At 37.7% G+C, this 288358-nt stretch overlaps 5 protein-coding genes across 13 annotated transcripts in view; 3 read left to right on the top strand and 2 right to left on the bottom strand.

Moving 5' to 3' along the window:
- Positions 1 to 4506: 4506 nt before the first annotated feature.
- On the top strand, positions 4507 to 69211 carry LOC116432295 (uncharacterized). Its single transcript, XM_031988930.2, has 5 exons — positions 4507 to 4825; positions 58453 to 58514; positions 58850 to 58923; positions 59772 to 61541; positions 64744 to 69211. The coding sequence occupies exons 2-5, from the start codon at positions 58469 to 58471 to the stop codon at positions 66988 to 66990; spliced, it is 4137 nt and encodes a 1378-aa protein (XP_031844790.2). The 5' UTR covers positions 4507 to 4825; positions 58453 to 58468; the 3' UTR covers positions 66991 to 69211.
- A 16601-nt stretch (positions 69212 to 85812) lies between these two features.
- Positions 85813 to 103076, bottom strand: LOC116432009 (uncharacterized). Its single transcript, XM_076365487.1, has 5 exons — positions 102935 to 103076; positions 100699 to 100853; positions 96363 to 96737; positions 86376 to 89431; positions 85813 to 86288 (listed from the first exon to the last, which is right to left on the bottom strand). The coding sequence occupies exons 2-4, from the start codon at positions 100742 to 100744 to the stop codon at positions 89301 to 89303; spliced, it is 552 nt and encodes a 183-aa protein (XP_076221602.1). The 5' UTR covers positions 100745 to 100853; positions 102935 to 103076; the 3' UTR covers positions 85813 to 86288; positions 86376 to 89300.
- On the top strand, positions 101541 to 120007 carry LOC116432237 (uncharacterized). The gene is made up of 7 exons (XM_031988815.2): positions 101541 to 101758; positions 102926 to 103140; positions 105345 to 109246; positions 109854 to 109918; positions 110725 to 111442; positions 112582 to 112699; positions 113390 to 120007. The coding sequence occupies exons 1-7, from the start codon at positions 101679 to 101681 to the stop codon at positions 113584 to 113586; spliced, it is 5295 nt and encodes a 1764-aa protein (XP_031844675.2). The 5' UTR covers positions 101541 to 101678; the 3' UTR covers positions 113587 to 120007.
- A 77202-nt stretch (positions 120008 to 197209) lies between these two features.
- The window catches only part of LOC116432920 (uncharacterized), a 100110-nt gene continuing 8961 nt past the window's right edge, over positions 197210 to 288358 (bottom strand). The window contains exons 1-6 of one of the 9 annotated variants that reach the window (XM_076365486.1): positions 285589 to 285608; positions 284126 to 284448; positions 267838 to 268032; positions 267739 to 267792; positions 254233 to 255240; positions 249958 to 254170 (exon numbers count right to left, since the gene is read on the bottom strand). In XM_076365486.1, coding sequence (XP_076221601.1) covers positions 267749 to 267792; positions 267838 to 268032; positions 284126 to 284267 — 381 coding nt within the window. In that variant the 5' untranslated portion in view covers positions 284268 to 284448; positions 285589 to 285608 and the 3' untranslated portion in view covers positions 249958 to 254170; positions 254233 to 255240; positions 267739 to 267748. Of the gene's footprint in view, positions 197399 to 249957; positions 254171 to 254232; positions 256544 to 264859; positions 266739 to 267738; positions 267793 to 267837; positions 268033 to 284125; positions 284449 to 285588; positions 285609 to 288358 lie in introns of those variants that run through there. The other 8 variants (XM_076365482.1, XM_076365484.1, XM_076365485.1 and 5 more) reach the window with 8 other exon arrangements.
- Positions 256723 to 288358, top strand: part of LOC116432910 (uncharacterized) — a 40502-nt gene continuing 8866 nt past the window's right edge. Inside the window, exon 1 of the mRNA XM_031990410.2 lies at positions 256723 to 257011. The gene's annotated coding sequence lies outside the window, so the exon portion shown is untranslated. The remainder of the gene's footprint in view (positions 257012 to 288358) is intronic.

Consider the following 288358-nt stretch of genomic DNA (forward strand, 5'->3'; position numbering starts at 1 on the left):
GCTCTATAATCTCTATAATCTCTGTAGACACCTCGTTAACGACATTAACGATCGTGATGTGCTAAGAATGGTACCGGACGTTTCGGAGCGTTTTATGATAACTCGTTTGCAACTTCGATAAAAGTGGCAGATTTGAATGTTGAAATAACAATTTGGTTTTGTGTATTCATTACTTTTATGTTCACTTTTATATCTCTGTTCCCGCGATTTTGTTTGTTCTGTCATACGCGATCTGTGCGAACAACGATATCGAATGTTTCGAAGTGTTTTAGGATATTCATTACAATAATCGTCGGAACTTTCATTCCTTCCTCCTGACGCGTGAGCTGATCGTTTGAACGTAACTCGAGAAGTTATAAAGTTTGATCGTTACGCGGGAACCTCGACGAAATTCTGGTCCCGAAAAAACTGCCATTTTCACGTGCATTAATCGCGAACTCGACGAAAATGACTTCTCGACACCGAATAACCGATTTATATTCATTTCATGGATGAAACTTGGTTCCGCGTCGTTAAGTTCGTTGACTTAAAGAGGTACCCGCCGTTCCCGAAATCGATATGCAACACATGATGCATCTGGAGCACTTCCGATTTAAATTTAAACGATATTACCGGCCTTGATCGATGACCAAACATTGTATTGCCTCTTGTTTTTTCGTTCGTCCAGTGTTTATGACTCTGAAGATAGGGGCAATTGTGAATTCAATACGAGTCACAATGCACAAAATAAATGTTTGATAATAAAATACATAATTCTTTTCTGATTATCTAAAAAAATTTTTCTAAATCATTTTATTATGTAACATTTTTTTAACCAGGACGAGAAACAATAGGTATATCTTTGGATTTGGTGATACCGATCATTTGATCGACTATAATGGTACACTTGGAGTTAAGAACATCTGGGAATAGTTACGAATTTTAGACGTAGCTGTAGCGGTAATTGTTGCTCTGGTAGCTAAATCTGCATCTCTAGGTCTGGTAGATATAGCTACAGCTCTAAGCCTAGTAGCTATAGCTGTAGCTCTAAGACTGGTAGCTAAAGCTGTAGTTCCAGGTGTGGTAGCTAAAGCTGTAGCTGCAGGTGTGGTAGCTAAAGCTGTAGCTCTAAGTCTGGTAGCTAAAGCTATAGCTCTAGGTTTGGTAGCTAAAGCTGCATTTCTAGGTATGGTAGCTATAGCTGTAGCTCTAAGTCTGGTAGCTATAGCTGTAGCCCAAATCTGGTAGCTAAAGCTGTAGCCCAAATCTGGTAGCTACAGCTGTAGCTCTAGATTTGGTAACTATAGCTCTTATCTTTAAATTAATTCCTTAGTCTCATCTACATATCACCAAACAATGTAGAATATTTCTAACGACGAACTATCGCGTTCAAAAAGTAAAAAATCCGTCACATCAGCTATCAATTGATGCGCGGGAAGGTCACTGATCAGAAGAAAAAGGGAGGAGGTCTGTGGGAGGATCGGCATACCGGAGATAGGGAAAAAAGGGGGCACAGGTTATGACATAATTGCTTAAGAAAGTTCGGAATGCGAATATACAGTGCGGCGGCCGCGGTAGAAGTAGTTCACGCGTGTTTCGCAAAACTTGTCCGTAAGCTAGGCCGGCTGCTGCGTTTATATCCTGCGACCGTTTATATGCCACGACCGTTTCCTTCCTTTTTTCTTCGCAATCTTTCGCTTCCTCCAAACGGGACTGCATTGTAATTATCCTCCATGTCCAGGACATTCGCGACTTTTTTCGTTCGTTCGCTTCCGTTCCTACTTTTCGTTCGTTTTTCTTTTGCCAACTTCCGTGTTCATCCTTTTTCTCCTCTCCTCGTTGCTGACCATCCTATCGGTACTCGGCTTTCGGAATAAATGCATTGTGCAGCTGCACTCTAACACGATCTTAGTAATTTGTATCTGGTAACTGGAAATGTTTGTACGGTTTCTGGAAATAAAAATTCGACACGCGTAAATATTTTTTTAGGAAACGTTTCATTCATTAATTGCTTTATAATACGTCACTCGTAATTTTCAGTAGAATTTAAGAAATGCAAATACTAATTGATTGTTCTAAATGAAAATTAAATATTGTTCTCTAATATCAATTATAGTGGTTTGTAGTAAACGTAGATAGAATGAACCTGGCATTTTTTTGTGATCAATGATATAATTCTATACATTTCCTTTTTAAGTTTGCGATATTTTTGATTACTAGTAATATTCATACTAGAAAATTTTCTTTTGCCTATTCTATATGTATAATTTGATTATTTAATTATTCGAAAATGTCTTCGTTCTATTGAAGTTGATGCCGCGCCTTTTTGAGTGCGATAGTGTATCTGTTTTGAGGTGTCGTAAAACTTTATCGTCCGCGTCTAGAAGTTCAGAATATTAAGTAGAAGCTGGAACTTTACGAGATTCTATAAGAGCTCCCGTTTTAGTGTTTGGGGGACTTTTCTAAGCTATAAACATATAAGAATCCGCGTGATAATAACGAATTATGACTTCATGTGTACGTGAAATTTTAAGTAGAGGGTTAAGTGGCCGACGGATGAATTTGAGCTAACGGTACTAGGTGGTTGAACGTTTCGTTGCATAGCTCGACGTCGGCTGGCCTTCGCGTTTTTCCAGTAAGCGCGGCATTTTTCTTAACGTTTCGACTTTTACGGCCACTAGGTAGAACGTGTCGCGGAACGTTCCACCTAACTGAATGATTCCCATGTCTGATGTGCGTCTCATTCGGTTCAGACTCTTCGGTTCAGAAACTCGCGAGAATAGAGAAAAGGAATGGAAATAGGCATATCTTTTCAATTCAAATGGTATCTTTTTAAGTGCGGATATTTGGGGCAGATTTAAGTTTTTAAGGAGTAATTGGTGGACGAAGAAATTAGGGGAAAGCTAGGTATTATAACATATATCATTTTATTGAAATTTTTATTATTATTGAACAATATTTCCATGTTTCTTGAAAACTTGGAGATTTGGAAATTTGGAGATTTGGAGATTTGGAGATTTGGAGATTTGAAGATTTGAAGATTTTAATAATTGTAGATTTTGAAATTTCAAGATTTGAAGATTTGGATGTTTGGAAATTTGGGGATTTGAAGATTTGAAGATTTGAAGATTCGTAGATCTGAAGATTTCAAGATTTGGTGATTTCAAACTTTTAAAATTTGGAGATTCCAAGATTTCAAAATTCGCTAATCTAAAAATTCGTTAATTTCAAAATTCGTTAATTTAAACATTCAAAGATTCTAAAATTCAAAAATTTTTAGAAATGAATTTCACTCTTTCTCTTAAGCTTGTTTTCTTTTTAATAATATCTGCTCCGAGACGTGCTGCATGCTTCTCGCCGCGCATTGCCGTGATGCATACAAGTCAGCGAATCTGTATGTCGGTCAGAGTTAATGTCGATCCACACTGTCGTCGTTCAATACCGGTGACAACTCAGTTCCGATGAATTCTCGACCGTCGAAACAGTCTTGGTGAAACCTGCGTCCGTGATTTCAATGTGACCTTGCTTTAACAGTCTCCCTTAAGTGCCTGGCAGACCCTAACAGCTCATTCTCCCCGTCTAAAGGTCCCAGTGCAGCTCAATGCAGCCGAGTCGTGAATCTAGACGACCGGAGGCATTCACCCAAAAGAGATTTATGGTACTTTATTGTACCAAATAAATCCATCGGTTAGTGTCTGCGGTTAAACGAATGATCTACGGAGTTTTATGCATCAAATCCTACAAAATCCACCAGAAATAGTAATACAGAAACATTAACAAAATATCAATTCTATTAAACCTTCTATCACTTATTATATACTCATCATTTATCATTAATCATTGTCTCATACCATTTACTCTACCAACTTCGAATATCACCTCAATCCATCAAACGCCTCATTAATCGAGCAATCAACTTACCCACTAAGTCAACATACAGTTCCAAAAAAAAACAACTTTCAAGCTAAAATCTAATTCTGTTAAAAGTCCCGAGTAAATAATACCTCGCAACCATATCTACAATCAAATCCCTACTCCAAGCATTCATAAAACCAACAAATCTCAAGTAACATCTCCCACTGTAAAATTTCAATTCTCCTGAAAACCTGAAAAATCCTCTTCCCAACAAACTCCAAACACTCCATCCTCGTATATCTATTTCCCGCGAGCCCCTAAAAATACCTGATCCCAGCAAACACTCGCCATCGATCACTGTCAAAACTGCCGCCTCCGACGGCACCGAGTGGCCGGGTCGCGGGCATCACGCGTCCACGCAATGTGTTATAACTTTCCACGGCAGGTGGAAAGCCCGATCCAATTCAGCCGTCTCTGTTTTCGTAGCAAGTAATAGTGAAGTCGATTCACGGAATAAGAAGGGTCAGCCGAAGCCTACTTTCTTCTTCTGAATTGTCTCTCGAGAATGGGACCTGCGCCGGGCCGCGCCGCGGTGGGGAGCGAGAAACGCGCCGGGAGAAGCTGGGCCCCCTCTCGGCGCTCGGCGAGTGCGCGCCAGTCGTTACTACTATAGCGAAGCGACTATCTCGGCCGAGCCGATGGGCCCAGCATAGTTACTCTTGACCGCGAGTTGACTCGGTGAACTTTGCTTCTATTTAATCCGCCGTTTAATCGCGTTCATCCGCAACCCCGAGCAGCCCAGAGCCGACAGATCCGTCGCGTTCCGTCCAACCCGCGAGGATTTCATCGATAAATTCCTTCCGACAGAGGTTCATCGATCCCTGCCGCCATCCAGGTGGTTCGTCCTAGCCCGGCCGATGTTCAACCACTTCCTGTGACCGGCTGGCTGGCTGCACCGGGCTGCGAAGTGGACTTTCGAGACGTTCGAACGGTGAGTACACTCTCCAACCCCCTAGCGGCGAGGCCGATTTTATTACGAAGTTTCGAGATCCATCTACCCGTCGACGCGGGCTCATTCACGGCGGGTAGTGATTATTTCGCGTAAGCTAAACCGTTTTCGATCAGGCGCCGAGCTGTGTTTGATCGAGGGATTACCCCGGCACGAGAGAGTTTCGGTTGCAGCGGCGCGGCCGACTCAACCCCCTTGCGGCTTGCGGGAGACACTTTAAAGTATCGCTCGGCCACTTTGAATATCAATTTTCTTCGAGTTAATTGGGAATTTTTGTTGGTAGTTTGATTTAACCCGTGAATTCTGGGATTTCGAGGAATGAAAGGATTGCGATGAAATTGAAGAATGAAGGGTTTGTAGTTTAATGGGGAGCAGATTGGGTTCTAGAAGGTAGAAAGTTAGGGAGGCGAAGAAATTGGAAGGGACACCTAACGCGAAGTGAGATGGAACGATAGGAAATCAAATTTATAGTGTTGTGAACTTTATTTTCTATTGACGCAGCTTACTTCAGTCAGTGTTTCTGCCAGTTTCATTGCTTTCCTGAGTTTTTTGCTTTTTCGGAAGGGTAGTCTTTTCTTCGTTGGTACTCGTCTAACGCAGGTCAAATGCAGTTATAATATATTCTGACGAGAAGTTAGAGCGAAACGAAGAATTACTTGTTCATCTGGGAAAATGAATAATTCGTCTTTGAAAGAATTAGTAGCAGTTTGATTTTAAGGTGATGATCATAATCGTCGAACACAATTAACTGGTTAACGGCTTGGGTTGGTGTGTCGTGTTAGGTTTGTGAAGATTTCGAACATCAATTACTCGTTTCTCTAAGAGACTTAATAATTCATCCTTGAAAGAATTAGTAGCATTTTGATGTTAAGGTGACGTATATACTCGTCCAACACAGATGAAATGCATCTGTAATATATTATAACGAGAAGCTAGAACAGAATGAAGGAGAATTACATGTTTATCTAAGAAAATAATTCATCATTGAAAGAATTAGTAGCATTTTAATTTTATGACGTATATACTCGTCAAACACAAGCGAAATGCATCTGTAATGTATTCTAACGAGAAGCTAGGGCAGAACGAAGAGGAATTACGTGTTTATCTGGGAAAATGAATAATTCATTGTTGAAAGAATTATTGGCATTTTGATATTAAAATAACGTATATACTTGTTAAACACAGTTAGCTTGTTAACGATCTAGATTGCAGTGTCGTGTTAGGCTTGTGAAGATTTCGAACAGAATTTGAGGAACGTGAATGTTACTCGATTCTTTTAGGTTTAGGTTCAATATTATTTCTTTGTTATCAGTTATCGTGGCTTACTACTGGTAGTATGTTTATCTAGGAAATTATTAATCACAGTAATGTGAAAACACACGTGCAAATACTTCTTTTCTTAAATATTACGAATGTGATGTTGATAGTTAGCTAATGTTCCTTGAAGATATTGATGTGCTTAGTATATTTTCTATTTGATGTATGAAAAACAACGACAATAATTAAAAATAAAGATCCAAGTCTTAAAGGATCAATTATCCAGCTTGTTATCTTCAATTAGTGGTGCTCAGTGGTACGATCGAGCGTTCTGACAATTTCTTAATTAGCCACTGCATCGATGACCTCCAATCATAAAAATCATCATACCAGCTTCATTCTTTTCAATTCTTTTATATATTCTTATAGGATCCTTTATTTGCATCCATTATAACATTCATTTTTTTTGTCATTACATCTCGTGTTCTTCTGTCACCAATTCCACCTTCTAAGCTTACACTGCCTATGAATGATGAAAGAGGTTCACACGGATAGTGTCTTAATTACACTATCCGATTTATCTTCGTCGAGTCAGAGACTACATTATTCTTGTCCATGTATTATTATTGTCTCCAACATCGTACAATCGTTCATTCTGCCCAGTTCAAGATTTCACCATAATTAGAATTACTATTATCTACGATAATATTTCATTATTTTCGTTCAACTTCAACTAATATTATGAAACAATTCCCTCTCTAATCACTTCTCGCTCCATCCCTACTGCGCACAATCGCAAGTGGCAATTAAAAAAGAAATTAAAGCGATATCTGGAAAGAGCTTAATCTGAAAATAGCACTTCATTGTTACGCTGTCTACGTTAATTAGCTGCCGAGTCGTTGATCTTCAAGGAGATGCGGTATCAAGATTCCGTCACCCAGGATTCCAAAAAGACGGCGACCTTTTTACAAACTTCACATTCACTTTTGCCGCGGCCCGATGCGGATCTTGAAAATGGTGAAATCACAGATTCACAGACGAAGCGTCGGACTAATGAGATTCCGGCACTCGCGGCGTCCGTCTCCGCTGAATTAATTAAACCGGGACGACTTAATTCCCGCCGGTAAATATATATCGCACGGTTCTAATAAATAACGTAAGTCACTAGCGATCCCCGATCGAAACGTAATCCGCCTCGGAACGTGAGAAAGTTCTTAAAAATATTGGTCACCTCATTTATGTGGACATTCGCCGAATTACTTTCAGCGCCAGGCGTCCCGCGAAATTTTCCTCGGTCTTACATTCCCGACATGCTGGATTCCCCATTATTTTTCTCGATTTTCCGTGTCCACTCGAAACACGAGGCGATAAATATAACCTTCGCCGTTGTATGGAAACGTCGTTTGTCACGGTCAATTGTGATTTAACGTCGGGTCGTGTTCATTCCGAGCGAGACGTCGGTTCCAGCAATCGCGCGGTGCGAGCTGGCTATTGGAAATTAATAGAAATTTCAGTGATTTTCTTCGAAATTTGTATTATTCAGAATGATTATCTATATTCACATAATTCTAGATAATAGAATCTATATTCAAATAATAGAAGATTATATAACAGAAGATAGACAATAGAAAATACATAAAAGCAAACCTCCCAAATAATACAAATTTCCAAGAAAACAACTGAAATTTCCATTAATTTCTATTAATTAATATATGTTAACGATACAATTATACTTCGTTAATTATATTCTGAAATTCATCATTGAGATCAGTTCCAAAACGTTTTCATTAGTTACAAGCTAATCAATCGTAACATTTAATTAATTACATTCTATCAAAATATTCATTAAATCTTCTGTCTCACGAACAATTAACCAATCATTCCTCAAACTACATAGTTCTTCCAGTTTTCGACACACCTGGTTTACCATTAATGGCTACTCTATGACGTCACGAGTGCCAGGTTCCCAGCAACTGGCGGTAGGTTAGGAACGTGTTTTTTCTTACCGATCATGCATGCGCAATTTCTTCGCATAAACCCGATTACGCGCGGTGATGCACTTGTCGGGCGATGCCGGTGGCTGAATGGCGTCCATCAATTTACCACGGCCCCATGAATATTGAAACACTTTCCGCGCGGTCAGCGTCCACGGAAAACCGGAGAAACGTACGCGTATCCAATGCCACTGGCCCGAGATGTAACACACTTCGAATAGTTTTCTCCGATACGATCCGGACAAATTCTTTGGCTCGTGGAACTCGATCAACCGACTGTTCCTCCATTCGTCCCACATTGTACTGTTCGTAATCGATTGCCCTTGCACGAAAGTTTCGACGTTTCCTCCGAAAAATTTCTCCCTTTGCCCATCGCGTTTCTCTTAACCCTTTACGGGCGAGTGTTTTTTCAACTTTTAGAAAATCCTCCGATGAAAAAAATGAAAATGCCTCGAAATTTTCACCCTTTGCACTCGGAAGTTTTTCACTAGAAATATTTGAACACTTTCTGATGAGATAAAGACGATATTTTGTGGAACTAACTCGAAGAGAAATCATACGTTAAGGAACTAGGCTATTTTATTTTAATATTTCTTAAATTGATGCGTCATGTGAGGTATAAAATTAAATATCAAATTTTACAGTTTTACAGAGTGAAATCAGGTGGTGAGTAAAAATCACCTATCGAGTGCGAAGGGTTAAATATATACTAGGAAAGAAGAGAAACGTGTGTCAGTTTCACGTTATTTGAGTACCGAAATGATTGATTTGCTGCTTTCGATTTCAAATATGAATGCTCGAAGTAGCCATTACGGCGGCGTTCGAACGTGATGGATTAAATCTTTTTGCTTCGAGATCGGTCTTGCTTTTTTCTCCTTTAATGCTAGGAGTAACGAACGTTTAATCGAGGAACGTGTAGTTCTTGTGAAAATGGTAACAACAGATTTTCTCGGTTTTGTATCTTCAATGTAGTATTCAGGTGAAAGTTATTTTGAAAATCGTTTCGGATGTTTCATGGTTTCGAGATAACAATAACTGCATAATATTGAAATTCGTCATTTTTATAGTAGTATAAGTATCATTTGTTTTCGGGGAACGAAATTTCTATATTTCTGTTGCGATTTGTAAGAATTGAAGATTTCATGTACAAATATTGCAACACTAAAGCTCGAACAAGCACAATCGTTTTGATTGTAGACGTAAGGGTTAAATAAGTAAAAACCGGTAATGATCTTTGATAAAATATGAATATATAACCAGACAAATTTATTAACACGTTGAATGTCATGGATGTCACCGGTGACTCCCGACCAGATCGAATTATAATTCAGTCAATTAAACGATGATTTTCAAAAATTTTTATATCATAAATAATGCTACCTAATAAGGTGACATTCAGCTACACGAACGTGCAACAATAATAACTCAAATCAATCGAATGATTTAATATTTCACTTTGTCGTGAAATTTGTTATCTTAAACGTTATTTTCGTGAATTTTGAAATTGTGCGGCATCCAATGTGTTAATATTCGCTAATAATGAAGTCGTGTATTATTTTCACGGGTTTCACGGACTCGTGTCGTTAATGTGTTTGGTTCGAGGTGTTCTTTATCTGCACGGTGAAATGTTCATACGTGAAACCGTTGACCGTCGTCGAAAATGGCGAACCGGGAACCGTAATGGAGGAAAATTATCCCAGAAACAGTGGAACACGTTAACCGGACATTACGGATTGCGAAGTGGGCGAGATGAAGGAGGAGGGGGCCATAAATGTCATTCGAATAGCCATTAAAACTGCGATATTCCTGTGGGGTAACTCGAAAGTGCAATAACTGGATTCGCGGAAGATGTGCGTTATATATAGAGATACTTTGAGACAAGTAGCCTGTATAGATGATGCTGCAGCTTAGGAAACAATTGACATAAGTAAGACGAAGTGGGGCAATACGTTCCACTTCGGACGAGAGTTCGCGGTGCTTGACGGATCGCGGGTGAAATCACGTCGGCATGCCCGGCGCAAAATTAAAAGTAGTATTTTGAGGTTAGGATAAGTATGGCGCTGTCGACGCGTCGTTTGTGATTGACTGGCGTTTCTCTTAGATTTGTCTTTTTTATTCAATGTTGTTTCATTCTTAAATTGTGCACTTCGATATTGTATTAACACTTAAGCTAAAAGCAAACCTAAGTGTTATTTAATTTTGAAGAATCTGAATTAATTCTGTATTACCAATGGTTACCATTTGGAGTAGATGTAGACAGAATAATCAGAATTTGTTCTTTTTCTAATAAATTATTAATACGGTACTTGTTTAAAGGAAGAAATAGATCATAGGGCAAGGAGTTCAAATGCATGTGAACTTCTTAACACTAAAACAGTGAATTGAATTTTTGGAATTTTTCTATGGAAACTCCAAGAGTGTATCGAGGCTTCAATTTATCAACGACTCATCATAATGACTGTAATAATTCATCAACAAGTAATAAAATTATAAGAGTCATCGGAATGGCACCTCCAATAATTCTAAAATCTATTAAAATTCCAAAACACATCCAACATCTATTAACTTCTATTCTAATACTAAATAACTCCAATTGATTCACGAGACTACTATTCGCTACTTACATATTACAATATAATATTACTTTCAAAATCTATCCACTGCAAAACACACACAAAACTACATTATAAATTCTGAGAATTGTAACAACATAAAGTTGCATTGCACATTCCACGAGCGATTCGCAGACGAGAATAGAGTACAAGTGAAAATTGACTTGTTTCCAGCGGGAGACATTTAAATCGTGTCATAAATATTCTCGCCGGGCCAACGATCGGAGTAATCGTTATGCGTACGGGATATCGGCGCCATCGCGAGCGCGAAATGTGTAACACTCTCGTGGCAACCTAGATGACCATACACAAGGAGTAGAACGGAGTTTCCGGCCGCTTCTCGTGTTATTTACGATATAAACCGCAATACGTATTATCGAGCCGTTCGTCCCACGCCTCGGGCCATGAATTTCCTCGCCGAACATCCCGTCCACCATCTTTACCATTTTTCCTTCTGCAAGTACGTACCCGTCGACCCCCGCGGAACGAATGGCCACGATTTACACCGTGTCTCCTTGTAAATACTAGGAGCACGCGGAATCTCCGGATCAGGTCGTATCGATTATTCTTTTCGTGACCAAGATGAGTTTCGAGATTATCTCAACGTATCGCGTGCGGCTCATTTTGACCATTCCAACTTGTATCAATCGCGTTTGACTTATTATTATTCAATACATTTTCCAGAACTTTCGCTGCTAATACAGATATTTTTGATCATACTTTCACTTTGAACGTGAAATTTCAGGTTTATGGATTTTGCATCATGTTTCGCGTTGAATTTTGCATACTGGTATTTCTTCCTTCGTATTATTCTCTTATGGAGAATCTTAGCTAGTAAAAGAAAACATTCCATGCTCTTTCTATGTCTAGATTTAGTATAGACTATACAAATTGCGAACAAGAACAATGTTTCATTTAAACTTAACACTCAATGACATTTATGTTTGTTAAATCATATCAGAAATCTTCATGTCTGACATGATATTGTAAAGCAAGGAGTTAACACTTTGACTGCCACGGCTGTCACCGATGACCGGAGCTTTCAAATTACAAGAAAATAATTACGACTTGAAGGATAATTGATTTCGAATACAAATTTTCCGTAACGTAAATAACTATATAATAGGATAATATAAGAATGTTCATATCAAAGAATTAATAATTCGTGCTTTGTATCTTTGCCATAGAAAGAATAAGAGACACATAAAAAGCTGATGCTTTTCGTGGCAGTCAACGTGTTAATATTACATTTCTTTCGTTTTGCGTATTTTGCTCTATGAAATCGTACGGCATTCAACGCGTTAAAATGTGAGCATCGATCAGATGTTTGACTGTAAAAATGTCGGAAATCGATTTGTTCTGCGAGCGGATCATATAAAGCACAACCGTCCGTTTCGTCGCCTGTGTTCTCTACTTTCAATTATTCTGTCGGCGCGGTCGTGGCTTGCGTCTTCCGGAAATGAATTCACGGTTTTAGTTTGGAACGGTCGGTCTCTTGGTTGGATTGGCGTGTCGGGATCGTGGAAACAGCGATTAATCAGCGCCAAGTTGTTTAATATACTTCGATTACGCGCTTGGAGTGTTGTTGATTACTTTCGGCGCTGATTTGTTTCTGCAGCCATTGTTTCATTTAAGTTGCTGCACGTTTTAACTTTAAATGATGACATTTTAGAACTCGGACATCTCTGCCAGAGCCTTTACAAACATATGGGATAGCTTATATTCAAAAGAATTCATAGTATTTTTATTTTGCTCTTAATATAAGACATCCAATTACTAGTTTAACCTTTTGCAGTTGAAAGTTTGTCAGTAGATACATTCAACATTTTCCGTTGAGATATAAACGAGATTTGAAACTAAGTAATGAGGAAACACGTAAGTTAATAAGAAAGCTTTCTTTCAATATTTCACATATTGATGCATTACGCAAAATTGAATATTATATATAAAATTTATAATTTTGTTATATCGAACTAACACTAAACCTACCGAGCAGTTAGATTGACTTTTTGAAATCTCTCTATAGCAATTCCAAGAGTGCATCCATCGAGATTAATTGATTTATAATTCTGTTCGCGTATTGCTACATCAATTTTAATAATTTCTATTATGTTCTTAGTAATCGCAAAACGACGAAATCAGAAATCGGTCATTTTAACCCATTTAATAGTTTTAATGTTAAGTGGTGAGTGAGAGTCACTTCTCGAGTGCAAAGGCTTAATTACCGGTGCAAGATATTTCTCTTTAGCTCTTAGGTTTCTCGTATTTCTATTTGAACTTAAGAGTATCCGAGCAACTTGTAATTCGAAATGATGAACTGAAGGTACTGGATCGCGAAATTACTGAACACCTTAAGAGGAAACAGCGACAACGCGAAAGAAGCTTTGCAAATAAATAAAGCAGAGCACGAAGCAGTAAGTATCCGCGAACATTCTACAACAGATTTGAATATAAAAGACGAGTTCGAATTGGCGTGCATAAATAAACAACGCCGGTCTTTAAGAAAGGATTTACCGAACGAAAGCTTCGGGATTCCGCCGTCCATAAAAATTGCAACACCGTGGAAGCATGAATTAATGAAGCTTGCTTGTCGGGTACAAAGTTTATATTAAATATTCATTAAATACCAGCTTTAAAATGCCCCCCCCCCCTCTCTCTGCAAACGTTGTTGCAGTTTTTCATTCCACACGTGCATTGTAAAAAATTATTCGCTCCAGTTTGATTTTTCCCCGACGATGCACTTTTTATGCATAGCAATGCACGAGGTGGATCATGTAAATGGAAGTACGTAAATATCCCCGGTTTTTTTCATGGCCGTATGAGGAAACAGCTTACTGTGCTTCAAACATTTTTTTTTTATTTAGTTCATCCCGCCCTCGTAGTTTATCCTGAATAATTATGAACTGTCCAGTATATTCCGAGTAATCCTTCCATTTGCTGAATCCCACTCTCGTGGTAATTAGATATTTTATTTCCCCTTTAATATTCTGAAACATTTCTCAGCCACAATGGACGTAAAATGAGTATCGAGGATACTCAAGAACGGTCTTTTAAATATTCAGAACAGGCTGCTGGAAGCATTAACTTAATTTCTCAGGCGACTGTGCCCTACTGTTCCGATTAATTTTGTTACCGCACACATTACATAGAGCCAATGTTCTCCTGTTACAAGTTTCATGAACAATTCGAAACTTGTTGAACACTGGAGCTATTCAGCCATCGAAGTGATCAGTTGTATTTTTCGTCTCAACGGGAAGCTTTATTATTTCATATAAGTTCTTCAATATTAATTTGAATCTGCTGTTGTGTCCTCTTCTTCTAGGACAGTTGATCTAGTGATCATATAATTAGATATGCGATTTGATTTGTGATGGATCATATGATATGATAAGTGATCCATTTTCCAAATCCACTTCGCATTAATATTGAAAAATTTCTACGAGATAGTTAAATTTTCTCTTAAAACTAAAAATAGACTACATTCCAGTTCTTCTAATAATTGCAAAAAATATTCAGAAATTATATTTCGCTACCATTTCATACCCATTCATTTTCCAAGTCCACGTCGCATTATTTAAAAATTTCTACGAAACAGTAAAACTTCCTTAATACTAAGAATAACGGATTACTCGTATAATATTGAATTATTAGCTAAAGGATTAAATTTACATCTCCCACAAGCAGATCGACGGTGCCGCAAGGTTTCCGAATTCATGTGAACGCACTCGAGACCGCGCGCGCCCGCGCGACGGCCAGCGTTATTATTCACGCATCGATGGCGGCCATTCAATCGGAATACACGAGCCACCGGAATCGATAGCTCGCATCCGACGTATCGGCCCTACGGCCGGTTTCCGACTGTTTACGTTACTATTTTTCATAAATCGAAAACACGACGGGGCGGCCTTTCAATCGGCGGGGATGATGAATTCCCGCGGCCCGTGAATTTGATAGGAAAATTGAGATAATAAGTCACCGTTTCGGTCCGGGGCACGAACAATGGAGACCGACGGGATTATATTGTCGCGGTGGAGTCGGAATAAATCATTCCCGTTCGCTCGGTTGTAGATAAAAAATCGACGGGGGATATTAAATACGTAGATCTGTTCTTTTGTTCAACTCCCTATTTTTCGAAGTACCACGTCCGCGCAACCGTGAGGTGCCATTTGTGTAATGGGTTTGCTGCGGCCATTTTTCTGGGGAGCTGCGTTCACAATTAAAATGGAATTTTAAGTTCGCGGCAGACTCTTTACGTAGATTAAAGGATGCGCAATGTGGAGATCAATTTAGAATAGTGGAAATCAGTTTTGGTCATCGGAAGTTTCTGAGTTCAAAAGTTTTTTAAGAACAGTGACGAATTTAGTTTTATTGGATTCGTATGTGAGTTTTCTGTACAACAAAGTGTATCGAATATATTTTTAGAAGATTCGTATGTAAGTTTGATGTGTATATCTAGGGAAACAAGAATTAATATTTGGAAAATTGATAATATGAGTTGTTTTTGGCAACGCGACTGATGTTGTATAATTTTCAGTCTTCGTATATCAGTATAGCTGTATAGCAGTATTTTCTAAGGAGTTTAATACAATAATGTTTAAGCGCGAGAAAGTGCTTTCAGTCCTACAGCTAAACCCGCCATCAGTTACTGGATAAGCAAGACGAAGGGTCCGCGAGTTCGGACTTGGAAACAGGAAGTAAGAATAGAGATAATGCTATCGAGAAAAATTTGTTGGCAAAGAGCGTTAAGTACCTAGATCAACGCAGATTATTCTGAGTTCATCCTCACTTATTTCTCTTAGTTCCTCTATCACTTCTATGACACAAAATATATTTTATTTCAAAAATATAATATTCCCCATAAGATTATCCAAGAACTGCTAAGATTAAACGTATGACTTCACCAAAATTGCTCGTCTAAAATAATCGAGAAGCCAACTCTCTACTACGACCAATTAAAAAATAGAACATCAATGTTCCACATAAACAATTTCATAATCTATAAACCTGTACTGAGTTTCAAACGGCAAAGTGACATTGGTCACCTCGTGGATGCACCAGGATGTAAGCCTACCCGAAGCTAAAAGGGTTCTCGTTAATATTTTCCATCGTTCCGTGATAGAGTTCGATTCGGATCCCCGAAGCGTTCGAGGCGATGATTTCAATTGCTTAATTAGACCAGCTCGGCACCGGTCGAGTGGGCATTCATCGAAAACCCGCGGCTCGTCCCGCGGCACAATCGAGTTTCACCTAGAACGCTCGTCAGCAAGTAGGTCGACGCACGTTCGAATTTTCGCCTCTCTCGCGCTCGCACGCGCGCGCCTCCGATAAGCGGAATCGATGTCTGTTTCTGTCAGAATTCAACAGGAAGTTATCGCCCGGTACCACAGGAACGGTGAATTCTCGCAAAACATCGTTGGCGAAATAGGGAAGCTCGGCGTTCCTTTGGCAAAGCTCGCCGCCTTCCTTTTTGTCAATCGCGAACGACGCCTTGACGCGCGCTGCGGTCGTCTGTGGACGAACTTCCCAAATTCGACTATTCGCATAACGAAACTTGAAGGTTACCAATGTGTTGATTAGTAGTCTCTGCTATACAAAACAATTTTCATTTGAAATATAACAATTTTGTGCGAATAAACTCCGTTTCTGTGTTTGTGTAACGTTGGAATCGAAACGCGAAATATACATTATTATTGAAGAAAATTAATAATATCACCGTAATATAAACAACAACATAACCACCATATAGTTAGATCTGTACCTTACAATTTTTGTTTGAAGCATTCTTTTGTATCACTCATACTTTTTAAATTATTGAGCTTTGCTCAGAAAACGACTGGTTGGTCGCATTGTGCGGCGTATACAAATTCCAAGATGGCGACCTATGAGGAGCCAACTGCAGCGTTGTCGATGCTTCTTTGGCATCTTCACAGTGATATTTATATTTTCTTATTGATTTTTTGAATGATATTATAACTGATACGGTCCTGTTTGACTCTTTTGTGGTTCTAATAGTTAACGAAATGGTCTGTAAAGATACAAAACTGTGAATATTTCAAATTTCTAGCATGTTATTGCTGTGTGGAGTTCAAATAAGAATCAAATAGCATAAATATTTAAGATCTAAACAGTTCATAAATGTTGTGGATTTTTAATCCTTTTTTGTTTCAAAAATTAACCCTTTACAGACGAATGTCGACACTTTGCCGAGATCACATCTCCATGTTTGGAATACTAAGTTGCAAACAAACGATTTAACTACTCAAATAGCATGAGATCAATACTCAGTTTCCTTATTCTCTGTTACTTAAGCATTCGATATATAATTTGACAGAATCTGCAGGTTTCGTGTATTTCAAAGAATCTTTGTCCATAAAGGATTAAGAGGAACGAAACTTTTTTCAATATGAAATGTATGTTTCTTTCTTATTTATAGGTCAATTTTCGTTTGTCTTACGTATCGAACTAATATAATTCGGACGAATTCCCATTTTATTACTTGTTTCAACACAGGAATATCATCCTTCCTCCCGCTGCGTTTTGAAGGACGCTTGCGGACGTTGCAAAACAAGAAGAAGTACTCCAACAAAACCCATTATCTAGATTGCTGATTTTACAGCGGAGCAAGGCAAAAAAAATTAACAAAGCCTTCCTCTTATTCGAGAAATAATCCGGGTATCAATATAATTAACAAACTCCCAGCCCCTTCCCGGTACCTTCATATTAATTCGCAGAATTTACATTTACGAAACGTCTGTTCATTAATTTTTCATGTATTCCGCGAATCTCACAATCTCTTTACTGATAACAATCATTCCCACCACAAACCTCAAAAATCATCAAACCCACTGAATCAACAAAACTAAATACACCGAAATCAACAAAATAAAACTCAAGCAAAGAATCATTAACAATCATTTACAAGAAGAATCAATATCAACTCTTCGACACAATCCTTCCTCGATAATTCCCTCGGCAATCTCAAAAATCATCAAACCCAATGATTAAAACAACCACGTGCTAACACCGGCAGAAAGGGGAAAGAGATAGAAATAAAAAGACACAAGGAAATACAGAGAAAATAAGCAGAGGTGTAATAACGTGCCTCAATCCAAGACCTCAAAGGAACGAAGTTCCCCCGTTTCCCGTATTAAAAAAAGAAAGAAACGGGGGAAAACGAGCCCGACTTCGTTTAATGATCCCCGGAGATTCCTCCTCCTCCTAAGGGGAATCCGTTGAAGCCGCGGGAAGAGAGGCTCCTCGCCATTCATTCTACTTAGGCGCGTAACCGAAGTACGTTTGTTTCGTGCCTCTCGTAATAATTAAAAAGTTGCGAGCGTCCGTGTCGTAAATAAAGCTTTTTCCGAAAGGCTTTGAAACCGAGTCGTTCAGACTACTCGTGGTAAGAGGGACGAGCGAGAGGGCGGGGGAGGGAAAGATCCATGGATTTCCCGCGTGTTTCGTCGCGTGCTCGTTAACGGCCGTTACGTGCTCGCGTACGGCCGCGTGTTTTTTCTGTCCCCTCTCCATTTTACTCGTCGGTTCTCGTGAAAACAGAGGCCCGAGCCGGCACGCCGTGCTTAGAAACTGCAACCGCGAAAGCCAAGGTGGGGCCGGCCGAGAAATTGCGTCTGCTCCTTAAATTGGGGAAAGTTTTTTCTTTGTTTTTTCCTTGTTGCTTGTTTCTTGTTTCTTGTTTCTTGTTTCTTGTTTCTCTTTCCTTTCCTTTTTCGGGCTGGACGTTACGGTCCCACTGCGTTTACGCGGACGAGTAATTGGAGCGATCGATCATTTGGACGAATTTGTACTTCCGGTGGTAGATGGTAGCCTGTAGGGAACTTACGGTTCGCAAAGGTGCTGAGACTGTTGTCTGCGGTTCGATGTTTGAGCTGTTTGTTTACGGGCGTTAGGAGTTTTTGATAGTTGTTTTCGGGATTTTCGAATTTTGAGATTTTGAGATTTTGATATTTTGATGTTTTGTAATTTGGTTTTATGGTACGTTGATATTTTGGGATTTTGGGATTTTGATATTTTACTATTTCGATATTTCGATATTCCGATATTTTTATATTTCGTTCTCCCCTTTCATATTTCAATGCTTCTATATTTTATTACTTCAGTCAAATACCTTGTACATTTTATAACTCAAATGAACAGAAATTACAACAGTGACTGCCACTGTTCCAATTACTTCACATGGAAATAACGATGAATGCTCGAAAATACTTTTCCATAACTTCCTAAATTGGTTAAAATATCTGTCACGCCGGAACTGAGATATTTTTTTATTATCACAAATAAATTCACCGAGAACTGAAATATTTCAGTTGTTACGATGGAAATATCAATTTCGAAAATAATTGGTCACCTCACATTTGCTCGACGTCTCTCGTTAAAAGTATTACAAGCATTTTTACCGACGTTTCACTGGTGGAGCAGATTTCGAAGTTGAAATATAACAAGAGCGTCATTAAACCCGTATTAAAATCGAATCTTTCAAATTCCAATGAAATTTAATAAGCCGAAACTGAAGGATACACTGGCATAACGGGAATTCCGCGAGCTCGAATCCTAACAGAAAAACCTCTGAAACGTGTAACGATTCGAGAAGATTTCTATCGGAAATAATTAGTTGTTTCCGCGCGGTTTGTACGAAGTTTCCAGTAACGCGTTGTCAAGCCAGCCCCATTATCATTGTAAATTAACTCTTAATTGAGCATTACGTTCGCCACAACCAAACTTTACATCCATTTGTTCGCAATACCCGGTGTACACGGAAAATGGGGCTGCGAGTACTGAACCGAGAACACGCTAAAAACGGATGGAAAACCTACTGTGGAAATCTAACACATAAAACGAATAAGCAAGCATAAAATGTTATTTCCAATATTCCAAACCAAAAACAGAAATTTCTAAATAAAACCAAAAATACGTTTACACGTTAACTGTCACGGTGGTTACCGATAACTGATACTTCGGAATTGCTCGAGAACAATCACAATATGTAAGATAATTAACGCCTAATAAAAATGTGGAATAGTATAAATAATCAGATAATAGTGTTAACTAAAAATTGTAATATCAATTGATCAATAATTGTTTCTATTTACATTTGTTACAAAAGGATAAGCAACATAAAACTCTCAAGATTCTCATGGCACTTTACATGTTAAAATCTTGAAAGTAAAAATCAGGAAACCTCTCCAAACGAAGAAGAAAATCAATTTACAACACAATTGCACACAAACAATTCAATAATATAATTCACACGAATCAATAACACGAAACTTCCAGTGACAAAACGTACAAACCCACAATCCACATCGATTGACAATACAATAACTCATTCCTATTCTCGAGACGTCCGAAAATTCCATCATTCATCCTTAATTCCCGCGTTATATTCCTTAACTCTTACGTTCCCTATTACCCTGTCACTAATTAAAATGTTTCCACTAGTTCAATCTTCAACGGTATTCATTCTGGAACTGTTTTACAGAAGTTGAAAGGCATGGGAAGGGAAATTAATTAATTTTCCGGTTATTAAGTTCGGTATAATGCGGCCGGAAACTCGCGCGAGCTGCAGGGCGGAACCTTTGTCGCGTTCCTATGAAAGTTCGAGGCTGGTCGCGTCTGCTGGCTGCACGGCTCGCTGGTAAAGGCAGTCGAAAAATGGCACACGCGGGGACGAGCCGCGCCGAAGAGAGCCACGGCGTCTTACGGGCAACCTAAAATCGTCATAACTTTCCCTTCGTTAGCGGCCGCGCATAGCTTTTCATTCAAAACGCGGCTTAAAGCCGATAGACCAGGCCGGCTGGCACATTAAGGTATGCATATTAAGATCCACGCACCGGCGTCGTGCTTACGTAGCCGTCGCGAGAGAATTATGTCGACCTAGATACCAACGTTAGTGAAAATAGGCACGCTTCTCGAAACAATTGGAGTATCTCGTGCACGACGAGCCAAATAACTCGAACGATATCGACATTTCGTGACGCGTTTACGAACGTTTCGGGTGATTCGCGAACGCCACTCGAGATATGAGCATTTTCACGCATAGAGTTCATGTTTATGCTGTATACTGAATTTTGAAAGTAATAATCTGTTGTTGATGCCGTGGTAGATATGCTGTAGCGTCTAGCTAATTAATTCTGAGACGGTTTTGCGTGGATTCAGTTGTTTATCGTAGAAAGTAACTGGTTGTTTCAATGATGTTGTATGTTTGTAGTTTCCAATGAAATGAACTTATATCATTTGTGTTTGTCCGTTGCAAATAAGTAGATTATTTATATTGTTATAATCTTCATAAAGATTACGTATTAATAAGAATATATCTAGTTATATTGTGAAGACGTTAGAGGTGGATCTGATCTTGCTTTAGTCTCCATTTGGAAATTTCATTTATCTGATACGCGTAATGAATATCAGTGGAAACTGAATCTAATGTGCTTTTACAATTTTTAAGTGTTAATTAAATGAAATTTAGACATTCTTAGGAATAATTGAAATGTATTTTGAATTCAGTTTCTTTGAATATGTAAACGTTACTCGATGGAGGTTCTTTTTAATACTGAAACCTTAAAGAATTATTTATAAAATACATTTTTTGTTATTTAAGTTTTCATTGATTTAATACGGTGCTTCCACGTATTACACAGATATCCGAAACGAAAGTATAGTTATAAAAGATGCTCGGTTTAATCACATTTTCTTCAGGACCGAAATTTCCACGATTATTACGATATCTCGCGCATAATGATCTTGTCGGAGAAATGCAGTCGCCAGTTCGCGTGCTATTTGTGTATTTATTCCTATAAACCAACAGCGTATTACTGTCGTAAAGTTCATTATAATTCTTCATCTATTCTCCGTTCCGTTGCGTGTGATATTAAAATCAACGACTGGAACGCGGCGTTGGTGTCCAGAGGAGTGAAACAATTACCGATTTAATGAAAACGAGATACAGTTTGATCACGTTGCAGATAGGGAGACGTTTGATACGCCAATTGTTTGAATCTCATTGAAAGAAAGATGAATCTACAAGGGAAATTAAACCGAAAGCATTAAAATAAGATTTTCTCGTGCGGGGCTTCGTTTCCGAGATAATCTAGCTCGAATATTCGCCTGACACGCGTGCTTAATGAGCCTATCGCGTCCATCTTTGACTTGCCGTTTCTACTTTCAGCAAACACCAATGCGTGCGCGCCGAACTTTCGAAGTCAATTATCTCAGAAACGAAACTTCTCGCAAAAAGCTTCATTCCATATTCCGAATTTAATCTCCCACGTAAATGTTATATCTAAACGATTCCAAGATGCAGAAATTTATCAATCTAACATTCAAAAAACAATAACACATTTAAAAACCTTACTATTAGGAAGACCGAAAAGAAATCGTACCAAGGTTTCTCTGTCACAGATTTCATTAACAACGCAAAACCTGTTGAGCACTGGAGCTATCCAGCAATTGAATCGATCAGTTCTATTTTTAATCTCAACAAAAAGTTTTATTATTTCATATAAGTGTTAAAATATTGATCTAAAGCATTCCTATCTTTTAGGACAGTTGATCTAGTGACCCATTTTCCAAATCGACTTCAAATTAATATTACATTCATATGAATAGTAAAACTGCGTGTTAAAAGTGTCAGGAAAGTATATACAATCGATATATATCGAGGTATTTAACAGATTATATTTTATTTATTGTTCGGGTAACGATTCTGTTATATTCATATTGTAGCCTGCTTGTTTGCGGTGTTTCGCGGTTAGTGCCGCTTTTGCGTTTTGTATTTAATGAAAGTGTTATTATTTATTAAAAACCCAACAAAAACTAACAATTGTTCAATATTAATCCAAAGTACAATTCCATTTTTCTTCTGAAACAATCCCCATGCAGCGATTCTTTTATTAAATCCATTTGAAAAAAGTCCACAGACTAGACTCGAATATGAAAAATAATAAACTTCATCGCTAATATATGAAATGTTTCAATTTCACAAAAGACACATTCGAGGAAACCAATTTGTATAACGGTGAATGGAGAAACGGACGGAAAGATTTCCGTTAAACCGATTCCGCAGCGTTCCCCATCGTCGTACGCAAGACGCATAAAAAGGAATACTTTAATCCCACAAAGGACACATTCGAAGAAACTTATTTTTACAATGGCAGACATAATAATGGGGAGAGAGGTTTCCATTAAACTGATTTCGAAAAGGTTTTCCCTGGCGTTGGCTCGCTGGTCTGTTCTTCGCTGAAATGTCTTGCGGATATTCCCCGTGTGCACGGGCCCGCGAGTACTATCGAAAACTTTGCTGTGCACGGGTTATGGGGAGTTTTCAATTAAACGACCTATGTCGAGCTGGGAATACCTGCCCGCATAAAACACGCGTAGAGATGGTCGCGGAGATAGAGATTTAGCGCGGTTTAGCCTTCAGCGTGGCGTCTTCGGAGATCTTTGAGCCGATTCCCCGACAAAATGGCGGACGGAAACCTTGGATAGAACTCTTTCAACTTCGCACAGTATTCTCGCGATTAGTACCCGAAAATCGGGACTGCAACCGTGCATTCGTGGTGCACTGTTGATTCCAAGTTGAGATAAGATCCGTTTCAAGCTCCTTTGTTTGTCCACAGTAGAAAAGGATAGCAATGACGGAACAAGAGATCGAAACTTCGGAACGATCAAAAGAAACGAATAGGGGGATATAAATGCAGCGTTAAGCTTTGTTATTTTTCACTTTTATTGGGTGAAAGTTTGATCGATTCAATTGTGAGATTCTTCTGATTATAGCAGGGCCGAACATATATTTTGGAACATATTTAGTTATTTAATAGATTACAATGACCTATTTTCTTCTAGTAAACTGAGACTTACAGTATGTCGTGTTTGGTCTTGTTTTAATCGGAAGAATCTCGGGAATGAATTAATAGAAGTTTCGTTTACAATGAAATTTTTATAAAAGTTTTATCATTGCATTAATATTGCGCCAATAGTGTCAGTGCCTGAAATTCCGAATTTCTGAAGAAATGCGGTTTTCCTGAAATAATGACATATTATTCAGTTTTCAATTGCATTGTGTTCGTCGTGGACGAATTTTGGAAGAGAAGCATTGAAAGTTTACGAGGAAGATGGTAGACTAATTGGAGATAATAGACGAGGACGAATTTTAGACTGAGAAACGTTTTGTTTGTTGCAATTTCGAAAAAGGAAGGAAGTATAAGGGAATCGTGTTGTTTATGAGATTATTTACTATTAGAAGAAGTATGTATAAAGATATATATGCGATCATGGTGAAGAGACGTTTTCGAAAATTCGTAGAAGTGATTTGTTATGAATTTGATACGAATATTAATTGCAATGGTCTTTCTTCTTTTTGTAAAAGTTGAATGAAAGTGGATCGGAATACACAGGCAAGTTTCTAACAGAGCGAAAATGTTAATTCTCGTGTTTCATCTTTTATATTTATACTCTTCTTATGGAACTGTGTCAAACGGAAAAGCAGATTAGACTTAATTAAAAGAAATTAAAAAGAATTGCGTGAGATTTGTTTGCAAATTAATACAAAGTAAAAGAAGGTTTTTAGTAATGATTGAACTTGATTCAAGAGTGCGAATATTCTTAAGTTAACTCGATCTTGACGATTTTTCAGCGAAACGCCGAAATTCGTCGTTCCCGGGTAAAGAAATTTTTCAAAAGGGTTTTCGGAAAAAAGAGCAAGAATGTGGAATGTGGTTTTAATTGAAAAGGTTTAAAACGCACGTGAATTACAGTGTAGACTCGGGGAACATGTTAATTAAAAACAGCAAAGAGTCCTCCTAATTATACTGATAAAATAATTGGGAAATGTTGGTTATTAATTAACGAACTAACGTGTACGTATTTTTATATACGTGCGTTTGGTAAAGTCGTGTAATATGCTAGCCAATCTGATTAATGAAATATTCCAATTAAGCGAAACTTCATGATGTTTCGACTTCGTACAATCGTTTGTAAAGTTCATTTTCATTTCTAATACACGTTTCAATGTAATAATGTACTATTTATCGAATGAAACGAAAATTAATTTTTAAAGGTGTTATTTACGTACTAGAAAATATGTAAGTGTTTGAAGCATTATCTTTAATGGAATTTATTTTATTTTGTATTATTAATAGACTTTTCACGAGCATGGAAATATAACTTCATACAGTTTAAATTTACCGTAATATAACTTACTGTAACTGGAAATGTATTCTGAAGATTTATTGCCACACCAGGATAAACGTTTTGTTGCACTTTATCAAACACTTGAACGGACCCAAATTTCAAGTAAATAGAGTACGCTATAAATACACGAAACCCACAGTGAAGTTATCAGTATTCGTACAATACAGAGCAACCACTGAATAATAAGCAATCATTGATTATTCATGAAAGAGTAAATGGACAAATTGTTTACTGGCAGGTAATTGTGTTTCGGTTGGCACTAAAATAAACTGGACATTAAAGATATTAATTTTCTGCAGTTTAGTCTGCCCAGAACTTCAAAAACTTCGATTGTACAATGAATTTAATCTGAGATGCACACTTAGTTCCTAGTATATTTTAGTATTTTTGGTACTAATAATATTTTTGGTATTCTTGGTATTTCTATTATTTTTCTAATACTCTGATATTCTAGTATTCTAGAATTCTAGCATTCTAGCATTCTAGCATTCTAGCATTCCAGTATTTCAATATTCTCGCACCCTAGCATCCTAGGATTCTAGTATTCTAGTATTTTAGTATTCTAGCACCCTAGCATCCTAGGATTATAGTATTCTAGTATTCTAACATCCTATAACCCTAGCATTCTATTATTCTAGCATCCTAGAATCCTAGCATTATAGTATTCTAGTAATCTAGCATCCTAGAATTCTAGTATTCTAGCATTCTAGTATTCCAGCATCCTAGTATTCTGGTGTTATAGTATTTTAGTATTATAGTATTCTAGTATTCTGGTACCCTAGCATCCTAGGATTATAGTGTTCTAGTATTCTAGTATTCTAGCATCCTACCGTCCTAGCATCGTAGCATCCCACCATCCTAGCATTTTTATTTTATCATTGCATTATATAAATTTCATGTAAAGACACATTACCTTGCTGCATAACCGAATCATTAATTAACTGTTACAAAATTCTCTCACAAATCTGCTCGAGAGTTTTCACGGGCTGAGCTCGTGGTCCACGGTATGTTCCGTATCGTTCGTATTCAAGAAAGTGTAAATAGGATTTCACGGTTCGTCATCCGCGCGTTGAAACTGCTCCTTAATATTCCCGTACGGTGCTGACGGCGCGCAGTTCACGTTTTCACCTGTACGTGTCGTGATATCCGTGCGATCCCACCCCGCAATTAATCGCGTTCGATCGCGCTCATTAGATTTCTATATACAGGCGCGCACGAATGAAATCTCTTTCGCCCAAGAAAGTGCGAGCGAAACCTCGATCGCGTGCGCCCGTATGTGTTAACCCTTTGCACTCGACAGCCGACTTTCAGTCGTCATTTCATGCGACGCAGCGAAACTATAAATTGTAACATTCAATGTTTAACTCTTTGCCAGCAATCGGGACTAGCTACAGCCTGTCGAAAATCTCAGTGCTGTAAGACCTCACCACAATTTTTCATTTTTATTGCAGAATAAAAGATTTAGCTAAAGTGTCTTTTGCATATGAAATTAGGGACCATATGAATTTTTCTAGATTTTTATAGAACTCAACGAAAAATCATGCTTGACCGCGAATCGTTTATATTCTCTGTTGGTAAAAAATCATCATCCTTAATTTATACAAGATATTTCTTCCTATTAGTTAAAGAAATATTATTGATGTTTCATCAGAAAATAGTAAGTACTTCTATCTAAAATATAATTAATTTATATACATTAATAACCCTTTTAGAATGCTCAGTAATTCTTCCAGTTTGACTACGTTTTTCATTCGACTAAAACAGAACGTCGCTTGAATTTATTTATAATAGTGAAAATAATAGAGAAATTAGTTGAAAATATAATATCTACTGTTTCATGTAAAAAAATGAGATTCGTATGACGCTCGGAAAAATTATATCCGCCATTGGTACGCGCCAAAATGGCCGCGTCGCCTCTCTATCCCCATACGCGCGTATTCCCCCGATCGTTCGTGATCTTTGCATACGTATTTATTGTTATCGCCGTGTTTACGATATAGAGCGATAAAGTACCGTAACGAGTGTCTCCTCGGGGTCGCCATCTTGCTCGAGTCGTTTCGCGGTCAATCGACTGTGGAATACGTTTTCATTGAACTTTAACCACGCCGCAGTGCTCGCACGGTTCAACGCGGACTAGAATTCTCGAAATCAATCTTTTCATTCATTAACATCATCTGTTTACTGAAGATCGATTCAAAACCATGATTTATCGATCGTTTTCTCTTTATCTCTGAAGAAATGTGATACTCCACGTTTCGTAAGTATCTCAAAGTATCACTTTCCCCAAAATTCCTATCGTGTTTACCGCTATTTCCATCGAAGGTGTCAAAGACACCTTTTGAATTTTTAATTTAAAATTATTTTCCAAGATTTAGTCGTATAATCTGTATCGAGTTTCCGACTCTTCTAATGACGTTTATAAAATTGACTATAGGAAACGTCGAAAATTCAAGTGAGGAAAAATGACTGAACTGAGAAAGTAATTTTAAGCTAAAATTTCAAAAGCTTTTGACGCCTTTGGTAGAAATAGTGTCAAATTGTTCGAAACTCCAATTTGAAGTTCCAATTATTCAAATGAACAGATCTTTCTCAGAGAAATCATTAAAGAAATATTTAGCAATACGTAAACTGAATTTTAAATCAATTAAACTCTCGATAGATGCACTCTTGACGTTCCTATAGATAAATTTCAAAAAGTCAATTTAACTGCTCGCTAATTTTAGTCTTAATTTTCCGACGTAATTTTATATTTTACGCAGGATACGTAAAAAGTCATAATATTACAAATCTGAAGATCCATATCGAAATAAAACTTCGTTCTTTCAAAATATCATGTCCGTAGCGATCTCGTTTCGTTTCCACAGACATCGATTTCAAAAATTCGTTAAACGATGAACCGAATGTCATGCTGTTCTGCCGTGTAATCGAAAACTAAATGAAGAAACATATTTAAGAAATCTTCGCATGAAACCGGATGCTAAATAAAACACCGGATCTGATCAATCGTTCATCGGAGTGAGTCAGTTATTAGATTTCTCAGCGCCCCGACGTGCCAGGAATAAGTATTATAGAAAGCGAAGCCACGGACGCCCGCCGACCCAAATCTGTTTAATGAGAACGCTTAAAGAATTGAATATGTGTATCCGTGCACCGGTGCGAACGAGGTGTGGAGAAAATACGTGCGTATTAGGTAATTGCAATCACGGTAACCCGCGAAGCGCCGGACAAGTGTACCGCTCGATGAAAACGAAAACGGTGTTAGGGTATGCTTGCAGCTACGCGCGCGTGGGAACGTTAAAGGATTACACGGGCAACGCGTGTTCTGTTATGTAAAAAGGTGAAGACAAAAAGAGCGATAAGGGGATCCCACGTAATCGACACGGTCCCACGCAATCGGTTGATAATCCATTGTTCTCGCGGCGCGCGCCGCGAATGGATGAAAGTCACTCGCGCCGGTTCAACAGACGACCGTCCACGTCCGTGATCGTCAATTATTGAAAGCATGTGTGGTTAATTATGATCGGATTCTTATGGATTTTTGCGGATTCTTGTGGATTCTTATGGATTTATGGGGAATTCACGGAACGCATACGATGTAAAATGTATTGTGGTTTTTATGGTTGTTGGGAAGGATTACTTTCTGTTGGTTGTTTGAGGAGTTAGTCTGTTAGTTTGGAGATTGTTTGAGAAGTTAGTTTGTTGGTTTGGAGATTGTTTGAGAAGTTAGTCTGTGGGTTTGGAGATTGTTTGAGAGTTAGTCTGTTGGTTTGGAGATTGTTTGAGAAGTTGGTCTGTTGCTTTGAAGATTGTTCGAGAATTGAATCTGTTGAGAAATTACTTTGTTGCTTTGAAAATTGTCTGGTAATTGTTTTGAAAAATGTGAATTCATATAAAGATACGGCGTCTAGTTGTATCAATACAAAATAGGTATATAGGAGCAATTATAGTAATAAATTGTTTAGAAATTTTTTCTTTAGGATACTGATAGTTTTATTAAAATTCATGTGGTATTTTAGTGATGTAGAGTGCAAACATGTTCAAGAAACACAGGTCCAACCAAATTCCATCGTTTTTATAAGAAAAACTCTTAGAAGCTTAAGTGGATTTTTATTAATTATTAAGGAAGCCATAATGTAAGACTATATAATGTTCCATTGAACTTTATATGCTCAAAGTATTTAGGAAACTTCCGCGCGAAGACGTGCAACCCTTAACAGTAATGAGTACACCGGGGATTTTATGAATACCTAATGTTCACTCCGAAGGCGTCAGGGTATATTTTATTAAAGTTTAATGCATTCGTTTCGTTTTTATTTCTAGTTTTAATGAGATCTTCCATGGGAGTGAATCGTTTCTTTTTTTCACCGTGTTTATGCGTCTTTAAACTTCTGTGCGGCGCTCGGGTCGTCGACACGTTAATTGATCGTTAATTAACTGGATCAGCGCCGAGAGCTATTATTAATTAACGGAAAAATTGGTTTATTAAGCGATTGTGACGCACTTAAACTGTTCTTATTAAGCTGATTCGCCTAATGAAAAGTATCATTGAAAACGAACCTTTAGTTTTCAGTGGACATTATCGTGTTTAATTAAGAAATCATTATTTTAACAATATCAACTTCAATTTATTTTACATTATTCCAATAAATTGAAGTCGATATTGTTAAACTAATAATTTCTTGATAAATATAATTACTTAATAAATTCTTAATAAATTTCAGTGCATATTATTGAACTAATTGTAGAAATATTCCAATAAATTCCTTAATTAGTTCAATAATACCAACTTAAATTTATTCGAATCATGCACAAAGTATTGCAGATGTGGGTATTTCAATCGAAGTGTTATAGGATAAAATATTCATTGGATTAATACTACTAAACACTAATTAATTAACGATTAAAAAATAGTGCGACGTTAGAGACAGTTTTGAAGTTAAAGCTATGGACTCTAGCCTGCAACGTGTCGCCACGAAGCGCACGGTAACACGTGTAAAAATTCAGTCACGTACTGTCTACTGCAGAAAGTTAAATCATACGTTCTCTGACTCGAAATTAATTGCAGCTGCTCGTTTCCGATCGTTTCTATTATCTTGTTACGCTCGCTGAATGCAACGAACTTCGCTTGACTCGCTCATTTTCCCTTCCGCGTTGTTCCTTTCGCCTCGCGGACAATTGCCAAAATATTTCATCTGATTTCACGGACGACGGCGGTTAGTCGATTTCAACGTCACGCCCACTTTTACTTTAATGAATATTTTTAATGAGAAATTGTATCGTCGAGTACGAAAGGTTCAGGCAAAAATGGGTAATAAAGTAATAATATTATGCCACGATAAAATATCGCCGATATTTCATCAGAAAGTAACGAATATTTGAAATGAAAAATATCGATTGGGCGAATTATTTTCTGATGAAATATCGATAATATTCGCGAATAATGTAAAGAGGAATCTTGTGTGAATTAAGGGATAAAACTAATTTAATTATACTTCATATGTTAATATCTTATGCAAAATTTAATATTCAATTTTAAATTTTATAATTTTCGTGTGCTGAATTAAATGGCTATTAAAAGTCGCATCTCGAATGTTAATCGTTGATCAACGGTGTATGAACATCTAATAAAATACAAAAGAAATGAAAAAGAAATGAAAAAGAAATGAACAAAAGAAATTATGTAAATTACATAAATTGTTCATTTGTTCGAAACATCGACTACAATTTTATAAAACGTTGAATACGTTGAATTCACTGTTGTTCACGATCAACGCAGATCATGTTACGGTATTGTTTCCTCCCCATCGACTCCTCTGTATCTAGATTATCAGTTTACATGAAATTATTCTAGAAAACAAACAGAGCTATCATTTTACCTTTATCGACACTCATTAAACCTGACGTTTATATTTCGCTTTACGTTTCAAACGTAGAGATCGGTTCTCCGGTTTCTCTCTAAAAAAAAAGCGAAACACTATCTATCCAACTTAAATAACCCATTAAGATTCAAACGTCAGATTATTATATCAAATAAATTCACTTTCCTTGGTCTGCTGTGAAATTGGAGTTTTCATAAAATCCATGCGAACTCTTATCGGCACACCGTTAAATAATAAAAATACTGATCCCCTAATAAACATAATTCAACGAAGAATTAGTAACAAATCGAACTATTTCTAATCTCAAATCCCATTGACGAAGAACTTTAACACGTTGACTGCCACGAGGGTCACCGATGAGTATCCAAATTAAGAAAATAATTATAACTTACAAGAGAAAATATAATATAAGAATTATATAAAAGTAATATAAGAAGTAATATAAAAAGTAATATAAGAATTGCGATACCAAATAATTAATGATTCTTCCTTAATTTTTGCTACAGGAAGAACAAACGATACATAAAACGCTGATATTTTTCGTGGCAGTCAACGTGTTAACATTCTTCTCGATCGACTAAAAAATATATTCCTTCTATTCATCAACGTGCCCTTTGCATTATAACTTACCAATAAATATTAAAAACTAAAAGACATTTGGAAACCTCTAAATAAAATATAAAATGGACTAACGAAGTTCAATTCAACGAAATAAAATTTTCCTTCAAACTTCATTTAACTTTACAGTCGAACAATGAATGCTTCCAAGTAACGATCAACTTGTAAACAATTCCGTGGATAATTGTATCCGATTCCCAGCTCCCCATAAATATTTCTGTTATTCGATCGTAACAATGCTCGGCCGCGTCGCGTACACGCTCCACGGGGCATTAATTTCATCGTCTCCCATTTCACTGAACGTTGAGCATGACTAATAGCTATTAATTATCTCTATCATAACGACGGGTGCTTATCACGACCTCCTCCGTCTCTGCCACCCTCTCCTTCCGGAATGGCCGCAGAATCTCGGAGCCTCTCGGACGAGTGTGTCCTCGTAAAATGACTTTACAGTGATGTCCACTTAAATTTTACAAAAATCAAAAGCTGATAGTGAAATTCTGGTGAGCAGAATCGGTGCAATGGATGGCACTATTCCTAAACGATATCTTTTGACGTGTCCGTCGAATTGAAGGGTCAAATGCGGTGAGAGGTCGCGAAGCATAGTTAACCCGTTGTATTCGAGAGGTGCCCCTCACTCACCGCTTGATTTCATGCAGTCAAACCGTAAAGTTTAACGAAAAATTGATGAAAAATTAAAATTTCTCACGCGAGCCTCTTTCTTACGCGGTAGTTTTTACGCGTGATCTCAATTTACGCGATCTGAATTTAGTAACAGCGAATAAACTACACTTTTGTTTTCTAAAATGTCATTCTTATTATTTCTTTTGTTAAGATATGTGAAACAAATATGTAAAACTTATATCAGCTTTTCTCTTTAATATTTTGTGTTCTCTTGTACCGACAGGCTCTATTTACGCGATTATCGTTTAAAACGAACCCACGTGGACTAAATTTTCGCGTAAATCGAGGGTCAGGTGTATATTTTTTCCATTTTGTGTAGTTTGCTCTGTGAAATCGTGCGGTATTCAACGTGTTAATTTCAATTTTACTTTCTCGAATGTAGTGGTAGTGAGTTGTTAAGATTGTTGTGATTAAAATAAGTCGAAACACGATGTAAATCGGAAAAGTTTGATCGATTTTAAGGAAATGAAGCTTTAGATGTATACATGATCTATTTTGAACGTTTACTGTTACTTATATTTTTGTGTTTATATATTCATTTATTGTTACTTAGGGGATTGTGTTTTATTTACTGTTGGTAGATTTTTGTTTTTAATCAAGTAAATCATTTTATTTCGTTGAGAACTCGTGAAATCTGATTTTTGGCCGCGGAAACATCGATATCTTCCCATTGTGCGCCGCTTCCATCAAACCATCCGGCAACGTGATCTCTTAATTACTGCGGGCGAGGAATGTGACATGTTAAATCACCGCGCGCGCTGATGAAGTACTACTCGGCTGACGATGCTTGCGCGAATCAACGGTTTTTCGAAATTGATTTGCGATGATGGAGGTTGATGAAGGATTTACGATCGTTTTGAATATTATCGTTATTGGATGACGATGCTTACGCAAATTCATGGGTTCTAGAAATTGATTGGTGAAAATGGAGGTTGATGAAGAATTTACTGTTATTTTGAACTTATCGATGTCGAAAACGCTAGTTGCATCACTAGTTTTAATATTGTAAATAATTATTCAATATTTTAATATTGTAAACACATCAATTTACTAAGAAATTAGAACGTGGGATTTCCCAATAACACGATAACAGTGACTTCGTGAGGTTCCAATCATTTTCATTGAACGACTAAAGCATTATCTACTAATATATTTGTAATTTCAAAGAAATATAAATATAGTATATTTATATAATTATAATGTAATATAATTACAATATAGAGAATGCCAGTAGATAATAATAATTTCCCTAACGTCAATCGTGAATGAGATTCCAGTAATACTCTGTTCAATATTCGAGCGACGCAATCAATCATTAACACGAACTCAATTAAATGATCAATATTTCGTTATATAATCATGCACATAACGTATATTCACTAATGGCACGAACATTTCTACACATGAACGTATACAATCACGTTCAAACAATCATTCACCATACTAGATTACAAAAGATTTCAATGAAACAAGAATCTCATCAATCATTACCTACTAATAAACGAGAGAATGATATATTTGCAACATGAGAAACCATCCGAAACGAAACAGGAAATGGCCTTTTCTCCCGAAAAAGCTGGAAAACATAGGGAACAATTTATTCAACAGCAGAACAAGCGGGGTCAGTGTTTTTAACAGTTATTTTCATTTCACCAGTGTCGAAACTAAATCGCACGCGAGGAAAGAATTTTTCGAGCGCTATTTGACGGATCCACGGACTGTTTTTTCCAGAGGCTGGAAACGAAAGAGGAAAACAGCCGCGAGCGTAAAGTGATTATTTTTCCATGGACAAAAGAAAAATATTAGATAGATAGCTATTAAGTTCTTGTATAAAGAGAACAGTATTAATTTTGTTTACCAAATACTAGCATGAAAAACGACCTTACCTATGGTATGACTTAGTAATAACATAAAGACACATTTCATTCAAGAATATTCGTGTCGCAATTCTAAAAATTCAAGGCGAAGGAATTATGACCTATAATTTTAGGTCCTTCAGTCATTAACACGTTAAATGCCGTGTCGGTCACCGACGACCGATGCTTCTGAGTTGCTCGAAGAAAATTACAATATGCAAGATGACTGCTGTCAACTAAAAATGTTTAATAACATAAATAAGTTAACAACATTGTAATGTAAGAATTCTGATGCCAAATAATTAATAATCGTTCCTATTTACCGTCGCTACGAAGGAACAAATCATGTATAAAACGTTCAAGATTCTCGTGGCGCTTAACGTGTTAACCCTCTGTAGGCCCTTGTAACTTGGAAGTCACATACCAATATACTGGAATCTTGTCGATCTATTTCATTCTGCATAGCAAAATGGCGAATAAAATTAAGCCCTTAATTAAATGAAACTTCGTTACACTTAGGAGTGAAAGTTCGTGATTGTAATTTCAAAATTATGAGTATATTCGTTTTGATGCAATTATTACAACTATTGAATATATTGTTAATCTGTATATACAGGTTGGTATTTATTAATTTTATATTTATTTAAAATTAACATAAGTTCAGTAACAAATTTACATAGCTTCTTATAATCACGAAAAAATGGCCTGTAGAGGTATAAATGTTCATACAGTCATATTCGATAATTAAGTAATCATTTTTAGATAGTCACTGTGATCTCATTGCTTGAAATAAGCTTGGAAATATTAATAATTCAATAATCAACTAGTAAAACTGAATGTTTCTTAAAGTTTGAAGAAAGCCTTCATTTCTTGAAACTTTCTGTCTTTCAGTCTTTTTAGTCTTTCCTCTCTGGAACGTTTATTCGTAATAATAGAAACGTTACGGTGAAAAGTATAACGGCAGCAGAACAATTTTTGGTAATGCCAATATTTCTGTTACAACCCAAGATTCCGCGGTCCGTTCGAAAGCTGGTCCCCGCGATCCAGAAGCGTGCCGCGCTAAAAAGCCGGCGCACGATAAGATTTTCAGCGGCCGGTTCCACGCCAGAATCGCGTTCACGATCTCGCGAAAGGGTTCTGCTCTGTTTCGCACGGCCTTTCGCTTTCCAGTTGCGTGCTGCAGCCGTAGATAGGTCTACGCATTAATTGTCAATTACTCGACTCAAAATTCCCCGGGCCGGATCGTTGCACAACGGGACAGGCTCGCGTTACTTCCCAAGTGAAACACCGAAATCTGGACGTGTTGCGCGGGTTCAACACGTAATATTCTCGCGAACACGTAATATGTTACTCGGAGTCATTACAGAAACGGGTTAACGGTAACTGGATCGTTGATTTCGACAAGTTTACGGTTTTTCTGCGTGAAAATCTAGAATCCGGCGTGAGATAGAGATTTTTCATTTCTTAATGTTAATTTCAATGTATTTGAGTTTGTGGATTTCTTTAGTTACTTTGATTTCTTTCTGTTCATTTCTCTAGATTTATAAAATCCGTTGATTAGACGGATATCGAATTTGAAGAACGTTGTTTGGTGTTTCTTGATTGAGAATTGACAAACTGATGTTAGATGGGAACTTTTGGTTTCATAGTGTTGATTTAAATTCCTTTGAGTTTGAGGACTTCTTTAATTGCTTTGATTTATTTCTGTTAACATTTATAGATTTATAAAATCCGTTGATTTGACGGATATTTATTTTCGAAAACGTTGTTCGGTGTTTTTTGATTGAGAACTGAGAAACTGATGTAAGATGGAAACTTTTAGTTTCTTTGTATTAATCTTAATTTCTTTAACTTCATTAACTTCTTGAATTTCTATTAATTTTTCTCGATTTACAGAACCCGTTGATTCGACGAATATCCAATTTCAAACACGTTATTTGATATTTCCTGCTTGAAAATTGAGAATCTAATGCGAGCTCAAATTTTAGATTTCCCTTTATTAATACTAGACTAATGGAACCCATCGAATTGACGGATATTAGGTTTCATAAACACTATCTGCCAACAGCTTATGCCGATTTCGATCGATACAACTCTACAAATACGTTCCCTAATTCGCCGTTCGTAAAGCTGCAATTTCCATGATCCACATGAGTGAACATCTACTTTCCTACAAATTCAACGATGAACTGCACCGCGAATATCCGTCGATCTGGCGTTAACAGTTTTAATTAGTCAAATAGACTGAAAAGGAATAAAATTCTATTTAGATTTCTATTTCACTGTTCCCGTCGTATCTTACATTTTATCTTCTTTTATTGAATTTTATTTTCTATACAGATGAAACGATAATTAAGACTATTCGAGATAACGATTGCACGAAATCATTATTCGTTGGTGTACACCATATTGCAGCAGGATACGTCAACCGAAAACGAGGTTACTCTACATGTAATAAAGAGTGGAAAAATATAGGATAAGATTATTTTCTGTGATGCTTCGTTTCCGAGATAATTCAGTTCGAAAGTTTGAGCCGCATATTTGATTACAGGAAGTAGATACGGCCGGCCATGAGCAGACACGTTAGCAAATTTTCTCGGAATGAAAAAATCTCGTTCTACATCTCCGACTTACTTTTGCTCGTGAAATAACCTGTTCGCTTGCGTCACTGGTTCTGACCATATACAGGCTGTGTCGAATGCATGGGCACGGACTGAGCAGGTTGAAGAAACTCATTGAAATAGGCAGGAAAGTGTTCGCGAATATGTACTCACAGATAACCATTATTGCGAAAAAGATGTCTTATATTATTCTATTAGTTACTTTCACTCGTCTCTGCCAGAAAATCCAACAAATTGCTAAAAGAATGTATAGACAACAAATTTTTAAAGGAAAAACTTTTATTATAGGAAAATTTTTTATTGGTTATATTATAAATGATTGTAGTGATACATTAGAATTGTATGAAAAGGTAAAGTTGTCTGAGGAAAGGAAGAGTTATAATTACGATTAATTAAAACGCGTCTGTGCCACAAAGTTCAACAGATTTTTAAAATAATGTATAGGAAACAAATGTTTAAAGACAAAAATTGTATTGTAGAAAACTTTATTATTGTTTATATTATAAATGATTGAAGTGATTCATTAGAGTTGTATGAAAAGATAAAATTGTCTAAAGAAAGGAAGATCTATAATTACGATTAGTTGCAGTTATAATTAATTAAATTTAACACTAGGTTTACGGGACGCGTCAATTTGACATGCATTGAATTATATAAACATTATTAGGCACACATTTAAGTCGATTTTGATTAATCCAATTACACGAACATTTATTCCAATTCTCTATTATCAAACCTCTAATTCCCAAGACGAACAAACATTAACTTATCTAGAAACAATAGCATAAATTCTACAATAAATGCCCGCAAACCTTAATCAAAATCAGTTGCTAATTATTTATAATGAATCACTAAATTTTCTTGTGAAGGACATCCACGGTGATCGAGTATTGCCTCTTTCCATCGATTAAATTATTCACCAACTCCTGATTCATGTCCCATTACCGTGAAGCACCGTCCTCGCTGGGTACTTGTCAACATAACGATAAGTAGATGCATCCAGCAGTGGGCAGACACACGATGTGAATGATACTTAAATTCGCTCGTGCCAGACAGATTTTCAAATCCAATCCCAGCGAAGCTGAAGCTCCAAAAATTCTACTTGAATATTTGAGCGTGCCTCTGCGCGCTGACTCGCTTCTTCAACTGACAGAATAATTAGAAAACATATTGCACGACAAAAAATTTCTTGGTTAATGAAATTTCCAATAGCACACGCAACCCTTGCGAACACCGTTTCATTCCATCCCGCTTGTAACGTTCTGCCTCGGTGTACAAAAGTACACTCGAACCGAAAGAAATACAAAATTCAAGAGGAAACTTTGCGCACGCTTCACCGCGCGCCGTGTAATTTTTATAGATCCCTCACGGGAAGAGCAAGCAAGCAAAAGTAACGGATTTAATGAAACAAAAACACTGCGCGGAGAAGTCCTGGAAAATCGAAGATAAATGGAAACGAAGAATGGCATTTCATTCGTGGACGTTCATTCGTCTTTATTATTATTGCAATTATATATTAAATTAATTCTTCTTTATTTTACAATAAAGTTATAGGGCAATGATTTCATACAAATTCAACTGGTTAATCACAAAAATATACATTTTTTCAATTCAGATATAAATACTTGAAATTAGAACAACTTTATGCTTGCAAACGGGATTTATTTATGTTTAAGTTTTACTTCAGTTTCTCTTCCATTAGTTTATATTTGAGAAGCTAATTGAAGGAATTAACAAAGTAAAGAATCATTTGATTTTTAAATACTAAAATGTATTTAAAAAGATTAATTGTCTGCAAAGTAGTTATTAAGAAAGATTGGTTATCTGAAGGATCGTTTATCTATAGACATTGATGATGTGAAACATGGGAGCGGCGCGTATCGATAATGATTGGGACTGGACTAAATCGACGAAGTCTCTAAGGCACCTTCTAGCGTTACCCTAGATCCCTAATGGAAATTCCTTCCACATGGCTTGCGTCTCACGCGGTTTCGCTGGGAAAGCTTCTCCTTCGGCCAGCGTATTTCCTCGTTACGCGCTCGCGTTGCGGATAGACGCGCGAGCCCAGCGAACTAATGGCGCGCGTATCGCCATTACGCAATCCAACCTGAAAACCGCGTTACAGTAAACTCCCGTGTAATGCGGTTAATACGTCACGCGCCGTACGAATTCGTGATGTAGGAAGTCGCGGTCCGCGAGATTTTTCTCAAAGGTAACGTGTTTCAAATGATTATTGCCGTGCCAACTCTTCTTTTCTGTTAATATAAGAAATGACTGTTGAAACTGAACTGAAGAAACTGTGAAGAAACTATTGAAATTAAAATAAGCAATAAAGTAATTAGGGAACAGCGAAGAAAACGATGTGAGATTGTTGTGAAGTAACAGAGAAACAAAATTCTTTTGTCTCGGAATTTTCGAGTAGTAGAGAAACAAAGCTTTTCTCTCTCGGAATTTTCAAGTAACAAAGAAACAGAGCTCTTCTATCTCAAAATTTTCAAGTAACAAAGAAACAAAAGTCCTTCTATCTCCCAAAGAAAGGATAAGTAGACTTTACACCTTAATCCTCGCAAAATCGCAAGCGTCACCGCAGCGAGATCGTGTCGCTCGTGTGCATAGGCCTTAAAGCTGAAATTAACCATATTCTTATATATCGCATTGCACGAGGAATCGCGTTATATGGAATCAGTGGTGGCAAAACCTTCAGCTCGTTATAGGAATTGTGGGAACTCGCGTTATACGGTAGTCCGCTGCGTTTCTCAAGTCCTCGCGCGAGCTAACCACGGCTCTCCCGTAACAATGGCGGGGATCGTTCGATGCGACGCTCGAGATAGCCGGTTTTCCATGCAGGACACGCGAGACACGTGTAATTCTCGGTCTTTACTACTGCCGGTTGGTTCCCAACGCGACAGAACCGGCGAGTAACTCAGCGTATCCGCGTGAGAACAAGAATCGAGGGTTGATTTTACGCATGTCTCGATTGAACCGATTATTGGAAGTAACTATCGGTGAATATGGCTTTGTCGCGTTCAATACCGAGCGATTTCAAAGAGCAGAAAAACAAAAATATAATATAAAAACTAAAAATAAAAATTATATCATTTGATTGAATTGCGTTATTATTACTGCACGTTGATTTAGCTGAATGTCACTACATTAAGTAGAGTTATTTATAATATAGAAGTGTTGTCAAATAATCATCGTGATGTTTATTCTGTGTCTACGTTTCCTCTGAAAGTTAATGCTGCAATTGAGATGAAAGGTAAATAAATAACATAGAGTTAAAGGGAATAATAATAAATATAACAGTAGAAGGAATTTATGAAATTTATGAAATTTAAAATATTGAAAGTTCTGTAGAAGTTCTCTGTTCCTGAACTTTGGAAGACACGAAACATTTATTTAAAAGTGAGTTGAGAAGATTGCTGTCATACGTCTGTCTACTGGAGAATTATATTCCGGGAAATCCCGAGAGTGAAATTTTCTGATTGACGTAGAACTTGTTACGTAGCCCGTAGTAAAATTATGAGACCAAATACGGTATGAAATATTAATCAATTATTCATTCGGATAATATAAGTACCCGAAAGTCGAATCTGTTCTAAAATTCGAACTAAACATTAACTCGAATGCAGAAATTCAAAGTGAAATCCATTCTAAAACTCAAATTAAGTGAAATGAAAGAATTCGAAGTGCAATCCTAAAATCCAAATCAACTCGAATTCAAATACTCAAAGTGACATTTATTCTAAAATTCGAGTTAACTTAAATACGAAGTAACAAAAATTCAAAGTAACATCCATACTAAAATTCGAATCAACTAAAATGCACAAATCTAAAGTAAAATCCATTCTAAAATCCAGATTACCTCGAATTCAAGAATTGAAAGTTAAATTCATTCTAAAACCTGAATTACCTCGATCAAAAAAGAATGATGTAAAAGCCGAATATGTCGTAAATTTAATACTAATTAAAAGATAACGACCTGAAAGTCAAGTCCGCCGCAAAATTCAAGTTAATTTAAATAAGAAAGTGACATGAAACTCAAGTCCGTTCTAAAACCCGAATCGCTTATGAATTCGAATAAACAATGTGTTCACGATGAAATTCGCCGTGAATACCGCGAAGATTTTCTATAGCGCTGAACGAGCACTCAAAGTGTGAAGAGTGATCATCCGAAGGGTCGCGGCCGAGTCTGCGTCCATTAGAGCGTGCTATACCGTATAACATGCCTGTCGAGTGGACATACAGCATGAAACGTTGAATTACGCGTTCAGGAGCGTGTAACAGACGACATTTAGAGCCGGGGTAGGGCGCGGCCCGCTCGTGTTTCAGTTTCGAACGGAGACTTGACAGGGCTCTAGTTTTTCCTTCCGAAATTAGATACTTTCACCGTGGACGCGTGATATAGAAATGATCCCGCCGCGGAATAATATAATCCGGAGCCGGGCTATTACGGAAAAGTGAAAGCACCGTGGGTAAACCGCGCGAGAACGGTTCTATGCAAATTCTTTTTACGGGGCAACGCTTGAATCAAGTGATACCCTACCTTGGAATTTAGTCACAGCCATGATTTAGCTTCCTGAGGATTATGGTGGCTGTAAAAAACTGGCAGAACTGAGATGATTCTATCTGTTCCACTCTCGTGTTCAACTTTCAACCCTTAGAGAACGATATCGTAGCTGAATTTCCATGTTTGTATGCAAATAGTGTGTAGTTTGAATGAAAATTGTGTTATAATAATATTTGAACATCCTGTACGATGATTTTGTTACTTTATTTTTGTAAATATGAGACTGTAGGATTTTATTTTGGCGAAAGTTACGAGTCATGTGAACGTTCATTGTTATTGTATTGCGTACCGGTTAATTTTAACATTAGAACTACCAGGTAGGTTAGAATGACTAATTCCTAATTTCTTCTTTTACAATTACTAAGAAGGTACAGACGCTTCTATGAGAAATCGTTAAAGAAATTTTGTATCTTCATAATCATGTAATTAGTGAAGTTTCGTAAGTAGGTACTTGTATAAAAACGAAATTTCTTATTTTTGAGATGGAACATAATACCCGTGCATCATTTATTAATGTTAGCGTGATATCTTTAGGATTCTTCAATTTGAAGCCAAACAAAGGTAACAATTGTACTTTTCGAAGCTGGGTGTGTTGTAAACACTGAAATCAATAAAATTAGGTGATCGATGTTTTGAATTTAAGGTTCACGTCGACATTATTTAATTCCATCATAGCTTAATATGACGCAATAATTATTTATTCCAGAGTATTTGGAAACCACTGAAATGGTACCTTTAAATGGTACAATTATGATACTACAAACAAGTATAGAAAAAGTTAGTAAAATAAGTAGACGCTGCAATAAAATCAAATATCGAGTTTGACTCGAAATGGTACCTTTAAATGGTACAATTAGGATACTATAAATAAGTATAGAAAAAATTAGTAAAATAAGTAGACGCTGCAATAAAATTAAATGTCAAGTCTAACTAAATATAGGACTGCTAAGGATTAATAGACAATACGTGCCATCTACGTCATTACTAGGAGGATAAAGCTGTTTCCATATTAATTCAAAATTCCTGCTACATGCTCTTTTATAATTGAATCACGTTTTAACTACCGTGCGTGTAGCAAAGAAAATACTTTACAAGTTTTCTTTAATTGAGGTAAGACTTCATTTTCCGAGAGAAATGCATCGCGTGACTTAGACCGTTGTAATTCGTAGAACTCCGATTCGTTGGGAGAGGCGTTTGATAGTTGCACGTGAGTTTTAGATAATCTGAAACAGTTAATGTCAGCGATTGATCTGTTAATTAGTCGGCGGCTGGATAACGGGCGCACAGTGTATCATAATTATAGGTAAATATTGGCCAACTAATGGATATTTTGTAACAAAGGTAAAACAATTTGTGTTCACGTAAATAACAGGAATAGATGATAGAATGTAGTGATATTTAGGAAATTCATTGTATTAGCACTCAACCATTTAACACGAAAACTACCGGGCGGGTCAAAATCACTCATTCTTGATTCCTTCTTTTTCCAATTATTCAAAAGATAACAGATGTTTCTATGAGGAATTATTAAAGAATTTAACTTAGCAATATACAAACTGAATTGTGAATCAATTAAAGTCTCAATAGATACATTCTTAAAGTTTCAATAGAGGAATTTCGAAAAGTCAATTTAGTTGCTCTGTTCTGGGAAATCTGGTAATATATTAACATTCATTCGTTTTAATTTTAAATTCCTTTGTCTACTTTAACTTGATCTAATCTTTCTTTCGATACATAGCAATTTATTGCAATATTTTACATAAATTTATTACTTTTTTTCTTTATTATTAACTATTATACTTCATGTAGTATATTTTCAAAAGAGAAATTGTTTAATCCAATGATCGAAGTAAATTGTCCTTCTCACTTAGCACGTCAATCCAATGCATCTTTCACATGCAGCAACTACCAGCTGCGAAGCACTGATGAAATATATAGAGTCGATAGAACAGTGATAAAAGTTTCTAACTGGACATTAAATTTTCCGATGCAGCGTAGTGATGTTTGGAAGACACTCTACACGGTACGGTGCCTTTGTTTTCCGTTATTTTATGATTTCAGTGTTAACTGACTGTAAACGTGCACTTTTACCTCATTAAAGATTGCCATAGAACGTATTTACTGCTTCAAGGAACACGACATTATGGGCGGTATTTAAAAACATCGATGAACTTTACTGCTGAAGTTTACTTCAATCCAAATAACATCTACCGTTGTTAGAAAGACTCTATTGCAAAACACGGCACCAGTCTCTTAAGGCTTATCTAATAAGAATATTCAAATTTCAGATAAAAGGCGTTTATTTCAATAAATGTTTACTTCAATTTAAACAACACTTGCTGTTGTTAGAAATCTTCTATTGCAAAACATGGTACTATTCTCTTAAAATTGATGTAATAAGAAAGTTCAAATTTCAGATACTAAATTACTCTGATATCATCCTTCAACTTTTTACGAGAACCTCTATATCTTCATCGGCAATTACAATTAAATCATAATTATACCCTCAGTCTCTTTTTACCGCAGCATCTCCATTTTTCCCTCATCAATTTACTTCGAATAACTACACTTGCTAACAGTAATTAAAATATTAAATAAGTCTTAATCTCATTTGATCTCCTTCGACGAAACTTTTACTCTAGATTCCCCATTTCTTTCCCCATCAATTCCCCGCGAGCAACTAGACTAAGTAACCGCAATTAAACTACTAAATCACTCATAGTCTTCCTTGTTCTTTCTCCATTAACCTCTTACCATAATATCCCCGTTTGTCCTCTCATCAATTTACCAAGGGACATTCCCGAACCCTGCCCGCCAATAAAACGCAAGAACTTCCCCGGACATTATAAATTTCCACTTCCGTTCTACGTGTTCCATTAATTGGCCAACGAAGTGGTAATAAACACTTAACGTCAGAGTCGTTTGATTCATTACCCTGTTCAAAGTTTTGACTGGTCGCGATATTCTTTTCTCGTCGGGCCAGTCTACATGGGAAAAATGAAAGAGGATGGAGGAAGATGGGGACGAGGACGATGGTGAAGGTAATGTTGAAGGGAGGGAATTGTTATTGGCTCGCGTAAATTAGTCTGGATTTTCTTTTATTATTTGCTTCCCTTATTATTTTCCTCCCTTAATCTTCTCTTTTCTCATTATTTTCTTCTCCTCATAATTTCTTTTCATGTTGCTTTTATTTATATTCGTTTAAGATTCATATACGTTTACTAATCCCTCCTCTTATTAATTTTCTTATTATTTTCTTCTCTTCATAATTTCTTTGCTCATTGCTTTTATTTATATCAATATCAATTTTATTACTTTCTTTTCTTATTATTCTTATTTACATCATCTTCAATTTTACTGTTTTCTTTTCTCATTATTCTCATTTGCAATATTTTCACTTTGACTATTTTCTTCATTATTCCTGTTCACATTATTTTCAATTTCACTATTTTCTTACCTCATTCCTATTTATATCATTTTCAAGTTCACTATTTTTTTTTCATTATTCCTATTTACACTATTTTCAATTTTACTATTTCTTTACCCCATTTCTATTTGCATTATTTTCAATCTCACTATTTTCTTACCTCATTCCTATTTATATAATTTTCAATTTCATTATTTTCTTACCTCATTCCTATTTACATCATTTTCAATTTCACTGTTTTCTCACCTCATTATTCCTACTTACACTATTTCCACGTTTACCATTCTCCGTCGTTACCCTCATTCCATCATTTCCACGTTCACCATTCCCTCCGATTAATTTCACCCATATCGTCTCCACGTTTGCCATTCCCTCTTCCCACTATCTCCATTTCCACCACTTCCCTTTCCCACTGTTTCCTCGCCCATTATTTTCTCTCGTCTCCTATTTTCCCTCCCTCCTTATCAACCTCTCCCATCTCCCTTTCTAATAAACACGTACACGCGAAAACATTCGAAAGGTTGGTTAATCCGCAAGCACCGGTGCTTAGAAAGTTAGCCAAGATAATATGCACGATGATAATTAAAGGTATCCTGTCCCGGCCCCAGCGCTGGCTAGCCGTTTATTGCGAGCCACCGCCAGCGAATTCACGTGACCGCGTCTTCGTGAGAGATTGAGATACGCCGGCCATCGCCTTCCGTTTATCTGTTTTCCGGTCTGCCTGTTTGCACTGCGCCGTGGTCCCCGTTTCTTCCCGATTATTTCGCGCGTCGATCTCTCACAGATCATACACGAGATTCTTCAGCCGGCAGGCCCGCTGATTACGCTGCCTACCACCATAAATGATCAAGCTAACGTCGTTGAAGATAATTATAATTATTCGAGAACGAGGATGCAGGATTTAATCATTGAGGATGATGTCCGCGACGTGTTCTATACTGTATTTAATATTCTATGGTGTGAAACGATACACAAATTCATTTTTGAAACTTCGTTGTCGCTTCTGCGAAGTGATTAACCCGTTGGTTAGCCTTAATTAGCCTTCTGCTAGAATTATTAGATAGATTTTCGAATGAAATATATGTCGTATTAACCCCTTGTCCTACAACAATGAGTGAGACTCGTGGTGAAGATTTCCAACATGATTCAAAAAATATATATATATAGTACTCAGTTCATTCGAATTCAAAGTAAATATTATTCCTCTGTAATCAAGTGTTATACTTAAAAGGAAATATAGACATAATATATGCTTGGAAGTTTTCTCTTTTTCCAATAAATTATTAATGACAAAGTAGCCGTATCGATCAGAGTTGAGGAAGAAATCATAAGGTTAATGGAAATAAATATGTTTTATTTTTAAAAAACATGGGAATAGTTAATTGAATAAGATACAAATAAATAGAAACGATATAACTCGCAGGTTTTCTCTCTTCTAAAGTCAACACAACTCTCTCCAAAAGCTCTCGCCATCCGCACTTAAAAATCATTCTCTCCCCCACAAGCATTCTTCTCACTGACACTTTCAATAAATTCTCAAACACACCCTGCTCTCACCACTATGCACTCATCATCGTTGCTTACGCATCGCTCGGGAAAACCCGCCAACCCTTGGGCCTGGTCTCCATCAGTCCCTCTCTTTTATGGCCCTCTTCCTGTCTCTCAGAATACTCGCTGTCCCACTGCCTTAACACTATTTCTACCGAAGGTGTCGGAAGATACTTTAGAAATTTTCATTTAAAATTATTTTCTCATTTTAATAATCCTTCCTCGATTAAATTTTCGACATTTCCTATAGTTAATTTTATAATCGTTATTGTAAAAGTCGACAAGTCAATTCTAAGTATACGACTAAACTTGGGAAAAAATTTTAACTGAAAATTTTGGAAGGTGTCTGTTGACAGCTCGGCAGAAATAGTGTTAAAACTACGATGCTACACTTCGTTGTCGCTTCTGCGAAGTGATTAACTCTTTAGTTAACCTTAATTAGCCCTTTGATAGAATTGGTAGATACATTTTCGAATGAAATGCAATATTTTTTGAAAGTAACTTAACACGTTGAGTGTCGCACGATTTTGCCGAGGAAAATATAGAAAATGAAAATAATGTAATATCATCTTGTGTAATTGAATTATATTGTTATTATTGCAGGTTTGAATTGTTGAATATCAGTGCATTAAGTGGTATTACTTATAATATAGAACAATTTTTAAATAATCGTCGTTTGATCGAATGTATTATAGTAATTCGAATTGAGGTCATCGATGACATGGCATCCAACGTGTTAATGAGAAATTATACAGAAATTAAGGAATGAAGCTGCTTTGTTTTCATATTTCACATATTGGTGGATTATAGAAAACTTCATATTAAATAACACGCTTTATAACTTGTATCTGAATTGTCTATGAATGTTCCTAAAAAAAAAGCTTTCGAGTAGAAAGGGTTAAAGTAACTAAGTAATGAGATTGGAGTTCAAAGATGTTAATTAAATTTTATTAGTAAGTTCTTTGTGTTAATAAATTAGAGTTGTGAGGCAACAGATCATGCTGATAAAGAAAGCAGCGTGTAATAAACTGTGTAAGGAAATACATTCTTTTCGGTAAACAGAGTATCTATTGCAGTTTATTAATGTAAATTGTAAAATATTCTTCTAATAGAAATCTAGACTGTAGTTAACTGTAACCTCGAGTTCAGTGTACTTGAAAGAACGCTGTCTATAAATCTGCATTTACAAGAGTAAGTGTGCACATAAATCTATACTGCACGCCATAAAATGATCAAACCGTTTCGTAACAGCAACGAGATCACGTAAGAAGAATCTACCTTCTCAATCAATGAAACAATAATGAAGTTTCCATTCGCTCATTTCCTGTGACTCACGTCGTACAGAATTCTGCAGTGAAAATATTTCAATCTTCAGTTCTAGATCAGATACGAAATATTCTTGTGCAAAATTGGAATGCAACCAGCGAATAAAAAATTCATTATCTTTGGATGTACCAACGTCGTGTCTTCATCTTGATGAAAGAGATCACAAAAGAGTTTATTAAGTATTAAATTGTATGTATTACTGTTAAAATAATATATAGTATTAATGAAACAGATAACAAGAGATTTTATTAAGTATTAAATTTGATATATTATTAATAAAATAATAAATATTACTAATGAACCAGATAACAAATGAAATTATGAACTATTAAACTTTATATATTATTATTAAAATAATATATTATTGATGCAACAAATCACAATAGAATTTATGAAGTATTAAATTTTATATATTATTATTTTATATATAAATTATACATAAATTTCAATATTACTATAATTTACAAAAATATTCCTTGGAAGAAGCAAGCTTTCCAAAAAACGTTACTCGCACAATCTATCATCAATTTTCTCCATGAATTGTATAATATGAATTTTCATTGAAAAGTAACTTTCTTAGTGGAATTACTTGCATCGAAAAAAAGTATAAATTTCTATCAGGAATATGCACAATCTGAATGACTCCGTGTTATTAAGTCACCGCTTGTTTCAAAACATTTCCTCGAGCGGAACAAGTAATAAATGCGTGAACATTGGCGGTTTCGTAATCAGGATCGTTTTTCCCCAATAGTGGCGCAAGACCGTATAATTATCATACAGAGAATTAGCTGAAAACCATCCACTGAGCCAATATCCGGGCACCAATTCCGGTGAGAGGTGTTTGCGATCCTCCGACGTAAGGTCCTTCGCCGCGTTCAGTTATCCAGCCAACGCGTTGCGTCGACTGGCTTGACTATTCACACATTGTTCACTAGTTAATTAACAAGTTTGTCTCCGGAGACATTAACGAACGTTTTCTGCTTCTCGAATTTGTTAAATGATATCGAATAAATGTGTGATAATCCTTTGAATTTTTATTTCTTGTATGCTGTGTAGATACCTTGACATAAATTGTGTACGAAATGTTAGAATTTAGATTGCTAAGTTACAATAAAAATACCACCGTTGTGAACAGGAATTTAACAAAAAGTGTTGCGATACACAATATTGGAATTACGTTTATAAGTTTTTGTTTCGGTATTGCTTAAGTTTATGCATGAGTTGACGCGAGCGTAACCGTGACTAGTCAACAGATTAATTATATATCTAAAATTTTAAGTTTTAATTAAAATTCTTATATATTTAAAACTTTAAGCTTTAAACTTCAAATTTAAAATTTTCTGATTTTTAATTTTTTAATTTTTTAATTTTAAACATTAAACTTTTTAATAAACACAGAGATCAAAGCGTAAATTAATAAGCTAAATAATTTCTCAAAGAATCATACTTATTTCGCTAATATCCATGAATAAAGAAATTGGAAATGGGTAATGACGATTTATCCATTGGTTCTAATATTAACTCTTATTCCTCTCCAGTCCCCCGTGTATTTACGATTTCGTTTGTCGTGCCAGCACTGTTTATCCAGTATCCCATAAACGCTGCACTTTAATTTGTCCCTGGCCGTCTATTAATCACGGCGGAGTCAAGCGGCGATTTCTGTTCCACTTGAATCCTGGGAATTAGCTGAACTGAACAGGCGGCGGGTCATAATTGGCAAGCAACAATGGATTGTTGTGTCGAATATTGTTTCGTCGTTTTCCCCACTTTTTTCCCCCCTTTCATTTTCACCGGAGACTGAAACCGTTCCGACGTTGGAAAAGAGGAAGAAAACAATTAAAACGCCTTTCGGAGGAAGAAGGTATTCCCGGAAATTTAGAATTACTTTCCTTGATATTAAAGAATTATTTGATTATTTAATACTCTGCATCCGCAACTATGACTTTCTTATGAAACTAACTTTTACTGTCACATTTATGCTTCACATTAAATTTCTTTTCATGCACGCAACTAACGAATATAGATAATTCTTCTGCAATTAATACGGCTTTGACAAAACATTATCTGAAATTAAGTTCGTTAAAGAATTTTAATCGAATATTCATCCTGCTAAAAAATATATTTGAAATACAATACGAATAAATAATTTATTTATAATTGTGAATTTAACCCTAATTGGATGACGATGTGAGTTTGAGTCACATTTGAACTTTTTAGTGAAATTTTTTTATTATTTCATATTGTATTTCCAAAAGTTTTTTTTGAGGTTTTAAAATTTAGGCCCTATAAACAAAAACAATAACATAATAATATTCGTTTCTCCGTAGATATTATAAAATTTAAGAAACGATTACATAAGAATAATACCAGATAAAAATTAGGAAATATGGTCCATATATAAGTACATATCTTCTAATTTTTCGCAACGATTACATAAGAATAATACCAGAAAAAAATTAGGAAATATGTTCCATGTATAAGTAGATAATATTATCTTCCAATTTTTCGCAAGATAAATAAGAGCGAAGGGATTATAGCGAAAGTATAAATTACAGGAATATCTAGAGAATCTAGTACAAGTTGATTTTACGAAACGCCAATTAATAATACCGATAACAATTTTTTGCGAGACGATATAACGAAATATCCTTTTTTTCTCCATTAACGAAGTAATACGAAGTCTCGAGAAAATATGGCGGTGCTTTCACTTGGAAACGTGGTATATACATTAAGCTGTTACATCTCCCATTAGCAGGTCTAACAAAAATATAAGAGTAGCTGGATAATGGAAGAAAAACTGTTCTAACTTGTCTAGCTCCGTATATTTGGAGGTACTATGTATATAATGTGGCAAAGTGTTCCAAACGAGTCCCAATATTTGTGGGATATGTTCCCGAACGAGTTCGATTGTAGGATTCTTTCGGAACGGGGAGATTGGTTCACTAATAACACTTCCGCTGTGATATAATATTAAATATATTTGTACTGATCTCTAAACGCTCGCTCGCTGATCACACGCCAAAGTGTCGCACAAAAGTCTTCCGCCTAAATCTCTCACCAAAACGTCTCGCACACAAGTCTCGTCCAAAAATGTCGCCCGCCCACACATTCCCACTCACTTTTAAAGCACACCCCCATTCGCTCTGTCTTTCTTACACTTGCACCCTTCTCACTCGCATCTTTCGCCCATAGCAAAAATTCACGCGGTCACGTACACGCTTTTCTCACGACCCAATCTCATCCTCGCATTCTTTCAGCCACTCAAGATTTTCCACACGCAGAGTCACACTATTTTCCAAACATAGCGATGCCGGTCCGTCGCAATATGTTGCGTATGTTACTAAATATTTAGATTTGCCATGAATTTTCTTGTTGCAATTGTTCTCAATTAATTTGGAAGCTCCGATCATCGGCGACAACCGTTGCAATAAAAATGTCAAAGGTGAATTTTCTACACAAGAATATTTGCAATTAGATCGAGAAGAATGAAAATTACTCGTGAGATGATCGCCACTTTCTATTACAGAATTAATGTTATATTATTATTAATACAGAATTTGTTCTATTACAAAAAATTTCTATTACAGAATTGCTTCTAGAAATTTGATAATGTAATTACTTCCGTGTCAAGGGATTCTGTAATGTCGTTACGACGACGTCGAGGGAAAAGTAGTTTGTAAGAAATCGCCATTTTGCTGGAATTTGTAAGAGGACAGGTTCGTTGTATGGCGAAGCCAGAGTGACACATAGCGACATTGGCATCTAGAAAGATTGCAACATTTGGATTACGGTGGACTTCCTTATCCGGCTTACTCCCCGGACCTCTCTACTCCAGATTACCATCTATTTAGAAGTCTGAAGAACTTTCTCAAAGAAAAGCGACTGGTTAACCAAGAAAGTGTGGAAAATGCATTCAGAGAGTTAATTGAACGAAGCAACCGGCAGCTCCTCAGAGCTAGACTGAAAAATAGTTAAATTTTGAGGCCTGAATACCTGAATTTCAAGCGAGGAAAAGTAAGAAAATAATGACGGTAACGGCATTAAAACGATTGCAACAAAGGAAGACTGCTCGATTAAAGAGTTATAAGTGTGATAGAGTGAACTGGATATCTAGGTAACAGTGCAAAGTGAAATTGTACTATATACTTAATAATCATGACCTTCGTTGAGATAATCATATCTAGATACGAATCTCGTGTTATTTAAGAACGACGGCTAACACGTTATCACGATGAATATTTAATGGTATGTGGAAGTTGGTTTTGTTGGCGAGAAATATTGACAGATAGGAATTACGAGAGTAATTGAGAGAATATTTAATTAGTAGAAGTGATTTGAAATTTGTACGTTTGAAAATGAAAGGAACTTGGAACTTGGAAGTTTGAAAGTGGAATTGATTCGAATGTTGGATATTTTGACAGGGAACGAACTTGAGATTCGAAAGTTTGAGAATGGTGATTACTGTGAAATTTGAAATGTTGGGAATAGGATTGATTTGAAATTTGGGAATTTGATAATACAATTAACATGGAGTTTGAAAGCTAGCGAACAGAATTGATTCGAAATTTAGCAATTTAAAAATACAATAAACACAAAACTCGGAACTTATAAACCAGAATTTCCTCGAAACTTAACAATCCAATAACACAATCAACACGAAACTTGAAAGTTCGAAAATAGAATTGATTCGAAACTTGACAATCCACAAATACAAACAACACGAAACTCGAAACTTATAAACCTATTTTGACTGTTGCAATGATGATTGTAAACTTAACTATAGTAAATGTCCAATTAAGGAAAAATTATTCAACTGAGAAAAGAATTTTAACTTAAAATTAACCCTTTGCACTCCAAAGGTGTCTCTCAGTCACCACTCGATTGATGTATCAAAATTGTAAAATTTCATATTTAACATTAAGTTTTGAGTAATTGTTCCCCTTATTTTGTGAATAGATTCCTCGTCAAGTTAGTTTAAAAAAATGTCATCTGTATCTCATAAAAATAAATTGAACATTTCTAGTGACAAATTTTTGGAGTGCAGAGGTTAAAAGGTGTCTTTCGACACCTTCGTTAAAAATACTGTTAAAAAACACTGCACACATTCAGCAACTTCCCGAAAACTGTCTACAAACCACAAAACATTCAAACAACCCGAGAATTCAAATTTCCCGCGCAATCCGGCGACTCACCCGGGAAACCCTTGAAAAGCGGCGGGCGCCGCGACCTCCCCGAAGAGCGCAGAGTAATGCTTGTAATTAATTCATCTCCGAATCTGCGCTGAAATTTAAATGCACCTGCTCTATTGATTTTCTGATACCGGCCGGCTGATTTCGACCGGGGCAGGGGGCAGCACCTGGAGGAAACCCCATAATCGCGGCACGGGCAGGCGCAGCACACCACCTGGCGCAGGTTCGCCACCAATGTTAAACCGTTTGATTTGCTGCAAGCAGAAAAAAAAAGGAAAACAACAACGGAGGGTGGAAAAAGGAGGGAAGCGACAACGCGCAAATATTGATTAAACGCATGCACACCGGGACGGAACGCGTCCATTGGCGTTTAGTGGTGCGCTTTTTCGAAAAAATCCGCGAGCGAACAGAGGAGACACTGACTAATATTCGTTACTCTGTAATTGTTAGAAAATGTAAGGAACGATTATATAAGAATAATAGGAGGAAAGAGTAGAAAATGTGGTCTATGTGTAAGTGGATAGCAATATGTTGTAATTGTTTGCAAGATAAGTAAGAAGTTTTTGTACAAGTTGATTTTACGTTTCGTGATGTTAACACGATTATTAACACGGAAACTACTAGATAGGTCAACGTGGTTCCTGATGTCTTGCGATTAATAGAAGGACGACAGATGTTTCTCTGAGAAATTATTAAAGAAATTAATTTAGCAATCTGAGAATTAAATTCTAAATGAATTATTTGTAAGAGTTGTTATAAGTTTCAAAAGCTTTATTTGACTCGGTAGTTTTAATGTTAAGGAGAATTTTGAATGTTAACACGTTGAATGCTGGGTCACCGGTGACCAATCAAATCGAATTGATATAGTTATTGGTATAGTTCACTTAATGAAACGAAGATTATTTGAGAATATTTATATATTATAAACAATGCTATCTACTGAGGTGACATGCAACTAGATAAACGTGCACTGATAACAATGCAATTCAAACAAATGAGTTAATATTACATTTTGTCCACTATAGGAACACTAAAAATGCAGCTATTGAGATTCTAATGGACTTTTAATAATTGGGAAAGAAGAATGTAGATTAATTTGACCCATCTAATAGTTCTAGTGTTAAAAACTCTATTAGACCTTTACACTCCACTAGTTTTCTGCCAAAAATACTCAACACACTTTCCAATGAAATATAATCAACATTTCTTGAAACTAACTTAACCATAAATCGTGCATAAATTAACCTATTGCGCACTTTTAGTTCGAAAGTCATACCTAGAAACGCAATTTTTTTGAATTGTTTAATTTTACATGTTCAGGTCATGAAAAAATCATACACAAGATCAACTTACATATTATCTAGACTGTTACGGGATTTTTGGTCAATGTATTACTGAAGAATAAACAAATAAATGCATTATTACAGTCCGTACTAATACTGTTTCTTCTTTTATTAATGAAAGTATGCAGAACAACTATAACAGTAATTTTTCTATACATCGTGAAAAAATGGCCGGCTATAGCTGTCGTTTACAGCCATGGGTTAACACGTTGACTGCCACGGTAGTCACCGATGACCGAAGCTTCCAAATCATTTAAGAACAATTACAGTAAGAAAATTCTCATATGTCAATTGAAAATATTTAGTAATATAAGTAACTAAATAATAATACAATATGAGTAGTGCCATGCCAAATCATTAATAATTATTTCTAACATCATTTGCCTTCGTTACGAAAGAATAACTATTATTACACGAAACGTTCGAAGTTATCGTGGCAGTCAACGTATTAAAGGAAAAGGCTGTTTTATTTGAATATTTCACGTATCGAAGCATCACACAAAAGTTAACATTAAATATTGTGGGAATAGATGTCTTTGAGTGTGAAAATAGATATATCGATGAGTGATGAATGCGTGTGCAATAGATGAATGACGCGACTGTGTGTGTGAGCGCGTTTTGAATGAATGTTGAAAGCATTGGAATATTCTAGACTAAATTGACTTTCTCTATATTGATTTTTATGTTAATAATGTTCGTTTTTTATGAATCTAGAATATTCCAAATATCCGCGAAGTTAATGCATGGCAATGAAAGAATGTTCTAGAAAGTGTGCGAGTGAGACAAGAGCATCTGAGTGTATAAATAGTGTGTGCGTTGTTTGATTTGTTGATTGTTTTATTGTGAGTAGTCATGACATAATTATACTGTTTCAAATGTAGGCATTTAGAAATAAAAAACCATTGTGCGAGCCTACCCTAGCAGCAATAAAGCCCAGGGACCCATTGCTTGTCGTTTTTAGTTAATCCGTGGATTGAGCCCAAGGTAGGCAATAGCTACGAATTTTACATCTGCATGTAATTTAAAGTCGAGGCGATCCTTTGGGCTATTACTGCTATGGTTGTCAGAAATTTCCGAGTCTCCGGCTAACGGATACAACCGACAGACACTGGCGGGGAAGTAGAGTTTTCCCAATTTTTGGGAAAAACCAATTCTAACCACGCGTCCGTCACTCCCCCGCTACTAGCGGAGAGATATATATTGTACGCCGACCAACCGGCATTATTCATTGTACATTTAGAAATTGAAAATATTAGATTGAGAAACCGTAGACTGTGTCACTTCTTTCGCGCTCCCCAAAATACATCCTCCGAATCCCCAACGCCCCGGGAATCGTTTTTCCTTCCTACACAAATAAAATTCTCTTTCTCCTAAAATATTATATTTCATAATTTTTCCCTATGAAATCGTGCGGCAACGTGTTAATAATGCCGATAACTAACTACATAACATTGTTCGCGTGGAACACGATGGAGTCCTGTCTCTCCTTCGCTCCGCGAATTTTACGCTCGGGGAGTTTACGGTTTTCATCGCGGTTTATTTTCTTTCTCCCGTCGACGTTAATGGACAGATCGCAAAGAAAGCGGAGGAGGCAGCCGCGCGTAGTTTATATTTTTGTAAACGGAGTTTGTTTCGGTTGCAATTAACCCGGCAACGCGGGTAACGCGATATTGTACGTAGCTCGTTGTCTGTATTCGAATGTCGCACTTAACGCTTTATTTACCGGTGGATGTTGGGAATCCTTTTCTTGCAGCTGCTAACCCCTTGCCCTTTGATTTATTTCTTAATGATCGATACCACTATTACTTCATCGTTAGTGATTTATTAAGAACACAAGAAATTTTAATGCTTGTTCTATGTCTACGTTTACTCGAAAGGTTAACGATTGATAATGGAAAAGTAATGTCATTTACATTTCAGAAGAATTGACACTAGAACTACCAAGCACTTGAACTGACTATTCTAAATTTCTTTATAGAACTTCGAAATGTGTATTTATTAAGATTTTAGTTGGATTATATTTCAGTGTAAGTATCGCTAAGTCAACTTATTTAACGATTTCTCACAGAAGCACCTGTACTTTTTCAATAATCGTAACAGAAGAAATCAGTAATGGGTGATTTTGACTCACCTGGTAGTTCTAGTGTTAATAACACTTATATTTCTTAAATTCAGTTGAAAATCTTCGTCACGAGTCTGACACGATATTTGATATTTAACATGTTGAACGTCGCGCGACTTCATAGAGCAAACTACACAAAATCAGAAAAATGTGATATTAAATCATTTGATTGAATTGAATTATTAGTATTGTACATTCATCTAGCTGAATGATACCGCAATTGGGTAGCATTATTTGTAATATAGAAATATTTCAAATAATTATCATTTAATTGAGTAACAGTAATTCGATCTGGTTTGAGGACTTCGTGACCCCATGCCATTCAACGTTTATATTAAACTGTGCATAATGCATCAATACGTGAAATATTGAAATAAAATAATTCTCCTCGATTTCCGTGCGATTCGTCAAGTTAGCGTCAGAAAATATCCTTTGCATCTCATTAGAAAATTTTGAGTATTTCTATTAGAATGCTTCTGGAGTACAAAATATTAATTACCGAGACTGTTGAATAGACTTTCCATGGGTATTCATAATATAAATGGTTAAATTGATTATAATGAAATTTTTCAAACTTCTAACAGTTTGTAATAAATGTAATCTAATAATAAATGTCCGATCATCCATCAAATCTTATTTCATTCGCCAATTAATGATCGAAGACTAAAAATAGTAGCTCACTCGTTCCGTCAGCTAGGTTGAACATTTCCAGAACAGCGGATTAAATAGATTTCACGTGTACAGAAATAGATGATCCATTTTTCAGTGTCGCTTAGCGTAAAAGTGGATCGCATCGCGGACCCATTCGTCGATTAATAAAAAGGCAGGTAGTGTACGGATACGGGATCTATTTCCACTATCATCTCCCACCGACATTTCTATATTTGTCCAGCACGAATCAATTATGCGCGCCCATTGTTAAAAATACCTTCAAGCATCCCGCGTGTCAACTTCCACCGTTCGTTTCATGTATTATTCCCGCGAATTCGCCGCGAAAACTGTTTCGAGCCCGCCCGATCGACCGGTTCGAGGACTATTCAACTATGGGAGACGTTTCTCGGTGGTTTCACGGTGACGTTGGAGTTTCTCGCGATTAGTATACCACGCCGATGCTGAAATATCAGCGTAATTCACCGTCCCGGAATCGTAAAAAGAGAGAAATTGTTTCCGTCTTTTCCCGAGTTTCACCGTTGACGTGATTCTGAAATGACAAAATGCCACCGGAAACTATGATAGACGCCGACGCTTTCTCTGGATCCGCGTGATACAGTTTTCTCCTGGGTCGGACGGGCTTCGAATTGCTTCTAATAAATATTTATCCGGGACAGTTGTCTTGCCGAATGGATTTAGTTCGAATGGATTTGGTTCGATATACTCGAGTGAATTCTTCGCAGGTGGATAGTTTATTTCGGGGATTATGGGATTATCACGATTCTTCGTGTTAGGTTAGTTTGTTTATTTATTTGAAAAAGAACTGATTGTTGATTAGTGAAATTGGTTTAATGTGCATTTCTTTGTAATAGGCAGGCTTGGATTCGAGAGTGAGAGAAAAATAATTTTGAAAGTCAGCTTCGATATAGTCGAGTGAATTCTTGGCACGTGGGTAGTTTACGTGGGTGATTATTGGGTTATTATAGTTCGTGTAATGTTAGTTAGTTTATTTATTTGAAAAATAACTAACTGTTGATTGGTGAAATTGATTTAATGTGTATTTCTTTGTAACAGGCAGATTTCGATTCAGGAGTGAGAGGAAAATGAGTTTGAAAGTCAGTGCGTATAGAAAGAATGATGAAGTTCTTGATGTATAATTATTAATGTTTACACAATGATATGGAATGCGATCAAGATAATAATAACAAACCATAACAAACCTTGACAACTAATAGAACCAAAAGATACATTTCTAATTAATTCCTAAATCGAATTATTCAAAATTGATTCAACGTATATTTCTAACAGGCAAACTTAGAGATCATTCATTTTGAGAGAAAAATAATTTCGAAAATCAGTACCTATAGAAAGAATGATGAAATTCTTGTTGCAAAAATGTTATTATTAACTCAATGATTCATGAAACTATCATAATAATAACGAAGCATAATAAGGAATAAAACCAAAAAATATATTTTTAGTGAATTCTTAAACCGAATTATCCATCGAAATATTAACAACTCGTTACGAATAATATCCTTCGTTCTCGTAATCCAAAGCATACTTTGCGTACCGATGTAATACCAACGAAGTGTAACTCACTGACAAAAGCGATGATGTCCATTTCTCGCTGTCCACGTGCGCACAATTCTCGACATGACGGTGCCACAGGTTTTTCTTAACGATCCACCGTATCTTCTGTTGCAGAACACAAGTTGCGTAAATGATCCCATGGTCTGTCACAATGCGGCCGACACTTCCACTCAATTGTAAGTATTACATGTACTCTACAATAAATTGTTAAAAAGTTCTTTGTTCTTCAATGAGAATTCATTTTCGGTCTGAACGGAAAATTCAGCACTTTTACAATTCAATAAAATTAAATAAACGCAGTATACATGATATTACGATGCCCATATTTGAGTCTGCAATAAATTTGTGAAAAGATTTTGGTTTTTTAATGAAAATTCATTTTGGATCCGAACGGAAAGTTCAGCATGGGTCGTATACGACTTTATCACCAATTAAACTTGTTAAAGTACGGCAAGGGGTTAATTAGATGAATTCAATGCTCTCTCACCTGTGTCTGTTGCCAATGCCTCAGGTGTCCTCGCGATGGGGCTTTTTACCTGCATCGGCGCGATCACCGTATCGATCGACCGTTCTGATAATAAACCCGTAAGTACAGCGACAATCTAACAGAATTATTACCGATCGAACTTTCCTCGATATGTACAGCCGATCGCCTGTCTAACGTTACACTGGGAAAAAAAACGTTATCGTTGTTCTCGATAATGCGGGACATTGAAACTTCGCTATCGACGAACGGAAGTTTTCGAAAATATTTTCGAACGATGTATAATAGAACACGCTGGTGAAAGAAATTAAAAGTTTTACGGTAGAAACTGTCTCGCGTCATCGAAAACAACGATCCTCATTACGTCCATGCACTCATTACCTGGAGTTTAACCTAGACCATGGATTTTTCGAGGAATTATTTCGAAGAATTGCAATTCAACGAGTACTTATTTACCTCATTAGCGCTTTTAATAGTCTCCAAGTAAACTAAAGAGCTAATTAAGATCCGTGTAAGTATCATTATCCTCAGTAATCTACATTCATAGCATATTTCTCTGTACAAACCGCGATAAAACAAATATTAGAACACGCTTTCATAAATACCCGTACATCAAATTCACCGGAGCTCGTTACTAAACTAGAAATCCCGTAAAAATCCATGCTCCGAACAAATTACCTTGAGCAATTCATTATCAAAATAAGAATATCTCATGAAACTCTCCATCCTAATCCAAGGTGTCGGAAGAGCATTCAAACCCACGATCTCCACTTGAACTCGAAACAGAGCTCAACTCGTGATCCCGTCACCGTAAAAATCCATGGATCCCAGATCCCATTGAAATCGAATCTCCGCTTTGCCATCCACCCGAGTAAATGGAATCCTTGAATCCAGCGATCTCGCGGACTGTCGTTAAACTGTGTTCAACTGTACAAGTCCAACGTTTCAGCCGCCGACGCGATCGTCGATGATCGCGAACGGGTGGAGGCCTCTGACGAACGCTTACGAGGAGACGATCGGGACGAACGTCTCGCCGTCGAGCAGCCTCGAACGGAACGCGCCGTTGCATCCGGTGTTAGGCAAGTTCCAAGAGCACATGGCTGCCTCGGAGAAGCTGAAGCCGCAGCGAAAGACGAAGCCGAATCACCACGACTACAGCCCGCCCAGCATCCTCGGCAGCTTCACAGTTTTCGGCCACGCGGCAGCGAAAGCGCGCGGAGAGGCCCAAGCGCACAATCATCCCATGAAGCACGCAGCCTCCGAAACTCGGGAGTACACGTTCCTGATCCCTCCGCCGAAGGACGCCTACAGGTTCGACCTGGATCCTCACAGGAAGCCGATTCTAAGAGACAACTCAGCTTACCTGAGGCAGCCTCAGTTCGGCCCCCAGAATGTCCACCAGCAGCCGGACCCCATAAAAGCTGCTACTTACTTCATCAAAGGCTACACTTCCACGACGAACTCTCCTTCCTCGACGCCTACGAAGAATAGACCCTTCCCGGAAATCTACATGCCCCCTTTGCTGCAGCCTCCTAGGTACCAGCAGTCCAAGCCTTTCGAGTCTCTGAAGGTGAACAACAACGCCAAGCTATACTTCCAGCCGCCTGGCACGGCGCCGGCGAACGAGTTCGGCAAGGAGAAGAGGATGCCCGAGCACGAGCACCGAGGGAACTACGACAAATACCCCGGACAGGTGCACAACGAGCAGCTCATCAGTCCAGCGAGCACCGGGAACTTCTTCAGCCAAGTGAACCACCCCTCGCACTCCTACAAAACCTCCTACGAGAGGGACCCCGCGTTCCTAGTTCACGAGAGTCACGAGATCAGCTATATCACGCCACCCAGCGTCTACAACACATACAACTTCAGACCGTCCCTGCCCTACGAGACGCTTCTGCCTCCTGACGTCTATGAATCTTCTACTCCAGCGCCTACCACTCCCAGAGGCCAGGATTCGAACAAGTACCAGCAGAACGGTGATCACCAGGACTACAACAGACCCAGTCACTCGACCAAGCAATCGGAGGAGCAGTCTTCTCACGAGGTGCTGCCCACGTCAGGTGTCGCTAACACGTACTACGTGTCAGAGCACCAGGACCTGACGCCGCCTCCTTCAGCTTGGCCAGCGCCAAAGAGCAAGTACACGTCGGATATCAATGAAGTGCTACCTAGAGTGAACCCTGCTACCAAGTTCCATCAGGAAGGGGGCGGGTCGAATCAGGTCCCGCAGGTGCCGAAGGTGTTGTTCGTGAGTCCTCAAGCGGTGCAGCCTCAGTACCAGAGCTCCGTGCTGCCGATCGACGTCAGGCCGCAGACCACGCAGCCGGAGTACGAAACGCCCGAGAGTATTTCGTTGAAACACTTCAACGAGCAGCAGTACCTGATCCAGCAGCAGCTGCTGCAGAGAGACAGGCAGAGGCTCGCGGAACAGGAGCGGCAGCAGCAGCTCGAGATCGAGCAGCAGCAGCAGGAGGAGCTGAAAAAGAGGCAGGAAGAGCTGAGGCAGCTGCTGCAGCAGCAGAAGGAGGACGAGGAGGCGAGATTGGCCGTCGAGTCCGCGAAGAATCAATCCGACCAGCTCGCCAAGGTTGTCGACGACCAGTTGAATTTCAACGTGCAATTGCCCGAGTACGAGATCCCGAAGGTCACCACCGACGCGGTCGCTGCGATCACCGAGTTTAGCGAGATTGGAGGACTGCCAAGGGTTCAGCAATCACAGGTAACTTTTTATACGCTGGATCGCAGGCGGTTACTGCCGTAGATCCTGAGAAGTTTTATTGAATTTGGGGTTCTATACGCTTTTTGGTGCTTCTGGCTATGGCGTCGATTTAACCGTAGATGACTATACTTAAATCGGTGGTATTCTGTGACGAAACGGTTGACCCGTGGACTGTAGGTTAATAACATATGTTTTCTGTTTGTTGCAAAGAAAGTAGCATAGTTTAATACGTTGAATACCATGTTACCAGTGACTCCCGATCAGATCGAATTACTATAGTTCACTGAATTAAACGATAATTATTTTAAAACGTTTCTATATTATAAATGATGCTACCTAATGCGGTGACATTCAGATAGATAACGCACAATGATAATAATATAATTCAATCGAATAATTTAATATTATATTGTTTCTATTTTGTGTATTTTGCTCTATGAAATCGTGCAGCATTCAACGTGTTAAGATATATGTTATTACTATGGAATTAAAGAGAAGAGCGTTCGAAAGTAACGTTTCGAACATACTTGTGCTGAATTTAAATTCATGGAAGTGGAGAAGATAGATTAAGTTAGATGTAAATCTGAATATTTATCAGATATGATCTGAATATTTAGTTATCTATGATTAATGGAATGTTTAAATTAGTTTGATACGTTTCCATGGGAATATTTAACACGTTGCTCGTGGTCGTTGAAGGATGTTTAAGAATTTACTTGTGACTATATTGAATCTCGTGGAAGTTATGATCTGCAGACAAAATTCAGATATACTATCGTTCAGTTCATAAGTCTGTTTCGGTAGTTTACAGAGTTAAATGTACGTAACAAATAAAACCAGTAACGAGGACTGTAAATTTGCTTTTCGTGTCTAAATTCGCTGAGTGCGCCATGGTGAATGTATGAAACGGTCTGTACATTATATCGAACAATTGTTTGCCGCACGACGTCAATGCTTGCTCGTAAATATACAGCGTCCTCTGGGAAGTGAATGGGAAACACGCGATAAAAAATATCGCACAGAATTTCCACTGAAATCGCGAGTGCATGAATAGTCACACTGTTTCTCTTTCCAAGAGAACGCTGGTAATAAGAATCGGTGCAAAAGATCGTTCACCTGGCAAGATAAAGACAGAATATTCAAAGAAAGGAACTGTAAAACGAGGAATAAAACACTAGAAAGTATTAAGGCATGATATCAACGACAGGAAATATTAATAGCTTCCCATTTAAGTGATACTACTGCCGATCACCGACATCCAGGAAATATTTAGCATTTCATATTGAAATTTGATGTTGAAATATCACGATATTAATTGTTGAATGAACTAATTACACAAATTATGGTTTCTGCTGCGAATAGAATTTTTTATGAAGTAAATTATAGAGATTGTACTTTGATGGAGACTTGCTACTTTCGTTGTTGGCTATTGATATGTTGACTATATTGACTATATTGATTTTTAATAAAAAGAGGAATAAACAAGAAGATAGTTAAAATGATAGGAACTATCAACGTATGAAAGTGACAGTGGAAAATACTAACAACTCTCTAGTTTAACACTAGAACTACCAGATGGGTCAGAATGACCCATTCCGAAATTCTTTTCCAATTATTGGAAAAAATAGATCCTTCACTAAGAAATTTTTGAAGAAATTGTTTTAGTAATACGCAAACCAAGTTTTGAAATCTCGATAGATGCACTCTTGGAGTTTGTATAGGAAACTTTCGGAAAGTCAACTTGACTGCTTGGTAGTTATAGTGTTAATACTTCTGATTCCAATTAAAATACTAATCCTGATTAACCCTGGCATCGGTAGCATATTCGGTACAAATGGGGACTGTAGTTCCTAAAAGCGAATCCTAGGTTTACTTTAGAAACCAGAGTATTGCTTTCAAAACTGCAGTATTGATTTGAAAACTGCAATATCGCTCTGGGAACTACAGTATTATCTTCGGGGTCACAGCATTGCTTTGTGAATCTGCTGTATTGTCTTGAAAACTGCAACTGACGATTACTGGGTTGGGGAATAAGTTAATGTCGTTTATTTGAAATTCGGAATTTTGAACTTGATTTTGCGTGCCAGTCTAGAGCGAAATCTTTCCTCTATACGTTAATAATTTTAGTTTAAATTATTAAAACGGAATGTTAACCCTTTGCACTCGGAAGTTCCTCACTAGAAATGTTTAACATTTTTTGACGAGGCAAAGACGATATTCCTTGAAACTAATTCGAAGGGAAATCACGAGTACATTAAGGAACAAACCTATTTTATTGCAATATTTCACGTATCAAGGCATTATACAAAGTTCAACATTAAAAATCAGATTTTATAGTTTTATCAAAGTCAAATCAAGTGGTGACCGAGAGTTGCCTTCCGAGTGCAAAGGTTTCAGTTGGAAAAAACGAGCATTCTAAAACGAAACAAACATTAATCAGCACTGAAATTCAAGGATACTAGAACATAAAGAAAGTATTTCGCTTTCGGACGAGATATGAGTCGCTCAGAAGCCAAGGAGGTTAAGTCCAGAGAACAAAAATTGAGAAAATCGATGTCTTGGCTTCTGAAATGAATACACAACATACTTAGAAGCTATAAAAGGAGGGGTCGACCTAGAAACAACGAAGAAACGAGTAAATCCTTTAACAGCTAAAAAGAATATTATTTATTGCATTGAAATATACAAAAATCAGAAAATATAAAAAAATCGACTTAACTACATTGACTTCCAAGCGATTCAATTATTACACAGCATATTCAAAGGCTATAAAAAGAAAGGCTTCTTAACCTATAAAAAACAAAGAGTGAACCCTTCAAAAACTACACAAAATATTATTTACACCATTAAAATTTACAAAAATTCGGAAATATCAAAAAATCGACTTAACCACATAGGATTCCGAGCGACTTAATTATTATACAACATATTCAGAAGACATAAGAAGAGATTTCCTAGAAAACGAAGAAACGAGTAAACTCTCTAACAACTAGAAGAAACATTATTCCAATAATATTAACAAACTTCCGGAAATAAAAAATCAACTCAACCGCATCTTAAAACATCCATTCGAAACGACTCACATAACACTACCCAAAGTATCCTTCTCACGACGTTCCAATTTAAAAGTTCACCAACCTCGGAAACTACCCCGACCAGTACAAAAGATATATTAAACACCTGCCGCGTGTTTCTGGCGCAGGTGACGCAGCCCGACTACTCGTTTTCGGAGAGCCCGGTCGGCCAGAGTCACCGCTACCAGGATCAATTGAAGAGTCAGCACGAACAGACGAGTCCGCGCGAGCCGCAGACGGACTCCCGTCCGCAGCAGCGTCCGCACAAGTTGCGCGATCAATATAGACGAAGGAAACCGACGACCACCGTGTCGTACGAGCCGACGCCGACGGAGGCGCCGGTCCAAGTCCCGGAAACCGCGGTGCCCGTCACGCTGCACGTCGAGGAGGTGCCGTTGCAGACGACCGCGCCGCCGGAAATAGCGACCGTGCCAGTGGCGACCACTCAGAAGCCCAGGACCAGGAGACCCGGCTCGCCGCTGCGCCGGCGACGGCCGACGACCACAACCCCGGAGCCAATTACGTCGGCCGACGAGTTTTTCAAGTACGACAGACAGGAGGAGGTCCAGCAGCAGCTGGACGCTTCCCGGCGGCGACGAGTGAAGCCGACGCAGTCGAGCCAGCGCGAGGAGGCCGTGACGGAGAAAAAAGCCAATATCAGAAAACGACCTGGCCACCGCAACCGGGTGAACCCCGGGGAACCTTTCGAGGCGGAGATCGTCACAGAGATCGTGCACACACCGCAAGTGAGCACTTACAAGTCGCAGACGGAATCGGTGCCAGGCTACAACGAGTACAATCAGTACGTGACGAGCGAGCCGGTTAATCAGTTCACTTCCAGCCAGCCCAGCAATCCGTTCTCCACCAGCCAACCGAATCTGTTTATCACCGGGCAGCCGGTTAATCAGCTCGTGACGAGCCAGCCGAACGTTCAGCAGTACGATTACACTTCCCAGAGGTTCGGCTCCGGCGACGAGCAGCGAGAGTCTGTCACCGAGACGGTCCCCTCGGAGTACCTCACTGACGTCACTAGGACTAGAACCGAGGATGCGCCTGGCAACGAGAACTACAATGTCCAGGACGCCAACGTGGCTACTAATATTCCTCTGGAAGGTCTGTTCGTGAAAACGGAAGGCAGCTACTTCGACAAATCAGTGTCCACCAGCTCCGTCGGCAGCTCCAGCAGCGTCCCTCCTACGGTTCCGACCACTACAACTACCCAGCCGACGACCCAGGCGCCAGTGGTGAGCACTTCGACGGCTAGGTCTCACAAGATCAGACCGATGAGGTACGGTAATGCTACGAGGCCTCGGTTCAGCATCAAAGACTACAAGAGCCGCCTGGATTACAAGAGCAGGTTAGCTACCGTCTCCACGACCGAGGCTTCGGTGACTCCAACGAACACCAGGCAACGAGGGTCCAGTTACAAGACTCAAAGCCAGCAGCAGCCTGAAAGCAACAGGGAGACGACAGGCAGGTACAAGTACATGTCCAGGGCGAGCTACAGGACCACCTCGCCGAGTCCAGTGAAGGCTCAGGAGCAGGAGAACGTAGCAGAGGACGCGCCGTCGTCGACGACGGAGAGGAGCAACAGGTTCGTCCCTAAAAGGCGACCGATCAGCGGCAACGTTTACAGGAGCAGGGTGTCGGGCACCACCACCAGCCCCAACAGGTTTGACACCGACAGCCAGGCGAAGCCAAGCACTGCTAGGCCTGAGAACGTCTTCTCGTCGTCGGTTAGGAGGCGACCGGTGATGAAGAGCAGGCTCCCGACACACAGGGACAGCTCGACGGCCACTTACCCCAGCAGAAGGGAGGAGGCGACGGAAATGGCTGCTGAGGAGACTAGCTTCTACTCGGCTGTCACCACTGTCGGCAGCACGCGGGTGGTAGCTAACGAGATTCCGGTGGAGAAGGAGGAAGCAAGTTCCACCAGCGAACCAGCGCGCTTGAGCAGCGCAGAGAAAAATGCGGATGAAAGTGAGACTGGACCTAGTTTCCACGAGGAATATGAAAAGCTGGTGGAACCGGTTCTCAGCAGCACGGCCAAAACTGAGAGCCAGCTGAAGGATACCGTTGTCAGTGAGACCACTACTGAGAAGATCGAAGCTACCACCGAAGTTAAGGAAAAGTCTGATGGCGATGAGTCTGCTACAAAGTTTGAGGTTAAGAATGATGAGGAGGAGCTGTTCGCCAAAGCGTCGCAGAGTGTTGCTGATTTGACCAGCTCCGCGTCCGCTTTGTATGACAAGCCGGGGATGTTTAAGGCTGTCTCGCCTGAGAGCAGAGTCGTCGCCTCGCACTTCAAGATCCCAACCGACGAGCCCACTCTGCCTATCGAGGCGTTCTTCCAGGAGCTGTCGAAGAAAAGTTAAGGATGACAGTTGCGAGTGTTAGGTTGGATTAGGTGGAGTCGATGAGTGCTGGCAGTAATCTAGGGATCATTTATTTGAGTTTGATCGATTGTTTTTTTAGTTTCAATGGAAGAGTGTGGTTCTTGGATTTTGTGGTGTTTTTGTGAGGGGTATTTTAAACGACTGTTTAATTTAATGTTTCAAGTTATTTTGTAATTCTTCGAAGTTTCTGATTGACGTAGCGTTTGCTTCTCGTTGGTTACTGATTACTGCGGAATACGGTTTGAGAGTTTCTTCTAAATGATCCCAGGCTCGGCCGCTTCGCCGTGGATAAATGGGAACTCATCGTTCCATCGTCGAATCCCTGAGTTTCATTTACCGTTCCAGAGGATGAATACAAAGCCCCGTACTTAAGGGTTCTCTGTACTTTAATTTCCAAGAGGGTAGCTATGTAATGCTTAATATTTAATTTATACACGTTGCAGAAGGTCTCGGGAGAGAATGTTTGTACTACGGTTTCATTAGTTTCGGAATCACCGAATCGTCCGTTTAATATATTCGATATGTACATACATACGTTAATTGGAAAGTGGATCAACTAGAGAAGGAAACATACCAAAAATATGGAATCCTCGGAGAGCTGTTGTTTTAAATAGGAAACAACGGTTTCTCGAAGGGAAAAGGCAACAGACAGATATTCTTAGGCGAATCGTTTACGTTCTGTAATGATATTTATTCGTTTTTTTATCTAAATCGTCAATATTCGTCGCGAGTATTCGAATGAAACACAAGAGACTCGTTTAGAACAACAACGAAAGAAAATTCAAATTTATTGTCGTTCTGTCTCTAGACATAATCGACACGAATTATGCCATTAATTTATTTAAACCGCGCTGTTGTCTGCAGAATTGAAATTCCGTGTGAAGCGTCCATTGTCACGGCGAAGGACGCTTCGAGAGATACATGTACTGTCGGTTGCTGAGAACTTGGCACTCGTGACGTCATAGGGACGGAGACAGTCGCTCCGAGAAGTCCAATCGCGAGTCTGGAAACGGCTTTCCTCACTCTTTGTCGCGTGAACCGATCAGTGTGCGTAGGCCCCGCAGCGAATCATACGCCAGAATCGAAAATTCCTGCGAGGAAGGAGTAAGCCTTCGAATTTGACCACTCAGATGAAAGTGTCAGGTTCCCTACAACGGACGGTACATGCGTATTTCGCGAAATGTAAATATTTAGAACGTTTGTATTAATCGATCCGAGTTAATAGGTGCTCGATGCCGAGTATTATTTAATTCCGTAATGGACGCATTGACATGTAAAGGAGGGTGCTCGAATTAACCACGATGGGACCATTGTTCGCAACAATCAAATCCTTCGATTAATTCTTTGTACACCGTTGCGCCGCCATGCTGAACGGCTTTATGCGCCGATAAGGGTTGTAATTACCGCTGCCGGTTAAAAGTAGGAAATCAAGCTTCACAGTTAACGAGGGCAGGGAATATTGTTTCGCGACAATTAAACGAAATTGAATCGGCAGCCGTGCAAAACATTCTGTCCAGCCTCGATGTATCGATTCTCTTGCGACTTCGCGCGATCGCCCGACTCATTATTCGCGTAAACGAGAATTTATTTATCAACGTATCATGCACTGACGACCTAATAAATAAGCTAATTACAAACGTCAACGAACAAATGTAGGAGAGGGAACATGGAAATCTGCATCGTGTTCAAAAGTTCGATAAAATCTTATCATATTTTTACTATGGAAATTCTATTCGATCTAACAAACGTTTGATCTTCAATGAACGTTCTGTTGCTTGGACGATTGACATTACGAGCGACGATTACCTGTTCTCCCATTAATAAATTAATCCTCCCATTGAATGGATCATTTGCATCGCCGTCATATCTGGGATAATCGCGTGTCACGCGTATCAATGGCCCATAAACAGTTAAACAACCAAGGTCGCAGACGATTCATCGCCACCATGATCCCATCAGTTCGTCTATCCAATATGTTAATGCGCCCGTAACACTAAAAGCAATCGATAAACACCGGCGTGCCGGTGATATTTATATACGTATAAACTGTAAATATATATACACGCAATAAATAAATAGAATAAGCGAAACCCGTTACCCTTTGATTTCCGGTAAATCGCCGGCACTACTGCCTGGAGGAACATTCTAGATACCATTGGAAACAGGATCGGAACATGGAAAGTAACGGGGTGAAACGCACAAGCAGACACGATATTAATATTCCAATTTGATTTACAATCCATTTAATATCGTTACGATAAACGGTTACATGCGTGTAGTCACGGGCGAGTAAAATACTAGTTTGAACGGTAAAATGCGATTTTTCTCTCTCCTTTCTCTTCTCGCGAGCAAATCGTTCGAGCCCCTTACTCGCGTTTCCTCTTTTTCAACCCTTTCTGTTTCTCCCGCTGTCAGGAAAATGGAAAATCGAACAACTTCAGATCAGAAGAGGACAAAATAGTACTTTACCCGGCTACGTTGTTTGTTTGTTTTGTTTCCTAGGTTCGAATAAGGTTTCTTCCGTTCCCCTCTCGTCCGCTGATTACATTACATACGTGTTACATGTACGTGTATAGGCCTACGGAAATTACTTTGATTGTACCTAATTTAGAATTATGCACAGGCCATACATTACACACCTAATAATACTCGTAACAATGGTACTTCGTCCCCGTAAATTTTCTCGCGTCTCGCCTCAACCACCATTTTGTCGCTTCGTAGTTCCTTGTCTCGTTAATATCGTGTACGTATCGTGTAAAACCCCATGTAATTGACAATTAGTTTAATGTGTTAACATCCTTTTTCTTCTTCTGTTTCTTTCTTCTTATTATTCTTCTTCTTCTTTCTCGCTTTCTTCATCTGCTTCTTATTTTTCTTCTTCATCTTCTTCTTCGTCTTCGTTTTCAGTCATTCAAGGTACAGTTGTACAATATACGGCATGTATACAGATATATACGTATATAAGCGAGGTATGCGTATATATTTGTGTACACAATAACAATATGTTAAACTATCGGAAGTAGGCACACGCATACCGAAAGTATTTACATTGCCCACTGGAGTCGGCGTGAGCAAGAAGTGGACGTTGCAGCTAAACTCTGTGTATGCACATCGATAAGAATCATTTGCTTGGGCGACTCGAACAGGGATCTGTTGCCTTGCTACTAATCCTCGATTATTTCAATGAAATTTTGTGAAACGATAAATTCTGTTTTGTATAACATATGTGTTCGCGTTTATAGCTGCTGTGGATATTCGGAGATTTATTGCGGAATTACAAAACTGTGGATAAAATTCCATAAAATGATTAATTTAATATTAATTTCAAACAGAATTGATTCTGTGATGTATTGAAATAATTCTAAGCAAATTATCTTTCTTACAGTTGATTGAATATCTACTGTTAGAATAAGAATTATTTTTGTTGTAAAATAAACGTAGACCAAACGTCGATGAATTTCACTGAAATGGCTGAGGACCAGAAGCTTCTTGCACAATAAAATTGAAACTTGAGATATTAATAAATTACCAGTTCAGAAATTTATTAATATTATGAGTTTCTAAGCTATTGTCCAAGAGGTTACAGATTTGAAGCTTTCCTTGTACACTATGGTCGAAGAAAGAATCGACTTATGATGGTGGAACTTATCAGTTATCCTCGACTACTCATATTGAAAAACTCAAACGTCATAATGTCATGTACTATATTTTAAATAGATAATCAGTTCTAATCAAATTTAATACTTTTTTAAATGCTGTGGTAATCAGCAAAGTAACATAGCTAAGTGTCTTCATATAAAAACTGTTTAACAATCTGTTAAATATAAATATGTTTCACGATCATTACAGTAACAAATATCGATGGTCTTTGAGTTAAATGAAATCAGTAAGAGAAATGTAATTGTATTTTATAACAACGTTTTAATGAAGATATGTACCTGTTTAAGGTACTTTCTGGCATGCAAGGGTTAAAGGATGTGTTACTAGGCGGTGAAATAGAGAAGTGTGTGCGGAGTGCTTTATTTCCGGCAGTCTAAGCTCCATTCATTCAATAAGGTGCTCATTCATTATTCGTAGCTATTCAGTTACGTTTCTGCCTACAGCGCCGTGAATTTCTCGTGTTCACGAGAACACATGGAAGCAGAAATTCTTCGGAACATGACGCAGCTTGCTCATACTGAAACCTGTTGCGATACGTCGATCACCAAATGTCATAAAACTGTGTTTTAACTTCTCAATTCTGAAAATTTTATTTATTAACTTATTATTTATGAACCCTTTGCGAAGGAAGATTCTCTAAAGTATACAGAACCTTCTGCAGATTCTGCCAAATTAGATACTGAATGCTTATAATAGAGAATAAGGAAACTATGTATTCATTTCTTGTTGTTTGAATAATAAAATCATTTGTCTGCTATTTAGTATTACGAAAATGAAAGTTAGATCTCGACAAAATGTCGACATTCGTCAAAGGGTGAAAATATAATTTTAAAAGCTTTAAAAATTAAAAATTTAATTTCAAACATTTACTAATTAACTTTACTAAAAAGCTCTACTGATTAACTTATTACTTATCAAAATTTAGTCTTAAAAATTATCTTACTCATTCTTTAAAATCTCTGATTTAGGAGAAACGTTTATACAAAGTATAAACATATAATTTATAACATAGTTTATGACAACTCAATACTGGAAGCACGTATTGCAACTTGTATCGCAAAATTTTCTCGAAAAGACAAGACTGTCTCACTGATCCAATATACTGGCACACTGCATCGTTCTTGATCTATATCGCAAAATTTTCTTGAAATGATAAGACTTTCTCACTGATCCAATATGTTAGTACATTGCATGGTTCTTGATCTGTATCGCAAAATTTTCTTGAAAAGACGCTAAGACTTTTTCAGTAATCCGATATATTGGGAGATTTCATCGTCCTTGATCTATATCGCAAAATTGTCTTAAAAAGACGACAAGACTTTCTCACTAATCCAATATATTGGCACACTGCATCGTTCTGCGTCGTATGAACGCAGCTTAAGACTCGGGACACGCATCGGAACATGATCCTCTGTGTGTACACTACTTAAGGGGTAGAATGGCACACAGCCTTCCATCTTCTCGCGCGAGTAGAGCAATTAGAACAGGCTGTAATTCTCGGTAGACCTGCAGTGGGTAATTCTGGGAACAGGTATGTACATGAGCTGGCTTGTACTGAACGATTTTGTGGGAGGAGGTGTCGGGAGAAGGGAGGGGAAATGCGAGGACAACCCACAGAGAAATCGACACGTGATTAGGGACAGGATTTATGATTAGAAAGGGAAGGAATGTGATTTGATTGTAATGGATGTTTGAGTGAGGAGGGAGATACATGTAACCAGAGGAACAAGAAATTTAATCCTCGGTTTTCTTATCAAATTCAGATCAGGTAACATATTTTCGGTTGGAAAACATCATAAATATCACAATTGGTATTTAACAGGACTACCGAGTATTCAATGCGATTAATATGTAGTCCCTATGAAAATTGTAAGAATAGACTATTTTCAGTTTCTTCGGATATCAATTGTAGTATTCAAGTGAACATATTTATTTTCAAGATCATTTCGATAATTCAATGCCTTTAAGATATCAGTTATTACGAAACAAAAACATCGAAACCAGTTTGATTGGATTAAAACGTTGATTTCCAGGTAACAATAATTTTGTTCGATCTGGATAATTGAAGATTTTCATTGAAAGTGTCGTGCGTTTAGTGCGAAAGCCTCAACCATGGGATTATGGCGGGGTTAAGGAACTTGCTTCAAGGCAATGGAAACTTCACAAGTCCTGGCTTATCCGTTGAACTAAATCTTTCATTATTATTTTCATAGGTATCATTAAAAATTTAAAGACACTCTGTCTTTCCCCTGTTTTAGTAGTTGTTACTGAAAATATCTCATATTATACATATATCTGCTGAACTAAGTATTCCAAATAAATAATAAATTGAAAGTAGTTATGAATCGTGAATCACATTTTTAAAGCACTAACAGCAGCGACAAATAATGAATATTTATCCATACAATAATACCTCCTTTTTTATTAAAAAGGATATAATTTCTAGTATCTAATTTAGCACCACGTTAAAAATTATTTATCACCTACAGCAATCGCCGATTTTCACTTGTGCGAAGTTGAAAACAGGAGACAAGCTCCTCCCATTTAATCAAGTAGTAGAAATAATCTCCTCCCATTTCAGCAAGCAGTGGGGATAAGCCCCTCCCATTTGAGCTAGTAGTGGGGATAAGTTCCCCCCATTTAATCAAGTAGTGGGGATAAGCTCCACCCACCAAAGTAGTGGAAATTACGCATCGTTTCTTTCTTCGACTCAACAACAAGCGGGAAGAATCGAATCAACAGAAACAGTGCATTGTCGCGCACGAACGCATGCAATAAATAATTCTATCTTACTGTGCAAGCGTCAAAGAAGTTTCTTGAAACAAACGACAAACTTAATCGACCGAAACGAACGAAATTCAGTTTCAGTTTACCTTATCTTTACTCAATTAATCCGGAACGAATTCACCGATTAATTATCATCCATAATTGAATTATGGAGATCATAATTGAACTGTGAATTATAATTACAAGATTGATCATAATTATAATTCACCTAGTGAATATATTGGTCTACGAACGAATTGGTCCTTGCACGGTACTAGTGGGCGGGGTTCACGCCCACGGAAAAACTCGAAACTCCGATTCACTCGTCTACGGGGCGGCGTATACGCTTATCGACGCGCGACACAAATCGTTATCTCCGTTCGATAAAAAATATACATGTAATCGCGAGCGCAGTACGGACGTGAAAGCTCATTAGTTACACAATAGCGAACGTTAGAATATTAGAATTCTCGAAGCTCACTGGTCAGGCGTTAACCTCCTGTACGCAGCGATCTAGGGGAATGTAAAAAAATTATCATACATATTGTACAGTGTGGGGAACGAAAACCAGGAGTCGCCTGACGTTATCGCTAAATAGAAACGGCGGTGGTGCAGTGGCATAAACGGCTCGTTTTAATCGAGAAACTTCGCAATTACAGTCACACTGCAATCTGTAAGCGATGCCTGAGATTTTATTTCTTTAATATAAATATTACTTGAAAATTTCCTTCATCGGCGCGACTTAACAAAAGACTTCAAACATTTTTGTCTAATTTACATTTAGTAAAATTTTACATTTTACATTAATCATTCCGACAGAATAAGATAATGAAATAAAGAACAAACGCAGGAGAGCTTTTAGATTGAAAATTGATTGAAAACATTTGTAATTACTCTACATTGATTATTTCAATAGAATAAGTGACAATGTGAAATAACAATGTAAAGAATAAACGCAGAGAAGCTTTCAGATCAAAGATTGATTAAACATCATTTAAAATTTTCGAAAGAGAAAACTTCGAATGATTCAAGCTATTTTCATGGTGAACTTTTCTTGGGGCACCTCGGTTACGCCACTGCGTCCCACGGAAGTCCCTCGACTTCGTTACAAATACAAAACGTAGCAGCGCAGTAACAATCGGAGCTTTTGGTATGTAGTTTTGTCGAAAACGTCCTATAAAAGGAAGTTCAGCGGTTACACCGAGTGTGTGTATAAATGCCGACGCGTGTATACATAGAATCCCGCGGCGGTGGTTACTTACATAGTTGTGTGTCTCACCTATAAACATTGTAGACAGCGTTTATACGTACACGTACGTAAAAACTAAAGCCGATAAAAGTTCTCTTTCTCGCGCTACGCTTAACTAGGGTTAGCCGTTCGGCATCGACCGTTCGTTTGAACTTTACGATCTAGGAATTCTACGCACGGAGAGGTCGTTGTTGACGCGGACATACAGTTTGTAGCCGACGTAGTCGTGGTCTACGGTACGTACGGCAGCACCATCCGTCAATCGGGCAGCTAAAGTCGAGTGCGAAGCGAGAGGAAACGTTCGCTTCTAACTCAAACGGAATCATCGGATTAACGTTTCTTTGTTCTGCTTGTACACAGGTTACGCCAGTTCATCGGGGAGACCTTTTAGAAGTAGATAAAAAGAAGAGAGAAGGAATTTCTAAAATATAATGTAAGAAAGATATTATAAGATCGAATCTATATAATTATAATATAATATTATAAGAAATAATCTTATAACGATTATAAGAATGAAAGAAAGAATCGACTTATGATGGTGGAACTTATCAGTTATCCTCGAATACTCATAGTTACGAGTACCAAATAATTCAAGGATGTTTAAAATGCTTGATGCTAGATTTACTGACATTTACAGTAGTTTGTTCTGTTGTTCTTAGAAAAATTGTTGTTCAAATAGATCTTAGAAATTAGAGGTTTAAGAGTAGACAATTAGGATACATATTTGTGTAATTTAATGAAAATCGGCTCATTTACCAAATAATGCTTATAAGTTTCAATATGAGTCAAATTGACTCGTTCCGTAAATCTAATGTTAACACATAGGTAAGTTAGTGAAATATATTGAAAAACTCAAACATCATATTGTTATGTAATGTATTTTAAATAGATAATCAGTTCTAATCAAATTTCATATTTTTCGATAAAGATACATGGCTCAGAGTAATAGTGGTCGAACTCGTATTTCCAAGTTATTAAGTGTTACATCCGACTTACTCGTCTCGAATCAGAAACTAATCAACTTAGGATAACGCTGTAATTACTGACCAGGTGCGCGAGCAATCCGAAATCTTGCTAACTTTTATCTTGGTCATCATAAAACATTTAAAAAAAATCCCGAAACCGTAAAGACCAAACAAATAGTTATAAATCACGACGATGACGAAACGAACCTAGACTTTCGACAATTTTCCACTCTAAAACAGGAAATATACACTCTCGACCAATGGCAACACACAACTTTCTTCCACTCAAGAATGCAATTGACTAATCCTAAAAAACTCAAGTTTACATAGAATAAGACGCTACGAAACCTATCGAAACCTAACTTTGTACAAAAATCCTCAAAATCCGTAGTACTTAATTGATCCAAGAATATTTTACTAAGTTTCCTCGAGGAGCCAGAAATAATTACACCACTATTATCCTGAGCTAATGTGTTCTGTTTGACCTTGTTTCTGAGTCGCGTCTAGTCAGACGGGAGATAGTAGGAAGAGAATTTTTACAGAATAAAAATACAAGTTTCTACGACAGACATTGAAATATGTTAGTAAATAGATAGATGGAGTTTCAGGAATACCAACATAAAACTAGCTATAACCCAAAAAAGGATCGAATTGGGTTTGTATAAACTCTTTTTAGTGTGTAGAACCCACCGCCAAGAGGCCTCCCCGATAAACTGGGACACCCTGTACATTACTGTAGGATATTCGGTTGAGTAATAAGTTAGAGTTGATTTTTCGGAATTTCAGTTCCCTCCGAGGTACAGGATAAATGAAATTGTTGTCCCTTCGGTACAGTAAATGTTGTCGCTTATATTTATTCGGTTAAGACTTAGCTAATATTATTCAACGTTCCTCCGTGGACCTTTCGAGATCTGTGTATGTATGTCTGCAAGCGATGAGATCGATGGATGGTAAATGTTTCCTTTCGCGCGTCGCGATTCTGCTTGTAAATGAAGTGAGATGGGTGACATTCTTGTTACTTCTATGTTTATTTTTATTCACGTTTTAGTCAATTCCTACATTCCCCCAGCGGGAGAGTACATTATTAGTGATCGATTATTTACTTCCTGAGTATCGTTAGTGACAATAGACTCTTAACATCGTTAAACCTGGTCTACGTTTTAGTGTACACATAGATGCGAGAAACAAAATCGTAATATCAATTTCGTGTGTCGTGAAAAATGTTCGCGGCGAGCTTCCTTTCAGAAACGTCCACTCCTGATAGGTTAGCTCCCTGGAGCCATGAATGTTCGTTCCTTTACACCCTGTACATTAGTTTCATCGGCTTCGAGAGGTTTCAAGCTAAGCTACTGCGTATCTCGAATATTTTCGAATAAATCAGAGATCAAACGAAACCAACAGACGTCACGCCCAAGTTTATTTATTATATGAAATGAATGTAACTAAAATTCGAACGGGTGACAGGATTAATAGAAACGGCGAAACGCGGCGCGGCCAATTTCCGCGGGGACGGGGTATCCGGTGCCCCCTGCGCGCTCCAAATGAAATTCAGAACTCAATAAAACATGATACTCCAGTGGCGCAGTACTGAAAAACGAGGGGACAGGTAATCCGTGTATTTCCGAATAAAAAATCGAGATTTGCCACGGTGAATGAACTTTGAAACACCATTAGAGAGCCCGCGTATCGCGTTCCGCCATCTGACAGAATTTATGCATCGCGTCAAATAAAAAACGCGAATAGAGTGCGCCGTGGAACGAGCAATGAATCAACACGTTTTTCTCCATTTTTCAAATGAATCTTCGAGAAAGCCAAAACTAACTTATTACTCAATGCGTTCGTCGATTAAAGTGACACCTCCGGAGATGTTAACAGTTCGGATCCACTGATCAGCATCTTCTGAGGTTGAAACCACTTCTGCAAGAACTGAAACGCTTCTAACAAACGCGTTAAGGAATATTTCGTTCTAATCATGTTATTCAAGGGAATTAATTAGAAAAGAAGTTTCTTATATTCCTTTTCTACCGCAGGGCTGGCACATTCCGTACACATTTTCGTTCACTAGTGACAAAAAGGTTCGACAGACCGAAAGATTAACGCGATGTAGATACTTCTAACACTTTCAAGCGAGTCCATCTAACTCTACGACCCTTTTTTTTTTAGAATTTCCGTGTGTGGCTTCGGCGTTGGTCCACTTTAGTACGTTATTATCACGTTGGTTTTCTCTTCGCGTTTCATCTACATTTTTTTCTTTTTTTTTTAAACAACTTTTTATTTTCTCCGGTTTCCTTAAATCCTCCTGCGTCCTTATCTACGAACCTGAGAATCCCGGTCGCAGGTGAAACACGGTCGAATGATCGATGTCTTAGAATCACGAGCCGCTGCACGCGGTCGGTCCGGAAATCGCAGTCATCGACGTCTAATTTTCGTTGATTTCGCGCGTTAGTCTCGCTCTCCCGGATCGTCGTTGCTGACGCATCTTGTCCGAGTACATTAGCTACGTCTAAGTGCCTCTCCTCTCCCCGTTTTCCTTTTCAACATTTAGTTTCAGTTTTCCTGCCGCGCGAACTCCGACGTGGGCGAATTACTTTCGGAGTCCTGCCCAGGGAATACGGATAGATAGCTAACAGTTTCATCCCTTTGCAATCCTGCGTCCGAATCATCACTCAATTTTCTATCCATAATTAGCTGTTCCTACTTCCATTGTAATCATTCGTAACATTGCAACCATATCACAACGAAACTTTAATCCCCCAATATTCTCCAACCCATAATCGAACTATATCCACCCTTTACACGAATTGTGAGTTTCCAAACATTCAATTTTATATCCATAATTAGCTGTTCCTTCTTCCACTATACTGATTCGTAACATCACAACCATATCATAAAAAACTTTAATCTTTCTTAAATCTTCTCTAATCCATAATCAAACTACCATATCCCTTTACTCAGATGAATGTTTAAATTTCTAAAAACTCTTAAAGAAATTCAATTATACACCCAAGTCTTAAATACTAAATAAAAGGAAAATCACTTGTCATGCGAATGACTGAATCATTCTTCCGCAGCTTTCGATTTTCGAAAGCAAAGCTCGCAGTCGCCATTGCGTCGGCACTCAAGCGCAAAGGGCTAGATTATAAATTCAACAACAACGACGCGAGTTTCATAGCGAAGAGTACGGTTTACACCGTGAATGGTTAGAATATGGAAAATCAATTAGACCCTGAAAGCCTCGGACGGTCCTCGCCCGGGGACCCTCGCATAAAAATGGCCGCCTTAATATCCCGGCTCGCCCAGTCTCGCCGAAACGACGCATCCATGAAACTTCGTCGGGGAAGTTCCTTTGTTCGAGGGAAACTCGAGCCCCTAATGTGTGGTCAGAAAGATTCCTAGCAGGAATTGGAAGTTAGCCGACGTTGTTTCTTCGTCGTGCACGGCCGAACTTCCTCGGCGGCGCGGATAAAAGGAAAGTTAGCCGTTCACCTTTTCCACGTGAAGGTGGCCGTGAGCGGGTGAAATTTTAATTTTCAATCGATAACAGGTTCGAAGAGCGGTTTCCGCGCGGAACACAGCGGTGCCGCGTGTCGATTATTTAGCGGAAATTTTCGAACGATACAGTGTGGACATAACCTCGAAATTCGAGTATTCGCGTAGCGAAGGTTGAAGGTTAAATGTGTTGCTGAGTAACCGTTATACGAAATGATTTTTACTTGGAAAGTAACAACTTTGTACGAATAAATCCCGTTTCTCTGTTTATTGGACTCGGAACCGAATGTCAAAGTATTCATTGACGTTGGGAAAACTTGATAATATCCCTGTAATGTAGACAAGAATATAACCACCATGCGTTTTGTATCACTCATACTTTTCAAGTTGAGTTTTGTCCAGAAAACAGCATTAACATTGCATTACAGACGAAGAATACGCAATTACCTTTGCACTCCGAACATGTTCAATACCTTAACCAGTTGACTGCGTTCAACAACTATACACGTCACCTAAAAACTCGAAATCATACTATCTTTCCAACGATGAATTCTTTATTCTCAAATAAACATGTACTTCTTCTCCATTTTGCTCTAGTTTTTCGTTAGAACATATTCTAGATGCATTCATACTGTGTGTGATGAGTATACACTTCATTCTTTAATTTCCGAACTAAATTCTACAAGTAATGCGGATGTCATTATGAAGAACCAACAGAGTGCAAGGGGTTAAACTTTCTAAAACAGCAAGTAACATCGGCAATATTGTTGCCCGCGTCATGAAAGTCAAATGAAACTACGCCGACCCAAGATGATTGTTCCTCTCGAAGAAAGCCGAGACGGATGATCTCCTTCTGCTACCGGAGCATCCCGCGCGTGCCGTTTTCCCATCGATCGTGAGGCTGCATCCGGTTCAATTTATGAACCGAGCGATTCGGGGTTCCCCGGTAAGCTGTTGGAAAGTTAATTGGGAGAATCGGCGAGAGAATCTTCGGGGAAGTTGGGATTTACGCGGGAAGTTGTGTGAAGCGGGCATAACTCGGACATATCCTTAACAAATGCGATCATTGATTTCTGAATTACGATAAATCATACCTACTCGATAGAAAAATGTGAAATCAATTCTTAATTAACACGTTAAATACCACGGAGGTCACCGGTGACCTCAAATCTCAAATCAAATTATTATAGTTTACTCAATTAACACTAGAGCTACCTTACCAGTAATAGTTGGCATCTTAAAAGCATTGAATATTTGAAATGATTTTGGAAATAAATCATTTCATTGGAATTCTGTATCAAATATCGAAAGAAACTGAAAGTGATCTATTGTTATAATTTTTATAGGGATTACATATTAATCATACTAACCCTTTGGGCTCGACATCAGTGTTATTCACAAGTGTGCTTCTTTTTCAAGATATTTTCCCAATAGATTATATTAATATTTCCAATATTATTAGTAAGAAAGATCATTTACACTGCTCTCTACAAATTATCAGTTTCTTCAAATGCATTTCAAACAAGATATCGTAATAATACAGAGTTGTCCAGGAGAAAATGCAATAGAAATTCAGAGTGCAAAGGATGAAATGCTCGGTAGTTCTACTGTTAATACTGATCACGAAAAAAAGCTGGTACGATATGAAACAGAATAATTGTCAGTCGAGTCGGATTTCTCGGACAAGTGGTACAGTGTCGAAATCGCTTTCTCCGGTGTCGGCCAGACAAAGGGTAACTTGTGCGTGCAGCTAACGATGAACGGGTAGAGCGACAATGAAGGTTTCGACGCGGAATGTCAACCGGGTCTCGTTCGAATGGCCTGCTTAGTCAACATCATCCGCTCGTCGAACTGACGGGGTAGCATCCATCAACTTCCGGCCGAAATTCTGATCGGATTTCACGGCGAAAAGCGTTTCGGTCGTGCGAGCCCACTGCTGGAAGGGAACATCCGGACAAGCACGATGAGTTATGACGAGAACCACGCCCCAGACTCTGGTATTTGCTTTCGAGACCTCGGGCTAACCGATCGTTTCTTTTGGATCCAGACACTGTTCATTCATTGCCGCTGTGCCTTGCGGTTGCGACACAAAGCGCAAGTCAGAAGATTAACCCTGTACGATCGGCACATTTGTTTGGCGATAATACCAACTAGTCGAAGCAAATATATATATATATATATATATATATATTTTCAAAGTTATTTTTCTATAGGTGGTTTATAATAAATATATGGGTATTAAAAATTTGTAGAAATTAATGTGCTTTGTTAAATAGAAATACTGTAAAGAATAATAAATACAATACCTGTCGATCGTAAAAAACACTACTCAGAAAAAACGAGCATGCCATATTGGCGACATCGATTTTGAAAACAAATGTTAACCCTTTGCATTCGAAAGTCTTTTGCTAGAAACATTCAACTTTCTTTGATAAAATATAAACGATGTTTATTGCAACTAATTTAACTAATTTAATCGATAAAGTAAGGGACGAAAGTATTTTACTTGGATATTTGACACAGTGATGCATTGCATAAAGTTCGATATTAAACATCAAACTTTATAATTTTATCGTATCGAATCAAATGGTAACTAAGAGCCATTTTTTGAGTGCAAAGGGTTGATAATTGTGAAATGAAGAAACCAGATATAACTCGTTTTAACCCGTCTAGCAGTTTTAGTGTTAATATCTTCAAAGATATTTGCTTTTTATTTATACCGTGTAAAGTATAATTAACCAGAATTGGACAGAAATGGAAGTAATATTTGAAAAAGTATTCCTACGGTGATGCGCGACATATTTTCAGGAAAAATTAGTTCCACGTTTCCGTCGATGTGTAGCTATAGTTCAGCGTTAAATGAGATTTAACGAGCTTCGAATAAGATTTTTGTCAGGATAGTTCCTCGACCAGCGACAGAGTGCTAGCTCGCAGTGTTTCCGCAGCTCTCAACATCAGCGTGACACTGCTTGGCAGTAAGAGGAAGGAGAGTATTGACTTTGCAGGTGCCAACAGGGTTGTTCGCTACTCTGGTTCAATGCTGTAGATAAAGAAAAAGATCGTCGGAGGACAAAGAACAATGTGTAGGAAGAGTGAATGAACCAACGAAAGACAAAGTGAAGGAATAATAGAAATAAGGTGCAGGTAATTATAAGCCTATAGTGAAAGACGAAGCTACAAGAATAATATAATCTACGACAGAATTGGGAGAATAATGAAGGGAAAGCAGGGAAAGTGTTAATGATCGAATATCACAATTAATAGTGATATAATAGAATAATGACTATAATTAACGGTAAACCAAATCAATTTAATCGACTACGAATTTTCTGGATTTATAGCATTCACTTTCTCCAAATGAAATAGAGATGAAACATTTTCATCAGAACGCAAGACAGTTTTTCATCAAGTTTTTCATTAAGAATATAATCAAAGATAAATCGAATCAACTGAGTTAATCGACTGCGAATTTTCTGGGTTTATAACATTCACTTTCTTCAAATTAAACACAGACAAAACATTTTCACCAGAACGTAAGACAATTTTTCATCAAGTTTCATCTGTATGAACTTTGTTTCTTTTCGATCCTAGTTCCTATAGATTACCGCATTGTACTCGATACTCTCAAAAATACCCGCAGTCTAATTACAACGCAATTAATAGAAGCGAAGGAGATTTGTGATAAGCTTCTACCAGGCCCTACTGCTTCGAAATCCGGATTCCCCTGTGCAAAGGACTATCATATTTCAATATCGTTGCAATTAGATTAATTAGGCCAGCGATGTGCAGCTTCAGTAACAATGTATATGATGCTACTGATGTAATACCCGAATTCTACGTAATCCTTGTCGTAACACGTCACAGTTCTCACGATAAGTAATCATCGTAAGCATTAATTGGAATAGTCGTGACCGTGAAGATGCAGTTAATGAACTGCAAATTTTATGTAGTCACGGTAACCTCGAATTTATGGGACACAATTGAACGGAAATGTTAATGAAACCCAAGAGATGACAGGATTTTACATTTTCTCCGATAATAATTTGAACAGAAAGAATTGAAGAATTACAATTTCTGATTTTCAAATTGCATAAAAATCTGTTTTACGGACGAGAGAAAATTATAGAATTTAATCCGAATGCTTGTTCAGTAGCTGTAACTTTCAATTGTGAGTCAATTTATCTAAATTCCCAATTTTAAACCTCCATTTACATCATAGATTTTTACCAATTGAAATGGAACACTCTGTATACCCAAAATTCCACAGAAAAAACTAATAAGCCTAAATTTTTAAATGTTCCTTTCGCAAATTAGAAATGGAAAGTGAGAAATGTAATTTGCAGTATAATAAATGTAGAGAGAGTTTATTCGATCTGACTCTCACTCTACATAATAAATTTCAGTAAAAAGAAGCTTTGTTTATCTTAATTCTTAAGAATAAAAGAAATAAAGAAAAGGATCATATTATTCACTATTCAAGTAATGATCCAATAAAATGAAATCCTGCTTGCTGAATACGTTGACCGCCACGAGAATATTCAGCGTCCTGTATATTACTTATTCTTCTGACAATGGTATTAAAATAGTATTTTAATAAATAGTATTAAAATTAATTATCAATGATTCGGTAACATTAAAACCACCGAGCAATTACTATGACTTATCCCCAATTTTTTATAAAAACTAAACTAACACGTTTTCTGAGATTCGAAAGGTCTCCTAATTGTGTATCTGATACGAATACACAAATTTCATTAAACATCTCTCTCACAATTTAAATATTTGTCCTGTCTTATAGTTTCAATGTGAAGGTACACTATTATTTAGTTACTTATGTTACTATACATTTTTACTCGATGTCAATATTCTTCTTGTAATTATTTTCAAGTAATTTGAAAGCTCCAGTCGTCGATGATCACCATGGCGATCAACGTGTTAACAATCCTTCTGTTTTCCCTTTTAAATTTAAATTTCTTTTGAAAGCTAGTCAGATCAATGCGTGGATCATCTAATTTATTAAGCAAGCGTTAACGACGAGAACACGGCAACGCCGCCGCAGGTTCGCACAGTTGCACTAATTGTGCGGCTCGCTCTACAAATGTCGGAATGCGGAAGATCTGACAGTAGGCCCCCATTATTACAATGGTGCCTGAAATTAACGCCGCGATTGTTAGCGTAATAACACCGCTCTGTGATAACCTGTCCCGGAATAGGGTGTAACACGGTGCATCGGTTGCGTAAGGTCGAATATCATAACGAAGCCTCATCAGATTCTGACAATAGCGGGGAAAAAACGGTCTCGCCGAAACAAAGGGTACTCTGTTCCTTGTTTGTCGGATGAATATCCGAGTTGAGAGAGTTTGTTCAATGAGGTGTGCTTGAGAATTACCCAAGTAATTAGCTATTTATGTCCTGATTGGTGTTATCTCATCATTGATCTCGTAGTTTTGTTGTGTGTCTTTTAACACTAAACGTATCCTTCCGTTCCTGAATATGTATTTCTCCCTGAAATCAAAGAGAGCCAGGAACAGCTGCTTTCTAGGTATAATTCAAGGTTTTCAGTGAAAGAAATAAGTTCAGCAATAATAATAGGAATTAACACTTAAGCTGTCAGCCATAAGCAAAGATTCGTGTGGTAATTTTCCTTTATCTGTAGAGTGTTTTCTGGCTTTCCAGTAATTTAAAATTTTTGTGGTACCTATGTGCAGTATTCGAGGCGAAAGAGTTGAGGTGCGAATGCACTAGTATCTTCCGAAATTTTTTTCTAATAGTGAGCATAATAAATTCTCTTGGAAATAATAATACAGTTAAATAAAATGAAATAATATAGAATAAAATAAAATAATATGAAATAACATAGAATAAAATAAAATGAAATAATGTAAACTAAAATGAAATAATAAAAAGTGAAATAAAATAAAATGAAATGAAATAATATAAAGTGAAATAAAATAAAATAAAATGAAATAATATAAAATCAAATAAAATAAAATAGAAGTTCAAACACTTTCACGAGACACTATCCGAAAAATCAGTCGCAGATTGTTAACTACCGTATCTGCACCTTGAATTCCATCGTTCCTCGCAGCGAGCGTTCGCGAAATGGATCTACAAGAATTTTACTCTCGAGAGCGGCCAGCAGATAAATTATTTTTATCGGGTGGCCGAGATTTCCCGCGGCCGGTCCGCGCCGCCTGCCCTCGGATTTAATCGACGTAAACGAAAAACGTGGTTACGTCGTGCTGGAGAACGTTAGATGCCGGAAAAAACCTCTCGTTTTCTTCCTCCGGGGTTCGGATTCATCGGGCGCCGTTTGTAACTGCGAGTTTCAATCACGATTGGGATATTTACGCGGACCGGCAGTAAAATCGATATTTTTTTTCACTGAAGCCCGGATTAAAAGCGATCCCGTTCCGCTGCGAGCGAAATGTTTGAAGAGACACGTGGAATAATAGGTCGCGTTCGCTTATGCAACGTCAATATTAACTGTACAGAGTTAATTGGTAAATTAACTGGAAAGTCAGCGAAATTCTATTCATTTCTTCCTGTCTTTGTTCTTGTCAAGTGATTATTACTTGTTAAAGGGGAAAGAATCCTTGTATACCGAACTTGATATATTAAGTAAGAATAGGAAATCATTTTTCGAATATTCTGTGCATTTAGAATGTTTCCACAAATATTTGTATCTTAAGAAAGCATATATCCCGGCTCTATCTTTCCAGACTTCACAGATTCACGATTCTTTTAATAAGAAATTTAGTTTTCCAGTGGTAGTATTTGTTAAAAAGGAAGTGGTTTATTTTTCAACAGAATTCTCGTAATAGTAGTACTGTGACTCTATTTTAATGAGGCTGCTCAGTGAAAGTGTTTTGATAAGGTTGCGCAGCAGGGTTCAACGAGGTCTCGGCGTTACGCGACCCACGTCAAGTTAAGCTCCACTTTGTAGGCAAATTTTGAGCTGACAATCGTCAGCAAACGTCAAAACGGGACACGTGTCTGAATGGTAAAATCCTTCATATGCTCGTTGTGAGTATTCTGCAGATATCCTGGAGCAGAGAAGACGCTGCTCGTTTCGACGAAATAGATCCGATAAGATGTGGCACGTGTTATCTGTTTGAGAAACGTAATATCCCATCAAACACATAGAACTGTTCAAACAAGAAAAAATATCGAATTAATCACAAATATTCTCGTCTTACATTGGAAACGAATAAATAGAACGAAACACGTTTCACCTCGTTTAATGAAACTTCAGTGAAACTTATATTTGTATATTTTCTAAAACACGAGGCTTCTTGCGTGTTACAAAAGATTTTCTATATTATCCAACCCAATTTCTTCAAACAACACAACCTTTATTAAACGAGCGATACCAATAATATATTTTTCCTTTCGAATCTTCGTGTCGTTGCTTCGCACAAGCGTTCAAATGTATAACAGAACGTTATGATCCATTAAAAGAATGTTCACTCGATTTCTTGCAAAAAACCGATTTAATGATCGCACATGTAATACTGCGGACGAAGTGACAAGTATATTCGGGATCGAAACGAATCAAATATTTGAGCAACTCCCGTCGGAATGGAACTCCCGGGGGTCAGTAAGACCATCCGCGAACGCAAGAACAGTATAAATCTTATCGATCGAAGCACCGCGGTGCACTTGTGTGCGCGGCGCGTGGCATGTGACGCAGGTGCATGAATTTGTCACGGCTAATCCGCTGTTACAGACCTAATGGAAAATGCACGGTTCCGCTGGCAACGCCGATCGAAGGTCGAGTTCCAAATGCGAGGTGGCGACGTACGATCGAGTATCATGGAGACATTCCCGTGTAGAAAGTGTTAAATGTTATTTATAAATCTTACAAAATTACAAACGATCCGCTCATTCGTCTTTTTTCGTCATTTTCTTTTTTTTTTATTCTTATTCACCACCTCCTTCTTCCTCGTCTCCCTCCTCTTCTTCCGTGATTTCTTTCATTTTTTTCTTCTCAGCAGTTCTTTCCTGTTGTTCTTTTACAGTCGCGCGTATGAGAACGCGTCATCAACGACGGAGCATACTCTCGCTGTCTGCGTCAGCTGGAAAACCGCGGCTCCCCGGTTCACCGTTCGCCGGGAAACAATTATCGCTATCTAATTCAAAGGAAAATTGCTCGAAACTCGAGGATACAGGACGTGGCAGCGGGTCGCGGAAAGTTTAAAGCGACGACAATCGTACATAATGCGGATCTGGGATGGTGTTAGGCGGCGAGTTCTGGGCCCTTGCTCCCCGTTACAGCGCGCACCCGACCGAGGAACTTCTTCATGGCCATAAGGAATTCATGAATATCTCTATCATTCTTAGGAAGCCGCAATATGGCGCATGGCGACCATCTTGACTCGCGGCGCGACGCTGTCGGTTGCGGCGTTTTAAAGCGAGACAACTGAACAGACTTCCGTTTCGGGATCCTTCCGCAGCTAACGTCGAGCGACGAGCAATTCGGCGACGGGTAAGCGAAATTATTCATTCCGAACTTCAAATGCGAAACTCTCTCAATTTAAAACCATAGGTTTCTTTGTATTATTCATCGTTTGTTGTTTCAAGCAATTGTTCCCAGCAATAATTTGTCATTGTTACTCGATCTCGTAAGTATATCAAACCGAGGAAAATTAAATTAACAGCTCTGTGACAAGAATAAGAAGATGAATAACGTTAACACAATTCCCTGGTAATTCACAATTTGCCAGATACGTACATGTAGCGCGACCAGGACATCAGATGAATTTCTAATGAAAGCTAGAGTAACTGATGCTTTCTATGAACTCTAAAGCACCGAACCCCCTGCCACAGTCCCCAGAACCTGAGACCACGCCCAAGCCCGTCTGAGACATAACGGAAACACGGCATCGATGTGTCCTCGTTAAAGACTTTTGTTCAAAGACTCTTCGGAAAACAAAGGAATGGATCATTTACTGTCGTACAACAATTTCGTACAATATCCAGGGGACGAGCGAGCGCAACGCGACTGCCGGCCGAAGGTCCCATCAATCTCGCCCACTCGCCGTACACCACGTCGTTCGAGTAACAGCGCGTTGTCGCACGGATCGGCGTCCAGCCAAATCGAGACACAGCTTGAACCATGCGCGTGGTGTCTGTACGCTCGCACGCGTTAATCTCGGTAGCCACGCTGGTTCCAACGCGAGGCACCCTTGAACGCGCCCCAACGCGAGAATCCGTCGACCGACCTCGAATTTCCCGCCTAACCGCGTCGAATCCCGAAGCCCCGCTTTCCCCACTTTCACGTTTCGTCGTTGAACAATCAAGGATCTGCGCGAATTAACCCGGTGATCCGACTTTCGCGGCTCGAAAGTCGCGCGGGCGCGAACGTCGGCCGATCGCGGACGCGAAACGGTGAAGGAATCTTCTCCCGCGGGACCGTCGGGGATCATTTCGCGGCGGTCGCGAGCAAATGACAGGCCACGTTCGAGGAACGTGTGATCCACGCGTGCATACGACGCAACGCTCGACTCGAGATCTCCTTTCTAATTCCGATCACGCGCGTCCTTATTCATTGATCGCGCGTTCGACTGAGACGAATGAGAACGCGTTAAACGCTGAAGCGCGTCCGTTGCACGTCGGTCGTGTCCCGCGGCCGCCGGGTCGCCGGGTCGTGTCGCGTCGGCCGGATATGTCGATATTTTCGATGAACGTTTGCTTCCCGCGCTATCGGACCCTATCAATTCGCATGTCTATTCGCTACCCCTTGTCGCTTTCTTCGTTGATCCGTTGTCGGACTCTCGTTCTGCCTCGCTTTATCTTTAATTAGCTAAACCCCTATTCATCCTCGATTCATCTTTAATCAGATAAACTCCCGTTCTTTCTTTCTTTCGTTCGTTCTTTCTTTATCTTTAATTATAAGTAAAGTTTACAAAGGGCGACGCGCTGCCCGTTGTCCTCGTTAAACGAAGGACCGGGCTCGAGTCTTTTCTTCTCCGTTCTCGCGGGATGGTTAGTCAGATCGGCGGCAGCGTGTGGTTGTCGTTGATGTCGAGCAACGGCCGCTGGTGCCCGGCCGCGGCGATGGCGTTGCGCTCCTCCGAGTGGACGACGCCCGGTATACTCCCGGTGGAGGGACCGCGTACTAGTTGTTATCGCCTGGACGAACGGAAGTCCGCACTAGGCTATGCGAGGGTGACCACCCCTTCCGGCTCCGGCGACCAACAGTTGTCCGACAGCCAGCACCCGACCACCACCGTCACCAGGCCGATCAGCAACGCCAGGAAGATGTACGCCTCTGCGTTGCCTAAAGAATCTGCGCCCACCGACCCACCGTTATCCTGTCATGTTAGTTGCAAGATGGCTGAATGCTAGATCGAGACTTTCAGGTGTGTGCCATGTCCCATAGGAAATTTATCCTAGTATTTCGCTATCATTGAGTATCAATGTGTTGTCGACTCCCGATGGAGCCACGTGCAATGATGTCACGTCGAAACCAGAAAACCTCGATTCATTATAACATTCTAAGCCATGAATGTATTACATTTAAGATGGCTGAATGAGAGTTTAGGCTGTGGAAGCATCGAATCTAAGATGACTACATGGTAGATCGAGACTTTTCGGTGTTAGCTTCTATAGGAAATTTATTCTGATATTTAGCTATTATTGAGCATCAGTGTCTCCTCGACCCGTGATGAAGCCAAGTGCAATGACGTTACGTCAAAACCCGAAAGCCTCAAATCCTCGTCACATTCCAGGCCACGAAAGCATCAACTCTAAGATGGCTGAGGTTCTATCGGGTCATCTCATATATACAGCAGAACCTCGATTAACCGAGTCGCTATCTTCTGTGGTCTACGTTACCGGAGTCTTGGCTAAATTAGAACCAGTAAAAATTAACCTTGAACGTCGAGCCTTGAAGCTGCAGCCGCGACTCAAGTTTTAAGAGTACTAGCTTTGGGCTGTAAAAACTGGAGTCTTCGACGCTCGAGTCTTTATACTCAAAGACTTGTTGAGCATGGAAGGCTCTTAAGCTTCATATCGAACTCTTAAAGCTTCAAGGTTGAGCTCTGAAGCTTCGAAGACTTAGACTGTATTTAATTTGTACGATACGTGTTTAAAACGTTTCCTTTGAATCTTCGATTTATTTGAACTATTAGCCGGATTATTCGATTTATTTGAACTATTAGCTAATTAAATCGGATGATCGAGGTTTTACTGTAATGCGGTATTTTTGTTACTATTGTTAACTATTTTGCGTTACGAACAAGTGAAATTTTGAGAAAGGATATTGGAAATCTACTAGAAAGACGGACGAACGATGCAGATAATGGAAAAGAATACATTTTGATTTAAAATAAGTTTCGCTTATCTTAACTTTTCGAAAGGTAAGGAGTACAAAAATCCGCATTATTTATCGAATGACCCTATAGTACTCGTAAGGATGCTGGAAAACTTGCAATTTCTTGGGAAACGTGCACCGCATGCTAGGACACTTCGTGCCGAAGAAAGTGCAGGAGGATGGTACATGCAAGTGGAGCGTAGGTGGTCAAGAGAAAGTTTCATATCGTTGGTAGATCTAGAGGATCAGTGCGTATGAATTATGAAAAAGCGAATCCGTTTCGAGGTGATTATCTTGTAGGGAAACTGTTTACATCGCAAGCGAATCTCCATGAAAATAGGTTGTTAAAGAAAGACTGAAGAATGCTGGAGGTGCATAAAGCTTTAGTTCTTTTATCATGAATTTCATTGTTCGTTTCATTATCTCTAACTTGATATTCCTAAAATTATTTAAAGCTTCAAATTCTATACTCAAAAACGCCATTAAAATATTCCTCTGACCACCACAATCCCCGTCACCTAAAAGAACAAGCAATACAGGAAAACCAGTGAAACGTCAAACTAAAAAATTAGTTCAATAAAATTTAATCTAGCACTTATAAAACCTCCACCTGCACCAAGACAAAGAATATCATTCACGAGACCCGAAAACCCCGCAATTCATTGCGCGTCGCTAAAAAATCGCTATTGCTTCGATCATTCAGTCTTCCCCTCGCACTCCCATTTGTTTCCAAGCAAACAATATTCCACCGATTTGTCTCCATGAAATCATGCCTTCAATACCCCATCGACTCAACGGTGCTCCAACTATCACCGGAAACATGTACCTAATCCATCTCCTCCGTGGAAAAAGGGAACATGAAAAATTGATCTCTGCAGCAGCTACGAGTTGCAGTTTTTACACCGGAGAACGCAAGCTGCTAGTATTCATAATCAAATACGTCGCGGGTCGGTTTGCACGATATCTGAAAGTTAAATCCGAAATCTGAATTGCGCGGCGGGAAGAGCGCGATCGAAAAGACGCGTCCCCGTTCGTTCGTTTCATGAATCTTTCACTTCCATTCCACCCTGTGTCTATTATCTTCGATTTACCCCCGCCAAGCACCGCTGAATCGACGAAAGGAGGATGAAATGTTAGCCTAAGTAGACCTCGCCGCGAATAACCGCGGCCGTTCCAGGAGACAGCGGGTTTATCGAAGAATTGGGCTCGCTCGCTCGCGCGGTATCCCTGTTATCCCGGCGTGTGCGTGCACGACGAAAACTTTCTTGATTTACCGTCCCATTCGGTATCGACGACGCCGCGCGGAACGAGCTCCGCGGGAAATTGAACCATTCGCGGGCACGGCTTACGGAGCCAGCGCTACGGGATGTGACGTGGCTTCTGTAAAATGAGGTTAACATCCCTCGCGCCGGGAAGACGTACTTACTTGCCACGCACGCCCGGATGTTTTGCTTCTAAAATTGCCAATGGCGGCTTATACGGGTCGGTGGTCTCGTTGCGGCGAGACGGACGTTGCACGAGAGTTGGAACTTGGTTTTTATTGGGTAGTTATCATCTTTGTTCATGTTTTTTATATTGAATTGTTAATCGTTACTGCGACTATATGTAGTCGATGGAAAGTTTAAATGAGCATGGTGAGAAACCCCTGTAGACTTTATTCTGTCTTGCGAGCCAACTCTGGTGCAATGAATGGTATGGTGGAGTGGGAGTTGATAGATTATTCGCGAGCTGAGATGTCAGAGGGAAGGAGGAGTTTTTCACGTTTGGGTCGCCTTTGAGGGAGACGCGAGATTGAGTGCGATGGAGTGAGATGTAACGATGGAGATCAAAGTTCATGGCGCCGTCAAGTTTGTTCTTTATCTTCATATCTCACTCCACCGCACTCAATCTCACTTCTATCGTTTCTTACAGCTAATAACGATCATCTGTTGAGTTCACATAATTCCTCGATGTGTGAAATATTAGAATAAAATAGCTTTGTTCCTCAATGTATTTATGATTTCCCTTCGAAATAGTTTCAAAGGATATCGTCCCAGCCTCGTCAAAAAATGTTCAATTCTAGCGAGAAACTTCCGAGTGCAAAGAGTTAAAGCAACAAAATGATTTTAAGTTTAAATTTGAAAAAGCGTTCTCTGACTGATTCAGAAATAGTGTTAACAACACAAATGGGTTAAAAAGTAACTATCAAAAATGGATTACATCTGTCTTGATACAAGATCTCCACTTACTAACCCCACAATTCACAATTAAACGAAGCAATACCACCAGGGGTGCATAACTTCAGACGTGTTCCTCTCGAAAAGTTTTTCCCACGCGTTAATCCCATTTTACCGGGGCACGTCACATATAACATTCTCGCCAGCAGCTGCCTCTGAACCAAGTTCATAAACACTGAAAAAGTTTTCTTGGCGACACATTGGAAAACTGCCTCCTCACCCCATTCGATGATAAGAACCCGAAAATCCGACGCGAAAAGTTGCGTGCCGTGTTCTTCTTCTCGAAACGTTCGAGATTATCGCGAATTAGCAGTCGAGCTCCTCGCCAAGAGAGATTAACGAGGAAATAAATAACAGAGAACGATTAACTAAAACGCGCGTCGCCGCTAACTTGACATGGGAAATTAGTTTTGGAGAGATGTTAACGGGGTTACAGGCAGTACCGAGCGAGTCGAGGGTCGCCAGCTAATTGGACGAGTGTTTTTTAATTAGTTGGAATTAACTTGTAGCTTGTGCACGTGTTTTTCGTCTGCTGCTTGTACACGTGTCTGTAAGGAAATGAACCATGCATGCTTTGATTAAAGATTGAAACGGAGGAATATTGACAATCGAGGAATTTCCTTTTGAAAATGGTGATTGGTACTTTGAGAAATCAGGGATAACGATGATTGGCAGTATCCCAAATCTTATTTATCAATTTTCATAGGCAATCTTCTTAAATTATTGCAAGGTATGTTGATTTTGTATTAACCCTTTGCGCTCGGAAGCTTTTCACTAGAAACATTCGACAATTTTCGATGAGAGATAGACGACACTATTTGAAACGAACTAATGAGAAAACATTGGTATAGTAACACGTTCGCTATTAGTATTACATATTTTCTATAAAGAAAATGAAATTAATCCTATAGATATAGTTAGTTAATATTATAAGCTACGAAGTTACATTTAAGGATTCAACGACTCATTTTAGATTCATTTGTTTCAATAGTTTATTTAGAAGATTGATTTGAATAAAATATTAGGATTGAGAGAATCGCTGAAACAAACACTGACAGCGAACGTGTTAAGGAACAAAGCTGTTTTATAAAAATGTTTTGCATATTGATGCATTGTACAAAACTTAATATTATAAAGAACACTTTGTAATTTTGTTATGTCAAATCAAATGGCGACTAAGAGTCACCACTCGAGTGCAAAGGGTCAAATCTAAGCAGTAATTTGAATTAGATGTAAGAAGATCTTAAGCGAAGTCATGGAAAACATGGGATAAAATAGATTGAAACTTCGACGTTGAAAGGTTTAATTGATGCAATAGGTAAACGGAAAAGCGAAGGTTGAATCGCCAGCGAATTGTTGATTCGATTTAAAGTCTGAAGACGTTCGCGGCGAAAATCATCAGTCTCGCAAACCGCGTTCACCACCGGAATACGGTTTAGGATGGCGCAAATGAATTATAACCGTAATCCGCCAAACTTGCGGAAGAACTTCGGTGGTTTCCACGAGGGAACGATGCGCAAGAAACTCCGCAGATTACAATGTTCACCGTGTTCCTGTACTTCTTACGGATTAGACAGTTTCGCGCGTGGTCTCAATATCTGATACGCGAGCGTTGGCGAAGTAATCGACGCCGGAGATTGCGGGAAATTACCCGGTTAATACAGATTTCTCAATATTTAATTCAATAATAAATTAACACCAGTGCAATCAAAGTTACTTTATCTAACTTGTTTCGTCGAAACTCGAGGAATGCATCTGCTGTCTCAATTGACTTAGAATTCATTTTGCGTATCACTAAGTCGATCTTTAGCATTTCCTCGGAGAAGTATCTGTTACCTTCTCAAAACTCGTAAGAAAAGAAAATCGAAAATGGTCGATTTTGATGCATTTGGTAATTTAAGTGTTAAAGAAATTAACACTGTAGATGCTCTAATAGGAAATTTTATGCAGTACAATAACATGCTTTATTGTATTGGATTATTAGTGTGTTTCTAGGTGCAATTAGACGATATCAATACAACGAAGCTACAGTTTGACTAACTGAGACTGGAATCGTATAGTATAGGCAATAGAAAAGTCATGTAATTAATCAAGGAAGCATATTCACTTTTTAAATATGGAGATAAGGTTCCTAAGAAGTATAATTTAGCGATTACTCCAATTGTAAGGTGTGAATGTAATGAGATTTAGCAGTGATCGTTTATATAATAATTTTGACAACTGTTAATTGTCGTTAATGAAATATTGTACAAATTCCAGTCTCACTCAAGCTGCTCTACTGACATGCTAATAAAAATGGCGATGGCTAGAGAAAGCGGGTCCAATTGATTAATTTCTATTTCATTACTGATTCTAATCTGCTATTCGTCAACTCGGTTACACGTAACCAATCAAAACTATGGACCTCTCTTTCCCCACTAGCCATCAAGTGGTAAACCAGGGGTGTCGAACTGCCTTCCCTCAAACTAGTGACTCTAATCAGCGGCTGCCAACTACCTCTACTCCAGAAACTGTCTAAACCTGTGCACGTGAATAGTTCTACGTATATCACTTTGACTGCTCATCACCAGTGACGCCATTTTTACATCAATTTCCTTGGTGACACGTCGGACGAACCGAATTTGGTTGGACGTACGAGATATAAGGATCTTGACTTTTTAGTATCCGCTTCGTTAACCCCTTGCCCTATAATATCGCGACAGATTCGCGGCTAAGATATCGAACATAACCTAACAAACATAAACGTCATTTAACCTCTCCAGGGATACTGGCACATATGTGCACATTTGATTTTAGTTTAACTTTAACGTCCATCGAACGAAAACTTGTTTTGTTTCGAATGTTTCTCATGACTACCGTCAGTTGCTGGGAACCTGGCACTCGTGATGTCATAGGGGCGGAGTCAGTCGCCCCGAGAACGCCAATTACGAGTCCGGAAACGGCTCTCCCCACTCTTTGTCGCGCGAACCGATCAGTGTGTGCGAGCGCCTCAGCGAACCATATACTATAGCAGGATATTCGTCTGGGGAAGGCGTGTGCCTTCGAATCTGACTATTCGGACCAAAGTGCCAGGTTCCGTGCAACGGACGGTTCCTCCGTCCGTCTTCACATCGTTCGATTCATGTCAATTTGAACAAAATTAACTACAGCCTAATAGAAACTAAGATCATCTTTGTCCGTTCTCAAACAGAATTCAACCTTGAAGAGGTTACTTCCTTTGAATTTAAATTAAACATTGTTTCTATATTATCAATCATAGCGCTTTAAAGTAACCACAGCCATAGAATCAGCGCAAAATGATTTTAATAAACTAGAAGCAATAAAATCTTTTCAACCCAAATTCGACAAATCTAAGTGTTACTCATTAATTTATGTCTATTATCAATCCTCAATCTTCAGAGTAAACGTAGACACAAGTATAAAATTTGTTCCTTTCTCTATTAAATTAAACCGACAAAGTTATTGTAAGCACAGTTAAGAAATAAATCATAAGGCAAGGGGTTGTGCGGCAACTTAATCAAGTCAACCTTGATCCAAAATTTGTATCACGAGTCGAACTCCTGAAGCGTAGCAAGCAGTTAGAGGGTAACCCCCAACGAGGATCTTATCTTATCACATCCTATAAAGATCTCGTGATCCCAGTTCGACACCCCTATGCTAGAAGAAAACAATAGAGTGGTTGAAATTACCTAGAGGTCCCTTCGACTTCCAGAGTCCCTTTATGAGGGTGGGGTCGCCGCGGTGCCAGTTGCGCCACCCTCGGCCCCGACGAGTCGGCCCTGAGGACCAACCTGTACCATTGCCGGCGGTACCGCCGCCGGCAGCACCGCCGCCGGCTCCACCGCCGGTAGTTCCACCGGTGACGCCGAGACCAACCCCACCGCTTCCACCGGCGGTGCCGGTGTCAGAGCCAGAAGCACCGCCGCCAGCAGCGCCGAGGGTGCTGCTCGCGCCACTGCCAGCCGTGCCACCGCCGGGGCCTGGGGTGCTCGGCGAACCAGCCTGCGGCTGTCCATGGGCCCCCACCCCACCACCACCGCCTTGTGGCAACGGCAATCCCGCCACTATTTTTTGTTTGGTTTTTTTTTGTTTTTTTGTTTTTTTTTTTGGTCATTCGATTTGCATTTTGTTCGTATCCACAGCAGCGTGAAAAAGCAATGTACACCGGTCAAGTTATTATTCGGCGGTAGGTCTCGCGGTCTGGCCCGAACACCTTGGTCACTCAAGGTCACTAAACTTCGTTTGGAACTTCTCACCACTGGAGGTTGGTTTATACGTGGTTTTGCTAAGCGTGGCAGAGAACGTTAAGAATCTCTGCTTGGAACGCGCGTCTTGGGGAGTGGAGAGATTCTTTGTGGCGAATGTTATTTTAAAGTTACAGTGTTTTTTTGTCTTTGTAAGGTTTTTGGTGTGCAATGTTGCAGGTATGTTGGGGTGAATTGAGGTGTGGTGAGATTGTGAATGAGGTGAGTGGAATTCATGAAATTATAATTGGTGTTGAAATTAGAATTCATGAAATTATCATTGGCGTTGGCATTATAATTTCTGAAATTAGGAATTAGTGTGTGGTGGCTGGTTCTGAAGTGTGGGGGAATGCGGACGTGTTAACGGTAGAACTGCCGAGCATTTAATTGAAATGTAATTCCTGTGGAAATTTGTAACGATAGATTGTTTTTCGATTCTTCAGATATTCATCATGGTGTTCGAGTGGGATTATTTATTTTCACGATCATTTCGAATATTCAATGATTCTTAGATATCAATAATTGCGAGACAAGAATACTGAAACGAGTCCAATAGTTCTAGTGTTATCTTCTTCGCGCTTTTATGTCAAGCGTGACTCGGCATCAGTTTTATTCATAGGTGTGATTCTTTGCCAACATATTTTTCCAATAGATTATATTATATTATTATCAGTATTTTTACTAAGAAGCATCGTTTACACTGCTTTCTACAAACTGTCTATTTTCCAAATGCATTTCAAATAAAATGTCGTAATAATATAGAGTTATCGAGAAAAAATATTATTTTCAATATTATTAGTTAGAAGAATCGTTTACACTGCTCTCTACAAACTATCTATTTTCCAAATGCATTTCAAAGAAAATATCGTAATAATAGAGAGTTATCGAGAAAAAAAAGCAAGAGAAATTCAAAGTGCAAAGGGTTAAAAAGATTGTACGTCGGTGACATTTGTAGTCGTGTTAAATTAAAATTCATATAATTGTTTTATCAACACGTTGACTGCCACGAGAATTTCAAACGTTTTATGTGCAAAGGGTTAAGGAACTGTTGAGGAATATGGCATTAAGACGTTCGGTCGGGATATGTAGCTTTCGAAGGAGCGTACGCTTAAGTTGGCGTCTGGATGTCGGTGTTTGGTGTATCAAGAAATAGGTCATGTATAGAACTGAAGCATACATCTGTGGGTTGCAAAGGAAAGCTAATGCTCTGACCACTAAGGTCTTCGTTGCTTTCAAATTCAATCCTGTTTTCCGAGTGTATTCTTACATGCAAAGCACATTGTAGCTGGCGCTTGGGTTTTTCTTTTGCCGCCATTCATCTTCTTCTTGCATCGAAATAAAAACAGATATCGGATGTAGATTTGCTAGCTCCCGTGTACCTACGATGCTGAATGAAATACAGAAGTTAAGCTCACGACTTTTGGATGAGGCAAGGAAGAACGGCTCGCATTTGTTCCATTCAATCGCTGAGCAAGATTACCGCGCGAGATTCGACCGCCAGTGTCCTGAGTTTGTAATTATGCTCGAGACTGCGTCCAGGATTAACCCTTTGCGGACGAAGACACTTTAACCCTAATTGTACCACGTGTTTTTATAACGAATCATACCACGATGTGACTGTCAGTCGCTTATGAGAATAAAAGGAATGATTAAAATGTTATTGTTTTTGTTTATAGGGCCCAAATTTTAAAAGTCCTAAAAAACTTTTTGAAATGCAATATAGAATAATCAAAAAATTTAAGTGAAAAGTTCAAATGTGACTCAAAGTCACATCGTGGTCCGATTAGGGTTAAAGTACACAAACCTGGCAACATATCAAGATAAATTATACATCGAATGCTTGAACAATGGAAATAAAGGAAACTGTACACTGATCTCTTGCTATTCGAGTAATCAAATCATTCGTTTGCAATTCAGTATTCCAAATATGAACATTTCATCTCGCCAAGATGTCGACGCTCGTCCGCAAAGAGTTAACACGTTGACTGTCATGAAAAACAGTACAATAAATAAATAAGAATCATTGTGAATTAAGAGTCGTTATTCTTATGTTAGATTATTATCAATTTACTTACGTTACTAAGCATTTGTATTCAACATTGATGATCTTACAATTAGAATTGTTTTCATGCGATTCAGAAGCGTTGGACACCAATGATCACTATGGCAGTCAACGTGTTAAGGAAAGTCCTGGGTTTTCAAGAGGGTAGACTTGCAAGTTAACGAAGTGTAAATTATTAATTAACTGAAGCTAAATGTCTCGACGAAATGGAACTTTCATGGAGTGTTTTGTATTATATTTCTCTGTCATTGCGACCAATGGAACCAGTATATTACACAAGGTTGAAGCTCGTGAACTTAACTGTAATCATTTGATACTGTATGATACTGTAATGATACTCAAATGATAATGATTTGTTTTGCATAGTATTTCTTCCATGCTTAGACCTCGTGGGAGTAGAACAAAGTGTTCTATCAATAAAAGTCGTTTTAATGATTTTGAGTAACCAAAATCTTCTGACCTGAATATAATAAAATTAATGGGTCTCGGTCACATGATATTCTGTGACACGGGGGTGTTAGTAATAGGGGTATAGGTACGTAATAAATTCTATAGAAAATGTGCATACACTTAATCAGTCGTGTAACATTTGAACCGTCAACATGGAATCTCATCATTTTATTAACTTAAGTATATACACTGTTCTAAGTTCGTTTCATGGATATGGGTTTGTGCTTTTTCGTTTCTGCGAATGCAGTTGATTCGTGTCTGGTAAATTTATTCGAGACCGATCTCTTCTATACCGTAGCTTAGAGCTCGTCATGGGTAACATCGTTCCTGTTGCTCCGAGATGAAATCGTCCGAATAAATTTACCGGATCTTAAATCTCTCAGTGCCAGTTCGTTCGCATGCATAATCGCTACGAAATAGAGAAAAACTATTTTGCAGTGTTAAATATATGAAATTAATTTCACCCGGAACATTGCACAAGTCACTGAAATTTTCACAGCACCTTTAATGTATACCTGTTGATGGTCACACAAAAACATTAATTTCATCATACCACACTCGGTATTCGACGCAAAAAAGAAAAACAGCTTTGTAACATCTCATGAACCTTCTACTAGAACTACACCCTATTTAATCCTGTTCCCGTTGACACGTAAAGAAAACTGTTTCTCGAACCTGTAGCGTTCGATTCGATTTTTAACTTGCGAAAATCAAATCGTAAATGTTACTTCCTTTAATATTACATATCTCATGTTACGGTACTTTTTAATAGCCTTCCCGTATTTGAACTTTTTTATATCGCGCTCTCGGCGCGACGTAATTGATCCCAACAGGGGAAAACTTGAAGCGCTTCGGGACTGTCTTGATTTCATTAAACAGTTTCTAAGTGCGTACGGCTTTGAGTAAACGCGTTAGATTCTCGACGACGACAGAGTGTCAAGGGAAAATTGTTTTTCGAATATTCAGTATTATTTGAAAACGTACGATTATCAAGGAATAAATATTTCAATGTTTTCAATTTATCCTCGAAGGCTAGATAATTGGTGCCTCGACAGAATAATCGGTATCGCGGCATATGTCACGATTATTTCTTATTTTATTTTTCTCACGAATATATACACCACCGGTCAGCAGTTTAGAATCACTACGTAAATCTGTACATGTGAATTTCGATGATGAAATATATATGCGTTGGATAGTTATGAATATTTTATTTAATACACGTCAATGATGTACGAGATATCCGTGGATTCCGCGATAGAAACTCACCGCATAAGGAGAGGAGTAAAATACTGGCAAAATAGATCCACCCCATAACGTCATCAACAGGTCTCTTCTGCGGTGGTCATCATTGTCGCACTATCGGCATTTCTGTCTGCTACTGATACTTGATAACTCCGTATTATTCATTGCTGTGGGAATTTCTGTAAAGTGAAAAATGTTCACGTGAATAAATACGTGAAATTCAAAGCGAAATTAATTATTTCAAAAATATTCATGCTGTGCGAATATTCAAATTATAATAATTCAATTTATTGAATAATTATTAGAAGTTGCTGGATCAAAAATAGAAAATATATTCTTTGATATATATATTTCATGTATTACATACGTGTCACTCGCAGAATAATTATTTATGCAATAATTAGACTGCGAATTTGAGGTATTTATAATGTACTAATGTCGAAATTGGAGCACTGTAGGAAGTTCAATAAAATTAAATAATATTTGAAATTTAGTTTAGCATTGTGTATAATTTTTAATCAAATGATTTTTTGTTTGGTAACTGAACTCCGCGGGTATGTTTGTTCGTTTACATGACTATACTTCCTGTTTTGGGAATTTCTGTAAATCTAGTTTTGAATTTATTGACGCCCTATTTTTATGTAAATTATGTGACCTTATTTTAAGATTAATATTACGCAAAGATTACTGGTATCAATGGTTTTATCTCTTATTTACTTGTTCTAAATTATCTATTGAATTATCATTCAAATTATTATATTTTTATGGAATATAATACCTGTGTAAAGACGATTGAGATATACATTGCATCGAGCGATCGATCGCAACGCCACCATGAATCACGCGGCTGAATCTATAAACTGATCTATCAGTGTTGACAAATGTTGACAAGTGTTGACAAGTATTGACAAGTGTTGTCAACTGTAGGAGTGTAGGTAAAGTGGTAAAATGTAGGCGCGAAAATTGTTACAATTGTTACAACTGTTGTAAAATACAAAGGAAAAATGGAGCAAACTTTGTCTACCGTTGAGAAACTGTCAGAAGAGATACAGAATATGCAAAAATGTTTACAATGTCCAATTTGGTAAGTTTCTCATAGATTTATGATCTACAGAGATATAAGTTTACGTAGTGATTTTTATGCGCCGGGTGTGTAAAAATAAATCATTTTTCCTTATGGTTGTCACGTTGTGGTATAGGTTATGTTTAATTGTGTTTACTATAATGCTATGAAAATTTTCTGAATGAATCTATTGTAGTATTAACATGTTAATTCAGCTGGTTGTTTCAATGAACATTTTTTATTTCTTCAGTTTTGCTTGCAAATGATCTGTTTTCATACAAAACTTGTTAACTTTACATATTCATATGGCAACATTGAATTTCGTTGATACCATTATGAAGATATAATATCGCAATCATCCTAAATATAGAATTGATATGTTTGCCAGAATTATTTTATAGATAAATTAGTATATCATTCCAATTAAAACTTAAAGATACATTAAATTATCTTTGTTTTATATATATATTTAAGTGTATTTTTCTACAATATGTCAAATGAACGTAGCAATTAGCATTAAGCATTCCATCTTTAAATTATTATATTTTGAATTATGGACCACTTCCTGGAGAGATGAAATTTTTTTTGTGAAGAAATCTTATTACCAATTATCACATGGTTTTAGCATATAGTCATAACTATAACACATATTTATGTCGACTATCTTCACAGAATTATAAGCTATATATTATCATAAACTATAGGAGATAAGACGTAATGTTAGAATCATTTATTCAACTCATACAATCACTCTTTAACAATTTCAATCATTTATTCATGTGAATAATGCTATATTAAAGGTTCACGTAAACATTGAATGTTGCAATTACCAAATCTCCTATCACGTAGTCACTAAAAATGCCTATTCTCAATTATTCCATCGCATACTCATTAGAAAATTCTATTATCAGTTCTCTAATATTGTGTATTAAATCAATTGAAATATTACCTTCATATTACATTAATTTTGTTTTTTCATATGAAATATTACCTTCATATTATATTCATTTTTTTTTTCATATGAAATATTATCTTCATACTCATTCATACTCATCAGAAATTTCTATAATTAGTTCTCTAATATCCTGTATTAAATCAATTGAAATATTACCTTCAATTGTAATCAATTTCATTTTAAGCATTTCTTATATTCTGTTATGCTAATAAATGCTACATGATTTGTTTCAGTCTACACACCATATCAGACCCGGCGAGGACCCGTTGCGGGCATCGATTTTGCCGGGATTGTATCCAAACTGTATTGCAAAGCAAGAATGCAGCCTGTCCATTATGCAACGCCGTTATCCATCGACGCAGTATATGCAAGGACGAGCATATGGAAATTTATAAAGATAGATTAGAAAAACTAATACAAGCGATACAAAAAGACTCCGGCATCGACAGTGAGTACAACCGATTCATTCAGTACTTTTTTATCCATCTCTACGAAATCTTTATTAACAATCGTTTCTTACTGTCGCATTTTGTTGAATTTTCTCCAACAGCCACTTTCTTCCTCCTTCAACATCGTTATTATCATTGCTCTTTCATTCGATAAAAATATAAGAAAACTAGTACCAATAGACCTACTCCTCTCTCACTATCAGTTTGAATACATACCTTATATAAGAATCGCGGTACTGTTATGTAACATTAGAAGTATCGAGAGAACTGACTCACATCCAGTTTTTCCTTAAACTTTGATGAATATACTTGACAAGGCTTACTGCCACCTTTATCATATACATTTTCAAAATCTCTATTAATTTTTATAACTGTAAACAAATCTGGTAATGTCTCATTGTAACCTGTGTCCTTTAACCCCTTGACCTACGATTTATTTTTCAACTATAATCGACACAACTACTTTTCCCTTAATAATTTATTAAAAAGAGAGACAAATTTTAGGTATATTCTATGCCTATGTTTGTTTTAAATTATAATAATTGATAACAAAAGGATAATCTTTCATTTTTATTCACAATAATTGAGTAATATTTATATTTGTTAAGTTCTGTTTAACACTAGATTTACGGAACGAATCAATTCGACTCATATTGAATTTCAGTATAATTTATATATAACTTATTTAAAAATTATTTCCTAAATGTTTCTGTTGATTTTGATTAAAGCAGGTACGCTAATACGAATTCTAATCGTCTACGTTGAAACCTCTAATTTCCGAAATCTAAACGAACGAATATCAATTTTCCTAGAAACATTAGAACAAAGTGTACAATAAATGTCCGTAAATTTAGTGTTAAAACCTTCACCACGAGTCCCACGCGTTATTATAAGGCAAAGGGTTCAAAGGGCCGAGTTAAAAATCATTCCGGAAGGTCCATATGATTAATACGATATTCGATGTTTTGTTATTTATCGTTTAATCTCGCGATGGGTCCAGATTTCCGATAACAGACCACCGTGGGCGCAGAGAATTTTCTTGAGATGCAATGGCAACGCAATAAGTTCGAGGAGAATTAATGTTCTATCTACGATAAGATACCTGCACGTTGCTCGGAAAGGGCACGAACCAGAAAATACTTCTTTGTGTGCCCGCGCGCGTGTACATGTACGTCCGTGCGCCACGATATCATGTTCACTCAGGTCAGCTATTCGTTTCCACGTGGCGGAACGAGTCTTTCAAACATTCAGACGGCCGCGTTGTTTGGGATCCCGTTGCTTTCTGCCAGCATCCGAAACTTCAATGTTTTACCAGGTCCTAACGTTTACCTGTGTCGCCTTCAACCTCCGAAATTCCTTGCAAGGCCGCCTAACAGATAGTTCCCTTTAAATTTTAATTGGTTCCCGTGTGACACTTTTCTTATCGAGATACAACGCTTACAAGGCCATTGCACGGAAACGTGCAGTTCCGTCGGGACGTGACGTATTTTGCATCAGCAAACAATTCCATATTTCTTTTGCTTTTATATTTGTTTATAAAGAAGTTAGAAACTTTTGTTGTTTTCTATAAAAGAAGAAAAGTTAGAACTAGAAAGGATGTTGTATTCGACTCATTTTCTGCATGTTCTGTATTAAGCAAATTGCAAAACAATTTTTCAAGTTTGAAACGATAGTATCGATATTGGGAGCTGATAGAGGAAAAGAGTAATATCTTCTATTACGTGAAGAAGTAGGTCACGTGACACTTCATAAGGAGAACAGAAATCAAGCGTCTTTGATAGGATTAGTTAATTTGGAGTCAATTAATTTCTTACGGTGTATTAAGTTGTCCTGTAACAGTTCCTTCATCGAACCTTTTTCGAAAGAGTGGTTGTACGTGTTCTATTATCTAATTAATTTCTACTGTACGGTTCCCTTTCTGTAGAGGCTGTTTTATCTACCTTACTGACGTAGTTCGAGCAGCTCCAAAGAAACCGAGTAACTCATTTGCGTGAATTATTCGTCTGTTTCTGATATATTTGAAATAACAGCTTCGTCAGTCTAAAAGCATAAACAATGATAAATATAAATATAAAAAAAACAGATATAATATTCTATACCAGAGAAATAACACGTTTTCCGTGTAACGCGACTAATGGACCCAAGAAAGCTCTAATGGTCCCAGGAATAACACAACCTCCTCAATGTTGCGCGCGTGTTGCAGTCTCGTTGTACGTGCCCAGAAAACGCAGCACCCGTGAAAGTTGTTCGTCGGAGAACACGGACCAACCAAGATCCGACTCAGAAGACTCCAAAATCCAACCGAGTTGCTCGTACGCTGTGCCGAAACCGCTAAAGAGACGGTCCGCTCCACAATCGAGCAGTAAGGCGCAGAAACCGAGGCGATCGCGGAACGGCAAAGTTAAAAAGGACAACACTGCCTGCCACAGCAACATAACGAAGTACTTCTCGAACTGCACGTTGTCCGGGTTCGCGCCGTTGCCGACGAACGAGCAGGATTATTCAGACGACAACTCGACGGAGTTCAAGGTCCAAAGTTGGCTAGAAACTTTGTCGGCTACTAAGCAGTTCGATGTTCCCAACCGAATCGGGTCGACCGCTTGCGATCTTGACGATACGCTCACGTATTCAGTCTCCCAGGACGGAGGGAACAAAGTTGACACAGCTGTGCACGAACCTAACCGTCCTTTGACCAGCAGAGATGATAATTGCCCTCGCTACGTAACTCCGAGGCGACCTTCGAAGGATCAAAAGCCAGGGACCGCTTCACAGAAAACGATCAAGCCTGGGAATCCCCCAGGATCTTCCGAAACATCGAACGCAAGATCAATCGATAGACAGAATCAACCGCAGCAAGCCAATCGAAGGGTTAGCACGTCTACCAACAGGTCGAGCAGCAAGGAAATCCCCCAAGAGCAGGCTCAGAATCAAGAAAAGACGAGCGACGTTCACAAGACCTCTCCATGCGATTTGCTGCCATCGATGAAGAAGAATTGGACGTCGGTGGTCCAGTTCGGCAAGGAGATGCGCTCGAAAGGCGGAAGGCGGAAGAAGAAATCGCTGAACGTCAGTAGAGAGAACAAGAACAAAAAGTCGGCGGACGAGGCCTCGAGACAGGAAGCCACGAAGAAGCGGGAACAACCGAAGAGGCGGGGAAGAAGAAGCGTGGAGGACACACGGGTCGCGGATAACGACTGGAATGAGGGATTGCCGGCGCGCGAAGTTACGGGGGAACAAGGTCCCAGGGACAAGAAGAATGGATCGATGTCGGAGAGCCAGCCTGCGAAGGAGTCGTCCTTTATCATGCTGGATAAGGGCGAGGAGGTGCATATAAGAAATTTGAACAGCCATCAGATGAACGACATAATCGGGGTCACGGCTGGAAGCCGAGCCGAATTAGAGATTGAAAATCCGCCGTATAATCAGGTCGACGAGGAGGAAGAGTTCGCGAAGAAATTAGGCTTGTGCAGAACCCCCAAGCGGGATCAGCGCAGCAGATCCCTTATCGACGCGACTGCGGTTAGAGAAGCTGAAAACCTTGGTAGCCCAATGATGGAAAATGTTTCCCCATCAGGGACGGAAAGAATCAAAGCGAACGAATTATGCTCGACGTCTAATTTTCAATCCTCAACCCCTCTTCCGAGCAGATTGTCCTTGAAGAGACAAGGCGTCCAATCGAGCGATACCCAGAGCGCCGACTCGCGACTAATGAGCGTAAAACGTGATTTGAACCGGGAGATCATTCGGAGTGAAGAGGAGAGTACAGATAAGATTACACGGATATTAACATTAGGAGCAAAGGATAACCCTGAAGAAGGCTGTAAAGATAATCTCGATGGCCCTAGAAGCGCCGCGGCACCGAGCACTTCGAAGAATAAGAAACAAGAGGACAAGAGGAAAGGGAGTCACGGAGGCAAGGTCATGTTCCAGAAGTTGGGCAAGGTTGTCAAGCCTCGCAGAAAGCGTATTATCTTCTTGTATCTCGGGAGCACTAGGGGAATGTTCTCAAAACGTCAAGATTACGTCAAAGGATTGCAATCGCCGTGCAATACAGTAGAGCTGAACGAACCCCAAAAAGCCTACCCTGAGAAGAGTTTCGGCAACAGTACTCGAATCACGGTGAACGACATGGAGGAGGCACGTGTCCAAGAAAATCCAGCTAAAGATTCTGATACGAACACGAAAAGGGCATCAATGCCAGAGGAAGCACCGTTAAACGCAGATCAACCGGAGATATCGGTTAACAAAGCGCCGGGGGTTCAAAGACAAACATTCGACGCTGACAAAACAACAACATCTAAAGCCACCAATAAGGATAACGACGCCGTCTCCAAGAACGTCGTCTCGACGACCGCAGCCAGCCAACTCTGCGACTCGAATGACATTCTGTTCGTCTCGCTCTACGAGAATGAGGAAAGGGACAGCGTCCCGTTGCATCGACCGGTACAGCCGGCTCTCAAGAGCGACGTGAAGATGTTGACGCCGAAAAAGGACACTCAGCTGAAGCCGCTCTCCCCGAAGTCACCCAGGGCGAGCACCGGGCAGGCCACGAGGCTCGCGCAACAGGGCCAAGATATCGGTGCCAAGAAGAGCAACTTGTCCGACGTGAAAGGCGTTCATTCTAGGGCCCTCATAAGGACCTCGCAGCGGAGATCCGAGGGATCGGAGATCGCCGGTTCGCCGTGCAAAAAGAGAAAGAGGTCCGCCAGCCGAGATAATCCGGGACAGATGATGAAGAGGACGACGAAGGAGCGGGATCAAACTGAAAAGGGCTCCCGTGACGGTTCCTTTAAAAGTTCGCACCGCAGGAACTCGGTTAAGGACTTAGCGGCTGATAGTACGGACAATGTTGACAAAAAGTATTACATTCTGCCGCCTGGCCAGAGTACCCGGTACACGGATGTCGTGTCGGTCAGCTCGAACAGCGACACCGACGCTGAACACCACTTGCTGCAGGATCAAAAGAGAAGAGTCTACAAAAGGATCGTACCCAAGGCTGTCAGCTCGGACACGGACAGCTCGGACGTGATTTGTTTAACCGAGCAGAATAGAAACGTTACCCGAATTAATAACGAAGTAGGGCTTTCGCCGACGTCTAAACGTAAACGACCAATCTCCCCGGATTCCGATTCTTACAACGACTTGAACACGATCGTGAATGATTGGTCGAAGGACCTGATGCCTACAGACAGGTTCAATAAAAAGGGAAAACTGGAAGCTTCTTCAAGTGTGTCGAGCGTGTCTGACAAGAAAACCAATGTAAGCGTGAAGACGTTGACTTTGAGCTCTTCTAGGATACCAACCAGATGTGCCGGTTTGCAACGCAGGCGTTTGCTTCAATCGGATACAGAGTCTAACTCTGAGAAATCGAATACAACGACGAAGAAAGGGTCGCTTAATAAAGCCGATTTCAACGATGACTCGCCAGATTTCGGAGCGATCATAGACAAAATTAGAGGCATGCAGACCGCGTCCATTGCCTCCGACGAAATACCAAGACAAAACGACAGGCAGTACTTGATGCAGGATAATTTCGACGAGGTCATTGCTAATGTCGATACGGAAAGTTTGGCTGACGATTTCGGCGCACCTGTGAGAAGCACGTACGTGATAATGGAGAACACGCGGAAGGAACAACATGGCGGTCGTCTTTTGTCAGCGAGCGAGGAGCGTCTTTGTAATAGCTCCGATAAGGAGAACAGGTACAAGGGGTCCAGCAAGGTGTACGACACGGAGAGCGACGATGACAAAACCTTGACGCCAGAGTACATACAAGCGGCCGGTAAAAGTTCGAGGAAAGAAGGCGATAGATCGATCAGTGGACAGAGGAACGACGCCGCGGGCGAGTCGTTCGCGGCGCAGTTAGTGACGCTCGACAGCGACAAAATGGCCGGTGGCACTGTTAGCGGTCCGCCGCTGAAGGACTCGTTCGATCATGATTCTTTGATGAACGTCACGGAGCATCAGTTGCGTATTAAGCAGTTCGAGGAGGACTTGTTTGGGAAACCGGTGGAGGTAAACGTTCCGACAACGAAGAGGATCGGCGAACAATTAACGCCGCCGAGTTCGAGAACTGTGAACAGGAGTTCGAATATGCAGAATATGGTAAGGTGTAAGTTCCACTGTGGCTTGTTTGCAGGGTACTTTTATTGTCATTCTCATGTTTCGAGTAATTTCGGATTCACTAGGAATATTATCTGTTGACGCGGAATATTAATACTTATGTTTATCTGTTTACATTGAGATCGAATTGAAGTTTTTACAAGTTTATTGTGCGCGATGGTAGGGTTAGCTGATAGGTTCGACAGATTTTTCGAGTAGATATTTATAAATCGGAAATAATTGAAACCGACGTGAAGTTTAAAGTCTAACATTTTGCAGAATTAATTTCACAGAATCTACGATGCTTGTGTTCTATTCTTATATTTTATATTTTACGAATTTCGTGCATTTTGCTGGCCGGTGAATTTAATTCGTGGAAAGTGAGCATCAATTTTTGTAGAAATAACGTTTGTAACTAACCGAGCCGTGAATGCGGAGCATTTTGCGCAGATTCGGCTGAAAAATAGTATAATATCCTGTCGCCGCGCCGTTTGGTATCTAAATCGTGTTTCTCATTATTCGCCGTAACTATTCATTCCGCTGCTTACGAGATAAACAAGCCTCTTTGCACAGCCCTCTCAAAGACTCACTTGTGCTCTGAAATATCCAGGACGCCGAACACTCGGACGAAGAAGACGACATTGTCGAGAACACTCCCGACGTAAAGACGAAAAAGTAAGTAATGCAAGTCTTTTGTAGCTGCTCCCCCTCGTTCCATGTCGCTCTCGAGCGCGCGTAATTATCCATTCAATTAACGGGATAATACGATCCATGCGAGAACGTAATCTAGTTCCACGATTGATCTCTCAATTTTATTTTTTTTCTTTACAAATTATGAAACACTCCTGGCAGCCGTATTATTAAATAGCCTTCATTAAATTGTTAATACGATGATACAACTCTTCGGACTCGTTCGATTACAAATGATTTTTTAGTAACTTGTTTCCGTTGTATTTCGATTTCTACAGTATGTATCTGTATTAAAATATTATTAACCCTTTGTAGACGAATGTCGACATTTGGGCGAGATAAAGTTTTCATATTTGGTACACAAAGTAGCAAGCAAATTCCTTTTTTTATTGTTTAAGAAATTTACATATAATTTAGCTTCATTTGAAGCTTTTGTATGTCTCAAAGAATCTTCGTCCGCAAGGAGTTAATATCATTGATATTATAGTTTTCCTGAAAATTTAATATTGCAACTTCCTAGAACGTTTAATATTATAATTTTCCGAAATATTTAATACTGTAACTTTCCAAAATATTCAATATCATAATTTCCCAGAACATTTAATATTATAACCTTCCGGGACATTCAATATTATAACTTCCCAAACAAACATCAAACACATTTTTCCCAAACCCCGCAAGTAGACAGCATCACGATTAAACCCATAGTCGCGAAGCCCTCAATCACTCCCCGATTTTCAATTCCACTCTCCAAGAACCACACACGGCAATACGTCTCTATCAATTTCCAGCTTGCAAGCGATCAACTCGACACTGCAAGAAAACCCGATGACGTCGCCGGTGTCGCATATAAACGGGGACCGCGCTGCGAGGACCCCACCATCAGTGAGTGGAGGAAGCTCGACCGCCAGCAGTACTCTGAGCAAGAAAAACATACGTCCTATCTATCAGAGCACGCCAAGAGTCTGCGAACCGGCGAAGAACGATTGCGCCCCGGTTGTCGGCACGTCAGGAAAGAAACCGAAACCCGCTGGAAATGTAAACATGTCGCTGAACAGAGGAACGAGCACGACAGCCAGGACCAATGGAGCGAGCATCAATCAGCGGGGAGCGAGCAGGCAAAAACTGCGTTTCATTTGCAGCGGTTTGCAGCCTGCACAGATCGAGCAGGTAAAAAAGTTCGCTATCCTGGCGAACGCGGACTACCAGACTCAGTTCGATCCGAGCGTAACGCACGTGATCGTGAAGGAGGACAAGGGGAACAGCGCTAGCAAGACGCTCAAGTATTTGCAGGGTGTTGCGCACGGGAAGTGGGTCGTTGGTTATCAGTGGGTGATCGACTCGCTGAAAGAAGCGAGACCGATTAACGCGGAGAATTACGAGGTGGTCGATTGCGGGACATTCGAAGCTGGACCCCGGAGATCCAGGCTGAGGCAGAAGGGTCTGTTCGAGGGATTCGTCTTTCTTTGCATCGGGCCCTATTCGGGCGTCTCCGTTGAGCAGTTCCAGGTGAGGAACCGGAGGAAATATTATTACACAGTTGAATGTCGAATTAATAAATTAACCCCTTGCGGACGAATATTCTTCAAAGTACACAGAACCTTCAGCAGATTCGGCCAAATTATATACTGGATGCTTAATTAATAGAGAAAGAGGAAACTATGCACTGACCCTTTGTTATTTGAGTTATTAAATCATTCGTTCGCAACTCAGTATCCGAAATATGAAAGTTCGATCTCGGCGAAACGTCGACATTCGTCCGCAAAGGGTTAAATTAAATATTGCTTTTCTGCTGTCAGTTGTTAATGTTTGATATAAAGTAGTGTTGTAGAAGTATTATATAAAATGGTTTCCGAGTTGTGAACGAAGTGATAGGACAAGGGGTTAATATCAATGAAGCTTCGATCAATAATTATTCCCATGGAATCAGCTGCATTTCAAAGAGAGAATCGTACCAGGTATAGCGACGTATCTCGTCTACAGTGTCAGAACAACGCTTCGGATCGCCGGATATCTTGTCTACAGTGTCAGAATAACAGTATCAGGTCGTGAAATGTATCTTGCCTGTGGACTTATAGAGGTTAATTCACATATTTCATCGTCTCTTTAAAGAGATAGAAATTTTCATTGAATATTTCGAATAAACATTCTTATTTTCTGATAATGTAACAGTAATGTAAAGTGTAAATGTAATCTGACATTTTTTGATTCTACATTAACTCCGTATCATATATCAGATTCCAGTAATTATGAATATTAACATTTTAAAGCATATACAGCCTTAAAAAGAATGAATCTCTTTCCTTTTTAGTAAATTATTATTCGATAGATAAGGCAGTTGTCACTAATAATTCTAGTTAACAAGATTTGTCAGGGAAAAGAGTTATTTTCGTGTCTAAAGAATTTTTCCCCGTTTAAGATCAACGAAACAGCACTTTTATCTCGACAGCCGGTCAGTCAGTTTATCGTAGATGCATTGCAGTACGTCCCATGTGTAGCAAACGAAAAGTTGAGTGGTCCATAATGAAACTCTGCCCGGAATTCAAGGGAACGCATTTATTTACGTTTTCCTGCCGTCCAATCTTGCTAGACCATTTACAGTTGAACCCTTGCCAAGTTCCGCGGCTCAAGGCAACGTTCTCTTACAGGAGTTGCTACGTGCTACTGGTGGCACTGTAGTCGACACGGTGGATGCCACAACCACCGCCAAGTCACGGCTGAAGATCATAGTGATCCAGGCAGACAAGTACGATTACGAAATCATTGGTGAGTTCCATAATTTCGTTAATAATTTCGCAGTAAATATTCGACAAGAAATGAACCGTGGTGATTATTTTTGTGACGTTGAAGAATATTCAAACTCTATGCACTGTTAATATTATCGGAATGTTTAACTGTGACCAGAATAGGAATAAGTAACTTGAACTCCATAAATATTATAAAATTACGACAGTAAGAAGAATATTTTACTATAGCTTCTCAATGGAAAAGTGAAAAGTTCTCACTGAAAACACGGTAGTTAATATCATCCGAGTCACGGGCGCCAAAAATATCAAAAGTCTTCATTAACAGTATTAAATTGGCAGAAACATTCTTTTTATTAAAATATGAAATTTTAATTATGAATTATGTTGAAATTATGAAATTCATGAAATAATTAAAATTGTATTATATTATAATCTATTCTTATAATATATTATTTATTATAATAATATTATCATAAATTACAATGTATTATTATTATAATAATATTATCATAAATTATAATGTATTATTATTATAATAATATTATCATAAATTATAATGTATTATTATAATTATAATATATTATTATAATTTATTAATAAAATCGATTATGTTACGAAAGTTCAAGGAGCTTTTAACGATCTCTGCGACCTTCTCTCAAATCGCAAATGTACTTTTCTTCAAAAAATGCTTGAATGTTTGCTTCTGTAGGGTGGCACAAGACGACCCGTGGCGTGCCGGTCGTCCACGACTGGGTGGTAGAATGTATCAGTCAGTACAGGCTGATATCCTTCTATCCATACCTGTTGGAGTTGTCGCGACAGGACGTGCTCGCGCTCGGTTACCCGGAATATCTTGTCGAGGAAGATCCCGAAGACTTGGAATCCTCGTCTGAGGATACTATGTGACGCTGTGTCAATAGAATGATTGCTGTCGCCGCAATCGGTGACAGTTTATGCTCCTCGTTTAACAAAATTTTTTTTTTTTTTAAACAATTATACATCCTTACTGCTTTAAATTATTGGTATTCTCCGAACCCTGAATTTTTTTAATTTAATAATTTAGTAATAAATTATTAAATTCATCTCGGAATTGTTTAAAAGAAAAAAAATTCAGGGTTCGGAGAATACTAATAATTTAAAGCAGTAAGGATGTATAATTGCCTTGTATAGTTTTTTACTCACTTATCCATGATATTTAACTTAAGTTCCATAACAAAGAGTCAATTTGTTTCTGCAGAAAGAGATTTGTTACGTATATATTTTATAGTATCATAATTATTACCGTTGAGTGCCTTAATAGAGTAAGTGTACGTATGTATAGATCGCTCTGTGTTAAAGGTTGATTCTTATAAAACAGCCAAAACGTTTGGATCATTGAAGACAGTTTTGTCTGCAGCACCATTTCAAGTCGTTCGTTTATTTCACAGTTTTTCTGTACGATTGAAAGTATGATGAGCTGAACTGTCATTGAAATTGAAGAGGGTGTGAAGCTTTCTTTTTAAGGGTTGCTTCGTGGCGAATTTCTCGTGAGTAGAAACAGACATTACTGTATCGCAGGAGGAACGTACTCTACGATTTCTAAACAATGTTTTCAGAGAATCAGATCTCCGCATCTTCTTTAATTTTATAAAAATCAGCTTATTATACTTTTAACTCTGTAATCAAATAATGAAATCTTGAGTGACATTCCACAGATCACCTAACACGACTGTTTAATTGAAAGAAGGAAAGGTATGTTATTTATAATAAATATTTGGAAATATAAAAATGTTGAACTAGTGAACTCGGCAGATTATTAAGAACGATCTCTTGTACACAGGGTGTCTAGTAAGTCGTAATGCGACCGATAGCGATCAGTCGAATTACAAAATCAATTTTTTAAGGTATACCAAAATGTTAGCTTTCCTCCATATTTGTATTATTTTGTACTATCGTATTGACTTGTTCATGTTTGTTTATACGTGTAAGCAACTCTAAAAGTTGTTAAGTTTCCAGCCTGTACTTTCCTAAGATTTCTCTTGTGCCAGAGTAATTTATCTATATAACTATAATAATACTTTTCAACCTGATGATAATTGATAATGATAAGTATTAACATCACTGATTTATCAATAACAAATTCAAGTATATTACAGCAAACATCGGTGTCTTCTCCATACAATTTCATTAAAAACTTCATAACACAATTTATCCTTCCACAAAAATTCCCATTCCTCCAACGCTAACTAAGAAATGTCTATTGTTATCGCTTTATCATCAGGATCGAATTCCCAAGCCATCGTAAACTGACGTCGATGCTCAAGCCGGGGTGATCGGATTTCGTTTCTTCTTCTAATTACAAGGAGCACGTGGAATGCGGCCGGATAGGGTGTATGTAGGCCGAGGAGGGTGCTTATAACCGTGCAATATCACCGTCACGGGTAGGATCAGGGTCTGGTGCGTGTTGCGAGGGGCATCGAGGCCGGTCTCACATATTCAACCAAGGCACACGAACAATATTGATCTGCCCGGGACCACCTGTAGCCAACTCGCTCGTTCCCCGTCCGCGCGACGCGCCAGTGGTTATGAATCTCCGTCCAATTGCCATCAAGTGAGGAGAAATAATCACTGTCGGTCCTCCTCTGTACTCCAGGCGCCTTGTGTCGTGTAAGCGTTAAGTACAAATCCACACTGCCAATTACTTTGGCGGAATACCCGTTCGATCAACCCTGCATCCCCCATCTGCAATTAGTTCGTAGCTACACTCGCACACAAACAGATATTTCTTGAAGGTCCAACGTTAACCTCTTGCTCTATGATTTCTTTCGCAACTGTGTCCCATAAAGCTACTTTATCGTTAATAATTCAATAGAATCGGAAAAAAATTCAATACTTATTCAGTGTCTAAGTTTACTTTAAAGGTTAAAGATTGATAATAGACAAGTAATATTTCATTTATACAAAAAATAAATAAATAACATTTAGATCTGTCGAATTTGGTTGATAATTTTCATCACAAGTTTGACACGTTGTTATAAGGCAAGGGGTTAACCTCTTGCCGTACCATTTAGAGCAAAATCCGAGCCATAATTATGGCGACCGATATTTCACTCGTGTTGTTACCTCAGACTCGTGATATTTATGTTTGATCTAAAATGTTTATCAGTCAAACTCGTCAACCCTTTGTGTTCTGGACACTGGTAGCCGATGAATAATTAATTCCGTAGATTAACGCTAAAACTACCGAGCAATTACAGTGGCTAATTTCTAATTTTCTTTAAAAATTGAAACAATAGGGTCGTCTAGTCTCGCATCTCTGCAAATACACAGATTTAATTAAGAATCTTTCGCAAACGTGCCTTCATAATTTGAATGCTCGCAAAGTAAAAACTCTGAATTCGACCCGTCTGGTAGTTTTAGTGTTAAGGAAAAACGGTTAACAGCGATTTTGTTACATTTAAAGGGTGCGTTGGCGTAAAATCCGACGAGACTGATTTCTAGATTAAATTCAGTTTGCCAACCCTTTGCGCTATGTCGTGACTCGACATCAGTTTTATTCAGGTGTGCTTCTTCGTCAAGATATTTTTCAAATAGATTATGTTATGTTATTTTCAATATTAATAAGATGAATCGTTTGCGTTGCTCTCTACAAAGTGTCTATTTTCTCAAATGTGTTTCGGATGAAATATCATAATAATACAGAGTTATCGAAGAAAAAATGCAAAGGGAACTCAGAGTGCAAAGGGTTAAAATACGGCAACGGGTTCATCAAACCGACCGTGGTTCAGAAGTGAAGAGGAGCAAGGGACTCTTCCACTGACGACGCTCGGACCTCAGCGTGCGCCAATAATGACCATGAGGATGAAAGTCGAGCGTTTTGAGTGGAATGTTTCTCTCTTGCTCCTCTTCACTTTTGAACGAACGGTCGGCTTGGCTAACATGGGACCTCCATAGGAAGTACCGGAGATAGTTCGTGGGGGCTTTTAACATTAACGATACCAGCACTTGCCGTAACCAGTTAAATAACTGGCTGGAAAATAAAGATAAACAAGTTAGATGATCAATGTTTTGTAGTGAAAACAGAAACAAAATGAAAGGGAAGAATTGAAGAACCGGTGATAGGTGACGATCGTCATGCGCGGAATATTCTGTTTACGGATGCATAGGGTTAATGATTTGGTATCATAGTACTGATATTATACTGTTATCTAGCTGATATGTTACTAAATACCTTCATTTGACATCAGTTTTTTTATTTTAAATATTTTTCAGCAATTTGGAAGCTCCGGTCATTGGTGACCTCTATGGTAGTCAACGTGTTGATCCTTTGCACTCGAGATACGACTCGGCCATTTGATTGAACGCAGCAAAATGATGAAACGAAAAATTGCAAATAATATTGTTAGTATTTCGTCAGAAAATAATGAATGTTTCTAATGAAAAATATTGTTGTGTGCGAAGGGTTAAACACGGGGAAGGTTTTTGTAAAATAATTTTATTTCATTTTATACCAACGACATAAACGCAGTTTGCTGATACCAATTTGATTGATTAAACTATAGGAAAATGCTAATTGAAATTGGACCCTAGTTCATTGTTAATTAAAAAACCCCACGAACTTTTTCCGGTGATTAATATAAACTATAAATAAATAATTATTTTTTACAATGAAATATGTAATTCTGGATGTTGAATGTGGAAGTGCTCATGTGGTCGAAAAGTTTTCTGGCTTTTTTTGGCTACTGAGTAAACGTTATTAACAAACGAATATCGCGAAATGTAAAGAACTAGTGTAATTGGTATTTTATGGTTTGATAAGGTTTCATTTCACGAAGTGAAATTCTGTGCTGGAATGTTTTAGTAAATTGAAAGAGAACTTTTGGACCAGCTCGATGTGGTATTAATTGGACTATGAATAATTGATTTGTAAATGTTTTCCCATGGGATTCATGCGTAACGCTGATGGAATAATGGATAATTATTTTTGTAAATGTTGTTCCATGGGAACTGTATTTTCTACAAGCATCGGAATATAAATATTTTGTTCGGTGATTATCATCATACCTTATCCTTGCTGAGGAGATAACAAAACAGTGAGAGGTTTCGCAATGTTTATATTAGGTTGTGAACAAAATTTTTTCGTTCATGACTCGGTGAAAACCGAGCCAGATGTATTCGAGGATTTTCTTATCCGGCCATTTGCCTTTTGCTCGTGCCAGTGTACGGTTCAAGCGTACCTTTCCGGGGGAACTGAAAACTTAATTAGCGAAATTTATTTACTCGCGTTAAAATAAGTGTGGAGTGTGCATTACAACCTAATACTAACCATTACATTGTGAATTTCACAGATGAGTGTTAATATATTAAAAATATAAGAGTGAAACATTAGTTAATTAGATTGAAACAGTTGTACGTGTAGTTTACTAATTTGACTTCAACTTTAATTAAGCTAAAAATCAAGAACATGAAGGGAACGACTTAAAAAGTAACTTCTGAAGAATTTTCTGCATTGTTGTTTCAAGCTTCATGCCCTGAATTACTAGTTTTACTTTCCACTGCTTCTTTTCAGTATATTAGGAGGTAAATATACATTGCAGGTATTTTGTTTAAAGGTCCAGAACGGTTGAAAGCGTCTTCAAATTCACTGAATTGAAGAGGTCTCTTAGAAACCACTATAAGTCCCGAGACTGGAAACAATTTTGTTTTATTATTATCTTGTGCTATAGAATTTCAACGTAGCATTTAAGTTAGTTTCCCTGCATGTAGTCATCAATAATAGCAGTCATCCACAATACTGATATTATTCAAAGATGACATTATTATAACGTAACGTTCAACACCATGTAACTTTCTTCCCTCTCTTAAAAAAATTGATATTTAACATTTCACATAATTATGAACATTTTAACATTATTAATTGTGTGGAAAGGCAGGTGTGAACGTGGTGTGAAGATGGACAAGTGTGAACGTAGTGTGAACGTAGTGTGAACGCAGTGTGAAGATGGCAAGTATAAACAGAAGATGACTGATGACCACGATGTGTCCCATCGACACTCGAGAGCGGCAGTTCGAAGAGAAACTGTCGGAAAGGTATATTGCAAGAAAAGCTTGGAATGTAGAAGAATGTTCGAGAAGGTTCGGTTAAGATCAGCTTTTGGTTCAAAAGTCTTAAAAAAATTGAGCGACGTCGGCGACATCAGTCAATTATGGAATGCTGATGTAGCCGCGTCTGTCAAATGAAAATTTTTATAATTATTTTATCAACACGTTGACTGCCACGAGAATTTCCAACGTTTTATATAGCAATACATATTCTTTAATAACAAAGGCAAATGGTATTGAAAGTAATTACTAATGATTTGGTATGACTACTCGTATTATACTATCATCTATCTATTTGTGTCACTAAATATTCTCATTCCATATTAGTTTTCTTATTATAATTGTATTTAACACTAGAACTACCAGAGAGGTCAAAGTGACCCATTCCTGATTGCTTCTTTAATCATTATTAAAAACATAACAGATAATTCTCTGAGAAATTACTACAGAAGTTAATTCAGCAATAGGCAAACTGAATTATAAAATCAATAGAAATCTCAATAGTAGCACTGTTGGAGTTTCCATAGAAAAATTTCCAAAAGTTAGTTGAACTGTTTGGTAGTTCTAGCGTTAAGCAATTTGGAAGCTCCGACCACCGGTGGCCACCGTGTCTGTCAATGTGTTAATTTGATTATTTCTGTTCCCGTCTCAGTTTACAATTCTATAAAATGTTGGAACAGCGTTTAGGAGCGTCCATTCTATGAATTATTTACAGTATCAAGGGTCTCTATTCAGTCTCCCACGGCGACGACAGTCGATGTTTGCGAATCTCTCGCAATTGTGCATAGTATCGGGGGTCTGCATTGTATCCTCCCCCAGCAGTATACGCGAATCGCATCCATTTATATTCCAAGGAGTACAATCTTGATACATCTGTAAGTGTCAACGTGTTCCGCCTTTTAAAGTCCCGACGACGCGGAGCCCCGAAGGAAATTCCGCCCGACAGAACAGGATTACAAGGTATATTCGTCCTAGCCATTTTAATTAAATCGGTTCAGACGACTCCGCCGATTCGTGGATTATTCGAATGGAATTAAGGAGTTTTCTTACTCGACCAACTATTTCCCCATGATAGAATCACGCTTCTATATAGTAGACAACCCAACGGAATTTCAGAGTTGTAAATTAATTGCCATTTGAACAACGAGCTGCAACGAATTTCGGGGACGGAAATATTCCTATAAAAACAATTATATTTATATGTACACACTAATGAAATTCGAACGAAGCTAATTGATGAACTCGGTTTGAAAATATAATGGAATAAAGGGGATGTGTTCGACATATTTCAGCAATGAGAAATTCAATTAATAATTCTATAACATTGAAAATTATTTCTATTTGTATGTTATAAATTGTTTTAAAAATATTTGAAGAGAAACTATTATTATAACTATAATTTACATCGTATTTTTGTTAAAGAGAAAATCATCTACCTTGGAAATATGAGGGATTGTCTTAACACGTTGACTGCCACGGTGCTCTCCGATGACCGGAGCTTTCAAATCACTCGAAAACAATTTTAATTCGTAAGGTAATTGGCGTCGAATGAAAATGTTTATTGAATAATTGATAATTACTCGTTTTTATTTTTGCTACGGAAGAATGATATATAAAACGTTGAAGTTTTTCGTGACAATCAATGTGTTAACCGATATATAGTAAACAATCCCTACGATATTAATCAGTTAACTGTGTTTGACGAGTATACACGTCATCGTAAAGTTTAACACGATACTAATTCTTTCAGCGATGAATTCTTTATTTTTTCACATAAACATGTAATTCTTCTTTATTTCGCTTTGATCTTTTATTAAAATGTACTCTACGTGCATTCGTTCTGTGTTCGACGATTACACGCTCCATTTTTCGATTTTACTAAATTCCACAGTTAACTCTTTCTTCATTATCAATTATATTCATCGCGGAGATTTCCTACAGGTTGAAACCTGTCTGCAAGGATCGTTGTACGTATGTTTGCCCGACCCTTCGGAAATCCCGAGTTTATGATCTGGTCGATTATTAAGACGAACGAGACGAAATTCTATGATTATTGTATGCAATTCAAATTGATTAAAATAAATGTTTACTGTCGCGACGGTAAACATGTCGGCTGTAGAAAATAAAACTCAAAAATATAAAATAAGAATAAACACGAAACTGAACTGTCTGTCCCATCCATGTCATAAACGAAACTTCCAGAATCTTTTATTGAGGAGTTCAGTACATAGTAACACAGTGATACATGTGATGTACAGAATACACCGCGCGGGTAGTTAACACGTTGACTGCCACGAGAATTTCGAGCGTTTCGTTATGGTAATCCTTATTCCTCCGTAGTAAAGGCAAATGGTATTAGAAGTAATTAGTAATGATTTGGTATTACAGTACTCATATTACGCTATTATCTACCAGGTTATGTTACTAAAGATTTCGGTCATCGTTGACCACCGTGGCAGCCAACCTGTTAAAGGTTAAATACAAAGCAAAGGGGTGGTTAGTCAATAATAAAGTGATTAGGTCGTTCGTCGAAGAATAATAACACGCGTGTAGGTGCACACGGGACGCGCAATCCTGGCGCCGAAATTCTGTCCGGCCCTTGTAACAATTGATCCATCAGCGGTTAGTAATCAGCCGCCTACATCGGGCCGTGCGCAATCTATGGATTTAAGTTGATCAACGTGCCGGCCGTGGTCCGGTCAATTGAGCCCGAAGCTGGCCCGCGTATTTAATTCCATCCAGGATTAACGCGATAGGGACGATAATCAGGATTAACGGGACACGAAATATCGGCCGGCTTCGAGGATACTCGGTCAGCAAGTGGACACGTTGAACAGAGGCAACGCGTGCCGCGCGCCGCGGCACGAACAATTGACCAGGCTCGCCTGCGGAGGGAACGCGCTTACGTATGCTGATTAGAACGGCACCAATTAACAATCCGAGTGCAAAACCGTGTAAGCAATTCCTGAACAAATAGCTGGCCGCAGTTTTCCACGCTTTCGTTCAAACGGCTCGTTCAATCTCCGCGGAAGAAAAACACCAAGGATAAGGGTTTTTTAGCAGGGTGCCATTTTTGTGAATTTTTATCTTTAGTCTACTGGAGTCGTTTCTTTTTTGTTTTACTTTGAGTATAGTATTAGACGGAGTATAGTTAACCCTTTGCAGTCGAGAGCTGACTCTCACTCACCACTTGATTTCAAACAGTGAAACTGTAAAATTGGGTAATTAATATTAAATTTCGTATAATGCATCGATTTGTGAAATATTTAACCCTAATCGTACCACGTGGTTTTCTAACGAATCATACCACGATGTGACTCTCAGTCACTTAAGAGAATAAAACGAATGATTAAAATGTTATTGCTTTTGGTTATAGGGACAAAATTTTAAAAGCCCCAAAAAACTTTTGGAAATGCAATATGAAGTAATAAAAAAATTTAAGTAGAAAGATCAAATGTGACTAAAAGTCACATCGTGGTCTGGTTAGGGTTAAACGAAATACACCTGACCCTCAGTTCACGCGAAAATCCGTTCCACGTGGGTTCGCTTTACGCGAAAATCGCGTAAATGAAGAGAAAAGCTGGTGTAAATTATAGAAATACATCTTTATTTCACATAGCTTAACAAAAAAAATAATAATAATGACATTTTAGAAAACAAAAGTATATTTCTTTCGTTGTTACTAAATTTAGATCAGAAATATTATTTTTGCCGATTTGGTGGAGTTCGAAGGAAAAGAAAGGTTGTTTCGTTTAGTAATTCTCATATTTTGTTTGCGTTTCATTGTAGTCGTAATTATCCTATGAATGAATGTTAAATTAAAATTAATGTAACGGAACCTGGTAATTATATTAAGAAATTCCCGAGAGATAAAATGATGTCGAGAATAAAATGTACATTTCCAGAAGAGTGCACAGAGGTTAACGCTTTTCAGTTTTAAAAATTCGTGTTTTAATTTTTTGACTTCTTTGTTCCAAACGTTTTCATTATAAACATATAAAACGAGTGATGCAATGCGAATAACGCCAGTGTATAAAAGGTAATGGGAACGCCAGGAAAATTGTTATACATTTTGCATCATATCAAAGTTAATTGTCCACATAAAATGATCATCGTTACAGACAATTTGTGTCGGTGCCATGATATATGTATTGCTGCACGAGGTTTATTATTAAACTTCACTAATACTCTTAGAACTGATACAAACTATATGAGGTTAGTTTTAACGACCTACACGTCGATATTTCATTTTACTACGCCACTATACCTGTCGCGTACACAGCATTATACCACAAGAAGAATTATTGCAAACTGTATTTCACAGTATCCATGTTTCACATTGCTCTATTAAATAGACAAAAAATTAATATCTTCGAAACGTATTACGCAACGTGAATCTTTCAGCTTTCAAAATGGATAACTCTCAACCAATAATCTTCCACGTTAACATCTTAACACTAAAACTACCGATCAGTTGAATTGTTTTTTTAAAATTCCTCTATAAACTTGAAGAGTATATTTATCAAGACTTCAATTGATTTATAATTCAATTTGCATATCGCTAAATCAATTTCTTTAATAATTTCTCCGAGAAACATCTGTTATCTTTAATAATTGCAAAATGAAGAAATCAGGAATGGATTATTTTGACCAGTCTAGTAGTTTTATTGTTAAATAATGAAAAAATCGATATTTCTCAAAGAGATAGCAGGAACATTAATTTCCTCTTTCCTCCATCTTATAATCTACCCGTTTAATAGAGCACCAACAAAAAAATCCCACTGTTAATTAAAATGTCAAGAATTAATCAGAAAAACTCTACCGTTCCTAACAGTTCGCCTCGATTGGCCGGAATGTTTCCAAACAATTTCCTTCGAAACTCCGGCGTTCCAGTCGTTTCACTTTCCCATAATTCGTCAGGCGATAAAGCCACCGATAATCCGCGAATTGAATGAATATCGAAGAATCGCGATCGGCGATGAAGATAATGGGGTCGAACACTTTCGCGAAGAGCGGCGGAGGGAGACAGATAAAAGGCGAGAATAGAGAGCGAGAGGAATTGCATTAGACGCTAGGGGACTCTAGGAAAACCGATGAATTCACAGTTTAGACTGAAGAGCTTCATATTGAGAATCAATGGGGAAGCGGCTAGTCGAACTGCCAAAACGGTGTTGAAAGTTGCTGATGATCTATAGACGTTAGAATGCATCGGAGAACAAATACTTGAAATCGATGATTTCCAAGAGAAAATAACGATCTTACGAATTTGGAGGATCGATGCTTCCAGACAGCTGTTCGAAGGGCATCCTCGTGATAACTCTCGAGTTGATAAGATATTGTTTCATGCGAGAGAATGATTAACCGTTTGAGTGCTAAAGAAATTTTGGATACATACCAAAAATGCGGAAGTGAGAATAAATAGAGAGGCATCTGAAAATACAGGAAGAATAAACAGAGAAGCGAAAATAAAGAGAAGAAGAGAATAAATTAAAGGGAATTACAGAATATAGAAGCAATAGAGAAGACAAAGTAAATACAGAGATGATAGAGACAGAGGGACTACACAGAGAGGCAACAGAAAATAAAAAAGGAACAAATAGAGAAGAGAAAATAACGAGAAAAAGGGAACGAAACGATGAGAGAATACATAAACAACAGCAAACGAAGACAATAAATAGAGAGGCAACATAGAATGAAGAAAGAATAAGCACAAAGAAAATCGCGAAAAAACAGGGAGATGGAGAAAATAACCGGAAAGAATACAAAATGAAGGGAAACGAAAGAGAAAAGAGAGGTGAATACAATCCGATCCTGATCGCGCACATAAAACTGAATAATAGAATCGGATATACTGCGGCGCGCGCGACCGACTCGCAATTCAGCCGAATAATTTGATACTGAACGCGACGTAAGGAACGGAACGGCGAGCCGCGAGCCAATCGAAGTTTCATGGCCGTCATCCGCGGTTGCCTAACCAACGCGTTATAGATCCCGCTATCGGGGAAATCCGCTTATAAATTACGCCCCCGGCGAGATTACCATCATCGGGAGCGGCCGTTATGTTCACGGTGTCGTCGGGACGGCACGGTTTCCGGGAACACCGATGTCTAGCCCCCTTCAACCCCTCCAGAACCCGTTAACGGATTACAATTACCAGTGCTGAATCGGATAGCGACTTTCGTTCGCTGTCCCGTTTCAACGATCGTGTCCCCTTCTCGTTACCGGCCACTTTAAAACTCTAGAAAGAGTTAGATATAACTGGAGGAATGTTTGAGAGAGCTGGCTAGGGGTAGGGGTCATTAAAAGTTCCGGAGAAATGACAGCGGTGTCTTTGAACAGCTCTGCTACGGGTTCGTTAATATGTCAACTGCCGTGGTGATCGATGGCCGGAGTTTTAAATTATTCGAGAAGGATTGTAATTTGTTAGTGAATTGATGTCGAATATGTTCAATAGCGTAAGAAACTAGAGAAGAGTAGAAGAATTGGAGTACTAAATAATAATGAATTGTTTCTTTTTGTCATTGCTACAAGATAATAAGAAGCGATATGTAAGACCCTCGAGTTTTAAACCATAAATAAAAAGCTGAGCAAAAAGTGCGGCAGTATTTAACCCTAAAAAGTTAATTGAGTCCACGCCATGCATTGACGAATGGTAAATTACTCGAAAATGAGATAAAAAAAGATAAAATCTCACCGAGACTTACATTTCTCAGCCTCAACATCAAGTCATTTCCCAACTGCACATTAATTTCGTTAATTAATCATTCCCCGTACAGTGATACATTCGCAACAATCTACTACCGTCCGTTGCAGCGGACGTGGCACTCTCGTCTAAGTGGTCATAATCGAAAGCGCACACCCGATTGGCGAATGCCCTCACGCCCACCAATTCCGGTCTCTTAATTGGATCTCTCAGAGCCACTGTCTCCGCCCCTATCGTCACAAGTGCCAAGTTCCCAACTAACGATAAGAGTAACACAACGAGACTATCAATTTCCACAAGACATCATAATAATGTCACAACAAAGACAACTCACTCAATTAAACAACGATTACCAGAAAGCATTATATTTCATTTCTACATTATAACCAACTCTACCTGACATTGACGTTCGTCGCGAGCCTGCAATAACGATAACGTTATTCAATTAAACAATTTCACATTATATTCCTTTCATTTCCCGTATCTCGCTGGGGAGAGCTACGCGCGCGGCACTCGAAGTGTCAAATATCCTCTTACTCTACGGATCAAACTGAATTACGCTTGACATAATAAACACAACGCCGAAGCGTTCCATTTTTCAACGAATGCACGGTCCGCGCGAGTGACGCTTAAATATTGAAATTCCAGCCAAGTCCCGCAAATATTTGCCGGCGCGTTAATATTCTTCTGGCCGCGGCCAGATCCCGTCGGATCGGATGCGGAGCCGGCGGTGTTTGACGATAATTTGTTATTCGTTTATTGTACACCGGTACGCCGGTCGAATATATGAGTAGCCGATAAAATTGGCCGATTCCGTTTGGAACGGTAATGGGGTCGTTCCCCTTGGTGGACGATAACTAATGCCTTGGAAATCGCGTCGAAAATAGCGATCGGCCATGGTAATCGGGGTTAACGGGGTTAAAAGTAACGCCGGAGATTAATAACGCCGCCGTAGGAGGGACGGGCGAGGCGGCGGCGGCGACAGCGGCTTGTAAGCTGGCAATTAACGGGCCCGATTAAATAATGAAGTATCGCGGGAACGACGATCATCCCTCTCCGCGCGCCGTGATTAACAAATACTCGAGCGGAAGGAAGAAAAAACGGCAAGCCACGTCGCCCGTGGATCGCCGTTGCAACGGGATCGGCCAATTAAGACGCGGCCGCGATAAACTAAACAGAGTTCTCATTACGGCGCTCGTTTATGCCAAGCATCCGATTTTAATTAAAGGACCGAAATTTCTGCGAAATTAATATACTTTGTTCCGGACGTCCTACTTCTTTCTTGGACGGTTGGGAAATTTAACTATGAGATTTTTTATGAGAAACTTAGGTGAAAGGGAGGAGATTGAATATAAGTTGGGTTAATGTTCGAAAGCGGAATTTTATCGGGAATTCGTAAACGTGGAAGCGTTTGAATGTTTTAATAGAAGAATTAATGTAGACATTGAAATGACTGGTTTCCTTGTTTCATTAACCCCTTGGGCTATGATCCCTTTCTCAACTTTGATCGGTACGATTTTGTCATTTATAATTTATTGGGAAAAGAGGAAAGTTATAGGCATATTCGATGCCTACGTTTGCTTTTAACCCTAATCGAACCACGATGTGACTTTCCGTCACATTTGAACTTTTTACTGAAATTTTTTGATTATTTCATATTGCATTTCTAAAAGCTTTTTGGCCTTCTAAAATTTGGACCCTATATACAAAAACAATAACATTTTAGTCATTCCTTTTATTCTCATAAGTGACTGAGAGTCACATAGTGGTATGATTCGTTATAAAAACACGTGGTACGATTAGAGTTAATTATAATAATTGATTACAGAAGAGAAATATTTACTTGGAATTCGGATGAATCGAGTAATATTTATGTTTATTAAATCATGTTGAAAGTCTTCAGCACAAGTCTGACACGTTGTAGCAAGGGGTTAATTGGAAGCATTTTGCGAAATGTTGTTGGTGAGATTGATCCGGTTTTCATTTTCTTGGAATTAATGTGCTTCGTCCTTTTCCGTTCGTGGTGTATCTTTCGATTCTTTTGAAATTTTTTAATGAATCCGCTAATTTCAGCGCTGCGAGTTGAATAGAATCTGTTTTCTCTTTAAATTGCTTCACTTTGTCGTTCGTTGTGCTTGGTTTGTGTTCTCCAGTTTAACTGCTTTCCTTGCGGAATTGATTGGAGTTCAAAGAAGAAGATTGTTGATAAGTTCATTAACTTCAGTCGTCTCCGTGAATATACTTCTTCGACAAGCGACGACCCCCGGTTCTTTGAATTTTTCATGCTCTGCTACCCGGAAGGCAAGTTTGTTTTCTTTTATTCCCGCAGATTGCTCGAATGGATTCGGTTCAGAGGAAATCTTGCATTGATCGAAACATCTTTCTTCTAGCAGAGTGTATACATTAATACAATTCAACCAACATACTTAATGTATTATTCTGCGTTCAACTAAACGGTATGTCTCTTGATTGAATTTAATTCTTCATGAAATTTCTTGCGAAATTTCTATAATGATCTTCTCAACACTGAACACTCTGGTTTCAAAATGTCTTTAAACGTAAAATTGGTTTCATAACAATGCTATGAACATTCTTTTTCCAAACATTAACTGAAAATTATTTTCCAAGTGTGACTTTCTTAATCGACTTCTCGACTTAATTAATTTCATTAATTTCTAAATTAATTTCATAGTTGTCATAATGATGTCACCTTTCAATACTACCATCAGTATTATCGACGACTCGATTCTACAATCATATAATTACACTGACTAAATTATACAACTATACTAAGTGAACTTATACAATTCTATCGAAATCATACGTTATCCACGGTATTCACTGATACCATAAAGGCTCCAAATTTTCCAATATTAATGCTTACAGTAACTCCCTAAATTATATAATTACATTAAGCGAAGTCACAATTGTATCAAACTCATACGATATCCACGGTATTCACTGATACGATAAAAAATTCAAATTTCCCAATGTTGACGCTGACAGTGTTTCCTGCAACTCGTCGATCCTCCCGCGTGATTGCTCGTCGTTCAAGGAAAGGCTGTCGACGTTTATTTGTTCCGCACGTGCGCACGATTTCCATGAGAACCGTCGCAGCGCTGATCGCCGATGAACCATCGCGCTCGTGCGTGGGGCAGTTAACGGGGATCGATTTTAAGCACCGAGTCGCGAGTATCGTCGCCTGTTTTATTACCTCGTTTCAATTAATTTGGAGCAATGGTCGGGCGCACACATTGTGGAAAAATCGGGAGACGGAATTGGAAATGGAAATTGGGACGGAAACCGCGTACATTCCATTATCCGTGCCTCCCTTTGTTTCTCCTTTTTTCCCTATTTTTACCCCCTCCCTCCTACTCCCCCCTGTATTTGCGTATCGCGACGCGTCGGACCAATGTGTGTCGCCGCATACAACGAGCAATTACCATTTACACATTAATAGTCTGCCTCGGATGAATTATACATCGCTTTTACCAACTCGAATCGGCGCGGATACGTTCCTTGGTGCTCATAATTCTCGATTAATTCGAAAATAATCGGTCGCCGGTGAATATTTCAGCGCACGCGGTTCTTTTATTCGAAATAATCCCGAACCGCGGCGTTGTTTAATAACGTATTTAATATAACGGCTGTTTATCGTGTTTCGTTGAGCGTGGAAGAATGGATCTACGTTTCGTTCGCAGACCGCGTACCATTTTGCGCATATCAATCTCTGCGGTCTGTTTTCGAGGACCGGAGCTGCAGAGGAATTTGCATACGTTATTAGAGGTTCTGTCAGGCTTGAAGCTAAACGAAAATATCGTCGAGTTTCTGTAAATTGCTTGGGATACCAATAATAAGCTTTAGGAACATTTCACTTGGGCACTTTTTAAATGTATTAATTATTGTCGTAGGACTTTGTTAATCATTTTTACGTGATTATCTTTGTTTCAAGTTCTTGTGTAATTATTTTTGTTCCAATTGTTTTATAATAATTATTCTTCAAAGTTTTTATAGAATTATTTTTCTTTCAAATTTGTATGTATTCATTTTCCACGCATCGAAATTTATATATGTCTTTCTACATAGTTACAAGTTACCATATTCCACTAAGTTGGATCTAATTTTGGTTCGCAGATTCGTGAAGCAATTACAAGAGTATTCCTGTCTGTTATTTGTCTTTCCATGTGTACGAACCGGTCGTATTCCCCTTCGAGTCTGACGTAACTTCGCTGGGACTGGTGATCAACAGTTGGCAGTAATAAACAAGTAATCAATTGTGCCATTAATCTTTAGTCATCGCCCATGAAAATGTGATATATACGCTCGCGGTTATATTCACAGTGAAACGTTTTTAATACGTTATACACAATATTTTCGGTAACAGGGAAATACTGGAAATCATAAGGTAAATTATGATCAATTATAATCAGCAATTATAACATAGTACCTATGTTTACATAAAAATAATTATATCTTACTTATGTCGTACTGAAGGTAAGCTTGTTACTTCTGTCTGACGAGTGAGGCACCTATACTACTGAAACTTCTGGAGCTGTACATAAGAACGTCTGCCTGATCAAATGCCAGCCTATAGTACTTATCCAGCTAACATAAATAATCTTATATCTATAATATATTATGGAAATTCCAATAATTTTGATTTTCTTTTTTTAATATTGCAACTCTGTTGTGAAAAGATATTAAAAAGGATATTAATTGGAAACCTAATTAACAGCCTTTCAGATTTGAAAGATTAAGGTTTCATATGTATATTAAAGGTCAGAAGTAACTAACATTACACAGCTAACTGTTTTATTGCAATTTATTTCAAAAAGAACTAAATATTTCTATAAAGTGTATATTAATTCTCCCTAATTCTATTTTCGAACGCAAATTTGTGTTTAATATCTATCATGCATTTATTATCCAATCTACAATTATGTATTGCGCATTTTGATCACTGAACCGCGGCTTACGTTAGTACATGCATACGTTGATAATTATCCTATTCGTAATGGGTTACAATCTTCTCTGCGACGAAATAGCAGCTTAACTGCATGTAACCAGTCATGAAACTGATACACATTGTTTGTAATAGAGCGCGGCATCCATTTGTAACGTTGATATTCAGTGGAATCATAGAAATTCCAGCGTTGATTCCTTCGAATATCGTATAACACATCCAAATGGCAATTATAGTCATTGCTTTAAATATCTTCACGATAGAATTTTAAAAATAAACAATCACCTCCAAACTAATTAACAAAAATCTGAAAACTTACAAACACGTAGAAAAAACGAAACAGAAATGTATAATTCATTAATATTCATTAATCCAAATTACTCTATATTTATGGAAATTATATTACACGATTACAATGAAGTATATATGACGTAGTTAATTCCAATGTACCACATGCGAAACATTATATACACAAAATCTCATTCTCTACTTCACTGTTACCAACAACACATTACCACGCAATAAGAAACACAAGCAATCGCCCAACATAATCGCGTGATAATTCAAAGAAATCCTATTACCACGGTTCACACGTGTCCCGAAATTCAGCGGGAAACGTCACCGAGAATTTTAATTAGCGAGGCAGATTAAAACTAACGCACGGGAAGAAAGCGGCAAAGCGCCAAGCGGCGTTTTCATTACGTGACTGCGAAACGCGCCTAACGAAATTATTTATTTAATAAACAGAATTAGTTTCAACCGAAAAAAGGCAGCGCTGCCTGTTTGCCCGGCCGGCAAGGTAATAAAAAGAAACACACTGCAGGTGAAATGTGAACTCTATTCATCAGAAATGATCTCGTTAAGGTTATTGCGGGGTAACCGCGGATTAAATCCGCGTGAAAATTGTTTCTTTCGGCGAGAAATGGGCTTCTTTCCGGGACGACGCGCGGCGAGCTCGCAATTTGCGCGGGCGGCGTTCAATGCGAACGCGTGGCTGCGACCCGGCCCATTTTAATTCCATTTAATCGACGATAATGGGAGAAATATGGCCCTGTCCTGTTACCGTGATACTTAAAAAACGATAAAGAACGGATATAAAGGGCAACATCGTATATTTTTAGTGGCGCGCGCGAGCCATTTTTAATGAAGATGAAACGCTCGGCTTCCCGCGTCGATGTCGCGTTAAATAACAATTTTTCCATGGTAATTTAAAAGAATATCAGCGGAAAAATGAAATGTCTACATTGTGTTGAGTCTTGAGAGCGTAATGTTTGTACTTATATGTGGAGATATATTGGAAATATACTATGTCAGCAATGTTGTAGAGCCGGCTACGTAAAAGCGTTGACTTGTTTGCGTTATTGCGTCGTGAAGTTGGAAAGTGTTTTCGTTTGTTATAGGAAGGCTGGCAGAGGATATTTGTTCGAATGTTTGGGAGAATTCGGGAATGGAATATTCGGGGTTTTTTAAAGTTTAAATCTTTCGGGATGTTTAATCTTTTAATGTTTCGATATTTTAGGATTTTAATGTTTTAATGTTTTAATGTTTTAATGCTTTAATGTTTTAATATTTCAATATTTCAATATTTCAATGTTTCAATATTTCAATGTTTCAATACTTTGATACTTCAATATTCGAGTATTTCAGTATTTCAGTATTTCAGTATTTCAGTATTTCAGTATTTCAATATTTCAATATTTCAATATTTCAATATTTCAATATTTCAATATTTCAATATTTCAATATTTCAATATTTCAATATTTCAATATTTCAATATTTCAATATTTCAATATTTCAATATTTCAATATTTCAATATTTCAATATTTCAATATTTCAATATTTCAATATTTCAATATTTCAATATTTCAATATTTCAATATTTCAATATTTCAATATTTCAATATTTCAATATTTCAATATTTCAATATTTCAATATTTCAATATTTCAATATTTCAATATTTCAATATTTCAATATTTCAATATTTCAATATTTCAATATTTCAATATTTCAATATTTCAATATTTCAATATTTCAATATTTCAATATTTCAATATTTCAATATTTCAATATTTCAATATTTCAATATTTCAATATTTCAATATTTCAATATTTCAATATTTCAATATTTCAATATTTCAATATTTCAATATTTCAATATTTCAATATTTCAATATTTCAATATTTCAATATTTCAATATTTCAATATTTCAATATTTCAATATTTCAATATTTCAATATTTCAATATTTCAATATTTCAATATTTCAATATTTCAATATTTCAATATTTCAATATTTCAATATTTCAATATTTCAATATTTCAATATTTCAATATTTCAATATTTCAATATTTCAATATTTCAATATTTCAATATTTCAATATTTCAATATTTCAATATTTCAATATTTCAATATTTCAATATTTCAATATTTCAATATTTCAATATTTCAATATTTCAATATTTCAATATTTCAATATTTCAATATTTCAATATTTCAATATTTCAATATTTCAATATTTCAATATTTCAATATTTCAATATTTCAATATTTCAATATTTCAATATTTCAATATTTCAATATTTCAATATTTCAATATTTCAATATTTCAATATTTCAATATTTCAATATTTCAATATTTCAATATTTCAATATTTCAATATTTCAATATTTCAATATTTCAATATTTCAATATTTCAATATTTCAATATTTCAATACTTCAATATTTCAATATTTCAATATTTCAATATTTCAATATTTCAATATTTCAATATTTCAATATTTCAATATTTCAATATTTCAGTATTTCAGTATTTCAGTATTTCAATGTTTCAATAATTCGATACTTCAATATTCCAGTATTTCAGTATATCAGTATTTCAATATTTCAATATTTTAATATTTTAACCTATAAATATTTTAGTACTTTAATATTTCAATATTCTAATTCCAAGACTGACTTCCAAAACTACAACTTATTTCAAAAGCACTACTGTGATAAACAAGCCACGTCTGGTCAATTTAAATCCTGTACCGTTATTTCACTGTTTCATTCAACTAATAACGCAAATAAAATATCTAATGTATTCGAACGTGTTTGTACTACAACCCGATATGCGTGTATTATTTGTATTACTATGATATAAAAAAACTTTTCGAGCAATAACATGGTAACACCGTAAATCAAAGTGTTATATAAATTGATCGGATTTCCTGACTGCACATTTGTCTTCATTAAAACGGAAGAGCATAACAGTTTCTATGAGAAGTATTCGTCGCTTAAATTGATAATACCGGCAGTTTAACAAATTTCTGCTCTTCACAAACGTTTGTTTCACAATGGTAGCAGTTTTCAATAAATTTCGAATTCCGCACACACAGGAAACGAATTCGTTCAACGTTCCGACGTGTCATTCCGTTTAATTGGCAACAGTCACTCGTGCAAACGGAATTCCGAACGTTTTTTGAATTATTCTCAAGAATCCCAAAAACGTCAGGAAGAATCGTTTGATGTTTCAATTTCGATTTTCATTCCATCACGATATAAAACTGCAAAAAAAACATTGAAGACAAGATTATTCGTCCGATTTTAAAATGCTCTATCTTATTCTTCAACGAAAACAATCAAAATTTAATTAATTTTGATACGACTATTTTAGATAATTGAAATTATATAATTTAATGAGAGTATCTATGAGAGAACAATTTGGAAAACTGTAAAACAAATGTTAGATAAATATAAATGATGATTTACGGTTAATAAATGAATATAATAATTAATTGTGATTTATAATTGGCAAGTTTAATAGTGGGGAAGGCAACAATGTTTACACTATTGTACAACCATAAAAGAATCGACTACAAGGAATCGTATTCTCAAGGAGTCCGTTCCTTTAAATCCCAATTCGTTTCATTCTCCTTGATTGACACGGTAATTAAGACCGATGAAGACTAATCGCCTCGAGTCCTCCCACTTTCCTGTAGCTTCTGGTAAACAATCCTCATCCGGATTGTTTGCTGGCTTCCTAGAAGTTCCTCGGAGTTCTCCAGTAAATGGTTCAAACAATGAAAAATCTAACTCGACACGTAAACATATTTACTTCGAACATAGAAGACCTTCACATAAACACAAAGATACGAGTAAACATATTTACCCGTTGATTTGGACAGAGTAGTTAACCGCGAGACGATGAGAACGATAAATTCCAATGACATTATCAATTACATACATTTAATTCTCATACGTTCAATCATCCTTTACTTCGCCAATAGTACATAGAAAATCGAATCACATTGATTAAAAGCACCGTCAAACCCTTTAATTTCAATTTCCTCGGCGAAAGTACTGAAAAATCGCGTTACCGTAATAAGATTACCGAACGAACGCGAGGGAGAACGAACGATTATTACCGAAAAGTAAACAAGAAGGGGGCCGAGAAGCTTAGGAATTGAATGGAATAGCTTAAGTGAGTGGTTACGCGTGAAACGGTGTCACCGAGTCGTCGAGAAGGAATTCTAAATAGGATCTACGCTCGCATTAAAGGCTCCGGTGCCGTTCGTTCGTTGAAATCGTCGGCGCACCGAAAAACGTTCACCCCGAGTCGGTGGCCCGGGCTCTTTGAACAGCCGGCCGGGCAGAAAGGCTTAAACTTTAAGAAGTATACTCGACACGAATACGAAAAATGAGGCGGAAATATGATTTGTAGCGTCCGCGGCCTGCCCCGCTCGCTATACGGGCCGCGCTTTCAGGCGGATTGTGTCCGTCTACAAAATAAAATAATGTTAATGCACGGCCGACGATGAATCCGGCGAGCCTCTTTCAGACGGGTTGCTCTCGCCGACATGCAAATTCGGCGAAGATCTTTTCACTCTGCTTAATTAACAGGCTCACGGATGGTGGCTGTTCTGATATTTGTAATTTACTCAGCTACCGACGTTAGGACCATTATAAATAGTCCACGCTTGTGTGGTTAGAACCTCCTTGAGACGGCGCACGTGAAATGCGTATTAATGATGATGCGTAACAATTTCTCATGCGTGTAATAGTTATGTTAATATTATTTAGTGGAATGTTAACCTATTGCGCTGGAAGTTAAGTCAGAGATTTGGCGATGTCTTGCGCGAAGAATTTTATTTTTACCTATTTTACGCAGATATGTACACTAAGTTTATTTATTACTACTTTTGTATTAATAATGCAACAGTTTTCAGTTCAAGAAGTTAACACTAAAGCCACCGAGCAACTGGAGTGGATTTCGAAGCTTTTATAGAAATTAGAACAATGTATTTTTCGAGATCTGATGGATCTCTCATTGTTGCATCTGTACAAACACAAATTTATTTGACGATTCATGAAAGCCTTGTCAAAATTCAAATACTAGCAAACTAAACATTCTAAAATGGCTCAATCTAGCCCGTCTGGTTGTTTTAGTGTCAATAATATAAGAGTACTTAAATCTCATCTATAGACGTATAGACAAAATGGCGGCGATCAATGAAAATGGCTGCAGAATCAAATGTCTTACAGAAATTCTTACCAAACAGGCAAGAAATAATTTAATTTACAATACGTAGATATTCCGTCTAAGAAATATCAAAATCTTAGCAACATAATTAACTACAAGATCTAAACAGATACTCGACAAGCCACAGACCCCAATGTATTAACACTAGATTTACGGACATTTACTGTACACTTTATTCTATTGTTCCCATAAAGATTGATGCTCATCTGTTTAGATCTAGAAAATCAAATATTTAAAAATGTATTATTAGAAACCACAATCACCTAATTGAATCAATCAAAATCGACCCAAGCATTTATCAAATAATGTTCATAAAATTCAATACGAGTCAAATTGACTCGTTCCATAAATCTAATGTTAAACACTCCGATCAACATTATATCCAAACAAAAATTCCAAACTGAAATAGAGATACCATTCGTTCCCATTAAACCCTTTATCTAACGTATCCACGTCTAACTGGATCGGACGCTTCGCCAGCTGCTTCGCCAGCTCGTCTGCGGAACACGGGCGCATTAAACAAGTTAACAATTAATCCGATACGTCATTAAGCAGCGCCATCGTTCCCATCGTTTCCTTTGCTGTCTCTCATATGTCCCGTTTTCTCTGCGAGATTCCGGCGGCTTTCTTCCCACGGTATCCCCGTGTCCCTGTCATTTCCCTCGCACTTTTTCCCGCCATTTATTCCTGCCCGCTTAACCTCCGCGAGCTTTTTCCCCGGCCGTCGTCCCTTTGTTTCCGTCGTTCCGTTAACTTTTTCTCGTCATACCCGGCCGACGTCCCGCGATTTTTATCCGACCGCCTTCTTCCTTTTCCTCCGACACACCCTCGCTCTTTTTCCTATCGATGCACACACCCCGCCGCCCCGCTTCTGAAAGCGAGCTTTTCTTCCTTTCTTTCCCTTTTGTTTCTTTATCGTCCACCGGTCCCGGCTCCCTCTGGCCGCTGCCAATTAACAATAGCAAGTGCCGCGAGGACTTCCCTGCTAATTTGCACCGGATTTAACTGCAGAGCGCACTTTAAAACGCGAAAAAGACCACTCTGCCACTCTTTCTCTCTCTCTCTTCCTCTCTTTTACCCTTACTCTCTCCGTTTCTCTTCTGCTCGCTCACTTTCCCTCTTTTTCTCACTCGCTTTCTGTATTTTTCTCTTCTTCTTCTGGACTTACTATCTCTTTCTCTATTTATCTGTCTTTATCTTCCTGACTTGCTCTCTCTTTCTCTATTTATGTATCTTTTTCTTCCTAACTCTCTCTCTCTCTCTCTCTCTCTCCCTCTTTCCGTATTTATTTCTCTCTTTCCTTCTTCCACCTGATTCTCTTTCTTTCTCTATTTGTCTCTCTTTTTCTTCCCCATTTTCTCTCTTTCTTTCTCTATTTAGCTCTCTTTTTCTTCCTCAATTTCTCTACTTCTCTCTGTTTTCTTTCCTTATTTCCTCTCTTCCTTTGCTTCTCTCTCTCTATTTCTCCCTCACTTTTTCTCTCCCTTTCTGTATTCTACCCCCTTTTTCTCCCTCTCTGAATTTAACCCTCCTTCTGTTCCTAACTTTCTCTGCTTCTCTCTTCCTCTTCCTCTACATCCTTTTTCCAACCACTCTCTCCCTCACTCTCCCAATTGTTCATTCACTCTACCTCTCTTCCCATCTTCCTCTCAATCTTCTCGCATTCCTCTTCTCCCCCTCCCTGAATCATCCTCCGAATCTCATCGTCTGTTTCACCATTTGTCCACAAACTTCTTCGCAACGAGAACCGTGGCACAAGCTTCGAAGATACGCGCCACTGCTAAGTCTAATCTCGCCGCCACTCCTGCGCCCGTCGTTTATCGCTTTGCTCCGTTCCCTGTGTCTCGGGAAACACCCGTCGCTCCTTGTCCTCGTACGCAAGAGTTGATTTCGCGTTGTCCCGCGCGGCGAAAATAGAAGAACCGTGTTCCCTCGGTCGACAGTAATGGAACTCGGTTTCGTGTTCCGGCGGCGCGCGGGTGGAGGGACTCCAACAGAAGTTTCGCGTATGAAGGAAAGAGGCTGGATAATGTTGGGACGCTTCGTTTGGGATTATAATTCCACTGTGATCCTGCGTCGAGGCGGGTTTCATATTTAATTTCGTTCCTATGCACTTGTTCTATGATATTTATTTATTCAATCATTATGTATTCGATTAGCTTTGTAACAGTATTATATTGTAGGAAGAGGAATGAGGTAAGTGTGGATGAGAGAGAGAGAGAGAGAGAGAGAGAATATGCATGTATATATAAAGAGGATCCGAACGAACGAACGAACGAACGAACGAACGATGAATGGCGAATGGTTAGTGAGAGAGACGCAAGTTAATAAAAGTTATTTAACAAATTGAAGAAAAGAGTTGTAAAGACCTTAATGCAACAATATAATGCAAGATTTCTGTCAAATGCTCATCCTCAAGTTGAACAGAAAAGATAGGTCAATCTTATCAAGACTCGGAACAGGACATACAAAAATCACTCGTGAACAGCTTGTAAAAAATACGGAACCAGTTTTCTGCAGCACTTGTAACCTGAGACTAACCACATATCTGTAGGATGAGTGGTTTGTTATGCGTGCGTGCGGGCAACCAGATCATGTTACGACGAACCGGCGCCGGTATGTTTGGGAAATAGAGTGACTGCGTTTAGAAAATCTTGAGTAGTTGAAAGAATGCGAGGAAGAGTGTTTCGAACGGAACGACTGGATTGTGAGAAAAGCGTGTACGTGACCGCGTGAATTTTGACTATGGATGAAAGGTACGAATGAGAAGAATGCAAGTGGAAGAAAGAAAGAACAAATAGGGGTGTACTTTAGAAGCGAGTGGGAATGCGTGGACGAAAGACTTTTAGTTGTGGACGATTAGCGCGCGAGCGGTGGGGTTCACGTTTGGGGAAGAGAATCAACAGCAAGCGTGGAAATATCAGTCACAATATATTTAATATTATAACCAGCGAAAGTGTTAGTAGAGAATCAATCTCCCTGTTACCCAAAGACTCAACCCTACAAATTTGGGGACTCTTTCGGGATAATAGTATCCTACAAAATTGAAGACGTTCGGGATTTTATTCTACAATAGTCTAGAGTAGTAGGCCAGAGTAGACCAGCATTGAACAGTGTAGTACTGCGTAGAATAGATTAAGATAAATAGTTTAGTTTACTTCTAGTCCAGCTGTATTCTGTTTAAATCAAATTACAATTACACCTGTGCTTGTTTTCGCCAAACTTTCCAATCCCACAACATTGCGTGACAACAATACATACGTTAATATAAGATTTAAAATTAGCAAGGGTTTCATTCGCAGCAATCTCCAGGTGGTAGACCTGATAACTAGCAGCATCGCCGATAGAGTAGTTCCCATCGAGGATGATGCTAGGCTAATCGACTGCGAAATTGTATAAACTTATATTAACACATTGTAAACCGGCTAAAGTTTAGCTACTAAAAACGCGAGCGTTGGTGATTATATTGATACATTTTTAAACCGAAATTTCTAACTTACAACAAAGAATAAGAAATTCAATTTCGTAATTTTATTTTGGATTTATATTATACATATCTAAAATGTTATATTAACATAAAATTAGCAATTAAACGATAGAAAGAAAATCCCGCACTATCGAGGGGCCAGCAGTTTGTGTTAATAACAGGAATTAAGGTTCCTAGAATATCCTCGAGTAAGAATGGCTGAACGAGGCACTGTTTATGTTGTTGAAGCCAAGGATATGATGTGACTAACGTTGGGGACCTTCGTCCATATAAGCAACAGTCAAGTCAGAAGAGTGATCAGTTCGTCGCGAAATCTTGTACTGTGAGGATCGAGAGGACCATTAACCAGCCTGGAACTAGTCTGGACCTTCTTGGACCTCTCTGGGCATCAGTGGCCTGCTCCTTCCTACCTCTACCTTTCGACACTGGTGAACACTGATGATCGCTATGGACCATCACTGACCACTACTGACCGGTTCAGATGAATGCAGATCCATGATGACCACTGCTGATCGGTGCTATCCAGTGGTCCTCAGCTCATCCTAAGCCATGTACCAGTTGCAAACACCGATCGGTGAGTCGCATGCTATTTTTTTCACTCCGATCATCAATCATGTCGTAGGACGAAAGGTCCGTAACGACACCGGTGACCGGTGGTACCATTTTAGTAGTTTTTGATTTTGTGAGTGCAGTGACCTCGGATATGCCTCGCAAGGCATACCCGAGAGTAGTAGCATTTTTTTATTTATTAGATAGGATAAGGTTTTCTTGTACGCCGCGTTCAACGTTAACTGTAAATACTAGCAAGAATGCTTTGAATTTTTATTGCATTACGAGCACGTAACTTTATTTTCTACTTTCGTATATAAGATATAATACAACCTTCGAGATTGAATATTAAGATAATGTGACTGAGAACCTAGTGGTACATTGATTGTATCAATAGGTTCAGTCTAGCTTTCGATTTTTAGAGTTCAATTAAGAGGCAATCGATTAAGATGATTGATTATTCGCGTTAAAGTTCATTCAATCGGTGAACATCGTAGTAAATATCGTACAAGAAAACATTTCGCGACGGGTAGATCTCCGAGTCGAAGCAACCACTTTGTAGTACATTTCTTTGATATTAGAAACAGTTGCTTCGACAAAGGGATCACCTGAGGCTTTTTAAAATTTGTTAAAAATTTAGAATAGATTCATTCTTATTGAAATTTTACTTAGAGTTTCAATTTCCATTAAATTTCAATTGCACTTATTTTTAGTTTGAATATTATAGTATTTATATATTAGTATACATATCATTTCTAAAGTTAGAGAATAAAATTCTTAATTTTGAGTCAATTATAGTCACTATTGAGAACCAAAGAACATTAGTCCGTTAGAAAAACCAGAAACTAACATGATTTTATAGCTAGGATTTTCAGGATATTGTTTCCATGTTCGTTGCTCGATCTCTCTCACGTGCTCAGGTGCTACTTGGGAGAGTTAGAGCAATGGGCATGATGAAATTGTTATTATTTAAACATGTGAGCGATTGGCAATGGTTAACGTATCATGCCCGACGTATTATCCACTTGTGTGTGTGGTTAGGTAGTGGAAATGCGTCGGATTTTATAATATCATAAATACTCTTTGCACGTATATATTCCAGTTACTGTATATCATGTTTGCAATAAATTATTCATGGAATATATACACACTTTTCCTTATTTCCTTACTCAGTAGTGTACGATTATTAACATATTACAATACTTTGATTGTCCATTACGTCACCAAATGACATAAACGGCAGTAGAATTATATCAATTTCAATGAATCGTTCGTGCAAAATAAAATATTTTCTCAAAGATCGTAAGCCATTGCCAGTCGATTTCAGGAATTGATAACCTAGAGTATGAATGTTGTTGTCAACGGGCGTCCCGGGACGTCCTCTCTAGGCGTTCGGTTCTCTCGCACCCGGGTGAATTAGCGAGAATCGCGGAGTGATGTGTGTTTGTGAGAATGTGTCTTTGGCCTTTTTGTAAATATAGCTATAGGTAGGCAGGTAGCATACTCTCTGGAATGAATGTTAGATTTAAGTAGGCAGGGGCCGGTGCTGGCCGTCGTTTCTGCACAATGGTCAGTTACCGGGGGAACTTGAAAAGTTGGTTCAAAGTCGATAGCAAAACGGAGCATGCCGTTTGTCGATCAACCTTGATCTCGACTTTTCAAGTTCCACTTAGATACCGCGGTCGCGATCGGTACTAAGCTCGATTAGGCGAAACGTTCGAAATTGCTCGATTGCACTGCCGAAGGGTTGATGACTGTTTCCGAGTCATTGGCCGTTCGCTATCGAACAAGCTCAGGGTTTCAGAAATGGCGGACTGCCGAAGAAAGGAAAAGGCGTACGCCGAAGAGGCCCCGACAAAATGTCGCTCAAGAGGGCAACTATTAATGGTCCTCCGTCTTAGCATGAAGATGGAGCGCCATTTTATGTTACTACTTTGTCACTGCACTCACTTTAGCTTTAGTAGAAATAATAGTGGTGATAGAAAAGTAGTTGTAGTTGTATTGGGCTGGCTACAGCCGCCCCAACGTCCAGCAATGGGCATTTCGCGATTCTTAATTAGCGTTGCGAGAAAATATTACGGTTTGAATTAAAGTTGCGAATGATATGATCGCGATTTCGATTAGAATTGTTTTCAATGCTTGTCTTTTGAAATTCCTTTGAAGGTAACTTCGCGTATGACAAACACCGATTACGTTTGATTTCAATACTATCAAATATAAAGCTTGATTATGCTCACTAACACATAGTTCTTTTCAGTTTGGAATAGCATTGCGATTAATTGAATAAACGTGTTTGAGAGAGTGTGTGTACTTTGTTAGACACAATTTTCATTTACTAAAGTAGTGTTGTGAAATCGATCGATCGCGTTCTTAGTGACGCGACAATGATTTTTCGCGTTATCTTAGAGTTGCGTTATAATAAATGCTCAAAAATGCTGGAACGATGAGAACCACAAAGCAGTTTGCATTACTGCGAACAGTGGTTCTTCGCAGCTAAAATAGCTGCACATTATTGCCCGCAGTCAACATGGTTTCCCCGTATTCCGAAGTGTAGCGTTACGTGTAATGAAAATGGTGCACGCGGTTATTCATTTTATATTAAACAGATTAGAATTGCGATTGATACTGAACCCCTCGCGTTTTTATCTTATTATATTTGTAAAGTTGCGTTGCGATTAATCATACAGTTTTCACGTTTCTTATTGAGATCTTTGCAAATTTTATTAATTATTGTAGCGAACAGTAACGCACCTCTCGCGTTTATTATTCAAATATTTGTATATTCCGTAAATTAGTGTTGCGAAAAAAATGGTCCACTCTCGCGATTTGTATAGCATTTATAATACACAGAGTGGATAGTCCCATTTTTTAAACATCTGTCCTTATATTCAGCTTCATGTAATTGAACATAATTTACTACCTAATAAAGTGAGTTTCTGTTTCAGAGAAATTTGAGAGGAATACGAGATGAAATTCTATGGGGAAAATGGTATATATTTTAATTTATTTTATCCTCTATGTTTCTGTTACAGGGAACATTATCAAGGTAATTGTAAGTAAAAATTGTACCCTTCGTCTCAGACTACATTTCTCAAATTATATTCGTCTACTAATCGAATAAGACAGTTTATGTTGCAGAAAGGACTGAGAGGATTAGAAGATAGTATTTTGTAAAGATAGAATGTAGAAGCAGCCATTTAACGTGCGACCCTGCTGTTCTTTTTCTTTTTAACTTCATTTACTTTAATTTCAGTATAATTTTATTTTCAGTCTAATTTAATTATACTTTTGATTTAAGTAACTTCAATCGTTTTTGTTGCAGACAGCAAAATGTGTTACTACAAAAACACATTTTCATCTTCTAATTTATATCCACTTATTTCAACTCTAATTCTAATCTATGCTTGATCCAATTTTAATCTAATTTTATTTTATTGACACATTATTAACTTATTGTGAATACAATTTTTGTTTAATGTTACTGGGGATCATTCACAATTCCCTTGTAACCATTTTACAAATGTGTATTCTATTTCAGAATAGACTCAAGAAAGAAGACAGCCGCCGAGTGATTAGTATAATATTAAATATGATAACAATAAGTGCGTTAAGTATAAGATTTAGAATTAGAAACGCAGGTCGATAGAATTGAATTTCCATCCACCTCCCAGGGTCTCATTCGCAGCAACCTCCACGTGGTAGACTTGGAAACTAGCAGCATCGCCGATAGTGTAGTTCCCATCGAGGATGGTGCTAGGCTAATCGGCTGCGAAATTGTATAAACTTATATTAAAATGAAATTTTAATTAATATTAAAAACTTAAGCTTCGCTGATTATATTGATACATTTTTAGACATTGATCAGACCCAAATTTCTAACTTACGAAAAAGAATAAGGAATTCGATTTTGTAATTTTACTTTGGGTTTGTGTTATACATATTTAAAATGTTTCAGATACGTAAGTTTATACTAAATCTGTACATAGAAAGAGCATGGAATGTTTTCTTCTACCAGTGCATTATTAACTAATTAATATAAAAATTGATCTATCTAGTAGTTAATATAAAATTTGATAATATAAAAAGCGATAAATAATTCTAACAAATACACCTGCGAAATTAAATCATAAGGCAAAGGGTGAATTTAACACATTGTGTACCAGCTAATTTTCTGAAAACTGAATTGTGTGGATAGCAATTTTCACTGAGGTCAACTTATATCACTATACATAGAAAAACTCAGATATCATATTGTTATGTAATATATTTTAAATAGATAATCAATTCGAATCAAATTTTGTATTTTTTTCAATGCTGTGGTAATTAGCGAAATTGCATAGCTAAATGTCTTTATATAAAAACGATATTTCTCGTCACCAGTACGCAGTGTGTTAACATTGTGGAATTTCTATTTAATTTTTTTGTTCGGAAAATGATCAATTCGATTTTGTCTCCCGAATTCCTTTACTCGACGCGTCACGCGACGCAGCGGACCAACAGCTGAAACGAGCATGAAGAGATGTACATACAGCAATACCGCGACCATCGGTGAATACGAACAAACGCAAGCGTTCACGATCCATTGGTTGCTGGTACATCAAAGGAAAACATTCACTCGACGCGAAAAGAACAACTTAGTATGTCAGGTATTCCTCGAACAAACCGTTTATACAGAATCGAATGGGATTCCGTAGTTTTATGTTTACGCGTATGGAATTGTTGGAACTGTGAAACCGCGGAAAGTTTCTTTTTGCCAAATTCTTTGCATCGGTATGCTGGGAATGTTTATATTTATCTTTTTACACTCGACTGTCCTCACTACGAGAATTTAAATGCGATATTAACACTAAACCTACCGAGCAGTTAAATTGATTTTTGGAAATTTCTCTGTAGAAACTCCAAGAGTGCTATTGAAACTTCAAGTGGTTTACAATTTAGTTTGCCTATTGCTAAATCAATTTTTCTAATAGTTTCTCAGAGAAACATCTGTTATCTTAATAATTAAAAGGGAGAAATTAGGAATGGATCGTTATGAACCGTTAGGGAGTCTTAGTGTTGTCTACAATTTTTTTAATTTTAATTTTTAATTTTTTTCATTAAATAAATAGTAAAATTTGTATAGATATTTTCCGTGAGACAAACATTTCTCGGTAAAAATTTATGACAATTTTTGAAAGAATTTTAGCAATTACAAATGTCAAAGGGTTAATATTCAGTTAGTTTACTTAGTACAAGCAATTAATGTTACAGATACACAATCTAAAAATCATTTTCAAACGACTTAAGAATTTTGTAACGATACGAGTCGCAGAAAAGAAACACATTTTCCACTGAACCATAAAATTACTTATTTCGAACATCGCCATAAAACGATATGAAAGGAATCGAACGGAATCCGTGTGCGACGAAAAGTGTAGCAGCGTTATTCCTTATGTTAAACGGAAATAAATAAACGTTCCCCGAGTCCCGCAAGTATTTCTGGGTTCGAAGCCAGCCATCCGAAGCTTAATCCTGACATCTTAAAGCCGCGAACTTTGGCTCGTCCTCGGTTAATATTGAAACCAATAATCCAAACGCGGGAATCTCCTGAAATCCTTTGAAGCCGGAGCAACTTTTACAAGAGGGACATCCGAACTCGCCCCGGATTCGCCGGTTAATTTCTAAATCGATATCAAACTACCGAGTCGTTCGGAACTCGGGCGGTTTCTGCGGACGAGGGAATCAGATCCTGTATCAGGGTCGACTCGGTCTTTGAATGAAAATTCAATGAAAACCACGGGAAACTACCACTAGCTGAAGATATTTCCTCGAAAACAATATTGGAACTTTATATCTTTCAATTGTTGTATTGGTTTCATCTTTAAAAGTGGAGAATTTCTATTGAAACACTTAGAAATATTATTTAGTAGTATCTCTTTTGATATTTAAGAAACTTGTTAATCAATTTTTTTATTATTCCTTGTAATATGATCTAAATATTTAATCACTGAGTAGTTACATTGTCTTCTTGAAATTCCTGTATAGAAACTTCAAAAGTATTTTTATCGAGACTTTAGATCACTTATAATTCAGTTTACGTATTGCTAAATCAATTTAATAATTGATCAGAGAAACATCTGTTGTCTCTAATAATTGCAAAATGAAGAAATCAGTAATGAGTCATTTTGACTCGTTTGGTAGTTTGTGTTAATTTCCAATTTAATAAATCATTGCACATGATTTTCCCATGTGCCACACTTTATCATTAAAAAAAGTAGAGGTTAATTCAGTATTTATATTAACATATTAACATTAACATTACAATTCCATATTGCTTTTTAAAATCACAAATTCCATCTGTCTCCAAAAGTTTTTGCTTCACGCTTCGTTCAAATATGTCCAAGATACATTGTTATTAATAATACATTGAAAGTGTGAATTAACGCTCGAGCAGCGACTGCATTGAAACTCTTTGATGCGCCGATATTGCATTAAAAACGTGGAATCCGGGCGCGTATCGTTAGTGAATTCCAAAATTCGCGCTCAACAAGTCCTTTAAAGGAAATCCCCGGGCCGTGTATCCGCGCCAATTAAATTTTGATCGGTCTATTGGTCTACCTAATCCGTTCAAAGCTCCCGGGAGCTTGTACAGTTCTTTCGTAAAGGATGCTCCGGAGTCTCGGCCGTTTTCCTTTAATTTTCGAATTAACATTCAACTATACCGCTCGCCGAGTGCCCTCGTAGAACTTATAGAAACGGCCCTCGAGAAAGGAACATTTAAGATCGGTACTCCTGTCGATTTTCTCCGTGGTCGATATTCCGGTTTAAAGTACTCGGGAAACTTGTCAGAACTCGGGCAATTACAGGCCGGCGTGTACAAAATCTACATTGTTAGTGATTCACCTGTGAATTGTTAATAACGGATTAAATTCTGTCCGTCTTTGTGCTCGGCAGAAATGCCGGGGAACGTTGAAAAGCAGGACAATTGTGCATTCTTTTATCCTCACGGCAGAGCTACAGCTACGGACGTAATTGAAAATATGAAATTCGCGAAATAAAATATTACAATTAGCGAAGGGTATTCATGGCTCTCGATGAATCTAATTGTAGTCTATCTTCTTTCATGATGTATTATGGCGTACGTAGAATGCCAGCTGGAAATCGGGAATTGCAATCGAATATCTTTTGTAAGTAAATAATTATTCGACAGAAGCTTTGTGAAATCTCATATTTATGATATGAGTTTAATACTTTTAATGTTGTTTTCCTTTAAATTTCATTCGTGTACAATTTATTAAATTATCAGCTGCAACCGTGAATAATTCTCTTATTTTTCTTAAAGTATAACATTCACATAGAAGTTCTAGATAAGTTCTATCTTCAGAAGTCTAATAGAATAAATAATATTCTTCTTAGTTATCAAAGCATTTACTCGTTTTTCATCTATTTCAGAAGGCTCTTCATTCTACAGCTCCCGAATATGTGCTATGATAATTTCAAGAATCAAACCATTAATTTCCTCAATTTTTCTAGACTTAACCGCGTTGGATGAACAATTCATATATTTATTGATGGATAAAGAACGCAAATGAGTAATTCTACATGTGTCTTATTCGAACTTCATCGCAACGCCCGGTAGTTCGCCCGATCGAAATTTCTGTTTCCAATTGTCACGCTTCGACCGGTATAACCGCGATCACCGTCGACTCATAAACGTTTATTTGCTCAGGTTGCGCTAACAAACATGCAAATTTGAAATGTAATCGGTGAGAACGGGTGGCGCGTGACGTCGTGCGTGCGTAATTGTTCCTCTTACCCGTTGGTAATACGCCGCTCATCGGGGAATTAATGATGGGGAATCATACTCAGGTCAATAGGAGATAGAATTCAGATTAGGAAAATGTAAACTTGCCGATCGCGATCTCGAAACTGAGAACAGCGAAAGTTTCGAGCATGATCTATTATTTATTCGTTGCTATGTTGAATGGTGACTGATGCGTTTCTGCGAAATTAACCCGACGATTGTCGGCAGTCGTCGGAATGTTGGAATAAACTTTGAATTACAACTCCGCGTCGGTTGAATTTGCATTTCGGAATGGAAAAATTTGAGTGAGATAGTTTATTCCCTGCGCGCTACCGGGATGTGTATAGTCGACCGCAGAATTCTACGTATCCGTGATTAAATCCTGTATGTTATGTTCTGAAAGTACATCGGAGAGCAGTTTCATTAGGATGTTACGTGAATTGAGTGAAATTGAATTCGGGAGATTGAAGGAATTTCATTTAGTCGTGTCTGTAATGTGTATAGTATCTGTAATATGAATAATATGTATAATATTTATGAGATCTATGATATCTATAAATATTTGTAATATTTGTAATATTTGTAATATTTGTAATTTCAAATATTTCTACAATTTCTAATATTTCTAATATTTTTCTCATATTTCTAATATTTCTAATATTATTATGATATCTATGATATCTATAAATATTTGTAATGTTTGTAATATTTCAAATATTTCTAAAATTTCTAATATTTTTCAAATTTCTAACATTTCTAATATTTCTCATATTTCTCATATTTCTCATATTTCTCATATTTCTCATATTTCTCATATTTCTCATATTTCTAATATTTCTAATATTTATAATATTTCTAATATTTATAATATTTCTAATATTTCTAATATGGTTCTCATATATCTAATATTTTTTCATATTTTTCTCATATTTCTAATATTTCTCATATCTGTGATATTTCTAACATTTAAAATACCTATAACACCTATATTCAAAGCATAAGTCTAAAAAATTCTAAAATACCACAATACTAACAAAAGTAAAGGAAAGCAACTAAATAGCTCCGCCTGCAGCCATAAAAACAGAAAATAAAGACTTGTGGGACAAAGGATTGATACAACAGAGGAAGTACATTTATAAAACTGATTAAATAGTTAAGACATAAAGACTGGCAACGCGATAAAAGAAAGAAGTACCCGTAAATTGTTCGTGCTTCCGGCGAACCACACTCCGCATATTTTAAACTCTTCCCCGTCCCATCAAAGCCTCCCCGATGCCATATCGAAACTTATTAAATCTCCAATCCCGGCTTAAGACGCTGGTAATTATTGAACGGACCGTTTCCAAAGCGATTCTCATTACTCACGAGTGTCCCCCATCGATTATTATTAAATCGTCTTTATTCCGCCGCCTGTAACTGGAACTGTCTCCCCGGGGAAATAGAATAAAATAAAACGGAGCGGACATCGAACGGGCTTCTCCGATATTCCATTGCGCCGGAAACGGTTTCCCATCCAACTACGACGCATCCGCCATTTTATTTCGCAAAGAAAGAAAAAAGGAAACATTTTTTATTGACTCCTCGTTAATCATGCCGGTCCTTTGTATGCAAAACGATTGCGTTTCTACCGAGGAAAAATAATGAGGAAGTACCAGGTGCGTGCCTTTATAAGCAGACGATTACTTTCAAAATGGCGGAGTGAATGAAAAATCCATTCGAGTTTGTTGGAGGATACTGCAATTGATATAAGTTTGAAATACGCTTTAAATAAATCTTCAGAAATAATATTTATTATTATATTTATTTTATTATATTTATTTATTCTATTGTATTTATTTTATTATATTTATATTTATTATGATACATATAGTTATGAATCCTCAGTAGCTAATGTTAAACTTGTTTTGTACAGGTTGTTGAGTTATAATTGTAATTTTGCACAGATTTCAAACTTTTCGAATATGCTTTAAATCAGTTTTTGGCGTACACGTGTAGATTTTATTTTACTTTGATAGTAAATGTCAATGGTCACGCGCCTCGGCGCTAGTTTGTTTGTTAGATTCGTGATTATTTTTATTCCTTTTCATTTTTTATCATTTCCGTCTACTTCAAGTAAGAAGTATTAAGTGTGACTGAACAGAAATTTAAATCATCGCTGTCTGTTCTTGAAAAATTCGGCTTTGAAGAGATTATCTTGGAGGAGCAGAACGGAAGTGATGGAGAATGAAGGAAGAGCAGACTTTTCCTGTGAACGACGTACTCGCATGCGATACACGTGTCGTTAACGTAGCCGCCAACCTCGCTGCCTAATTTTCTGCTCGTTTGGAGACTTTAAATAAGCTGCCATTTCCTTTAGCACCGAGAAATTCGAACGATTAGCTCGCTATTTCGAAAATTCTAGCAACATAATGTTGATCGTTCTAACTCGCTTCGAAAAAATTTTCTTTTAATTGAAACTTCACAATAAATTTGAATAAATCATTTAGGATTCAAGAGAAATTTTAATAAAATAAGTAACATTCTAAATGCTTTGATTTTCTTCTTAATTGTTCGAAATATCAAACCATAAATAAATTTGGAAGGGTACTAGATATATCAAATAATCATTCACAATTTTTTAACATAAATATTATTAACAATATGTATTATTAAGGATATTATTAATACAAGGAATAAAAGAATATATCACGAAAATATATTTCATCCCGCCGCATTTCGATATAATATCACCTAAATACACAGAATAATCCATTTACCAATAATCTCGAATTCCTAAAATATTTAACAAGTATTACTAATCATTAATCCTCGACAAAGGTACTCAATCTCCGATATCCACCGTATTACCGGCTTAATTAAACATTGACGTGAATACTACATTAACGATTAGCGATGCTGACATGAATATTGTATGGACAAACGCGTCGTGAACGGTTTGAATAAATTATACGCGCATATGCATACATTTTATTTACTGCTTCTCAACTTTGGTAGCTGAAAAAATGTCAAACGCGTATTTGTACGAACGAACGACGTTTTGAAATGGAACTGACATATGTAAATGTTGTCAAATCTTATTGACATCGTTACGTGGAAAAAAGTAGGGACGCCCTATATACAAAATGCATGATATAACTGTCACAACAGTTTCTAATGGACTAATTATCGAACAAAACAATGTTTACAACAATAGTTAATCTATTTTTAGTGAGCCATAAACTATAATCTAAAAAATTCCGAAACTTTCAATAAGTCCATTTAACTTTGTTATCGACAGAAAGTCAAAATCATTCAATTGTTTTCCAATAAAAAGTCAAGACAAACATAACCTCCCAAACTATGACTTTGAAATGACTGAGTTTAAAAGTGTGGAGTAAGTTGAAAAGTGAATCGCTTCCATCGTTTCCTACGAGATAATTTTCAGTTGCTATCAAAAACAATATTTTTTCAATATATTCTATATACCTATGTTTGTATATTTTGAAAAATGTGTATAGCCTGCTAAAAATACAACTTTTATCGGAAACGTTTCTTCGCTCAACTGTTAGAGGCCAGTGAAAAATGGTGACGACAGTTCTAGCGTACACCCTGTACATTCCGCACAGATTATTAGTCTCGCAGCTGCTTACGGCGCGCCATTTTTTAGCCGCCAGGGGATTGCGGAGCGGCGTTAACACTGGGGACCAAATCGCCGGGCGTACTTCTCTGTCTAGAATGCTCGCGAGCAACGATCCTTCACGCGAAAGAGATCGAAAATCTAGGCATCGAGCGGGGTCCCTCTGACAAATCTTTCTGCCTGAGAGCGGGATGGAATTACACGGGCGTTGCTCAAAGCGGCGGCGTGACTCTCCCAACGGGAGAAAAGGGATTTGTTCGTGTGCAGGAACCATCGTTCTCTGCATTCACTGTCGCGCAGTCCTATTCCCGTCCCACTCTTTAGCCGTCGTTCTCCAGCAATTTGCAAAATCGCGTTGCCCGACTACAATCCTTCTGACATTTCTCGCGGAATAAGTTATCCAAACGACCAACGGATTCAAATTTCCCGCGGTTTTCGCTCTAAACCCCGACAACATGGCGTGCGCAACGAATGTCTGAACGTTTCGATTGAAGCTTCGATTGAGAAATTTCGAACATTCCATACGCAATCTATCTGTGTAATTCAATTCATTTGCCAATAGCCCTATTGGCTTGTAACTTAAACAATAAAAAAGAATTTTAAACAATTCGAGATCATTGAAATTGATTAGAAGGCTCTGTTCTAGGGGTACAACTTTGCGCTGCGACTCCGTCAATGTTTATAAAATTCGATCTTACAGAAAATTTAATGATACAATTTTTAACCAAGAGTTGTTTATCATTTCAGTATAATATTCTATATTCATAGCAAGACGCGATTTTAGTGAGAGGTCTTTTATTCGATGTGTACAATGAATTTATGTTAAATTCATATACACTCGAGGTACAATATCCTGGGCACCTACCAGAAACAATTTGTAACAGCAGAAGTGGGCTCGCGCGAAATTTATAGGCCAGTTTTCTTTTCTATTTTCGTTGGACCAGTCGGCATACGAGAAATTTACGCTCGAGCCGGACACGCGGCACAATAACCGCGCCAATATCAACACATTAGACTCTTCTTTTTCGCCGCAAGAATCGCGGCGATATTCGGGGAGCTTGAGAGCGCAGTAAAATAAATAATAAAGTTTAGCCTAGGTGAACCGGCCAAGCGGCTGCTCGGAAGCCACGAATAAGTTAGGCAATTCTACGTTAAAGTACATAAACCACCGGGCTGCGGCTGCACGCTCACTGTACACGGCAGTTTCAATTTTATTACTCTCTTTTTCGATTTTGTTGCGGTCGCTGTACTCGCGCAAACACCGTACTCCCGCGGAACATTTCACTGTAAATGTTATTAATACTGGTCACGATGATTCGAACGACTTCCGGCGTGTTCGAATGACGGAGCATAGCGACGCCGCGCGTAACAAAACGATTCCATGCGGGACAACTTTATAAAACTTTTGCGATCAAATAGTTGCTTCGAAATTTGTCGACTTAAAATTATGTGTATACTGTGTAGATAGGAGTCTTTATTTGGCAACGAGAAATTATGGAAATTGTGTTTTTCCTTTTGCTACAGGTTAATCGATATTTTTAACCCCTTGACCTACAATGTCAATCTCGTGATGAGAATTTTACTGTATTTGACAAATCTAAGTGTTTTGTATTTTCTAAAATTAAATATTACTTTTTTATTGTTAGTCGACAATTTGAATAAGTGTAGAGATAGAATAATCATCAAAATTGTTTCGCTTCTTAGTAAATTATTAATGATAAAGCAGCTGTATCTATCATGATTAAGAAATAAATTATAGAGTAAGGGGTTAATTGTAAATATCAATTGGATATAACGCTTATAAATAATTCTATGTCTAATTTCTTAATTTATCAATGGTGCGATCATTGGCTCAAGAAAATGGAACCGAAAATTTATATCTACATAAATGACTATATGCTTCCAATCGCGTTTTTTGAACGTTTCAAGTGACTTTCACGAAAGACCATAAGATTTTTAGTTCTCTACGATACGTACCACTATGTTGTAAAAGGAAATTCGATTAAAAGTTCAACTGTTCCTGACATTACGCGTTTAATTATTCCGTTTGGCGGATCTCGCGTTTCAGCGATCGTCACTTATATTCCCCATTGTTCGATCGTCCGTGGAAATTTGGCCGAGCGACGACTGATGTTCAATTTACAATCGCCGCCGCCTCGATTATACAGGGTGTCTCAGAACAAACGATATAACAACTGAGGAGATGGCTTCACATGCAAAAACGAGTTAAAAATATAAAATACACTTTGTCGTACGTAAAGAAAGATCTAAAAATTACATCTTACTGTTGATTACTAATCTTTAGTACCTTCATTTCTTTCCTACCTAAAAGAAAATTTAATTCTCTTTAGTCCATATTTACTACTTAATGAATCATCCAAGTATTGAACCTCCAACCAGCAACAAACAAATATGCAACTCCAATTTTCTCAAAAAAAGCGACATCCAACAATTTATTTCTCATTTTCAACTCTGAGACACCCTCTATTTAAATACAACTGCTACACAAAATGATTTTCATAGTAAAAATAGAAATTTTATGCAAATAAATCCCGTGTCTCTATTTATATAACGTTACAATCAAAACACAAAATATCCATTGTCATCGAAAAAACTTCATAATATCCCCATAATGCAAACAAAAGCATAACCACCATATACTCAGCTCCATACCTTACAACTTCCATCCGAAGCATTTGTTTCTATCATTTATAACTTTTAAGTCACCAAGTTTCGTCTACAAAACGGCCGTTTGGCCGCACCGTGCGGCAATAGGGAAACAACAGATTTTATTGAACGAATGAGCATCAATTTTCGTTTTCCCGGGGCTTTAGCGTCAGTGTCGATGCCCGAAAATGAAACGGGAGAAGCTGTACCAGTTTATCGGGGACTGGGTAACACGCTCCCGTGGCCATATTCCCTTTCCGAATTTTTCAACAGGCCGAGAAGGGAGAGATTACCAGCGACGACATCTGCATAACGAGATAATCTCCCGATGAACCAATTTCGACGTGGCCTCGGAAATTACCGGTGCCCGGACACGCTCGTTCGTTTCGCAGCGAAATTCATAATCCCAATTCCACCAAGTCCCAGGGAAGTTTGAAAGGTACTCGAACGTGCTTGTACGGGTTCTTGCGGAATTCCCCGGGACACAGGATAGCGCCAATACTACTCGCTCGACGCACATCGGTTTTCCGCGCGAAAAAATGTCTAAGGCTTCGGGAATATGTCATTTTTCTGCTGGCAAGCGCGACTATTTCGCTTTGACGTTTGAAAGTGATTTGAGAGTTTATTTGAATGAATTTTTATATCAATATTGTTATTTGATTTTCGTTCGTTCGTTTATTTTTGAATACGTTTTTTTTAAATAATATCAGTGATCTATTTTTATTTCGATGGCTTCGCAGAGTGGTATTAAGAGTTTGAGTGAATTTTTGTTTTTTCGATGATTCGTTTACTTGTTGGTTTTGTTTAAATATTTATTAGAGGAATCTTTTGGTCGCTTAGGAGATTGAGTTCCTTTTTGCTGCGATCTTTTGCTAGTTTAGTGTTTTAAAAATGTAAAGGAGTTATGGTAAATTGTTCATTGGGGTTTTGGAATATTGAATGTGGCTTAACTAACGCGTCTGTTCGTTACCTGCCTATTCTACTGACGGCGATTACGAACGCGTGAGTAAGGGAAAAATGGTTAAGATCGATAGTCGTGAACGTGAAAAATTACGTATGAACATGTTTCACTATTTTAGTGATGATTATACAAAAATCATCTGTAAATTCTGTAAATAATCCACAAATAAAGAATGTTTCATAAATATACCAGAAGAAGAAAATTTTTCGAAGTATGAACGATGTGAAAGATATAATACATTTCACTGCACACGATTAATATTAAAAACAATTGAACAAAAAGCATCTCTAAATTCTATAAATAATCCATAAATAAAGAATATTTCATAAACGTATCAGAAAAAGAAAATTCTTGAAATCTTGAACGACATGAAAGAATATAACATATTTCACTGCACACGATTAATACTAAAAACAATTGAACAAAAGTAATCTGTAAATTCTATAAATAACCCTATTCTATAAAAAAAAGTAAAGAATGATTCATTAATACATCAGAAGATAATAAAATTCTTGAAATCTTGAACGATATGAAACATATAACTCATTTCACTGCACTCGATTAATATTAAAAACAATTGAACATAATTCTCTGTAATTTCTATAAATAATCCGTAAATAAAGAATGTTTCAGAAGTATACCAGTAGTTTGAACGATGTAAAAAGTGTAACACATTTCTCTACACACAGTGAGCATTGAAAACGATTGTGCAAGAGTAATCCGTAAATATAATAAACAATCCATAAATAAAGAATATTTCGCGCAAATACCGGGAGAAAAGGAAATTTTTCGAAGTTTGAACGATGTGAAAGGCGACGTGGAATCTCTCTCGGCCGAGGCGTTCCCCGGTAACCGGTCTCGACGATGAAATTTGATGGTGTTATTGAAGGGCTCGGTGCAACGTGACTTCCCGGTTCTACGTGTGTCTCAGGATTTACGTGAGCCGCATCTCGGATCGACTCGATATCATTTCCGCGATTTCAATTGAACGACTCGGGCAACTGTCTCGGATTCGGTCGCCAGGGATTGTTCCATGTATTGTTAAATCTGCCGAACTATCGTCCGGAGTTCAACAGAATTTCCAATCAACTCATTTCGGTTTCTCCCGATGATCCTTAAATTCCACAAACCACAATACCACCAATTTGAACGAGGAGTATACTGTAACTAAATTTCTCCACGAAGAGCCAATATTTATTGAAGACTTCAAAGAATTCCTTGATATTTTTACTTCACTTCGAACATGATGGTAACTTCAATAAACCATATCATTATGATACTAACTTATTCATCGATCTCTTAAAATATGTTTCATGCAACTTTCTCTGTATTCGACAAAATTCTCTTTAAAAAAAATAACACTATACAGGAATAAAATATAAAAATAAAGAATATACAAAAAACTGATTACAAATTATTAAAAGTAGAATGTTAGTAAAAGTAGTTAATAGACAATCAGATTTCATAAACATTTACTGGCAATATATGAGTCGTTCAGAAGTATATGTTAAATTGATTTCTCGATCTTCTGATTTTTGTAAATTTTAATGGAATAAATATTCTTTTTAGTTATTAAATTATTTACTCGTTTCTTCGTTTTTTCTAGGTCAGAAAGCCCTTATAGCTTCTGAATATGTTGTAGAATCATTTCAAACGCCGAAACATTAATTTCCTGAATTTTTATTTTCCGGACTTAACCGCATTTTAAGCGACTCGTATTAAGAACTGATTTACCCAGAAAAAGTGAATATAATCCCTTCCAAGCGTATAAACCTCGAAGGTATGTAACACGAATGCCACGTCTAAACTTCGAAACCGAAAATGACATACTAAAATCCCTGAGCAGCTGCGCGGAACTCGAATCTTTTCATTTCCGCGATTTTCCTAAGGATCTGATCGCGCGGAAAATAGTCGTAAATCGAGGAAAGGAATCGCTGGCCACACCCAGGGATGTGAGTTCCACCCCTCATGCATCGAATGGATGTGTAATTTCAACCGCGTTCTCCCCGCCGCCGCACAGAGCGGACAAACAGCCGTTTTCTGGACAAAACTCAATAACTTCAGAAGTATGAGTGATTGAAGGAAACGTTTCAGACGAAATTTTTAAGATATAGAGCTGAGCATATGATGGTTGTGTTTTTGTTTACATTATCGGGATATTGTGAAGTTTTTTTAATGACAATAGATATTTCGCGTTACGATTCCAACGTTATATAAATAGAAAAACGGGGTTTATTCGCTCGAAATTAGTATTTTTTGCAGTCAAAATCATTTTGTATAGCAGGAACTACTTAGCAGCACGTTGGTAACCTTCAATTTTCGTTGTATGAATAATCGAATTTTATGGTTTTGTTCACAGACGGTCGCACTGTGCATCACCGCTGTCTACGAAACTTGGCGGAAACTTTTAAAAGTTCAATTGCTCCGCATCGCGACACACTGTACCGAACACACAGCGAAGCAAGATTTACGACCGGGTAAAATTAATTTTCCACTGGCCAGGTGAATCCCATCGGGCTCCCTTTATATGACCTTCTCCATGACTTATGTGCGAGCAATATATTCTTTCTCTCGATACGCTTTGCTACGCTTGATTAATCCTCTCTGACTTTATTAGGCCTCAATTAACTTGCAAGTGTGCATCGTGGTTTCGAGAGAGAACAAAAATGTAGAAGTTACTTGTAAATATTACATGAATCACAGTGATGTAGATAATAAAATGACTTTTGCCGCCATATTTGCGGCGTTGAATCCAGTAAGTAAAAGTACCATGCCGTTTATATGGGGGCGTTGCTCCGTTAAGGGTTAAATGCACATGCAAATGCATCGATTTTACGATTTTCAAACGAAACTAATCGCATTTCACTTTCCCAGGAATCTTTTAACCTCGAAACTCACGCACAATAAGAGTAACAGTGATAAAAATTATAAAATGATTCCTGCCGCCATATACGTGGCATTACAGCCAATAAGCAAAAGTGCCATACCGCTTATACGGCGTCATTGCTCCGTTAAAAGTAAATTCCCATTCGCGGCGCGGTTTTATCGCCATCGCGCCTGTAATACCACCGGATCGCGATTAATCTCGGCCGCAATAGCTGACCGGTCGGCCATCGAAGAAGAAAAAGTCGGTGACCCATCCTATTGTTTGCGCGATTCGTCCGCGTGACCGATTAAAATGGCGCCGCGCGAGAATCAACGGCGGGATCCGCGTTAATTCCGAATGCAAATTGCCCGGACTCAGCCGGCTGTATGGCGTTAAGGTTTGTCGGGCGTCTAACGTCGTTTTTCTTCGTGTAATCTGCAGACGCGGCCTTGTTTGCCATTTAACGGCGAATGGAACGGCGCTTGAACGTAATAGGCTCGGGTACGGTTCAAAATGGCCGCGTAATGGCGGCTTTCATATTTCAATGCGGATATCTCTGGTAATTCTCATTTTCTCAAGTTTTTCTTAGCGTCTTTGATTTATCTTTGACTTTCGATACACGTTAGATAGGTGCTTCCTTAATTGTTTATAAAGTAGGTCTAATGTTATTGCAAAATGTTATCGTTTATGAGCTAACTAGAATGTTGTAGTTTTTTTTAATAGTAAGGAAGGAAAATCCAGCTTTTTCGTCTCACCGGGATTTTCCGGCAGGTTCACTGCGAATGTCGACATAGACACATGCTAGAATAGTTAACTCGTAGCGACACGCAGTATCTCACCTCGCAACACAATAAAGTATCGCATCGGCATCGAATTCAGTCCTTCACAGTTAAGGGAAGATAGTTCTTCGAACCCTTACACGAAATTTAGTGAGCATACCACGTGTAAATTAACACTAGATTTACGGAGATCATTCTATACTTTATTCTATCCTTCCTAGAAGAGTATATGTTTGTTTATATAGATCGCGAAAATTAGAAGAACAGAGAATAATGAGCATTTGCAAAATCGCATGAATCAAAATCGAGTGAAATACTTACAAAATAATGTTTCAATGCTTCAATATTCGTCAAATTGACAAGCCCCGTAAATCTAGCGTTAACACTAAAACTACTATGGTTAGAATATTCGAAATGATTTGAAAAATAAATAGTTTTACTTGAATACTATAATGAATGTTTGAAGAAACCGAAAACAATCTATTGTTACAATCTATATAGAGGATACATGTCAGTAGTAGTTCTGCTAATAAGGACCTCGAACGATCCACACACGAACGTTTATTAGTATCCAAGTAATCCAAGCTTCGTTAAATCGACGAGATACTTCTCGCGAAGGAAGCTGAACAAATGCACCGTTCCCATGTTACATTGACGCGAATCGGTTCACCGGCACCGAAAGGTTCTCATAATCGTTCATGAGAGGAATTTCTTCCCGTGAAGCGAACATGTTGGGGGAAACAACGACGACGAATACTTGTAACAGGAACACGATCGATCCAAAGGAACTCGCATCTACACACGTGCGAGCACACAGGATATTCCTTGAAGGCGTTCGCGGGAGGACGAGGGTCTTACGCGCGACAAGAATGGCGGTATATTAAGGTCGTCGGTCGGCGGCGCGTTCACTTTTGAAACACCATCCGCGAAAATGGAATTGCATTTTCACGCGGCAAACGGCAATTGCCCGCGAATATTTCGTGTCACGAGCAAAGAGGAAAATTGTTCGGCTTCACGGCGATCGAGGACCTTCCCCGACATCCGAAAATCAAATTTATCCGGCGGAGATTTACGGACGTACCGCGCTTCCACGTATTAGTTTCTTTATGGTACCGTGATACATGCGCGGATTCGCGTGTCACTTTTATTTTACACTCGACAGATACCTTCTTGCCCTATTTCTCCTTTCACGCTGTTCGATTCTGTGGAGTCGTATTTTTAGAGTTTGCCGAATTTAGTTTTGTGAAGCTTGAGCATTTGTTCGTGATGAGTTTCCAAGCATCTTTTTCTTTTCACCGTTTCTTCAGACTACGTCTTTAAAACTAAATCTACCGGATGGGTCAAAATGAGACTCAGAACTCTTTATTTTGTAAGTATTTCAATTATAAAGTCGTTTTAGCAAAAGATTTTAAATTAAATTTGTGTATCTGTATATTTGTATATTTGTAAGCTTGAGAATTTCTTCGTACTGGATTTCTAAGCTCTTTTTCACTATTTCTTCAAACTGAATCTTTCACAATCTTTCGTTCATTAAACAAATGTACTTTCCCAGTAATATTTGAGTGATATTCCATTTTTATTTTTACTATTCGTTGAAACAAATTTCCCTTAATACTGCAGAACTAATTAAACTAATATAAACTCCGATAAACGATACTGTTCTTGAAACCTCGAAATTTATGTAACTCCTCTACAATATTCCACCAATATCCTTCAAGCTCCAATATTCCCGTGAAATGTCAAATGTCCAAATTATATATCCGATATTCCATGAATCAACGTTTCTAATAATTATTTCTAATAATTATACACGACCGAAGCTTAAATTCAATGTATCAACGAAAAAGGATTTCTTCCGGTTGTGATTTTAATTACAATCCGCTGGTGTTTTCGAGAGATTTGTACGACTTAAAGGGGCTGTTGTTAAAGCTCGACGAATTAAATCCATTTCGTGGGCGGTGTTTTGTATTTTAATGAGAGCCGTCCAACGGATCCCGCCGAAAACGCGATCCGGTCGAATCCACGGGAACGGCGACGGTTACAACGTTATTTTCCGGTGCATCCGTCGCGGACAATGTTTAAGCGGATATATATACGGTCGCGTTTCGCCTCGGGACCGACCTAATACACGAAATTTATTCCATGTATTTGCCTGAACGTTTCCACGGTATTACTAATCGTAAGAGCCCCGGAAAATTCTATGTGCGCTACTATATGCAATTATTCGAACGTTCGCGTCGGTTTAAAATCAAAACTAGGGTAACGATGTATTAAATTTATTGATATTTCATGCGTTTTAATGTTGCATTATGATTTTATGAAGTGAACGTTAATTGTTTGAGTACTAAAGAAATTTTGTAGATATATATATATATATATTGTGTGAAAAAGAATTAATAAGAATAGTTATCGAATTAGATCACGAATATTGTGTTATTAGAAAAAAAGTAACATTTATTCAAATAAATTTACTTCGATTTAATTCTTGAGAAAGGTAGTAAAATATAGTATAGAATAATAATTGATCATTTTCTATTGGTTTTTAATTGATTAATTAGTTGAATATTGAGAAATTGTAAGATCTTTGGTGTTCGTTTATAGGGTGACGAAAATGTAGATGAAAATAGTGTATATTTTAATTAACGAAATATTTCGTTTGAATTAGAAAGATTAATTATTCTTCTCCTTCGAACAATTCGACATTTCACGTTACACGACCTGACACTTTCGTCCCTAATTGCCGAAACGAAATACTATTTCGCTCGAACTCGTCCCGGAAACCGTTGACCGAGGGTGCTGAATAAATTACTTACCGAATAAATTACCTCTACGTTTCGACATTTTATTTGACGAGGAAGAGATTATAAAGTGTACTCGTGTGCTTCGCAGGATAGAAGCGAAACGAAGTTTTAATATTTACGTATGCCGAAAGTATTCCGTTTTTAAGGGTAGCAGATTTTATTTTATTTCTATTGAGGTATATTATTTTAATGTGTCTAATAATAGATTATAAACTTAATGGAAAACTATGAAATATAAACTTTCGCAAGAAAAATTTTAATATTGTTCTTATCTTGTTTTTAACACTAGTGCAATTTTTCGAAGTGATACCAACCCTCCTCAAAAATCTCAATTTCTAATTTATTCCTGCAAATTATACTATTTTCCCATATCTTAGTACCTTATTTTTGTTATATATAAAAAATGTGTATAATAGGAAACTATAAAATATAAACTTTCACAAGAAAAATCATAATACTCTTACCATTTTGTTCTTACCATTAGCAATGGCCTAAAAAATCTCAATTTCTAATTTATTCCTGAGAATTATACTATTTCCCCACATCCTATTACCTTATTTTCGTCACACACCGAAGCAAAACTAAATATTCCGACACTTCAACAGGAAACAGTTCTGAAATTCACTGCAGCAACTTCTCTCATTCACTCAGATGCTCCCTCTTTCTCGTTTTTCCATGTTCACATTCACTCGTTACCATTCGCATGTATTATACATAGACCCCGTACTATTCTACGAATAAACAAAACAATAACCATAACACTTTAATAAAACAACACGCGGAAATTCCATGTAGAAAGATCCTCTCTCTCTCATACTTTTCATCCGTTTATCGCGATCTATCCTTCTTCCCCTCGAATTTCTCCTTATTTCGCCTGCATTTCTTTTAATACACATCGCTCCCGTAAACATGAACCTCGTGGTACTATCTCGTGAACAAACAAAACAATAACCACGAAGATCCAATAAAAAATCACTATAGAATTTAATTAAAAAATCGCTTTTCCTTATATTCCTGCCGAGGGAGAGCTGGTAGGGAGATACTATCGGTTCCCATAAAAACGATATCGCGTTCTAAACGTTTATTAAAAATTTTACGGAAATATTTCTGGCGTCGTACTCTTGGAGAATCGATGGGAACCGCTCGCCTTACATGAATGGGCCTTTGTGCCTGCATTTATAAATCATCGCTCGATCAACGACGGAGTCGAACGACTCCACGTGATCCACGGAAATATTTAATCAAGCTCTCCCACGTTGCCAGCCTTCGATACTCGCGACCAGGGACCATAACTATTTTAACCAAAATGAAAAGGGGTCATGAGAGGGTTATTAGGAAATTATAAACAGTAATTGTCATTTTGTCGATTGAAGTATTTTTCGTTAGACATGCCGATTATAGTACCTGTCAAGGACTGAAATTTACTGAGCAACCAAAATATTTCTCTTCTAATAAATAGATGGCGATAGAAAGAAATTATTAAGCACTTATGACTGCTGTTCGTAACAGAAATGTTTAATTTATTCATCACGTATCTTTTAGACGAATTCTTTGTTGTTAATTTGTATGGTTAGAATTCTTAGCTTCTACGATAAAGAAGTTTCAGTGAATGATTTTCATAGAAATTTTTTTAATTGTTACTTTGGTCTCCAAGAAATTCTCGATCACTTGAAATTGTTATTTTTAATAGAAATATTAATTTTCTTTTCATACAGCTTCCAGATAAACCTTTTATCGATTACTTTCTACTGTTAACTTCCATGATCAACGTCCTCAGCTTCAATAATGAAAAAGTCTCAAGGTTCTGTCTATAAAAATTGTTGCAAATGTTACTTTTGGTCCCCAAAAAATTCCCGATCACATAAAATTCTTACCCAACAAAAACATCAATTTTCTTTTCATACAGCTTCCATAAAAATCTCTTATCCATTCCATTCCATTATTAACCCTCATGATCTATAACAATAAAGAAGCTCCAGGTACCTATTCTTTCCATAAAACTCGTCGCAAGCGTTAGTTTTGGTCCCTGCTCGTAACACAATCTTGAAACAACCTGCCTCAATCTAGAAACTGCCGTCGTACGTGATCTCCAGATGGGAATATTGAATCGATAAGCTGTATCCGAGCCATTCTCAGCCTGCCGCCTTTTCTCTCTCTCCATCGTGAATGAAAATTTGAAAGGGCAAATGAAAATCTTACGATCTCCCTCGGGGCTCCAATTCGCGGAACATTAGCTACGTATTTAGCGAGCGATGGAACGTCCACGGGAAATTTTCAATTCGAGTGTAATGGACCTGCAAATCTGCGGATCCACGGAACGTCCCGCGAGAATTATTCACCTCTCGAGATCACAATGGGGGTGATACAGTGGTCCCCGAGGGCTGGCTCCCAGTGGGGAGCACAGCGAAACGATGTTCATCGATTTTGATGAAACTTTGGTACAAAATGATTGCTCTGAAAAGAAATCTTGTGGACGCATCGAGGGAGTTTAAAGTTGACGCGAACAGACATTTTACTTGGGAAATAAATTTTTGTTGATTTTCAGTTGAGTGTGTTGCCTCTTTGTATACAATAATTTATGTTACTTGTATTACAATGTAATATGTTTGTAGTGTATCGTGTTACTTCTTTTAACTCGTTTGGTAGTTTTAGTGTTAATCCTTTGCACTCGAGAATAATTTTGTCAACGATATTCATTATTTTCTGAGGAAATTTTAATGATACTTATTTCAGCTGACATGAAGAAATATGTTTTATAAGTTAAGGGACAGAGCCATTTTATTTGAATGTTTCATGTATTGATAATAACATTTAAAATTGAGATTGAAATTAAAATAAAAATTGAAATTCGAATGCAACAGGTTTCTCGAGTATAAAGGGTTAATAATGTACAACGTGGATCCTAGTATCAATTTGTAAATGCGATTAACATTAATTTAATAATTAAACATAATTTTACAGCAGTTTCAGTCGATTCCGATTCGCGCAATCATGCGAATACACATTGTAATACTCTAATTTTAAAGCTACAGCTCTCGCGATCTATATGAACGCGTAGTTTTCTAGAACCAATAGAAGAAACTGCAGAAATCTAGTGGTAACAGTTTATAACGTGATTTCCAGTATTAACTCGTAAATCTGATCAATAGTTTCTAATGTAATTTCCCATATCATTTCGCGAGTGCAATTAAAAACTTGTAATTTAGTATCCAGTATTGATCTCCAGCCGTAATTTCAATTATCCCGAAAGTTCCAGCGAGAAGAATGATTTTTGCACAGAGGCACCGTGTCCACGTTGTAATTTTGCAAACTGTAATTCTACAGATTCATCGTGCTCGATGAGAATTCGAAAACAGGAATTAATTCGACCGGATGAACAAGTTCCGCGTAGTTCTCGGTGTAATTCTATGTAACTGGAAGTTCTCGGGCTACCGCGCAAGCGTTGGAAATAATGAAAATATGCGCGGGGGTGGGCTCGTGATTAATACTTCAAAGACATCGATTAACAGGTTGAAAAGAATAATATTGAATCATCTGATTGGATTGCATTATTATTACTACACGTTTGTCTAGCTGAATCTCACCGCGTTAACACGTTGAACGCCGCACGATTTCATAGAACAAAGTACTCAAAATAGAACAAATATAATATCAAATCATTTCATTGAATTGTATTATTATTACATGTTCATCTACCTAAATGTCAGCGCATTATGTAGTATTATTTATTATATACAAATGTTTTCAAATAATCAGATTTTCATTGAGTGAACTATAGTAATTCGATTTAATTGAGGATCATCTGTGATGGCATTGATGGCAGTGTGATTCTTTGTCAAGATATTTTTCAAATAGATTATATTATTATGTTATGTTAGATAAATATATTGATAAAGGTACGCAACGGTCTAAGGAAGCAGAGGAAAAGGAGGATCAGCGAGATCCAGTGACCGATAAAACTGCGTGCAGTGGATTTCCCTAGTTTTTCGTGTTCGAACTTTCACTCGACACGTAACGCGCGTACGTGCGAGAAACTGCGGGGATGCAAATGACGTTGACGTGCACGATTGTGCAAATCGTTGCGCACGGAAAACGGAATCGTCGACAGCGGGGAGGTATATCCGTGTCGTCGTTTGAGTGACGAGCGTGAAATTCTGCATTCGAATGCGGTTGGAGGAGCTGACGGCAGTATGTCCGACTCCAGTGGCATTTGGATTATAAATACCTTCAGAAGTACAATTTAGATCGTCTTGTAACAATAAACGAGACAAAATATAAGGCGAGATTTAACCGTTTAGGATCGGCACATTTTTCTGGTGACAGTACCAACTAGTCCAAGAAAATATATATATTTTCAAAGATATTTTTCTGTAGGTGGTTTATAATAAGTATATGGATAAATAAACGAGACAAAATATTATGATCTGCACATTTTTCTGATGACAGGACCAACTAGTTGAAGCAAATATATATATTTTCAAAGTTATTTTTCTATGGGCAATTTATAATAAATATATGAATATTAAATATTTGTTGAAGTTAATGTGTTTCGTGGAATATAAATTCTGTAAAGAATAGTAAATAGGATACTTCTCGATCGTAAAGTAACACTGTAGTCGGAAGAAAAGAACATGCCACCATATTGGCGACACGGATTTAGAAAACAAATGTTGAATGTAGCCACTATGTCTAGAAGAAAGTCTTTCGTTGTTGGTTTTTGGGAAATTGCCTTTTCGTGAGGAAAATAGAATGCGATGGTTTTGCAAAGTTTAGGTTCTTAATTATTATCATCTGTATATCTTAATATCTGTGAATTTATTAATACTTGTATATTTTAATTATTATTATGTATTATCTACAGGAAACTAATAATTTTTAGATTTTGAAAGAGGGGTCTATAAATTTTACGAAATGTATCATGGACTTTTCCATAACTTCCTTATCTAGAAGCGAATATTTTCTAAGAGAAAATAAACGGTACTGAAACATCGATTGAATGTATAATGCAAGTAAACTTAAACTGCTCGATAAAACAAACATTCATTCCCGGGATTAATTTAACTGAGTTAATAACTGTTTAATATGTATACGATAATAATAACGTTATTGTTAAATGTAAGTCCATACGTTATTATATTCATATGTTATTTATCTTTCGTGAAAACTAATACGGATAATATGCAATCGATCGCGTAAATACTCGATAATTATCGTTTGTCTGTTATTTTCCTCTAAAATTGAGAAAATCTCTTCGCTTGTATTGACAGGAGGAATTTAATTTCGGTTTAATCACGACTACGCCGAAACACGCGATTCGTTTAATTCCCATAGAAATACCCTGACGCAGTTTCCACCGAATTGTATTTAAAAATTCAAATTTTCCCGCGGAACACCCGTGCACGTGAATATTTATAAATATTTCATGGTCGTTTATGAATAATTTCGTTCTCTTGATTAACCGGCAAGGCTGACGCTTCGAAATTTAAGATGCCAAGCCGAAATCATCGTATATAATCAACGTTTTATTCAAAACGCTGAGGACGAGGTAATTTTTTCTTCGGAATTTTTTATTGCGGAGAGAAAACTGACGCGTCGTGAATCATTATAAGTTAGGTCTCGAAAAAATCAGGTCCATTGTTTCCAGCGGCGGGCATTTTAGCCACGCGCAAACATAGCGGTCGTTACGAAGGGAAGCAGAAGACCCATCGCCGCACAGTGCAGCCAGACGGCCATTTTTTGGGCAGAACTGAATAACTTCAAAAGTATGAATGATATAAGCAAATGCTTCGGACAAAAGTTGTAAGGTATACAGATAAACATATGGTGGTTATATTTTTGATAGATAGTTTCGACAATGGATATTTCGTGTTTCGTTTCCAACGTTATATAAATAGAAGAATGGAATTTTTCGCTCGCAATTGTTATTTTTGAAATAAAATTCGTTTTGTATAGCAGGAACTTAGCAACACAATGGTAACCTTCAATTGTCGTGACGCGCATAGTCGAGTTTTGGGGTTATGTCCACAGGCGGCCGCACTGTGCGCCGTCAGCCGGAAATGGCACTGTCGCCTGTAGTTTCGAGATTTGACGAACAGTGAAAATAAAGCTGCTCATTCGGTCGTATCTATATTGTACGTCGTTACTCTTGCCGCGGGAATGGAAGCCGGAAATTTGTCGAGTCACGGGCTTTCCGTTTTTACAATCTTCCCCGCGCGCCGCGGCGCGGCGGCCGGGGCCATTCGTCAAAGCGAGAACGGCGCCCGCAACGCCTCACGACATGCGGAACGAAAAGAAACGCGATATCGGTCGATGGATTTCGACCCCTTCCCATGCACCCGGCGCGAACTGCGGTGTCGATACCATTTTTCCACGTGCTTAATTCGATCACCTCTCTCAGGTGGCTTCCGACTCCCGAGCGTTCACGTGCACACCGGGTGTCGCGTACATTTTCAGGAGAAATTGAGGAAATAATGAAAATTGATAAGTTTCATGAAATTAGGTTTGATAAATTTGATAGGATTTTTACGGGTCCTTAATTCAATCGCTCGGATCACTTGTAAACGCGTTATATATCAGTGTCGCGTAGGTTCTCATACGAAACTGAGGAAATCATAAAAATTGCTAAATTTAGTGGAATTAGACTTAAGAAGTTTAATATGATAATTACACGTCCTCGATTCAAACGCTCAGATAACTTGTACATGCATTATGTACCGGGTGTAACGTAGTTTCTCATAAGAAATTAACAAGAATTGGTATTCATCAATTTATTTAATTAATCTACTTTCCAATCATTAATTCAATATTTACAATGGTGCACGTAATACAACAACAACTTACACTTCAACACACAATGACCTTAAAGTAACATCGAATTCTATAACCGTACTCAAAGCTCTCTATCCTTAATATATAACATTCCATTCTTCTCGTCTTTCCACTCTCGACGTGACCTACAACACCGCGAATCCAATCTCCGCAATGACCTTGAGATGACCTTGAACTGTATAATCGATACGAAACAATTGTGCCGCGATACTGTATTCTGTCGATAATCAAAATCACCCCAACGAAATCACAGTGTTACAAACACAAGTATCGATCCGAGAACACGTCGAAATTAACAACAGCGACGCCAAATCATTCGGTGCACCGGGTACGTGGAGCTCAACGAGGAACGCGAGAAGGCATTACGTTCGGTTAGTTTCTTCTCCTCGTTTCGGTAATCACAGAAATGGCAACTATTTTCGCCGGAGGTAGACACTCGAGAATCTCAGGACCGCCGGTGCACGCGGCGCTAGCAGTTTAACAATCCGTCGTTGCTGAACGAGCGCAAAGGTGACACGTGACGCTTGGAATCTCCTCGCATGGCTGGTCGCGTAACAACTAAATCCGGCTTCGAGTCCTCGGCTCACAGAAATCTCGGACAGTGACAGTAGTTTTTGTCCGGCGCCACTTTTGTCTCGCAAAGAGTAATCTTCAAAGTAGAGTTTAACCTTTCGCGGTCGCACTGAATGGAGAACCGGCGTTGCTGACGCTTTACCGGCCGTTGTCGCGTGCACGTGATATCGCTGTTATCAGCCGTTATCGCGTCGGCGCGATCTAGGCTCTGCGACAATGGAATGTTATCTGTTCCACTAAAATTTACGGAGATTACGATTTTAACGAGATTCCACCATTTTATTTGACGCCTACAAAATCCTGTCTTACAGTAGAAGTGTTGGATGATCGGTCTACGGCATTTAGTGACGCTTTAGTGATTCAGTCTACGTTGCCTTGGTGACTTAGTATTTCCAGGCATCTTCTAGAGAACCACCTCGGAACCCTGAATAACAACGATTACGGTTCAGCTCTAACGTTTGGTCATTTTCGCCCTTTCCCTTCCATATTTCAGTAAATAGAAGACGTCGTACAAGTACGACGACGAGTAGACGAGTAAAAGTTTTGCTGAGTAGCGAATTTGCCAGAGTTTTGGTACTGAGATTTCAATTCGAATGCTAAGGCTCTTTTTAATTCGGGTATATATAGTCCTGCTCTGATCAGATGGCGTGCTACCCGCGAGCGATCAGGACCGAGTGGCAAGAGGACTCTTCCAGTCACAATGTTCGAGCCATCTCGGTCTTTCACGCGTGGTCGACATTGGCAGTATCACAGTAACAAAGGGCGGAAGTGGGACTAAATGCAATTGTGTGAGATGTAACGATAGAAATCGAAGTGCACAGTGGACTCTCTATTCTTACATCTGACTCCGTCTTTTGTCATCGTCGCATCTTATAAAATAAAACTCCTGTATCCAGTGATCACGTTAGAGCTGTACATTATCCATTGTTTAAGTACAATTTCCTCTGCCCGCAATATATACCAGGCTTGCGGTCAATAACGGTCTGGGTATTTCCGTTCCGAAATGCACGGGAAACCTACCACGCAATCCCAACGTGCTGAAACATGAATTTCTGCAAGGTAACGGTCTACGAAGTTTAAGCAAATACCATATCGGCACTAGATCCGGCGTGAATCTTTAATCCGCTTCCCCGGGGCGCGGCCGCGTCTTAATTGTAATCGCGTATAGGCCCTGCGAGATTTATTCTCCAGTTAACACGTTGTGTACCGGGTAATTTTCAGAAAACTGTAACGATGGCGATTTTCAGTGAGATCAACTTATATTAGTATATACATGAAAAACTCAGATATCGTATTAATATGTAATATATTTTAAATAGATAAATAGAATCAAATTGAATATTCATCTAATGCTGTGGTAATTAGCAAAGTTACATAGCTAAGCGTCTTTATAGAAAAACGAAATTTCTCGTTTTCAGTACGCAATGTATTAACACTTTGTTGACCGCATATTTCACTCGTCGATTGTTGTCGGCGCGTTTACAGTAATTTCCATTAACTCGTTTACCGCGGCGGTGCCTGCCAATGACCGGAACTTCCGAATTGGTTTCAAGTAATTAAACTAAACGATATTTGAAAATATTTCGTGGCATAAGTAACTTAAGAACCATGATATCAAGTTAATAACAATTGATTCTCATACTACTTACCTTCGTTACGAAAGAGTAGGTAACATTATTATAAGTCTTCTTTTGCAATTATTAAAAAGACAACAAATGTTTCTCTAAGAAATCATTCAAGAAATTGATTCAGCACCTCGCAAACGGAAATGTAAACGAATCACAGCCTCGACAGATGTACTCTTCGAGTTTCTACAGAGACATTTCCAAAATTCCATTTAACTGCTAGTGTTAGCGTTGACCGGGAAACCAACAGAGAAAGATTCTTCAAAACTCGCACACGGGTGTTTCCAATAACGTTGACTAAACGACAATCCCAGTATGCATTCTATTTTCGAATCTGACGCGGACCGATTCCTCGGCGAAGTTTGCCTCGGTATCGTTCAACTTCGCGCGACCATAAATACCGGTTCCTTCCACTGAGATACGCATCTGCAATGTGCACAGGCGTGTGTTCCCAGCAAAACTTCAAGTTAACTTTCTAAATACGCGGACACCGGCGGATCCATTTTAAAGGGACCGAGATATCGCGTCGAGAACGAGTTGATGCATCTCGACGGATGCAGAGTGAACGGGAAACGCGATCGAAAGTTGCTTTTCCTGGACGATGATGACGCTCGATAACGCGTTCGTTCATTCGGAGAAAATGTCTACGTCGATTATAGTCCCCGATAAATTTCGAATACTTCTTTTTGCGATGTCCGATGTCGAAGTCCGACGCAAGATGGTTTTCGTATAATGGAAATAAACTGTGTAATAGAAGTTTCGTGTAACCTCCATTCGCCGAACGAGAATTGGAAGATGAATGTGGTAAATGTAGCTTTTCGGTTTAGTCGAGCGAGATTGCTTTTGTTAATGGATGAAACGGTAGGTTAAGGATTTATTGGAATTATTTAAATGGGCAATTGTTCGCGTGAATCATTCTTCGAGTGGCGGGTAGTTTTATATGGTTTGATAAACTGGAATGTCATTGAGCAACTGTTTCTTTTATTTCAACGTGGAAGAGAATGTTGGTTAGATATTATTGTGGAATTTTATTGAAAATGTTACTGTGGTAGACGATATTGCTTATTATTATGGATTTTTATTAAGCTGTCATTGTGAAATTTAATGTTACTTATTACTGTCAAATTTTATTCAAAATGTTACTGTGAAATACGATATTGCTTATTATTGTGGAATTTTATTCAAAATATCATTGTGAAATTCAATATTACTTATTATTATGGAATTCTATTCAAAATATTATTGTGAAATACAATATTCCTCACTATTGTGGAATTTTATGTAAAATATTACTGTGAAATTCAATATTACTTATTATTATGGAATTTTATTCATAATATTATTCTGAAATACAATATTACTTACTATTGTAGAATTTTATTCAAAATATCAATGTGAAATACAATATTACTTATTACTGTCAAATTTTATTAAAACGGTTGTTTCAAAAGAAAACAGTAACTCTTATGAAATTTCATGAAAAATGTCATTGCGAAATAGAATGTCACTCATCAAAGTATTAGAGTATACGTTGTATTATGAATTACTTCGTTAAAACGCTAAAAATTGTTGCCGCTAAAGAGAACCCATTTGACAAACTTCCGTCGGCCGCGACGATTGGAACATCCATTACGCGTTCCCGCTGCTTTTCCAACAACGAACATCCGCCGTGAGCAAAGTTTTTCCGGGCGAATGAAATGGAACCGGCACTTATCATCTTCAATTATGAATACATTAACGAAACATTGTTCCGTTTTATCTCGAGTGGCGCGCCGCGCCCAGAGAATCTACGGCGCACTTTCGGTGCGAGTGGTCGCCATCTTAACTACATTTTACATTCAGAAATTCCAGCGATCAGCGTGGCAGTCGCGATAAGAAGAACCTTTGATCAGTGACATTAACCCTTTGCATTCCGAGTTCCTTCTGCATTTTTCTTTGATAACTCTGTACTATTACGATATTTTATTTGAAAAACATTTTAAAGAATAATTAATTTGTAGAGAGTAGTGTAGACGATTCTTCTTAGTAATAATATTGAAAATAACATAATAATATAATCTATTTGAAAAATATCTTAACAAAGAAGCACCGACATAGGAGCGCAAAGGGTTAACACTAGAAGTACCGAATAGTTAAATTGTCTTTTGGAAATTGTTGTATAGAAACCTTAACAGTACAATTATTGAGAATTCAGTTGGTGTGTAATTTAGTTTGGGTACTGCTAAATCGGTTTCTCTACTACTTTTTCAGAGTAGCATCTGTTATCTATTGAATAACTGGATAAAATAAAATTAAAAATGGGCTATTTTGATCCATCCAGTAGTTCTAGTGTTAAGGGTAAAGTGAATTTAATCTAGAAATCAGTCTCGTCGGTTTTCACGACACCAGCACGGTGTCCCTTTAAACTTAATAAAAATTCTGATCGCAATTAACCGTTTCCCCTTAATCTACAAAATTAATTATTCATCAGCCACCAGTGTTCCGGATATCTACTAATGAGATCGATTCCTACAACTCTTCTGTCCTTTGAATAACTTTTTCAATTATACAATCGCACATCCCAATGATTCCAATTAACTTGCAAATAAGAAGGAATCAACGTTAAACAACAATTGAAACTTGAACGAAAGATGTCCCAAAAATTGAAGCTTCTGTTGTATACCGAGTGAAAAAATCGACGTTATATTGCTAAACAAATATTGTGGATGTATACCAAAAATGCGGAAGCGATTGAATCCGTATAAAAATACATCAATAACAGTAATTATCTAATCAGATCACGAATATTACAAAAACATTCATTTATCCAAATAAATCTCTGATTTATTTCTTCAAAAACGTAATAAGAAAATTTTAATTTACCCTTCACGGACGAATGTCGACATTTCAGCGAGATCAGATTTTCATATTTGGAACAGTACGTCGCAAACGAATGATTTAATTGCTCAAACAGCAAGAGACCAGTACGTAGTTTCCGTATTTTTATTCTTCATACGGTCGATATAGAATTTAGCTTCATCTGCTAAAGGTTTTGTACATTTCAAAGAATCTTCATCCGCAAAGGGTTAATATTAATAAACAGAAACATCGTGCTCCCTCAATTTTAGCACACCACAAAAAAAAGCGCCACAGTTCTCATCACTCAAACAATTAAACACATCAACCTCGCAGAGAAAACCAATTTCCAACTCTCAATAATTCCGCGAAAAATCGTACGCGAATCTCGTACAACGAAACCAAACAAGCACACCGACTACACAAAAGTAGCTAACTACAAACGGAACAATACGGTATCGTTCAACAACGATCAAAAACCTATAGGCAATTTCATATCCAGCGAACTTCACGGCCCAACATGCTCGGACGTGATCCGACGCAAAAAACTCCGACTCCGGTTGCAAATGAAACCGAGCGATACTCAAAACTGCACACGACGCGAGCAACCGATCCCGGAATTCAGTTTGCGTAACGTTCAGCCGCTCGGAACGCGAAACGGAAACTCTTTCTCCCTTATCGCGTCTGGTTGATAGCGAAAAAACGGGTGAAACGCGGCGCGACGCGACGCCACGCTGCGGTGACGTTCGTTTATTTATCCGTCCACTCGTCGAGCATTGTTTCACCGTCATCGGCAGATTCCCGGTCGCGTAATCAGTACGACGAACCCGACGCGCGGACCGGACAATGGCGGCTGCACGCTCGGGACCCTTCGTCTTCATTCTTTTTTCCCTCCTCCCGGCCACGCGCGTACTTTTCTCCTCCAACCCGTCTTCCGTTCCCTTTTTTTCGACGCAGAGGAACGGCAAACAGGGCCGCGATCCGCAGGGACTGGACCTCGTTCGCGCGACGTTCCCATTTAATCATCGAAACTGGAGCTTCTCGAAAGACCATCAGCCCTCTGTCTATTTCCGTCAGCCGACCGACGCGCGGAAAATATCGAGAACTCCTTTTCACCGGGACGTCGAGATTGCTCGGGGAAAATTCTCTTTTTTTCCGTTCTTTCATTGGTGTGTGTGTGTAGGGGTGGGGGGTGTTTGTGTGCGTGTTTGTTTTCCTTTTTTCGTTTTATCAGTCGCGACGCCTCGGGAAACGAGTCTTATCGAGTTCTAGGATTGGAGGATCGCTGAGTTGATTGGAGGGTTTTGTTTGAATTTGTGAATTGTGTTAGTGGTGTTTTGATTTTCGCTTGGAATAGAAGATATAGAATTCTGCTTCCGATAAGCAATAAGTCTACCAAGAGTAAAGTAGAGTGGACTACTTCGGTAGAAGGATATTCTCAATTCTATGTACCTTATTTTAAAAATTTGTACAGTGGCAATGGACGTACTAAGGCGCTTCTATTTCAAATATTTACTCCAACTAACGCTGTTAAATTTCACTTGCAAAATTTAATTCGTTCGCAAACGAGGTAACAAGCAACTTGTTTAAACGGGAGTAAACAGATCATTCCGCGTACTTTTCGAACACGAACTATCTCGGTCCGAACGTGTTCGGTTTATGGATTTTCGAAACGCTTCGCGAGGAACAGTGTTGCTGACTGACGCGTCGGTTATGGAGAATTAAAATGCGTGTTTTACGATCGTGTCTATCGTGCTGCCGCGATTTTACGGTCGTATTAGGCCACCGTTCGAGATTGAATGGGACGAACCTGATTCCGCGCGAATTGATAGAGTTTACGGCGACGATATCGGAGTGTAATAGAATACGGAACGCTCCGCGTGAATCGTGGGAGACGTGGTATGTTGCTTAAACGTGGTATCGTCGTATTATTACGTGATAAAATTGTAGAGCTCGGGGTGCGGTCGTCTTTGGAGATCGACGTATTCGATAGTTTTATAATCGGTAACGCTCGGATCGACGGACATTTTCAAATAACAATTTTCATTGGTGGACTTTGTGAGCAAAGTGTTGGTTAATTAGATCTATTTACTTTAATCTTACTATTAGAAAACTACCGTGCAATTAGAAGAGACAATACGAACGGCAAGGATTCAACTCGAATTATACAATACAACTTGCAAGATTCATTCGAATATTACCAAGAAAATATGTACACCTAACCTATTTGCATCTTATCTTTAAATGTGAAGCTTACTTTATAAATCAGAGATGCTCGACTAAAAGTTGGCGTAAAATCTACCCAAGTACGCTAGATAAAACAACTCTACATCTATATCTAATAAAACCTAATAAAACAATAACTCCTTACATTAACACAATACACCCGTTCACAAGCACGATAACCGGAAACCACCGCGGAACCCCAGAATTCCATTTATTAATTCCCTTTTCCTCAAGCGAGCGATGCTCCTCACGCGTTGGTTAACATTTTAAACTGGCCGTTGCGCGCGAAGCTATAGGATCCCGGAAATCCATGGAATTATAGAAATCATCGAGCTACAAGTGCCTCGTTCGCGGAGGCCATTCTCGTTAGCGCCGAGCAATTCTCGCGACGAGGGGACGTCCCATTCACCGCGGCGACGCGACGGTTTAATTCGTCGTCTAGATCCCGAAATCTTCGCCGCGCGACGCCCGGTCTATTATCAGATTTCCTACGACGCTCGCTTCATTAAAGGCCCCGGGTAAAGACGAGAAGGGGCTCACGTGTCCAATGGCGATAATAGACGCCCCGAAGACGGCGAAAAACAATGCAGCAGCCTTCGTCCCGTCGGCCGACGCCATTGGAGGAAGTTTATTCTCCATTGACCGGCGCCGGCACGCGGAAGCGCCTCAAGTTGTCCGGGCAATATCGACTTCTCGGCCGAAAGCCGAAACGATTTATGGTTTTTCGATGAAACCCTGCGGTACAGTTCTGCCCCGGTGGAAAGCATTTCCATGTATAACCACGTTGCCGATTAAACATCAAGTTTTCGCGTGACACCGAGGAATCCACCGTGTTTTCGTGTCAAATTCCCTTGGTTGAACGTATACTCTTTGGTCGAGAAGTGTTGACGGTTATTCCCCGTGGCGAGGAGGCAAGGGAATTCTTCTAAATACTTCGAAATATGCAAAACCTTCAGCAGATGAAGCTAAATTATATGCTAACTGCTTAACAGTAGGTTTACAGACATTTCTTGTACGGTTTATTCTACTGATCCTAGACAAATTTATGTTCATTCGGATTTTGGAATTTAGATGTTTAACAATAGATAATTGAGGCTCGTGCTGGTGTGATTGCATCAATCGAAGTCGACGAAAGCGTTTAGTAAATAATGTTTATAGAATTCGATATGCGTCAAATTGACGTAAATCTAGTGTTAACACGTTCATTACTAGCGTAATTCATTCTTTCCGTAATGATCTCAGTTGTAGTATTCTATTCGACTCAACGAATCATCTAAACAAAATGTTGAAGAAATGAAACTGAAACGAGTCATCGAGTCCCCAATAGGAATAATTTAATTTAATTCAACATGAATGTGTTGAACAATAACAGAAGTGGAAACTACGTAAAGTGCGGCTCTGACGAGATGGCATACTACCATCGAGCGATCATGACCGACCGGCAAGATGACTCTTCTACAGAGCATTACTGGCATGGTCTTAGCCGACCTGTGACTTAAAAGTGAAAAGGGGAGACGACCACTCGCGACGCTCGACTTTGCCCCTCTTTAGTTTTCAGCCGCAGACCGGCTGGGATCATGTCAGTAATGCACGCAGGAGGAGTTTACTCATTCTAACTCTGTTAATTGCGGTAAGTTCGATATTATGCGACAAACGGTATTATTCGCTTATCCCTATTAGAAGAGTGAAAGTACAGTTCTCTAACGTTAGCAAACTGTAGCTTCCTCGCCCCGTCGATCTTCGTCGCCGGGTGAAAAGTTCCAGGCGAGTTAATCGACAGAGAATTACCCTGATACATTCGACAGGACGAACCGTGACCATTGTTCAAATACCTCACAATGTGTGGAGATACGGTTAATTACGTTGAAATATTTGCCGTGGTAATGTGGGAGATAGCGGCGCAGTTTGAATTCGCGACGCTTTCCCGCTGTTTCAGAGAGAAACGGAGTTTATGCAGTTTATGCAGTTTATGGAGTTTATGGAGTTTACGGAGTTTATGATGTTTCGTCGGAGGTTCTTTGAATTATCATTATGACGTCGTGCGTGGTTCTTTTTGTAAGACCATACAATCGTCAGTTTAACACTAGAAATTCCTACTCCTAAATTCCTTTTTACAATAATTAAAAACGTGGAAAATCGTTCTCTAAGAAGTTTCGAGAGAAATTGTTTTAGTAATACGCAAATTAAATTATGAGCGATCGAAGTCTCGATAGATGCACTCTTGGGGTTTCTATAGAAAACTTTTGAAAAATCAGCTTGACTGATTGGTGTCTCTAGTGTTAACTATGCATTCAATTATGGCTAATAATTCGATCTTTTCAAAGTTTTCGGCACGATGCGTGTTAAGGCAATAGAAAGAAAACAGAGAATGAGGGCAGGATATCGATAGATAAACTGGGATGTTCAAACCTTAAGTAACGTAAAGGCAACAATGTAAGATGATATTTTGAGAAACTATACGACAAAGTATGTAATCGATGTTTATATGTCTATTGTTGAAACAAAGAAGAACTCGAGAACCATAAGAAAAAGAGAATCACGTTCGTCCCCGGTTGGCAGACTTGTAAATCTAATTAACGAAGCGCTGGATAGAAGGTCGAAGGTTATTTGTGCGGCTTGAGTCGAGCAATCAGACGTACGAAATAATTTTGCAGGCCACGTAGGCCATTACCAGAGCCATCAGGGGAAAAGTCTTCTCATGGCTGGGTGTAATTAAGGCCTTGCGACCGTTCAACGAATTAAATCTCCGAAAAGGAATAACTGGGTAGTGAAGGGACTGCTCTCCTCTTTCTTTCGTTTTCTTTATCTTACTCTTTGTTTCTTTCTCTATCTTAATGTCTTGTTCTTTTTCCTATTTCTTTCTTTATCTTATTCTCTCTTCCTTTCTCCTATTTCTTTCCCTATTGCTTTATCTATCTCGCTTTTTTTGCCTATTTTTTCTTTATCTTACTCTCTCTCTCTCTCTCTCTCTTTCCCCTATTTCTTTCTCCATCTTACTCTCTCTTTTCTATTATTCCTTTCTCCATCTTACCTTCCCTTTTCCCTCTTTCTTTCTCTTTCTCCTACTTTTTCTACCTCACTCCTCCTCGTCCATTTCTTTCATCACAGAAATCATCCTCTCTCGCCCGCTTCCCCTATTTCTCCCTCTCCTCCTTTTTCTCTTAACGTCTTTAGAATTTCCAGCTCTCGGCAGGCGTGGATCAGTCCACGTCCTCCACGCCGATCGTTACCAGCCGCTATTAACCTCTCCGTGGCTGCCTCCGAAAGGATACTCTCGCTCGGATAATCCTTTCGCCGTGGGACTCCCGGAATGAGCAATGTAACACACGCGCGCATCGTTACGGTGCGTTCGCACCAGACACGCGACACGCGATGAGCAATATTGCAGCACCATCAAATTATACAGTTTTTCCGTTGCAATCTGTCCTTTGCAAGAATATCTTAGAAACACTAGAGTCGAACGCTGGTCACCCGCGTTTCGTCGATCGGTGGCTTCTTAACACAAGATTTACTGACATTTACTGTACAGTTTGTTTTATTGTTCTTAGGAAAGTTGTTACTCATTTCGATCTTAGAAATTAGAGTTTTAGGAAATTAGACAATTAGGATACATATTCGCGTAACTACGTTGATAAAAATCGACCCAAACATTTACCAAATAATGCTTATAAAATTCAATATCAGTCAAATTGACTCATTCCGTAAATCTAGTGTTAACCCCTTGCTGTATAATCACGAGTGAGACTTGTGATGAAGATTTCTACACTAATTTAACCGTTTGAGTGCGATCGCGATCGCGCTTCATTCGTCTCAGCTCAGAAACTAAATGTCGCTCTTCTATTTTCACATGAAAAAATTCTGACTTGATCGTTCTATTTTTCCATTTCTAAGCAGGCAATAGCAAAAATCAAACTGAATAGAAGGAAGACGAATAAATAAACTTCATTTAATTCTACGAACCGATAGGCTACCACTTTTAGACAATGTACCGGAGAAGATCGCGCTGCTTGCCACTCAAACGGTTAAGAACTGCATAACTGAAAACATCTAACTCACTCCTCGATCAATCCAAAATCCAAAAATCCAATCTTACAATCCCCGCGCACTCGTTACAGCGTTGAAACCGAGGCCGACGCATCGCGGGGGGCCGATAAATTAACCGGCGGAAGGACGCGCGCCGTAAAACGTTCATAAAACGTTCATAAAACGTTCATAAAACGTCGCCACCTGCCACGCCATAGGACGCGCGTCCCCAAAGGACCGTCTCGCCTCGCGCGGCAATCGCAGAAATAACTAATGGGTCCGCGGGTTCGGTGGAACGGCGAGCGATAATGGTGGCAAAGACGCCTGGCGCGAACAACGCCGGCGAAGCAAAAGGAAGAAACGAACGGAACTCCTCTCGCCGTTGTCATTTTCGTCGGTAACGCGCGACGGCGGAGGCGGCGGAGGCGGAGAGAAAAAAAAGAACGGCGAAAGTATCCTTCGCTTAACACAGAGTCAACTCGGTCGGCGCTCCGCAGCTTCTTAACGAGAAAACGCCTCGAGAGAGAGAAACGGCGGCCAGCCTCTATTCATCGAGCCCTTCTACCACCTGCACCGCGCACTGAACGCGAGCTGATATTAAAGGTCGCCGTAGGTCATCCCCTATCGAGGAACCGGGACGATATTCTCGCGACGGGAATCGTCGCAGCCGATTTAAGCTCGGTGTCCAAACGACGTCGTCACAGAGCAGCCGCGAATGCTACAATCGTAAACCTGATCTACCGTGCCTCATCTTGTTCCGGGGATAATAAAGAGGCCCCTGTTTCATTTCGCGAGGATTGCACAAGGATATTCGAGTGGGTGTTGTCGAGCCTTGAAATGAATATTGCTGAGGGTATTTTGTGATTTGGGGGTTGGTGGCTGGGGGTTTTTTGGTGGGTTGGTGATTGGTAGTTTGATTTCGGGTGGTCGAGTCTAGGTCATTTGAATTTTGATCAGTGCTTGGTAATTGGATTTTGAATGGTTTGAAAGTAGCTAATAATGATTTTGAGCATTTGAATATGGGTAACTAAGAGTTTGATCAGTGGAAGCTTGGTAATTGGATTTTGGCGGTTTGACAGTAGGTAATGGTGATTTCGATTATTTGAACATAGGTAATTGGAACTCTGATCAGTGGAAGTTTTGATAATTCGAATCTAGATAATTGGAACTTTAATCATTCGAACATTAATAATTGAAATTTTGATAATTTCAACGTAGATAATTGGAATTTCGATAATTTGAACGTAGATAATGGTAATTCTGATAATTCGAGTCTAGATAATTGAAACATTGATCATTGGAATCTTGGTAATTGGAATTTTGATAACTCGAACCGAGATAATTGGAACTTCGATCATTCGAGCCTTTGTAATTAGAATTTCGATGACTTGCAGCTAAGCAGGTAGCATTTTTGATAATTCGAGCCTTTGTAATTGGAATTTCGATGACTAGGAGCCAGATAACTAGAACTTTGATTAGTCGAACCTTGGTAATTGGGGCTTCGATAATTCGAACCTCGGTAATTGGAATTTCGATGATTTGAACCTACATTGCTGAAACTTTACCACTTCAAACCTCAATAACGAATCTTACGGATCGAAGCCATAAATACTAGAAAAAAGAAAGCTACACATCAATCTCCAGTTATTTAAATGATTCAATTATTCATCTACAACTTTCGAATTTAGGTATCAAACTTCGAAATCTCGATTTTGTCGGTATTCGACTGCAAAGGGTTTGCACACCTAGCAATATCAACAAGACGTTTCGAACTAAACTACGAGATTACCTTGATAAACCGTACGTTTCCGCGTGTCTGACCGCAGACACACTCGTTCTACTGGACACACCGTATATCGTACTACTTTACGATCTCTCCTTACGCTTCTGGTCAACTTCTAACGAATCACTGCAGGCTATTCCCCTCGTATTCTCTTCGCCACTCTTCTCCTGTAGTCTCTCTGATCGTACATTGGTTTAATCCAGTGTTCATCGACTAGTAGTCTATAGACCATTCGACAAACATCCGTCCAAAAGGTGTATAGGGTGTCTCGGGTTTTAATGTTCAAACTTTGTCAGTATATTTTACCCCAGTGAATTAGATGTGTGAGATTATGTGGAAAGCTGTGAATTTATTGGGTATGGGAATTTTTAACAGTTTAAGAAAAAGGAATTTGTAATTATTTATTGTTGTAATTTTAATATCCAAATGTCAGACTTTGTCAGCTTATTCTATGCCACTAAATCAGCGTAAATTAAATCTGTGAGATTGTGGAAAGTTGTGACTGTATTAAGTGTGAATATATCTAATAGTTTAAGAAAATGGAATTTGTAATTATTTATTGTTATAGCTGTATGTATGTGTTTGGTGATTGTACAGAGTATCCCAGGTATTAATGTTCAAACTTTAGATAATAGATAGTTACTGTATACAATTACTAATAGATCAATGTATTTACTACTTAATATCGTCACTTCCAGAGTTAATTTATCAGTAAATATTACTGATGTGTTCGAGCCAATGCTTGCAGTAACAGCAAGCCGATACCATTTTACTAATCCACAATAAAAATGAGAAACACTGCTTTAACCCACCCGCCAGTCTCTTTTCTCAGCCAGAATTCTCCCCGTTCGCCAACCGTAAAATTACTCCAATCCGTCTAAAATGGCACCTATAAGCACCTTAGATACAGCACGATCGATCCGAACGAAATTCCCCAGAATTCCGAAGAATGAATCATGAATGATACAAAGAAATGCTTCATACAAAAGTTGTAAGGTATAAAGCTAAACATGTCGTGGTTATGTTTTTGTTTATGTTATGAGGATATAATGAAGCTTTTTCAATGACAATGGATACTTCGCGTGTCGATTTCAACGTTATATAAATAGAGAAACGAAATTTATTCGCTCGAAATTGTTATTTTTTAAATAAAATCCGTTCTGTATAACAGGGATTTAGCAACACAATGGTAACTTTAAATTTTCATGATTCAAATAGTCGGATTTTCAGATTGTGTCCACAGGCGGCCATTTTATGGACAAAACTCAATAACTTCGAAAGTGTAAATGGTACAAAGCAGTTTTCTAGACAAAAGTCGTAAGCTAAACAGCTTATATTCGTCCACCTTATGGGGATATTATCACGTTTCGTAAAATATCAATACATATTTTGCGTCGCAGAATAAAATAGAAGATGACAATTTTCATTATGCGAATAGTCGAATTACGGCGTTCCGTCCACAATGCAGTCACATTGTGCGACTCCTCGATCACGACTTTTAAGCAGCCGGGCTCCTCGGACTCGTTCCACCGTCGAACAAATTCCATCCCGCCCCGAGCAAACGAAAATCTATGTGGGAACGAGCCTGCTCCTCCCCAATTATACTTTTTAATTTTCCCCTTCCCCAGCCCGCACCGCGTGGCGTCGTTTCCTTTTTAATCAACGTCAACTTCTTTTTAATTCGTTAAATTTGCCCGCAGCCGCGTAACGTTCTGCGGAATTCGCTCGACTGTTGACTCGAAATTTCTGTCCTCCGTCTCGTTCCCGCTTCCTTTCAGGAATCGTTGAATAAATTTCTCTTCCTCCCGCGTTCGCCGCGAATTCCGCGGGAAATACAAATAAAATCCTCCCGCAACTCCTCCATATAATTTCTAAACGAATAAGCTGCTGCCCCGCACCGGATTCCGGTCGTTCACGCTCGACAATGCAGCTCGGAAATGACTGACTGAATTTATCGTCACCGGCTTCGGCAGGAATTTGGAAATTTTTCTTCGTAGAATGATGTTTCGTGGTATCGCAGTCGTAACGAAAACTTGCAGCGGAAATTGCAAGACGCGAGTGTTATTGTATTCGAGTTGAAGTTAATTTGTCTGGTGTCCATCCTTGAGTTTCTGGGTAAATGCAGGAGTTCTCTATTGTTTCTAATAAATTGATATCAATCGAATGGTTGTAACTAGCACGGCTGTGAAATAAATGGAACTAGGAATCGTGTAACCGTTGTTATTTGCCTTTTCGACTCATGAAATGAAAATCGGTGTGGTTATTATTAATATTTTATAGTTAAACTGTTCTGCTCCTATGAACGCAGGAACTCTTGAATGTAAAAGTTTCAGTAGGAATGTAGGAATTCTATTATAATAGTAACAAATAAAAGAAGTATAAAACCTTGAATTCCATCACCTGTAAATTAGTTTCACTCATTTCCCTAAGCATAAACACAAGTTCACACGCATCAACATTGGAAATAAATCGGGAGCAAAGGTTTAAGGCAAGGAATTGAACGATGTCTAATCAAAGCTCCAACGCTAATGATCAAATGGTATAAATTACTTTCATTCCCCTAAAAATGAACACAAGTTCACACCCATCAACACTGAAAATAAATCAAGGGTAAAAGTTTAAGACAAGGGATTGAACGATGTCTGATCGAAAATCCAACGCTAATGATCGAACGGAAAGTTCCTCTACGAGGCATCGATCACAGTTCCTTTCGTTAACGCTGTAACCCTCGTTTCGTCTAAGTGACTGCGAATTGCGGACAGGCCCGAACCTCCTGCAATCTTCGCCGCAGTTAAATGCGCCGTTCCATCAGCCGCAGAACCGAGTGCTTCATTATCGTAGCCCGTTATCCACTGGCCCCGTTGTTCTTGGCTCGTCTCTGAGATTGAAGCCGCCCTTAAGAAAAAGTGACCCACCTTCCCGGCCGAGCAAACCCATGCCAATTTTTCTTCCGTGGATAATTCTTCGGCCAATCGCACGTACGCGAAACATAGTTTCTAAATATTTCAAAAGGGCTCGATACCACGGTAACGTATCATCAAGTAAGCATGAGCGGTCCACGTGAATTCTTCAACCTCGCGTTTAATCTTCGAACGCGCCGCTCACGAGGTCAACTTTGCATCCTTTGTTCTACGCTCGTCAACTTCGTCGCTGTTTCTTGTCGTTGTTTAACACTGGAAGTAGCAGATGAGTCAAAAGTACACAATCCTGATGCCTTCTTTGTGTAATTATTGAAAAGGTGACGGATGTTTCACTGAGGAATTATTTGAGAAATTGATATCGCATTAGGAAAATTGAATTGTGAGTTGATTAAAGTCTCGATAGATGCACTCTAGAAGTTGCTATAAAGGAATTATGAAAAGTCAGTTTAACTGTTAGGGAATTTTAGTATTAATTAACATCTGAACAAAGAATATTCTATAGTCTTGTGAATGATTACTTATGGAAATTTGTATTTTTTGAAAGTTTGAAGGTTGAAAATTTAAATTTGGAAGCGTTTATCTATGTCTATGGAGGTCCTTTAATTTTAATACTGAATTTTATTAAAAATTTTGATAAAATGTTGAGAAACCTTGTAGTCATTTAATAGTGCAATCTCAGTTCATTTTGTGTATATTTATTTCTATAAATTGTCACAAAAATTGTAAACGACGAATATTTCTAGAAGTGATCAACAGATGAAATTTGCAAAAAAGTATTTCTATCTCTATCATTTTCGGCATCGTGTTTCCTATTAAGCCAGGTTTCCACTCGATTGAAAAATATGGTATACGTTAAAAAATATTGGGGACGTTCCAATGGCGTAGTCTTTTCTTGAAGAGCCGTACGTTACATTTATAACGATTTTCGTGAGTTGTTGACGTCACGTTTTGCATCACGTGGGGACGTAGCTTTATGAACTTTCAGACGCGAACGGTAACACTTTCTTAGGTTCACAGCGTCTTCGCCGTATATCTTATGAATGTTCTCCGCGAGCAATCCTGGCACCGCTCCCTCTCCCGAAATTTATGTAATGTCTGCAACAAATTCCGTCAACGTTCAAATTACTTTTTCCTCGAGCAACTTAAATGCATTATCTATCATTCTGCGATTCATCGTCATTGACAAAAATGGATCGTCCAAGAAAAAGATTCGAGAAAGCTAAGAAAAGAATTCACCTAAGAATTTCCATAAAATTTATTCATCGAAAGAGAGATTAACAACTAAAACTACTAGATAAGTCAAAATGAATCATTTCTAATGTTACGTTGTCGTCGCACGGAAGATGTTTGTAAAAAAACACTTTATTGTAACTTCGCGAATTTTCGAGGACTTTCGTAGGAAATTAGGTTCCGCGAGGTTCGCGAAAGTTGCGCGTTTGTGAAGTTGTCTTTCGACAGGAGCAGTTGCACTATTGGAGATTCTACAGAAAAATTTCGAGGCTATTTGACTGCCCGGTAGTTCTAGTGTTAAACGAAGTATCCTTGCTTTGTCCGAGCTAATGAGCTCGCCAATGCGTAAGCTTAAAACCCGTGGAGAAGGATTTCCCCGTAGTCACGAGGATTTATTGTCGAGATTTTAAGATAAGTCGGGAACAATAATATTTGAGAAAATTAAAATGAATTAATAGGAATTCCTGAAAATTTGAACTGATCATGAGTCACTTAAAATGTTAGCAAATTGTAATTGACAACGCCGAATCAATCGAATAATTATCTATTAGCTCTATTATTAACTAAGTTTACGTATATTTATTTCACACTTTATTCTGTCGTCCCTAGAAAACTACACGTTTATCAATATACATCGCGGAAATGAGAGTGTCAAGAACAGAGAATCAAATTTAAATTCACGTGAGCTGTCTAGAATGTTGTAGCTTTCTTTTTAATAGTAAGGAAGGAAAGCCCAGCTTTTGCGTGTCACCGGGATTTTCCGGTAGATTCACTGCGAATGTTTACATAGACACATCCTAGCGCAACACGAATGAAGTATCGCATTGGCATCGAATTCAGTCCTTCACAGTTAAGGGAAAATAGTGCGAACTGTTGCACGAAATTTAGTCAGCACACCACGTGTAAATTAACACTAGGTTTACGGGGATCATTCTATACTTTATTCTATCCTTAGACAAGTATATGTTTGTTTATACAGATCGCGAAAATTAGTGTTTCGAAAACAGGATAATGAGCATTCGTAAAATTGCATCAATCAAAATCGACAAAAGTTCTAACGAAATACGTTTAAAATATTCGATATCCGTGAAATTGACGGGTTCTAAGATTTAAACTGTCTAAAATCATGTCAGACACGTACATCATCTCAAACGTAAGTGCCAGTAATCAAAACTCCCATGAACAAAGAAATTCCATTCCTCTTCCTTCCCTTCCAAAGGAAATTAGCTCAATTACTTAACCATCGATTAAAACGATACGTTCTTGTTGCAAAGAAGAAGGTCACTTCTTCGTACACAACTGCGAAAGCAGTGGAAAGTGTCCTGTTCGCAGACAAGAACACGAATATCAGTGTTCATTTAACAAAACGTACTTAACGGACGCGACTGTCGTTAGAACTTGTTCGGACAGAAGTGAATGGAACGGCGGCCGACGGCTGTGGCGCGTCCGCGACGATTTATATTTATGTAAATATCTCCGTTTCTCGCGGCCGCATTATCCGCCTGGAACAATAGGTCGCGGGCACTGGATTGTGGACGCCGGCCATGTACACAGGCTCGTAATATTATGTCGCGGCGGAGTTATTCGCGACGCATGACGGCAGCCGACGCACCGCGGCGCGTTCCGTCGGACGGTTTACTCGTGAATATTCATGCCGCGAATCGAATACCCGCTGAAAAAAGAGACAGACCGTAAGGATGTACCCGTGAAACCGTTTGATTGCGGGATTTCGCAGTCGGCAACGGGGATGTTTGAATGTTGCTTGTTTATTTGATTTGGTTGCGATGAGGCGTGTACCGTTCATTGCAGGGAACCACCTGGCACTCTCGTCTGAGTGGTCAGATCCGAAGTATTGAATTTTGCAGATGTGATTGTTACTTTTTTTTAATCGTTGTTTTTAAAGGCTCATTAAATTATAAATTGGTTCGGCGTTCTGCGTTTAGGTACTGTTCGTTGCAGGAATTTGGCACTCTCGTCTGATTGGTTAGATCCGAAGTATTAAATTTTGTAGATTTGATTGTTACTTTTTTTTTAATCATTCTTTTTCAAGACTTATTAAACTATAAATTGATATGGCATTCTTCACTTAGGTACGGTTTGTCGCAGGGAACTTGATCCTCTCGTCGGAGTGGTGAGATCCGAAATGTTAAATTTTCTAAATGTCATTTTTACTTTGTTTTCATCGTTCTTTTGAAACCTTATTAAACTAAAAATGGGTTCAACATTCTTCACTTAGGAACGGTTCGTTGCAGAGAAATTGTCACTCTCGCGCCTGATTAGCTGACGCGCTCACGTATACTAATAGGTTCGCGCGACAAAAAGTGGGAAGAACCGTTTACGGACGCTCCATTGGAGTTCTCGAAATGACTGTCTACGCCTCTGTAACGTCACGAGAGCCAGGTTCCCAGCAATTGATGATTTTTATTAATATTCAAAGATTTTTGTTATTGCAGTTAAGTATTATATCTTTTTTACTATTTCTATAGTAATATTCGTTAGTTCTGTCAAGATTCAAGTAACATTTACCTGCGTTGAGTAAATTCTAGTGATTTTCAATTCGATTTCCACTAGTTTGTTACATTCTGCGATGCCATTTCTTCATATTTCAAGTGACGTGATCATTTCAAAGAATCGTTTCCACTAATATTGAAGGATTTTGGTTACTCCAGTTAAATATTACGTCTTGTTGACTATTCTTGAGCTGCGTTCGTTAGTTTTGTGAGAATTTAAGTAACATTTACCTGCGTCGAGTAAATTCTAGTAACTTTCAACTGGATTTCCACTACTTCGTTACATTCTACGGTGCTAGGGATATCTATACAATCTCAAGAAGACTTTAAATCAGCAGTTTGAAGAATTAATGAAGTTATGGAAGTCTGCGCAGGACAGGGCATTGTCTAGGAGAGTCCATTGTCCACAACTTTAATAGACGATTGCTGTTATCGCGGTCCTTTGACTTTGCAATATGGCGCGTGAAATGGCCGTCAATTTTGTTTACAGCCCTATTATTCGTGACAATTACTAAACAAACATTCCACAATCTTAATTTCCACTTTCACCTAATGACGAATTAACCGTTGACTCATTCCCATTCTAATTCGATGCCACTGTTCCCTTAGCTAATCTATCGCTGCCATTAATACTAAAACTACCAAACAATTAAAGTGACTTACTTCCAATTCTTCATAAAAATTAAAACAATACGTTCCTTAAGATTCGATGGATATCCTAGTCTCGTATCTGTGCAAATGTACAAATTTAATTGATCTTTCACAACAACGCCGTCATAATTGAAATACTTGCGAAATAAACATTCGAAATAAACATTCTGAAGTGGATTAATTTCACTCGTCCTGTAGTTTTGGTATTAACAGATTACGTACTAGTAACGGGAAACCTCGTTTTTATATGAAGACACTTAGCTAAGCAACTTTGCTAATTACCACAGCATTTAAAGAAATATTCAATTTCATTAGAACTGATTATCTGTTTAAAATATATTACGTAACAATGTGATCTCTGAGTTTTTGTTTGTATAATGATATTAGTTGATCTCATTGAAAATTCCTATCCTTAATGTGTTAACAAAGAAACCAGAAAGAAAGGGCTAGGCTATATTCTATTAAAAACGTATTAGCCTTGTTCCTACGAAAAAGCATAATAATTCTGTCCTGAAATTCTCGTTATAGTAAAAGCTTCTTTCCCTTTGCCTGTGAACGTTTTCTCGGTAGACTTCGCTCAACGTTCTTGGTCCAATTAAGAAAACAGTGACAACTTACGTCCAACAGAAACGTTTGAAACAGTTGTAGAAAAAATATTATCGTTCCTTTCGTGGAAAGTAACGAGATACCTCGTGTTAATTAAACTTCATTTGTCTTAGATAGATTTTGTTCTTCCATCGATCATAAGGAAAAAGGTTTTCCATCTTTTATGAATCACACCGTACGTGAATGAAATGCATCATCGACAACGTATCGAAAATAACCCTGACATTAACTTTTAATGTTCACGCAACGAATACCATCGATCCATGGCGACGTCGTTAAATTATTACGCGTGAAATGTCAGTCTCGCTGTAATAATGCCATAAACACTATTTCTACCGAAGCTGTCAAAAGATATCTTTTGAAATTTTATCTTATAATTGTTTTCTCGGTTTAATCAATTTTCTTCAATTGAATTTTCGACATTTCCTATGGTTAATTTTATAATCGTCATTCGAAAGGTCGGAGAAACAATTCAGAATATACTACTAAACTTGAAAAATAATTTTAAATTAAAATTTCTAAAGATGATTTTTGACTATGCAAGAACGTTTCAAATATTCCCTGAAGTGTTACGTTTTCGTAGAATTCCATCGAAATCGATAGGTATCAATTGTATGATGCCCCATATAAGTACACATCCCCTTTAACCAGTATTAAAGAGATTTCGAAGTGATCAACTATGAAAACCGTTAACTGTTTTTACACAGAATCACGCAATATATTATTTCGTATCAGCATTCAGAGTCCACAAAAAATCTAAATATTTAATAAAGAAATTGTTTAACTCCCAATAAAGAATTGCTTTACTATTCGCCCTATAAAATCATCAGCTCAGTATCATCTTCACCATTCTCCAAATTAATCCCATCAAAACAGATGCTACGAGGTTATCACGGAAATCATAACTCAAAGAGTTAATCCCGTTACCCCTTCCATCCTCTATTAATATTCCAACAAACGAACGCGGTTCAAACGAACAAAATCAAATCAAGCCATAGTGAAATTACAGAATTCTAACCTTTGGAGAAGCAATGTCGCCATATACACGGCATAGCACTTTCAGTTATTAAATCGAATGATGTGTGTATTGGAAATAATTGTATAATTACGAAAAATCTTTTCATTATTCTCATCAGTATTGACGTTATTATATTCTCATTTATATGGTTAATTTATTTCATATTTACTAATAAGCGTCTCAATTATTTTATCATATCAAAAACAAGTTTCCCTATTTTCTCTTACTTAACAATCTTATACAAAGTCATTAGATTAAATTAAACAAGATCCTCCACTGACTCACAACTATAATGGTTACTACCGTACAGAATTTTATCAAAAAATCAGTGATTACGTATTACGCGTACTATCTCTGTCTTTACAAAATAAGATATTAATAATAATGATAATAACGCTAATAAAATATAAACACATTAAATACAAGTACTTGTATAAGTTCATTAACAGATTTTTTATAAAAATAGTTCATTCCTTTTGCGTATGATTGAAAGTATTTCCATTTGTAATGGAAACTCCCGAAAATATGTTGAATAATAAAGGAATGAATCGAATGTAACTGATATAATTTTAAACGAACAAAATGACCCGCACACGATGTATTAATAATCTATCGTAACATTAATCGTTTGAGTCCCGCCGGTTTTTACTGAAACCCAGTCGAAAAATGCCAAGCACGATCGCACTTCTTTCCTTTCAATTTAAAAACTGAATGGCGCTTTCCTATTTTCACAAAAACAAATTTTACATAGTGCGACCGTTACATATTTCCAGTCTTAGGCAGGTAATAATAAAAATAAAAATGAATAATTAGAAGAAAAGGAAATAAATAAGGTTCATCTGATTCTACGAACCGATAGACTAGCATTTTTTAAGAATGCAACAGAAAAGCGCCATCGCGCCGCTTGGGACTCAAACGGTTAAATGATTTCTTAAATAAATTAATACATTCCGTTTCTCTGTTTATGCTATCGTCTATTTACGCACATACCTGTTCGACCGTATTCGTGACGTGGACACGTGCGCGTCCCGATCAAGATCGCTTTCAGGCTCCGACGCCCACCACTTGGCGTATTACGCGCGGCTCCCGCCGACGTCTAGCCTTTTCTGGATCCTCTCGGAGCCTCGATGATCCTCGTTACCCGTTAAAATCCTTGGACGACTCCTCGACGAACCGCGAGCGACTTCAATCCATTTCGCTTCTGTAAACGTACGGTTTAAAGTCTATTTATATTATTCTGTTAAACTGAATTATTGGTGAATCATTTATTTCTTTATTATTCGAGCAAACTGAATTATTTTTTTATTATTCTGCTGTCAATCGGAATAATTTGTTCATTATTTATTCATTATTCTATCAAATTGAATGCTTCGTGATTTATCCATTTATTATTCTATCAAATTGAATTATTTATCAACTATTTATTTGTTATTCTATGAAATTGAATGATTTATGGTTTATTCATTTATTATTCTATCAAGCTGCATTATTTGTTAATCATTAGTTTATTGTTCTATTAATATGAATGATTTGCCAATTCTTTATTCATTATTCTATCAAATTGAATGCTTCGTGATTTATACATTTATTATTCTATCAAATTGAATTATTTATCAATTATTTATTTGTTATTCTATCAAACTGAATGATTCATGACTTATTCATTTATTATTCTATCAAACTAAATGATTTATGATTTATTCATTTATTATTCTATCAAGCTGCATTATTTGTTAATCATTCATTATTCTATTAATCTGAATCAACTTAATCTGAATCAAACCATGCTGAATCGTTACAGTTCCCTACAAAATGATTTTTAACAGTTGCTTACACAATAAAATCTCCACTAACACGTTAACTAACATGGTAGTCAGCGATGACTGACGCTTCCGAATTCCTTAACAGTAATTATATAATATAAGACGACCGACACTGAATAAGAATGTTTAAACTGTGTTGATAACAATAGAAGAATTTTCACACCAAATAATTCATAATTCTTCCCCTTTCCCTTTATTACGAAAGAGTGTTACATAAACTGCTCAAGATTTTCATGATAGTTAACCTACTAATCGAGTTGCTGTTTCTCGAGATTTAATTCAAGTTTAGAGAACTAGTTAAATTGGAATTTAATTATTCTCATTCTTCGATTACACCTCAGAATATACGAGAATTTCCTTAACTAGACTGTTAGTTGCCTAACTAAATTAGATAATCAATGTTCTAATACTCTCTCCGTTTAAATACAGAATACTAGTCAATACAGTCGAACCTCGGTGAACCCTTTGCACTCGACAATAGTTTTGACGAAATATTGACAATACTATTTGCAACTTACATAAAGGAACATCTTGCATAAATTATGGGGCAGAATTGTTCTATTTCTATGTTTCGTGTGTTAACACGTTCACTGCTACGGTCATCACCAATGACCGGAGCTTTCAAATTACTCGAAAACAATTGTAATTCGTAACGTGACTGGCGTTAAATGAAAATGTTTAATAACTCAAATAACTAGATTATAGCGTGGCCCAATAATCGTGTACCAAATAATTGATAATTATTCCTTTTTATTTTTGCTACAAAAGAATAAGTATTACATAAAACGCTGAAGTTTTTCGTGGCAGTCAACGTGTTAATACTTTATTCAATATTTTATCTTGAATTTTTCATTTTATCATTTTGCTGCGTTTAATCAAATGGCCACTGAGAGTCGCCTCTCGAGTGCAAAGGGTTAACCGAGTCACTGTTTTCCGGAATTTTGCTTCGATTTGAACGCAATGAATGAAATAATAAATAATCGAACGATCATTATTGAGTTATCACTCCTGCAAATTTCATCGGACAGATCGTATACCATTTGCTACCGTGTTGCGGACCGATGACGCATTTACACGTCGTTTATTATGTGAATGTCACTAAGTGATATATGAGTTAAACGTTTCCGTACATTTATGTTTAATGTGTTTATTAACAAATCAAGCTGTGGACTTCGTTGAAATTAAAGGAATCTTTTAGATATTCTATCAAACTTGTTTCTGGATTTTTGTAAATTGAGAAGAATAATGAGGGCTGGATATTATTTATAAAAATAGATTTAAAACCTATGAAACCTTTAATAAAAACAGATATCGAATACCAACACGGCAAACATTCTTTCAAAGTAATCAATCTAATACGATTCCTTTGTTTAATGAAATAGTGTTCCATCAACGTCGAACAAAGGTGAACTTCAAAAAGGGTAAAGGTAAACTTGCAACGGATACCTATGAAATTCATTTCCTTTTGATAAATCATCAGAATTACCACGTCTGTCAAACCGGTTTTAGTTCCCTCTCGCAATTACCGAAATCGTCAAAGTGCTTACACTCGTAGTTAACAAATTAATACCCCACTTGCAAGAAAATTCCGTTTCACAGCATCCATAGTAAATTACATAGCAGTCATTTAAAACACTTAACCGTTTGCACTCGGAAATTTCTCACCAGATATGTTTCACATTTTCTGACGAGGCGAAGACATTCCCTGAAACTAACTCGAAAGGAAATCACAGATACATCGAAGAACAAAGCTATTTTATTCCATTATTTCACGTATCAAGGCATCATACAAAGTTCAAGATTAACACTAAAACTACCTAGCAGTTAAATTGACTTTCCGAAATTCTTCTGTAACTCCAAGAGTGCATCTATTGATACTTCAATTGATTTGCCATTCAGTTTGAACATTGCTATATCAGTTTCTTTAATTATCTCTCAGCGAAACGTCTGTATATCCTTAATAATTTCGAAAAGAAGAATTCAGGAATGGGTCATTTCGACTCGTCTGGTAGTTTTAGTGTTAAATATCTATTTTATATTTTCACTGCGTGGAATAGAATGATAAGAGTCACCTTCCGAGTGCAAATTCTCTCAACGCGAAGAATTCCTAACCAATCACTAACCCGATCTTTAACCCATCAACCCCCAATTCCATATGCTTCGCAATACACATGGAAACTACACCAAAAAACCTACTAGTACTTCCACATCACACTCCTCCCATCAACTGTCCAATCCACAGAAGCCATCGCACCCTTGATGCAACCTCCAGGAAATCCCACTCGCCCCATAGTCCACTCACCCCAGCACCACGTGCAAACACACACCCCACACGAGCACGAGCCGCGGAACGCAAAGAGTCCGCGAAAGACACAGTTCCTCCGACGCGCAACGAGTAAACCGCACTCACCGCAAAGAGCCCAGCAGCAGCCGACATCCAGCTTCGGTCGCCTTAGTCCCAGCACCCTGTGTTCCTTCCCTGTCACCCGGCCAGCGTGTCTCGCCTCACCTTCATTCTCCACTCGTCGGGGGCAAAGAGATGAGCCGTGACCCCCGACTGCGGCGCAACTTTCTCGCGGGTTACGCAGAGTCCTCGCGCGCCGCGGCGAACACAGCGAGCACGGCCGAGCCTCACCCGCGGCCACTATTCCCGAGTTAGCTCGCCGCGTTCCTCTCGGCGGAACCACTACGCGTTGCCGGTCAACTCCGTGCAACTTCCCGGGGCGTCATGCCGCGGGTAAACGGGAAGAACCAGAGAAACCGCGGCGAACCGCACAACTGCCGAACAAAACTTGGAAAGCTGTGGCCAGTCCCCTAATCCACAGTGAAACCTGATCAATCCTCGATCCTCAATCGTCAATCCTCACACTCTCTTCACAGTCCAAACTACCCTCTCCTCCACGACCTGACAACAGAAGAGTCTCGCAAAGAGGACGTATCGGGGATCAGCTAGTTAGGGTATCATCAGCGCACAGATCATCGTTCGATCACCGCGGCGAACGTTTCCCCGTCGATTCGCGGACTAGTCCCGGAAGCGGGAGCACCTGGACGGTACGCGACCCGTTCCCAGGAGCGTCGAGCGGAACTACCGGGCGAACCGGCCGGCCGGTTCCTCGTGGATTCTAACTTGTGGCTCCGGTTGGCGCGAGAGAGTCGGTCGGGAAAGTGTGACAGGTGGAGAGAGAGCGGGCGGGAGAGAGAGGGACGGAGAGAAAGGGATAGAGAGGGCGAGGGAGTGAGATAGAGAGAGAAAGGAGGAGAAGAGAGATAGGAGGAGCGACAGAGGGTGGACTCTCGCCGGGTGGCAGCCAGGTCAGCGACCGGTGTCCTCGCTCTTCCGAATGTTTTCTATCGGCGGCGCGCTCGCGACTGGGATCCTGGATTTCGGATGAGAGCGAGCTCTCAAGAATCAACACGCAGGCGCCGCCTCTCCCGTCTTCCTCTCTCCTTGCCGGCCCCCACCCTCCTGGCCAGGCGTTACGCGCTATCTCTATCAATCTCGTTCCACGCTTGTTTCGCGGAAACCACCCTGTCCCGCTTGCTCTTCGCTCTGGTTAGGCACGGCGTCCCTCTCGCTCGCTCGAACTTGCTCGGCCCTTGCCTGCCCTACCCTGCGCGTACGGCCTACCGCCCTGACTCGCTGCTACCCCTGCTGACCTGCATGCTAGCTGGCTCCTCGTGACTTCGTCCTTCAACCTTGGTCTCGCTCTGGGTTCGGCTAACTTCTTTCGTAGGGGCTGCTTTGATCGCAGAGTCTTTTGGTGGAGTGACTGGGGATGCGAGGTTTCGTTTGCTTGCGTTTGTCTGTTGTGTGGGTGTTTGTGTTAGGTTTTATTTGATTTGGAGGGGTAGTGTGGCATGAAGTGGACGGGAAATGTGATTTGAGGTGTTTGGTTTGAGGTTTCGTTGAGTGTGAGACGAGGGTTGCTTTATTGTGACCATTCTTGGTTGCGTCTACTTGACACTAGGATTATCAGTCAAAATGACGGTTTGTGTCGGAATTATTGGTATCTTAACGCTTTGACTCCCACGGTCGCCGATGGGAGCTGACTTCTTCCTCGCTTTCAGAGCTTCTTTGTTCGCGGAGTCTTCCGGAGCGAATGGGGATGCGAGGTTTGGTTTGTTGGCGGTTTGTCTGTTGTGTGGGTGTTTGTGGTAGGTTTTATTTGATTTGGAAGGATGCGTGAGATGTTTTTGGAGGGGTAGTATGGTGTATGAAGGGGACAGGAAATGTGATTTGAAGTTTCATTGAGTGTGAGATGAGGGTTGCTTTATGCGTCTGATCATTCTTGGCTGTTTCTACTTGATACTGGAACTACCAGTCAAAATGATGATTTGTTTCACAATTATTGGTATCCTAACACTTTGACTGCCACGGTCACCGATGACTGGAGCTTTCAAATTACAAAAAAGTAATTAAGACTTGGGAGATAATTGATTTCGAATACAAATTTTCTGTGACGTAAATAACTAGATAATAGGGTAATACAAGAATTTTCATATCAAAGAATGAATAATTCTTGTTTTTCGTAGCAGTCAACGCGTTAAAAGCATTCTATATTCCAAATGATTTTGAAAATAAGTAGTTTCCCTTGAATACTATATTAAACATCTAAAGAAACTGAAAATAATTTATTATTACAATTCTTAGAGAGATTACATATTAATAGCGTCGATAGGTAGTTCTAGTGCTAGTGGAAGCATGTTCCCTCAATAGCTGATCCTTTGGATACTCTCGCCGTATCGTCGTGTCAGAATAGATCATTGTACAATAAATCTCTTCGGATCGTTGGAAATTCCTTTAGCTTGTGCTCGAGGAAACATCCGATCAACAGGTTAAACACAAGATAATACCCAACGAACCAACCACCAGCGTTCCTTTACTTCAAACTAAAAAGTATCACGTTACACGAACGAGGGCGGTATTTTCAATAATATAGCTATTATTCTTGCACTGATGGGGAGGCAAATTGCTGCGGGCCGTCGTTGTTTATCTTCGATCACGACTAGTTTCGAGTTTCCATGGTGGAACAGTTGGCCAGATTGCTAGGTTAATAAAAATCGAACGCGTGCAGCGAGCGCGTAACGTTTTTCGGCGGCCCGTACCGAGCCACCTGCTGTGTTCCTGCACGCCCGGAGCTGTTTCCTTCTAATTTTTCACAGCCGCTTTGTCCGACCATTTCCCGGGAGTTTCTCGAACCGATCTCGTACGGGAACTAGTTCCGCTTGCGCAAACTGTGCACGTATCCCGCGGTAATTCTTGAATTTCCTCACACGACTCCTGTAATCGAGCATAAATGAAAACTGTAGTAATTTGAGGTCTATATCGGAGGTGCAGTGGACAGAAACAGTAAAATTTCTATGGAAATAAGAAGTACGTTTATTGTGATACGGTTTAAAATACAAGATCTATACTATGCGATGGTTCGGCTGTGACCGAGTGCAGGCACGACTTTCGCCAGCGATGGGACACTTAATTTATGGCCCATCATCGGGACACGTGCTTTAAGCACTTCTCAAAAGCAGTCCCGTATCGCGCCAGTCGCTCGAACCGAATCTCCTATTACGACTTCGGAGAGATCGCCTCCTAGCACGACAGAAACGTTGAAGAAGTACAGTTGCCTTCAAGACGCAGCGAGTTTGTAAACGAAGTTTTTAATATATTCTTTGTCAGTGGAATAGACTGATCCGATCGACTATCGTAAGGAAATATAGTGCTCGCGATTAGTACTAGTGGACCGATCGGTTAGTGTATTAATTTCTGTTGTAATTTACTATATCCATTATTATTGTTATTTGGTATACTAATTTACTACGTCTATTTAGTATACTAATTTGTCATGCCTATTTACTATAACAATTATCATAATAATTTGCTACACTAATTTACTACATCTATTTACTATACTAATTTACTGCACCTATTTACTACACCAATTACTATACTAATTTAGCACGCTTATTTACTATGTCAATTATTATACTAATTTACCACACCTATGTACTATACTAATTTACTATAGTAATTTATTATACTTATTTACTATAGTAATTTACTATACAAACTTAACATACTAATTTACATAGTAATCACCAACTAAGAAACCATTAACTACTCATCCATCCATTCAGTCGACAAGAAAGCGTTAACGTACATCCTAAGCTCTTCAGAATAGGTACCAATTCATACCACAGAACCTGGCACCGTACCAAACCTGCCAATCACTATTCCGACTCCCGGTAACATCACATTTCTGTCAATTCGTTTGCTCGCTTCAGACATGTTCACTTTAACGCCCAAACGATATTATAATTCTCTTCTCCTGGCAACTATATAAATAGCATTCAAAATACTATCTTATACAAACGTTGAAAAATCACTGAAATTAGTCAGACGAAGCACGTAACGCGCCAATTTCTGGAAGAAATCCGTTTAATTGTTCACAGTGGAAGCCAATGAAAAAAAACATTTCTTCTCGCATGGGTGTTCCACGGCAACGCGACGCTTGTGAACGCGATCACGCGATAATTAATCAATACCACGAATAAAACGCGCCAACAAACTTTCCATCAAAGCACGGTAAATACACATTTGTGCGAGGGATTTGTTCCTCCAGCTGGTTTCCGTGCGGCTGACCGTGAATAGGTATGCGCTACTTGCCGCCGGGTTTTGTCTTCGTTTTCCGTAAATATTCCATCTTTTGTGCGCTCACGTTATCCCTGTTTTTCGTTAGCCCGCCTTCCGATGGTATCGTCGTTATTGCTCCCCTTCTTCTCGTTCCGAAATGCTCGAAACGCGTGGAGAACACTCGTTCTACTCGTTTCATCTTTCGTTTGTTCATTATATTTCTGTACGTTCCTTTTTCATCATATTCACAGCTGGTTCCCTTGTAAACTCCGTTTCATGGAGATTACATCGGTTTCCTTTCTTCTTCTCGGCGTTTAGGAAAGTATTATAATGTTTGACACTACTACCGAGCATTTTACACGTTCGCTAGCAGCGTCACATATTTGTGATGGTGGTTATACTGTATTTTACGTAATGAAAATGAAATTAACGCTATCACTGCCAGACGAGTCAGAATGACCCATTGAGTTCTTCTTCTTGCAATTATTAGAAAGATAACAGATGTTCCTCTAAGAAATTATTAAAGAAATTGATTTAGTAATACGCATACTGAGTGATAAGTCAATCGAAATCTCAATAGATCCGCTTTTCGAGTTTCTATAGAGAAATTTCAAAGTCAATTTAACTGCTCTGTAGTTTCAGTGTTAATCCTATAGGTATTGCTGTTAGAAATTATAAACTACGATATTATATTTAGGAACTCAATGACTCGTTTGTTTCATTGTGCTAATATTTCGTTTAGAAGATTTACTGGATTGAAGGAAATATTATAATTGAGGAGCGAACGTGTTTGTTTTCGAAATCATTCTGAACATTCAATGCTTTTAACACTAGATTTACGGACATTTATTGTACAGTTTATTCTATTGTTCCCATACAGTTTGATGTTCGTCCATTTAGATCTAGGAAATTAAATGTTTAAAAACGTATTACTAGGAACCATAATCAATTGAATCAATCAAAATCGACCCAAACATTCACCAAATAATGATTATAAAATTCAATATGAGTAAAATTGACTTATTCAATAAATCTAGCGTTAAGTTATCAATAATTAAGAAACAAGGAGAAACCAGTCATTTTAATTGGTACGATAGTTCTAGTGTTAGAAGAGATAGAAATAGCATTTGAAGTGAAAAGTGATCAAGTTTCGAAGGCAACATTTAAAACTTAATGCTTGCAGTTAAAGTTTATTCAGCCTGCAGCATTCTCTGGACTTTTTTCCTAGGGGATTTATTTGGAAAAGATAGCAGGGAAAATAGTGCCTTCTTCGTGGAGATCTTTCCTGTATTAGAGATGGTAGAAACATTGCTAGAATATCCGTTGTAACATTTTACCGCGTTACATGGAGCCGAACATGCGAATGCATGAGAATGTGTAGTACAGTAATAATATTTGCCCACCCCCCTTTCTGACCGTTCCAATATTGATAAGTCTGAACATGTGTATGCTTGTACTACTGCTACCTTTTACTACCTCCATTTTCTTCCACTCTTTTACCTGTTTTCTTAGTAAAATGCGTTCCGGAAATACCGTTGCTTATTCTTCTTCCTTCTGTTAGATATTTCAGCTGCTTCACTTGTAATCCTGCATAAATTCGCACTTGTTGCTGTGTTTTCTTTTCTTTTCGTTCTGTATCTCTGAGAATGTTTCTGTTATCGTATACGAATATTCTGATAATCTTTCTTTGTCGATTGTCTCTTGTAAGCATTATTACATGCAATATTATCCTTCATTTTACAATTTAACACGTTGAGTGTTACCGGTGGTCACCGGTGGTCAAGTCGAATTATTCTAACTCAGTCAATTAAACGATAATTCTTTGCAAACATTTTTATATTGGAAATAATGTTATCGAATGTGGTGACATTCGTCAAGATAAACTGCAATAATAGTGAAACGATTTAATGAAATAGTTTGATGTTTTGTTACGTGAAATTGTGCAACATTCAGTCAGTTAAACCATCATTATATGTGAATATTTTTATACTGCAAATATTGTTGTCTAATGCGCTAACATTCGGCAAGATAAACGTGTAATGATAATAAAAACAATTGTATGAAATAATTGATATTTTGTTACGTGAAATCGTGTTACATTCCGTCAATTAAACCATCAATATTTGCAAATATTTTTATATTACAAATAATGTTATCTAATACGGTGAGATTCGGCAAGATAAACATGCAATAATAATAAAACAATTCAATGAAATAATTCGATATTACATTGTTTCCATTCTGTATATTTTAATCTATGAAATCATACGGCAACGTGTTAAAATTTCGCATTTCTGTTCACGCGCAGGTTTAAACTACTGTCTTTCACTAGATCCTTTCTCTTCATCCTTCGAACTCCCTCCTCTATAAATTAAGGTTAACAAGCACTGTTACATAACCGTCCTTCCTCTTGAATATTTCAGTTCCCATAAACATCAGCATGCATTGACTCACACTACTTGCTAGTAGAGTTCAGGTTTATTTCTCTTTAAATATTTCATTCTTCGTCGTTTCACTCTTCTGCTTCGTTTATGGCCTCTAGAATCTATTATTAAATGTACTCTTTGCACTTGCTTCTTCATATTTCTTCGTCTGATAATACATGTGCTCGTTCCACTTGTAAACGTCTCACGATTTCTTTCCCCAAGTAAATTCTTTTCTTTCGTCATCCTCGCTGCTCTCGTTTCATCAATTATACCTTAACGATGCTATTTCGTGCACCATTAACTTCCCTGTTGTCGTTCGTACTTTCGTTGCTTCTCTTTTCGTTAAACTTTCCTTTCATTCTTCTTTGACGGATAATAATCCTTTCAGTTCTTCGAGTGTTGCACTTTCTGGAAATTTAGCATTATAGAAGTTTGTTCTATTCGTTCGCTGCGCTGAGTTTCTTCCCGAAATTTATCTTTCCCTGTTCTCTCGGCGTTCCTCTGCCACTTAACTGTGAAATGTATCATTCCACGCTATTCGTCTCGTGACGCTTACAGACTTCGCGAGTCTGATCATGTACGGGCTTGGTCTACTTGATGTTAGCTTGCACTCCCGTGTTTAGCCAGCTTCTGTTTCCCAAAGCTGTTACCTTCCTCTTCTGGCCATTTTATCACTCTAACAATTAGAACCCCCTGTTTTGTTTGGGAACTTCCGCCATGAGAACTCATTCATTATTCAAATACACTCGTCACTTAGTTTCAGAGTTACGGAGTTCAAAGTTGTTTGAAAAATTGAAATACAGATTAATGTGTGATTCGCACTTTCAGAAAATCGAACATCATGTGAGCTTACGAATCATTTTTCCTTCATTGAATTTTGGACATTTCCTATAGTCAATTTTATAATCAAATTTGATCGAATATAATCGATGACAATGTTATCGAATTTTATAATTCAATTTAAACTGTCTCTTGACACCTTTTCAAATTTCAACTCATAATTATTTTCTCAGTTTAATCATTGTCTCTTAGCTACATTTTTGGACGTTTCCTACGGCCAATCTTACAATCCTCATCGTAAAAGTCAAACACTCAATTCAGAATACGCAACTAAACCTGCAAAGCAATTTCAACTAAAATTTCAAAACCTGCCTCTTAAGACCTTTTCAAATTTCAACTTAAAATCATTTTCTCAATTCAATCATTCGTCCTCAATCGAATTTTAACTGTTTCCTACATTCTACCTTATAATCCTCATTCTAAAAGTCAAAAACTCAATTCAAAATACACAACTAAGTCTACAAAGCAATTTCAACTGAAAATAGCAAAACCTGCCTCTTAACGCCTTCTCAAATTTCAACTAAAAATTATTTTCAGTTTAATCACTCTTCCTCAATTGAATTTCGTCGATTTGCTACAGTCAATTTTATATTTGTCATTGTAAAATTCGAAAAGTCTATTCAGAATGTACCACTAAACCTAGAAAACAATTCCAAATAAAATTTCAGAACCTGTCATTCGATACCTTCGCTAGAAACAGTGTTAATCATTTCAACCAATTCATAAATTCACATTTTCTTGGCATTCTCAGCGGTCCAATCGCGCGTGCCCACTGCCCCTTGATTCCAACGCGTTAACAGACCACCTTGGGTTGTCCCTTTCATCCGGTCATATTGCTCAAGACTCTCCCTTAATTTCGCCATACAATCTCCGTACCCTTTCCCGCCGCGGTTTTATTTGTTTCCCGTGTCCCGCCGTAACCAGCCAACTTCTTCGCCTCCTTTCATCCGTCCGGCGCGTCGTTCCCTTTTTCCCTGCCTTCCATTTAAACCAGTCGGCAATCCACTTTCGCACACGCTCGCCAAAACTATCTAGCTCTGAACACTCGTCCCACCTTAAATATTTTTTTCTTCCTCCTCCCTTAACTCCTCTAACCATCTGCCATCGTCTTGATTCGTTTCTAAAGGAATACCGTTTTCCTTTCTTTTTGCCTGTTTCCTCACTATCCACGTGACGTTTCAGATTTTCCTCCTGGAACCTGGCTTCTCTGAGTCGAAACATAAATACAGTCGTGCTACTTGCTGGTTTTTCATCTTTTTTTAGGTGTATATAGTCGTGGTTTGACAAAATTGTATAATTTCGAACAACATTTAACCCTTTGCACTCGAAGGTCTTCTGCTAGAAGTATTCAACTCTCTTTGATGAAATATAGACGATGCTTGTTGCGACTAATGTAAATAATTCAATCGATAAATTATGGGATTAAAGTATTTTACAGTGATATTTTACATAGTGATGTGTCATACAAAGTTCAGTATTAAATGTCAAACTTTATAATGTTACTGTATCAAACCAAATGGTAACTGAGTCACCTGCCGAGTGCAAAGGGTTAACACTAACCGTACCGACGCTTTTTCTATGTAAGCAGTCAAATAATTAGCGACGAAATTACGGTAAACAAGTTAGATAATAGATTGTTTTACTGAAAACAGAAACGAATGGAAAGAAAAATTATAAAACTAATTAGTCGGATGATATAGGAATAGATATAAAGATACATGAACAAAAGGAAACGTAGAATGTTCATTCCGTTAATTATTCTGACGGTTTGGCTTCTTCTCTGAAACATTATATTTTGAGGTTACATGGATTACAAAGAAAGAAATGGATTATTCTGTGTTTTAACGCGTCGCGTGCCGGCTAATTCTCAAAAAACCGAATTCTCAGTATGCTGATTTTGATCGACTTATATCGCTGTACATAGAAAAACTCAAACATCATATTGCTATGTAATATATTTTCAATATACAATCAGCTCGAATCAAATTTAATATTCGGCAAATATAATTTCGCTTCCAAGAATTCTTTAAAATTACCCCCAAAATACACGATCCACCCACAATACATTAATACTTGAATACATTAGAAAATTCATTTTTAGTTTAAACAACAATACATCATTTTTTAGTTATTAAACATTTCTTTTTTAACTTCTGTGGCAGCTTGCCACCTCGATTTCATTCTAAAAAAATATCCCTCCCCTTTCTTTCTGTTCTTTCCCTGTCGTCCACGCGACGTTTCACATTTTTTCTCACGGAACAGAATTTTTCTAGGTCCGACTATACACGCAGTCGCACTACTTGCCGATGCCCGTCGCCTTCCTTCACCTCTAAATTATTTTTATCCCTGGCCCTTCTGCTGCGGCCCGGCTTCCTCTTTGTCAGATGTCTGTACACAGCCGCCATTCAATGCCGTTTCTTTTTTCCTCCTCTTGTGTTTCGGCTTTTGTATAGCACGATCGCGTTGTTCTGTTCACCGGTAACTCGAACCTCCGTATTTTTTCCCCTAAATTTTTCTTCCTTGGACCCTTTGTTTCCTTCTCCCGCCGCGCGCTCGGATCGTTGCCCATAAAAGGCATTATTGTGCGGACCTTTCTTCTCCTAACTATTTCTGTTGTCGTCGGTCTCCTTGAATATAGGTTCGCTCTACTTACGATCGAATTATTCCTCTTCTCTTCCACGATATTCTTCTTTGGTGATTGTTTTCTTTCCTTTTCGTTTGCGGATAATTTTTAATGACTTTTTGTTCAATGTTTAATGACTGTATCTGCAGAGAGAATTTTTGATGATTTTGATCATGATTATTTGACGGTTTTAGAAGTATGTGAATCTGAGGACCTTCAGTCAGACGTGTCTAAGTCTGATCGAACATGGTTCGTTCTACTTGATGCTCCTTTGTTATTAATATTTGATTTCTTAAACCGGTTAGACTGATTTAATCAATCAATATCTTCACCGAGGACCTAACCAAGACTTCATTATTTCTGATGTCGTCGGTCTCCTTGAATATAGGTTCGCTCTACTTACGATCGAATTATTCCTCTTCTCTTCCACGATATTCCTTTTTGGAGATTATTTTCTTTCCTTTTTGTTTGTGGATACTCTTTAATAACTTTGCGTTCAATGTTTAATGACTTCATCAGTCAAATGACTGTATCAAAATATTCGGTGATTTTGATAATGATTATTTGACGGTTTCAGGAGTATGTGAATGCTAGAACCTTCTACTTCAAAGTGTCTAGGTCTGACCAAACAGGGTTTCTTCTACTTGATGCTTCTTTGTTATTAATATTTAATATTTTAAAACAGTTGGACTGATTTAATCGATCGATGTCTGCATCGGTAATATGATTAGGATTTAATTGAGACCCAAATATTTCTGTTGTCGTCGGTCTCTTTGAATATAGGTTCGTTCTACTTACGATCGAATTATTCCTCTTGCCTTTCACGATATTCTCCTTTGTCAATTGTTCTCTCTTCCTCTGTCATTTGTACATACTTTGTAATGACTGTATTTGTGTATAAAATATTTGATGATTTTGATCATGATTATTTAACGATTTTATGGTTATGTGAATAATCCTTCGAAGTATGTAGCTCTGATCAAACACAGTTCATTCTACTCGCTCCCTTTCTGTTATTAATATTTAATTTTTTAAACCAGTTGGCCCGGTTTAATCGATCAATATCTTCATCGGCAATATATTGAGTCATCCAAAAAGTTCAAAACGATATTAAAATAACTCAAACCCGTTATTTCATTGTAATTACTTTTCCCCGAAGCTTTTGATATTTTAGCTGCCTTTAATTTCCACGTTCCAACTGAAAAACACATTTGGACATGCGCAAAAAATTCCATTTCCGTCGTTCCAACGGTTTCATTAAATTTCAAATGAACTGAAACTGTATTTACGTACTAAACTTACCATCCAGTATTTTAATCACTTTTAACCACTACAAATACGAAAATTACAATTTAGGGAAGTTGGTAACAACGTTAATTTATACGATCGAATCCTTCTATCGAATTTCCCGCATACTCCGATACAATATTCACGATCAAATTATCATCAATCCGATCGCGCAAAAATTTTTTTTACCTTTGACCGTTCAATCCGTTGCGTAGGTCGAATATCTTCTGTGTAGCCATTTTCAATTGTAATTCACGTGTGCAGTTGTTAATAGCATTGATTTATACAGTCACGTTAAATGATCTACGCAATAATTACCATGTAGAGTAGCTAGTAACATTAGTTCATAGAACCGTACGTAATGATTTATAGAATTATAATTAACATGCATTGGAGCTGACAATGTTAATTTATAGAACCAAGCGTAATAATTTATAGAATTATAATTAACAGACAAAGGAGTTGACAACGTTAATTTATAAAACCACACTTAATGATTTATAGAATTACAATATAATTAACACGCAAAGTTGCTAATAACGTTGATTTATTAGAATTTTACTTTTATTCTATCTATTGGTTTCATCGAGCAACCAGATGATACGATAAAATTTTTCCAATCAAATTATCATCAATTCGATCACACAGAGACTTATCTCACCTTTGCCATCCAGCTTTCGCCATTCGATCCGTTCCATAAGTCGGATATCCATTATCCGTCCCTTTTAATCATAATTAACATATAAAGTTGCTAATAATGTTAATGTATTCGATCACATTCCTCTATAAAAATTTTTAGATAATGCGATACAATTTTCTCGGATACATTAACTTCTATCAGATCAACGGGAGATTTATCTCACCCTTGCACTAACTTCGAACTATTCGATCCGTTTGCGTAGGCCAAGTATCTATTATCTTGTAGCTTTTAATCATAATTAGCATATGAAGTTGCTAATAACGTTATTCTACACAATTACATCCTATTATTTACAGAATCCGAATTAGCATATGAAACCGCTAATAACGTTGTTTTACACAATTACATCCTATTATTTACAGAATCCGAATTAGCATATGAAACCGCTAATAACGTTATTTTACACAATCACCTCAAATTATTTACAGAACCATAATTAACATATACAGTTGCTAGTAATATGAATTTTATTCAAATAAATCTCCACCAAACACCCTTAAAATCCAAAAATATTCTCCACTCAACCTCCCATCAATCCAATCACGCAGAAGCCTGTCTCATCTTTGCCATCCACCTTTTACATCATCATCACTATCATGCAAGCCATTGCGTAGGCCGAACATCCGGTATCCCAGCCTCGTTCACGGACACCGAGCGTTCCGTCGCGCGTTCACGTTAAACGTTCACCTTTAACTTCTGCCCACTCACTCATATTTATCGCGCGGCGCGGATGAAGCACGAAAGAACAGCCAGCCGATGTTACCTTTCGAACAACAATCGGTCGCTCTTTCGATAGTACTCGCATGTGCAAGCAAAAAACCGGATAGAGCACTCCGTGTAGGCGTCATGGCGACGATGAAACAAAGAAAGAGAGAGAGAGAGTCTTTTGTCGTTTATAAACTTTGTTGGCTCGGGCAAAAGCGATTCTCCAACGAACTTTCAGTTTTAATTATCTTCTCTCAATGGAATTTTGACCATCTCCTACAGTTTACCTTACAATCCTCATTGTAAAAATCGAAAACTCAATTCAAAATACACAACTAAACCCGCCAAAGAATTTCAACTGAATATTTCAGAATCTGTCTCTTGATACCTTTTCAAATTTCAACTTGAAATCATTTTCTCAATTCAATCATTCGTCCTCAATCGAATTTGAACTATTTCCTACATTCTACCTTATAATCCTCATTCTAAAAGTCGAAAATTCAATTCAGAATACACAACTAAACCTGTAAAACAATTTCAACTAAAAATTATTTTCACTTTAATCACCCTTCCTCAATTGAATTTAGACCATCTCCTACAGTTTACCTTACAATCCCCATTGTAAAAGTCGAAAACTCAATTCAGAATACACAACTAAACCCGCAAAACAATTTGAAATTAATATTTCAGAACTTTAACTACCCACTTACTCATATCTATAGCGCAGCGTAGATGAAACACGAAAGAACAGCCGACCGATGTTACCTTTCGAACAACCGGTCGCTTTTTCGCTGGTGCGCGCACGTGCAAGCAAAAAACCAGATAGAGCACTCCGTGTAGGCGTCATGGCGATGATGAAACATAGATAGGGAGTCTTTCGTCGTTTATAAACTTTGTCGGCTCGGGAAAAAGCGATTCTCCGCCGAAAAAAGATGAGGGGTAAAGAACAAACGAGAAGAACGAAAAAAACACAGACACACACACACAGCCACACGTGTACAAAGATATAGGCGAAACTTAAACGGAACGAAAACAAAAGAAAATTTAACGGGCGACCGGGCGTGTAATTGCATTCGCGTGCAACGCTGTAGTGGACGCCATTTGCTTAACCTTAAACGTGCCCGGCACGTTGTGACATTTCGGTTCCGCGGTTAAAGTGATTGATCGGCGCCTCGGGTCTGGTAGCATCGATCAGCTCGCGTGTTGCGCGATTATATCTCATCGATTGGACAATGCGGTGATTATTTTCTGATTCGGTGCGGTACTCTGTTTTCGGAGTGTACGTTCGTTGCGGATGCTTGTTGGCTAATGGAGATGGTTGATGATGGTAATGACGGGGGTAATAGGGCTGATGGTATTAATAATGGCGGGGATGTAAATTGAATGGATAGCGATGCTAGTGTTTTTTCTATAAATTTGGTGATAGTAAGATTATTATGGAATTTTCTGGGATGGGATGGATCGTGATGATGGTGTTTTTTTGTATAAATTAGGCGATAGTAAGGTTATTATAGAATTTTCTGGAATTGCACGGATAGTGATGATGGTGCTTTTCTGTGAATTTGGTGATAGTGGGATCGTTATTAATTATTCGTGAATTAGATGGACAATAATGGTAGTATTTTTTTATCAATTAGGTGATAGTTCAATCATTATAAATTATCCATAAATTAGATAGATAATGATGATAGTATTTTTCTATAAATCAGATGATAGTAAAATCATTACAAATTTCCCATAAAATTACATAAATAGCGATGACATTACTTTTCCACAAATCAGATACACATTGACACCATTTGTCCACAAATCAGACAACGAAACAACCATAAACATCCTACGAATTACACAGATAACGCTAACATTATTTCTCCACAAATCCTGATACCAAAACCGTCATAAACATTCCATAAATGAAACAGCACCTCTTGTGAATTCACATTATCAACGACGAACAATCAGAATCTTTACGTACTTTTCATTAAACCAGATATTAAACATTTCATTCGACAGTCTCTTATTGTTTACTTACAAAATATATTTCTCCCCACGTAATATTTATCACGACGCGGACATTAAAATAAAAATAATGAGGGAACCTTCCCGGCTCGCCGGTGCTGTTCGCAATAAATAAAATCTTTTACGCGGTTGCGGTACGCTTCACGTCGCGGCCGTATACCAAACGAAGATGTTCGAAGTTTTAGTTATTTACGACAGGTGAAATTATATGCCGGCACTAGAAGCCGCCGCATCTCGCCGGGCAGGGAAATAAAGAATTCCTTGAAACGTCAAACAAAAGGGGAGGAGCATTGGAATAACTTTGAACGGGGAGACGGGCAAGAAGAAAACGAGGAGAAAGAACTGTCGCGGAGAGCGGGATATTTAATTAAAAAGTCTTTCGGCGCTGGGGAACACTGGAAAGAAGATATTCGAGTTTGTAATGCAATTTGATATCGTGCGTCCCAACTCGCCATTATACTTGAGCTGCCAGAGGAACTGAATTTTCAGAGGGACTAAGCTTTGTTTGGGTCAGTCATGCAGAACTTTTTTGCGTGCAAAGAACTCCACGTGACACTGTTGTTAACCTCTTGCTGTAGAATAACCATTGAGACTCGTGATGAAGATTAGATGCATTTAAGAAAACTCGATGTTGTTCATTTCTAGCACAGAAAAAAAAGTACAATACTTTGCTAGTATCAATTTATTATTTTCAAATGAAATTTTCATTTAACGCTAGATTTACTTTGCGTGCAAAGAATAATTCTTTGTGTAACATGTGACAGTCTGTTAGATGAGTTTAAGAAAACTCGATGTTGTTCATTTCTAGATAAAAGAAAAACTATTTTGCTAGTACCAATTCATTGCTTTCAAATGAAATTTCCATTTAACGCTAGATTTACTTCGCGCGCAAAGAATTACATGTGACACTATGTTAACCTTTTGTTGTACAATAACTTGTGAGACTCGTGATGAAGATTTCTAAATGAATTTAAGAAAACTCTGTGTGGTTCATTTCTAGATCAAAGAAAAATTATTTTGCTACTATCAATTTATTATCTTCAAATGACATTTCTATTTAACACTACATTCACGGAACGAATCAATGTGATTTATATTGAATTTTATAAACGCTATTTGATAAATAGTTGGATCGACCTTAACTGATGCAATTATGCAAATATATACCCTGATTGTCTGCTTTTAAACCTGTAATTTCTAAGATTTAGATGAATATCAATTTTTCAAAGAACGGTTGAACAGCCTGTGCAGTAAATGTCCGTAAATCTAGTGTTAAAGTAGAATGGATAATTTCATTGCTAAACCATTGTTATAAACTATCGACAGTAAAATAATAAGTAAATAATAGCAAAGTAAATAATACGCAGAGGGGTTAAGGTAAACATATCAATAACTAACCAATTAACGCTAAAACTACCAGACGAGTCAAAATGACCCATCCCTGATATATTCATTTCGCAATTGTTAAATAGATAAGTAGTCCATTATAATGGTTTTTAATTTTCAGTCTACTCTATGCAATACAACAGTTGTTTCATGTAAAGTTCCAGTTTATTCCATCGTTCGAACGTTTCATTAGAATTTACACCTAGTTGCTCATTTTTAACTAAACATTGTACGTGTTAAACGAAAAAGGGGAAACGGTAGCAGAGATTCGAGCGTCGCAAAATATTTGAAAACTCGACCCGCGGATTGCACGTCGCTGATCCAGGCTCCCTCTCGACGCAACGCGAGTGTGTGCGATGCGGGTCACGCGTTTCCGATCCCGCTCGCGTGAAAATAAAAATCAACGGAAAAAGACAAAGGGAAAAGGGTAGGCGCACGGACAGAGACTGATACAGTGGCGCTAGATTACAATTTTCTAGAGAATAATGGAAACGTAACAAACTGTGTGACGTTTATGGGGGCCAGCCGGAGCGAAAACCGTGTCCCATGCATACCGAAGCGTATTCTAGATCAAAACAGCGCGCGCGCGTTGCGTGCTTCAACGTCATCACAATGCACTTCACTCATTCATTTGGTTTTAGTCGTGTGACGTTTGTGATGTTCGAATTGCGAGAGAAGCGGAGTAGAATTGAGTGATAAGCGAATCTTCGAGGTTTTGAGATTTGATTGCGTAATTTGAGATTTAAAAGTTTGAAATTTGATCGTTTGAGTGGTTGGAAGTTTGGACGTTTGAAGGTTTGAATGTTCGAAGTTTTGAATGTTTGAATGTTTGAATGTTTGAAAATTTGATAGTTCCAAAGTTTGAATGTTTGAGTGTTTGAATGTTTGAATGTTCGAAAGTTTGTAAATTTTAAAATTTGAATGTTTAAATGTTCGAAAGTTTGTAAATTTTAAAATTTGAAAGTTTGGAAGTTTGGAAGTTTGAAGGTTTATATGTTTGAATATTTGAAAGTTTAAAGGTTTGAATGCTTGAAAGTGTGAAAGTTTGAAAGTTTGAAAGTTTGAGAGTTTGAAAGTTTGAAAGTTTAAAAGTTCGAAAATTTCAATGTTTAAAACCTTTAAAGATACGAAGATTGGAAGATTCAGAAATTTCTAAATCCGAAGCATTTAAAATGTTCATTTCTCAAACACTAAACAGAGACGCGAAATTTCAAAACTAGTGGAAACGGTTACAAACCAACAAGTCCTATCTTTGCTAGGCTATAATGACTTGGGATTACCCGTTGGACACTCCGTCTGTTCCACAGTTCCACTGCCAGTTTACGCCCTGCCACTCTCAGCGGTCGCTCCAGAGGTGTCCCAGCGATTTCCAAGCAAAAGCGGTTTTTCCAGGGCTTTTCTTCTTCCACGTGTCACCATTCTGACTGATGGGTTTCCCTTTTAGTCGCCTCTAACGATATGCAGGGATTATGTTGGACCTATTCTAACCCCCGTGTCCACAGGGGTTTAAGAATAAATAGGCTAATCAAAGAAAACAGACAAGAAAGAAAACATCCAAAGTTATTAAAAAAGAACTACGTAACGTAATGTGCACCTGTTAAAATCTAAATTCAAGCTTCGTATACGTTTTCTTTCTTTCTTATTTATAACTTATCTCCCATCTCCCTTATTTTTTATATAAATTCAGCAACAAACACATACAGCAACATGCCTATCCATTCCAAAATTAATTTTGTAACACGATGAAACTAACCAAGAATTATCTTACTCCAATTTTGATGAAGAACTCGATTCAATTGCGAACTAGAATAAACTGTACACTCATGAAAGGAAAGAACGAAACGTCACTCGCAAAACGGACGTATATTAGATGACCCGAGGCAATATTATTGTGTCCGAGTATGCATACATCGTCGTTATTCAGGAATCTTATGTTCCAATCCGGCGTGGCAACGGCAAAGCGTTAATATAACGTAGTGAACGGGCGTTACGCGGCAGAATTAAGTACGACATAATCCAAGAGCTTCGCGTTTCGCACGGCCCAACATACTAAACACGAGGACGCCGAGTTCCCCGTGTGAACGCTGGCAGAATGCATCTTAGCCTGGTAGTTAACTGGATTAACTTATCACTTGAGCAGCGAGCTGACTTTGCAACGCCAATTTCGACGAAGATTCGCCGATCGATGGAAACAGCAAAAGCCATAAACTCGGAAACGCTTGCTCTTAAATTTCATATATATATATATATACTTTTGCTAGATGCCGCGCATGAAACTTCCTTTAATTTCGAAAGTCCGACTTCGGCCATCTGCATGTTAATGCGCAGATTTCGGGCTTCGATTTCGTGGACCGGAAGATGGGAGGATTTGGAGCTGAGCCATTCAAAAATTGCCCGGTACTCGAAGCTCCAATTTCGACGTCGGTCATTCTTGACCTATAAGCGCGATTTTCGATGGGTTTCGGTGATCTTTTTGCATCTGAACCACTTGTATATAACAACAGGTTTTGGATTCTTGTTTTATGTACCGGATGTTGGGGAATTTCTGAGCAGTTTGAAAAATTGCTCTGGGTGTTTGTATTCTCGTTTTGTTATTTTGTGAAGATGTGGTCTGAGGAATCCAAGTTTTCTGAATTTCCAAATTTTCAGACTTTCAGACTTTCAAACTGCCAAACTTTCAAATTCTCAAACTCTCAAATTTTCAAACTGTCAAACTCTCAAACTCTCAAACATTCAAGCTTACAAACTCTCAAACTCTCAAACATTCAAACATTCAAACTTTCAAACTCTCAAACTCTCAAACTCTCAAACTCTCAAACTCTCAAACTCTCAAACTCTCAAACTCTCAAACTCTCAAACTCTCAAACTCTCAAACTTTCAAACATTCAAACTTTCAAATTCTCAAACTCTCAAACTCTCAACCTTTCAAACTCTCAAACTCTCAAACCCTCAACCTTCCAAACTTCCAAAAATCTAAACATTCAAACGATCAAACTTTTCAAATGCCCAAACCTTAATATTTCCATTATTCACGTTACTTAATACTCACGGAATTTAAGACTTCTATTATTTGCCTTTAACAAAACGAACAACTTCCTAGTGAAGAAATGGCCACCACCGTTTCTATTTACCATACTCTTCGAATATCTCTATATTTCACTCATCAATCCATTCACGAACGAAGAAAATATGTTTTAATGCCCAACAAATGCAGCGAGCAACGCTAGAAGATACATACCAGCTGTACATCCAGTACCGTGAGTTCAGTGGACGCGATTGTTTGCAGATCAGATTCGTTTATCCCGCGACGTCTGTAACAAGAAAATCTGACCGGGGGCAACGGAGCGTGTGCAGAATGCTCGAATACTCGAATTATCGCTGTCTCGCCATCTCTATCAGCGACTACATGCATTTCGCGTACACTCGAAGCATTTATAATCCCAGGATTTTTACAACCACCTATCTCGACAACCATTCTGTAATCCCAGTAAAACGTCAAATGTTCTCTTTCCATAAATTCACGTTAAAAGTTCCGGGGAAAGATTCGCATATCAAGAAAAACGACTTCAGGAAGATACACATTATTCCAGTCCCATGAATAATTGATAGGAACTTTTATTCGAATGATTAGTTCAACGAAATGTCTGCCATGTATGACTAACGATCCCTAGAAACTTACATCATAAAGCATTTCTCTGCACTATTATTATCCTCTTACTATTCTCATCCATTCTCCTTCAATCGAAACAATGAAATTTTAAATAAACGAATAATCGAGAGACAAATGATTCATCAGATATTCTTCTAAATCCCGTAATTCTTTATTTCCCAAATATTCGACTCTTGGTGAACAAATCGATTCCCCGTTGGCAAATGATTCGCATCTTTGATTTCCCGACGATGTTCCGAACGAAAACCGGCCAATACGCTGGCGAGCCAATACGATTGTAACGGGAACGACGGAGCGGTCCGATTTAACGAAAATATCGCTTCCCTTTCGTCGGGCTGCGAGCAAGCCGCGGAAAAATATGCCCGGGATTAATGTAAATAGGTCCGCGGGCCAGCGGCGCGTTTCATATGAACGGTATCCTCAATCTTCGAAGATTATATCGACTGCCGGGGAAATTCACGAAAATAGCGGCGACGCGCGCGCGGAAATGCACAATATCCTGCGGATCTCCGACTGTGAACACCGTATTCTTCGAGGGCCGCATGAAAGAGCATATTCCCCGACTTTTCTATCGCCGGCGCGGATTCAGCCGCGGATTCCTCCTTACGACGAATCGCGATGAACCGACCGCTAAAGGCTCCTATACACGATGAGACTTGTTTCGGGACAGGTTCTGGGATGAGTGATGGGTTCGAGAGTTGGTCGCTAGTTGTACGATGTGTCGCGTGCGTAGGTATTGGGGTTTGATGAGACTTGCTGGGGATTCGAAGATTATTGGGAACTTGTCTTGGGCTAGGTTTTGAGGCGAGTGACGAATTTGAGTAGGTTTTACGTTTGTGCGGTGTGTTGAGGGTCAGTGTTGTGAATTGTTTGAGAGTTCGGAGTTTTAGGGATGATCATAAAGGGTAGTGGAGGATTAGTTTTGTTAGTCTTTCAAGCTTTGAGAGTTAATAGTGAGCACTGAGTCTTGGAGGATTAGGGTATAGTAGAGCTGGTCTTTTAAGTTTTAAGGATCTATGTTAGGGGTTGGATGTCTGTAAAGCTAGAGTCTTTGAAGCTTTAAGGATAAACGTTAGAGGCTGAGTCTTGACAGCTTGGAGTTCTGCAAAGCTGGGGTCTTTGAAGCTTCAAGAATCAACCTTATAGGCTGAGTCCTAACCTAAAAGTTGAGTCAAGAGGGCTTAGAATTTCATAAAGTATAAATCTTCGAAGCTACAAGGCTCAACATTAAAGACTAAGACTTCGAAATTTGACTACTCAAGCTTCAAAGACTCGATCTAAGCCTTAAAAGCCTTCAATGCTCACGTCTTTATGCTCGAAATACTATATTAATATACTAACAGAAAGCTCATGCCTTTAAACATAAATTCTAACATTGAAAAATCCAGTTTTAACAACTCTAAAATTTACTTCTGAGAGCTCTGTCAAGGCTACAGTTTTTTAAGCTGAATGCTCAGGACTCATTTTCATAACACCAGTTCACATACGAAAAATGAAGAAAACTCAAACCCATCGCTTCACTAGGAACATATTTCGAGACAAGTCTCATCGTGTATAACGGCCTTAAAGACACTGAAACAGGAAATACTGCTAAAGGTGAATGAGGTAACCGTTCGAGGCCATGCCGGTGAATAATGTAACATCCGTGATATTCTTGTTCGTGGTGAGATGAATTGAATCACTCGGGGAAATGAGATGCGTTGGATGGATTGATCTATCCATGTCAGGGTTATTAAATATAACAAAGGTTCCTTTAGTTTTCGAAAGTATTCATAAATACGTAGATATAGTTCTAATGTAATTACGTATACCGTGATTTTATCACTTTTATTAATAGCATGTAATGTTTACGAATAAAGGACAATCTTAATAATCACTTGCAAACGGAATTTTTAAGAATTAGTATTTGATTTAACAGAAAAATAGTTTAATATATTTTCTATTAACAAAAAGTCTAATATTATTTTCCATTCATCTGCATTGTCATTTTCTTGGGTTAGATTTATTAATATTATCTCATTTAAAACTGAAATTTTTGAGAATTAGTGTTTGATTTGACAGGAAAATGGTTTAATATTTTCTATTCATCTGCATTGTCATTTTCTTGGGTTAGATCAATTAATATTATTTCAGTTTTATTTGATATTCCAGATACTGTATAACCACTCAAATAATAATGTAACCAGTTAAATAACAGGCTGTAAAATAAAGATAAACAAATTAGATGATCATGTTTTACATTGAAAAGAGAAACAAAAGGAAACACTAGAATTGGAAAACTGAGCAATCGAACGATATAGGAATTGATATTAAAAGTACATGTACAAAAGAACACTTAGAATTTTAAATCCAGTCATTTAACCGGTTAGTGTTAATCAACATTTATATCTATATATATATATATATATATATATATATATATATATATATATATATATATATATATACACATATATTACTAAATACTTTTTTACACTAAAATTGAAAGGTTTTATATCCGAAATATTATTGTCAGTGTTACTCTATAATTATTGCTAGCTTCGCTCAATGTTCCTTATTTCCTGTAACCTTTAGCTTTTTCTCGTAAAACAGTATCCCGATCTTCATTTTATTCCTCGAATTCAAGAGAAATGAGATTGCCCGGTAATTCTTACGACCGACCATTACTTCAGGGCGTGCCAACAAATCTACGAGGCTTTTTATACCGCCACGACTAATTCCCGGGATTAATTTAATCAGAAAAATAGACCAAACCCGGTTTCCCCGTTGGAATAGATGAAGTTTATGCTCTATTAGAGCGTAATTCAGGGAATTGTGTTTTTTAACCGGTCAGAGCTTTTCTTTTATTTACTATCTTTAACACGGTGACTGTCGCATGATTTTGCAGAGACAAATATAAAAAATGAAAATAATGTAACATCAACTTATGTCATTGAAATACGTTGTAATTATTACAGGTTTGAATTGTTGAATATGAGTGCATTAAGTTGTATAACTTATAACGTAACAAAAGTTTTCAAATAATCATTGTTTAATGGAATGAATTATAGTAATTCAATTTGGTTGGGATCACCGGTGACCACCATGGCATTCAACGTATTAATAAACACCACGGGAAATAGGCAAGATGCCTCTGCTAGTCGCTACTGCAGAGTTATTAATCTTCAAATATAACGAACATCTCCCGTAATTAATTGCCCGTAATTCATTTATTATACTGCAAAATATAAATTTCAAGCGAAACCCAATTCCATCCACAGAAAATTAAGATTGTACACTCTATTCTTCAGTATAAAATAAAAAAACCAAGAGACATTTCTATTTCACTTACTTCAGTAACCTTGAAGTTTAGAGAACAAATTTTTGCATGGAATGAATGTTAGACCCAAAGGACTATCAACGAGCAAAACTTCGGGAAACTCAGTCTCGAATTTTAGTTGATTTCGAATCAACGCCTGTTAACACTAGAACTACCAGAGAGGTCAAAATGACGCATTCCTAATTCCCTCTTTTCACAATTATTACAAAGATAACAAATAATTCTCGGAGAAACTCCCCGTAGAAATTGATTTATCAACAGACGAAGTGAATTATATCTGAATTGTAACTCAATAGAAATTTCAATAGTACCACTGACAGAGTCTCTATAGAAAAATCTCGAAAAGTCAATTTAACTGTCCGGTAGTTCTAATATTAAACCATCCTTCGACTCTAATAATTAAATTTCAATAAATTGTCCATTGCGTGTCAACTGAACGAAATGCTAATAACTTTATAAAAATGGGACACGGTTAATTGGACTCCTTTGACGGAAGTCCCGCGCCACTTTCCACCGTCCGGGGGTGATTATTCAATTTCCGATGGAAAATAAGTTAATACGATTCTCCTTGAAACGCGAGCCTCGCGTGGAATTATGGTCCGTCAAAGACAGGGTGACACTGGCTGAGAGACATACCCGTCCACTTTCTGACATTTACAATGATAACACGGACGGTAATGCTACTGGCAAAGTAATAGCTTCTCTCAGCTTCCATTAAGCACCGAGGATAAAGCGGCCACGCGCTCGCGCTCGTTCGTGTGTACAAATGCGTGTGTAACACGATTTATCTAATTATAAGGACACTCAGGCTTAACACTTTCGACGCTCTAACCGGGAACGTTCATTCCGGCACAATGGAACCCGGTTAATTCAAATCCTATTTGAACCTTCCCCGCTGGAGCTTCTTTCCGCGCCGGCGACCCGCTCCGCTCTCCGATTTTTAGCTCGTTCGCTCGCCAAACGGGGAAACTGCGCGCTATAAATACCGAATACGTAAATGCGGTATCGCATTCAATCGGCAAATTCGAGTTCCATAGGCGCTGACATCCGCGGCAATCCGATCGACGCGTATATCTTGAACTGAACAGCCATTTTTATCTCGTCCCTATTGCTACAGCTTAACCCAGTTTTCGCGCACCCGTGTGACCACTCCGAGCAATCTGTGCTACTCCGATGAATATTCAAGTTGATCTCGAAATATTGCATCGCCTGCTGCTGAACAACAAAGTTGAATTGTAAATATCAAAATGTTACCGCTGAATCAGAGAGGTCTGTAGGAATATGTTCTAGGTTATGTTCGGGAATCTGACTGGTCAACGTGAAATTTCACACGTTCGAGCACGTGAATGTTATAACATTGAAATTTATAAGCCAAATTGTTATAAATTTAATTCTATATAACCTTAATTTCTTGGAATTATTGTGCACTTTAACCTTCGGAGTACGGGATTTCCATTTTTTCTGTTTTTACGGCTCATTAAAATTTTCAGTTATTTTCATTACGATGGAAAATGACACGAACGCTATAACATTGAAATTTACAAGCTAAATTTTCATAAATTTAATTCTATATAGCCTTAATTTCTTGGAATTATTATGCACTCTAACCCTCGGAGTACGGTATTTGCATTTTTTCTATTTCTCCGGCTCATTAGAATTTTTACTGTTCGCGAACGTGATAATCTTGCAAATGATATGATGAGATAAACCTTGATGCCTGATTGGAGAGATGAATGAACTTCGATGATTTATAATAAACGTATCATTTGATAAGTGGAAAAATATATTCAACAAAACGAGAACGTGTTAAGTGTCGACGAAGAAACAGGGTAACGAGGAACTATATAATTAAATTAGTTGAAGATTCAAAGAGAATTACATTTGGAAATAGAGTTTCAGATTAGACATAAGGATAGATGTGATGTTTGGAATATTTACTCGAAGATTCCGTAGACAATAAGATGGTAGCACCTACGCCAGTCATTGCGACGCGTAACAATGGCGATACCCGTTTCTCCTCATCGAACTTCATTGTCTGTAAACACCGTAGCGCAGTTTGCATTGTCGATTGCAGCGCGAAGATCCTCCGCTTTTCGATCTTAAGGCGCGTTTATAGCGGAGCTGCGATACTCGATAAAAGCAACGATAAAAGCGAAACGATGGAATGCATAAGTATGTACCTTTGTTTCAACCTTGTAGCTGTGAATGACGAGTATGCTCGTCACAAAGGAATGGGAATTTCTTGTGTAACGACGAAGTTCTAATTCAATTTTTCGACGAGTATACTCGTTATCGCGTTGTTCCAGCGACAATGTTCATACTTTAAAAAGTGGTATGTACACACCGAAGAGATTAACCCTTTATCTGTGTATTTTCCAAACGTGAGCAAGCATGAAATTCGAGACAAATTAAATTAATATAGTACGCATTGTTGAATGATACGCTTCAATATTGCAAGGTTCATATTTGATACTAATACGGAAACTTCGTTTCAACGCGGAAACGAAGAACTGTTAGGAAACGCAACTGAACTTGACGAGTTAACTCGTCATTCTCAGATAAAGATTAAATGAGAACGTTTATGTTGCAGCGATGCACAGTTCCAATTAAACACATTATTCACCGAATGAAATTGAAAACAAGGAATCACCAAGAAAGGCAATTGTTCTACTTGGCGAGTTAACTCGTCAATCCCAGACAAAATATTAAACAAAAGCGTTTACGTAAAAGCGGCGGGTAGTCACGTTCGGTGTTGATCAATGATACAAGTGTTTCTAGATCGACGCTGTTTTCGCTTCTATCGTAGCTCCGCTATAAATGCAGCCTTATTTTCAACACGCGGGCGGAAAACAGCGCGTAAGAGTACATTCAACGTATCGTCACGTACCGAGCGACGGCAAGTAAGCGTAACGCTTACAGCCACGTACCGTTTCAAGCGTATCCATTTTGGAATAAGCAAACAGAGGAGCGGGGATTCGTGTCGATAGAGGAACGGAATATCGAGTATCGGGATCCATCTATCAGGATCACCGGTTTCGCAACCCGGCCGGCGAGGATTGTATCCTAGTAACGCTGTTGACCCGCGAGCGTTGTAATTATTATTCGCTGGCGACCGGTCCCACGCGCATCAAACCGTTTCAATGTCAATTTCCTACCCCGGGGACGGAAACTTACATTAATTCTGTGCAATTTGCTCGGTCGCGGTACGACGGAAATGAAACTATTGACGTTCCTCTGCTGGGCTATCGGTATCTCGTTACAATTACCAGATGTCCTGCGTCGTTTGTCAAATGTCTCGACCGTCATGCTCTAAGATTATTTCGAATACGAATAACACTTTTAGTTTAGTGGAATGATTCATTCGAAATTTTTTCATTCGAAAAAATTAACACGTTGACTGCCATTGCACTCGAAAGATTTTCACTGGAAATATTCAACATTTTCCGACGAGATATAGATGACATTGTTTGAAACTAATTTAACGATAATTCTCAGATAAATTAAGCAACGAGGCTATTTTATTGAAATAGTTCACATAGCAATAGAAAGTTTCGTTTAGAATACTACATATACAACTTCATAGTTTTGCTGTACCAAATCGAGTGATCTAATTGAAACTAATTGAATTATTACACTTTGCAATGTATATAAATTTACAATAACATTTAAACTAGTTCGAACGCGATTAATTAAGGGTAATTAATTTAGATGAAAGTTTATACGCTTCTGTGAAACGGTGAAGAATTCAATTAAATTATAAATATTAACAGTATCGACGGGATTAGGTGCAGAGGTCGCGCTATTTTGCCAAGCACACGTTGACTGCCACGAAAAACTTCAACGTTTTATGTATCACTTATTCTTTCCTAGCAAAAATAAAAAGAAATAATTCAATTACTTAGTACACAATTATTAGGTTACCCTATAATCCGATTATTTGCGTTATTAAACATTTCCATTCGTTACCTTACGAATTATAATTGTCTTCGAGTAATTTGAAAGCTCCTCAACGTGAACCACCGTGGCACTCGACGTGTTAACGTGTTAACCCTCTATGGGCCGAATTTTGTTTGGTGATTGTAACAAAATTTATGTAGCATGAAATTAATAAATATCGGCATATGAACATAAATTAACAATGTATTCAATAGTTTTAATAATTTTATTAAAACGACTATATTTTGTAACTTTGAAGTCACAATGACGTTGAACGTAAACGCCTGTGTGTATAAAAGTTTAAGTTGATTAATTATTTAATGTCATTCGTCATTTTGCAATAAAAAATTAAATAAATCGATATAACCCAGTATATTGATGTGCGACTTCAAAGTCACACGAGCCTGTAGAGGGTTAAATATCTCCATTCTGCACCGTGACAAAAAAAAACATTGTGAGTGAAAGAGTCGTCTCGCCGCTCGGACTTTTGCGCTGTCGATAGTCCGTCATCTTTGTCCAATCTGCACTATACGCAGGAATATCTTCGCTAAAGGTCATTACCGGCCACAATCTCTTCCAGAGTATAGGAACCAACCATGCAGCATCGGACGCTCCGGCTGCGTGCTGATAGGAGACGGCCAGAAATTACAGCGGGGATGAGGAGAATGGCCGCCGCCACCTTTCCGCCTCGAGTCATCGACGCCCCGTAGATAGAACGGGACGGGCATTCTGGCTATTAGCGTTAGTTCGCCAGGTTTCGAGTTAAGTGAAAACTGTTCCCCAGAGAATGGAAATTTCCTGACGTATTTGCCAATGGGCTCTCGCGACTTCAATTTAGGCGTCGTATTAACGTGAAAATTGCATCCCCCAGCGCGTGCACACACGCGCTTCAATATAATCATTGAAAATATAATTGGATCCTTAGTCTCCCTAACGAGCCAAGAATTGAGATTCATTCGAGAAGGTTCGGGGATTCGAATAAAATCGGCAAAATAAAATATTTCTTTGGGGAATTGGACAAATGAGAATATTTGCTTCTGATTCGTGGAACGTTAGTTAAGTATTGATTTGTTTATGAGCTTTGTATCTTTTTACTGATTTAGAGGAGTTTATGCGAGTGAAATATTCTTCGATCGAGGGAATATTCCTGGAAGTATTTGACAGTGTTCGGGGAATATCCGGGAAGATATTTAGGAATGGAGGTGTTACGATCGCTTGGGAATGTCGACGATAATAACTTTTGTTATATTACTATACCAAATTTGTTTTACCTTATTTTATAGATTATATTAAACCAATATTTGTTATACCAAATTCGTTGATGTCTCGAAGAATACCGAGCTTAACACTAGAACTACTGGACGAGTCAAATGGACTCACTTCAGAATATTTATTTTGTAAGGATTGCAATTATAAAGGCGTTTTTGCGCTAGATTTTCAATTAAATTCTTGTATTTCCGTAAATACAAGACATCCTTCGAATCTCAGGACCGTATTGCTCTGATTTTGATAGAAAATTGGAAATAAGACAGTCTAATTACTCGGTAGCCTTAATGTTAATGATACTTAACGTACTACAGCATTATTTTGTATGTGTTTACCGTGAAGAGTACAACGACGTCTTTTGATTGAAGCAGAAAACACGTGTTACAATCCATGTGTGTATGTGATTCGGCAGTTTTGAAGATTACGGGTATGTTGATTAGATGCTCGCGGGAGCGGAACAGACAGTTAATAGGAAAGTTAATAACAAATCGACGTCGTCAGCCGGTTACGGAATTTCGTATTAACTTTTAATTACTTAATTAGTCGCGGTTGCTATTTTCGGCAGGATATCACGGAATTATTCGCGCGTCGGTTTAAATTGAATCGTACACAAGTGTTTGTACACCCGATCGATACCGCAGCTATGCGGGCGGTAGAAGAATGTTGCAAATTTTTTAAGATACCCGTCGATTTTGCTGCACGGATATTCACGTGTAACGGGTATCTGGAAATTCATACCTACGAGAGATTTCTACAATATTCATCGACTAGTTTCGAGATATTATTTCTGAAAAATACACAAAAACAAATTATTCGCGGAAGAGTAAGTAAATAATTTTGAATATATTGTAGTATCTAGAATTTTTAGCGTAGGTTAAAGTATTTTTAAGAAGAGTGAACGTAAGAATGAGTGTAAGTGAAGGACAGGCTGTAAAACGATCGAGGGAAAGTGGCCTGCACAACGTCGTGGACCCAAGATTGCAGGGCCAGCTTTCCACGGTTTCATCCGAGTGTTTGTGACGAGTGCAAATGAGAAGAATGCTTGTGGGGGAGAGAATGATTTTTGGGAGAGAATGCCTGTGAGAGAGTTGCGGAAGCAGAGTCGTGTGTTGGCCTCCGTGGCATTGAGTTGTACTTTTTACGTGTTGTCCGTGTTGTTTCCATATTTTATTAAATACATATATTTATTCCTAGTTCTCGATTACTCAAGATCCACTGTTTCATTATCTACAATAAAGTAAAACTATAATATTAAAGTGTCAAATAAATTAAATATTATTGTAAGCTTTTAAACTTTTTTCTGTTTCAGTTTGTTAAAGTTTAAAGTTTCAACAATGTTCTCAAACTGAAAAATACAGAAAAATAAATTATTCATGAAGAATAAATAAATAATTTTTAATATATTAAAATTTGAAATAAATTAATATTATCGTGAGCTTTTAAACTTCTGCATACAGTATGGAAAATATAAGATCTGTATTGTGTATAGGAATTTAAATGTTTACAGTTTTTTTGTAGTAATTAACACGTTGAAATATCTTATTTTTCTCGTGGCAAAGATAAAAAAGAATTATTAATTATTTAGTATCAAAATTCCTACGTTACACTGTCACCTAGTAGTTCACGCTATTGATCATTTTTACTCGACATCAGTTGTCTTAGTTTCAATCATTTTACACGTTACAATTATTTGCTTGTAATTTGGACTCTCCGGTCACTGGTGATCAGAGTGACAATCAACGTATTAACGTTCAGTATTATGAATTATATCGTGAGAAAAATCAGCTGTAAATTTGTCAACGCGATGGAATATAAAATCGTCGATGTATGCATTCTATTTTGCATGCATCACACGCTGTCCACTGTTTCCGTTCACGTTCCTCGTTTTCTATGATAATTCGAGATCGGGTTCCTCGCCCCTATGATAATCCAGGAATCGTAAAAGGGGCTATGCTTCATAAAATGCAACGGATCAGCAACTTTCGAGCGTGGCTGCGGAATTACGAATTCCGAGAGGTGCGACGATCCCGAGGAACCTATCGCGTGGTCCAAGTCAATCTTTTCTCGTGTTTTTACTTTTCTTCTCGCTGAAGGAAAAGTTCCTAACATATTTCCGCCGAGAAAATACGGAAAAATAATTTTAAAGATTAACTGGTGGCTAGAAAATAGAAGTAAATTGAAATTATTATCATACGAGGTACCGGGATCGTAAAGTTCTTAATTTCAATCAAAGAAATTAGAAACTGTGTTTAACACGTTGTATGCAACCAAATCGAATTACTGCAATTCACTCAATTAAACGACGATTATTTAGAAAGACGAACATTTCTATATTATAAATAATGCTACCTAATGTGGTGATGTTCAGCTAGATGTATGTGCGATAATAATAATGCAATTCAATCAAATGATTTAATTTTATATTTTTTCCATTTTGTGTATTTTGCTCTATGAAATCGTGCGGCGTTCAACGTGTTAAATATAACGATGCATTTCGTAGTATAGATACAAGTTTGGTAATAAATCAAAGCTACGTATGTGTACTTAAAGAGAAATACTGAAACGTTTGTCATAAGATAAACCATAGCCAAAATTTCTTAATATAAATCAGTCAGAAAATTCAGAATTATATTTCACAAATGAAACAATTTACTTATTTTATAGTAATGATAAAAATTTCTTAGGAAATCAAAACCTCACATATTTACTCAAAGGGAAATATCAAAACCGTTGGCATAATAGAAATTCTAAACACACAAATTTCTTAACTAATTTACTTATCTCATAGTAGATATAAAAATTCCCTAGAAAATCAAAGCCTCGTGTACTCAAAGAGAAATATTAGAATCGTCAGCATAACAGAAATTCTAAAAACATTTCTTAATTTCAATTATACCAAGAAATTAGAAACTACATTTAAAAAACACATTAACCTACTTATCTCATAATACAGACAAAAAAAATATCTTAGAGAACCGAGGTCACGTATCGAAATAAAAATCAGATGCACACGCGTCAAGGGATCAAGGGCTACTTCGTTCGTTCCTCACGGCCTAGACTCATTTTTATCGAATATCACTTACAACACGCATATTCGCGTGAGACATCGATATACGAGGCAGAAACTCGAAACTTGCATATCTCGTGGCCGATACGGATTTTCCCTTCGGATCTGTATGACGCCATACATCCGATACTGCGTGCGCCTTCCGTCGCGATCGATAACCACGTAGGCGGGTATTTATTAATTTAACAGAAAGCCCGCAGGTAAGACCGGCTATTTGATTAGCAACATTGAAGTGATTCGCAAACAGCCGAATAACGACCGACCAGCACTTCATTTGCAACCTTGCTAACTTAATATTTACCGGCGCCGATTTGTTTGATGGAATGATCGGAGTTATGTTGGTCTAGGATTGACTAGTTTCAGCCGAACGGTACACAAAATGCTGGAACACCTTCGCAAATAACCACTCGGAAACTCTACATTAACTAGTTTGCTATTGTCCCTTTATGAAATCGTTACTACGCAGTCGCGCAGTAGCCGATTTGGTCATTTTAACCGGTTAACAGTGAATTTCAAAGATTTCGCCGAAGATGTAGGATTGTTGATCCTCGAAATAATTGAATGCGTGAGGAAGGTACCAATTGTTTAACTACTTTGCTATTCTCCTCTTATGAAATCGTTACTACACTGTCGTACAATGGCTGATTTGGTCATTTTAACTGGTCAAAAGTCAATTTCAAAAATTTCGCCGAAGATGTAATATTGTTGCTCTCCGAGATAGTTGAATGCGTGGGAAAAGTACCAATTGTTTCTTTTTCATTCGTAAACTCATGTGCTTCGATAAAAGTTGGGAGTTTCCATTGAGATTTGCTCTTCTAATTTTTCAAAAGATTGTTATGTTTCAGAGAAATTTTGTAGACTTTTTCCACAATGAAAATTTCTCAGGTAAATATGTACTGTTCATATATATGGACTGTTTATTTCGAAAGTGGCTTAAGTCCACTTAAAAAAGATTAAAAGACCATTAAAAAATGATAAGACTATTCAGAATTGTCACCATTAATAACGATTCAAAATAAGCTATCAAATATAAAGAGTCGCTGAGAACGACGGTGGAAATTTTAGGACAAATTTTCAGCGTCGCTTACAGTGACGTTGCCATTCTAAGGATTAATTTATTTTTTCAAGAAAACGTATGTCAACAGAATGACTAGTGTCGGTACAGATAGTTATATAAAAATGTCGGAGAACCTAGCGTTAAATTGATATATTTAGAAAATATCCTTGCAGTCGAGTTTATTTACGTTAGAGCGTTTAAACTTCGCGCCAGAAATTTATAAACTGTTGTTTATTCTAAAATTCAATACGTACTCCGGTATGCCTGGTCAAAAGCAATGAATACAGCGGAATCTGGGTTATGAAAATACGAAGAATATCTCTGGAAAATAAATACAATTTAAATTTAAACTAGTATCGGAAGCGCAGCGAGATTGAATTTGATAAACTTTACCGTAAAGCGTAAGCGATTATCAAACACATCCATATTCCCGAAGGAAAAGAAAGAGGTTTACCGTCCCGTAAGAAACATTGACAACGGAAAATAATAAATCTCTGCGAAAAGCTTACATTTTCGAAAAAAAAAGAAAAAAAACAGAAAATCACGGAGATCGTATGGGAGCTAAAAATGAAATTCGCCCGACGGTTTATTCCCGATACTGTTTGCGAAACTTTTTGCTCGAATTTTCTTGCCATTCCCGTCGATACAGCGCGGCTATGCGAGGAGAAAAATTCAATAAACCCCGTTGCACGCAGTAGAAAGGAACCAGTGGAAGTTAAATTTCCCGTTTCCTTCGTTCCCATCCCTTGCCTTTAATTCGTCGAGGATCGAATACGGTTCACTGGGGAAAACGTGAAAAAATTCATTTCGATATTTTCCGATCGAGAGACTTCTTTTTATCAGTCTGCGTCGATTAAGGTGGACTGAGAAGTCTATGAATGATGATCGTGACAACTTATTTAATTAGTAGATTTAATTATGATCACTACGTAAATGTTTCCGCTGGAATCGTATGTAGAATGCTTCTGTTTTGAAATCCTTTGACAAGACATTTTAGATAATCGAGGTAAGCAGTTTATCGATTAATCATTAATTACTGGAGATGTTTGGAGTTGTACAGTTGTCATAGAAATTATTGGGTTTAGTTATATATTTCAGTAATTGAATATTAGACTCTAATTAAAGAGTATATAAGAAAGAAAGTAGAAATGAATGAAAATTGAGTCCGATAGACGTCTACTATAGTTAAGAGTTAACATTAGATTTACGACATTTATTCTACACTTTACTCTGTTATTCCTAGAAAACTGTTCTATATAAATCAAGAAAACTGTTGCTTCGAAACTAGAGTATTGCAATGTTCATTCGTATAATTCCTGTATAGTCCATAGACTATTACTAAATAATATTTAAAATTTTCAATATACGTCAAATTGACGAGTTCCATGAATCTAGCGTTGACCAACCTAAAAGGAACTATAACTATAACCTTCAATAACTTTAATTGAACTCAATTGGTTTGGTTAAACATCTTACTTCATCAAAGTAGAAAAGATATCCGATGAGTCGCAAGTAATCCCAGTGGAAGGCTTACTAAATAAAAGAAAAGCTGAACGAAATAAAAGACGTTGCTAAGTGAAACCTGGGAGATCTCCCCGTTCGATTGGCTTAGTCGATGATAAAGCGAAAAGCGTTTGCTTCGCATTATTTCGAAATTTCCGAAAAACAAGAAGAGACTTGTGGACTTGATAAACTCGATAACCGAGAAGGCTCGCCCGAGATACGATGCCGGTGCCGGTTCACGGTTAATCGGTTGATTGGCCTCTATCGAACAATTACATTAGACCCGGCGTCATGTCGGGACAGGAAAAGTTGCCATCGATTCCTACATTTTGGAATCGATCACGACGGCCGCGCGGCGGCAGGCGACGCCGCCGGTTCAAACGATTATTGGATTCCTCCTCCCCGGTCGCCGTTTGCTCTTCTGCTCGCAAGCTTCATTTCCTTACTGCGTTTGTTCCTCTGACGGAATTTACTTTGACATCCGCCCGGTTTCTTCGGGGGAACTGTATTTATTTCTCTGTTGCGACGGCTACAATGGGGCGGGGGCGCGCGTTATCCGCTTCGCGGAGTGTAACACACTCCGGACGAGACCGGGGATCATTGCTCGAACAAATAATCTTTCCTCGGAGATCGGGAATTGGACAGTTTTTCTAGGAAACGCGGTTATGTGCCAAAATTAGACAAATTTTTTTGGGATTCTGTAGTGTAGAATGGAAGCATGTTCTTTTTGTGTTAGACATCAATAATGCTGATGATATTGAAAGATGGCCAAGTGATGATATAATGGTACGATGTATTCTACGTGATATTGAGCAAAGTTGTGCTTTTCCTTATGAAAAATTTCAAATCTCGCATTTACTACCCTTTTCATAAATATTCTTCGAAGAATGTTTCTTCGGAGATCGGGAAATGGAGAGTTTTTCTAGGAAACACGACTACATGCCAAAATTAGAAAAGTTCTTTCAGAAATTGAGATCGGAAGAGTTTTTCTAGGAAACATTATTAATGTGCCGAAATTAAAAAAGTTTTTCTAAGATTCTGTAGTATACAGTTTAAGCATGATCTTTCTTTTTCTGGGTTAGACATCAATAATGCTGATGATATTGGAAGATGGCCAAGTTATGATATAATGATACGATGCATTTTACATAATGTTGAGTAAAATTGTGCTCTGACTTATGAAAAATTTTAAATTTGCCAATTACTACCCTTTATCTTTAAATGCCAAAATTGGAAGAGTTTCCTTATTATCCTGTAATTTTCCATTCTCTAGGTAAATAGTTATCAATAACGCTGATAATACTGAAAGATGATATTGTTTAAAGAAAAGTTTCAAATTTAGAACTGACTACTTCTTCTACAAACATTCTTCAATTTTCACTTCGCAAGGAAAAATAAGCGTCGCGTCGCATTCGTGGTGTCTTGTTCCGCTCGGTCGATAGGTAGGAAACCACTATGCCTCCGGGAAAAGCGGATTCATTGAAACTATCTGTTTTTATCGTCGTTTAGTAGCTTTTTGCGGAGTCGCCATGCATTCGCGAACGGTCGCGGTAATTGTTTCATTATTATTGCACGTTTATCTTACCGAATGTCGCCACATTAGACAGCATTACTTATAATATAAAAACATTTGCAGATAATGATCGTTTAATCGGTTGAATGCCGCACGATTTCATAAATTAAAATACACAAAATGAAAACAATGTAATATCAAACTATTCAATTGAATCGTTTCATTATTATTGCACGTTTACCTTGCCAAATACCACCACATTAGACAGTATTATTTACAATACAAAAACATTTACAGATAACGATCATCTAATCGACTGAATTATAATAATTCGATGTGGTCACCGATAATCCCCACGGCATTCAGCCTGTTAACACATTGACTGCCACGAGAATTTTGATTGTTTCGTACAATAATATTTGTCCTATCGTAACAAAATTAAGTATTGCCTCAAATACATATACAGAATGTGATGTCATAGTACTCATATGACGCTATTATCTAGTTACTTGTATTACTAAATATTTTCATTCAACATCAATTTCCTTATTGTAAGTGTTTTCAAGCAAGTTGGAAGTTCCGGTCACCGGTGACCACCGTGGCAGTCAACGTGTTAAATCATCCCCAAACCATACACACGCCGCATACCTGTAAAACAATACAAAACTGCGACAAAAACCCGTGCACGCGTGCAAACGAGAGAGTCGAACGAGGGTTTTTCAAGCGAAAGTTCCAGAAACCGGTCGGCGAACAAGTAATTAACTCGTCCACCGATCACGAGCGCATTATTCAAACGCAGATACGGCTGCACGGCGGCTTCCGCTCGTTAAACGCGCCGGGAACAAGACCAATACGTCCGTAAATCGCGGAAAAACGATTCGAGCGCGCGACTTCCTCAATTATCGGCCGTCGCGCCGTTGAACCGGGACCAGGAGCGCAACCCTTGCTCGCTCCGCGACGCGACGCCACGTAATTCAATTTTTTTGCTAGTCGAACGGCGTGAGACGCGAGTATTAAGGGTGTCAAAAAGTTGAACGACGAGGAACTAGGCGGAAGGGGCGGGCCGTTTCAACGGCGCGTCGCGGGCAACAGAAACGATAACTTGGACCGGCGAAACTTTCTTCGCCAGGATTTATGGGCTGGTTCGATTGCGGCCAAGTTTCAGGCATTATGTCGCACCGGCACCACCTTTTTTTTATCGTTTCCGGCCACACCGTTGCACAGCGAAGGAAAAAACATCCGGGTATACGCGCACTTTAACCCTTTCGCTAGGACAAACGACTACAGTTGCTCGTTCTTTTTCATACTTTGTAACTCTCTTTAGATTTGGATTTGTTTCGATGTTCTGTTTTGTTTCTATGTTTCTTTAATAGATCGTACGTCGGGTAAATTTCAGCTACTAGATTATAGTCGGTGATTATATTGATATATTTTTTAACACGTTGGATGTCTGGAGGTTACCGGTGATCTCAACCAAATCGAATTACTATAATTCATTCGATTAAATGATGATTATTTGAACAGTTTTCTATATTACAAGCGGTACCACCTAATACGATGACATTCGACAAAATAAACCTGCAATAATTTGAAACTTACGAAAAAGAATAGGGGATTTGATTTTGTAATTTTATTTCGGATTTGTGTTATACATATCTAAAATGTTATGTTAATGTTGGACTACCAATTAAACGATAGAGTAAAAATTCCGCGTTATTGCGAGGCCGGCGCGATGTATGAAAAAACAGTTTAACCCGTTGAATACCCTCAGCCAAAGCGTTCCGCATGGAATATTTGTTCGCTGGTCTGAAGACGAATTATGTTAGTTCATAGAATTTATTAAGTTGTAATTCAACTATATTTGTAATTCCTCGATTTCGCTGAATTGAATAATACTATAGAACGCATGTGTTAATCACCTACATTTCTAATTAATTGCTACCATGGCACGTGAGATTAAAAATATCTAGAACACATGAGTCCATAGCACTCAGAGAATTAAAAACGTTTCAGAAAAGAACGATTCCAAATTGACGTCATTCTACTAAATTCGATGTTTTAATTGTAGAAACTTTGTCAAACGTTGGAAAACAATTTTTATATTCACAATCAGAAATTATTGTATTCCCCGACTTAATGTAATTATCAAAATTAAAGGTACGTTTCCATAGAATCGATCAAACTAGTCCGATTTCCGTCGTGTTTAGACTCATTTTAATCAGAAGAACCTCAACATTCCATCGGTACTGCGATTAAGGAGATAAAGCTAAAATGATTGTAATTGAAATTTTAACCTCACCTTCCCAACTGTAGTACCAGTGAATTTCTGAGATTGTGATTAAAATGAGTCCAAACACGATGGAAATCCTACTAGCTTCACCGACTTAGTGTAATTAACTAAATTAAAGCTTCATTTCCTTACAATCGATCAAACTATTCCAATTTACGTTGTGTTTAGAGTCATTTTAACCACAACAATCTAAAAAAGTACAACCTAAATCAATGAAATTAATATTTCCTTTATTACATCTTTATATTTGACCCTCGACGCTCGAAGGGCTGTCTGTCTCACTCCTTCTCATTCTACATATTCTAAGACTTCGTCGAACTGTGTTCCGTGTCCCCTTGCCGCACTTACTCCCACAGTTCGTAGGAGACGTGAAAAGATATCGCCTGTGGACAGTGCAGACCGGTTTAGCCATCGGTTCGGGTTTCCCGCTCTTGTTTTCGATTTGATCGCGCCAAGTTCCCGGGCAGTTTCCTCCAGTTTCGGGAACGACGCGCTATACTCGACCACGGTCGAGGGTCCGAAGAGTTCCCGGAGTTTCTTTATCGTGAGAAACTAATTTCGCAACTATTTTCGCGGCGATAATTCCGGGGCTCCATTAAACGTTGATATTCGTCTGGCTTGGAAATGAGTCTGGATATTTATGGGAACAAATAATGGGCCAGACGAAGTCGACTGGGTTTAATTGTTTAAAGAGAACGTCGGGTTTCCTTTTTATAAATCACTGTAGTGCATGGGCGAGTGAACATTTATTGAGAAGTTGATCCGAGTTTCGGCTAACTTCCGCGCGGTGCCGACCCATTAAAATTCGACGAACTTGGTGTGCACCGATTTCAAAGGAAATAATCGTTTTAGGGGATGCAACAACGCAATTTGGCTCGAGGTGATTAACCCTTTTAGCGCTGGGCAACGATATATCGTTGTTAGGAACATTTTCGGAAAGTGCCGACGACGATATGCGTGTCTCTGTCTCGGAATGAATTTATAGAACTTTGCGAATGCTTGAATTCCTCGTTGGAAGCCCTATGCGAGAGGTTCGACGAATTGAAACGACTGTTTATGAGTTTAACTTTGATTTACAAGGTGGAAATACGACATATGGATTTGATACACGTCATTTTGCAGTTGCTTTCATAAATAATTTCGTAACAAATAATTGAAAATGCAATATCTATGCTTTACAACACGTGTCCTATATTAAACCAAGACCAAACTATGATTCCTCTTATTTGCAAACACTGTTTATACCAGAAAACCGATTTTTCCATGTTTCTAGAATGGAAATATTATGAAGATAAATATTATTAAGATTATTTAGAAAAATCGTTTACACTACTCTCTACAAAATATCTATTTCTTCAAATGTATTTCAAAGAAAATATAATAAAACATGCGAAAGAAATTCGGAGTGCAAAGAGTTAATACTTTCGCTGCCACAGTAACTTAACTCATGACTTAAAAACAGTTATAATTTATAAAACAACTGATGTCGAATAAACATGTCCAATAACGTAAATAACTACATAGATCACAATGTAACGTAACATCCGTTGCAGGGAACCTGGCACTCTCATCTAAGTGGTCAAATTCTAAAGCACACGCCTTTTTATGGAACTTGTCAATTTCAAGTATAACTAACCCCATGCAGGTCTATATGACAAGTATGAAAACCAACATATTGATTTATCTCATTTTTCACAGGAAAGTGGCGAATAGAATGAATATTTTCACTGTCACAGTGTCCAATTCATGACTTGAAAACAATTATAATTCATAAGACAACTGATGTCAAATAAAAGTGTTCAATAGCGTAAAAATGATATAAAAACTACATAGATCACAGTATAGCATACTGTCCATTGCAGGGATCCTGGCACTCTCGTCTAAGTGGTCAAATTCTAAAGCACACGCCTTCCCCACACAAATATTCGGTTCTAGTATATGATTGATTCGCTACTCGATTCGCTGGACGAAGAGTGGGGAGAGTCATCTCCGGACTCGCCATTGGAGTTCTCTCCACAACCGTCTCCGCCCCTACGACGTCACGAGTGCCAGGTTCCCAGCAACGGTACAATTCATTCTGCCTGTAGACGCGTAGGCTAATTATCTCGACGTAAAGCGTGCGTAGTATAAAGATGTGTGTGCATGTATGCGTTGTGTATTCGAGGAGGGAGACTGCTTTGCGATGCTGCGTTGTTTTTGAACAAACGAGGAAAAAGAAAGAAAGGAAGGTGCAAAGGCAGTTAGCGATGAGCGCTTGTATGGAGACGAATTTTGTGTTAACGACGATAATAAATTCTTATCTACCAAATAAATTCCTATAGGTCTAAAATGACTGCTTCCAAGATAAAAAGTGGCGAGAATAATTCCAGCTAAATAAGAAGCAACGAGTTTTCGCATCGTGTCGCGGAAATCCAGGGGATCCGGTTATCCTCCGCGGATCTCGGGGTGCAGCGGAGAGCCTAATTGTTACTCTAGAGACTGAGTAATCTATTCTCTAATTACATTACGGGTCGGAGCCCCGACAGTTATGAGAGGCTCAACCCAGTGCCTTGCAATCCGCGATTTACATATAAAAACCCACAAGGAGAACGTGAATCCTTGATAAAACCAGTGCAAAAATCTTTCCCCTTGTTTGCCGCTTTTTATGGGATCTGCCCTACTGACATAGAAGTCCTGCGATAAATAACTGAAACGTAAATCATTTGTACCTCTCGCCCTTTTACATAGAGAGAATCTTTTTAACACGTTCAACGACGTGTTAGTTATTGATGACTGACTCTTCTGTATTACTTGAAAACAATGGTCACATGCAAGATAACGGATGTCCAATGAAAATGTTTAACGCCTTGCTGTATGATTTCTTTCCCAATTGCGCTTAACAGAGATGTTTTATTGTTCATAATTCAGTAGAAAGAGAGAAAAATTCTATTCTTATTCTATGTCTACGTTTACTCAGAAGCATTGCAATCAATAATAGGAAAATGATATCCAGTTCGGACTTTGAAGAATTAAGTGACATTTATATTTGTTAAATTCTATTCGAAATCTTCACGAGTCTGACACGATATTGTAGGCCAAAGGTTAATAACGTGACTAAGCTGATAATAGTGTAATGCAAGGATAGCAAAGCCAAATAATTAATCATTGTACCTGCTTTTTCTTGCTACAACGGAATAACTGTAATAAAATGGTTAAGACTTTCGTCTAACGTTTTGACGTTAAGAACTACAATAAAATTTTATATTTCTCAAAAATTAGAAGTTTGCACATACATATGGTTATCTACGTTAAGATTTCATTGAAATATATTACATTTTCAAACACCATTACGCGTAATTTCAGTCTTCAGTTTCTAAAGAAGGTAAAACACAAAATACGCAGGTTACGAAATAGTAATTTAATTGAAGTATTTAACATTTTGTCCCATTGCCATCGCGTTATCTTCATTCCGACGTAAATGTCTTTCGTGATAATTCCTTTTCAAGTTTCAGCGAACTTGAATATTCAACGATAAGACCTATTACAATCTTCCGAATGGCTGTAACGTGCCACTAGAACGATCGCAGAGAATGCCAACTGAAATCAGGGAAAATTATGATTTGCATACTAAACTGAAGCTGTTTACAGCAGAAGGATACTAGAGAAAGATATCTGTACAGTTGAAACGCGGTGAAAAATCGGCGTAGGCAATGTCAAGAGTAATTACTCGATACACAGGCAAACGGACGATCCGCGAATAGCCAGCGCAAAACACTGGCATTAATAGGATGTCAGATTTAATCTCATTATAATACATTAACTAGCACAGACAGAGGGTTCTCTGCGCGTTTAACTGACTAATTAGCCGTCAGAATTTGATTACACGGAACCGTGGGCCACGTGTGCACGCGTAAATATGTTAAGCAGCGTTGGTGCGCGCCGTTTTCGAAATTTTATAAAATGCATCACTGTCATGCGACCGACATCAAACCGTAATCAAACTGCAAACGCGAGTACGTGACTCTGGCGAAATTACCGGCAGAATAATAATAAACACACAGGAAGCGAAACACGTTTTTTCTGTCTTCGTAAACAAGCGGTGGATATCAAAGATGATTCATTAGCACGCGTACAATTACATTTCCATAATCGGTTAATCCGTAGTCACTCGAATTACATCTGACAGCAAACGATTAAACGTTAAACAGATTAAGATGTACTACTACCAACAGGTAAACCGTTGAAATGATTATCAGTTGGGAATTATACCTAATGCGATCGTGTATTGAAAAAAAGGAAATGTTGCATGGAAGTTCTATTAAGTCGGTTTTTTCGAGGTTTTCTGATTTTTGTTAGGTTCAGTGGGGCAAGGGATATATTGTTTTTAGTTATTTGAGGGTTTTGTAGGTTCTTGGTTTTTGCTAAGACTGGCTTTTGTTTTTGTAGCTTCGGAGTATGTTGTATGATAATTGAGTTGCTTAGAAACCAATGCGATTAAATCTATTCTTTGATATTTTCTGATGTTTGTCAATTTTAGTAAGGTAAAGGATATTGTTTTTAGTTTTTAGAAAATTTACTAGGTTCTTGGATTTTCCCGGGACAGGCTTTTTTTCTCGTAGCTTCTAAATATGCTGTATGATAATTGAGTCGCTTCGAAGCCAATGCGGTTGAGTCGATTTTTTGATATTTTCTGATTCTTGTAACTTTCAATGGAATAAACTATTTTATTTTTATTTATCAAGAACTTACTCGTTTCTTCGTTTCTTCTATGTCAAAAAAGCCCTTTTTTATAGCTTCTGAATATGTGTATAATAATTAAGTCGCTCAAAAGCCAATGCGGTTAGAGCCAGAAAAGAAAAATTGAGAAAATTAATGTTGTAGCTTCTGAAATAAGAGCTTTCTGACCTAGAAAAAAACAAAAGGACGAGCAAATCCTTGAATAACTGAACAGAACATTATTTGAGTCACTCAGAAGCCAACAGGAATAAATCCATTCTTCGATATTCTCTGATTTTTACAACTTTTAATGGAATAAACCATTTTCATTTTAGTTATTCAAAGATTTACTCGTTTCTTCGTTCCTTCTATATTAAAAAGCTCTTCTTTTATAGCTTCTGAATATGTAATGTATTAATTTCATAAACCATTACATAAATTTCCGAAATCTTTCTTTTCTAAATATAACCACCATTAACTTCCGAGCGACTCAAATGGCAAACGAACACTCGAACGCCAACGTGAATACCGAAATCACCGATTTAACCTGTAATTGACCCATCCGGAATTGAATTAGACGAACATCAAGGTGAAAGGTGCAAAGGTTACACGGATGGCCTCGTTCCTTTCCCGAGGGGGCAGCTGACAATAATCGGGAAACTTGGTGGCGATATTCTCCGCGCGGTCGCCGTGCTCGCCAGATTCCGGGTCCGACTATATTTACCTTTCGGCTTCCAAAATAATCTCATGAACCGATATATGATCTGAATAATACATTCGATACGCTATTACCGATCTTCCTCCAGCTCGCAACTGTAGAAACAGCTGCCCGGATGGTTCATCTTGTTCGACGCCCTCTAACCTTTACACACCTGCGTCTCCTTTCCTAAAGATAACGCTTCGTCCTTTTTCGAAATAGTTGCGTCTATAGGAACAGCACTCGGTGAACTTTCGGTCACTTTTAACGCTACATCTACGGAACCCGTCAAATTGACGGATACCGAATTTATAAACACTATTTAGTAACAGTTTAACCCATATGTAGGCAAATTATGGCTATAACCGTTCATTTTTCGACGATATGTAGGCAAAAACATTATTAGTACGCATTTACTTGTTTATTCTTCAGTAATACATTGAACAAAAATTATGTAGTCTAGATAACATGTAAGTTGATTTTGTGTACGATTTTTCATGGCCTGAACAAGTCGAAATAAACACTTTAAAAGAGACTGCGTTTCTGGGCACGATTTTAAAACTAAAAGTGTGCGGCAACGCGTTAAGTCGATCTTGATTCGTGCAATTATGCGAATACAAGTTGCAACACTTTGGTTTCGAAGCTAGAACTTTTGTGATTTATATGAATCAACGCGTAGTTTTCTACGAATAATAAAATAAAGTGTAGTATAAACGTTCCTGAATCTAGTATTAATAATTCCTATTTTGTCAGGCGAATAGGCCTATTTCGAAAAATTTGAATGTAAATAGCGTTCAAAAGTCTCTATGTGCAATAGTCTTAGTATTATAAATAAACCAATATAATAATTTTATTGTGAAAGTATGAAATCTTCGAACTCCCTAAGAATCAACGATGTAATTAATAAAAAACAAATTGCTCCTGTCGTCCATCACCGACTTCAAAATCAGCGTCAACGTGTTAACACGTTGACTACCACGAGAATTTCTAGCGTTTTAGTAATACTTATTCTTTAATAACAAAGGCAAATGATATTGAAAATAATTTTTCATGGTTCGGTATTACAGTAGTCATTACGCTATGATCTAGCTACTTATGTTACTAAATATTTTTATTTAAAATCAAGTTTTATTGTAAGTGTTCTTCAGCAATTTGGAAGCTCCGGTCATCGATGACCACCTTGGCAGTCAACGTGTTAACTGATTACTTCTCTCTCTAGAGATACAGTTCCACAGTAAATAAATAAATCATCCTCGTTCTTTAGAATCTAAATAAAGTATCGTTTCGAATCTAAATAAAGTATCGAATCAAATTTTTACCAAACGGAGATATTTTTATGAAGAACCATTTAACCCTCTGCACTCGAGAATACTTTTCTCAACGAATATTCATTATTTTCTGATGAAATATCAATGACATTTTTACAACTACCATAAAGAAATACCTTTCATAAATTAAGTAACAGAACTGTTTCATTTCGATGTTCCATGTGTTGAAACATTATAAAAAATTTAATATTAAATTTGAAATTTTATCACTTTCTCGGGTCAAATCAAATGTCGACTAAAAGGCGCCTCTCGAGTGCAAAGGGTTAAATGAAATATACGTAAATCTTACATTGCTATTATAGAAAGCGTAGCGCTGCCACAAATTGTGTCAGACAATGCCGGCCTTTGGCTAACGTCGGTACAAGAAATGCCTGCCACGTGCATACATAGGCGTGCGTCGAACAAGCCTCCGCGACTACGTTCGCTCGAAAATCAAGCCGACAACCGACGAAATAGGTCGCAATTTCGCGGTAACTAGCTTCTCAGCGTTCGGATGGAGCGATAAAACGATCCCGAGGATTAATTATTCAGATAAGGAAACGTGGAGGGGCTGCGAACCACTTGCCAGGGAAACTTGCTCGCTGATTTCGGCGTGACGGAAAGGGTAATTTGGAGTAGAACACCAGAATTTCATACAGTCTACATAAAAGCTATATAAAATGCATAAAGAACGAAGAATGTCTACTAAAATTGTAGTTGTTAGCAGACTAATTCGAATAAATCTTCGTTGATACTGCGATAGAAGGAATATTTCTTAGCAGTTGCTTCGTGTCATTAATTGATAAGCTGCACGAGGGTGTCCTTCGATATCTAATGAAGATAATTGCAGAACGTTGCAACAGTTTAACAGAGAAGATCCATGAAAGTCTGAATAACAGTAATATTCGATTGCACAGAATGTATTAACGATCAACATTTCTTTTATTTATTTCTTAAACTTCATGAGTATCAATTCTATTCAGAGAAGATTTATTACATACGCGAGAAAAGAGACTTGCAGAACAATAAATAATACAAAGATTTCTATGCATATCAAAATATTATTATAAATGTTAACATTGCAAATATATTTTCACTAACTCCCTTACCCACTATTCACCGAGCACAAACTTCTACGAGCGGCCGCTAGATGACTGCCCCTATCAGTCTCCACTTCGCCAAACAGATTTCGGCAAGAATTCGAAAGATCATCAAACTTTGGACAAATTCGAACACCAACTTCAAAACGTCAGTTTCGAGAAACTACACACTGTCCTTTAAATAAACATTCCTTCAACATTCGACAGATTCAAAGAAACATTGAAAGAGATTAGAATTCTATCAATCTAGCCAGTTCCAATCACAACAGGTCGTCGCGTTTACAAAATGGCGGACAAGCGTCCATCGCTTTCGTCGCGTATTTCTCGCGTGTCCCCCGAGACTCGCGAGATCATTAATCAAACGGGAATGCAGGGTGATAAATGACAAAGCGGATTATATTCTCGTTGGCACTTGTCCCTACTTCGCTGGAGCGTCCGAGCGTTTTGGAAACTGCGCGGTACGCGCAATGAAGCTCTGTTAACATCCGCCGCGTTGTATCCTGCTGTCAGCTTGCCAGCCGAAAGCGGCAGGACCTCGTAAAACAACGCTCAGACAAGATCAAATTCTGCAGCTTTGAATCTGATCGTCATAAAATCGTTAAACAAGCCCGCGCGCGTTGAAGCCGCTCGTAAAACTTTGACGCGGCCGACGATACCTAACTAACGTCACCTGTGAAAACTTCGATTTAAGCGGCTCCTCGGCTGGCTATAAATAACTTAAGCCGAGTCGTAAACAACTTTCATTTCCTGTATACTGCCGTAATATTTTATAACATCCCTTCGATGAGAATTAACCTCGAAATCCTGATTAACTTCGGAATTACTGAACAACTCGTCTATATAGACGACCGCTCGCTCCCAGCGCTTATTTTCTCGGTGGAGCTTCCTTGAATAATAATGCTCAAGAAACGGTAATTAACTTTGTTTAACACTAAACTACCGAGCAGGTAGATTGACCTTTGGAAATTCCTCTGTGGAAAGTATAAGGGTGAATCTATTGAGGCTTTAACGCTGAAACTACCGAGCATTTAAACCGGCTTATAATTTCTTTATAAATGTTAAACGCCTGAATTTATTAAAACTTCAATTGGTTCATCTTTCAGTTTAGGTATTACTAAATCAAATTCTTTGATCATTTTTTTAAGAAGTGGCTTTGTAATAATAGTAAAAGAAGAAGTTAGGAATTGGTCATTTTGAGCGATTTGGTAGTTCTAGTATTAATTGATTTAAAATTCGGTTTGTGTATCCGTAAACCAATTTGTTTGATCGTTTCTCAGAGAGACGTCTGTTATCTTGTTAATTACTGTAAAAGAAGGAATTAGGGATGGATGATTTTGACTTGTTTGGTAACTTTAGCGTGGATATTCTAGAGGAATAGAATTTTAACGCGATGTATTTAGTAAGATTTTCTTGATATTTCTTGACTTTTCCAAGGTTAATCATTATTTACTAGATCCCTGTTATCTTCAGTGTAGAGAGAAATGTTTCATTAGTTAAAAGTTCAGAGGAAGATTTCATTAGTAAAAGGACCAGGGAAAAAGAGTCACGTCCTTTGACATGATTAAAAGGAAATAGAGGCCCTTTGATACGATACATCGCGCTAGAATAATGAAGGAGAAGTTTGAACGGCGTGGAGGAAACTGCATTTACAAGACAGACGGGTTATTAACGTAGTGGATAGAACTTGTCTGCTATTTAACATGTATGGCTTTCCACGTGTCAATAAGTGGCACACTTTCAACAATTAGTTGACGAAAACAGGGAGCCGTTCGGTGACATCAAAAGAGCGGAAAATTGGTTCCGTAAATACTACTACATCGCAGATTCATTGTTACAGTATGATATTTTAGTTAACGTATCAATATCGAGTACAATGCTATTTATATGAATTTAATACAATTTAATTCAATAGATAAAAATAAATACTAACATCGTAACATTCGATCGTATTTTTATTAACCCAGACAAATTGGTATTTTTTCGTTCACAGTAAGAAGTAATTTTTGTCTAGCCAACAGTAAAATCGTTGGTAGAGATCTTATGAAACAGTTCTCCGCGTTCCATTTCCAGTGCAGCAGCAAATCTCGCACATGTTTATGAAAGAAAATGGTGCACTGACCGTCGCTTCGAGAAGTTACATGAAAATCTCTGCATGGACATACATGCCATATAATTCCAGTCACGTTTGCGAATCGTAAAATCGAGTGCTCGAAGGTGAATAAATATACACGAATTTGATATGCTCGTCGCGGTGGACATTTCACTGTAGAATTCGAAAGTTTGTTATCCGGGATTAGGGATCACTGGGATCAAAGTTAAATATAAAAAGTTCGCCGGTTCCTATTCGGAACACACAGCTCTGAATGTTAATAATACGGTTACGAACTTTTACCGAAATGTTCTTGCTGAAAGCCTGAACAATTCGACGCAATGGAGTTATATTATAGTAGAACGAATATTCAAAGTTACATTTCATAAGTTTTACATTTTTCTGAATTTTTCTCTGTGCCGTAACTAGCATACCTTTACGTTTCATTTTCACTGATATTTTCATATATTTCAAATTTAGAAGACTTGCTCAAATTTTCCTAATTTTTGTCACTGATGTGAATTAACCCTTTGCGCTCGAAAGATTTTTACTGTAAATAATCATTTTCTGCCGAAATATCGATAACATTTTATTGATATTTAAAGAAATTCTACATAAATACGAAAATATATAAACTTTGCTATTCAACTGTCAGGTCCAATGCTGGTATATGGCGAAAATCATTTTATTGGTTTTACCACTGTTATCGTTGTAATATTTCTAATTAACAGAGTATCGTGCTAGATCACTTCTGCGAATTTCCTTCCGCTTGCTCCCTATGTTACGGTATCTTTTCGAGATAAATAAACTTAAAATACCTCTGATTCATTAAGGGTTAAACGTTTCGTGTCAAACTTAAAGATTTCAAATAGAATCACTGTTTCTACCGAAACTATCAAAAGACACCTCTCGAATTTTTGAAATACTTCCGATCCGTTATGGGTTAATCCTTTGCACCTCGAATTTCTTTTGCATTTTCTTCTCGATAACTCTGTATTATCGTAATGTTTGATTTGAAGTGCATTTGAAAAAATAGATAGCTTGTAGAGAGCAAACGAGCAAACGATTCTGTTTACTAATAATATTCAAAATAACATAATATAATCTATTTGAAAAATATCTCAACAAAGAAGCTCACCTGTAAGTAAAACTAATATCGAGACACCCTCGACATACGAACGCAAAGGGTTAATGTCTACGAAAATCGTTCGGCGTTCAGAAATCGCGTTTCACCATCGAGAAACGTCGAAAACGGGAGCACAGTTTAATGCGAGCGATTCTGTCGAAAAAACGGAAGCTGCGCCGGGAAACGGGCTCTCTGGCGCGAAACCATCGAATCCGTGTCGCCGGAGGGTTCTCTGCGCGCACCGATGAAAGCGGCTAGCAAAGATCGGATACAGATGTCAGAAAAGTTCTCTCGCGCGATTCCACGCTGCCTCCGCCTCAAAGCGCGCGCGAGATTTATCGTACTCGTTTCTGCTCCTCGTATCTGCCGATGGTATCCTAATAGGAAATCCTGATCGAATTCTATAAAGTTGCTCAAAGCCGCAACCGTATTTTGCGATCGCCGATCGACCGGCGAATTCTGACGCTATCTGACGGGACATTCCGCGTTATCTGCACCGAACAACGAAGCGCACCGCGATTCGTGCTGTTTCAATTGACATTTAAAAGATACACACCCAATTCTGGCTTCCGCGAACTTTCTTCGCGATCTCGACACAACGGGTATTTTTTTTACACGATTTTCATTTAACGGGAATCTTTCTTAGACGATTTTCATTTGACAGCAATTTTTTTACATGATTTTCATGTAACAGAAATTTTTTTAACACGATTTCCATTCAATAAGAATTTTATTCCCATGATCTTTATGTAACAGGAATTTTTTTACACGGTTGTTATTTAATAGGAATTTTTTTAACAAGAATCTTTTTTTACACAATTTTCAGGTTACAGGAATTTTTTTAACGCGATTTTTATTTAACAGGAATTTCTTTTTACGCGAAATACTTTTTCCTGGGCGATTTGTTTCATTTGTTAAGAATTACAAATATTGAGCTTCGATTTGATTTAATACATTCGATTGGATTCTCTTGTGAACTTTCGTATAGTTTGATGTATTGTTTTAATCGTTCCTCGGATGTGGATTTTTCTATGGTATATTTTTTTAACGGATTTTTGTTACAATTTTCAAATAACAGAAGCATCATAAGTTCTTTTTTTTAACGCTAAAACTACCGAGCAGTTGACTTGATTTTTTCAAATGTCTCAATTTTCTCAAACTTCTACATTAGATTAGAACATTACATCAATGTATATTTATAATTCAGTTTTCAAATTACTACATCAATTTCTATAATTCCTGAAAGAAATGTCTGTTACCTTCTGAATAATTACAAAAAGTCATCGGGAATGTAATTTTTACCTGTCTGGTAGTTTCAGTGTTAACCCTAATCGGACCACGATGTGACTTTCAGTGACATTTGAACCTTTTATTTAAATTTTTTCATTATTTCATATTGCATTTCCAAAAGTCTTTTTGGCCTTTTAAAATTTGGGCCCTATAAACAAAAACAATAACATTTTAATTATTCCTTTTATACTCATGAGTGACTGAGAGTCGCATCGTGGTATAATTCGTTATAAAAACACGTGGTACGATTAGGATTAAACAAAGGTAATAATATTGTAGTATATTCGATTATTAATTTATATATGTACCTCGAACGTATAATACGAAATCAGAATCCTGTTTTACCGATGGTCAACACTGACAGCTCCATTTTATAGGCGATTCGTACTATACGATGTGATAATGAAGATACTTGAGTTCGGTGGTGCCATGAAACGCGTACAGAGAAGGTTTCGACGGTGATAATTTGACGAATACATGGTGCATAAACGAAACAGTATCTCAACATCTCGATTTCATCAGGATTGGCAGCGTAAACTCGTTTGCATGCATCTAAAGCACTTATCGGATTTCCATTTCCAGAGGATAGAAACACATTGTTAGACATTTCGGGGAATGATTGTTAACCGACTTCAAACTTCAATCGCACCCATCGATTCCGCTGTAATTTCGAATCGAATTAGTTTGATATAGCCGCGGTAATAAACGAAATATCGCGGTATAAATTTAACGATCGAAATTGACGACAACCCTCCTCGAACCACTCGACATTGATTGCATCTGTCCCTCTCTTTGTCTACTCTGGGTCCTAATTTACTTCCTGTTCCCCTAAAATCGATGCTGACGCTATAATTGTGTACTTAGCTTCGAGAATTTATGTTTTCACATAATTAACTGAATATGAAATCTTAAATGGAGGGAAATAATATTGACTTGCAACAACTGTGTTGGAATAAAATAATGTTAAATACAATTTTAATGACAGTTAAATGAAATTTTATGAAGCTCTTATGATTATTATTGCTAGATATATAATATGAGAGAAATGAAACATAAATCAATTCATACAATGTAAGAAGTATGAGAAAGATTGGTAAAACGTTTACTTACGAACAAATAAAATTCTAGGTAAAAGAGATATTTGCACATCAGAAACTTAGCATTTTCTCTTTAGAGAATCGCCTCCGTTTTACGTAAATCCACAAACGATTAAAATCATTCTAATGATTTGCAATGAGATTTAAAAGCATTTTCTTCTACAAGAGAAACTTTTGTTTTCAAATAAATCCACAAGCAATTAAAATTATCCTAACGATTTGCAATCAGATTAGTACTTCAAAAACATTTTCTTCTTCAAGAATAACTTCGACTTTCGCATAAATCCACAAGTAATTAAAATCATCCTAACGATTTGCAATCGGATTCAAAAGCATTTCCTACTTCAAGAGAAACTTCGATTTTCAAATAAATCTACAAGCAGCAAAAATCATGCCAACAATTTACAATCACATTAATACATGAAAAGAACTTTCTTCGCCAAGAGAAACTTCGATCTTCTCGGATTTCCAATAAATCAACAAACAATTCTAATCGAAGATAAAAATCTATTTGCATAGCAAAACAATGGCGTTTCCTTTCACGGGAACGAGGCGAACTTTGACAAAGTGTACGTAACCCAGATCTAACCCCACTCAAGTCAAGGCTACGTCGAACCCAACTCAAACAACAAAACCAGGAGGTCCAACGATGTGGTTTACAATTGAGCCGGCTATGGTTTGAGATGTAGGATCCGCGTTGTGGAACGTTTCCACCCTCCGTATCCCTTTTTATAGGAGAAAAAAAACAGCGAGAGCGTGAACGCTAGTGAACTCGGAATGGGCAGTTTTCACGTCGCAGGGTGGAAAAAACGCGAACGATGAGTATTAAAATTCTCTCGCCGGTAGCTGAAGTTCTCCCGGTAATTCCCGATAATGAGTATCCATGAACTGGAAACTTTCGATGCTCCCATTCCACGGGAAAAAATGTAAAATAGTGTCGAGGGCTTTTTCAAATGTTCGCTGCCGGCACGACGAAGTAGGAGGACAAGGGGTGAGGAGAAACGGCCGTAGAAGATGGAGAATGGAAAAATTCGACGAGCCGCGAAACTTTTGTGAAAAAATTCACGGAAATTTTACAGTCTGAAAATGATCGTGATGTTCCGCCTGTCCGGGCTCTGTTCCCTGTGACTTCCGTGTCCGACGTTGCCGACTAACAAGCTGCTAATTGGCGGAATCGATAACGCTAAGGAAATCGAATAAACGGTACTGATTAAACGAACATTCGTTGTCGCGACGTTCAGGGAAAATAATGTAGTAATGTGATATACGAGGTTGTAATAATGTTATGTAATATTATTGCAATGTGCAATGTTAACAATTGAACTGTCGTGTATAAAATAATTTTATATAATGTTATTGCAATGTGCAATGTTAACAGTAGAACCGTTGTGTATAAAATAATTTTATATATTGTTATTGCAATGTGCCGTTGCATTAACAATAGAACCGTCGTGTATAAAATAATGTTATGTGATGTTATCGCAATGTGTAATGTTAACAATAGAACTGTCGTCGAAATGACGAATTTCTGCTTTCTTATTTGTGTTATAATTACAAGAGTGGTGTAAGTCATATTTTCGTTGTGTTTTAATTTAATTTAAAATAATTGTGATGTGTCATTTCTTTTTTAATTTTGACTTAGACTAGTTTCATAATTATGGAATCTATATGTAGTCTATAAATTACATTGATTTCGATCACTGTGATGTATACATTTTTTAATATTTTCCGATTTTTGTCAATTTTAATGGAATGAATATTCCTTTTAGTGTTTCAAGGATTTACTCGTTTCTTCCTTATTTCTAGGTCACAAAGCCTTTCTATTTATAGCTTCGGAATATATTGTACAATCATTTCAGAAGCCAAAACATAAATTTCCTCAATTTCTATTCTCTGGATTTAACCATATAGCTTCTAAGCCACTCATACATTAATATCACACACTCGATAGTTCTAATATTAATACAAACTAATTCACATTCAAAAGATTTCATCATTTTCTATAATTTAAAAAACATTCTATATATTTCTTCTTCCATTTTTCTGAAACGATCTTATTAACCCTTTGCACTTGAAAGGTAACTTACTCCCTATTTAATTTCATACAGTAAAGCTATAAAATACAATATTTAACATTATACTTCGTACAATGCATCAATTTGAGAAATATTTAAATAAAATAGCTGTGTGCCTCAATATACGTGATCTCTCTTTGAGTTAGTTTCACAAAATATCGTCTGTATCTCATCAGAAAATGTTCAAATATTTCTAGTGAAAAACTTCTGAGGTAAAAAGGTTAAATCAGTATTTTCCAACGTAGGAACGTGGACCCACAGAGGGGCAATTTGATTTTTAAAAAATTTGAAATATTTCATATGTTTCACAACATTTACGCACATAAACAAAATAGCAAAACTATTATAATCAATATTTTTAAAATATTATAATATAATAGAAGCTATATATATATGTTACATAGGAGGGCAATTTAAAATTTTAAATATCATTTCATATATTGCATAATATTCACGCACGTAAACAAAATAGCAAAACTATTATAATAATAAAAATTATGTACGTGTTACACAGGGAGGCAATTTGAAATTTCAAATATAATTTCATATCTTTCACGATATTTACGCACGTAAACAAAACAACAAAATTATAATAAATATTATAAAAATATTATAATATACTATTAGAAATTATATATATATATATAAAGGTTTAAGGGCTGCATGCCATAAAAAGGGTTAGGAAACACTGCGTTAAACCTTCATATCCCAAGGATTCCCAGAAGACGAAGAATTTCCTTCACGGTGTTTTTACGTGGCTGTTCCCCTTTAATCCTGAAAATATTTTTTATTCCGTTAGGTAAATCCATCTGTGTCGCGGCCCGTGATCCTGACTAATTCACCCCCTCGACACGCGTCCCTGGCACGCACACGTGCTTTATCCGTCTACATACACGTTACACCTCCTATTCCCACCATAGCAATTTTTCACATTACTCCCGCGCCTTCGGTTTATTTTTCCATGTCGGCCGTGTCTCCGCGGCGAGGCCAGGTTTTTCCAATTTTTAGCCGTATCGTGCAACCCCGTTTCTACCGTTCCCGCGCACCCCTTTCGCATTTCTTCCGCCTCCCTTGCGTATCCTTCGCGCGCATTCATCTCCATTTTTTCCGCGTGCTCGCTTCGTTGTGCCACCTGCGATCCCACCAAACGAGGCTCGAGTAATGCTGAAACATTTGCAGCCTAGTTTCCTATGTAGTGGCTCGGACCCTTTTCGCGCGCCGAATACGACGAACGCTAAACAATCAACGGTGTTCCTGGAAGACGCGTGTTTTCCATGTCGCGAGAGAACGCCGCGTGCGTTTTGTTTTTAACACATTGCGTACTGGCAACGAGAAATCTCGTTTTTATATAAAGACACTTAGCTATGCAACTCTGCTAATTAGCACTGCGTTTAAAAAAATATTAAATTTGTTTCGAATTGATTATCTATTTAAAATATATTACATAACAATATGATATTTGAGTTTTTCTATGTATAGTGATACAACTTGATCTCGCTGAAAATTTCCATCCGCATAATTCAGTTTTCTGAGAATTAGCCGTATACAATGTGTTAATTGATCATAACATTGAGGGATTTAAAAGAATTGTTGTTCCATAAAATGTTGATAATCATCTAAATACTTTAATTCCTGTTGGTACAGCAATTACTGTTGTTGCTGAACGCGTTCCGTGCCGCGTGGGTCGTAAACGATAGATTCTCGGACAGACGTCTGCTATCCTTTTAATCATTGTAAAAGAAGGAATTAGGAATGGGAGACTTTGACTTGTTCGGTAGTTTTAGCGTGGATATTCTAGAAGAATAGAATTTTAACTCAAAGTACATGTATGTACTTAGTAAGACTTTCTTTGTTCGATTATTTCTCGTAGAGTCTGTTATCTTTTAATCATTGTAAAAAAAGAAATTTATTTATTAAGACTTTCTTAACATTTCTTGGTCTTGGTTAAGTCACCTGGTAGTTCTAGTGTTATTTGATTTAGAATTCGGTTTGTCTATTGTTAGACCAATTCCTTTGACCGTTTCTCAGAGAAACATCTATCTTTGTAATCATTGCAAAAAGAAGGAATCAGCAATAGGAGATTTTGATCTGTCTACTAATTTTAGCATAAATATTCTAAAGCAACAGAATTTTAACGCGAAGCATATATTTATTAAGACTTTCTCAATATTTCTTGCTCCTGGTCAGGTCGTCTGGTAGTTCCAGTGTCAAAGGACTAGAGAGGCACGGAAAGAAAAATTGTTTTTGGGAAACGTAGTAGCATAAAGGTTGGAAACCGCTGCTCTACATCCTTGTCCGCGTCTCGCCCGTTTCCCTCGGTAATTCGTCCAAGCCTGGCATCCTTTATTTACTCGTGCAACGATCCTGCTCGCTCGAACGCCGCCTCCCGCCGACAATCGATCTGTCTCGGTCTCGCCCACGGTTTCCCCGCGTTATCCGTTCTCGTCTCGATCACCGGTCCCCTTCGTCGTATTTCCGCCATCCGCGGTAGCCCATCTTGCTCCCGGGCCTCTGTCCTCTTCGCTCTTCCGCCGTGAACGTCGGCCGGCCACGCGCGCGCCGAGCTAGGGTATCTCTATACCAGTTTCCTTCCTTACTTTTACTCTCAACCCTCCGTTTCGCTCCACTACCGTAGAGCGATCCGCTGTTTCCCTTCTGCCCGACGGTTTTATTCACCTTATTCCCACTTCACCGAAGCGTCTCTTCTCTTCTTCGCTCGCCACGCGCTCGATATTACTCTCTTGTTTCTTCCACGGCGTCCCGCCGCTGCGTTCTTTAACCCTTAACACTTTGACTTTGTGAAAAATCGTCGAGACTTTCGTGGCGATTAACATTTTAACACATTGCGCCCCGGCACCGCGATAATGCGGGATTTTTAGTCTATCGTTTAATTGCTAATCCTTCGTTAATGCAACATTTTAGATGTGTATAACACATGTCCAAAGTGAAGTTACAAAATCGAATTCCTTATTCTTTTTCGTAAGTTAGAAATTTCGGTTTGTTTGATGTTTAAAAATGTATCAATATATTCACCGATGCTCGTGTTTTTAGTAACTGAAATTTAGCCGGCGTACAATGTGTTGACACTATGCCGTCCGATGACACCACCGGTGTCTCGCGAAAACAGTCAGACAAATGCCGGTGACGTCACGTTGGTGTCGCGTGCGAAGCTATCGAAATTTTGTGAAAACGGAGGGACAGGATTGACAACTGTCGAGATTAGTAAAACTTGACGTTCGATGATCTCCCGAAAACCTTGAGGAAACCCAGGCGAAATAATCCAAACGACTCCTACCGGCGCCAAACAAAAGATTCCCAATTACGCGCGCGGACGGCATAGTGTTAATAGTTTGAGTGCCACGTTATTTACATTCGGGTGGCGATATTTCTCACGTAAACTTGAAGATTAACACGTTGACTACCACGAAAACATCAGCGTTTTATGTACTACTTACACCTTCGTAACAAAGGTAAACAGGAATAATTATTAATTACTAGCTACCACAATTCTTACATTACAATATTATCTAGTTATGTGCATTATTCTTTGTTTCATTAATCTTGAAAACAGTTATCTTATAAATTATAATTGTTTTCAAGTTATTTCTAATCTCCGGCCACCAGTGACCACTACGGCAGTCAACGTATTAACATTCGCGTAACATAAGATTAGATCATCTTCTTGGTGACGTATCGGAGGAACCGAATTGTGTTGGGCGTATGAAATATAAGAAAGATAGAGCAATTGTCAGGAAGAACCTTGGTTTTTTAGTTTCTGCTTAACACTTTAACTGCTATGCCAGTCACCGATGACTGACGCTTCTGAATTAATTGAAAACAATCGTAACATATAGGATAATCGATATTCAATGAAAATGTTTAATAACGTAGCTAAGTTGATGATAGTGTAATGCAAAGATTGTAACGTCAAATAGTGAATGATTGTTGCTACTTTTGTTTGCTACCAAGGAACAGAAAAATATGCAAAATTTTCGTGGCGCTTAACATTGTAACATTTGGAAGAAATGCAATGAAATTGTCCATTCTACTTTAACTGGAAATTTCATTTGAAAATAATACAGTCATAACAGCAAAATAATTTTCTGCTTTGAGCTATTAGCCAATTGAACGACATTGGTTTTTGTTAAATTCATCTAGAAATCTTCATCAATCTCACTCGTCATTGTACAGCAAGGGGTTAACCCTCCACGCGTACTTCCATCGTACGTTACACTCGCGCCGTCCTTTGGTCATTCCTCCTTTGCTTTGGTTTCTGCTTTACCGATTCTTCCTTGAACCTGCACTTTGGTCCTTTTAGCTCGGTGTTTTCTATTGATTTTTGGGTGCTTGGGATTAGCCAGTGGTTATGTGTTACATACATACATACCTTTGGTTTTAGCACTAAAACTACTGTACCGGTCAAACTTATCGATTCTAATTTGTTTCTTGTGCAATCATTAATCTTAAAGGCATTGAAAATTTGAAATAATCTTGAAATTAAATAGTTTCACTTGGATACTACAACGAATGCCTGAAGGAACTTCTTCTGTAGAGTTCACTGTCATCTCTGTTCGCTACTTTCAACTCTTTATAAACATTTTGACTTTCTTGTTAATTCTTTGAATTCCATGTGGACGTTTACGTTGCCGTTAGAATTGTCGCGTCCGCGTTATTTTTTATTTTTATTCTTCATTACGAGTACTTTCTGCGAGTTTGTTTCAGGATTTTTTTAGTTGTATATAGTAAAAGTTCCTTTCTGTTGAAATTACCATTCGTTTCTTTTTCAACGGAATATAACTCTTTTTTAATCTCTAATTCAAACGTCGTTGCTTTTACGTTACTTTCCATTCGTTGAAGGAATTTTTTGCCTATCTTGATTTTATAATACTCTTATCATTTATTCTCTGAATTTCCTTGTACCTTTTGCAATATTACTTCCACGCTGCTCTTTTCATATTTATTCGACGGAAGAAAGTGGAACTCGAAATGAGAATTCTTGTGAAAAAGGCAAGATTACCCTGCGAAGCTTCAATTCCGTAGTCTCGAGCTAATAACTCACTCGGCGTTCTTCGGTTCATTGGTTCCTCCTCTTCCCCTAGTGCGGTGTATTTCGTGGGTTTAGTTACCGAAACTGCCTCTATTTTACACACATCTCCCCCTCGTTACTATGAAACACATGCTCCATTCTGTGTTGCCCAATTTATCCCACTTCCTCCCGTTCGCCCGCGACTTCCTTTATATTCAATTGCACTTCCTTTAATTCCTTTCTTTTTCCTATTTACCTATGTTCTATGTGCCCAATTTAGAAAAGCAATTTTCTCCGGACCGTTTAGAGGGAAGTTTCAACCCTTCGCCTTTCTTTTAACTCTTTGCACTCGAGAGGCGACTCACAATCGCCATTTGATTTCATGTAGGAAAATTATAGACTAACAGTCAATTTACAATTTCGGATAAGATGTCAACGTATGAATCATAGAAATAAATAGTTCTCACCTTTAACCCTTTGCACTTCAAATTTCCTTTGCATTTTTTCCTTGGTAACTCTGTATTATTATATTTTCTTTGAAATGCACTTAAAAGAATATTTAGTTTGTTGAGAGCAACGTGAACGATTCTTCTTACTACGTATTTCAATATTTGTTGAAAATCATACTGATAATATTTATCGAAAGTCGTTGGAAAAATCGGTTTTCGGGTATAAACAGTGTTTGCAAATAAGAGGTGTCATGCTCTGGTCTTAATTTGACATGGGACACGTGGTGTACTTATTAATAATATTGAAAATGATATAATAAAGGACACATGTGAATCAACTTTTACAGTCGCAAGTTTTTCACTAGAAATATTTGAACATTTTCTGATGTGACAAAGATGATATTTTGTGGAATTAACTCGAAGAGAAATATTATTAATATTTCTCAAAATTGATACATTATATAAGGTATAATATTAAATATCAAATTTTATAGTTTTATAGTGTGAAATCAGGTGGTGAGTCACCTCTCGAGTGCAAAGAGCTAATTTACGTAGGATTTTTCTCCATGTTAATTTCAAATAATATTATCAACACTTCAGCAGAAAACAATGAACATTTATACTGAAAAATATTGTCAACTGAATAGAATTGACATTTTTTTGTTCTTCGACGCCAAAGGATTCTGAACCAACGAGTTTTCCATTCAAAACGTATCGATTCACATGTAAATCTCGATTCCAACAATTGCAGTGTGTCCAAAAGCGAAGTTTACTTAAACTACATTAACCTTACCTTCACCTTTCAAGTGTCAATTCAATTTCTTCGATCTATCTCCCGCTTCCATGGTCAGCACTTAAAAAGCTCACCTGAAAAATTTTACCCTCGAAAAATTTCAATTTATATAGAATCCGACGAGTACGATACTCACAGAAGGAAAATTGTACTCGAGCTCCACTGTACCAGTCTTCATCCCCAATTTGTCTGACCAGTTCCCCAGCATCGCCCCCAATTCTCCCATTCAACTTCAGCCTTCAAAATTCTTTAACCGAAAAACTTTACCGAGGAAATTCAATTTAAATACAGCAAAACAAAAATTCTATTTAAGCTTCCTTGCTTTAAACTCCACCCCGATTTCAATTATTTCTTCAACTTTATCCTCTTTTTCCTCCACTTACGCAATTTTCCTATTTTTCTTCAAATACCAGCGTAATCCAATCAATAAATATTGCCTCGGAGAGTTCGATTTACGTGCAAATCCGATAATTAAAAAATTTCGAAGAGAAAAACCGTACTAGAGCCTCGATGAACCAGTTTTCAATTTTTCTGTCAATTTTCCAGCTCTACTCTCTTTTTCTCTGCTCTTCAATTTTTGCTTTCATATCTTCAACCCTTAAAATCCTCATTCGAAAGGATCACGCTGGGAAAACTTCGCTATAGAAAGGGAACGAAGCAATTCCGAAAAAATGATTCCATTCAATGTCCCAGTCCTCATCTTCGTCTCCCATTTCTATGGTCAATTTTCCAAGCTTGCTCTCTTTCATCATTCCACTCGGCAATTTCTCCTTCCATTTTCATCCCTGAAACTCTCCAAGTATTACCTTTCAGAGAACTCAGCATTCAAAAATATTCCAGCGAATGCGGTAGTCTTAACAAGAAGATCGCAGCCATCCTGCTTGCCCCATCTCCATTCCCCATTTCTGCGACCAATTTTCCAACCTCAGTCTCCTCGTTCCTCCCTCCCTTCCCAAATTTTCCCTTCTTCGCCCTTCGAAGTTCGTCAACCGAAAGACGTAATCTTTCAAATATGTCAATATACCGAGAGATTCAAGAAATTACAATATTTCTGAAAAGAAGATTCTACCCAACCTACCTGTCCTCGATTCCTGTGACTGATTCTCCAACGTATGTCTTTTCGTTCTTTGCTCACCAATATTTCCTGTAAACATTGGCCTTTAAAATTCTCCAAGAGAGAAATACTGTTTTCTCAAAAACATCAACATATAGACAGATTTTAATAATTATATGTAGCAAAAAGAATATTTAATCAAACCTCCAATACTTACATCTCCAATTTTTGTTACTAATTTCCTAATCTCAGCCCATTCTTTCCTAATGTTCCCTTGCAATCGCACTCTCTCAAATTTTCAATTAAAAAATGTCTTTCATATACTAAATGATCAAACCTACTACAATATTTATAAAAAGGATATCCTATGTAATCTCCACAGTACATCTCCAATTTCCAGTTCTCTATTCTCAACGTCCTATAAACCTCAGCTCCAGAATCCTCCATCAAAAAAACTACCCTCCCAAACCTCAGTACACCAAATGATCCCAGTAATTATAGTACTCATGAAAACAACATGTCTAACCCCCAATCTCCATTTCCTCACCCTCAACTTCCCGTACACCCCATCCTCAAAATCCTCCAGCAAAAAATACCTTCTATAAACCTCAACACACCAAACGATCCCAGCAATGATACCACCCACAAAAACAACATCCCAACATTAACAATATTCCAAACCCCAATCCTCATCTCCCTACCCCCAACCTCCCATACAACCCCAAATCCTTCACCAAAAAATACCTTTTATAAACCTCAATACACCAAGCAACTACAGCACTCATAAAAACAATATTTCAAACCCCAATCCCCATTTCCCAGACCTTCCACAAACCCCTTCCCACAACTCTCCAAAAAACACTCCCACAAACCTCGATACCCCAGCCAACCCCAACAACGATACCACCCACAAAAACACTAAAATTAACAATATCTTAACCCCCAATCCCCATCTCCCTCAGCCTCTCACAAATCCACAAACTCCACCAAAAACCAACCCCAACATCAATACCTCAAAGGATCCTACCAACTCCAATCCTCCGAAAAAGAATCCTGCACCCACCCCCGTCCACCCTAGCAATTTCCCAGACCCACCAGCCTACCGGCCGAATTTTTCCTTTCAACCTCAGCCTTTAAGATTCTCTATCCGAAGAATCGCAGTCCGTTTCTGTCGGTCGCACGCTACTGGGCGTTACGAGCCTCCCCTCCCTCCTTCCTCCGCCACCCGAAACCCAGCAGCATCCCTCTCTCTCTCGCTCGGCGTGCCTCCATCCCTCTCAGCCGTATCCGCGACAGCTCCACGCACTCTCCGACACCCTCGTTCTCCGTCGCTCCGGCGCCGTTCTCGCTCGATCCTGCGTGCGCTCCCCCTCCGTTTCTCCCTGTCTTTCCCGCGGGTCTCTCTATCGCGGCGGAGAGCCGTGGCAACCGGTCCGCGCAGCAGCCCGCCGCCTCTCGCCGCCGTTATTAGACAAGCGGCAACATTTCTGGCGGACGCCGGGGACGTTCAGTCGCGACCGCGTACCCCGTCCGCGCTCGTCTCTCTCGTTCGACGCCGGCCCCGGGCCACTCGCCGCTGTTGCCCCTCGAAAAATCTCGACTCTCACCCTTTTTTTTGCCCTCCCCGTCCCCGCCGCATCCACGCACACACGCGAACGCCGCGATCTAATCCACCCTCTCCACGCGCCGAACCGCCGACGAGCATCGTCGACCGGAAAAACGTCGCTGAAGGATCACCTCCAGCACGAAGGCCGCCGCCGCGCGCACGGAGTCAACGCACACCTGGCGGCTAGCGAAGTAATGGTCACTACGCCGCCCCCCAGCGCCGAACGAGCGGGGAACATTGTTTGAATAGACTAAGGTGTGTACACGTTTCGTTAAATGTGCGTTCCTACGACTTCCGAGGGGTTGGGGACGGTTTTTGCCCGAGCGGGTGAGGTCGCCCGAGGATTCTACGCTGGATGAGTCCTTTCTTTTCACGCTTCTTCTGTTGCTTTTTATCCGCCTGTCGCGGGGGAACTCTGTCGGGATGGTTTTAAGGGTTTCTTCTTCGGGTATTTTTGGCTCTACAGTTGGCTGATATTCGGAATCTTTACTGGGGTTTGCGGGATTTTCTTTGGGGAGTGTCGATTGAGTCTTTGGTTATTGTGTTTTCTGGTTTTGTGGTTGAGTAGCTAGTGTATGCAGTTTAGAGGGTTCTGCTTGGTTCGATATGATTTCTTTGAGTCATTATCGTTTGAGAAACGTATTTATCAGTGTGTGCAGGGGATGCAGGGAGTGTAGATATTTGTTTGTAGGATTTTCTTTGGGGAGTGTCGATTGAGTCTTTGATTATGGTGTTTTCAGGTTTTTGTGATTAAATAGGTAATGTATGCAGTTTAGAAGGTTCTGTTTAACTCGATGGGATTTCCTAGAGTCATCGCCTGAGGAACGTTTTTATGAGTGTGTGAGGGGATGCAGGAAGTGTAGATACTCGTTTATGGGATTTTCATTCGGAAGTGTCGAATGAGTCTTTCATTACCGTGTTTTCAGGTTTTTGTGGTTGAGTAGGTAGTATATATAGTTTAGAGGGTTCTGCTTGATTCGATGAGATTTCTTTGAGGCATTATCGTGTGAGGAACGTATTTAGGAGTGTGCAGGGGATGCAAAAAGTTTAGATATTCGTTTGGTTCGAGGCATTCAGGTTTCTTTAATTAAAGTTTCGTTGTGAATTAGATGTTTGTTATATGTATTCCACGGAATTTGTGTGTACCGGAATATTCAGATTAGTTTTGACACTTGCTCCGGTCTTCGTTCGAATTTCAGTGTTTGATTGCCAGTGACTGTCGTTGGAATATTTTGTTCGATATATCGTGGTGTGTATTAAGCTTCGGAAATGTGGTAGTAGAGTGGCAACGCTAGAGAATTCTTGGACAAAAGGAGAGCGCGGTCGCCTGATGAAAGACAATTGCGAAGAAGCGAATGACTTTCTTACTTCTAGATTTGTTGAGGGTGTACGTGGAGGATTATTGAGGGCTGACTAGAATATTGGATGAATAGAAACTGGTTTCTCGGGGAGGAAATGGAGGTCTTAGCTTGCTATTCGTCATTGTCGTCGAGATACTTTCTTTCATCCTATTTTTATGTATAAACACATATTTTATTACATATAAACACCTTGTGATCTATCTTGATGTATCTTGTGATCGGTAAACGGAACGAGATTGTTTATAATCAAATTTGGAAGATCAATTTTATGTTTCTGCAATTTCATATTGACTTGAACACGTTCTTAACATTAAAACTACCGGAGTTAGATTGACCCACTTCAGAATGTTTGTTTTACAAGTATTTAAATTACGAAGGCATTTTGCGTAAGACTTGTAATTAGTCCTTTGAGGTCGAGAGGCGACTCTCAGTCGCCGTTTGATTGGCAGCAAAATGATAAAATGGAAAATTCAATATAAAATGTTGAAGAAGGTATTAACACGTGGAACACAGAAATAAAGCAATTCTGATTCATAATTTATGCAAGATGTTTATTTGATACAGCAAACCTATGAATTATATTTAGTATTTTAAATGAAACTTTGCATCGCTATGTGGAATATTTAAATAAAATAGCTTTGTTCCTTAATTTATCTATGAATTAATTCACAGATATGAATATAATTCAATTAGATAGATATAAATATAATTAAATTAGTTTTAAACGATGTTGTCTATCTCATCGGAAAATGCTGAATATTTCCAGTGAAAACTTTCGAGTGCAAAGGATTAGTACCTCATTCAACATTTTATGTTGAATTTTTGATTTTATCATTTTGCTGCGTTCAATCAAATGGCGACTGACAGTCGCCACTTGAGTGCAAAAGGTTAACTCTGATGTATAAGCTAGAAATCCGACATGCGGATTTAGTACAAACAATTTTGCAGTTGCTTTCATAAATAATTTCGTAACAAATAACTACAAATGCAACATCTATGCTTTACACCACGTGTCCTATATCAAACCAAGACCAAACTGTGATTCCTCTTGTGTGCAAGGGATTAATATTTCGTCAGCAAAAATAATGAATGTTTATAATGAAAAATATTATCGAATAAAAACGGTTAACTTCGTGTATTTGTACAGATACTAAGAAACTCCTCGAATCTCAAGAGACGTACTGTTCTAATTTTGATAAATAATTGGGAATAAGTCACTCCAGTTGCTCGGCAGATTTAGTGTTAAAGTCTAGTCGACGACTCTAAATCAAGAATCTTGTTCGAATGCACTGCAGCGTGTAACGAAGTCTTTAGATGTATTGTAGCAGAGCTCGAAAATTCTTTGCTAGAGAAGAAAGAGTATCCAGTGAAAGATCAAGTCTCAGAAAGTGGAATATTTCATTTTCCTGACTTGTCCATGATGTCTGTACAGGATTTTTGATGAATAGGTTTCTAATAATTGCTGGAAAAGTGAAAGCAGTTTGTATCCGATCGATCATAGACGTTCGATGAATCCACCTCGCATTTCTCGCTCAATTTCTCTCCTCTTACTTCGCATCCAGCGATTCCTGAAGGAGAGGATAATTCCAGTTGACAGCAGAAACATTAATCGTATGAAGATATTGGAGTACACTGAGTACACCGAGGTGTGTTCTAAAGTTCTGTAGATACAGTGACCCGAAGCATATAGTGGAGTAACTTAGCAGAGACATTATTATCTTCGGAAATGAGGCACTTCGCGAGACGGACGAAACAGCTGATTTATTACAGAAAAATAATTGTTATCGAACGTAGCAAGTTTATTAGAATTTCGTGACATTCTTCATTTACCTGGGACCGTATGGAAATAGAAATTCATCTTCACTATCAACACGTTCGCTACTAGCGTCCATTTCGGCGAGGACCTCAATTGTAATATTTTATTCAATTCGATAAAGCTTCTAAACAAAATATGGAAGAAATGAAACTGAAACGAGTTATTGAGTTTCTAAATATAATGCCGTAGCTTGTAACTTTGGACAAGAATATCTATAAGATCAACTTCATTTGGTTAATATTATTACTTATTTATTTTATATATTTTACGCTGATAACAAACTCGTTTAGGATGAGTTCCCAAATATAATGCCGTAGCTTGTAACTTTAAATAATAATATCTATAAGATCAATTTCATTTGCATTATTTTAATATATATAATTTCTTTAATAATCCATCAGTTTTCTATAGTTTCGGGAATGATTACTGGTGGAAATTTAAATTTTTTGAAAATTTGAAGCTTGAGAATTTGATTTTGGAAGTGTCAATGTCTAAAGAGGTGTTTTAATTTTAATACTGAATTTGTATGTTCGGGTCGAAGAATTAAAGTTGCAATCAGAAATTTTGTTAAAATTCTGAAAGACCTTATTCATTTCACACTGCAATCTCAGTTTATTTTGTGAATATCTAATTTATAAACTACCACAAAAGTTTTAAACAACGAATATTTTTGGAAGTGATCGACGTGTTAAAATATTTTCATCAAACTTCTCGAGCATTCGACAATTTTCTGTGTAACCTTCTGAAACACTAGATGAAAGTAAATAAGTAAATAAGTTCATCTTCGTTAGATTACAATTTTCAAGAAGAAATCTGTAAGAATGTGTACTTTCCTTGAAGTTCACAGACTGACGAATAATTCGGGGTAGACTCTGTTAAACACGTACGATACGAGGAACGTTGTTTGAATATACCAAACTGTGCACCAGTTTTGTAGCTGCGCCGCACAGACGAGAGAATTGTTGTTTTGTCATCCCCTGGGAACCAATCGCGGCCTTTTGTATTTCGTGTTTATCAGTCTTTCTTCTACGGCCCCGTTGTCAATGGTTTTTAATCTGATATTGATAGCACTCTGCATTCTCCGGATCGTTTCACTATTGTTTCACATTGTTCATATTCGCGATTATATAATTGTACGAGTCTGTATATACATTTCGAACGGTGCATTTAACAATGGATTTACTGGATGAGTCAAAATTACTTGTTCACTGAATTATTCTTTGACAATTGAATAAAAGACGGACGCTTCTCTGAGAAATTGCTGAGGAAATTGATTTAATAATATGAGAACTGAGCTGCTGTAGGACCTGGATTAACTTGGTTATTCACTCGGTTGTTTACTTATTCATTTCATTATTCGTTTGGTTATTTACTTATTTATTTGATTGTTCACTTGGCTATTCACTTACTCATTTGATTATTCACTTGGTTATTTAGTTATTCACTTTGTTATTTACTTATTCATTTGATTATTCGCTTGGTTATTTACCTATTTATTTGATTGTTCACTTGGCTATTCACTTGGTTATTCATTCGGTTATTTACTTATTCATTTGATTATTCACTTGATTATTTACTTATTTATTTGATTGTTCACTTGACTATTCACTTGGTTATTCATTCGGTTATTTACTTATTCATTTAATTACTCACTTGATTATTCATTCGTATATTCACTTGGTTATTCACTTACTTATCTGATTATTCATTTGATTATGCACGTATTCATTTGATTATTCACTCGATTATTCACTTACTCATCTGATTACTCACTTGGTTATTTATTTACTCATTTAATCATTCACTCGGTTATTCACTTATTCATTTAATTCTCCACAAACTCAACCATTCGAATTCTCAGATCCTACCTAAAGATTGATAGTTCGAATAACTCCCAATCACAAAGGAGAATGCTTTGAAAAACTTCCCCTAGAGTCTCCATTTATCTGGATTGTCAGTGGCCCAATTAAATCGAACAATTCTATTGTACAAGTGAATCGAAATCTTAGTCCTTAACTCTCCAAATAGTTTTCCCATCTATCAGCAACTCCAATCAATTTTTATAGTACCCCTAGCGAAAGTTGGCAATCTTATAACATGTCTTAGACCTTTTACTTCCCTTCTCAGTACAGAATTTGGATATATGGAAAATCTAATAACCTCAGGATAACTTTTTTAAGATTCATTACAATATTTAATATTATAACTGGTGCCATGTTGGAGCCTACAGAATCCAAAGGGTTGAGAGATCCACTGTTAACATTTTTAGAGAAAAATTTGAAAAACTTAGCTTGACAGCTCGGTGGTTATGTTCATTCTATGATTAGTATATAATTATTATAAATATAATTTAGCCTAATTTACTCTCAAAATATTTAACATTATATCTAGTGCAATATTGGACCCTACAAAGTTTAAAGGGTTAAGAGATCCTTTGTTAACATTTCTAGAGAAAAATTTGAAAGACAGACTAAATTATATTTATAATAATTATAATTGAATTATAACTAATCATAGAATAAGCATAACTACCGTGCTGTCAAGCTAAGTTTGACGATTTCATGACAAGAATGATTAAAACTTCAAAACCTGTTACGTCTTTACGGTTACTTCAGCTTCAATATGCACAGTTACATCCAACCTGTAAGATATACCTTTCAACCCACGACAAAGCACTTCAAAGAATCTCCCTTCAGTCTACTTTTCGAAAATGTTCGAAATAAACTCGAGTAATGTGAACCACTGCTAAAGAATTATATACCACGCACAATTTCAAATCGAGATAGAAGGATCGTGTTCGAAATTAATAAAACCTCGTAATGAAAGGAAAGCTAGCCCTTTTTCGAGAAGAGAATGAATGGTCTTGTTGCCAGAAAATTCATTTTCTCTTCGCCGTGGTGGAGTTTTTTGTGAAAAAAAGATGGAAACTGTGTCAGGACGAAATAATGAAACTACCCGCAGGCCAACAAAAAGCTGTCGAATATAATTCGTGATGTGTAATTCATTAAAGCTTCATTTAGCGCCTTAAGGGTATCATGAAAGGAGAACACGTTAAAGCTAACATTGTTGGGTTAGTGGCAAAGTACGCGAGAGAAACTGATCCGTTTCACGATAATGTTATCACTAGCGGTAGTCTGAATAGATGCCAAAAAACTTTTCTTATCAATTGGATTTCTCTGATCTATTTAACGATAAATAAACCAGAGCTTCAATGTGTTCGGGATACATTAGAAGGACTTCTAATTAATCCAATTAATTAAAGGGTTGAAGGAAGAGAGAAAACATGTCAAATATAGCTATAATTTACATAAATTTTCTATTTTCCTGACATAAAATTCCTTAACAAGATTATATATATATCTCAAAAGCCTTTATGAACTTATAAAATGATAACTGATAACGTAACGTAAGTGAAATAGCAATTCATTAAGAATTCTTTCTAACTTCCAGTTACTTAAGAAACACTTTTCAACTTTTCTAATGACGATTACAAAATTAACTATAGGAAATGTTCAATACTGAATTGAGGAAAACTGGTTGAACTGAGGAAACAATTTTAAGTTCAACTTTCAAATGGTAGCTTTTGAGACCATCGGTAGAAATAGGTGACTATTTCTTATAATAATTGCTAAAAAAAAAAAGTGGAAGCAATTTGTATTCGATCGATCATAGAAGTTCGATGGATGAGAATTCTCGCTCAATTTCTCTCCTCTTATTCGTACCCAGTGGTTTCCGAATAAGTCACACTAATTGCTTGGTAGTTTTAGTGTTAATGGCAGCCATAGATTAGCCAAGGGAACAGTGGCATCCAATTGCAATGAGAACTAGTCAACGACTAATTCGTCGTTAGGTGACAGTGGAGCGGTAATTAGCAAACTTCATTTAATTAACGCATACTTTCTTAATATATTGTGTACCTGCTAATTCATAGAAAACTTAATACACCCAGCAATTTTCAGTGGGATCAACTTATATCACTATGTACAGAAAAACTCAAATATGATATTGCTATGTATTATATTTTAAATTGATAATCAACACGATTCAAATTTAATATTTCTTTTAAGTGTTGCGGTAATTAGCAAAGTTACACAGTTAAGTGTCTTTACATAGAATCAATGTTAGTAACTATTAATAGTATAGACGCTTCTTTGTATTTTACAAATTTTCTGACGCCTTAATTGCATGAAAATTTGCAACCTGTGAATTCATTATAAAATTCCTTTGAAGTTTTAATACAAATTAACACGCTGCGTACCAGGTACTTTTCAGAATTGCGTGAATGGCATTTTTCAGTGAGATCAACTTATATCACTATATACAGAAAAACTCAAACATCATATTGCTATGTATCATATTTTAACCCTTATCGGACGTCAGGTTCTCACACCTGAGTTGTCGCTACATCGTCGAATGTAGATAAATGATTTCCTATGTGACACGAATGACAAATGTCTACTAAAGTAAAAAGCATAATGTCACGTGGGAGGTGACATAAGTCCGATAAGGATGAAATAGATAACCAGCTGAAAACAAATTTAATATTTCTTTTAACACTGAAACTACCGAGCAATTAAATGGACTATGTGACATTCTTCTATAAGAACTCCAAGGGCGCATCTATAGAGGCTTTAATTGATTTACAATTCAGTTTGCGTATTGCTAAATGAAATTCTTGAATAATTTCTCAGAGAAAAATCTGTTATCTTCTTAACACGTTGAATGCCGCACAATTTCATAGAGCAAAATACACAAAATGAAAAAATATAATATTAAATCATTTGATTTAATATTAATCTAATATAAATCTAATATAAATCATTTGATTGATGAAATAATCGTCGTTTAATTGAGTGAACTATAGTAATACACAATCTCTTTCATTTTTGCATACCAGCTAATTTCCAGAAAACCGAATCCTGTGGCTGGTAATTTTCATGTATCATACTTTAAATAGATAATCATCTCAAAACAAATTTAATATTTCTCGTAAATCCCGCAATAATTATCAAAGTTCCACAACTAAGTATCTCCCTATAAAAACCAGATTTCTCATTGCCAGTATACAATATGTTAAAATTCACTAGCTTCGTTATATACAAATATCCACGACACCAGTTTATTGCAGACTGAACGCTGAAGATCCATTTCTTGAATCTATTTGTAATATTTGTGGTTTGTGCTACATCACGACGCTATCTCTAACCAACGTTTCAACTCCTGACCAAGGGTCATGCACTTTTCGCCCTGCGCGTACCGGATCGTCCTCGCGTCTGATCAAAGGCCGAGCAAATCTACTTACAGTATTGTCTCTCGCCCGTGGATTCGGGACACGCAAAACGGGATAGCCACGGCGAATTCCCAAATCTAATTTCGCAAATTTCACGGAGAGTATAATAACATGTGATCGTAATCCGGGGAACTTAAGACAGTGATAACAATGAAGGAACGTTCCGGTACTCCACCTCGCGAAACGCTAACGCGAAAACCGCCGGGGAACCGGAGCAACTGATTCAAACGCGGTTAACGAATGATAACAGTTGTTGAGATTCCGTGTTATTTCGATTGCCACTTCTATGTAAGTTTTAATTACTTCGTCAAGATTCTGGTACTTGGCAACTTCATTGGAAAAGCTGAATACAGTGGGATATGGTTTTTAACAATAAAAGTAGCAGAACAAGTGACCCATTCCTGAGTTGTTATTTTTGGGATTATTAGAGAGATAACGGATGGTTTTTCTGAGAAATTAGGGAAATTGATTTAGTAGTATGGAAACTGAATCGTAAATGAATTGAAGTCTCGTTAGATGCAATATTAGAATTTCTATAGAGAAATTTCTAGCTAGAAGCTACTGTTATTTCAAAATTATAACAAAACATTAGTTTCAATAGATGTTATCTTGAAATTTTTATAGAGAAATTTCAAAAAGTCAAGTCAACTGATCGGTAATTTTAGCGTTAAAAAAATAACTTTCGTTGTGAAGTCGTTGCACTGTCATTTTAAAATTGTAACAAAATATTTAAGTTTCAATAGATGTGGTCTTGAAGTTTCTATAGAGAAATTTCAAAAATTGAATTCAACCGATCAGTTTTCAGTGTTAATAAGTACTGTACACAGCAATGCGGTAGATATTTTGTATACCTGTTCATATATACCCATTCCTGATTTCTTCTTTTTTCAATTATAAAACAAATAGCAGACGTTTCTCTGAAAAATTGCAGAAATTGATTTAGAAATACACAAACTGAATCATGAATCAATTAAAGTCTCAAAAGATGCACTCTCTAGACAAATTTCAAAAATTCAATTGAACTGCTCGATAATTTTAGTGTCAATAAGTACTGTAAACAACAATACAGTGAATATTTTGTATATTTCTTATACTACACGTAAAGTCAGCACTCTTGCACTAGCAAAATTTCCATAAATCTGTAAAAATGCGTACTAATTACTAGAATAAAAGAAAATCTGACGAGATTTCACTTATAGTGTATCGTTTCGATAGATTTTTGATCTAGTATTACATAGTTCAAGTTTGTATTATGTATATCCCATTCGATATAAAAGGAGAAAGTTCGGCAGAGAGCCATGGATCGCAGACAAACCGTTCCTGAGGGAAGTGTTAATAAAGTTTGACAAGGATTCGGCTGTGTGAGGTTATACGTGTAAACAAAGAGCCGCTACGGTCCTGGCATTCCTTAAGATACAGCAGAGCGACCGAGATAAGGTATAATGGTGTACGTGTCCCTGGACAGACGGCCTTCAACCCTTTCATGCCTGACAGGACAATCCACCCCAAGTTGACCTTTGCAAAAACTGCTGGGTTATTCGATCCCAAATGCAACTATCCTCTCAGTCTTTTTTTCTCCGTCGAGATTAACCCTTTGCACTCCAAAGGTGCCTCTCAGTCAATCGATTGGTGCATCAAAATTGTAAAATTTTAAGTCTTAAGTAATCTGTCGATACATGAAATGTGGAAATAAAATACCATTGTTCCCCTTATTTCGTGGATAGATTCCTCATTAACCCTTTGGCCTATGATATATTTCTCAACTCTGGTCGATACGGCTGCTTTGTCATTAATAATTTATTGGAAAAAGAGAAAAATTCTAAGGATATGTTATGCCTATATTTCCTTTCAAGTATAATAGTTGATTAAAGAGGAATAATATTTACTTTGAATTCGAATGAACTGAGTAATACATATATTTGTTGAATCATGTTGAAAATCTTCACCGCGAGTCTAACTCGTTGTTGTAGGACAAAGGGTTAAGTTAGTTTTAAAAAATGTCATCTATATCTCATAAAAATAAATTGAATATTTCTAGTGACAAATTTTTGGAATGCAAAGGGTTAACACTTTACGGGACGCGGGATCTCGTGAAAAAACTTTATTGTTCGCCGGCGTTTTTCCTAGGATTAAATAATCTCGTAATGCAAGTAAACTTTGTGACTTTGCTAACTACATCATTTAAAAGAATATTAAATTCTATCAGAACTGATTACTCGTTTAATACTTATGAAATAATAATAGGATATTTGAATATTTGTATTTTAAGTTAATTCAAGTCTCAACAGATCCACCCTTGGAATTTCCATACAGGAATTTCAAAAACTCAGTTCAACTGCTCGGTGGTTTTAATGTTAAGCTGTGTTGTCACCCATGAATCGATTTTCGAAAGCTAATGGATTTCTAAACTTTATTTTGGAAATACTGTTATCTACTCTGTTGAATTTTTGTTCATATATCTTTTGGATAATTAATTAAGCAAACGTGAGAATTACAGAATGTAAGTGCTGATTACCTTGAAGTTTTCAAAACGTATTATTTGATGATATTTTCTGAAACAGAGAATGATCTTGAATGCACAGACGTTAAATGTAGTGGCAGCCTTTTCACTTACCATTTAGATGTTTACACTCCAATTGCACTGCTGCCCCTGTCCACAGGACACTGCCATCTTCATTCACGTCGAGTAAAAGGCTAGTCTTCTCCTGCTCGCACCCACTCATTTCGTGTCCAGCTCCATTATTTTCACACTTTCGCACCCCACTGAGCAGCTCTTTTTGAACATTCTCACCTTTCATCACGTGGAACACTGTAAAACGAAGGAATGCGGAATATAAACGACTAATCGTATAAAGAATTTTACAATGAATGTTTTTTTACAAATTCTAACCACTTCAGTGATATAATTTAATAATAAGATACTTCAATTCTAAGATATTCTAAATATTCATGTTCTCGTTTGTTTATACAGGCAAAATATTATTTTAATATTCAGTTACGCATGAAATATTAACATTGGAGTATGTATTTTTAATTTAAATACAATGTTATATTCAATGAACAACGGGATGTGAGGTTTTTCTATAAAATATTTCATGAAATCGAATTTTGTATTTTACAACGTTAAAATTTCATAAAATTCAGAACGCACCGTTCTAAAGTATTCAGGGATGTATTAATTAAACGCGCGATGAACGAAAGAACCGGAATACAATAAAATTCTCACATTTACGTATCTCGTTCGACTTCAACGTTGGTTTTTAATTCATTAAAAAGTATTGGAGTTTCCGACAACAGGCAGAATCTAATAATAAAAGCTTCGTCAAAGTTAATCATGAAATTGTATACCGTTCCGCGCGCGATTCACATTAAAACGAAAAGCATAATGAATTTTGCGTCGGCATTGCACATACGTGATGGATCAAAGAGAATAATTTACCGAAATTGTTGCACGATGCGCGACGGTCGGGAACGGAAATGTTCCTAATGTCCCTCGTTAACCCTTTGCCCTACAATACCGTGTCAAACTCGTGACGAACGTTTCAAATCAAATTTAACAAATACAATTGTCGCTTAAATCCTTTCGAGTACGAATTAACATTGACAGCTTCATTGGTAAAATACTCATACAACTACTCATGCAATCAAAGCAGTTTTCTTAACGAAACAGGAATTGAAAAGTCGAGATTTTTTGAAGACATTGTTCCTTAAACGTTCTTGCATCTTACAGATTTAACGTTTGGTTCGTTTCATATGTCACTGGGAAAATTAACTGTTAATTAGAAACAGTTGTTAAACGCAGTTGTGAAAATCACGGTGCTAGGAGTCGAAACCAGTGCTGGGCGAAAGTTGTTTTAGTATGACGAATAACTTGAATAACGAGTAAATTGGATAATGCGTAAGTTGAGTAACGAATAACTTGAATAACGAGTTACTTGAGTACTGAATAACTTGAATCACGAGTAACTTGAGTAATGGATAACTTAACGAGTTACTTGAGTAATGAGTAAATTGAATAACGAGTAGCTTGAGTAACGAATAACTTGAATAATGAATAACATTAACGACTAATTTGAATAACGAGTAACTAGAATAATGAGTGACGTGAGTAAAGAATAACTCGAATAACGATTAACATAAATAACGACTAATTTGAATAAGGAGTAACTTGAATAACGAGTGATTTGAGTAACGAATAACATAAATAACGACTAATTTGAATAACAAGCAACTGGAATAACGAGTGGCTTGAGTAACGAATAACTTGAATAATAAATAACATTAACGACTAATTTGAATAACGAGTAACTAGAATAATGAGTGACGTGAGTAAAGAATAACTCGAATAACGATTAACATAAATAACGACTAATTTGAATAAGGAGTAACTTGAATAACGAGTGATTTGAGTAATGAATAACATAAATAACGACTAATTTGAATAACAAGCAACTGGAATAACGAGTGGCTTGAGTAACGAATAACTTGAATAATGAATAACATTAACGACTAATTTGAATAACGAGCAACTAGAATAATGAGTGACGTGAGTAAAGAATAACTCGAATAACGATTAACATAAATAACGACTAATTTGAATAACGAGCAACTCGAATAATAAGTAACTTCAACAATGAGTAATTTCAGTAACGACTGACTCGAGCAACGAATAACTAGAATACCTCGAATAACAAACAACTATTCAGTAATCAATACCCAAAACAAGTTCTATTCGAACAGCCTCCAACATTGGTTAAAACTCACACAGAATTTTTCCATCCGACCCTCTCTATTGAACCGAGGCCAGACTTCCCTACCATTTTCTCGAACCATCGACCGCATAACGCCGTAATGAATCGGTGCACCGAATGATTAATCGGGACTAATCGCATTTCCGGCGCATTTCCATCCCGACGAGTGACTCGCCGTTGGTTGAAACGATACGATCGAAATTTCAGTGTATCGGCCGAGTCGTTTGTATGACCGAGGGTCGGAGCTGGATTACGAGACGGGGACAGATAAAGGGAAACGGACAGAGAGAGAGAGAAACAAACACACAGGATTATCGTAATATTGATGATCCGTGGCTCGGATCCATGCGGTTGATTGTAAATTCTCCTCGCGGGTCGTACGGACTGCCTTGATCCCGAAGGAACGAAAATCCGGCACGTTATTCGACGATAAATTACTTTCCCGGAGATATCGAAAATCTTTCCCTCGTTTCTCGCAGGGGGATTTACTTTTCGAAAAAATTATTTCATTAGCAGATGTTCTTCGGTGATTTACCGCTTCAGGATTAACGCAGCATTAATTTTAACGTCGAAATCCGAGGCATTTCCATCGATATTCGAATGATATTGCTGTTTACATGGAAACTGATAGAGTATGTTTATATTTATTTAACCCCCTGGATACTGTTGGCGCCTATAGGCGTTCGTAATATATTGTTAACAATAATTGCAGCAAAGCTCGCTTAGATCTGACGTAAGTGAATTTTAATTCAACAATTACATCATCCATTAGTCATGCATTATATAAATGTGACTATTTTCGATTGGTTTAATTTAGTTCAATTCAGAGTTTTCATAGTTTTAATACACTTTCTTCGAAATATACGTTGACGCAAAATTCTGTCGTAGCCAGAGGGTTAAACATTTTCGCTGCGATACATATCAAGCACACATTTGGAACCCGAACCGTATCGCAACTCGAAAGAATGGATAAGCACATCGCGGTATTTGCTTAACAAATGTATTCAACGATGCAACTTTTATCTCTTTAATCTCCTCCGTTCTTTAACCATCGCTCGCCTGTTCGCTTATTTGCGGAATAAAGTGTATTCCCTTCTCTGCCTCGCTCCGAACGCGAGGCTCCCTTGACATCTGAAAGTGTTCTCGAAAACGTTCTATGAAAAAATACAGGAGATACTCCGTTTCACCTCGTTCCACTCCGTTTCAATGTAACTCGTAGTCGATATCGTAAAATCAAATGGTACATTCCACAGATGCTCTCTATAACATTCTCCGTAAATTGTGAATCTCGATTCGCTGCACATAGACTAGTACGTGGACTGATAAATACACAATTACTGACACTAAAACTGTCGGACAGGTTAGAATGATGTGATTTCTTCTTTTACAAGCATCGAGAAGAGTGTTTCTCAGAGAAGTTACTATGTAACTTAATTTGCTAATGTACGAATTAAAATATATGTAGTATCGTAGTTTTAAGACAGTGGGACAGCAAGGATGATGAGTGTGTGGTGGTGAGAGTATGGCGTGTTTGAGAATTTGTTGGAAGTTTCAGTGAGAAGAATGCTTGTGGGGGAGAGAATGATTTTTAAGTGCGGATGGCGAGAAATTTTGGAGAGAGTCGCGTTGACCTGAGAAGAAAAAAGACCTGTACACTGCGAGCCATATCATTTCTATTTATTTGTATTTTATTCAATTAAGTATTCCTATGTTTTTTTAAATAAAACATATTTAATTTCCATTAATAGCACATATAAGGAAATACAAATTTTAGTAAATACACGTTACTAATATCTGCAGAAGAATGAAAGGAAATCGATTGTTAAATCTAGTATTGAAACTCATAATCGAGACAGGTTTCTTAATAAAGCAGGAAGTAAAAAGTCAAGATTCTTCATAACATTGTTCTATTATTCTCCGTGTTTCGTATACTCGAAATTCGGTTCGTTCGATACGACGCGAAGGAAATGAATATTTAAGGTTGTGTACAAAATGGCGTCCTTCGAATTCGGGTAACGTGGCAATCAGCGTTAGTAAAATAAGCTCGTGTACCAGCATCGAATCCCACAGTAAATACCATGAATTCAAACGGTGAGACCCGAACATGCAATTCTTAATATTGCATAAATTATTCTTAATACTAAATGTACCGGTGTTTTATATACATCTGTTCCTATTGTAATCGATCCAGGAACAATACTATAAAATAGTAAAGGTTAACAAATTGAACGAACAATTTTTCTTAGTGAATATAGAAATAAAAGGAAAGACGAAGACTAATAAACTAGTCGATTTGACAATATAAAAACTAATATAAAGTTAAATGAACAAAAGAAAACAGAATTCTTAATCAAATTTGAAATTTGAAAAGTCGTTTGACCGATTGTAGGTTCAATGATACCACTAGAACTACCAGATGGGTAAAAATGACCCATTCTCGATGTCTTCGTTTAGAATTATTGAAGAGGCACAGATACTTGTTTGAGAAATTATTGCAGAAACTGATTTAATAATGCCTAAATTAATATATAAGTCAATTAATAACTACGCACTGGTGGCTCTCACGAAGAAATTTTCAAAAATCAGTTCGAGTACTCAATCCTCAATTGAACTCATTCACTTAATTCGGTTAGAAGCTGTGTTTTATAAAAGCAAGAGCCATACTTGATGAATTGCAAATAATCCCACTTCAAGATTTACTAAACAACAAAAGAAAAGACAAACAGAATAAAAGGCTATTGCTAAGGCGTTGCTAAGTGAAAAATGGGAGATCTCCGGATTCGGTTGGCTAAGTGTTAAATCTCGCAGGTGTTTCTTCGTTTCGAATTTTCAAGTGGCAGACGAAAACAGAAGCGTCGCGAGTGCAGCGAATTAGCTCGTATCCTCGAAGCGTGAAGTTCTCGACGCCTCGCGCATCACGGGCAACTGGCAAAACAAGCCGAAACTGAACTCGGATCCGACGAATGCGAGAGATGGCCAGGAACAACGCCTCCGTTCACAATTTCCGTTGATCGTAAAAGCACGGATCTATATATCCCCAGCCGCTTAATTGCTCTCAAAATGTCCTCGTTGCGGGGATCTCCCCCAGAAATCTAGTTCAATGGTTTTTGGCTCGGCCGCGGAGAATAAAACTTCCGGACGAGATTCCCTCGCTGATCGTAAGAGAACGCGGCAGAGGCCAAAAGGGCGTGGCTAACGCTAATGCGGGTGATTTTTCAAAAAATCCTTTCGGTCGTGGTCCTTCGTGTGTACACGTCGCGCGCGTGTGGCGAGGGGAAAGGACAATCGAATCGATTGTGATATCTTGTGGATTATATTTGTAGGGTTGAATAATAGTGAGGTAACTGGAATTCTTCGGCTTTCGAGGGAAACTCTTGTGAAATGTTTTTAGATTGATTGGATAGTAATGTTGCAGTTATTGTGAGTTCTTGTGGATAATGTTTTTGAGTTTGAATAATAGTGAGGTAACTGTACTATTTTGGCTTTCGAGGGAAATTTTTGTGAAGTTTTTAGATTGATTGGATAGTAATGTTGCAGTTATTATGAATTCTTGTGGATAATGTTTGTAGGTTTGAATAATAGTAGGGTAACTGTACTATTTTGGCTTTCGAGGGAAATTTTTGTGAAGTTTTTAGATTGATTGAATAGTAATTTTGCAGTTATTACGAACTCATGTGGATAATGTTTGTGGGTTTTAATAATAGTAACGTAACTCCTATTTTTGAGTTTTCGAGGAAAGGGAGTTTTTTCTGAAGTATTGTTAGATTAATTAGATACTAATGTTACAGTTATTATGTGGATAATATTTGTGAGTGTGATTAATAGTAACTCCTGTTCTTGATTTTTTGGGGAAAAGGAGTTCTCGTAAAATGTCCTCAGATTGATTACATACTATTACAATTATTGATATTAATAATACTAATAGTACTAGTATTCATTTAATTTAATTCATCAACGCTCAGTTAATTCAAGAATGAAAACTTTCTTTTTAAGATCTTAGCAATAGTGTTTAGACCACTATTATTCTCTACTCATGTTACGAGTAGACCCATAGATTTTTATACATTCATGTGGAATTTGAAGTTGTCAAATTGCGCGAAATACAAACAATATAAAATAATATATCACATATCCTAATTTCAGTGTTCTTTTATAATACTCATTTAACAGATTAAACGATTTTCTATCGTAACTCTATTCTCCTAATTATATTCTCAAACTATTGAACATGCATGAAGATCCGCTGTTTAATTACTAAAAATATTTCATTTACCTATAATTATTCAAAGTTTTAATCTTCTCGTAAACTGGTTAATGGAAACGTAAATTTTCGGGAACATATGTGCGAAGGATTTAACGTGTACCGCCGGTCAATGCAAGGGCAGCATCAATGGACTGTTTTAGAATGCAGTGTCTCGTATATCGATCGTGAAACTGCATCGAATTAATTAATGTATGTAATTAGGGCGAGTGTAATCAATTCGTGCTAGGTAAAAAGCGCCATCATTACAGAAAACCATTTAACAAGAGCTATCGCGGGAACAGCTGGTATTTACAGGATTTACAGCGTACGGGTAATTAAAAAGACATTTTGCGAACATAGTTACACGCAACGAGATCCAAAGAATTGTTCGAATCAACAAATTATTTGGGAAACAGTGACGAGAACTGGGTTCCCGGGGAAACTTTGTAATTTTAACACTAGAACTACTGAGCACTTAATACGATTAATATGTAATTTCTATAAAAGTTGTAACAATTATTCAAGTGATTCAAGTATTCAGGTGAAACTATTTATTTTGAAAATCATTTCGAATATTCGAGGCTTTTAAGATAATAATTGCGAAGTAGAAGAATCGAAATCAGCCATTTTGACTGTTAATTAACGTTAGAACTATGGAGGATTTAATCCGATTAATAATGTAATTACTATAAAAATTGTAACAATAGATTATTCTTCGTTTCCTCAGACATTCATTATAGTAATCAAGTGAAACTATTTATTCTCAAGATCATTTAGAATAGTCGATACTTTTAAGATATCGAAAATTACGAAACAAATTTATTCGAAATCAGTCATTTCGTTTGGTACGGTAGTTCTAGTGTTAAATATAAATTAACGAAAACAGAAATTAACCTCTTGTGTTGGAAATGAATTCAAAGGTTTCGAAATGTTTGAAAAAATTGTATTTTTACCTATTTTACGCAGATATGTATACTAATATTGTTTATTAATCCTTTTTAATAGAGTGATACATTTCCAAACAATCTAATATGTGCAATTCTATAAGACTATCGATGTGTATGATATCACCAGCAATTTTAGAACAAAAATAATTTCAACAAGCCTGCCAACTATTTCCAGCACAACAGATTAAATGAACGAACAATACTAAACAATGTTCACCGAGAAAAAAGGAATATTAACTCTTTGCGGACGAAGATTCGTTGAAACATACAAAACCATCAGCAGATCAAGCTAAATTATATATCGATTCGTTAATTAATAGAAAAAAGGCAAGTACACGCTAATCTCTTGCTGTTAGACTAATTAAATCATTCGTTCGCGATGTAGTCTTCCAAACACAGACAGTTCATCACGCCGAAATGTCGACATTTCTCCACAAAGGATTAAAATTGATTTCCATTCTGCGAGAATTTCGTTGAATTCGTTCGGTGACATTTTCTATTCAGAGCGGGAAGGTACGTACCAGGTATAATAAAAACAATTAATTATACAAGAAAAATCAATAAATCAAGTTGAATATAGAAAGGAAACCGATGAATCGAGCCGCCAGAAGATTGATGATTAATGAATCTCATTATTTATTGAAATAAAAGCGATGATACTGTTTAATTAAAAATGGCGGATCAATGAAGCCGGTCGGTTACGCAGAAGATGAGGGTCCTCGTATCTGGGCCAAAGTAAATCGCACATTAACCGTTTTAGGAATCGAGTGAAAGCAAACGTTCAACGCAAACAATAAGCGGACCCGCGTGATGCAATAAATATTTCTAGTAAAGCAGGATGTGAAGATCTTCGCGACACGTTTTCGCCCTATATGCGCTAAGTTATTGCGCGTCGTGCTGACTGGTATAACGGGTGGCACGAGCTGCAAGGATTTTTATTATGGTATTAATATTTCTACTAAAGTTTAGTCGGTTTTCCTCGATTGAATGTTGGGCTTTTCATATAGTTAATTTTGTATTCATTATTGTAAAAATGGAAGTAAATTCAAAATATAGAAGTAAATGTGGAAAATAATTTTCAGTTAAAATTTTAGCTTAAAATTATTTTCTCAGTTTAATCAGTTTTTCTCAATTTAACTTTAGACATTTTCTATAGTGAATTTTGTAATGGTTATTGGAAAGGTCGAAAAATCAATTCAGAATGTAGGGCTAAATGTGGAAAATAATTTTCAGTTAAAATTTCAGAAGCTGCTTTTTGACACCTCTTGAAATTTTAGCTGAAAACTATTTTCTCAGTTTAATCAGTTTTCTTCGATTGAATTTTGGACATTTCCTATAGTTAATTTTATAATGATTATTCAGAAGATCGAAAGGTCAATTCAGAATATACGACTAAATTTGAAAAATTAATATTACCGTAATTATCCATCAAACATCCAAATAGAATAATTCTATCCCTCAATTCCTGTATTATCTATGTCAATACCAATTACAAAAACCTACCATTGATATTTTATTAGAAAAAGCAAAGAATATATCTATCGAACTAATTCTCAAGTGCAAAGAGTTATATCACTCTCAAACAATTTCCTTACAAAGGATCTTCTAAAATCACTTGCGTTCTCCGAGTGCGCGTTAAAAAACTTCGCGTGTCATAATTACACGGATCGCGTGAACTTTTCCTGTGAATCACCCGGTACGCGTTAGTATCGGGAAAACTTTTAATTGGCGTATAGCCGAAATACCGCGAGGTTCGGGGGTGGAAGTGACGGCGATACAAGCGTTGCCCGTGATATCCTCGGTATTCTTGCCAACCGCTGTAGTCCCGGCACGTGACGGAAAAAGACGAAAAGTTAGTTTCCACGATTCGAAGAGCGTCCCGGCGAAGGAAACAACGGAAGCCGAAAGTCGCTTCTCAAAGTTTTCCACGACTTAAACCGTTAGGAGATAACGCTCATCCCCTGTATCGTCCCAGCCAAGTCGAATATTAACCCTCCTCCGACAACGAACGAATGCCAGCTTTGAACTGGCCGCAGCTGCAGCCGTATTTATTCATTTAAACGATTATATCTTGTCGATGGGTGGTATAATATCGAGTTTCCAAGCGTACAAGGGAATCGATTTGCAATGATGTCGCCTCGTTCGAGTTAATTGTGTAATGTCCGTTGTTTTCTCTTTTTCTTTGAGTTTGGGAGCTTCTGGGTCGTGGATTAATAATTGAGAAGAAAACAATGCGCTTAGGTGTGGGAAAGAAACATTGAGGAAATTCATGTGTGCTTCTGAATATGTTGTATAATTATTTTATGTATAAGAAGGAAGGCTTTCTGATCTAGAAAGAACGAAGAAACGAGTAATTTATTTAATGAATAAAAAGGATGTTATTTATTCCATTGAAATTTACAGAAACGACTGAGTGGGTAATATCGATTTGCAATGACGTCTTCTCGTTTGAGTTAACTGTATAACGTCCGTTGTTTTCTTTCTGTTGTATTGGTTTCTCTTTTCCTTTGATTTTGGAAGCTTCTGGGTCGTGGAAGAATAATTGAGTCGCTTAGAAGACAGTGCGGTTAAGCGGAGAAAAGAAAGTTGAGGAAATTCATGTGTTTGCTTCTGAATATGTTGTATAATTACTTTATGTATAAAAAGAAGGACTTTCTGACCTGGACGAAGTTTCTAATTTTCTAGACTTTCGAGTGAATCGATTTGCAATTACGTCTCGTTCGAGGTAATTGTGTAATGTCCCTTGTTTCCTTTCTGTTGTATTATTTTCCCTTCTCCTTTGACTTCATAAGCTTTCTAATCATCGATTAATAATTGAGTTGCTCAGAAACCAATGCGGTTAAGTAGAGAAAAGAAAAATCGAGAAACTGAATTTTTAATACATTAGTTTTTAATTTAGCCAGAAAAGTATATCAAGTATTTTTCCGAAAGGTATGCTCTACAACAATAGAATATTATTTCATTAAAATTTACAGAAACGAGTGGGTGGGTAATATCGATTTTCCAGGCGTTCGAGTAAATCGACTTGCAATGACGTCGTCTCGTTCGAGTTAATTATGTAATATCCATTACTTCCTTTCTGTTGTACTATTTTCTCTTTTCCTTTAACTTCGCAAGTTTCTCAATCATAGATTAATAATCGAGTTAGAAGCCAATGCGGTTAAGTCGATTTTTCGGTATTCTCTGATTTTTATTAATTTTCACGAATAAATAATGTTCTATTATTACAAAGTGTATTCTATTGTTTCTGATAAAATTAAAAGCCAAAAACTGTAAAAACTGCTGTATTAAAAACATTAATTTTAAGTGACTCAATTATTCGAAGAGAATGTTGTATAAATATCACGAAAGAATATTTTATTTCCAGTTGAAAAATATTTCATCTTGTTTCATGATGATGGTCTCGGATATTTTCGATTGGATTTTAAAGGAAAATACAAATGGTTGGTGATGCTTTGGGAGAAGGTATTAAACGAACAAAATTTCCTTGTATATTTGATTCGTAGTTTCTCGTATAGGATTATTCGCCTTCCAGTTGAATTACTTGCTACCTGACACAGTTTATGTAAAATGTAACGTTGAAATTTTGTGCACAATTTCCCTTTGGGAGCGAACGTATAATGGTAGTTCTACTGTACGTCAAAATAACCCCGCACGTAACAGCAGTACGTTCTACTTTCTAAAATGGCGGATTTCTACAGTAACGAGCTGCTTTTTGAGCGAATAACGTATCGAGTAACGTATAAAAGATATCGAATAACGTGTCGAGCGACGTATTGAATAACAGTCTCTACGAAACAGCCCCATTTCGTGGATTCTTTGGGGGCGAGCTGCTATATCATCATCCATTTTCCACTTATATACTGTACAAAAGGATAATTCATATTTATAATAATTTGTTTGATCTCCAATAATAACAGTTAATCGTGCTTTAACTTAAGAAAAATAATGAAAAGTATTGAAATTCTATTTATATACTGTACAATAAGATAATTCACATTTATAACAATTTGTTTGATCTTCAATAATAAGAGTTAAACATGCTTTAACTTAAGAAAAATAATGAAAAGCGTTGAAATTTAAATAATTCTATCACCAGGTCTTTTCATTAACAGATCAATGAAAATAAATGAATCAAATAATTCCCATTTTTAACCTTGCATTCTCTAATGCATTCTTTAGAGTCATCATAAAAACTCTCAAATAAACATAATACAAAACCGACATTAATTATCACTAGGAAATACGAGTCGCTAATAACGAAATTAAAAGTAATATGATTAATCGGTATGAATTATTAATATCCCGAAGAAACAGTTCCAGAGTTTCACGACAACGGTATTAGATAACGGTGACGAGATAGTTAATTCCATTGTGCAGTTTGTTACACTGGAAGATTAATTGGAATGTCGCCACAGTGTGGGCAACCGCGGTTATGCCTGGCTTAACGCGATATTCAAACAATTCGGTATAATTAAATAGATACTACTTTCGCGGGTGCACGTGTTACGTCGTCGCTGATCGTGCCCGCCGACGAAGTAATTACGTGTCCGTAAATATCGCGATATTACATGTCCGAACCGGTCAAGCACGATTTTGTTTGACCGGGCCGTTTACCGTGTGGGTCGCGAAACAAAATCGGTGATCTTTTCGCACCGCGAGCAATTCTGTTTCGTCGTGCTTCAACAAATTAAATGTCAAACACGGTTATTTCGGTTCCACTGGAAGGGCCGATCGAACCTGAATTCGAGCGGAAATTTACATTTATTGAAATGACCTGCAGCAGTCGCGTGAAACTGGGAATCGATATATTTAAACAGCGAGCTGCCTACTAAGCAGAAATACGAGTATTCCCTAGCATACTGTATCGGAAAAATAAGAGTAGATCACGTGTAATAACGATATTTCTTATCTTATGACGTTACGACCAGTAAAATTCGAAACTTACTTAGCGAAACAATATTTCCCTTGAGATGTATCGTGGCTTATTTTATAAAGAAATTGGAAATATGTCGTAGTACCTATCTTCAATAGGTTTTTTCTAAAATAACACATTTTGCACGTTCAAAAGTAAGAAATGAATGAATTGTATTGTTATATTTTATACCATTGAGCAGGCTGTGTATTTGTAATGATTACTCTTGCTATTGTTATTATTGCTACTGCTATTATTATCAGTATTGTGATTGTTTCTATTACTATTACTTTTTCTAATTCTATCTTCAACGTTACTTCGTGGTGATATGATACGTACTATTAATGAATCATTGTTAACGATAAATATGGCATCGTTATGTCATAATACTTCTTAGTGTCACTAGTACTATCAACATACACTAACAAAACGAAAAATCACGTAGAAATTGTGCAATGGTCTAATTAAAGAGGAATGAAATTCTCCAATTTCAATAATTTCAGTGTATTCTACGAAAATGGTGCAATTTCAAAACTTTTAACGTATCCTACAAAAATTGCCCAACTTCAATACTTTCAATGTACCCTACAAAAATTGCCCAACATCAATACTTTCAATGTACCCTACAAAAATTGTCCAATTCCAATACTTCTAATGTATCCCACAAAAACAGCCCAATTCCAATACTTTAATCTTCCCTACAAAATCGTCCAATTCCAATACTTGCAATGCATCCCCAAAAAACTGCCTAATGCCACTATTTCCAGTGTATCCTACGAAAATTCTCCGACGTTCAAGCTGCTCAAGCAAGTGTTGAAGCCGGCCGCCATGCATCCCCCTCGTTACGAGGCACCGGCCGCATCTTCCGCGTTGAATTATGATCGCCGCGGGCGAGGGCGAAGTATGCGATGAAAATTCCGGAAATCAAAGGCGAACGGGGACAGAATGCGTTCAATGCCATCCCCGAAACCGCTCCAATTCCGCTGGTCGTTTTAAGCCGGCACAATTATACCGCAACTAGACGGCAGAGAAACAATGAGCAAAAGAGAGACGAGCGTGGGACAAGGGCTAGAGAATTCGCCTTACGTTCTGTGGAGCCGAGTTGTGTACCGTTAAATGCGTTCGTTATCGATTTCCATTCGTCCGAAACAGATGTCAAGCGACGACATCGAGCGCTGTCGGTGGCCTGTGGGACGCGCTACCGGCAACAATATCGACTATTCCTTTCGACCATAATAGGTGTCGCGGAATCACGCCGGAAGGAACAAAAGGCTTCGCGGCTCCGCGACACGTGTCCTCCCTTTTCAGCGATGGCTCACCGTTTCATCGCACGATCGTTTTCGAATTCTTGCGGCATACGGACCCTTTGCAGCCTATTGAACCCTGGGTGTAACCTTTGAATTGAAAGGAGTGTACAATTTTAAATAGGCTGACGAGGCAATTGAATATTTATGTTGAATTCTATTTGAAATCTTTCGCACGAGTCTGACACGATGTATTCGTTGACGGAAACTTGAAAATATTCTACTCGGTTTCTTTGATGTATTTAATATGTTCTACTCGGTTTTTTTGATGTATTTAAATTGTTCTACTCGGTTTCTTTGATGTATTTAAAATGTTTGTGTCTCTAGTAATCTTAACATAGAGCAGTAGGATGACGAGATATTTTGGATTTCTTGAATAGGTTTGATATGTACAAATTTATAGATAAACCAGAGTTGGGAGTTAATGGAATTTTAGGAGATTTCTTAAAATTAAGTGTTTAACGTGGTAATATTTTTTAACTATATAGCGAGAAGTAAGTTAAAAATACTTGACGTAAATAAATTAGATGGCTACTACAGTAATGCGTAAGTAAGCGAGAAATTCACTGGACCGAAAGATGTTAATATTGTTACTTTAATGTTTTATCTAAATCTCACAAGGGAAACTTATGTGAGACATTAGTGCTCAAGAAAATATTTCGCACGTATTTTTTCTTATTCGCCAACGCCCACTTCGAAGGGCTGAGAACACATGTCAAAGTGAAGGGTTCAAAGTAGATTTTTTACAATATTTCTGAAACTAGGGGGCGTAGGACAGAAATCTAAATTGTTCATTTTGAGGTGAACAGTTTGTGAAGAATACTTCTTTTCCATCCTCACAATTAGGATAAATATTTATACCAATAAATATAATATAAAATAATATATATATAATATATAATACATAATATAGAATATATAACAATAATATATTTGTATTATATTCAAAGATTTATATAAAATACCATAAATTCCAGTTCAAACTACAACTAATAGGTCTCTTTTTGGCTCCACGTTACGATTGACAACATGCGACGTTGCATGCAAATTTTACACAAAAAGTTGCGCATCACTGCCCTGCATCAACCCCCAACCCCTGGCGCGTAATTGTGACGAACAAAAGAGTAGCTGAACGCGTGAACAAACGTCGACGGACGACGAGCGCGAGGCCGACGCTAACTTGTTGCGTCCGATCGTTCAAAGACAAGCATTCGATGACGGACCATTGTGTCCGCCGCGGGCGATCAAGACACCTTAGACACTCTGTTTGTCCGTCGTCGATTGCGTCGATCAAGTTATCGAAAAACAGCAGCAAATTCGATTAACAGCAACCGCATCACAAACCGTTTAACGCGTTCCATCCCACGTGTACCATTTATATGGTTAAAATGACCGGTTTTAGTCCTTTTATTTTGCAATTATTAATATTTCCAAAGCATTCAATATCTGAAATGATTTTTTAAATAAATAGTTTCACTTGAATATAAATATAATATATATCTGAATAAAGTATAATAAATATCTGAAGGAATCCAAGAAAAATGTATTGTTACAATCATTAGCATTACATATCAACCCTGATAAATTCACGGTAGTTCTAGTGTTAAACCACTTTCAACCCCTTGCCTTACGAGTTCTTTCTGAACTGTAAACCATTTAACTACTTTGTTATCAATAATCTATTCAAAACAACAAACTTCCAGTTTTATTTTAAGGCAACGTCTGCTCTACGCTATAACCATTGATAAAAGAGGAATAACATATAATTTCCATTCAAACAAATTGACATTATTTAATTATTTCATAACATAAATTAACATATTTATGTTTCCTGTATTCTATCTGAAGTCTTCATCCACGAGTCTGACACAATAACGCAGGGGAAAGGTTTAAAATGAGCAATTCAAACGCTCCATCGACGAGGATTCAAGAAATAGAGGATACAAACAGAGGCTTCTTGAACTTATGAAGTTTACACCTGGCTACGGAAAGCGGCGAATGTTGAAAGAGAGCCGATAAACGTTCCTGAAAGCCGGAGAAAATTGTTCTTAATGAATAAGGCGGTTTTGAAGCGAGATTGCGTGCTGCAGCTAATTCAGTCAGTTTAGTGGGTCTTGTATACTAATTGAATTTGCCTCCCGCGATGTATCGTGGAGAATAATTTCGAAATTAATTTCGTGAATTTTACGTTGAATCGAGGTTACTTGAGTTTATTATAGAATTCGTATCGATTGATCTGAATTTATTATAAATTTCAATTTGTTTCTCAATTCTAAGTTATTATAGATTTCTGTTTGTTTCGATCGATATCGATCGACCTGAATGTATTATACATTTCAATTTGTTATAACTGATATCGATTCATCTGAATTTATTATAAATTTCAATTTGCTTCAACTGATATCAATTCATCTGAATTTATTATAAATTTCAATTCGCTTCAATTGATATCAGTTAATCTAAATTTATTATAAATTTCAATCTGTTGTAACCGACATAAATCGATATCGGTATTATCAATCGTCCCAAATTTCAAATAACGTGTTATCAATTCCAATTTGACCCGATTGATCTCCACTTATCACAAATTAGAATCCTCCCCGATCAATCAATTTCAATTTTATCTCGATCCATCAGAGTAATTCGCACAACGTTGCATAAGTAAGGCGAGGTCACCCTGGATTCGTAAAACTAGGATTCTTCGCTAGACGAAGCAGTAAAAAATATATCGAATGTACTTACAGCCTTCGTTCCGCAAGCAATTCTCCGCAGTGACTTTACTACCGCGGCGAACTGAGTTCAGGAAATATAAAACCGAAAAGAAAAATAAAATCCTCCGCGGCGAACTAAGATCGCAGTCGGCGGAGAACACTGACACTGCCATCGCGAGCTGAAAAATGAAAGGGAACGCCGCCGCCCTAGAAAATAATTTACCGCCCGCGATAAACAATGTCTCTGCGTTCACGTGCACCTGAAACGGAACGAGCCAGCCGAAAAATAAAAACTTTTATTCGGCAAACCCTGCAAGTATTTACTGTCCGCGTAACGGCCGCTCGTAAAGTTTCCTGAAAGAAAAGATTCGCGGCGTGCAAGATCCTACAGGACGCTTCCAAAGAAAATACTGTTTCCTAAGAATTATCTGCGGGAAGTATCAAGTCGACGATACAACCGTGAAATATTTCTCAAAAAAAAACGAAATTAAATTTCATCTAATTATGAAAATTAACTTCATTGTTATAAGAAAGTGTTACGACCTCTGGAATCTGTATTATTAGAAAGGAAAGAAGAAATCTGAATTTTGAACTGTATTTTCAAGTGAACGCGGTTACGTTGCAATTAAGTGGGAGCACTAATAGAATTAATAGTTTTATGATTTTTAATAGTGATGAGAATGTAGGGAATACATGGAAAATGTAATAGATATTGATGTTTCTTAGGAAACTGCTTAAAGAACACTATAATTGTAAGTTTCGTTCGCTTCAATCGAATTAATTCAATGTATCTTGTTAAAACTTGTGTTCAAATATACTATAATCAGAATTACTGAATTGCAGAGATTCTTATGATTAAAAAGATTAAAAATGAATGAAATAAATAGCAATGCATTGCTAACGGGAAGATGCAAGATCTCTATTCGGTTGACTAAGTGGTAACCCTTCGCACTCCGAGTTTCTTTTGTTCCTCGAGAATTCTATGTTATTATTATATTTTCTTTGAATTGAGAAAGTAGTTAGTTTGTATTTAGTTCTTGCATTTGACAAAATAATTAACTGCATTTAATTCTTGCATTTGAAAAAATAGTTAACCGTATTTACTTCTTGCATTTGAAAAAATAGTTTGTATAGAGCAGTAAACGATTCTTACTAATAATATTGAAAATAACATAATAATATAATCTATTTGAAAAACATCTCGACAAGCTTTGGCCACCCCGAACCAAATGGAATTACTATAATTCATTCAATGAAACGATGATTATTTTAAAACGTGTTCATATTAAAAACAATGCAACCTAAAGCAGTAATGTTTAACGAGATAACCGTACAACAATGATAACACAGTTCAGTCAACAACTTTGATATTATATTCTTTTCCATTTTCTGTCTTTTGCTGCGTGAAACCGCTCGGCATTCAGCGTGCTAATTAGGAGATCGACGAGGAAATAAATGGCACTGAGACGAAACACATGAAACAACACCACTCACCAACACGTCGCGTCGATTCGACATTCGAGTAAAAACTAATAGCGTCTCTAGGTATCGATTACCGACGGCAGTAGCTCAATGAATGCGTAAGGTCAAATTCCCCAAGACTGTTTACACCTCTAGGAAACTGCGCGGCGACGAGAAACCAGTCGCTCAGCAGCCAATACGGATTCATTCGGAAAAGAAAAATTGAGAAAATGAACGTCAATTTGACGATTATTTCGTAAGAATTTCAGTCGATTTTGATTGGTGCAGTGATGCGAATACACGTTGTAATTTTCTGCTCTTGAAGTTCTAATTTTTTTATGGGCAAACATGTAGTCTTCTAGGAGCGATGGAATAAACTGTAGAATAATGCGAATCCAGTATTAATGCAATGGCTTCTGAAGTTATTATACAGTGTATTCGTAAACTATAAAGAGGGCTTTCTGGCGAAGAAACGAGTAAATCCTTCAATAACTAAAAAGAATACTATTTGTTACATTAAAATTTATAAAAATGGGAAGGTATCAAAAAATCGACTTAACCGCGTCTGAAATTGTTATATAGAATATTCAGAAGCTATAAAAAGAAGGGCTGCCTGATCTACAAAAAACGACGAAACAAGTAAATCCTGGAATAACTGAGGATAATATTATCTACACCATTAAAATTAAGAAAAATCAGAAAGTATAAGAAAATCGACATAATCGCGTCTGAGATTATTATACAGCACATTAAGAAGCTATAAACAAAGCTTTCTGACATAGGAAAAACGAAGAAAGAAGTAAATCCTTGAATAACTGAAAAAAATATTATATATTTCATTAGAAATAAAATTTAGAAAAATCAGAAACGTAAGAAAACCAACTTAACCACGTCTGAAATTATTATACAGCATATTCAGAAGTTATAAAAACGACTGGCTAACCTACAATAAACGAAGAACCGAGTAAATCCCGGAATAACTGAAAATAATATTATCTACTCGAACTCGAACATATTTCGACAGACACCACACATACAAGTGGTTCCGATGTCATAAACTATTAACAGAAGCGGTGAAACGGAACGAAGAAGACGATACCAGGCTAAAGTTTAATACTCCGACAATATATCATCATTACGGATCCCTGGAAAAATGCGGACTGTCTAAAAATGATATAGTAGGTATACACACTTCGCTCATTAATAACCCGTTTCACAGCGGCCCGATGACAATGAAGAATTCCTCGAACACCTGCAGTACATCTATTCACTTTCCTTGTTCTTAGATTATAACGAAATTAAATTTATAGAAATCTTCATTGTAATTTGCTTAATTATGCATACATTGGAATTTAATTGACCCTTTGAGGTTAGGTGGGTTAGGAAACCCACCCTTTGCTCAAATTTTTCCGCATGGTGGGATATATTTTAACTAACCTAGAAAAGTTGAAGTTACTCATAATCGTGCAGTTTAACGTTCCGTGCCACGGAAACTTCGCTTATATTTTCCTCGTGAACTGTATTGATTTTTTTAATAAAATATTAAGGTATATTCAAGTTTCTGGTCATTTTTATGTAGTTTCATATTGTTTCTTTATGTTTTCGCTGCTTTGTAACGTATACCGTCATCCGTGACCATGTATCCATCAAAAATATTTTCTTACAAAAATTGGTGGTACACGTGGAACGTGTTAATATTTCACTTAAAGTTTTTCATCCAGTTAACAACACTATGGATTAACGGTAAATGCGAAAATAAGTGAAAACAACAATTTATACAAGTCAAAACGCATTGATGAATCGTTGAGACTGGCGAATTATGTGGCGTAGTGAATTCTCTGTAGCTTGGGTTGTCTTCTTTACAAATGATTTAATTACTCAAACAGCAAGATATCATCACGTAGTTCCTGTTTTTCCTATTGTTTAAGCAACTGACGTATACTTCAACTTCATCAGCTTCATCTTTTGTTTATTTCAAAGAAATTTCATCAACAAAGTCTACAGTAATCAAACCATTAGTATTCTCATTGATTCGTTGTTACAATATATTCATTATTTCTTATCATTCGTACATGATACGTGCAATTTCGTATGTCTTCTATAGAATAATAGAAAACATAACATCGTTGATACGAAACGATTGAATTCGTTATAATTCAGACATGAAGTCTCAATAAACATCGTGCACGTATTCTTGAAAAAAACCTATCGAACCGCATTTTCGATGGGAAAATAAAATACCGGGCCGACAGCGACATTACTCATAAGGAGGGCCGATACTTGATATCGATGCACGTTCGCAAATATAACATGCAATACCAATAAATCAGGAGGCGGGTATTGATTGCCCGCGTAAACCAACCAATAAAAATGCATAGACCTTAAAAACCATTATTCGTCCCCTGTATCGTTCCACGTGCTCCGCCCCCAGGTAAAGAAAATATAAATTCGATTCATCAATAAATCAGACGGCACTGTGTTCGTCCCAATTATATACGTCAACATGCTCTAATAGATTTAGACGAAACAATTGAGGCAGACTAAACTCAGCGATACGATACCATAGAATCAGAACTAATTGAATTTACTAAATTGCCAGGCAAACACCTTTGTCACGATGAAATTCATTCAATATTCGGTTTCTTAGACATTGAGGGGTCAAGACGGAGTCCGCTTAAGACGTTGAATACTATGCTGGTCACCGGTGACCTCAAATCGAATTACTATAGCTTACTCAATTAGTACTAGAATTACCAGTGAAAATGACTGGTTTTGGTTTCTTTGTTTCGCAATTATTAATATC

This window comes from Nomia melanderi, chromosome 3 (genome assembly GCF_051020985.1).
Source record: "Nomia melanderi isolate GNS246 chromosome 3, iyNomMela1, whole genome shotgun sequence".
Taxonomy (NCBI): domain Eukaryota; kingdom Metazoa; phylum Arthropoda; class Insecta; order Hymenoptera; family Halictidae; genus Nomia; species Nomia melanderi.

Bases quoted from the DNA above. Each gene is read 5' to 3' on its own strand.
- LOC116432009 (XM_076365487.1), bottom strand. From the start codon at position 100,744: ATGGGGTGGATCTATTTTGCCAGTATTTTACTCCTCTCCTTATGCG. The intron at 96,738-100,698 runs GTGAGTTTCTAT...AACAAAAAATAG, and splicing joins TTTACTCCTCTCCTTATGCG to TGGCGGGATTGCCGTTGCCA. The intron at 89,432-96,362 runs GTAATTTCAACC...CGGTGGGCGCAG, and splicing joins GAAGTCGAAGGGACCTCTAG to ATTCTTTAGGCAACGCAGAG.
- LOC116432295 (XM_031988930.2), top strand. From the start codon at position 58,469: ATGATCCCATGGTCTGTCACAATGCGGCCGACACTTCCACTCAATT. The intron at 58,924-59,771 runs GTAAGTACAGCG...CCAACGTTTCAG, and splicing joins ACCGTTCTGATAATAAACCC to CCGCCGACGCGATCGTCGAT. The intron at 61,542-64,743 runs GTAACTTTTTAT...TTTCTGGCGCAG, and splicing joins CAAGGGTTCAGCAATCACAG to GTGACGCAGCCCGACTACTC.
- LOC116432237 (XM_031988815.2), top strand. From the start codon at position 101,679: ATGGAGCAAACTTTGTCTACCGTTGAGAAACTGTCAGAAGAGATACAG. The intron at 109,919-110,724 runs GTAAGTAATGCA...ATCAATTTCCAG, and splicing joins CCCGACGTAAAGACGAAAAA to CTTGCAAGCGATCAACTCGA. The intron at 111,443-112,581 runs GTGAGGAACCGG...GTTCTCTTACAG, and splicing joins TCTCCGTTGAGCAGTTCCAG to GAGTTGCTACGTGCTACTGG.